The sequence below is a fragment of the Leucopleurus acutus genome (genome assembly GCF_964270905.1).
Source record: "Leucopleurus acutus genome assembly, chromosome: 15".
Taxonomy (NCBI): Eukaryota; Metazoa; Chordata; class Mammalia; order Artiodactyla; family Delphinidae; genus Leucopleurus; species Leucopleurus acutus.
Window position 1 is genome coordinate 63534766 of NC_139157.1, and position 288358 is coordinate 63823123.

The 288358-nt window shown below is 35.9% G+C and overlaps 1 protein-coding gene across 6 annotated transcripts; it reads left to right on the forward strand.

The window, feature by feature from the left end:
- Positions 1-52363: 52363 nt before the first annotated feature.
- On the forward strand, positions 52364-216247 carry EPHA7 (EPH receptor A7; the record flags this gene model as incomplete). Of its 6 annotated transcripts, none has more annotated exons than XM_082855902.1 (17): positions 52364-52569; positions 56966-57030; positions 60661-61330; positions 110929-111084; positions 111906-112241; positions 185925-186049; positions 188865-189048; positions 193872-193980; positions 194629-194684; positions 199069-199194; positions 200020-200205; positions 200786-200847; positions 202324-202533; positions 203288-203437; positions 212006-212199; positions 213658-213813; positions 215955-216247. In XM_082855902.1, exons 1-17 carry the CDS (start codon positions 52473-52475, stop codon positions 216067-216069), a joined length of 2997 nt encoding a protein of 998 aa, XP_082712028.1. In that variant the 5' UTR covers positions 52364-52472. The 6 variants fall into 6 exon arrangements, with proteins under 6 accessions (XP_082712028.1, XP_082712029.1, XP_082712030.1 ...); XM_082855903.1 differs by having other exon boundaries at positions 199081-199194; XM_082855904.1 differs by having other exon boundaries at positions 188865-189033.
- Positions 216248-288358: the final 72111 nt, after the last annotated feature.

Genomic DNA, 288358 nt, shown 5'->3' on the forward strand with positions numbered 1-288358 from the left:
ACGGTCAATTAATCTTTGACATAGGAGGCAAAAATATACAATGGGGAAAAGACAGCCTCTTCAGCAAGTGGTGCTGGGAAAGTTGGACAACCACATGTAAATCAATGAAGTTAGAACATCCCCTCACACCAACACAAAAATAAACTTAAAATGGCTTAAAGACTTAAATATAAGGCATGACACCATAAAACTCCTAGAAGAGAACATAGGCAAAACACCATCTGACATAAACTATACCAATGTTTTCTTAGGTCAGTCCACCAAGGCAATAGAAATAAAAGCAAAAATAAACAAATGGAACCTAATGAAACTTATAAGCTTTTGCACAACAAAGGAAACCATAAAAAAATGAAAAGACAACCTATGGACTGGGAGAAAATATTTGCAAATGATGTGACTGACAAGTGCTTAATTTCCAAAATACACATACAGCTCATACAACTCAATAACAAAAGAACAAACAACCCTATCAAAAAATGGGTGGAAGATCTAAAGAGACATTTCTCCAAAGAAGACATACAGATGGCCAATAGGCACATGAAAAGATGCTCATTATCGCTAATTATTAGAGAAATGCAAATCAAAACTACAATGAGGTACCACCTCACACGGGTCAGAATGGCCATCATTAAAAAGTCTACAAATAATAAATGCTGGAGAGAGTGTGGAGAAAAGGGAACCCCCCTACACAGTTGGTGGGAATGTAAATTGGTACAGCCCCTATGGAAAACAGTATGGAGGTTCCTCAAAAAAACTAAAAACAGAGTTTCCATATGATCCAGCAATCCCACTCCTGGGCATGTAACGAGACAAAACTATAGTTTGAAAAGACACATGCACCCCTATGTTCATAACAGCATTATTTACGATAGCCAAGGCATAGAATCAACCTAAATATCCATCAACAGATGAACAGATAAACAAGATGTGGTGTGTGTGTGTGTGTGTGTGTGTGTGTGTGTGTATACACACACACACACACATATATATACACACACGATGGACTACTACTCAGCCACAGAAAAGAATGAAATAATGCCATTTGCACCAACATGGATGGACCTAGAGATTATCACACTAAATGAAGTCAGAAAGAGAAAGACATTTGCCATATGATATCACTTAAATGTGGAATTTAACACATGACACAAATGAACTTACCTAGGAAGCAGAAACAGACTCACAGACATAGAGAACAGATTTGTGGTTACCTACCAAGGGAGGGGGTGTGTGAGGGAGGGATGGATTGGGAGTTTGGGACTAGCAGATGCAAACTACTATATATAGGATGGATAAACAACAAGGTCCTACTCTATAGCACAGGGAACTATATTCAATATCCTGTAATAAACCACAATGGAAAAGAATATGAAAAAGAATATATACATATGTATAATTGAATCACTTTGCTTTACAGCAGAAATTAACACAACATTGTAAATCAACTATACTTCAATAAAATACATTTTTAAAAGCTTAAAAAATGGTTATATTCTTATAGAAGAATAAATTTGACTATTCTGAATATTAACTCTCTAATCATTAATTGAACAAACTTGGTCTCTTCCATTAGGATGCATAATCCATATTCTTGAATAATATACCTAAATGGCTACTCAGCATCTCTACTTGCATGACCAATATGCATCTCAAAATCAGTAAGTTCAAAACAGAAATCTTCACTCAACCTCGGCCTCAAACTTACCCTACCCCCAAGCCACTTCTCCTTTAAATTTCCTCATTCATGGTCAATGGTTCCTAGATGAGCACACCTAGGCAATATAAAGTATAAAAGGCAAAATTAATTCCTCTCTTTGGTCACCTCTCACATCCAACCCACCAGAAAGCCCTCGTGCCTGTACTTCTCACGTATATGCCAAATCTGACCATTTTCACTGAACACTAACCACCTTGTTCAGTACCGTCTTCTCTCAACAGGAATATTGCAACAGCCTCCTAACTCATTTCCCAGTTTCCATCACGGGTCTACATGTGGCCCATTTTCTACATGCTAGTCGGGCAAACTTTCAAAAATGTAAATCAAACCATGCTACTCCTCTGATTAAATCTCTCCAATGTCTTCCCATTGCAATTAGAATACAATTGAAATTTATTGTCTTAGCCCACAACACACAGCTGGATTTGGCCTCTCCCTGCTTGTCTAACCATTCACCACACTCCAACCAAACGGACCTTCCTTGCCAAGCTCATTCTCTCATCAGGGACTTTACATATTCTGCTTAAAATGTCTTTGTTCTAGTTCTTCAAAAACCTGGCCCTTTCTAACAATTAAGGTCCCAGCTCAAAGGTTACCTCCTGAAAGAGATCGTCCGTGGCTATCTCATATAAAGCAGCTCTCCCTCCCGTTTCTATCCTAGCCACCCCTGATCCCAAATTCCAGTTTTCTTATTACAGCACTTATTACCATACAAGAGTGTCTTGTTTAGTTATTTGCGTATGCATTTACATCTGCTCTCTTTTTTGGAAGGTGATACCCACAAGAGAAATTACCTTTTGTGACTTTGTACATCACCTGGTGTCAACTACCAGACATTTCGTGAACACTCAATGAATGTCATTAAACACTTCAAAAAAGCAGATGGCAGCAATAAAACAACAAAAATATGTGACAACTGTGGGAGAATGTGCAAATAGTCACAAATATATTTAAGTGTTCTGACTGAAATAGAGAAAATAAAGTGAGATAATTACTTTAAAATTCTAAAACTGTGGAAGAAATGTTAGTATTTTGAAGTATTGATTTAATATCCCTATTTTCCTTTCTAAAATCCTCTTTTCTGCACATTGAAAAATAGTACAGAATCTAATTAGTAATAATGAAGATATAATATTAGGCAATGATAATGTAATTATTATGATTTGGTTTACGAAAGAAGAAATATAAGCAAAATAACATCCCCTAATAAAATTTTAACTCACATAAACATTTAAAGATCCAAACAGCCATGCAGTAGGCTGATTCATATGAACAGTATGGAGTAATTCCAGCATTAATAAACTAATAATAGTCATTACATTAATGAAGGTCATACAATTTCCTTTTTCAAGTCAACATAATTTTGAACCTTTATAACTCAAGGAAAAATTATATGAGGGCTTGAAAACTATTCAAGCAAGTCATGAATAGCAAGGGTACACACTTTACTCCTGGAAACTTTATCAGTGTAAAATGAACATGATTATGATCTGATTTATGCAGACTTGCATTTGTGATGACTCCAATGTTGCCTATTAATTCTTAGAATTATATTAAATGTACTCAAGGAAGATTGGTTAATATCTCTTGAGATTTCCATGAGAAATAAATGTCTTTTTCAGTTGGCTAGTCAGGTGGGAAAATATGAAGACAAAGTCTATACTAATTTACACCGTATACTGTGTTGTTTCCAAAGGCTCAAGAATATGCATTTTTCCGGAGTGTAATAATCCCTTCCACTTTATAGTTTGCAAATCACACCAGATACATTATTACATTTGAGCCTCATAAAAATAAGTATAACAGTGTATTATTTCATTTTCGTATCAATAAATGAGAGAAAACATTTACATAACTTTTCCAAATGGCATGGCTAGAACACGGACAAACCAACAAGAGCCCAGGGTTGAAATTTTCATCCTACCATCCTCCCTTGTTAATTTCTTGACAGGTAGGGCATAAAATAATTAAAGAAAAGTGATTTCAGCTACTGCTACCCAAGGAAGTGTCATGACATCCACATTTCCCTGCAACAGGAGAACCAGTTCTGACTCCAAGCAGGAAGTAACTCTTCAAAACAAGGGGCTTAGGGCTTCCCTGGTGGCGCAGTGGTTAAGAGTCCGCCTGCCGATGCAGGGGACACGGGTTCGTGCCCCGATCCGGGAGGATCCCACATGCCGCGGAGCGGCTGGGCCCGTGAGCCATGGCTGCTGAGCCTGCGCATCCGGAGCCTGTGCTCCGCAACGAGAGAGGCCACAACAGTGAGAGGCCCGAGTACCGCAAAAAAAAACAAACAAACAAGGGGCTTAAAGACCCCTCTTGCATCACCAAAGTAAAGAAGAAAACAGTAATTCTACGAAGAGAAAGCAGCTGCCAGCAGACACAAAGGTCTTAGAATAGAAGGGCAGAGAACAGCTGGAAACTACTCCTAGACAGCAGTTTCCAAAACATATTAAAGTGAAGCACCACTTTCTGTAGAAATCAACTGATAAAAATCCAGTACTTAAAGATTATACTTTGAGGAAGAAAAACAGAAAAAGACTGACACTATTACATTAAGGAGGCTGAAGCCAGGTCAGGCAGATTTGGGCAAGAGAAACTTGAGAAAGATCAGAACCCAGATGGGACACTTTCCTTTGGCTTATGGGCTCAGTTACTCTAGACAAAGTTGCTACTGTCATTAAGTTTCAGTATGAAGAGACTTCTCTGGATATGTTTATATGAAGATACCTAGACAATGCAGTTCCTATTAGTGTTAAAATTCTGGAGCCCAGATTAGATTCGTCAGTGAACCAACTTTATACCTTTTTTAATGAGGTTATTTCTGTCTTAGGCTGTGTTCATCCACAAATGGTCACTGCTTCTCTCTAGGACAAGATTATATATGACTGTATCCCTCAGGCTCCCCAAACTTCTTCCTCCCTTATTCCTCCTGGGCCTAAGTATGGTAATAGTTTGTTTGCTAATATACCCAAGATTACTGCAACAGTCTTTGTGATTACCATACACCCACACCTTTATAATTAGTATCTCTGTAAATAAATTATTCTAGAATTAACCTATTTCAGGTGTGCCATCTGTTTCCTGTTAGTACTCCAGAAGATACAGATTCACATAGTACAAGACTCTGTTACCTGGTTCTCATCACAACCATGACAGATAATGAATTCTAGTATTTCCTACTGACACCAGTGCAACTCGGGGTTATAAAGTAATTTACCTAATGTCACACAGATAGTAAGGTAGCACCAAAATCTTGAAATAGAATAATCTGAGCCAAAACCTCTGGTATTTCCACTGTACTGCATTGACTCTTGAGTTTATTATATATCTTTCCACATATGTATACCTGATTTCTAACAGAATTTGCTATAAGGTGACAGGATGTTTGAGTGAAAAAGATAGTACAGATAACGTATTTTAAAAGCTTTATAAACAAATGAGGTAAGAAAACGGAGGAAAATGACGTAATTTGCTCAAATTCACAAAGGTACTGACTGCCAACCAAATTTCCCACACATTCTTTAAATAAACAGATATGTGCTATTCAATGACATACTGATACAGACAGGTGACATGACTTGCCAAAGGTGATATACTCAAAGGTTGAGACATGTTTCTTACTCTCAAACATCTCTTATAAGAGTTGTAGGGGGCTTCCCTGGTGGTGCAGTGGTTAAGAATCTACCTGCCAATGCAGAGGACGCGGGTTCGAGCCCTGGTCTGGGAAGATCCCACATGCCGCGGAGCGGCTAAGCCCATGCGCCACAACTACTGAGCCTGCACTCTAGAGCCCGTGAGCCACAACTACTGAAGCCCGAGTGCCTGGAGCCCATGATCCACAACAAGAGAGGCCGCTGCAATGAGAAGCCCGCGCGCCACAACAAAGAGTGGCCCTGCTGCCACAACTAGAGAAAAGCCCCACACAGCAATGAAGACACAACACAGCCAAAAATAATAAATTAAATAAATTAATTAATTAAAAAAAAAAGAGTTGTAGGGCAGAGTAGGTGCTCATACCTATAATAGAGAGGAAATCAATATTTTTTAAACTGAAATTGTCCCTCAATTGCTTTATCTAACCATCTTACAGTTTTGATTAGAAATAACAAATCAATTTCTGAAGGAAATGGTAATCTGGGGAACATATTTGACATTTTGAAATGCTATTATTATTATTATTATTATTATTATCCTCATATAGTATTTAGAGAATCACTATCTTGTCAAGTGAGGAATAATTCTGATATTTTAGGCAATTTTGAGTAAACCTTATTACTAGCTTTAAAATATAAAATAAGTTAGCTAAAGCATAGCTAACTCATACTAAATATAAAACACTAATAAAATCAGGGGTAAAAAAAGAATTTCTAGTAAAAATGTTATAATTTTCATGCCTTTGCAAGTTCTAACCAATACAACTTATCAAAAATAGAAGTTAAATAATAGAAGTGAAAATATGGGGAAAGAAACAAAATTATCATTTTTATGGATAATACGATTGTATAGCTAGGAATTTCAAAAGAATGAAGAGAAACTACTAAATTAACACGAAAATTCAATACGGTGGCTAGAAACAAACAAAATGACATAGTTTTCTTGTATATCAGTATTAATTAATTAGAAGTATAATTTAAAAACGTATACTAGTAGTCACATATAAGGTACTCAGTAAGAAAATGAACAAAAAATATATGAGATCTACATGAAATCAACTACAAAATTCCTGAAAGCCATAAATACATTAAAAGTCATGCACTATTTCTGGATCAAAATACAAATTATATAGATATCTAATTGTTTCCAAACTTCAGTAAACTTATAATGCAATTTTAATAAAAACTCTAAAGAGATCTTATCCTAATTAAAAAAAATAATTATAATGTTCATGAACAGACAAGCTGAAATCAAACAATTTGGGGGAGGAAATTTACACAAAGGAATTAGCTTACATAAAGGGAATATATGATATGGAAAACAATGAGGAAAGAATAGATTAATCAACCAATTATCTGGAACAAACGGTCAGCTAATTTAAAAATATCGGCTAAGATTCTATCTTTATAATACATGCAAAAATATAATTAAAAATTTAAATATAAAATATCAAGCCATAAAAAACAGAAAACATTAAAACTTTCTACTTTTAAAGTCATTGGAAGTAATCATGAAGCATACAGTTAATATACTGGCAAAATAAAAATATAAAACTGAATGTTGAAAGTATTGTAAACATTAAAAGATAAACTGAAAAAATATTTGCAATAGAGAAAGGGTTAGTGAGTTTAATACATAGAGTTTAATCAAGCAATTAAGGAAAAATTTGAGACAATACATAAATGAAAAAAGGATATGAGAGAATTCATGAAAAAGAAATTTTATGTAATAAATATATTTTTAAAAGGCTGAATGTCAAAAGTAATGAAAGATATTTTACTTAAAATAAAAATCAACTTTTCGGGCTTCCCTGGTGGTGCAGTGGTTGAGAGTCCGCCTGCTGATGCAGGGGACACGGGTTCGTGCCCCAGTCCGGGAGGATCCCACATCCAGCAGAGTGGCTAGGCCCATGAGCCTTGGCCACTGAGCCTGCGCCTCCGGAGCCTGTGCTCCACAACAGGAGAGGCCACAACAGTGAGAGGCCAGCGTACCGCAAAAAAAGAAAAAAAAAATCAATTTTTCAACAAATAGATTTGCAAAGATTTTTTTAAAAGTTAGTTTTACAAAGTTAAGTTATGTACATAGTACCATGTTTGAAAGTATAGTGATATAGCCAGTAATTTCATCTTTGGTAATCCATAACAAGGATATACCCTGAAACACAAATATTTATGCACTAAATTCTTCTACACTGCATTAGAGTAAAAACAGCATTAATTTGCATATGGGATATGATATTAACTATGTTCTACCAGATAGGAAAATAGTAGGAAGTTTTGTAAATTGTGTTTCATGTTGATTCTTTTTTCCCTATTTTATTGAGATATAATTGTCATACAGCACCGTACAAGTTTAAGGTGTAAAGCATAATGATTTGACTTACATACATCATGCAATGATTACCACAATAAGTTTACTGAACATCAACCATCTTATATAGATATAAATTTAGAGAAAAAAATTTCTTTGTGATGAGAACTCCTAGGATTTCCTCTCTTAACAACTGTCGTATATAACATACAGCAGTGTCAATTATATTAATCATTTTGTACACCTCTAGTACTTATTTATTTTTTAACCAAAAATTTGTACCTTTTTTTAATGCAATTATAAATTTCTCTAATAGTTTGTTGTTAATGTACAAAAATGCAACAGATTTCTGCATGTTAATTTTGTATCCTGCCAATTTACTGAATTAATCTATTAGTTCTAATAGTTTTTTGGTGGTGTCTTTAGGATTTTCTATATATAGTATCATGTCATCTGCAAGCAGTGACAGTTTTACTTCTTCTTTTCCAATTTGGATTCCTTTTCTTTCTTTTTCTTGTCTGTTTGCTGTGGCTAGGACTTCCATACTATGTTGAATACAAGTTGTAGGAATGGTCATTATTATCTTATTCTTGGTCTTAGAGGAAATGTTTTAAGCTTTTAACTGTTGAGTATGATGTTGGCTATAGGTTTGTCACATATGGCCTTCATTATTTTGATGTATATTCCCTCTATACTCACTTTATGGACAATATTTTATCACAAATGATGGGTGAATTTTGCTCAAAGATTTTTCTGCATCTATTGAGATGATCATTGGATTTTTATTCTTCAATCTGTTAGCATGGTGCATCACACTGACTGATCTGCAGACACTGAACCATCCTTGCATACGTGGAATAAATCTCACTTGATCCTGGTATATGATTCTTTTAATGTATTGTTTAATTCAATTTGCTAATATTTTGTTGAGGATTTTTGTATCTGTGGTCAATAGTGATACTCTCCTGTAATTTTCTTTTCTGTGGTAACAAGAGATGAAGTGGAGTGACAGAGACACTCCAGGCTAGGACTCTGATATATGAATAAAAATATCTATAATAATTTGTATTTCCCTAATGTCTAATGATGCTGAGCATCATTTTGTGCACTTATTTGCCATCAGTATACCTTCTTTAGTGAAGTGTCTTTTCAAAACTTTTCCACGTTCCTATTGAATTATCTGCATTTTTATTACTGAAGTTTGAGTGTTTTAGATACACTCTGAATTATAGGCATATAGTGAAGTACCATTCCACATCTATTAAAAGCTATAATTAAAAAAAACTGACTGGGCTTCCCTGGTGGCGCAGTGGTTGAGAGTCCGCCTGCTCATGCAGGGGACACGGGTTCGTGCCCCGGTCCGGGAAGATCCCACATGCTGCGGAGCGGCTGGGCTCGTGAGCCATGGCCGCTGAGCCTGCGCGTCTGGAGCCTGTGCTCTGCAACGGGAGAGGCCACAACAGTGAGAGGCCCGCGTACCGCAAAAAAAAAAAAAAAAAAACAAACCTGACTGTACCAAGTATCGAGAAGATGTGAAGGAATAGGAACTCTCATACACTTTTTTTTTTTTTTTTTTTTTTTTACTTTCAGCTGCGTTGGGTCTTCATTGCTGTGTGCGGGCTTTCTCTAGTTGCGGTGAGCGGGGGATACTCTTCATTGCGGTGCGTGGGCTTCTCATTGCGGTGGCTTCTTTTGTTGTGGAGCACGGGTTCCAGGCACGCAGGCTTCAGTAGTTGTGGCTCACAGGCTTCAGTAGCTGTGGCTCGTGGGTTCTAGAGTGCAGGCTCAGTAGTTGTGGTGCACGGGCTCAGTTGCTCCGTGGCATGTGGGATCTTCCCAGAGCAGGGTTCAAACCTGTGTCCCCTGCACTGGCAGGCGGACACCTAACCACTGTGCCACCAGCAAAGTCCTCTCAAACACTTCTGCTGGTAAGATGGTATAACCACTTTGAAAAGCAGCTTGGCAGTTTCTTAAAGTATCTACTATATAATCCATCCATACTACTCCAAGTATCTACCCAAAAGAAACAAAAGTATATGTCCATACAAACACCTGAATATGACTGTTCATAGAACCTTTATTTGTAATATCCCCAAACTAGAAACAACCTAAATGTCCATCAACAGACCAATAGATAAACAAATTGTGGTAATTCCATACAATAAAATACTATTCAGCAAAAGATAGGAATGATACTATTTACTGATACATGCAACAATATGGATGAATCTCAAAATAATATGCTGAGGTGAAAGAAACCAGACAAAAACTATGTATATTCTATGAATCCATTTCTATAAAACTCTAGAAGATTCAAGATAATCTATAGAGAAAGCAGATGAGCGGCATGTGAAAACTGGGAGGGAGTGAGAGGAGTGTGAAAAGGGTGCAAAACTGGAATTACAAAAGGTTATGAGATTAGTTTAGGGAATGAAACTTACCAAAATGTACATTTTGTGTATGTAAAATTTAGTGTATGTCATTGTTACCACAATAAAAGCTGTTAAAAATTTACAGTGACCACGTGTTACTTTTAGTATTTAAATTATTTTTATTATTGTGAGTGCATTATTCAATATTCAGATTCTGATCATGTAGTAGTAACCTAGTGGGTGAAGAGTTTCCCTCAAGGGAAAGGTTTATGGAGGGAAGTCCTGTGTGGGCCAGTTAGGCAGGGAATGTTATACAGATATCTCTCTATGGTATAGGAGGGAAGACAGAGAAGCAGGAGGGAGGACAGGCCAGAGGATAAAGAAAGATGAACATGGCCTAGTGGGAGGAAATGGGTTTGAAAAGGTCCAGGAGGGCATGAGGCCAAGGTCAGCAGGTGAAGAGCCAAGAAATTTAGGTGACCAGGCTGGTCACCTAACAGGTACAGTCTAGAGCGTCTACTTAGATTTGGGGGACGAGCTTAGCATATTTCATTAGACTAGAGTAAGACAAGTGACATATCTATTCTAAGCTGGGTAATGAATTCACTGGTTAAACAAAGAAGAGATCTCACAGTGATGCTCTTTCAAAAGAAGAGAAGTCTCCATATTTGACTAGGAAGAACACTTCACATTATGTAAAAAGGACTGTTGATGAAGTTGGATTGTGGCCGGAAAGGAAGATATGTGAACACTTTCATTTCCTACTGTGTATATAAAATAATTGCTCTTTGAAAAAGTAAAATCTCAATTTAGTGATAATGCTTAGGGATTAAGATGTCCTTGTTAATTGACTTTTTTATTTATACAATCGTTGATGACAATCATAGAATTTCACAGCTGGAAAGGACCTTGGAGATCCTTTAGTCCAACCTCACTTTATAGATTAGGTAACAGAGGACCAAGAGGTTAAGTAAATGGCCCGAGGTGGCAGTCAATTAGTGACAACTGGGATTATAAGAGAAATTTAACTAGAACATGCTTTTGTTTCAATCCGTGTGATTGAAACGTTTTCTTCAAGAATGTGTTCATCTATTTAAATGTTTTAATATGGAAATACAGGAATTCTGAACCTACAAAGAGGTGTGCTTCCAATTTCTACTTTTATCAATTGGTTTAACTAATATTATTAAATTCCTACTATGTTCTGGGCACTGATTAAGTTCTGAGACTAAAGAAATAAAATATAAATAAAAAGAGCTCATAGTCTAAGGTGCTGACACAAAGTAAATGTGATTAATGCTATGACAGATGTAAGCATAGGGGCTCTCAAACCACACCAGAGGGATGTCTGCTGGGATGGAAAAGAGTTGTGACAAGTATTGCATTAATACAAACAACATATTAATTAGACACACAAAAAACATAAGAAAAACAAGGAAATAATTATCACAAAATTTAGGATTGCAATTACCTCCAGGATGGAGTAAAGGGAGGCCATTACCAGAAGCCGATTCAATTATATTGGTCGTGATTTATTTCTTAAACTGGATGGGCACATGTATGCTCATTCTAAGTGATTTTTCTAAGTAATAGTATATAGTTGTTTGTACACAGGCTGCATTATATTCAGAAAAAATCTTTTAAGCAACTGAGAGCTAGAGAGAATGAGAATAAGTGAAAACTACAGTCCCTCTAATGGTGAAAGGAAGAAAGGAGTTTCTATAGGAGTTCAAGGGGTATGAGGGGGGAAGAAATAAAGTATTTCAGCTTTTCTGCTGGCCAACAAGAAACAGATTGAAAATTACAGAGGACTATATCAATACATATAATTATGAAAATTGGAGAATGTAAGTTTTGCTTGAGAAAAGTGGCAAGCACTTTCTTCTGTCAGACGAAAGAAAAAGGAAAAATAGTTAACCGTGAGAAACATTAGGAGCAAATAAAGGCATTTCCTGAAGCTCCTCTTGAAGGCTCATCGTTTTCTTAGCAAAAGTAAGGATTTTATTCCTTATTTGCCCAGAGAGTAAGGGCAAGAGGTGGTAAGGGAGGGATAGGGGAGTGGAAGGGGTAGAGACGGGGAAGAATTGTTCTTAGAAGCTGGAGGGAAATGAAAAAGTATGAAATGGTCTCTAATGAATACAGACATTACCACTCAAGTCTATCTGAGGAGTAAGAGTAAACCTGCAGTTGATTATATTGGCAGTCTTGTGACTTTTTTTTTTTTTTTTTTTTTTGCAATGATAAGCTGGCTGCAGAAGTAGAGAGCTCAGGTGGCTTAGAATAACATAAAGTGTTCTGTGGACTTGATTGAGGCAGCAAGGAAACATAGGGTGTTGGGACATGTCATACATTGGACTGGGTTATGAGATGTAGAGCTCCAAGCAGGCAAACGAAAGAGTGGAAAGGATGAAGCCATGTGGACCTTCATCTAACCCCACCAGGGCAGAACAGGTATGGAGGTTATGCTTAAGATTTAATAGTTAAGGTTTATTGTGAGTCTAACTACAAAGTGTAGTTGAAAGGGGAAAGGGGTGTAGGAGGTTGTGAGCCATGTACAAAGAATGTGAAGAACTCAATTTGGATTCAGACAAAAGTCAAAAGGGGGTTTGCAAGACCAGGTGTTAGGTCCCAGCAGGAAGGCAGAGCACAGCTATATAATCTGGTTGATGGCCCAGGAAATTTAGGAAGGAAAAAAGTCACTATTCAGAACCAGGTCTGTAGATGGAAAATAAAGGCCCATTTAGTAGGTGGGTGTTTAGAAGCAACACTTTTGTACTTCTAGAAGGGAGTAGAAGAGGAGACAGGTTAAAAGGAACTAAGTTACTAATTAGCCATGTTCTGGGAACTGGACCCCTAGAGATAAGGGTAAGTGTGACTCTGAAGTCTATATATCAGAGTCTTTGGCTGGAAGAAATGACCAAGGCTAAATGTCTGTTAGATTGGTGCCTTCAGCTGTACAGTCGTTCTTTCATAAGTCAGTTGGTCTTGGAACTGGGGGAAAAGAAAGGTGTACTGAATGTATAGAAGAGGACGCAGTTCCATTAGTGGAGCTTGGAACAGTAGAGTCAAGAGAACTAAGGTGGAAGGATTAATTAGGAGTTTGGCGTTAAAATATACACACTACTGTATATAAAATAGATAATCAACAAAGATCTACTGTATAGCACAGGGAACTATACTCAATAACTTGTAATAACCTATAATGGAAAAGAATCTAAAAAAGAATAGATTTGGGGGCTTCCCTGGTGGTGCAGTGGTTAAGAATCTGCCTGCCAGTGCAGGGGACACAGGTTCGAGCCCTGATCCGGGAAGATCTCACATGCCGCGGAGCAACTAAGCCCGTGTGCCACAACTACTGAGCCTGCGCTCTAGAGCCCGTGACCCACAACTGCTGAGCCCTCCGTCCTGCAAATCCTGAAGCCCACATGCCTAGAACCCATGCTCCACAACAAGAGAAGCTACCAAAATGAGAAGCCCGTGCACCGCAATGAAGAGTAGCCCCCGCTCGCTGCAACTAGAGAAAGCCCACACTCAGCAACGAAGACCCAACACAGCCAAAAATAAATAAATTTATAAAAAAATGAATAGATTTGTATATATGTATAATTGAATCACTTTGCTGTATACCTGAAACTAACACAACATTGTAAATCAACTATATTTCAATAAACTTTTTTAAAAAAGAGAACTGAGGTGGATACTGTCAAAGACAGCATGGTAAAAAAGGATTAACATCAGGTCTAGGAGAATGGCTGAATCTGGGCCCAGATGCTGATGAGATTTCTCTAGGTGTGATTAATACACTATGTTGGTGGACTTCAGGTTTCGTATTAGTTCATATCTGTACCCAGACCGTACCAAATGATTTAGAGTCACCTGTGTTTCTTCTTATAGATGGACTTCAAGATCACATTCATCAGACTGTCAGAGCACGGGTTAGTGTTTTCAAAGACTCGCGTTATCCTTAGGAAGCTTGAAGTGTTGCCCAAAACACATGAGCACCAGTGCTGTCAAAACTTCTGCAGTATATGGAAGTGCCACATACACCTATACAACACCCCTGACTTCACAAAAAATTTAATCAATTTCACCCATAAGCCATGCTTAACAGAAAAATGACAAGCCAGAGCTGCCACCCTTGAGATTGTGGAATGTGGTTAATCATTTGGGAAGGTTAAAAAGAGAAGAGTGGGCAGAGGGCAGTAATACTTGTGAAGACAATTCAACATGAAAAACAAAAGGAACAATGCTAAAGAAACGTAGGAACAAATAGAAAGGTGAAAGGTGTATTTTCACTTTAAAATTTTTTCCTTGTTAAAGGAAAGTTACTTTACTTTAAAGTTACTTTAAATATAAAGGATTGAATCTTAAGGAGCTATGTATGGAAACTTCACTGTGTGACTCTTCACTTGGGAACTCTTCATTATAGAAGATTCAAGTCTATTTGGGTATCAACTGGAGAATGAGTATTCAATAAAATACCCAGAGGATCGCAAAATTATTTCACTAAAGGCAGTCTCAAAACAGGAAACGAGTATAGTGTTTTAGCCAAGTTCCAGTATATATTTGTATTTTAATGCTTTGGAATAAAAACTAGAATAATTTTCTCAGGAATTAAAACATAGAACTCTAAGAAAAACAAACAGACTCACAGACATAGAGAATAAACTTATGATACCAAAGGAGAAAGTGTGAGGAGGAAACTATATGTACTGCATGTATAGCACAGGGAACTATAGTCAAGATATTGTAACAACCTATAATGGGAAAAAATCTGAAAAAGTATACATATATATATATATATATATATATGAATCACTTTGCAGTAGAAACACTGTAAAGCAACTATACTTCAATTTAAAAAAACCCAAAAAACAAAATATAGTACTTTAAGAATCTATGATGAGAATGCTAAGAAGAAAAATCTCTATTTTATTTTCCTAAAAAATAAGGAATACTTTATAATTATATCACTATGAGTAATATTTTTAATCTTTACTTTTTAAAAACATACATAAAAATATTTGAAAATTATCCAAACTTTTAATATCTCCCTTACTGTTGATTTTAATTGTTACCCACAGAAAGTTTAAAATTAGGTTTTCTGTGCTTAAAGCACAAAACTTTCATGAAAGCTTTTCTCAACCTTATTTACCCTGAAAAATATGTATCTTAATTTGATTTATGCTCTTGAATAAGTAATCCACTTAATAGGGAATTTTTCTTAAAATGTAAATGCTATTCAACTTCAATACACAAACTTTTAAACTATTGCCCTGCAATGAAGATATTTTGCAAAAACATTCCATGCTTATTTTTCAGTTCATTTTTAAATTAATCTTGCACACACACACACACACACACACTTGCTTAAGGGTGAACAAAACTTATGGTTGTACAATGTAGGGAAAAAACAAAAGGGAAAAAGTCATCCTTATTCACTTTGAATTTTATCTATAGAATAAGCAATCATAGAAGTAGAAGAGAATTATATCTGTCATGTTCCCAACAAGAAACAGATGTCACACTCAAATTAGGATAATTCAACAGACTACCTGGATATGGGGCTATTTACAGAGATGGGAGTGTAGGGGAACCACAAAGTAGATACAGCAGTGCGGGCTTAGTAGTAACTGTGGAGCTGAGGCCCCTGACCCAAGGGAGAAGGGAGGGAGCGGTTATTGGACCATTGAAGAGAGAGCCAAGAGAACACATACCTGCTTCATCCTCTACCTTCCCCAGTGACCAGACCCAACCCGAAGCCTCTGGGCACAAGAACTCCATGGCTGTAGGGCAAGTTGTTCCCTTTCCTCAGACAGAGAACAGGGTAGAGAAGGGAAGAGAACAGAAAATCCAAAGGAATGAACCAACAATGTCAAAGCCAAAAATATATAACCATAGCAAAAAACTCTTCTCCTAAACTAATAGATAAGATACGTAAATTATAATAATTATTGAATAGTATTAGTAATTACAACCAAGCAGCACATGGTTGAATTGCTTATAATTTCCATTACCATTAATGACTGAGTTCACAATCTGGCCTGACACAAATCCCATCGCTAAATCATAGTCAGAGGAGACACGGAGACGCATGCACACACACACATACACACACACACACACACAATGTTATATATTCAACAGCTAGGTTCATCATTCATTCTTTCAGTCATTAACATGTACTCTGCTAGGCACTAGGGATTAAAAAAGGAGATCTCTGCTCTCCAGAAATTCTCAGTGCAGTGAAAAAGACAAATTTAGCAAGTAATTAGGAGACAATAGAAGTGAAAAGTGGTAAAGACCTCAGAACAGGGAAGCCTTCATAAAATGCTAACTTTTGACCTGAGACTTGAAGGAATAATTACTCTAGACAGGGGATAAAGCTTGTACAAAAGCATGGAGTGAGAGGGTTTGGTATGGTTGGGAAACCAGAAAAAAAATTCAGAGTGATAGGGAACAGTGTGAGTGGGGATGCAAGATGCGTATGAGATACGAAAGATGAGTTAGGACCAAATTATTAAGGCCCTGTTTGCTCTGAAAATAGCATAAATTTCATCCTAAGATAATACTTTTCAAACTTTTCACCATAAAAATAACACAGAGAGAAGACAGTGAACTTATACACCCATAGGTCTGTTGGCAACATCTGCAGCAGTTTGTACTTCAAGCAAAAACATTTTTAAAGTCTTAAACCTTACTGTGAGAACTAATGAGAATTTTGCATTCTACTCGTTTGTTTGTAATAACACGAAAGGGATATTTTGACACACTTAAAAATGAGTAAAGTGGATACTATGGTAAGCCCAGCCATGGTTAGTTTGGGGCTTCTAAAACTCCCAGGAGTAACCTCAGAAAACACCCTCTCCAGGAAGTTTGAAAAGCAGATTTGAAAAGTCTCATGAGGCAATAGAGAGGCAATGGAGATTTTATATACATATATATATATGTATATAAAATATATAAAAATACAGACAGTGATACTACAGAAAAGAGAATGGATTCAAGAAATGCGGGCTCTAGCGTCTGGCAACACTAGGAGACGAAGAATGAGACAAGGATGATTTCAAGTTTTCTATTTTGGGTAGCTGGTCTCAATGGTAATGATATCTTTGAAAATCACAAACAAAGAGAGGAAAGTTTGTCAGTGAATGTGGCGATTATAGCTTGGGAACAAGTGAGTTTCAAGAGGATGCCATACAGATAAGTAGAGCTTTCCAGAGGAAAGATACAAAATAAGGTCTAGAGTTCTAAAAATGGAGGTTGAGATTAAACGTCAAATATTAGCCACCCTGAAACCAAATCTGGTCTATACAAGTGTTGTGTTTGACGTGTATAGTGTGAAAATATGTTTTTGAACTAACATTCAAACATTTGGAGACTAATTTCAACTATTCTCAAAATACTTCAAATTCAGGGAACCCTGGACCAAATTACCACATGACAAATCTCCCACTTACGAAGTAAAGGCTGCCCCTTTTGAAGAGGTCTGCACTCTCCTCTAATCAAGGAGGCATATACACTTACCTCCATCTGCCTCACTCATGTATAGTGTTACCTGTGAGACCCTGATGATGTTTATACTTGCAGTGTCTGGTCTAAGTGAAAGCTAAGCTTTTATAGTTAATGAAATCACTTGCATGAGAGAAGAGGAGGGAAAGAGAAAGGAGAAAGGAAAAGAGAAGAGAGACAACGAAAGGAAAGGGGAGAGGAGAGAAGGAGAATGTTTTCCCTGAGAAAGAGTTGAACACTTGCAAAAAGAAGTGCCAGAAAAGGATTGTAAGGATGGTCAAGCCAATAAGAAAACTGAGACTGTGCTGTCGTGAGAGCCAAGTGAGTAGAGATCTCCAATAAAGAAATGAGAAGTCCCATGCGGTCGAAAGATGCAATTCAAATGAATTTGGAATTGTGGAGGTCCTTGTTGTTTCAACGTGAGTCAGACTGCAGTACATTTAGGGGAGTGGAAAGTGAGAAGGGAGATACAAGTAGCCCAAAACATCCTTTTAGTAAATGATTTTTTGTGTGTTCTTTGAAGTTTAATCCACATGACAAAGTGCATTCTAAAATGATTTCTGAGTTATTTTTTATATTTAACGGTTTGCAAAACAGATGAGAAATTAGTGTCCTAAATTATAAAATCTTTCCTAAACTTTAATTTAAATAAATTTTATTTTCAGGATACACATATCACCAGAAAAAAAGGGATTATTGGTAAAGAGAACAATGACTTATACCGTATCTAGAACATTGCTTGAATATGAGGATAGATGAGACTTGAAGTAACCCAGCTTCATGGCAAGGTTGTGGTGATTTTTTTTTTACTTGACCATGATACTGACTCTTCTCTATTTTAGAGGAATGAAAAAATATTAATAAAATCATGTATAATAGCCAAGATTTATGCAGATTATCCTCTCACTCAAATACTAACAAGTACATTTGTGGAACAGAAATAAATCCATTTACATCCAATGACCTGTCCTGCAGGTTATGGCAGAAAACCAAAGACACATTCAAAAGGAGTCTGTGATTGAAGAGGATTTATGGAAGGGACTGTCTTACAAAGGCTTTCACACAGTTAAAGGACAGCAATAAAGAATGGTATCAGATCCAAGGGCTCTTGACAGTGGAAAGAAGGCCAGCCCCAGGCCTGAGTAAGTAAGAAGAGGGAATATTTACAAGAACCCAGGTAAACATGTAACTGTAGGAAAAAAAGGACAGGAGCTTCCAGAGAGCAACGGCTACAGCCAACCTGAATGATGCCTGACAGGAAGGGAGCTGGGAGAATAAATATCTCAAACCCATTGTCCTCCAGATCTCCAATTTCCGGCCATTGTCTCCCATTTTCTAAACCCAGTCAGAACATAAGGGAGACCAGTTGACGTGACCATTAACACCAGCCTTCCCACTAGCAGAGAGAAGAGGAGAGAAGGGGCAAAAAGATATCTCTAGCATATCCTCCAGAAAGTAAATAGTTTTCCCTCAGGGAGTTGCCTAGACCCTACATTACAGCATTTTCTTCAACCAATGGCGAGTTGGTCCCCTTCTGCAATAATAGTGATGTTTCATTTTCTCACTGTTTGGAAAATTGCCATATAAGGCAGCGTAATGGTTAGCGTAGTGGTTTTTTGTTGTCCGCTTGTTTATTTATCGCATCCAACCCCCTTTCTTATTTCCAGAGAATTTGTCATTGTTGACTGTCTCTGTGGGGAGGGGGGGGGAAAGGTGCTCCTGCCTTTGACTAGGAAAGCTTGAGGGACAGCCCCTTCCCCTTCCTGCCCTCTGCCCACAAAGGCAAGTCCCTGGACCTAAGAGCACTGAATGAGGTGTGTTCTCCCAAGACCCTAAATTCAGAGGAGGTAAGCAACATTAACTAGAGTTAGGATTTCTTCTAGGCAGAGGAAGCTGTGCTCATTTCCTTAGCAACAGCAGTAGCAGCCTGGCCAGGTTATTCCTGTTAAGAACACTTGTAGTACTTTCTGTACTTTTACTACTGGGAAGCACTTAGTTCAATCCATTCTGCTAACCTAGGCTTCCAGCTTCTGTGCAATTACCTAAGTTCCAAAGACCCTCCCAATAAACGCTCTTGTTGGCTTCTGTTATGTGTACTCAGAAACATCTTAACATGTATGATTACTGTTTGCAGCACTGAGTGGCCAGTTGGACGACACCAGGTTTTCCCCAGGAGCAGGTTTCCTTCACACCTCTGATGTGGACCTATCTGCATTTGTCCTAACCTCCTTACCCAGCCACTCAGTCCCCATCTCAGTACCTGACCTAGTCATTCCTTTGTCCTGACCCTGTCCTCAACTGGGGCCTTTCTCTCCCTTTATTTTAAAATTAGTACCATTTTTTAATCTTAATCCTCATCTTCAGAAATATTTTAATTCCAAGTCTTTTGAATCCGATATTTGAATTCATTTAGATGTGTATAACTGATAGAAGCTTGACAGGACAAGCAATAGATTTTCAGGTGTCAGAGGTCAGCTGTTAGTTGAGATATCTGAGGAACAGGTAGACTATCCCGGCAGTCTTAAAAAAATCTCAGCAGTTAGATGACTGACTACCCTGCTTAAAAATCTAAATGCAAGAGAAAAAGGGAAAATAACATTTTATATTTGTCTACTAAGTCAACCGCACCGAGCTACCCACTTTTGGACATTTTCTTTCATTCTCACAATAAGAGAGTTTAGGAAACTTCCCCAAATAACTGCTATTTAGTGACAGAGCTGGGATTTGAACCTGTAACTCCTCCCTCAGCCCCTGCCACACCACCACTCTGCCTAAAAATGACAGCCACCCCTTCAAAGATTCTGACACTCCGAGTGTGAGAAAATAGTGGCAGCAGTCAGTTCAGTGACGAAGGTACAAGAGACTACATGGCATCGTACATTTCAAGATGAATTTCTGACAGCACAGGAAGCACTTTAGAAGAAGTCATGAATTTGACTGGGTTAAGCTTAGAACATCTACTAGAAAACCATTTCTTAAATTACTATTTTCTATGGTATTGATGGAAAGGAAACTGTATAATTTGCTCATGTGTCAGAGGTAGTCTGCTTGTTTACTGTTAATGATAATCAAAATATCTGACATGTAATAGTGTTCGGGTAACACTTAAATCAACCTGATTATACTGGAAACCTAATAAATAATAACTACAGAGGTTTTTTTTGTTTAATATGCCTCTGGCTGCTGAAGTACTGCCAATCTGTAAAATATTTGAATTCCAAACCACAAATGGATGTGTATTCGATTGTATAATCAAAAGAGAGGAAATAAAAAACACAGCTTTGATGGAGTAGCCTTTTAACATGAAATTAAGGGAAAAAACCTGAAAATCATAAAAGTACACTTCAATTTTGAATGTTAATTTTAGGGAATTAATAATATTTTGTGGCCAAGATGAGTTTCTTTAGCATAATTGAATTCTTTTTGGTAATCGGGTTTCATAGGTGTGACCAGAAGCAGCTGCAAAAGCAAACCAGGTTTTCTCAGAAAGAATATTAATGGCATTCTGAAATTCCTCATTCCCAAGACGAGAGTAAAACTTTAAGCTAAATACTTGAAAGAATACACATTTTACATGTTTCTTTTATTAGTGATGAGAGTTGCTTATTAATCAATGTTTAACAATGTAATTACAGCTGTTTTAGTCTCACCAGATAACACAGATTAATAAATGACCTGCAACTAGTGAAGTGTGCAGACAGGGTAATGAATTCTTTCCAACAGCACACTAATATATTAGTAATAAACAAAGACCATGATGAATTAGGAGTATTGTAGAGTTTCTGAATATTGAAATCAAATTTCCAGATGAAAGCATTTAATCACTCAGTTTTCCTTCATTTATTTCTCTTCATGTCTGATAATGGGCTGGGATTTGCTTTTCTGGACTGCATTAAATAGTGCATCTAAAGCTCATCTCTTATACTATTTTTGCAAGTTTACACTGATCCAACTCTTATTATTTTATATTAGTTTTACCTAACACTGAAAGTAGTGTAACTCTGATATCAACTAATCGAATTATTACGTTTAGAAAGCTCCTTGTTCCAGCTCAACAAGGCACTACTGGATGAGCCCTGTTTTTCCAAAACTGGCTTTAACTACGCAGAATTCTATTTGAAAAATTTAGTTAACTCAAAGGAGAAAGACACAAACATATGTGTTTTATGATAAATATCACCAAAATATGATGGGGAAGGAAAGTTATCAGTCATACACACACCCAAAAGTAACACTGTACAATGTTTAAGAGTCATCTCAAAATATTTCTTTGTTTTAACTCTAGCCTTTCTTTGTTTTAACTTCTAGCCCTTGACGTTCTGTAGCAGAGAGTTGTTCGAATATGAACTTTACCTGATGGCATACATTATACTACGTGTTCCTTCAATTACATCCAATTACTACCAAATGCACCTTCCATATCATTTCTGGGGGGAAGACATTCTAAATCTGAGTTACTAAATTAGAAATGCAGTACTGTATTAAAAATAATTAGCAGCATAAGATGCCAAGCATTTTCTTAAACTATTTAAGACAAGAAATTATTATGCCTAAAATATGTATAGATATATATTTTTTTTTCTGCTGAACTGTATTTTAAGATGTAGATTCTGAAAGAAAGGTATAAATCCCATTAAGACACAGGACAAAGAGTGAGCTACAAGTGGGAAAAGTCAAAGGATAAGAATTTGAAGCAAAGTAAATTTGTGCACTTTCTGCCCATAATGGAAATGAGTTTAGTAAGAAAATTATTCTCTCCTGCTGATAAAGGCTAAATCATAGGATTTTTCAAAAACCCTGAGGGTTGACACTGCTTCCTGTATCCACATATTGTTGGAGATACCCTCTCTTTTTCTATCTTGACTCTAGCCTGGTGGAACAGAAAGCTTTTTCCTTCATGTAAAGGAAGCAAGTAAGCAGAGGGAGAACTACCTATACATGAGCAGGAGGTAACAGTGCTTTTTCACCATGAAAACCTCTGAAGGAGGGTGTTAAAAGCTTCAACTTTAAGGCTGGAAAGTGTAGTGGACAATGGCTGGAGAAACTGGAACCATCCTACATTGCTAGAGGGGATATGAAATGGTTCAGGTACTGTTGAAAAGAGTTTGACAATTCCTCAAAAAAATTAAATATAATGTACACAACTGAGCAAATCCACTAAGTATATACCGAAGAGAAATGAAAACTGGTACTCAAATGAATACATATTCACGAATATTCATAGCAGCACTGTTCACAATAGCTGAACAGTGAAAACAACCCATCAAAGGATGAATGGATAGACAGATTATTACAATGGAATGTTATTCAGTAGGAAAAATAAATGAAATACTGATACATGGTACAACTTGGATGAACCCTGAAAACATGCCGAGTGAAAGAAGTTAATAACAAAACACTACACATTGTATGACTGCATTTATGTGAAATATATGGGACAAGTAAAATCCATGGAGACAGAGCTGATTGATGTTTGTCAGCAGTAGGATGGGGAGTAACTGATTGATGGGTTTCCTTCTGAGTGAGAAAAATGTTTTAGAACTAGATAAAGTTCATAGTTGCACACATTGTGAATGTACTAAATACCACTGAATTGACATTTAAAATCATCAATTTTATGTTATGGGAATTTCACGTCCATAAAATTAAAAACAAACAAAGAAATAGATAAAATAATAAACGATGGCTAAATAGTGTTTATTCCAGAAAGAATGACCAAATCAGGATATCCACTTAAGTAAAAAATTCATATGATTATACGAAGACCAATAAAGTTTAATAGCCAATGCTAATAAAAAAACCTCTAAATAGAAATAGAAGGAAATGATATAATGTTGATAAACATTAATAACAGATATGTAACAAAAACTTACCATTATAGTGAATGGTGAAATGTTAAAATCGTAACACAAAAGTCAAGAACAAGACAAGAATGCCTATGCCAACTACTGTGATTATGAAAATTATTTTGGACAATTCAGTTAATGCAACTGGACTTTAAAAATGGGAATTTTTTAAAATATTGGAGGAATAAAAACATATTTATTTACAAAACAAATGATACATGCCCCGAAAATCCAAGAGATACCAAACTTCTAGAATTAAAAATAGAATTCAGTAAGTTGGGTGGTATCTGCAAAACATACAAAGTTCCATAATAATTCCCAATAACAAGTTAGATAATAGGGTTGCAAAATAAATGTCCCTGTTACAACTTTAAAAAAACTACAAAATACAATGCATATTTTTTTAAGTACAGCACCTACATAAAGGAACTGGAACACGGGGCATTCTCACCACTCTAGCCACCGACACCATTTAGATAAGTTTGTGGTACCAGGTTCCTAGAACGCTGGGGCAGAATGGCACGGATCAACCCACTGTCCATTCCACAGAAACATTCAGGGATTGGGCTTCTCAAACCTACCACAGACACATGAGGGTTCCAGCATGGCAAAGATCTGTAACTGGTCCCAAGTGAGAAACCAGGGAGACTGGAGAGGATGAGGCTTTCACTGAGATGTTTGAGATGGAATCAGAACCTGGCAGAGGAAGCTGGGCCATGTAGCAAATTGTTCTCCATGTCAATTAGGCTGGTAAGTAATCCACAATAATAAGGAATATGTGTATATATATATATATATATATATATATATATATATAATTTGTTAAAAGACTACTGACTTAAGTCTTTTCGCTATAAGACAACTTTTGTAAAATTTGACAAGGCACCGTGGTGAGTTATATTTATAATTTCAAATTGTTACAATTATTCTGGGAGATACATATATTTAATCCTGTTAGACAGATGAGGAAACTGATACTAAACAGCTGGAAGACACCTGCTCTAAATCACAAAATGGAAAAGAATGGGGACTGGGATTTGACCATAGTTGTGCGTGCATATATCATTATGTATCATTCAACAACACAGCCCAGAGTAAGACTGTAGTAATGTCTTTGATGGTGCTTCTTGAACAGTATTTATGTCCAAGATATATGCCTGGCACTAAGAGCTGGACTTACTACAAAGATCACATTCAATTAGTGAAAAGGCACCATCAGCTCTTCTCCTTTCATACAATTTTTCTAACAGTGCAGTCTTAGAACTTAGGCCTGAGTTATTGAACCTATACTTATGGAAAACTTTTGAGAAAAATGGATGAAAGCAAATGGTGAGATGTAACAGAAAATTATCAACTTCTATATGATGGAAACACAGGGAATAGAGCAAGTGCTGAGAAAATTTAATAAGCACGATTTAAGATTATGTGATGATACAACACATCTGAAAAAGGGACAAAAAGAAAGAGTTATATGGAAGCATCCTTTGAATTGAAAGAACCATCAAACAAACATAGTACTAAGAAATTTACACCAAAAAACCATAAACCAGGAAAGACCCTCTGCTGGGGAACATCACCTTAAAACATACTTGCTTCCCCAGATTGTCCAGATAGTACACATGGCAGATCATGAGTTGATTTAATAATTCCTTTTATCACAGGTGAAAGTCTCTTTGTCTTTAATAGACAATGATATATTGACAGCATTTTGAAACTTGCCCAGCTGAGTTCAGACAAGGCTATTACAAATAACTCAGAAGCTGTAGGATCTGCAACGTGTGGAGAGAAGCTGTTTATGGGTGGCTTTTTGGGTATAAAGAAGAGGATAACCTGTTACAGTCATGTGGAGTGTGTTTCTCTGGTCAACTGCAGATAGACTGGGGATGGGGATGGCTTCTGTCAAGGCATAAATCTCTGATAAGCTAAAAGAATCTTGCTCCATCAAGCTGTGACAGGAAACGCTACTGGGAACCTCAGCCTCACATTTGCCCTTCTGAGATATTTTCCTTGCAAGAAACTTCAGCCTTGTCATGGCAGATGCAAAGGGAGTTTGTTAGTGGGATTTGACCATCTTACAACTCAAGAAGGGCTTAATTAGGACCTAGGACTTGAGCTTAATGCAATTTAGAGTAACAATGTGTTTTTACTTCTGTACCTACTTTTTTTTTTAGTGGGCTGTCTTTTAGCTTCTTTTGTTTTTTGATTTATTCTACTACATGTTGAGAAGAGTGATCAATGAATACATGCATAACACAGTCTATTATGAGAGTAATTGAGCATTAAAGAGTAAAGCCAGATTTACATCACAAAGATATGCAGTCTCCTGAAACAGGTCCCAAATTTGGGCCTTGAACATGTTGCTGTGATTGCTTCATATTAAAAAAAAAACATTGCCCAGTCCTTTTCAGAGGGAATTCAGGCATGTACTGCAACAACCCTGCTATCTGTTTTTCAGAAACACTCAGCATTTCAAACAAAAAAAAATTTAAATGAAACTCCTATTATAAGACATCTAGGGAGACCTTCAAGATGACAGAGGAGTAAGACGTGGAGATCACCTTCCTCCCCACAAATACATCAGAAATTCATCTACATGTGGAACAACTCCTACAGAACACTGGCAGAAGACCTCAGCCTTCCCAAAAGGCAAGAAACTGCCCACGTACCTGGGTAGGGCAAAAGAAAAAAGAAAAAACAGAGACAAAAGAATAGGGATGGGACCTGCACCTCGGTGAGGGAGCTGTGAAGGAGGAAAGGTTTCCACACACTAGGAAGGCCTTTCGCGGGCAGAGATGTTGGTGGGGGGGGGGACAGGCACGGGGGAAGCTTCGGAGCCATGGAGGACAGCGCAGCAACAGGGGTGCAGAGGGCAAAGCAGAGAGATTTCCGCACAGAGGATCGGTGCCGACCAGCACTCACCAACCTGAGAGGCTTATCTGCTCACCTGCTGGGGCGGGTGGGGGCTGGGAGCTGAGGCTCAGGCTTCGGAGGTCAGATCCCAGGTAGAGGACTGGGGTTGAGAGCGTGAACACAGCCTGAAGGGGGCTAGTGCGCCACAGCTAGCCGGGAGGGAGTCCGGGAAAATGTCTGGACCTGCCTAAGAGGCAAAAGACCATTGTTTCGGTGTGCACAAGGAAAGGGGATTCAGAGCACTGCCTAAATGAGCTACAGAGATGGGCACAAGCCGTGGCAACCAGCGCGGACTCCAGAAATAGGCATGAGACGCTAAGGCTGCCACTGAAGCCACCAAGAAACCTGTGTGCGAGCACAGGTCACCCTCCACACCTCCCCTCCCGGGAGCCTGTGCAGCCCGCCACTGCCAGGGTCCCATGACCCAGGGACAGCTTCCCCTAGAGAACACATGGCGCACTTCAGACTGTTGCAACGTCACGCTGGTCTCTGCCGCCACAGGCTCGCCCCGCACTCCATATCCCTCCAACCCCCCCACCTGAGTGAGCAAGAGCCCCCTAATCAGCTGCTCCTTTAACCCCGTTCTGTCTGAGCAAAGAATACATGACTTCAGAAGACCTACAAACAGAAATGGTGCCAAATTCAAAGCTGAACCCCAGGAGCTGTGTGAACAAGAAAGAAAAAGGGAAATCTCTCCCAGCAGCCTCAGGGAGAGCAGATTAAATCTCCACAATCAACCTGATGTACCCTGCATCTCTGGAATACCTGAATAGACAACGAATCATCCCAAAATTGAGGTGGTGGACTTTGGGAGCAACTGTAGACTTGGGGTTTGCTTTCTGCATCTAATTTGTTTCTGGTTATATGTTTATTTTAGTTTAATATTTAGAGTTTATTATCACTGGTAGATTTGTTTATTGATTTCGTTGCTCTCTTCCTTTTATGTATATATATATATATTTTTTTCCTTTTTCTGTGTTTGGGAGTGTGTATGTGTATGCTTCTTTGTGTGATTTTGACTGTATAGCTTCACTTTTACCATTTGTCCTAGGGTCCAGCTTGTCCTTTTTTTCTTTTGTATACTTTTAAGCACTTGTTATCATTGCTGGATTTGTTTTTTGGTTTGCTTGCTATCTTCTTTCCTCTTTTTTCTTTTACTTTATTTTTTACTTTTTAATTTTTTTTAATAATTTTTAAAAAATTTTATTTTGATTATTTTATTTATTTTTTTCTATCTTTTTTTCTCCCTTTTCTTCAGAGCTGTGTGGCTGACATGGTCTTGCTGATGTACCCAGATGTAAGCCCTGTGCATGTGACGTGGCAAAGCAGAGTTCAGGACATTGGTCCACCAGAGACCTCACAGCTCCATGTAATATAAAAAGGCAAAAGTTCTCACAGAAATCTCCATCTCAACGTTAAGACCCAGCTCCACTCAGCGACCAGCAAGCTACAGTGCTGGACACCCTATGCAAAACAACTAGCGAGACAGGAGCACAACTCCAACCATTAGCAGAGAGGTCACAAACACCCCAAAACACACCACCGGACATAGTCCTGCCCACCAGAAAGACAAGATCCAGCCTCATCCACCAGAACACAGGCACCAGTCCCTTCCACCAGGGAGCCTACACAACCCACTGAACCAACCTTAGCCACTGGGGACAGACACCAAAAACAACAGGAACTACGCACCTGAACCCTGCAAAAAGAAGACCCCAAACACAGTAAGTTAAGCAAAATGAGTAAACAGAGAAACATATAGCAGATGAAGGAATAAGGTAAAAACCCACCAGACCAAACAAATGAAGAGGAAATAGGCAGTCTACCTGAAAAAGAATTCAGAGTAATTTTCGTAAAGATGACCCAAAATCTTGCAAATAGAATGAATACAAAAAACGATTAACAAGGACCTAGAAGAACTAAAGAGGAAACAAACAATGATGAACAAAACACTTAATGAAATTAAAAATTCTCTAGAAGGAATCAAAAGCAGAATAACTGAGGCAGAAGAATAGAGAAGTGACCTGGAAGATAAAATAGTGGAAATCACTACCGCAGAGCAGAATAAAGAAAAAAGAATGAAAAGAATTCACGACAGTCTCAGAGACCTCTGGGACAACATTAAACACACCAACATTCGAATTACAGGGGTCCCAGAAGAAGAGAGAAAGGGACTGAGAAAATATTTGAAGAGATTATAGCTGAAAACTTCCCTAATAGGGGAAAGGAAAGAGTCAATCAAGTGCAGGAAGAACAGAGAGTCCCATACAGGGTAAATCCAAGGAGAAACACACCAAGACACATATTAATCAAACTATCAAAAATTAAATACAAAGAAAAAATATTAAAAGCAGCAAGGGAAAAACAACAAATAACATACAAGGGAATCCCTGTAAGGTAAACAGCTGGTCTTTCAGCAGAAACTCAGCAAGCCAGAAGGGAGTGGCAGGACATACTTAAAGTGATGAAAGGGAAAAACCTACAACCAAGAGTACTCTACCCAGCAAGGATCTCATTCAGATTTGACACAGAAACTAAAACCTTTACAGGCAAGCAAAAGCTAAGAGAATTCAGCACCACCAAAGCAGCTCTACAACAAATGCTAAAGGATCTTCTCTAGGCAGGAAACACATGAGAAGGAAAAGACCTACAATAACAAACCCAAAACAATTAAGAAAATGGTAATAGGAATACACATATCAATACCTACCTTAAATGTAAATGGATTAAATGCTCCAACCAAAAGACACAGACTGGCTGAATGGATACAAAAACAAAACCCATATATATGCTATCTACAAGAGACCCACTTCAGACCTAGGGACACATACAAACTGAAAGTGAGGGGATGGAAAAAGATATTCCATGCAAATGGAAATCAAAAGAAAGCTGGAGAAGCAATTCTCATATCAGACAAAAGAGACTTGAAAATAAAGACTATTACAAGAGACAAAGAAGGACACTACATAATGATCAGGGTTCAATCCAAGAAGATATAACAATTGAAAATATTTATGCACCCAACACAGGAGCACCTCAATACATAAGGCAAATGCTAACAGCCATAAAAGGGGAAATCGACAGTAACACAATCATAGTATGGGACTTTAACACCCCCACGTTCACCAATGGACAGATCATCCAAAATGAAAATAAATAAAGAACACATGCTTTAAATAATACATTAAACAAGATGGACTTAATTGATATTTATAGGACATTCCATCCAAAAACAACAGAATACACTTTCTTCTCAAGTGCAAATGGAACATTCTCCAGGATAGATCATATCTTGGGTCATAAATCAAGCCTTGGTAAACTTAAGAAAACTGAAATCATATCAAGTACCTTTTCCAACCACAATGCTATGAGACTAGATAAAAATTACAGGAAAAAAATTGTAAAAAATACAAACAAATGGAGGCTAAACAATATGCTACTAAATAACCAAGAGATCACTGAACAAATCAAGGAGGAAATTAAAAAATACCTAGAAACAAATGACAATGAAAAAATGATGACCCAAAACCTATGAAATTCAGCAAAAGCAATTCTAAGAGGAAAGTTTATAGCAATACAATCCTACCTCAAGCAACAAGAAACATCTCATATAAACAACCTAACCTTACACCTAAAGCAATTAGAAAAAGTAGGACAAAAAAGCACCAAAGTTAGCAGAAGGAGAGAAATCATAACAATCAGATCAGAAATAAGTGAAAAAGAAATGAAGGAAACAATAGCCAAAAAAAAAAATCAATAAAACTAAAAGCTGGTTCTTTGAGAAGATAAACAAAATTGAAAACCATTAGCCAGACTCATGAAGTAAAAAAGGGAGAAGGCTCACATCAGTTGAATTAGAAATGAAAAAGGAGAAGTAACAACTGACACTGCAGAAATACAAAGGATCATGAGAGATTACAACAAGCAACTATACGCCAATAAAATGGACAACCTGGAAAAAAATGGACAAATTCGTAGAAAAGCACAACCTTCTGAGACTGAAGCAAGAAGAAACAGAAAACTATAAACAGACCAATCACAAGCACTGAAATTGAAACTGTGATTAAAAACCTTCCAACAATCAAAAGCCCAGGACAAGATGGCTTCACAGGAGAATTCTATCAAACATTTAGAGAAGAGCTAACACCTATCCTTCTCAAACTCTTACAAAATATAGCAGAGGGAGGAACACTCCCAAACTCATTCTATGAGGCCAACCATCACCCTGATACAAAAACCAGACAAAAAGTCACAAAGAAAGAAAACCACAGGCCAGTATCACTGATGAACATAGATGGAAAAATCTTCAACAAAATACTAGCAAACAGAAACCAACAGCACAATAAAAGGATCATACACTATGATCAAGTGGGGTTTATCCCAGGAATGCAAGGATTCAATATACACAATATACACAAATCAATATACACAATCAATATACACAATATACACAAATCAATATACACAGTATACACAAATCAATCAATGTGATAAACCACATTTACAAATTGAAGGAAAAAAAGCATATGATCATCTCAAAAGGTGCAGAAAAAGCTTTCAACAAAATTCAACAGCCATTTATGATAAAAACCCTCCAGAAAGTAGGCATAGAGGGAATTTACCTCAACATGATAAAGGCCATACAAGACAAACTCACAGCCAACATTCTTCTCAATGGTGAAAAACTGAAACCATTTCCTCTAAGATCAGGAACAAGACACAGTTGCTCACTCTCACCACTATTATTCAACATAGTTTTGGAAGTTTTAGCCACAGCAGTCAGAGAAGAAAAAGAAGTAAAAGGAATCCAAATCGTAAAAGAAGTAAAACTGTCACTGTTTGCAGATGACATGATACTATACATAGAGAATCCTAAAGATGCTACCAGAAAACTACTAGAGATAATCAATGAATTTGGTAAAGTTGCAGGATACAAAATTAATGCACAGAAATGTCTTGCATTGCTATACACTAATGATGAAAAGTCTGAACCTATCCCAAAATGGGCAGAAGACCTAAATAGACATTTCTCCAAAGAAGATATACAGATTGCCAACAAACACATGAAAGGATGCTCAACATCACTAATCATTAGAGAAATGCAAATCAAAACTACAATGAAGTATCACCTCACACCAGTCAGAATGGCCATGATCAAAAAATCTACAAACAGTAAATGCTGGAAAGGGTATGGAGAAAAGGGAACCCTGTTGCACTGTTGGTGGGAATGTAAATTGATACAGCCCACTGTGGAGAACAGTATGGAGTTTCCTTTAAAAACTAAAAATAGAACTACCATGTGACCCAGCAATCCCACTATTGGGCATATACCATGAGAAAACCATAATTCAAAAAGAGTCATGTACCACAACGTTCATTGCCGCACTATTTATAATAGTCAGGACATGGAAGCAACTTAAGTGCCCATCGACAGATGAATGGATAAAGAAGATGTGGCACATATATACAATGGAATATTACTCAGCCATAAAAAGAAACGAAACTAAGTTATTTGCAGTGAGGTGGATGGACTTAAAGTCTGTCATACAGAGTGAAGTAAGTCAGAAAGAGAAAAAACAAATATTATCATATGCTAACACATATATATATAATTTAAAAAACAAAAAATGGTTCTGAAGAACCTAGGGGCTGGACAGGAATAAAGATGCAGATGTAGGGGATGGACTTGAGGATTTGGGGAAGGGGAAGCTGGAACGAAGTGAGAGAGTGGCATGGACATATATACACTACCAAATGTAAAGTAAGTAGCTAGTGGGAAGCAGCCACATAGCACAGGGAGATCAGCTCCGTGCTTTGTGACCACCTAGAGGGGTGGGATAGGGAGGGTGGGAGGGAGATGCAAGAGGGGGTAGATATGGGGATATATGTCTATGTATCGATGATTGACTTTGTTATAAAGCAGAAACTAACTCACCATTGTAAAGCAATTATACTCTAATAAAGGTTTTAAAAAAAAAGACATCTATTGTGTGTGCATGCACAAACTTTTTCATATGCCATAAACAATGTTTGAGAGTACATATGAACATTTTTATGTACATGATGAGGATACAGTCAACTCCCCAGTAATCTTTTCTATGGATGTACAGGGGGAATGACAGTTGACCCTTGAACAACACAGGGATTAGGGGTGCTGACGTTTCTTATGGTCAAAAATCCGAGCATAACTTTACAGTCATCCCTCTTTATTTGTGGTTCTGCATCCCTGGATTCAACCAACTGCAGATCATGTAGTACTGTAGTACCTATTTATGGAAAAAAAATCTGCCTATAAGTGGCAGAACTGCCCATGCAGTTCAAACTTCTGTCCAAGAGTAAACTGTAGTTTATATATGTCAGTCCCAATCTCCCAGTTCATCCCACCCACCCACTTCCCCGCTCAGTAACCATAAGTTTATTCTCTACAGCTGTGTCTCTATTTCTATACACACTACTATGTATAAAATAGATAACTAATGAGAACCTACTGAATAGCACAGGGAACTCTACTCAGTGTTCTTGGTGACCTAAATGGGAAGGAAATCCAAAAAACAGTGGATAAATGTATACGCATGACTGATTCACTTTGCTGTACAGCAAGAAGCTAACACAACATTGTAAAGCAACTATACTCCAATAAAAATTAATGTTAAAAAAAAGAGTGAACTGTAGTTGAAAATATACGTTTGTTGAATTAATTAATATTAATTAAAAATTAATTAATTAAATTAATTAATTAAAATAATTAATTAATTTATTATTTTTATTTAATAAAATTTATTTTGTTTAATAAAATAAAATTAATTATTAATAAAATAAAATAAAATAAATTATTTTTATTTAATAAAATTTATTTTATTTAATAAAATTTTATTTAATAAAATTAATTTATAATAAATAAAATAAATAAATTATTTAATAAAATTAATTAATTAAATAAATTAATTAAAATTAAAAATAATTAATATTAATTAATATTATCCTGGTTATTATCTCCATCTACTCCTACAGAGCCCCCATCTACTCCAAACTCCCTGCAACCCCCTCTTCCCAGCTACATCCTAGAACCTCCAGAGAATGTGCCACTCTCAGAAATAAGTTCCATCCAACAAACAAGAGGGATAAAGTAAAGACAGAGGCAGAAAGAAAGCCTTAGGAGTGATTGATTCCCTGGTTCCAGTTAGTCCTAAAACCATCCCCACTCTTCAATTCCTTATATGAGCCATATGTTTTTAGCTATTTAAGTTATGCTGCTGTCACTCCCAACCCTACAGATGCTACAGTATTGCAAAACTTATCCTGGAGTCAACTTCTCATCTTCTGCTTCTACTCTTCCTTCAGATGCTAGGCTAAGAGACAGGAGAAATTTCTGCCCTCATATTTCTACCGGGATAAAGTACCTGTGTGTAAAGCTCAGAGCACTTCTCTGTCTTATGCCAAATCTCATTCTGCTTCACCTCTTGTCAGCATTTGGCACAGCTGACCACTTCTTGAAACACATTGCCCTACTGTATTCTAGGACATCACACTCTCCTTTATGCCTTCTTTCTCACTGGTTCTTCTACTCCTTGACAACCCCTATATATTGGGAACCCTGTATGTCCTCTCCTATACCTATATTCTCTCCCGATGGGATTTCATCAAGTTCTAAGGCTTTAATTACTATATGACAAACGTGTGTGTTTATACCTGATCTTTCCCTTGATCTCCAGATTTGTATCTCCATTTGACTACTCAGCATTTCAACTTGGATGTATTGTAAGTATCTCGATATTAACAAGTATAAAACAAACACTGGATACTTAACACCTCCCAAATCTATTTTCCCCTAGTTTTACCCATCTCGTACAACTTCTCCTATCAAAACAGTTATATTTGATTCCTCCTCTCTGAGCTCACTCCATACATCTACTACATTTATAAGTCCTGTTAGCTCTACTCCAAACTGTAGGTGGAATTCGAGCTCTTCTCTTTATCTCCCCTGCTGTCACCCTCACCCTCATCACTATCATCTCTCACTGAGGGCTCTCCAAGAATCCTCTAGTTTGCGTCCTTCCCTTTGATTTCCCCACATGTGACTTTTTCCACATATTAGCCAATGTGATCATTTAAAAATGTGAATCACATTACCTCCCTGTTTAGAACCCACCAATGTGATCCCATGGAATGAAAATAAAAGGCAAACTTCTCATCTGAGTCTAGAAGAACCCACATGATCTGGCCTCTGCTGGCCAACCCCAAAATGGTACCAAACTATCCTGCCCAACATGAGCCACACTGACCTTCTATGTCTGATTCAAAAAGGATGTATCTCAATGACAACAAGGCCTTTGCATCACTGTTCCTTCAACATGGAACACTTTTGCCCCAGATTTTAGCTCAACTGTCTCCTTCTATCTCATTAATTCAGTATTCAAATTAAATAACACTTTCTGAAAAAGAACTTTGCTTACGGCTTGATTTAAATTTGTCTTCTCTCCTAATAAACTTGATCATAATACCAGCATTTACTAGTCTCCAAACACGTATTACTCTCTGAGCCTGTATTATTTTTAGTTGTTTACATTATTTGTCTCCCTCATGCAGAGTGTAAGTTCCGTGAAGGTAAGTATAATTTGCGATTGCTACATCCCCAGGTTCTACAACCAAGTCTTGCTAAAAAGGCGAAAGAACAGGAGAAATATAAGAAGAATGAAAGGAAGATGAGGAGGAAGAAAGAGACAAGGGACAGAGGTGAGGTGGAGAAGAAAGTCAAGAAATGTACTGATAAATCTGAACCTCCACTCAGAATACTCAAATTAGCCAAACTCCAAATGTGTTAGTAAGTCTGGTACCTGAAACTCTTGAAACGAACTTCCTAATGATTTGTAGAATGCACCAGAAGAGAGGTAGATGCAAGGGTATTAATCTGCCAAAGTTTGCAGTGGTTTTTAAACTTGACTGGGAAGGTGTCAGCAATTTTTAAACTTTGCTGCAGAAGTGTTTTGAACAAATGGTGCTGGAGCAAGTGGAGCATAGCCCCCCCCCCCCAAAATAAACCTTTACCTAAACCTCATACCTTATAAGAAAGCATTACTCAGAAGAATCACAGACTTAAATATAAAACTGTTAAACTTTTAGTTAAAAACATATGGAAGTGGGAAGCAGCCACACAGCACAGGGAGATCAGCTCGGTGCTTTGTGACCACCTAGGGGGGTGGGATAGGGAGGGTGGGAGGGAGATGCAAGAGGGAGGGGATATGGGGATATATGTATAGCTGACTCACTTTGTTATGAAGCAGAAACTAACACACCATTGTAAAGCGATTATACTCCAATAAAGATATTAAAAAAAAAAGAAAAGAAAGAAAATATATCAATGTAAAGGGGTCAAATGTGAATATCTTAGGGAAAATAACTAGGTATAGACCCTTCGTGAGATCTTTTATTCTCTAATAAGAGCAGAGCATAATCACATAGTTAAAACAACGGTAGGAAAAAATATATATATATGGAAAAGTTTTAAGTCTCCAGAACAAGCAAAGAGATTTTAGACTTGATAACAACAGCACAATTCATAAAAGAAGAAAAATGAAAATTTGAACCTCACCAAAATTAAAAACTTTTTCCTTGTGGAATACCTTGTGAAAAGGATGAAAAAATAAGCTACAGATTGAGAGATAATATTTGTAAACCACATATCTATAAAAGGTCTTGCATCTAGAATATATAACACTCAAACTTCAACAGTACAAAAACAAAACAGTATAATTGGAAAATAGACAAAAGATACGAAGAGTCATTTCACCAGAGGAGATTTCACCAGTTGGCAAATAAGCCTATGGTAACATATTCAATATTATTAGATATTAGTGAAACGTAAATTAAAACCACAATGAGATATCACTACATACCTAAATTAGTGGCTAATTTAAACAAATTGTGATAACATCAAATGCTGGCAAGGATGCAGAAAAATTAGATCACTCATGCATTACTGTTCAGAATGTAAAACGGTACAGCCGCTCTGAAAAAGAGTATAGCAGTTTCAGTTTCCCACAAAACTAAACTTGTGCTTACCATATGATCCAATAGTTGTACTCTTGGGCATTTATCGCAAAGAAATGGAAACTTATTGTCATATAAAAACCTGTCCATGAATGTTCAAAGCTTTATTTGTAATGGTCAAAATCTGGAAATAATCCAAATGTCCTTCAATGGATGAATGGGTAAATAAACTGTGGTATATTCATATAATAAAATGTTACATCAGCAAAAAGCGTGAACTATTGATATACTCAAAAAACTTGGACGAACTCCATGGATATTATGTTGAGTGAAAACAGCCAATCTCAAAAGCTCACATACTGTATGATTCCATTTGTGTAACATTCCTGAAATAACTAGATGATACAGATGGAGAAGTTATCAGTGGTTGCCAAGGGTTAGGAATGCTGGGGAGAGGGGTTGAGTGTAACGACAAAAGAGGAGCATGTAATATCTTAGTGATAATGTAACAATTCTGTATCTGGATTATGGTGGTAGCTACATGACTCTACACACAGGATAAAATTGCATAGAACCACACACACACAGACACACACACACAGACACGAGTGAGTATAAAACTGGTGACATCTCAATATGCTGTGGATCGTACCATTGTCAATTTTATGGTTTTAATATTGTACAATAGTTTTGCAAAGATGTTAACATTGAAGGAAACTGGGTGAATGGTATGGAGTCCCTCTGTACACTCTGTATACTCTGATTCTGTGAATCAATAACTCTTTAAAAATGAAAAGTTAGGGCTTCCCTGGTGGCGCAGTGGTTGAGAGTCCGCCTGCCGATGCAGGGGACACGGGTTCGTGCCCCGGTCCGGGAAGATCCCACATGCCGCGGAGCGGCTGGGCCCGTGAGCCATGGCCGTTGAGCCTGTGCTCCACAACGGGAGAGGCCACAACAGTGAGAGGCCCGCATACCTCACACAAAAAAAAAAAAAAAAAAAAAATAAGAAAAGTTAAAAAATCAACTGAGAATCTTTTTAAAAACTCAAGCCCAGATTTCATCTCGAACCAGTTAAGTCAGAATCTCTAATTAAGCCAGGTAGTAGTATGTTAAAAGCCTCCCAGGTAATCCCAACGAACAGCCGACATTAAAAACCAGTGTGCCAAAGTGTGGTTTTCATGGTGTGATCCCAAAATGAGAAGCAAAAAAAATCATCTGGAAATCTGTTAGTCATGCACGTTATCAGGCCCCACCCTAGACCTGCCAGCTCAGAAACTGAGCAAGCTGTGTTTTAACAAAACTTCTAGTTAATTTTGATGTATACTATCCAATACGGTAGCCACTAGTCACATGCGCTACTGAGCAAGTTGAAATGTGACTAATGCTACATGTTGAATAATAATATTTTTGACGTATTAGCTTAAATAAAATGTATTATTAAAATCAATTTCACTATTTATTTAAAAAAATTTCCAGCTCTATTGAGGTAAAATTGACATATAACATTGTGCAAGTTTAAGGTGTACATGGTGATTTGACACACACATATATATTGCAAAATGATTACCACAATCAGGTTAGTTAACACATCCATCATCTCATAAAACTATAATTTGTGTGTGTGTGGTGAGACCATTTAAAATATACTCTCTTAACAACTTTCAAGTATATGATGAAGTATTGTTAACTATGGTCACCATCCTGTGCCTTAGATCCCCAGAACATATTGATCTTATAACTGGAGATTTCTACTCTTTGACCAACATCTTCCCTCACCTATTTCTTTTTAATATTTTTAGGGCGGCTACTATAAATTTTAAGTTACATATGGCTTACTTTATATGTCTATTGAACAGCGGTGCTCTACAGCAATTATTCTCAACTCTAAGTATTCAGTAGAATCACTCAAAGAGCTCAAAAAAAAAAAAAAAAACCTAGTACCCCATCCCAGATTGATCTATATAAATCAAGTTGCTAATAATGAAAACCTGGGGTCGACCATTTTAGAAAGCTTCTTGGATGATTTTAATGTGTTGCCAGGTATGAGAATCCCTGATCTAAAGCTGGGTTCTGAATTTTTGCCGCTTGGATTCCTTCAACAATTGGATTTGGGAAACTTCGCCCAGAAAATACACATTCACAGACAATTTACATATATTTTCGAGATACTTCTAGGCATCATATAAAGTCCCCGCTTAAGGACTTTCACATGGTTTACTTTTTTTTTTAAGATGTTGGGGGTAGGAGTTTATTTATTTATTTTTGGCTGTGTCGCGTCTTCGTTTCTGTGCGAGGGCTTTCTCTAGTTGTGGCAAGCGGGGGCCACTCTTCATCGCGGTGCGCGGGCCTCTCACTATCGCGGCCTCTCTTGTTGCAGAGCACAGGCTCCAGACACGCAGGCTCAGTAGTTGTGGCTCACGGGCCCAGCTGCTCCGCGGCATGTGGGATCCTCCCAGACCAGCTCGAACCCGTGTCCCCTGCATTAGCAGGCAGATTCTCAACCACCGCACCACAAGGGAAGCCCCCACACATGGTTTACTTTTAAGAAATGGGTTTTAGAGAGTAACATTTTTTCACGTCCTTAGATCTAGACATTTGTTAGCTCATTTTGCTTCTAAGTAGAGAAACTGGAGTGAGGGTGAGCTATCCATCTTAATCTCAGAGATGATTTTTTTTTTTAATTAACTAAGCATGTGTAATGAGAACGTATCCTGCTTAATTCTGGTTTATTTCCCCAATAATTATCTGCTATATTTTATTATGTATAGCTGTCTTTAAAAATGAATAAACATCCTCCGACATATTGTTCCCTCTTTTGAATTTTATATATTAGCTACTCTAATGCTTTTCAAAGATTTGAATTGTTATCATTAATGGCACTGCCAAAAATCTCACCTCCAGAAACTCTAGACTATAAGAAATATCCTTGTAGAACATTTTTCTAGAAATAACTTTACAGAGCTGATTATAAAACACATGGTCAAGCTAACTGAAAACTATTCATTCACGTATTCAACTATCAAGTACCTAGTATGTATGTAAGCACTGTTCCAGGCACCATCGAAAGAAAATATCCCCACCTTCAGGGGTCTTACATTCGAGTTTGGAATTCCAAAGATAATAAATAAGGTAAGTAAAGACATGATATATTGAGTGATGATAAGATCTGTAGAAAAAGAAAAGTGGGCATAGAGAAGTCCAAGGAAAACCTTTGTGAGAAGAGACATGAGTAAACCTAAAGCAGGTGAAGGAATCATAGATATAAATGTCTAGAGGAATCACATTTCAGGCAGAGAGAATTTGAATGCCTTGATGCAGAAACTTGCCTGGCCTGTTAGAAGAGCAAGAAATCAGTGTGATGGAAAAAAGTAAGAAAGGGGAAAAGAGGCAAGAGAGTGGCAGTCACAGGGGTCAGAGTCTGCTGAGATTGCTTGGGTCATTACTGAGCTTGACTCTCATCACAAAGTGCGATGGGAGCCACTAGAGAGTTTCCAGTGGAGGAGTGATGTGTTCTGATACACGTTGTAAAAGGATCACTCTAGCGGAGGGTTGAGAATGAACTGAGGGTATGAGCAATTCAAGTAGAGAGCCCAGGTTAACAGAATCATCCAAATGTTAGGGGGCAGGTGATATATTTTAAACTTAAATGCTGTATTTTATACCTGAAGTTCTAAGTTCCCATAATGACTTTATTTATAATCACTCTCAGCCTGTGTATGTCCCAGGGGGGATAAAGCAGGAAAGGGAAGAAAAGGAAGCAGGAGGAATGCATGGCTCCAGGTCCTTTTCTCTCTCTCAGAAAAAAATGGACATGCCTTTAAAAGCTTCTTTATTTTGCCATAATTAATAACATCACTTGTGGCACTGCATGCTACTTCCTGTCCAGTGAAACAGGAAGAATTAAGGCAGATGAAACATCTGTGGGCTTGCCTTAAGTAAGCAATCTATTTTCCAAAGATCAGGGTAAACTTCAAATGGGCAATAACTAGATATTGTCTCAAAGTACAGAGAAAGGTTTTTGAAGTCCTATCAACAAAAATGAGATCTTTGTGAAGCCATGTGATGGCATAGAATTTTAAATAGCACATTTCCCCGCTACTCAGAAATAAATATGTAAATATTTATTCAGATTTCTGACTAACATGGTTTCTTTGACAATAGAATTTCACAAAAACTTAGTAGAATCTTCCACACATATAGTCATCCACCAGATTACGATCAAAGCTCTACTGTACTACAATGCACAAAAGTAGGTCTTTCCAAGAAATGATGCTAGGCCTATTGTATACTCCATGGGAAAAAAAAGCATCTTGACCTCTACCTGCCACCAAAAACAAAAACCAATTTTAGATGGATTACAGATCCCAATATGAAAGGGAAAATAATACAGACTGTAGAGGAACACATAAGGAAATATCTCTGTGGCCTTGAATTCGGCAAGGAACTCTTGAACAGAATACTAATATTACTAATCTCAGAAGAAAATCATGATAAAATGCACCATACTAAAATCAAGAACTTCTTTTTATCAAAAGATTTCATTAACAGAGTAAAAAGGCAAGCCACAAAGTGTGACAAGACATGTATACCCGACAAAGGATGCATATCTAGATATATGAACTCCTATAATCTATAACAAAAAGACAACTCAGACAAAAAGGACAAGAATATTTAACAGACGCTTAACAAATGATGAGATTCAAATGGCCAGTAAACATACAAAGATGTATTCAAGTTCATTAGTCATCAGATAAATACTAAAACCACAATATGATATCACAGAACGGCAAAAATAAAAAAATAGGAAAAATATTAAGTATATGGAGCAACTGAACCCTCATACCTCCGTGCTCTGAGAGATGTATGAGGAAACATAAACTGGGCACTTTAAACTGAAGAAACTTAATTTGGAAATTAGATGCCCACAAAAATTGGTGAAAGTCCTTGTATTAGTTTCGTACAATTGCATAACAAATCAGCCCCAAAGTCAGCGGCTTAACATAACAACCAACATTTATTATCCTAGTTTCTCTGGGTCGGGAATCTCATGTAACCCAGGTGGACCCTTTGGGCCAGCATCTTCCACAGGCAGCAATCAAGGTGCTCATCTGCATTACAATCATCTCAAGGCTCTACTCAGAGGCTTTGCTTCCTAACTCACACCTGAGGCTGTCGTTAGGCCTCATTAAGATCTGCTTTCAAGATCGTTCAAATGAAATTTCTTCAGTTTAAAATGTCCAGGGATTTTCTGTTTTTCCAGTAAAATATAACATATATGTACCCTGCTATGCCCTTTACATATTATCTCTGCTCTCTGAAATCTCCATCCCTCCATCACCTTCATGTGGCCAGCTATTCCTTACAACTCAAGACCAATCTGAAACACCGGTTACCGCTAGGATGTTCTCCCCATTCTGACTTACTGCTCTGAATACATCTATCAAAGCACCTATCTCATTTAAAAAGCTCCATCTGTTAATTACGTTAATTATGTGTATTTCTGTCACATACTAAAATTTTTTTTGTGATATTTTACAATATATAGAAATATTGAATCATGTTGTACATCTGAAACTAACATAATTTTTATGTTAACTCTACCTCAAAATCATAAACTATGATATGCTAGGAAAAATACAATATCAAAACTAGTTGTAGCTTCTGAAAACAGTTAAAACTTCGCACCATATTTCAATTCTCTCCTCCGCCGTCCCAATTTTTTGTTTGTATCATGCCTACATTCTCAGAACATAAAGCCATCATGAGATAGGCTGGGACCTGGGACCCTTTACCTGAGTGCTTGCACCTGGACAAAGGTCTCCTTGAGCAACAGAATACAAAGGGACTAAAAATAACTGCACCCGTGGGAAGGCCGGTCAATTACAAACAATAAGATACAAAAAGGCCACAAACCAACTGCCACTTCTGAGGTACTAGGAGCAAAGGAGGGCACTGTGCATGACCCCTACAGACAGCACCACCAAGGGGGTGGGCAGACCACCTAAGGCACCCCTCCAGCCCGACCCACTGACCCACTCACACCCTCAAGCCATTTAAGGAAACAGCCTGCTCTCCTTCAAGAGCGAGCAAGGGCACCTGTTACTTGTTTTCACTCCCTCGTGCTACACCAGTCCCAATAAAGCCTTGCCTGAAATCCTCATCAGACTCCGAATGATTCAAGAGTCCAAGAACCCGAATTCGTATCAATTACCTACTATACTCTCTTCTGTTTAACCCTCATTTAATCTTCACACTAATCCTTACTGTAATGTCTCTTTAGTTATTTTGATTTCTGAAGCGGGTTCTTTAGTAGTCCTCAAGGAGGGCTCCTGGAACACTCTCCTGAAAACACTGTAATAAAGACAGGATCAGTACTACCGATTTTTCCTTTTGCCTAGGCTCCAGTATGGCTCAGCATCAGACTGTTAATGAGTCTACCTTTAAAAGTTTGATATTTTTCTCATCAAGGATTTTTGGCATTAAATTTGCTTTTTGAAAAATTATTACATTAAAATCTCATTTATCTTGATTTCTGAGTTGTTTGGTGCCCCTTAAATTCTGTGCCAGAGACCTGTGCCTGTTTTCCTTTTTTTTTTTTTTTTTGCTTCTCCTGGTTCTAGCCCTCAGTTGGAGCTTCTCTGGCTTTTGTCTTTACTGTTCCCATCCTACTTAATTTTGACTCCACTCCTTAGAGGTGATGTCCATTGTGGGGTCTAGTCCCAAGGGAGCCCTGGCAGCCCAGTGTGAGAATTCAAAGACTTTCATGCCTTACTTTAGACTTCTACCTCACTCGCTGGTGGAGTCAGCCAAGTTCCTCCGCGTCTCAACTGCAGGTGCTCGCCCGGCTCCTCCACCGCTCCGGCTTCTCCACGTCTCCGGCTCCTCCGTGACCCCAGCTCACAGCTCTCCGTCTGGTCCTCATTTGGCACCTCCACCCGCGCATGCGTGGGGCTCTGCCGCTAAGGGGGCGGGACAGGGGCGGGGTAAGGGCGGGGGTCGGAGTCGGGGCAAGGGCGGGGGCGGGGCAAGGGCGGGCTCACTCTGCTGCTGTACTGAGTGTGCTCAGGGCCCTCGGGCATCCAGTTACACTGTTGCTTCCTTCTACTTTCCCCATACTTCTGACATTGGGCAGCTCTCATGGCTGTTGTCCACCCTTTGTATCTTGGGGTAACACGGGGATACCTTGTCATCTACTCTTGTTCTAAATATTGTCCGTGCGTTTTGGTTTTAATATCTTAATTGCTCTGTATTATGTGGGAATTGTGGAAGACCCAAATTCTACGACCACTGCCATCTTCCCAGAATTCTTAAACTTAATTTATTTTTAAAAGGATACTTTAAAAGAAAACAATGGAGAACCAAAATTATTTTTTATGTACAGAAAGCGTTAAAAAAAAAAAACTACATTAAAAAAACCCCAAGACGATTTTTAGCTCAAGGCCTAGTTATGTTCTCATTGTTAACAAGGGAGACTACAACTGCTGGGCATGTGACAGCTCCTGGTCCAGGCAGGATGTTGAGTAGACAGTCCAAACACCCTTGTGCTACAAACACCCAGGCATGAGATGGCCTGGCCAAGCTCAGAAGAGAGGACGGGAAAGGCCTGGGGAGTGAAGAGGGAAGGGAAACCCAGGTGCAGGCTGTGATCCAAGGTTTCAGCTGCCAGGGTCAGGGTCCTGCTATTGGCCCATGGAGCCAGGTGAGTGAATGAGTTTCACTGCCTTTTGATGGGAGAGAAGGCAGGGATCAGGGATGGAGACACACGCACACGCACGCACACACACACACACATAGCCAGGTCTGCTGGTGGATTGTACCCCTAATAGAAGGGAAAACATTCTACTCATTGAGGAGGCTTTGTTGGCTGGGCTCTGGTTGAGGAAGAAAGAGACTCCCCTGAGGGGAAAAATTACTAGGTATCTGCTAGGGACTGAATATTTATGTCTCCACAAATTCATATCTTGCAATCATAACATCTAAGGTGATGATATTAGGAGATGGGGCCTTTGGGAGGTGATTAGGTCACGAAGGCAGAACCCTTATGAATGAGATGAGTGCCCCTTGTAAAAGAAGCCTGAGAGAGCCCCCCTGCCCCTTCTGACATGTGAGAACACAGAGAAAAGGTGGCCATCTATGAACCAGAAAGTGGGCCTTCACCAGACAACGAATCTGCATGCTCCTTGATCTCAGACATCCCAGCGTCTAAAACTGTGAGAAATAAAGTTCTGTTGTTTATATGCCACTCGGTCTACGGTACTTGTTAATAGCAGCCCAAATGGAATAAGACAGCCTGGGATTCAGGCAGCCAGTGTCTGATTATAAGTGCTATGGATATAAGTAAAATAGAGGAAGGGGTGGAGGTGGGGAATGGGAGACATTTTGTTTTAACTAGGGTGATAAGTGAAGTTTTGAGTCAGGACGAACATTAAGGAAATGATGTCTAAGGAGAACACTATTTGTCCATCTCTATAGGGCCTGAAAATGCATTTGAGAAATTCAATAGTTACACTGTTGTGTAACTGATTAAAAACCAAAACAACACTTAAAAAAATGTGACCAAAAAAGCATATATATACATCAAAACCCCAAAGCCAGCAAGTATCCACTATCATCAAAACATGCCCTGATCTCAACATGAACAAGAGTCAGCAGATACTACAAACAGGTGGATTAGAACCTCAAGACCTTCATGAAAGAGAATAATTTGATAAAACTAAAAAAGAAATTCCTGTAAATTGGTTAAAGACCTAAAAGATCATATTGTAACCCTAAGTGAATAAGATACTATGAAAAAATAACAGGAAACTTAGAAAAACAAAACAAGATAAAAACAATTTCTAAAACCAAAAAAAGAGTTATGGAAATTAGAATTCTATTGAATGGATTAGATAGCAGATTAACCAAAATTGAGGAGAGAATTAGTGAACCAGAATGTTGCAGAGAGGTAAAGAGATGGAAAATAAAAAGAGGGCAACTACAATGAGACATTAAAGGGGTAAATATAGAGCAAATTTTTAAAACATATTTATTGTATTTTGAGATATCTGAATACATAGAACTCTAACATTGACCCTAAGCTTATCACTGCTTTTTTTTTTTTTCCTTTTCATTCAGTATCCTTCACCATGCTGTTGTGTAGCCTTAGGAACAAGTATAACTGATTGAATCACAGCCGTTATTCTCTAAAATGTACATAACTACCATTTAAAATGTGATGATCTACTGGACAGTTTCCCTAAAGTATCTGAGGACATGCATGTTATTATAGTATACCTTTATTCAAACTTGGAAGGTAGTTGTTCCCTCAAAAGTTTAACTCAAAGGTATATGTAAATATATGATAAATTGTTAAAATAAAGACAGAGATGTGACTGTATAGAAACATTAAATCCAAGTTGAGATCTGAAAGAACTCTAATGAGGAGTCTCGTCCTTCTTTATTGGAATGCAGGATAAATTTCCTTTCCCTGTACTTGTGAGTAGGTAAAGTAGGTTTTGCCTTTTAGGGTTATCATCTATCCTTAAATGACGCAAATTTCTGTCATGTTTTTCACTTCTTTAGTTTCACACACTTTACCACCAGAGCTTGCTGGATAAAAGACTGCCGAGAGAGTGACTATCAGATATTAAAATACTTAATTAAACTGAGATAGACCTCAGTCATTTCATCAATCTAAAATCAACTAGAGAATATGCCAGGTTAACTTTGTAGCTTTAGCTAAATCAATGCATCTGTAAAACCAAACAATGACAATAATAACCTCACAGAATCTGAGATGGAGTATAAATTTTCATGAATTTTTTTTAATCTGATCTAAGAGTAGAGAGGGGAAAAGAAAACACCCTTGGACAAGCCAGATGATAAAATCCATATTGTACATTGAATCATCTTGCAATTTATGGCCAAAAGTGTGACTATGAAGATAACATTGTTGAAGTGGCCGAAATCAACACTGAGTAAAACTGGCTAGTTACCTATTTCTCTAAACATATGATTTCTCTGTTTCTAAAAGGAAACATGAGTTACAAAGGAATCCTGATGGTGTTAGGTCTTCTGAATATTGGGTTATGCCTTTATTCCTCTGAATATGCCCCCAGTGCCTTTCTAAATATTTAATAATACTCGAAAATACTATTTTTAATCAAGGTTTCTATCAGTATTCTTTCTCTGAAATATTATGCTATTTAGATTGTGAACCTGTAATCTATTTGATCCACATCATCGAGGAGAAGCATAGTCACTTATCTCTTTCAATTTGACTAGTTTAACTTAAGGGGAAATCTAGCACCTCCTTCTTGAGGTTTTCTTTTCTTCATAATTGTCTAAGAATTCCTAGTGGTACAATCAGTCCAAAGGGATCAGATTTCTTCCCAATGATTCATATGTTTAGTCCACTAGTGACTTCATTTTCCTTACTGTCATACTGTATAACATTTGAAACCTACCTTTACACAGAATTGCTACAGTGAAACCTTGTTCTGTAGTGTCACTCAACATTTGAGCTATAACGGTATAGCTCTTTTAGTTCACACTTAGATAATTAGTACAAACACCATACCTGCGTTGCTGGGTTCAGAGGGCTTCTGAGCCTCAGGCGTATGTGTTCACCCAGCAAATTTTAAGCCCAGAATTTTCATTCCCTCACAATAAGTACTTCTCTGAGGTACTTAGGCTTATTTACTTCTCAGAGCCCTTCTAATATTTTAGAGCTTCTAATATTGTTGAAATTCAAATGGGATTGCATTAGGGACTTAAGATACCTTTCCTCCCAAGAAGGTCCTTGTCTCATATAAATGTGCCAACTTTCCCCACAGAACACACACTGCGGGCCAAGTTAAGGGGTAGTATAAGTCACCGCCTTTGGCAGTGTGCAGAATTCCACCCTTAGTCAGTGGAGAAAGTACCCACAGCTTTATATTTTACAGCTAGGACACACTATTCATGAATTCTTTTCCCCATAACATAGAAACACTATTTCTAAATTACTTTGATGCATAAAATTACTATTGTTGAGACTTTTCTTAGACCTCCTTGAGAATAGCCAGGCAAATTTTGACAGAATTTCATTTTTGGTATTAACCATGGCAGAAGACCAGGGGGAGAAGAGGCCTATAAAATGTTCCTCAAGCTAGAGAGTCCTAGGAACATCACAGGATCCTTAAAAACTCAGAACTGTCAAGTTCAAGGGAATACTCAATCCCAGCCTGGCCCTGTTTCCAGGGTAAAAGACTTTGGGAGTAAAGTGGGTAGAAAGGAAGGAAGAGAATATCTGAGGTCTATCTGGAGACGGAGAGTTGCTCAGATGTTTGGTTTAAAAGAATTGAAGAGAGCTTTTCTGCAATATAATTCACCTTCTAAGGTGCCTTCAGAGCCTCTTCAGTTAAATATGGCCTGAATAGATTGAAATAGGTTATAGAACATCTCACAGATTTTTACAAAGGCCTTTAAGTAAGCTGGCATAGGTACAGAGTATAAGAAACTTAAAAGTGTCAAAGGAACAAATAGGTACCAATTATTATATATAAAGTTATATACAAATATATATATACATATAATTATATATGTAGATAATTTCATAATTACCTCATTTTTATTCAGTGTGGACTTCGTTGGCTCGGACACCCAGAGGTCCTGATGCCCCCTGGTGGTCACTGAATTATCACAGCTCTCCTTGACACCTGAAAATCCACTGGGTTTGAAGAGCTAAAAAATTGCAAGATGGGAAACCGTGAAAGCATGTAGAAGTAATTTGCATGATTTAAACTAGTTCTTCCTATCAGTGCTGGTGATTTATAGAAAAATGAAGTATAAGTAGTGGAAAAGAAGAGCCTCCCCGGGCAAAATCAAATTTGAAAAAAAAAAAAATTCTTAAGCACAATTGGACATGTGTTAAGTGATTTTGAGTATAATGTGTCACATTTCTCTGCTATGTTTAGTAGTTCTCTTAATAATAGTCAAATAATAAAAGTTATTTGATTTAACATCTTTGAATATTTTAAGCGATCAGAAAATTTCAGAGTGACACCTTAGCAATATTCAATTGGACACATAATCTTGATATAAATTGTATTTTTATTTGTTAAGCTCTTTTGAATTAACTCAGTAATTGCAGTTAAAGGATTATAATTTTAATTTTCTAAGCCTCACCAATTTATCTGACCATACGACAGTGAATGAACTCTCACAGAGGCACAAAATATAGTCTTGACTTATGATTTGATTTCTGAACTCTGACTTCCTATACTGCTAGATAAATCTGAAATTTCGAAGAATAAGTAAAGTTATTACTATGTTTTTTATGAGCTTAGTTTATGTACATTTTACATTGGACTGCAAGTACATATTTTATATACACTACATAAATCACGCTAATGTAAATATGTAAGTGATTTTCCTGCACAGCGGAAAGACTATTTACATTTTGACTGAAATCACAAATAGAAAACCTAATTTTCTGTAATATCTATTAACTGAGACATAATGTTTCTTTTCTGTTTATAATCAGTTTCTTCTGTATGGTACCTTTTCTAATTCAGTTTAAATTACCCCCTTTTCTGTGATGAACTTGAATTTTCACATTTACCACCTGTGAATGTATTTAGATAGTAAGTTCAAAAGTAGTAGGTTCAGAGACAGCCCTTTGAGTTTGTTGTCGTTGTTAACTACTTAGTTTGGCAGCCTTGGATTTGTAACATATTGAAGTCTCAGGTTCTTCCTTTACCCTCTAAAGGCCTGTTTAACACACACACACAAAGGCTTTTATTTGAAAATGTATGGAGGTAATTCCCTGAAGTCATTAGAATTTACTCCTAAGTGACTATTTCTCTCTTAAAATCAGAAAATATCTCCCAGAGATAAACAGTGAGGTAAATATTAGTGTTGAAGCAAGTTAAATGAAGATAACAGCTATACCCTCATTTGGAATGTGTGTCTTGAATTTGTACATTTATTTTCATATATGTACAGTTATGTGTGATTATTAGTAATTAGATAGATAAAAATAACATGGTTCATAAATATTGGGCATGTCTTCTTTGCATCTGAAAATAGGCATTTTTCATCTTTCTGCTATACAATTATGACAGATGTTTCAAAAGAGGGTCTATAAATGGTAATATTAAAGTTTTGGTCTCTTTTTTCCATTTATTTAAAACTACCTAAATATAAGTTGGGTATTATATCAACTGCATTTCACAATGAATACATAAAACTGAAAAAACAGTTTTTAAAATTTCTGCTTTGGCTTACACATGTTGGTTATATATACACCATTTGGTATTGTTCAGGAAAATGATTTCTAATTCATTTCATATACACACATACATTTACTTTTCTAAAATTTGCCTTAGAGATAATATGCACAAATCATAGATAAGAAGCTAAAATAAACCATTTTAAAAGTGATATAAAGAAATTACCTATTAAAAGTTATTTTAAAATATGAAAGTTTTGTGAACTGATTATTTTTCATTTCAGTGGCTTCATGTACAAAGAGGTTTACATGCTTTGCTGTTAGTCAAATACAGTCTAATGCCAATTTATATATTATATTTATATATTATACTATATAATACAGTATAATAAACATTCTTTTCTTGACTAGGTCATTCACTTTTTATTTAAATTCCATGACTTCTTCATCACTATACCTAGATCCAAAAGAAAGAAGAAAAGGTTGGTAAACCTAAAAATGAGTATCACTGTGCAACTCTGCAGGAAAAACTGTCAGCAGTCTGGCACATGTGCATTTAATGTGAAGCCTCTTGTCTCTAAAAATAAAAGTGAAGCTGAACATGCCCCTATGTCTGATAGAGAGAGGGGACACAGTAAGGGGACTCCTTATGCCACCTACACTCATCAGAGTGAAGGATGTTACTTCTTTAGTCTCCTCGTTTCATGGAAAGGTATTTGTATTCACATCACTGAGTATTAGTCATTCAATAGATGAAAGGAATGTTTTAAACTTTAAAGGCTACCTTGGTGTCATTCTAAGAAGTGGGGATGAGACCCTGGGGAAAGTGTTGAAATCCTGGAGAATTATTTTAACTATTAGAAGTGGTTTAATATCTGTGAGTATGTGAGATTAACAGTTTTATTGCCTATGAGTGGGGATCTATATTTTTAATTCTAATGTTTCACCTTACAATTTTTACTCCTTAAAGCATCTGTTTGTGTCAATACTGCTTGATCTCTGTAACAAGTGCACTCTACATCTTTTTGTCTATTTTCAAGGTTAATCTATTAAGCAGTTTACATTTTCTATGAATCCTCTAAAGGGCACTTAAGATGCTTTTAGATATAATTTCTAAAATATTTAATAGGGGTAATGGCTAGGAACAAGTAACATTTAAGAAATAAACTACAGACCCAAAGAGAGGTTAGAGGGGAAGGAAATCTCATTTCTCTCTTCTTCGTAATTGCATTAGGCAAGTAAAAACTACAAGAGACAATTTTCCATAAGATAAAAATTTTAAAATTTGGGGATCTGTCATCTCTTTGCTATAAATACCAGAAACAACTCAATTTACTTTTCCAAATAGAAAAGATAGGAAAAGTTTGGAGTCTTAGGCAAAGTCAAACTTTTTGCCTCTCATAAATAGAGGCAAATCGTGAATGACAGATTTTTTTTTTTTAACGGAAGAAATATAGGACAGGAAGAAAATAAAGCTCGTCTTTGACATGTGATCAAGTTACTCTGCTTGACCTTTGAATTTGATGATTTGGCAATTAAGGTTTTTAAGTTCTTCCTCTTATTGTACTACCCACATCTTGAATTGCAAAGTGTCAGAAACTGCCTAACGTTAAAGGGATTCCTCTAGGCAGTCGTCCTCAATATTTAGTTAGACGAAATCAACTGTCGATATTGGTAACACTTTTTATTCTTAATTTGCCTTTGAAAGATAATTATTGAATACTTATTGAAAAGTACTCAATATTTGCGAAAGAGGTCTTGATTTTAATTTAATTTTAATTAACTTAATGCATGGTAGCATTCTTTAAAATTAAATATAATTTATGCAGCGAAATGGAAAACGATCAAAGTGTGGCAATTCCAGGAAAATCTCAGAAAATGATAAACATGTAGGAAAAACCATACGGAACCTTCAGAAGTTTCTCTTAATGTGCTACTTCGTCCAACCAACTATCGTTAAATGATAGGGCGGGAGTGAGAGGGCACATAAAACAAAAGACTTCCTTTCTCCACTCCCTTTTCCTCTGGTTCTTTTGCCAAAGCTTGTTTCAAACTCTTGGAAACATTGTTTGAACATAATACATTTGGTTACTTTTATTCTTCCAGGGATTGTGTTGGGTGGTGCCTAGAGCTAACTGCCTTTGGAGTTACAGAAAAAGAGAAGTAGTAACCCTTCAAGAAAGAAAAAGAACAAAGTTACCCAACCCGCGGAGGTTGTGACAACAACAAAAAAGTAAAAGGCACTTTACTTAAAGGCACAGCTCATTTCACTGTCCCGGCTCCGTGCTTGGTAGCTGAGAGATGGCTTGCATCCCCTCTGGTTTCTAAAGATCGCGAGGAGCACCGCTATAAACACGACTGTAAATTGGGAGCGTTATTTTAGGATTGATTCTGCTCCACGAAAGCTGCGGTTGCTAAAAGCAAAGCTCCCACAGCAGCACGCACCTCGCTTGCCCTCCACGTCCGCCTTCTCGGAGCATCCAGCGCCAGCCCCGAGCTCAAAACCTGGAGGGAATCCTGGACCCGCAACCTGACTCCGCTGGCCGCCGATTGGCCCACGCCCCGAACCCCGCCCCCAAGGCCGGGGCGGCCGTTTCGCCGGGACCCGCCCCCAAGCCCTGGGAATCGCCGCCTGGGAGGCCGGCTGCGCCTGCCACTCAGCTCGAGTGGCAGAGGCTCTCGGCTCGGAGCCCCGCCCCCCTCCCCCCTAATTGATATTATTGGAGTGTGGAGCAAGCGGCCGGTCTGCAGTCGGAGACTTGCAGGCAGCAAACACTGTGCGGACCAAAGGAGGGAAAAATTTTTTTTAAAAGCTAAACGTGGAGCAGCCGGCCGTAGATCGAGAAAGGGAATCGATGCGTGGAGCGCAATAATTTTGTTTTTTAAAAAAGCCCCACATACTCCGGAGCAAACAGCATTTAAAAAGCTGCGACTCAACTGAAACCTAAGATAAAACCTGCTCATGCACCATGGTTTTTCAAACTCGGCACCCTTCTTGGATTATTTTATGCTACATCTGGCTGCTCCGCTTTGCACACACCGTGGAAGCGCAGGCTGCAAAGGAAGGTAAGGTGATGGGAAAGCAAAGTTTGTTCTGACATTTATTTAGCTGTCTACCTGCAAGAGCCGGCTGGTCCGCGGGGTTGCCGGCCGCGCCTCCGGAGCCGGGCGAACCTCCCCCGCCGGCTCCCCGCCCCCTCAACGTTCGGGCCGCTCCTGGCGGGCGGGTGGCAAGCGGGCTGCTCCGAGAAGCTTGCAGCCCCGCTCCCGGGGCCGTTCGCCCGACGGGAGCGGGATTTCTGGCGCAGACTGTACAGAGGGCGTGAGCAGCAACGGAGGGCAGGGGGCGGGGGTGTGGGAACGGCCGGCAAGCTCATTCTCCGGGACCCCGGGCGGGTCAGATCTCTTCCTCTAGCCCTCTCCTCTTCCTCCTCTCGCCGTTCGTCTCCCTGGGGGTAAGCTGCGGCCGGAGTTGGTCGGAGACTGGGGAGTGCAGCCTCTAGTATCCTGACCACCCCGCCGGCGAGCGGCTGGAGTCCGGAGCCTTTCTAGAGGCGCCGTGACTTGGGTGAGCTCCGAACGCTCGGGTTACTAATGAAGTGCTCACTGCGTCCGAGGAGCCGGCGCGGGCCTGCGGCTGGCGCTCGGCCGCCTGCACGGAACAATAACGCCGCGGAGGTGAAGCAGCGGGCGGCGCGCGCTCCGCGCCCCGCGGTCGGGAGACATCTCCATTCAGCGCGCGCCGCGCGGATCCCGGCGGCCGCAGGGACAGCGGCAGCCCAGAGGGCTCGGCCGGACCGGGGAGGCAGGGGACGGGCTGGGTCAATGCAACTGATTACGATGCCTCCCGGGCGACCAGAGGCCCCCAAACCTCTGCCCCACAGTCCGGCAGTTAAGGAGTGCTAGTGGTCTAACCTTGAAAAAGACCTGGACCCCGAGGGCTAGCTCTGGTTGACTAGAGCCAGGATTCGTTTGGGCAGTCAGATACGCCTGTATATGGCTATTCCCCCCACCCCCTTCTCCTTTGAACCATTAACAGAAAGTAAAATACCTTTCGGTGCCTGTAGTTGGAGCTGGGGAAAAATAAATCCTGTCAATGGAAAGGTCTTGCTTCTGAGCAGTGTCACCATCTACCCGCCCTCCTCCGTATCTTGCAGGCTGTAAGTCTAAGGTTGATTTCCTGATATTTAAAAGCAGACTACTAATAATTACTTGTTCCTAAAGTGTGGAGGTTGGAGAAATCTATCAGATTTAGGTCATGGTGGTCGGGAGTGGATACGTACCGGTACTCGTTCCATCTATCCCTGAAAACTTAGTTATTTAGTGCTGCTTTTTAAAATTCTCTTCGTGGACTCTTCTTCGGTCACTCAAAACACCCTCTCCCACAGCCAAACGCCATAGTCTGCTCCTTGATCCAGCCTGACCTTCTGACCCCAGTTTCCGCATCTGCAACCTGTGTTGATGTTGAACCCATTCAGAGAAAACCTTAACTTCCAGCTGTTGGTTTCGCGTTTGCAGATGAACCCACATCTGCTAGAAACACACAGCCATACACACCAAAGTCCACACTTCTACTCGCGTGACATTAGCGATTAGGGACATTGAATCCTGGAAACTTGTATTGATGCCCCTGGAAGAGCGGGACCCGAGGAAAAGTTTGCACCGCCGGGGCGAAACCCCGCGCGCGAGCTCGCACAGACCCGGGCTGGAGTTTGAGCTATAAATAACTGCATCACTAGGGGGAGAGGTTCCTGCAGTCAGAATGGCTTGCTCGCCCGCCTTCCTCTTCTGGGTGCGAAATACGTGGAGAGGATTCTGATTCTAGGAGGCCGAATTCTTTACATGCAGAAGTGAGCTGTTTAAAAGGTGGGCGGGGGTGAGGAATGCGCTCCGCTTCTCGGTGGCAACGCACCCGGCGCGCCACGGTGGCCCAGGGCTGCCGTTCTGGGAACGAGCAAGCCCCGAGACGGCGCCGCGGCACCCAGGGGCAAGCGCCGGGAAGCGCCTGGAACAGGTGCCTGGCTCTCCGGAGCGGATGTGGGGGGAGTTACGGGAAGAAGGGGCACCCCCCTTTCTCCCCTTTTCCCGCACACGTTCTATCGGGGAGGTCAGTTTGGCTACTGGGAGCGCGCGTGTAAGTCAGTCTGACGTTTGGAGGCGAAGTGCAGCCGCCGTTTTTCCTTTCGTTAATACCGTCGCCGCGCTCCCTCTGAGGAGACGCTTCCCGATAGCCCCTCTCCTCCTCCCGGTTCCTTCTGGAGCTAGGGCGCCACCGGCTCCCTGGAGTGCCCAAGTCTGGCGGAGGCGTAATGGATGTTTCGGCCTGCGGGCGCGCCAGTCTGGCATCCCCCTCCCCGCCCCGCCCCGCCCCACCGGCGGCCCCGCCCCGGCTCCAGCCGCTGCCCGCCCGGCTCCGGGCTGGCTCCGCCGGGGGCGACCCGCATCTTGCTCTTCACCCTCGCCCCCACCCCCTGCATCCCCCACCCCGGCCCGCGAGGCAGAGCGCAGAGTCCCCGAACCCCGGCCCGCGTGCCCTGGGTCCTGGTTGGCCGTCGGGCTACGCCTCTGCGGGCGCGAAGGGCGGCTGGCGCTCGGTGCTCTGAGCGGGAAGGCAAAAGCGCGCACTTGCAGGCTGGCACAGAGAGCGGACGGCGGAAGCGAGACACGGTGAATCGTTCGAGCTGGTTAAACGCTCAGGGGCCGGTTTCCCTTTTGTTTTATTTGTTCATTTGTTCTCTCTTAACTTGTTTGCCATCATCACCGCCCCGCCGGGGTCCCTGGTTCCCACCCCAGGCTGTGCTGAGGGGTAACGGAAAAGGAGTAAACAATCATCACAGTGTTTTAATTCACCCTCAAAAACGACCCAAGAAAGTTTCCTGGGTTTAAAATTCACTTGTCTCTTGTCACTGCGGAAGACCGAAAAAAAAATAATAATAATAAGTAATCTCAAAAGGAAAATACCTGGAATCCATGTTGTTTGTCCACGTTGAGGACAAAAACAAAATAAACTTTAAAAGTTACTCAATGTAAGTTCAGTAATCTAAACATTTATGGCTGTTCCTAGTTCGAAGTACAACTTGATATTTTAAAAGTGTGGCTTTGAAATTATCATTATTATTTGAAAGGGAGTCAAGTGTTTGTAACCAAGGTTTTGTGCTGTCATGGTCTCCCTGAGAGTCTTAAGTATAAAACATTTTGGGAAAAATGTGTTTCTATATCCATTTTCAGTTATAGGGAATAAACTTGACTAGCTTGAAGGAGTTGAACACATAATCAACTGTTTCTTTTCTTAGCGTAACAAATTTTCGTTACCTTTAAAAACACATTTTTTTCCCTCTGTTGGTCACTGAAAAGTTTATTTAAGCATGTATTTAATTTAAGTTCAAATTTTAACATTTTGCTGAGGATGATGGTAAGCGTATTTACATACTTGAAAATGTATTCACCATTATTTCTGGACAAATTGATACGTTTGCTAAAATGCTATAGAATCATAGAAATATTTTTAAAGAATACAAACTCATGTAACTCTGCAACCGGTTTGAGCAAAGAGTGAATGCTTTAGGAGGGGAATCGTCCTAAAAAGCAATAAAATATATTAAATTGGAAGTATGGTATATATTAATGTATGATATTTGCATGCATTATCTTATATTAATACCATCAGGAGCATTAATTACATTTATATAAATATTAAGTTAAGTGTATTATGCTTTATGGTAGCATAAAAGCAGAATACAACTGTTTTTTAAAAGTCAAGTCAAAGTTTAAATATTCCATTTTGAGAATTACGTACTGCTTTGAAATATTAAGAAATTAGAAAAATAGAAATATTGAAAACAAATGTTTGACTAACCCAATAATATATCTTGTAAATGATAGGAAATTTATTTTCCTCATGATAACATTGCTTAATATAGTTTTTAATTGTATTCATTTTGGCTTAAGAGAAGACACTGTGTGTGGAAAGTTTAAAAAAAAAAAAAAAGCTCCAATTCTCAAAAGGCACTAGGAAGTACTTTTGGAAGAATAGTACAAATTAATGACTGGCTGAGGAGTAATAGGGAAGTATGCTTTATTATGTTAATGTTATTATATTTGACAAAGTTTAGAGCAGTCAGTGGTTTACAAAATTCTTTACAATATATTATTACTATAGAATCAGTATACTTCACATATCAATTTTTTACCCTTGCTTTCATGCTACTTTTGAGTTTTTTAGTTAATTTTAATATTTTAATTAAAAACTATAATGCTAGTGTTTTAATATCTTTTTTCCCCTAAGAAAGTGGAATATATTTGTAAGAGGTAGGTATACATTTTGTCATTCATTAATGTAAATAACTCTTTATTTTAAATCATAAAATGGTAATTATTTTAAAAATTAGATCGACTTTAATAACTTTTACAAACATGTTTTCATTTCTCATCTGACATTTAGAAATGCAACTTTCTTTTTCAGTACTACTGCTGGATTCTAAAGCACAACAAACAGAGCTGGAATGGATTTCCTCTCCACCCAATGGGGTAAGGGCTTCTCCTCATAAAATATCAACCTTTATTTTTTTTAAGTAAGAAATAAAACCTTTTCCTCCTCCCCCAGTGGAATTATTCACATTCTTCATATTTAAACTGTTTTGATCTCCAATATCTTGTTCAATGTTTTGTTGTGCTTATAATGAGGCATTGAGTTCTTTGAGTAGACAAGGTATATTTAGAACATTGGAAAATGGATAAAAAATAAGTTCTTATTGTGAGTGGGGCCATACCTCAGGTTCCAGGCTATAACTGTTAACTAATTACAGAGAACATGCTTTTCACGAACTCACTTAAACCTCTTTAGTTGCTTTAGACTTCCTTAGTATCATCACCAAGTAGGTTGTATGTAGTTCTTTAAAACAGTAGTTCTTTAAAACTGTTTTCCTCTTTTGAAAAACGTTTTAGCATCATTCAAAATATACTTGAAAAGATAACTAAAAATGTAATATGCTCAATATTTTAACATAAAATTTGCTCTAAAATATGATTTGGATTTTCTGAAATTTATATGTTGTGCTATCTGTTGTTATTAATCAGAAGTGATGGCACAGTACGCACATATCAGAGTAAAAATCTGTTATCATAAATGAGTGAAAGCTGTCCAATAAACTTCTATGAAAATATAAGTAGATTCTAAAAAAATTCTGACCGTTATGTTTCATATATCTGATATATTACTTCTTAAGATATATTACTAATATATATAAGATATATTACTTACTTAAGTTTAGTTCAGTGTCTATGTCTTCAGGTCTTATTTTAATTGTGAGACAGGACACATACTTCATCCTTGACTAAGGAAAGGGGCTCCAAGAAAGGTAAATGTACCCCATTGTTACTTAAGTTAATCTTTGGTACAATAAAAAGTCTGGAGTCAAAGAGCATGAAGTATAAGTGAGGATATAAAAAGTGTAAGAAACTTTGCAAAGACAAGAATGAAAGTCTGAAAGGGATTTTTGAGTATAAGAACATCATTAAATCAATATGTCATAAGCTAGAAGTTAAAGAATGCAAAATGTGAACAATGCAAATCTGTTTAAAGTATTTAGGTTTTTTATTAAATTAATATTTGAGAAACGCTTAAGATCATATTGCAGCTATCTGTATTGGTCAGACAAAGCTATGAAAAATGACAAATATTTACAGATTAAATATAAAAAGTATGCTAAGTTTGAAGTATGAATGTCATACTTTTCTTGAAAGTGGAGTAGTTTCCATGAGTAAAATAATATACACTATAGGAAGACATTCGCAATAAAAAATGAAGCACCTTTCTTGCCAATGACAGATGTGGCCCATTTTGCACCATCCATCAATTAAAACAAATAGAGATACAGCATGGTTTTTAATCTGTAAGGGGAAGTAAACTGATATATTATTGTAATATTTCATCCATGTAATCCATAAAATGATAAATTATGACTGTCTATGTTATCTTGGACTGAAATGGACATTTTATCAGTCCAAAGTATCTTGAGTTAACCGTTAACCCTACATATCTTTAGGAATCAACAGATAATAGAAATGACGACTGACAATATATTCCATATATGAAATGGATTGGCTTACATGTGGTTAAATATCTAACTGGAAATAAAATGTTATTAAGATATAAGTGTCTAGAAATAACTTTATAAGCATACTATAAAAGCATGCTAGCCGAATTAAGACTTCTTTCCCAATGGTGTTGTTTGTAGAAATCACCGCGGTCTCTTAGAAAGTGAGATAATAAAAGTTACATAAAATGCATTTATTTCGTTTCACTCTTTGTTATTTATGCAACAGTTATCTTGAAATTTTCCCCGCAGGAGTAAATTTTTAATTAAACATTAAAATTAACTGAGTTTCATTGGTAGTAAAGTTGATTTTTCATACATTGAACAAAATAATATAATTGTTCTTGGAACTAGAAAAAAGAATTCTTGAGATATATTCCTTTCTCATAATTAGCCTTCGTTTCTTGTAACTAGGGAATTGTTCAAAAGAGCTCATTTATCCTTGGAGCTTTTCATTTTTTGGTAGATGCTACTACTAGTTTTACTTATTTTAATAATTTCAACCTAATTAAGAGACTAAAATCTGCTTGTCCAAATGGATGAATTTGGTTATATTTGGCTAAGGGCCATTCAAGCAAATTATGAGCAGCTAACTGAAACAGGAAACTATGTACTCCATCAACTAGTCACAAACTCCAGTTGTGTTGAGTAAAAGCTGAACATGACAATTGGTTGTTTGCTGCATTTGAGGACCTTTGATGATATGTATAATAAAATTGTAGCAAATATATAATATGTCATCATAAGAAATTTCTGAATTACAGTATACTACTAATTTGTCTGTCTTGTTAGTTTTCTAAGAACTGCTTTTAAAGTTAGAAATTAGTATTTCACAGAGCATTTAAGTAAATTGATTTTTCTGATCGAGTTTTACAAATAAAACTCATTACCACATGCTTATTAGTTTTTCTTGAAACGATAGTTTTCTGCTTTTCTTGAAACGATAGTTTAAATATTTCATGCTATGTGACTTTGGATTAGAATACTAATATAATTTTATATTTGGCATTTCCTGTTTGGGAAATGAATATAAGTAGGTGACAATTTCACCATTAAGGTATCATAAATACAAACTTGGAAATTTTGTAATAATGGTAAGAAAGGACATAAACAACTGTTCTCTTAGGCTTTTAGGTGAAATGAATTTATTAACTAATGAGCAATATAGATAGATTATATAAGACTTAATCTTTAAATTGTTGCAAATTTGGCTAAGCTTATTGTTTTCCTTTTTTGTGAAAATATATGAGTTTGCTGTAGTGTACATTATATCAGCATATGAATGGACATTTTTAACCATCTGATATTTTTCCTGTCAGAAAGCTTATTACTGAAATATGATCCAGCATGCTGATTTGCCATGTACATTTGATTGTCTGTTGAAAGCAACTTATTTATAAAGATGTATCACACTTTTATAACTACTTATTTATAGTTATATGGCATTATGGATAGTATTGTATATAACACTGCAATAAATAAATAGCTCTGTAAAATGTTCCTCCCTTGTATCTCATTTTGCAAAGATCGTAAAAGATTTCTCATTATGAATATCAACATGTTGTGGAATGCTTTTACATTTCAGAGTACTCTTGGCATTTTCTTCCCTGTGTTTTTAGGTACTCTCTAAGTTTAACATCAACACTTAAAATGTCAATGGAGTTATCAAGAATTCTGCCATGTATCTGTATGTATATGCATTAAATGGTAATTTAAGTAATTTTGTTTTGTGCTTTAGTCTATAAAAATCCCAAGCTCAGTGGAGACATTGGCATAAGCAAACATTTAAAAAGCAACACTAACACACTTGCAAACAGATACTAAGCAAAATGAAAGATTTATTGTATGCATAAACAATACAAGCAACAAAAATGATGTTCTGACACCGGGATGAAGCTGAGCTGAGACTCTGTTCTAAAGGTTACAGTGTTCCTCAGGGTAGGAATTCACCTAGCTCTTTGAAAGATATGCATCTGTGCTACACTAAAGATTCCTCATGCACTTGCAAAAGCCAAATGTTATTTTTTGCTGAATGACTGATGACCTTTTCTAAATTTTACAGTGGGAAGAAATTAGTGGTTTGGATGAGAACTATACTCCGATCCGAACATACCAGGTGTGCCAGGTCATGGAGCCCAACCAAAACAACTGGCTGCGGACTAACTGGATTTCGAAAGGCAATGCACAAAGGATTTTTGTAGAATTGAAATTCACCCTGAGGGATTGTAACAGTCTTCCTGGAGTCCTGGGAACTTGCAAGGAAACCTTTAATTTGTACTATTATGAAACAGACTACGACACTGGCAGGAATATAAGAGAAAACCTCTATGTAAAAATAGACACCATTGCTGCAGATGAAAGTTTTACCCAAGGTGACCTTGGTGAAAGAAAGATGAAGCTTAACACTGAGGTGAGAGAGATTGGACCTTTGTCCAAAAAGGGATTCTATCTTGCCTTTCAGGATGTAGGGGCTTGCATAGCTTTGGTTTCGGTCAAAGTGTACTACAAGAAGTGCTGGTCCATTATTGAGAACTTAGCTGTCTTTCCAGATACAGTGACTGGTTCAGAATTTTCCTCTTTAGTCGAGGTCCGAGGGACATGTGTCAGCAGTGCAGAGGAAGAGGCGGAAAACTCCCCCAGGATGCACTGCAGTGCAGAAGGAGAATGGTTAGTGCCCATTGGAAAATGTATCTGCAAAGCAGGCTACCAGCAAAAAGGGGACACTTGTGAACGTAAGTAAAGTGTGCTATTAAAATTTCACTTTGCACTTTCTTCTATATCAGAGATTTTAAGTAATAATGACTATTAAGTAATAATGACTATTTGAACAAGTGAGTCTGCTGTGTGTGTACCAGCAGCCCAATTGAGTAGATCTTAAGTAAAGTCACTATTGAACTTATCAATGATTCCCCATAGTGATATCTGCACTAAGGATTCAGTAAATATTGCAATAAATATCGGCGATAATAATATTTGTTACTAAAATTTAATTGGCCCTATGCTTGACATAGAAGACAACAGTTGCACATTGGGCTACGAGCTTTAAGAGAGGAGATTGGGCAGAGTGAGGTGAGATTAATCAGGATTTAATGATGTGTGATTCCTCCTGTCTTGAAACCCATATCGTCTGGCCTTGTGGATAACAGGAAAAGGATGTTAAGGGGTCTGCTAACAAGAGTTCTACTAATAGGCAAGACACATGCAAATAGATTTACAAACTTATAGAATTATTTTTTATAAGTACTAAAATTTTGATTAAAAAATCAACAAATTTCCCTTGCTAACTTTCTGAGGTTGCTTCTGCCAAAGCCATATTTCTTTCCTGGACTAAATAATTAAAGGAGTATTTCTCTGATAAGTCATAATATAGGTAGACCACATTTTTGTGGAAGTGGGCCAAAGTAAGTTTTAGTTATCGGAATACATCAGCTGGACGTTTTCTGTTTGTTTTGAAACAATAATAACATATGAATTAGTGAACCTTTTCCTTTGTATAGTAAAACTGAATTTTCTCTTACATAGCTTTATGTGGTCATAATAATTGGCCAGTATTTTTCTATTTAAAAGTATGTCACAGGGACCTTCAAAATTAATAGATATTTTTCTGTTTGTGGATATCCTGAAAATATAATAAGGTTATATTACTTATAATATAATATAATAAGGTTATATTACTTATGTCTCTTATAACTTAGAAAACATAATACGTTCCCCAAAATAACTTTCATGTATTCTTTGTACCCCTAAGCCAGCTGCATAATTTTAATATTTGTACATCCTAGTTAATTTAGAGGGAATTGTAGCTAACAATGATAACTAAATGTTTTTGCTAATTTACTATGTGCAGATACTCTTCTGAGTGCTTTACACATACGAGTTCATTTAATAGATAGATAACATTATCATCTCTATTTTACAGAAAAAAAAATGGGGCTGTCAAGGGTAAGTTGCTGATCGCAGCTACTTCAGTCAGTAGTATTTGTCCTAGCTTAGATTCAAGCTCAGGTTGTTCTGATTCCAGAGCCGGGACTTTCGCAACAGTATTGCCCTGGTTTCCGTCAGAAAGCAAGGAGAATCCTGGCAAATATTATTGTTTCATTGCTGAACTTAAATGCCTTGGTCCTAGTAGTTTGTTATGTAAATCACATTACTTCCCCATAAAATTCTCATTCTAGTAGAACATTTCAAGAAATAATTTAACAAATATTTAGATCTGTGTTGTCTAATAAGGTAGCCGGTGGCCACATGTGGCTCTGAGCTTCTAAAAAGTGGCGATTCTAAATTGATATGTGCTGCACGTATGAATTACATACTGAATTTCAAAGGCTTAGTACAAAAAAAAGTGACAAACATCATTAGTAATTTTCTATGTTACTTAGATATTGAAAGAATCATACATTAGATATATTTGGTTAAATAAAATATTAAAATTATTTCAACTGTTTCTTTTTACTCTTTTTTGATGTGGCTACTAGAAATTTAAGAATTACATATGTGGCTCACGTGATATTTCTACTGCACACATTATTTAGGTAGAGTAACTGAGCAAGTATATTTTTTCTGTCCTGGTTGAAGAGTTAAATACTTCATGTGGATGGTTGCTAGCATATAAATGCCTATGACCCAGCACTCAATTATCATTCCTGCCATAGCTGACATTGTAAAGTGAACTCTGAGCTAAACAAATAGAGATGCTATAGGTTCTGGTCCCATTGACCAGTTTAGCAGCCTCCTTTGACACTCCCTGAAGGAATCAGACCTGTCTACCCACTGTCCTCTTCTCCTTTCCTTCACTAGTAGTATTTCTTAACAAGTAGAACATCCTGCAGGTTCCACATGTGTGGAAATCAAAAACTGATGCAGATTTATCACTACTAATAGGCAGAATGCTATTGCACTTGGTAAGTATAGAAATATTCTTAATGAACTAATTAATTCAATGAAAAGGAGTGTTTTTATTGACTGGAAATGTTTTTATTGACAAGTACTTGAAAATGACAGTGGACTCAACAATAACTATTATAAGAACATTTTAACAACACACTATCACACTTCAGCTGTGAAAGCAGCCGGTTTCAGTAGTATGGAGATTTTGATTGTGAAAGTGGAATTTTAGATGTTTGCACAATTAAAAACGGGACACATAAAATTGCATATAAAAGGCCTTATCCACAAGGCCTTTAGACAATTACATTTGTCTAAAAAGAAACTAGGAAATAATATTAAAAGTCCTGTTCTTTTAAGGTTTAAAAAAGTTTAAAGCAAGTTATAGTCTCTTTTCTTTCATTTTGTGGATTTAACTCAATTGATTTCTACATTTACTTGTTAAGAAAAACAAACAGGAACTGAGTTCTACACTTCCTAAGTATAGAATTTAGTAAGAAAAGCAGTCTTTAACTGCAGTAAAGAGATATATTTACCATGACGACTCCAATTTCTTCCAAATGAACAAAATCATCTTATTAAATGTGGTACTATTAAGATTATTCACATTCATTTATTTTGGTTTCGAGAATTGGAACCACATTTGAGTACCAAAATTATTGTCGCCTGCAAACTGCACCAAGGTACTTAAAAATGAAGTAAAATTAGTTCACTGTCATCTACTTTAATCTGCATTGGAATAGGTAGAATTAGGTATTAACAGTGAGAGTTCATTAAAAATATGTGATTAAAGGACTCAAGATGCCTCCTTATGGTTCAGCCGAAAAAGGCTGTGTGCGCTAATTCAGGTAAATTGTCTATCGTGTAACGTTCTTAATTTTTAACCTTAGTGATGTTGACAAAGGAATTAAATACCTTATGCTTAACTGTGGCACTATGTTCATTTGCAAAAACACTTCCCTCCTGGGCATAATTCCAACGCATTGCTGTGAGAGTACTTGCCTCTGGAATGAGTTCAGGCCTGCCTTTATAAGTATTTCTCCTGTTTCCTTTCAGTGATCCTGTTAAGAGTTTGAAAATAAACTCCAGTCCCATACAGAGGAAAACTAAAGTGTCTGGGAGAGGATGTTAGTGAGCCCCTAGCCAAATGATGGTGGTTAGCCACTTAATGGCAAGTTTATCTGGGCACTTTCTAGAATGGCAGCCCATTGTGATGTGTTAAAGTATAGTTTGAAATATGAACAACTGTGAAAACTGAACACAGTTTTGATCAGTTGATGGAAAAGCTTTTACTTCTTTGTGATTTTGGAAAAAATAACTCAATTTTGAAAACCACATGTTTGTCAAATCTAATATATAGAGAACTTCTGTCTAATTTTTTAATATAGTGATTTTAAGAAAACATCTCTTGGGCTTCCCTGATGGCACAATGGTTGAGAGTCCGCCTGCCGATGCAGGGGACACGGGTTCGTGCCCCGGTCCGGGAAGACCCCACATGCCGCGGAGCAACTAAGCCCGTGAGCCATGGCCGCTGGGCCTGCGCATCCGGAGCCTGTGCTCCGCAACGGGAGAGGCCGCAACAGTGAGAGGCCCGCGTACCGCAAAAAAAAAAAAAAAGAAAACATCTCTTTACAGTCATTTAAAAATATAATTCCAGATAGCATGCTTCGATTGTCAAACAGTCCTTTTGAAAATATTTAGCATATCAGTTACATCACAACTTCTATGCACAGTAACCAATATATTTAGATAAAAAGTGTAGTCATTTTAAAAAAATGAGAGCAGATTTTAGTTTACATATATAAATATTTTTAGACTAATAAATCGTATTCTGAAATATAATTTGAAATTTTGGGAACTTTTGTAGAATTTTATTCCATTTTAAAAGTAGAAGAGCATTTCTCAAAATGTGGAACTCGGTATTATAACTTGGATTTGTATAAGTGGTTTGTAGTTTACACTGAAAAATTATGTTCATTTTTTCTCATTTAATCCTTACCACACCGCTATGAGGTAGAAAGTATTATTTTTTCTTTCTTTCAATTTAGGAAGGAACTGAAGCTCAGGGATATTAATAAGTAACAAAATTGGATGAGAATCCAGAATCCTGTTTATCAGTTCAAGTCTTTTTCCCCACTGCACCACACTGCTCCCTAAAATTTGTCCTGAACTTCAACCAGTGGATTTTAGTTACTGAAGAACTGATGAAACTTTATTCTAAGTAGTGTGACCATAAGTCTAGTTTGCTGGGGATAATTGTTTTACTTATTACACTGTGTCTTTTTGCGTTCAAAAGTGTTCTGATTTGGATGATAGAATATATGGTCAACCTAATTGTAAAAAGTCCAAGGATGTAATGCAGTTTACATGCACATACATCAGAACATAGAGATGTGAGCTGCTTACATTATTTATATTGCTTAATTTTAATTTTCTGGGTTAAAGATTTAGTAATTTTTTTGATGATTTCATGTATAGGGGGACTCAAATAATCATAGATTTCTAGTTTTTATTATAAGGAATTTCCCTAATAGTTTCTTCTTAATATTTTCTATTATCAAGTTAGCAGATATATCATTAATAGTATAAAACTTAGACATATAACATGTTATATGTTACTTCAATAATTAAAACATTCAACTTAATAGCATTAATAATATTGAAATCTGTGTGTTGATTAGATTTTTGAAAACCATGTGTTTTTTTCACAGAAAAGAAGCATGTAATTTGTACCATTACTTTTCATGATAACAAATGAGTTTTTGTGATATATAGTATTTATAATCAAATATATACAGAAATGTAAGGTACACTATAGGGTTAATAGCTCAGATGCTGGAGTCACAGAGTTTTTAAATTCTGGCTCAACAACATACCAGGTGCATAAACTAGGACAATCTCTCTAAGCCTTAGTTTCCTTAAGTATAAAATGGGGCTAATAAAAATAGTACCTCCCTCATATAGAGTTCTTGTCAGAAGTGAATGAAATAATGCATGTAGAAACCCTAAGAATAGTATCTGAGACATAGCAAATAATCAATGAATGCTTGCTATTATCTTAGTATTAATAATGCAACAAGGAGTTGGCTAAGTACAGAAATTTCATGGCAGTGAGTGAATGAACATAGATCTCAAAGGCCACAGATAGTTAAATATCCTTTAAGTCAGTAATTTCATCCCTGGTAATTTACCAGGGAAGATATTTCAGTGAAAGAGAAGAACTTTCTATATAACCTTTTTTCCCCTCCAGCAATGTATATAATTTGAAATATTGAAAATAACCTAAATATCCAAAGTTAAGTGCGTCATCTTGATTGAACTTAGTCCTTAAAGTATCAACAATGTGATATAGGAATTTTAAAACATCTTATTAATAATTTTGAATGAAAAATAAAGAATAAAATGTATACACTGATATTTAGAATTAAGCAAAGTATGCATAGGGAAAAGAATAGATGGGAACATAAATATCGTCACAATGAATGTGTCAGAATGGTGAAATAGTGGGTGATCTTCTTTCTCTGTGTTTTTAAACTTTCTTGAGCATTAACCTTTTTTAGCAATATAATTATAAGTTTTATGTAACCTGGTAGCTCATACAAAGACAACTTGAACCATATCTCCAAAATATGGGTTTTTAAATTAAGTTAGCATCTGTATAAAATACAGGGCTCAGGCAATAGAACAGTAGTAAATGGCAGGTATAGTTTAAATGATTTAAAAGTGGGGAGAGTCAAGGCATTCAACAAAAACAGGTCATAGATTTTGTTTGTTTTTAAATTATTAATACATGGCAAGAGCTGTTTTAAGTGTTTCACATGTGTTAATTCATTTATTCTTACAGAGAGGTAAGCACTGTTATTACCCAGTTTAAAGGAGAAAAACATACTTAAAAGTATGTAAAACATAAAAGTGTTACATTTTATATATTAAATCATATTTACATAAATGATATGTATACACATTTTTATGTAAGAAAACTAAAGCACAGAAAGGGATGGCTTAAGTACCCACAATCACCAAGAGCATAGAGTGGCCGACTGCTGTTTAATCAAGGCAGTCTGGCTCCAGAATCCCTGCCCGTAACCAATACAGTGGACCACATCTTTATAGATGAGCATATTATCTATCACAAGGAATTTTTAAAAAATAAAGTTTCTTTCAGGATGTCTTCATGGTGATACAAATCTGAGCACTTTCTTTCATTTATAATAATTTCAAAATACTTATATCTCTGTCTTTCCCAACATTCTAAATATTTCATCTGCTTTGCCATTTTCTTTTCTATTCCGGTTCTTCTTTCATGGGGCGGTCAGAATGCACTTTGTAAAACACAACATAGACCCTGTTACTGTATTATTCAGAAAGCTTCAGGTTCCTGATGATCAATAAAAATTCTCTGTTTCTTAGGGTGGCATTTAAATACCTCCTACTTGACCCTAGTATTCTTTTCTAACTTTGAGTTACGTAATTTATCATCCTTGAGAGCCCTGTTCCCTCTGCTTGGTACTGACTGGTCTCTTGTTCTACCTGAAGCACATCCATAGATGTTTTTATGATGCCCTATCACTTAACCTTTGGTCCCAAATAAACAGAAAAACAAATAAACCATCATGACAAATAAATCATCATAAACCATCACAATTACCTATTGTATTTTAATCTCTCACATCCCCAATTTCTTCAGTGACCTCTCTTCCAAATTCTGATGGTAGATACTGGCTGTACCGTTCTCCTAGTTTTTCCCTTGCCTTACCTTCTTCTACCAGCAATGCCACCTACCCTATCTCAGGCTGTTGAAATTTTGCCTTTCCTTACATTTCAAATTAAATGGCACTTATACCTTGTTAAAAGATCTCTGTGGGTTCTTAAAAATACTTTGCCCTTTCTCTCTGGGGATCTTCATATGCGATCTGATTTTTATCAATGTTTGTAATTTCCTTTTACAGCTTCTAAAGCTTCTTAACAACCAAAACTTACTTATAGTATTCTACCTACCTACCATGGTACCTAGCACAGTTCCTTGCACCACCCAAGTCTTCCAAATAAATGTTTATCAAATTTCTTAAAGACTTTGAGAAATTTGGTTATACACTACCCACTCCCAAGGCAAAAATTTTCTTATTTCAAATTCATATCACTAGTTAATTCCTTGTTGTGTAAGTCCAGTCTCTGTGATTAGTCTTAAACTTTGTAAGAGAACCCTATATTGTATTTCATTTTGCTCATAGCATATAGCAAGTTGATATGCTAAGAATTAGCAAACATGAACAGGAGTCTGCTCCAGATATGAGGAATTTATTTCTATGAGAATAATGTAAATATTTATATTTATTCATTATCATATTCCCATTTTCTATTTGTCCATTGTCTTTATGTGTCTTTCCTTTTAACTACTCCATCTGCCTCTTTTAATGAACAGAAAGCTATTTCCCCCTTTACTAATGTAATATTTATGTCTTGAGAAAGAGAGTTGCAAGAGCCTGATACATTTTCTAAAATAAGGTATTAAAGCTTATTTATCTTATATGGGAAAGTAGCCTTTGTTTTAAGAGTATATTGGTCTTCTTCCAAATTATATATTGTAAATATTATCTTGGTTTGCAAAAAAAAAAAAACGAAAAATAAGAGAAAGAAACAAAACTGAGAAATCAGTCCCTAAACTAACATTACACTCTACTCTATAAATTGGAAATTATGTAAATTCAGTATCACATTCAAATATATTTCTGCTATTTCAGTTATAACTACATTACATTGCAATTTTTATACTCTTCTTTAAATTATTCACTTCAGAAGCTTATAATACTTGTTTTTTTAAGACTTTGTGAATAGGTAATGTGCATAGATCTGGAACAAATGCCATCGCTGTGTGCTGCAGTCTCAAATACCTTTTTCCAGGAACAGCTACTGTTAATCAGTTTCTTCTGTCCTTTGCGAGATATTTGCTCATAATTCCTTAAAAAATATGGAGGGCTTCCCTGGTGGCGCAGTGATTGAGAGTCCGCCTGCCGATGCAGGGGACATGGGTTCGTGCCCCGGTCCGGGAAGATCCCACATGCCCTGGAGCGGCGGGGCCCGTGAGCCATGGCCGCTGAGCCTGTGCATCCGGAGCCTGTGCTCCGCAGCGGGAGAGGCCACAACAGTGAGAGGCCCGCATACCGCAAAAAAAAAAAAAAAAAAAAAATGGAGAAGGATAATTGTGATAATAAGAATCATAGCAAAATTTCCTTCTAGAACATTGTAGACTTCATTTAAAAATATACTGCTTTTTACTCATCTTCAATCAACATTGTATGTACCCATAGTACATTGAACATGATAACTATTCAAAAAATAAAGGACAGAAAGAAGGAAGACCTGATGAAAGTTAGGAAAAATGAGGAAAGAAGGAAGGCAATATGAAATTAATATGTGCGATTTAACTTCCTATGATTTAGAAACTCAGCATGACTTCAGAACATTTCTAATTATCCTAACTTTGGCAAGTATATGGTCACCCTTTTATATTTCTAGTGGAAGTTTAAATTGGCATCAGTTTCTAGAAGATAATGTTAAAATACAAATCAGTGATACCTTAAAATGTTGCAATTCATTTGATTTTTGTTTTTATTGAGCTTCAAGCCATTTTCTCTAAGGTAATTATCACTAACCTACAAAAGCTTTTATTTATGATAATAGTATGTATAATGTAGTTATTTTGTGCAAATAATGTTATTATTTTAATGGGAGAAATTTAACCCAGCTGTGTACTTGATATTTTTCTCTATAGGCATAAAAATCTGATGTAAGAATCAGAGAGGAAAATTTCTGACAATCCTTTCATTCTAATTTTCCTCACATTTAAGTTAATTCAGGTTATCTCATCCTATGCACATTAGCACAAAAATTTACTTTTATGGAAGCATGTCTTCATTAGGTTATCCACACAGTATTAATTTGTGTTAATTCCTATAGTATTAATACATGGGAAGTAGAAGGGCACATACACACATAAAACAAAAACAACTCAACATTGAGTTTAGGTCAAATTAATGAGCTAAAGACATTCTTTTTTGTTTTCTACCTATAATATCAACTTCATTAAAAAGTTATAATCTGTGTATACACATCAAATATTAATCCCTAATAATAGTATTTCACAGGAACCCAGAATAATACATACATCAGTTGAAATAAATGTACATTATTTTTCTCGAATTTTGTGGTCTTATAAAGAAGTATGGAAGGTTTATTATTTAGTGTATTTTGTTTAGTCTGGGGTCAATGAATGACATAGAAAAGAGGGCAAAATACATTCTGGGGCATAGTAGTTTGAAAAAATTTTAACAGTTTAGGTATTGTGGATTTTGAATTTTTTAGTTTGGTTCTTTCATTTAAATTATTTACTGTTGATAATTATGTTATCTCTTGCTTCCAATACATTAGAAAATTAGGAGGCTTTGAAAGGACACATACTGTGGTTTATTTTTTGTTTCATGTGTCACCCAGTTAGCATCTAGTTTAGCCCCTCACCTACGGTGGTATCAGCCTCAGACCTGCACTGAAGCTATTAACACTGAATACAGAAACCTAGATCCGGGGAAGGGAAGGGAGCACTGTGATGCTTTTATTAATAAAATATAATATTGATCACATATAATTATTAGCTAGTTATCTTGTATTTGTCATTTAGTAAAGTTGATTAACAATTTGTTATGTTAATATTACCTATTGTACTTTTTAAGAAGATCATTCTTTCTAAAAGAGAGAGATCAAGGGTGGGAGCAGAAAGATGTAGAATATATCTAAGGAATCACTAGATATAATAAAAGTTTATTCTGAGAAAAATAAATTGATTATTAGTAAGTTCACTATACTAATCTATGTTTTCCAATGATACATATGTTCTATGTTTATTTTAATAGTAGTTTATTATTTTAGCTAAACCAGCTCCCATATAGGCAATGACACTTAATGGCATTAACTTACCTATGACATTAATTAATGACATTAAGTTAAACTAGTAGATAGGATAAATAAGTAAACTTGATGATTTCAAAAAGTGTTTCTTTATATCTTCTATTTTTAAAAGTTGAAATAATTATACCACATAGTGTTCCTATGTTAGTTGACATTTTCCAGTTAAAGTAGTTTTATCCTTGGAAAGAGATGTGAGATATGTATCTTATCCACTCAAATGTATAAATTCATTATAACATAAATGTTCTGTGGACATTCTTATACTCCTTGAGGGTATAATCTCTTCCTAGACAATTAGAATCATAACTTCTTGAAGGTTGAGTGTACCTTAAATTTTGTTGAAGATAAATTAGAAGGTCTTGGGGGGCTTGTACTAAATGGGACAACGAAGGACCTCATTTATAGTTCTAACAGTTTATTTATGACAGATTCCAAAGTAAAATCAGAACTTAACTGTTTCCTGTTTTCTTTCCACTTCAACATCACACACACACAATACATATACATATACACACATGTATGTATATACACATATGCACACATACAGATATAAGTACACACACAGACACACTGCCCACCTCTACTCCCACCAAAAAGAAAACATGCAAGTGAACACAATGGAACAAAAAATTAAGTTTATTGTTCTCCTTGATCCATTTTTAGATTGCTAAATTGCTGTGCACTAATCTCTTAATATATAAGTGCAGAATAGTTAAGGTTTTTTTTCCTCTGTGGAAATCTCAGGTGACAATTATAAAGAGGCTGAATACTCATACAGGATATTCTTGGATTATTGCATATTTTAAAAAGAAAAAACAAGACAAAATAAAGCTCAGTAATGTCTTTAAATTTTGCTTCACAAAGCAAACAATTTATAAACAGATTTTTGCTTCCTTATTTTCAAGTAGATTGTTTATATTTCCTCTACTATAAGGGAAGATAAATTTCACTTTTTTTTTTACTTACTTTAAATTCTTGTAGTATTTTACCAAATCCTAAGAAGGTAAATTTTTGCAATTAGCGTGTTTTGGATATTGTGACTGTTGTAGGTAAATGTGTTTTAAAATGAGAACAGCGAACACCTCTTACATTATCAGAAACCTAGGATTTGGGAGGGAGCAGAAACTCTGCTGTTTACCTTTGCAGTTTCAGTCTAGATCTCCCTCTGAGAAACCTACAGACTTCAGCTTTTCAGTCTTTTCAAGGACAGAGGGACAGTCAGACTTCAGTAAAATCTGTTTCTCAAACTGACCACTTAAATTAACACATGCTAAGCTTACACATTCAGCTGTGATCTGAAACTGGGAGGACGTGTGGCTCAGTACTTTAGTTTGCAAGAAAAACCTGATCGGAACTTTTAAAAAAATTGCTCTTTGGGCCATGCTTCTTGCTGTGTCTAATGTTTATTCTGCACAAACATTATGTACTTGAGCACTGTGTTTTTCAAGGTTGAACATAATGGTTTGATCATTTTACCCCTTTGTAAATCTTTCCAATATGACGACATTGCTACTCACTTCAAATTCAGACAGCCGTCTCATTGATTTTCAAGATTATTCACCAGGCCATCACTGTACGTGTAGTCATCCTTCTTTCTAATATACTTCATTCATCCTTCAACATGGTAAAGTGGATGTTCTTTCCCATCCCAGCTCCCTCTGGTTTCTCCTTTTTCTTCCCCCCTGCATCATTTCCTATAGTGGTATAGACTTGGCAATAGCTTTTAATTTACCTTTCAGAAAATTCTACAGTATTCCCAAGTTTAAAACTCTTTAGAACATACTTTCCCATCTATTAAGTGGACTAAAATAGTGAAAGTACATTTTCCTTCCCTACTCTGTTTTTATTGATGAAATATAATATAGCTGGCAACATTTTGCCCTTTTGCCTTTCTGACATGACAGTAATTCTATATAACTCAGTATTATGCATATTAATAGGCAGTTAATAAAAAACTTGAACCTTATTAATAACACTTTACTTGTTTTCATTGCCAAGTTTTGGTCTAATGATGGTATATCTTTCTGTTTTGAACTATTATCCATCCTTTCACGTTGCCGGTAGAATTCTTCTTTTTTTAATATATTTATTTATTTTATTTTATTTTTTGGCTGTGTGAGGTCTTAGTTACAGCACACGGGATCTTCGTTGTGGCATGCAGGATCTTTCACTGTGGTGTGTGGGCTTCTCTCTAGTTGCGGCGCGTGAGCTCTGTAGTTGCGGCGTGAGGGCTTAGTTGCCCTGTGGCATGTGAGATCTTCCCAGACCAGGGATCAAAGCCGTGTCCCCTGCATTGGAAGGTGGCTTCTTAACCACTGGACCACCAGGGAAGTCCCGCTGGTAGAATTCTTAATTCGGTGTAACAGGAAATCTAGTTTTTACCTCTTCTGTCATTGATGATGTTAATTATTTGCAAAAAATATAAAATTAAGCTTGTACTATTGACCAGAGAAGGAGTTTCATAATGGAAAGGTAAAGTGGTAAATTAAAAATTAAAACCACAAATCATAATATATGGCAAAACGTTCACAATTTGTATCCTAACTTGTTGAGTTAAGAACATAAACCACACTTTGATCAATGTTGAAGGTTATAGCCCCTCTTGTAATATTTAGACTGTGAGTATCTAATTCTAGAATTACCACTGACAGTACCAAAAAGGAACTCAGTCAAGATGTGTATATGAATGCCTAATCACTTACAAGTTCTCAATCCTTATTTTTTTCAAAAAGCTGTAACAGTTTCTGTTATGATATGTTTAAATCTGAGAGAGAGAGATGGAGACTTAACAACAGAATGTGTAGTAATAATTTAAATAGTTTTTCCTGCCAGGAAGGCAGATTAAGGGTGAATAACAAAAGAGGAGCAAGGTTAGGATACTGACACAACTTCTTCTGATCTTTGGTTTTTTAAGGATTTTCTGTCCTATAATACTCTATTGTGGAGACAACAAACTACGTGTTAGGTCTGTAAAAGACAGCATAAATATTCAGGAGCCTGTGAATACAGCTCATTTAAGCTCATATGATACAAGCTGAGACAGGGTTGATTTGTCGAAAAGCAAAACAGTAATGTATACCAGAGATCACATTTAGCACATCTTTTATTGCAGCCACTTTTTTTTTTAACCAATTCCTAATATATGAGATGCAAAAACCAAGTCTGCTTTTGCATATAGGCTAATCTACACTGAAAACAGTATACATTTTATTCACTTAAATCGAAAGGGCATGGTTATTTATTATTCATTAATGTCAACAGATAACTGACTATCACTTGCTGTCAGAGTGGAGTCTGATAGAATGCTGACATTGATTGATGGACATGGTCCTGAGAATCTGCATAGACAGACTGTTTAAGTCAGTTCAACATAAAACCCAGCCTGGGCATGAGGAATCCTGTTAGTATTTTTATTTATTTTTAAAAAAGACATTGCCTAGTATCCAGAGCTCATTTGATTTTTAAAATTAATTTTAGATCTTTAGCACCATCATTATAAAATAAGAGTAATAACTGATTTGATTTTAAAAATAATTCAGGTTCCTGGTGCTTCTGGCTCACATCTTGGAGGAATAATTTTGATTTTGTTCAGTCTGTCTTATAGAAAGAGAAATCAATAAATAAAAATTGATAGTTGCTTTGCATATGCATACCTGAAATTACTGGAATTTGGGGGAGGAGATACTATTTACTTAAGACAATAAAAGTTTAGAGTCATCGATGTACCATGTATATGATATTAAAAATAAAAGGGAATTGTGTTCTTGAATTTCCCCTTGAATACCTGTCAGCTTATACATTTTAAAAGCGATTCCTCACCCTAATAGGTATACTTCCTATAGTGATAGTTGTTAATAATATATTTAGAACAAAATGTTTGGCTGCAGAGATTTTAATTGATGGTTATTTTTAAGTATATTTTCTCAACTTGAGTGAAAGCACTAACACTAAAAAATAATATGCAGAATTAATAGTTTTTATTTCAAAGTATGGGAAAATGATCATATTATATTTTGTCTGCAATTTCACAGAAGGGTTAACTTGAGTTTGAATTGGTCCATCCTTATCTTCATTGTTGTGAAATTTTCTTTTATTCTAAGTTTTCTCTTTTAGTACTGAGATTGGTATATTTTATATATACATATATTTATTAGCTAACTGTACAATTCCAGATATGCAAATATGTTAAATTATATTTTGCATGGAATAATGTTGACAGTTATGTATAATAATATTTTAGAGCCTCTGAGCTATAAATCCATACATACTCAAAACAGTTATTTTTCATAAAATGTGTTGCATGTAAATCCGCTTGTAAGAACTTTTCATCATTTATCATATATGTTTTGAACATTTGAATTTGAGGTAAGGTAATTTCTTTCAAATTATTCAAATATCAATAACAAATCTCCAACATGTTAAAATAGCTCACAGGCAGGATCTCAAAGAAACATGTAATTTATTACATCGTATAGCATCTTCGTTAGGTATCAAATATTTTAATGTGTTTTTTAGTCAGGGAAGGACATATTTCACAGTGTCATCCACTGGTAGAAGGCAAAATAGATTTCTGAAAATTATGTAGAATATTTTCAGGTACATTTGTTCTAAAATATGGTTGTCAATAACTGCTTATATAAAATGACTGGGAAGCCCTTTTTTCCTACCCACTGAATAGTTCTGTGTAACATATATTGCATACTAGTTAGTCATCAAAATGACAGAAGATTTTGATTTTCCATTTAGAAGTATACTATGAGATTATCTAAGGGTTAATTTCTTCAGACAAACGCCATATCACTTACATTAAAATGGCTTTGGGAAACAGAGATAAATAGTTCAGCACTTTCTGTGCTGACATGAAGTTTGCCTGTCTGACTGCATCCTTTCCAATAGACAGCAGAGATGCAATTACAAAAAAAAGACATCTGTGCCAAGGTTTAGCTAGCCAAAAAGGGCAAGCTCTTGTGCTTAAAAGGTAGAGAATCTAATCAATGAGAATGTCTGGACCTGTTATCACCAATAAAACTGAAGGCTACTGGGAAGCTCAGAGAGGGTCTTTTGTTGTAGAGCTAGAAAGAGACCCAAACTATGACACTTTAGGGGAGCAAGGTCAGCAAGGAAGATCATCCATCTTCTTCAGTGGCAGCTTTCTGTCAGATTCTAACCCTGTTCAGTGCAGGAACTAAGCCTCTACTGTTGACATCAACCAATTCTCAGCCAAGTGTAAATGAAGCTAATATTCACTGACCCTATGCATAGCAAATGAAGCCCTGTGTGTCACTTAAGAAATAATGTTATCTGACACTTCAAAAAGTGAATGATGGACAGAGTGTGTGTGTGTGTGTGTGCTTGTTGGTCAAGTAAACAAATGTATATCCCATAACCACTCCGTATTTTTAGTTGATTTTCACAGTAGCCACAGATTTGCCATTTTGACACTGATTTACCTTTGTATTATTTTCACTTACATGTCATGAAATTTTACGTGCAGATATTCACTGTGCTGCAGAACAAACTCTTATTTGGCTTACTTTAGTTTCTGATACAGTACCTAGTCACAGAAAGAGAAGACTCAGTTTTCACTAATAAAAGATAAAATTTCAAAGAGAATTCTGAGTTACTCGTTCACATTCAAAACATGATGAAGTAGAATATATGTCTTCATGATTGTAAAAAATGGACTGGTCTCATTATAGTACAGCAAGACAAAATGGGTATACTTTGTTTATCATTTCTAAAGCATTGTCTAAAACCTCTTTTCTTTCGAGTTAGCAATATTTGTTACAACCTAATAGTCTTTCTTAGTCTATAACTCAAGACGTTCTTATATTATGCTTACTGAGGATTATATTTAAATTGCATTTTGTGCACTTCTCATTCTGAAAGATTTTTCATGGTACTTAAAAAAAATTCTCACAAAAGTGAGGGCTAAAATGTACCAGTGCTCATAAATATCCATTACATCAACAATATTATGTAGGCAGTGTGCTTTGTAAATAAAACAATACCACTAAAAAACTGAAAAAATAGCTGTGTTAAATATAAAACAGTTTTAAAGAATGTGCGGAATTCAAAGATTTAAGGGAAAGATGAGTTAAAGCATGGTGTTGAATTTTCAGAGTTCCATGGAAGGTGATTTATCTGACATGGATTTCATGAGAATCACCAGGACAGATCTGCATCTAATTGACTTCAATCATGTTCGAACTGAAAATAAACAGTTGTAAAATATCTGGGATCTGTGTATTGATTTTTGTTCACCTCGTCAGTCTTGTTTATTTGTACTTATTAAAGGAGTGGACATGTTTTTTGTTCTACCAAGCTTAAAAAGATAGCATCTGATCAGTAAGGTATTTTTTTCTTCTTTTTTGACAAGTAACTAAAATCAGATGACATCATACACAAAGTTTCCTCCTGGCGGTGTTCCTGAATCTAATCACGCAAAGACACTAAACATGTGTTTAGTCAATTCTTATTTCTTTTTCCCCATATTTATCTGAATCTAAGCACCCTTGTAAGTAAAATGAAAGACCAAAGAGAAAATACCCGTGTTGAGAGTAACTTCACTGAGTTAGGACAACTCTTTCTCTGCAATCAGTTGTTTATTTTCTGCAGGATTCAACAATGATGTACATATAAAACACAAGTGTTAGAGTTGTAGCTTGTTTATGAATGATATGTGATAGCTGCACATATAGATGGTAAATTTGGTCAGTGACAATTATTTTCAAAGCAGTGCTCTGACAAAGAGTAGCTTCATAAGTTTTGTTGTTAGCTGTGTTGGGGGGTTGGGGGTGGGTTAGGGGTTAAAGTTAGGGTTAGGGAGTGGGCTAAACTGAGCTGATTTTCATATATTTTGAATTGCATGTGTTTGTACAAAGGGTCTTTAAGATAAATCCAGGGGCTGTAAATACATACACACTTACTCCAGAAATGACAGGAGCCTCCTATTCTGGATATGTTTGTCGGAAGCAATCTATAAAAATTTGTGAAAAGCTCTCTGGAGTACAAATATAATTTTGCTTAAACTTTCTACATTAGTTTGTTATAGATTTTCTTGATTTCTTCAGAAATGTCCTTCAAAGAATTTTCATAATAGAAGAAAGCAAGGGCGAACTTGTTAAGAGCCAGTACATTTTGCTTCACGGAATCGCTGTTTAATGGATTTAGCCAGGTGTTCGAATCTACGTTGAAAAGGCCAATTGTACTTTATGATCTGTAGAAGTCAGATTGGATTAGTAACACTGAAGTTTAGAAACCAAAGTGTCATTTCGTGCTGCAAAGTAAGTCTCAGCCCCTTTGCCCTGAGAGTTTACAAAGTTCAATTCAGTTCCATCCTGCTAGCCCAGTAGAGGGTTTTTTATACGCGTATCAGTGTATTATGGTATCATAAAGACTTCTGGTAACTTTCCAGAATGCTTCCTTGTTGAAGCATTTGAACTCGCAGTGTCATCTCACAGAACTGCATGGCTGCTTCTAAGAGGCATTGTTTGAATTGGAAACTGAGACAAAGAAGGTACTAAACATCTTTCCTGTACTAACTTAACAGTCATTGATGGAGCTGCATCACTCAGCATTATACTAGGTAGCATATTAACATACAATACTGATTTGTATTTCAGATTTTTGGGATCCAAACAATGCCTGAAATAATTGGGATCCCTGGTTTCCTGTCAGAAAGCTGTAATAGTTGAGCGCTGTGGTTTGAGAAAAGATGCCATAGAGGGTTATTAAAGATGCCTAAAAAAAATCACACTACTTCAGTATGATGTATAATTTGCTAGAGCAGGTCTTAAAATGAGTTTCAAAGATCTTTACATTCACTCAAACTGTAGAATCAAGGCAACCTTTTCCAGAGTTGATTATATTTATTGCCATATATGATTATTAAATGAAATGAGATATTTTATCCAACTAGTATTAATTTCATGATTTTCTCTAAAGTAAGGGTTGCTGTAATTTATTTAAATAAGTATGTTTGCTTAAATGTTAAACAATAATTCCCAATAAAATTTTTGTTTCTATTTATTTTCAAGGAAAAATTGAAATATATTTCAAGTAAATTAGTTCCTACTTTTACATTTTATGCTTTAGGACCTCACCTGGGAAATATATATATATATATATATAAATAAATAGGCATTATGTCTATTGTTTTAAAATAATAAATGGTGCTTTACTATGTAAAGGACAGGCTTGGCATGCTTATGTTTTTCAATAAGAAAGAAATTACTCTGGATTCAAAATCCCCCCTCCCCCAAAGTCAGTCTTTTCCATGATATTAATTTTATATGATGTGTTAATATATATTAAATGTTTCTTGTTTTATCTTCAAGGAACAATTTATGGAGAAATCAGGTAAATGGATAGTATTCAATTTTAAATGCTGTTTGTTTATTCTTCCTGTTTAAAAAGTGAAGGAAAAAAATGGGACGGGTTATTTGTAGTATAATCAGTTGGAGACTCATCACGTGAATAGTGACATCTCTGAGAGCTATGGAAGTTGTTTTTTCCTTTGTGTCAAACTGGAGGGAAAAATAAACAGGGAGTTCCAATACCGGGTCTCATATTTCCCATCTTTTCTTATTGAGGCAGCCGGGCAAAAGCACACACAGCAGCGGAAGAGGTAACTATCCCTTTGAGGGCATGGTTGATTTTTCTTCTGATTCTTATTGTGCTATAGGGGTCAAGGATTTCTGGAGAAGCTTGACCTATGTTTGCTGTCAGGAAAAGTGGGTGATTTTCACTCTCTATACCTGCAGGTCTCTGAAGTTATGTGTAGATTGGACTTTGCACTGCTTTGTCAGCATAGCTGTGGCTTTTTTTTTTTTTTTTTTTTTGACAGTTGTAAGAGAATCCTGAGATGGAAGGAATTGAGTGTAAAAATTGCTTTCTTCTGTAGAGTGGGAGACTCCTATATAATTTATAGAAATTTAGATTGTAACATGTGCATTTTTAAAAAATTTTAGATTGTGCCATTTTATATTTAAGAAAATTGTGTCTAATGCTGACTGATAATGCTCCAAAGTATAAACATTATAATGAGTGAAATCCAACTACAATTCAGTTCTTAGATTTTTTTGTCTTAGATTTTCTGTCTCCTAAACCATGAAGGGTTTAATCTTTAATTCTGTTTTTAAGTAGCTGGAAGTTTAATGAGGAAGTAATAGGTTAGAAAAGTAGATTATTTTATTCCATTGTCCTTATCTTTTAGCTAGTTAACTAAATAACTAGCCATTGTCTTCATTTCTTCCACCCATCCTTCTTCCTTTCCTTCTGTTATTTATTTATAATCATAAATATAATATGGGTAGTTTATAATGACATAAATATATTCATAAATATATAGATAGGTTTCCCAGGTCAACAGGGTTTGCAGTAAATCCCTTCTCATCTACATCTTTTCCTTTGTGACTGAGAAATTATTCCTTGAGTTTTTCCCTATTCATGCTAATTCCCTTAGGCCCTCCTCTGACTTGTTCAACCAAGACATAAACGTTGACATGAGGCAGTCAAGGTGCTATATTTTCTTCTTGGTAACACTATATAATTATTTTGCACCACTTGAATATTCTGAAATGTTTTCTAGTTGTTTTTTTTTTCTCTATTATCAGTTGTCTGTTTTTGTTTATCTCTTGGACAGTGGTATGTTTGTAGCTTAGCAAGTGAAGATGATGCTGAAGTTTCCATTCACATTTTTACACCTATAATGACCTTTCTTGCTCTCAAGGTAGAGGTGCATGTTTTGGCATCTGTTTGAACCTCTGGAGGGCTAGTATGTAGCATAAAATTCCAGACGGATTGCTTTCATTAGAATATACTCATAGTAAGGCTACAAGTACTAGTAGACTAGATTTAAATATGTGTTGACAACTTAAATTATTGCTAAAATTTAATTTTATTGAGGAGAATGAAACTGACAGGAATATAAGGAGGATTAGAGATTCTTCAGTGCTGCCTGGAGAGTAGAAGATCAAACAAAAGAAAAATATTGGCATTAACAGGAATTCAGTACTAAAAGGACGGCTGAGGAAAGATGTTTGGAATATAAAACCAATTCAGTTTAGTTCAACAAGTATTTCTTTTGTTTTCATTTTTTATTTATTTTTCTTCATTTTTAATTTTTTTTACATCTTTATTGGAGTATAATTGCTTTACAATGTTTTGTTAGTTTCTGCTTTATAACAGAGTGAATCAGCTGTATGTATATATATATATCTATATATCTATATATCTATATCTATATCTATATCCCCATATCCCCTCCTTCTTGCTTCTCCCTCCCACCCTCCCTATCCCACCCCTCTAGGTGGTCACAAAGCACCGAGCTGATCTCCCTGTGCTATGCAGCTGCTTCCCATTAGCTATCTATTTTACATTTGGTAGTGTATATATGTCCATGCCACTCTCTCACTTCGTCCCAGTTTACCCTTCCTCTTCCCCGTGTCCTCAAGTCCATTCTCTACATGTGCGTCTTTATTCCTGTCCTGCCCCTAGGTGCTTCAGAACCATTTATTTTTTAGATTCCATATATATATGTGTGTTAGCATATGGTATTTGTTTTTCTCTTTCTGCCTTACTTCACTCTGTATGACAGGTTCTAGGTCCATCCACCTCACTACAAATAACTCAATTTCTTGAGTGCTTTCTGTTTATAGATAACTGATAAATTTGTTAGGCAGAGATAAACTTACATGAGTTTATAGATTGCCAAAAACACTCAAAATTAATAATGTTAACAATCCAGCAGTGAATATTTATCTCTTTAATTTCTACCTCATAATATTTTTCTTTTGAAAATGCCTAACCAATGGTAAAAGAAAGAATAGTATGATGTACACCCTAATGGTTTTCAATCTCTCCAATTTTTAAAATACTGCCACATTTATATTTGTTTTCCCCTCCCCACCCCTATCTGAGTGTGTGTGTGTGTGTGTGTGTGTGTGAGTTCTTTTGGGGTCTGAACCATTTGAAAATAAGTTGCTGTCATCATTATACTTAACTTCTAAGTATAAGAAGTTAACATACTTTAACATATTTCTCCAAAACAAAGACATTCTGCTACATAATGCTACATTTCAAACCCCCCAAATTTAACATTTATTTAAAAGTTTATCTGGTAAATAGTACATGTGCCAATTTCCCAGTTGCCTCAAACTGTTCTTTATACCTTAATTTTTTTAAATCCGTGATTCAATTAAGGGTCCCATATATGTTTGGTTGTCATATTTCTTTTTTTTTCTCTTTAATCTGGAACTTTCCCTCAACACTTTTTTGTTTTTCATTTTACTGACAGTTTTTTTTAAGACTCCAGACCCGTTACCTTTAGAATAATGCCACATTCTGTACTTGCCTGGCTATCTCCTCATTGTTAGATTCAAGTTAAATTTTTTGATAAGGATACAATATAGTTGTTTTGGTTTATTTTCCATTGCATCACATCATGTCACATTGTCCCCTTATTTGTGATGCTGTTTGATGACTTGGTTCAGGTTATGTAGACCATATCCTTCTATTGTAGTAGCCTGTTTTCCTTTCATAATTAATCAGCCATCTATGCAGTAATACTTGGAGACACTATAATTTTCTAATTCCTTGACAATCTTTCACCCAGTGTTTTATCATCCATTGATAATGGCAAGTGGAACCATTTATTACATTGGTAGTTGCAAAATGTCAGTTTTCTAATTTTCTTATTTCTTTTACATTTGGTCGTTTGTTTTATTCCATAAGAAAGAGTTGTTCCTTCTCTGGCCCCAATTTTATTTTTTGAATAGTGCTATGGACTCATAGAATCTAATAAAATAATACTTGTTTAAAGTGAGTTTTTACTTAAAGAAGAATGATTTCTATTTAATGAAGAAAGAAATTGAATATTAATAGTATTCACTTTAATGTCAGTTCATAATTTTTCAGACTGATATTCTAACCCACATCTTCCAGCCTTTGTTCTATTATTTTTTTACATGTTTTCCCTCTGAAGAGGAGTTTAATGCATGTTTATTGTTGTGCATCCTTTGTAACTGAGTGAATAAGTATTTCATTTTCAGAGACTTTTTGAGACATCTTTCAGAATGGCAGCATAACCCTATTAAAGTAATTAAATAATGGCTTCAAAATATCTCTTCTAGACTAAAGATACATAGAGGTGCCAGTCCAGAAACCAACACCAGCTAGCTGTATGAATGGGCAGGCTAGTTAATCTCTTAAGACCTTGGTCTCCTACATTCAGAGCGGGAAATACTAACACTATGTTATTTCAAGAGATTGTGTGTGGACCAAATGATCTAATATACATAAAACGCTTACACAAGGAAAGTGGACAATAAATGTGCATAAAAATGAGGTGACGCTTGTAAACATTTAGCACACTAACACATGGTAAGCAATCCATACATGTTTAGCCACAACTGTTGTTATTCTAAGAATTTCTGTCTGTGTTTCTATTTTGGTAAATGGGCCTGGGAATGATCCAGAAGTCTTATTGATTCTACCGCCATAAAATCTCTCTGATCTAGCCAATCGATTTTTCCCTATCTTAATGCCACTATCTTAGTTTAAGTCCTTTCCATAGCTACCTTAGAGAATATCAGTAGCCTCTTAATTTATTCGTTTGCATTTGGTCTTACTCCCCGTCAGTATTTTTCTACTTATCCTCCGGAGTCATTTTTTTTAAATACAAATTCAGTCATGCCACAACTTCCTTCAAAAGGTATAATTGCCTCACGTAGTTTCCAAGTTATTCTTTAACATCCTATTCAAAATCCTTTTAACTTGCCTCTGCATATCTTTTTGCCCATTGCTCATCTATACTGAATAATTTGAGGTATCCTAAATATTGAATTTCTCCTTCTGATTTTCATATATTGTAATTTTCTGCCTAGACTGCCATCTCTTTTTGGAAGTCTTTTCTAATCTTATCATTCTCCACTCTCCTCCCTGCCCCCTTCCTCACAAATCCATAGCCACACTGGTCAGGCAGGCTTTCAATGTGCATCACCTTTATTGTATGCTCCCCATTAGATTATAGGTTACTACAGAATAATGGCATTTCCTTATATTCGTCACAACTAGCACCCTACCTGAAGGCTTAAACATATAAAGGAAGTTATTTAGTTAATTTCTGTATTGCAGGACACAAAGATTACATATCATATCCAATATTCAGTTGTGCCAACAAGTAATTTTGGTGATAAGAATTATGTTGATAATAGGGATTCTCCTCCAAAGCAAGAAAAAGACCTTTGACTCTTGAAAAGGAAATACCAACCTAAATGTCCAAGAATAGGAGACCCAGGCTATTATGAAATATCCCCAAGTTGAGATATCATATAGAGTCTCAAATCATGTCATTGAATTATAATGTTTATATGGGAAAGTGTTCACAGTATTAGGTTAAGTAAAAGAGCAGTGAGCAGAGTAGTGTGACATCATTGTTAGGAGAAACTGGAAAAATATACGCGAAGTTGCTAACATGGATCGTCTGCGGCCAGTGGAGATATAGGTTATATTTGGTTTTCTTTGGATTATTCTATGTTCTTTACGTTTCCTGCACTGATCATGTGTTACTATGTATGTATATATGTATGTGTGTGTGTATATGAATATATGTGTACATATACTTATATATGTATGCATGTATCAATCTATCTATGTAATCTGTCCATCTGTAATTTTACAAAGAAAAAAGGAGCAAGGAAGTAAAGCATGACAAAATTAACCCATCCTTGCCTTGTTTTTCACTGTCATTAACATGTGCGGTGCAAATACATTCTTTGATTGTTGTTTAAAAATATGGGACATCATTCTAGTTAATAAATATGGGATCCCTTATTTTCAGAAATATTTTAGTATTAAAAAATACAATCTAGACCAATTTAGTAAATGCACCACCATTAAATGTAGAAGGAAAACAGACTTTTGGGGGTTTAAAAAGTTATGAAGTGTTTAAGTTTTATGATTCCTTTCTGATTACTGGATGACACAGTAAATTATTTAAGCACACTGTATATATAAAATACATAAAACTATCTCTGCCTCCCTATCTCTCTCTCTCACATGTATATATCTGTGTATATATATACACATACACACACACACACATATATATATATATATACACAGTACACACGTATATTTTACTCTTATAGATTACTAGTTCTTGAGCTGTAGCTGTTACTAATAAGCTATTATACATTTACAGTCAATTGCATTGTTTTGTGGCATTAACTATCACTTATAGAATAAGGTGCAAATGGGTAACATGAGTTCTAGTAGGTTTTATGTATTAATTCCCCAAAAGTAAATGTGTCTTTTTGTGTAAGGAAGAAATTGATATATAACTGCATATTAATTCCAAAAAGGAAACCAAATTAATTATAAACTTAACTACTGAAAGGAAGTAAATACACTGTAGCAATCATTTTCAATAGTAAGTTGAATCTTGCCATATTCTGCATATTACACATACATTTGTATTTGTACTGCAACTAATTTTTTTGCCTCTCACTGTTGTGGCCTCTCTCATCGCGGAGCACAGGCTCCGGACGTGCAGGCTCAGTGGCCATGGCTTACGGGCCCAGCCGCTCCACGGCATGTGGGATCTTCCCGGCAGGGCACGAAACCGTGTCCCCTGCATCGGCAGGCCAACTCTCAACCACTGTGCACCAGGAAAGCCCGCAACTAATTTTTGGTTGTCTGATATCATATCCAAAATTTCTGGGTTTCTTAGTTCAAACGAAAAATACAGTTTTTAATTTTCATGCCATTCAGTAGGTCTATTTTAAGGACGCCTCACTAATTTTCATATTAGACTACAGAAAATATTTTAGGGAGATAAATTATCTGGGAATCATATGATAGAGTATAATTTATAAGAGTTTTTTTTAAAGATATATAAACTTGTGGCCTCTAGCTCCGCATAGTCCTATATATTTTTTGGTAGATCAGCCTTCTCCACTCAGATGTTTAGGAGATAGATATCATGTCAGGATCCCAATCTTAGAAGCTTCTGCAGCACCAGGAAACTTGATTTGTAGAGTAGGTGGAAAAGGCTGCCCACAGCTTGTGTTTTCCCATCACAGCAGCTGTTGCCCAGCCTAAGACTTACATCAGGAAAATTTTCGTCCCTGCTGACAGTTTCCTCCCAAATTATCTCCCCATCCATTAGTTGAAAAAGCAAGCCAGAAAAACAAACAAACAAAAATCTATACTGAGTATCTATTCTGTGTACCATAGGTAAACTTTCTATTTTCATCAAAGTATGAAGGTTTAAATAACTAGTTACAATATAAGTCAGAAAATGGTAAATTATATATAAATTCTAATTAAGTGAGAAAATAAATTTCAACTTTATTAAAATAAAAGCTTTCAGGAGATGGTATGTACATTGAGATTTTTTTTTCATCATGAATATGCACAGAAACTTTATTTATTTATTTACATCTTTATTGGAGTATAATTGCTTTACAATGGTGTGTTAGTTTCTGCTTTATAACAAAGTGAATCAGTTATACATATACATATGTTCCCATATCTCTTCCCTCTTGCGTCTCCCTCCCTCCCACCCTCCCTATCCCACCCCTCCAGGTGGTCACAAAGCACCGAGCTGATCTCCCGGTGCCATGCGGCTGCTTCCCACTAGCTATCTATTTTACGTTTGGATTGAGTTTTAATAGACAGATGTGAAATCATATAAAGGCACTTCCAGGAGCCGTGAACATGATGAACAAAGGTGGGGCATGTATGAAATTGCAGGTCATATTTGTTGATCAGATAGCTGGGGTGTGTGTGTAAAGGATTATAGTGATAAAGCTAGGAAAATAGAAGATAAGTTGGATTGAGTCTTGGTGAGGGCTTTCTATGTTGTACTAAGGAATTTGTACTATGTTTGTAGTTATGGAGAAATCATCACAAATTTTTAAGTAGGGTATATAATCAAAGTTGTGCTGTGGTGATAACTTGAAGGGAAGTTGAAGACTGGATTAGAGATGAGAGAAACCAAAAGCAACAGCTTTTGGAGTGACTAGAAAAAAATCTCTGAACGAAGACCCTGTTACTGAGAATGCGAAGGAAGGGGTGTGTTAGGGACACATTAGGAAATAAAACTAATGCTCAGAAAAGGAACAAGATGTTAAGGGTGACACATGACATTAGAGTTTTGAGCTTATCTTTTACTACTGTCTTGTTTAAGCCCACTTCACTTCAGTCAAACTAACTTCGTTTGTCAATAGTTTCTAAATGCAGTCCTCAATTTTTGGTTTCAGTGTTTTCTATTGTGCTTGTTTCACTTTCCTGATACTCCTTTCCTCCACATCCACGTAAAATATGTATATATTGTGTATCCTTCAAAACTCAAGTGTTAACTCCTCCAGGTAGCCCTCTCTGATTTTCATGGTCAAAATGAATCTCTTCTCTCCTGAAGTCCCAGAATATTTTATTTGTATATTCTTTATGAAAAATATATTATTGCCTAAGATGCTACATTTCCCTGGTAAAGAGCAAGAGCTTTGGAGTCAAATTCTTACTCTACTACTTACTAGTTGTGAACTTGCACATGTTACTTAATCTCACATAATCTGTTTCCTCATCTTAAATTATGGATTCATGGTAGAATCCATGGAATCTGAATGATAGCTGATATTATTATTAATACTAAATCGTGTAATGCATATGTATTACTGAGTAACATCCCAGGAACAAAATAAGTGCTTAGTAAATTTAGTTTAGCTAAAGATAGTATGTGAATTGATGGGAATTACCTAAAAGCTTTAAGGCAGTAGGGAATGAGGCTCTCCCATCAAATGATGGGCCACGCTCTTAAAATTGGATAAAGACTTTGGGTACAATGGACAAAGCAGGAAAGAATAGTTTTCCAATACCCAGTTTTGCTAAAGTCTCATCCTTGGTCAGGTCAGAAAACCAGGTAGTCTGGGCTTCTGCCTTAAAATGCATGTGGCTGTGGATGGTGGCTGCATGCGGTGTTAGAAGCCTCTTGCAAATGACTTGGATAAGCTAGGACCTTGTCAGAGATATTTGTGAAAATAGTGGTAGTAGTACCAAAAGCTGGGAAGACAAGCTAGATTGAATCCAAGTGGGAGAGCTTTTCAGGAAGAACCATATGGGGGTAAGTAACGTCTCATTCCATCATCTAGACAGTTGTGAGGGCAGAAACCAAATTCAGGTGAGCCAAGGAATGAATGGTCAAGTGAGAAAATGGCTGTTGTGCAGAAAAGAAAACCAAGACAAAGTAAGCTTGTTAGCAGAATGGATAAAAGTTTATCTGTTTAGTTACTTGGATGGTCCACGTTAAAAGGGTTCTTATTCTCTGCTGGAGAGTTAATGATATGAGACAAAAAGCTTTGAGAGGTTGGCATTAAAGACTTTTTCTATCCAAAGTTTCCTAAACTTATTTGATTGATCGAATGTGCAAAGCTGACTTTAAGATAAATCCTTATTGTGTAATTCTTAGTAATGTTTGGAACAATGTTTCCAAATGCAGTGGGAAATGATTGTCTAGGGTCCTTGAAGGAGAAGGGCATAGAAAGCAGGATTAATGTAGGAAAGGAAGAAGATTCAAGGCTGAGATCAAAGTGGGAAATATCAGAGTTAGTGACTGGGAAATGAAAAATTCTGATTGATGATGATGGCTTAAGTATGGCTGTGCTTGTTGACAGATGGAGAGATGCTATCAGTTTATCTCTCCAAAAGATGGAGCAGAAGAATTGGGATGAGAGGGTCACAGGGTATAAGGAAAAAGGACAGGGATGGGGAGAGGGGAGGGGGAAGGGGTACAGAGTACCCTGTCTCAGAATTCCAGAATGTAATTATCTTTTCTCCTGACTTATTAGCTCATTAGTTCCAACAACCTTTGATATAAAGTTTCTAAGTTTTTTAATTTGTGATTAATTCAATTTAATTTGTAATTAATTTGCTAATATTTATTAATTAACCAGTTGTTAGAATTACTAAATACATGTGTTAATAATCACAGTACCCAAAGAAGCAGCTTTATTTGCCCTACAAAATAAATCAGACTGAAATGTCCTACTTTTTAAGGACATATTTTGAAACGAAAAGGATTTTCTAAAATAAAAATCTTTAGTTTGTTTCAGAGAAGGTAGTAAAACACAATATGATCTTTTAAAGGCATATTATATTAGGTCTTACCTGTGTTCCCCACCATTTATGTTCAGTTCTCGACTTGTGAAAATAAGATATGTATCATTTAACTATCTAATAACTTAAAATAGTAACTTGTTTTATTGCTTATTTTACTTTTAAGAGTTATCACCTTAGAATTTTCTCAATTTGTAGTTATGTTGTCAAGGACAGTTATGCATGAAGCACTGAAAGTAGATGAATTTGTAAGTAATAAATATGATCCTTTGAAATGAATATACCTGTGACTAGAACAGTAAAAATTTTCAGAAAAATCGGCTATGTGTTTTTGCTAAAGAGGATTTCATTATATTTAAGAGGATGCTCTGAAAGTGTTCAGGAGGCAATGCTTTAATGTTAACCAAAACACATGAAAAGCAAATGGAAACAAGGCAGTCACCTTCCGCAGAGCTTTTAATAGTTACAGTGAAAAATTAAGGACCACCTGCCACGTTGAATTTTATAAGTATGAATGATGTAGCAGTACTTGCCAATACATTCAGGAATAAGTGAAAAAAGAGGGATTTTATATAGTAACACAAACCTTCAAATGGAGTTAATAAAAGACAAGGCTTTTCTTTACTGGGTGGAAAGTTATCTGCTATATAGAAAGGCCTACTGAATGAAACATTTGTCCTCAAATTCCTTTTAATCTGCTGTGAGGTTCTGCCTGTTACCTCACTTGGAATAATGTGCCAATTTTGTAAGGATAAAGAGAATTTTATCCTTTTTTCATTCCTTTAGCTTCTTGATGTAACATTTCCTTGAATTTCACAGTACCTACCTGTTTTTAGCAGCTCTAATTTCAGACTATCACTTTCCCGGACTAAAGTGTAAAAACTGATATTCTAATCTCCTTGACGGAGAATATTCAAGAAATGCAATCCCAGTGAGAATGCTGCTTACTAATGGATATTTCTTTCTCCAGCCATCTTTAAAAATTCAGTTTCTGTTTCAACTCTTTAATACCTCCTGTTCTTTGCAGAGATGGATTAAAATGTCTAGTATCTGTGGAGGAATGCTTTTGTGGTAGCATATTGCTTTTGTATTATATATTGTAAGTGGTTATTGTTCATAGCTCACACCTTAATAGTTCGAGTTAAAGTATTTTTCTTTGCTCCTACCAAAATATTTGCTTTGTCCTGTGACAGTTTGGAACTGAAGTGCAAGAATTATGAGAAGGTATAATAGGGTTTGATTAGTTTGGCAACCAAGCTTCGCCTTTCAAACTTAATTGGCTACTGTTCTTATAGATTGAAAAGACTTAAGTGGAAATGATAATAGATTTTAAAACTGTTATTGAAGATTGAAATCTGTTTGGCAACTGTGGCAAGATATTCAGGTTCTTAGCACTAAACAAGGGTGCTGTAGTTAGTGTGCAGGAAGGTTAAACATGAACAGCAACAAAAACTTCTTACAGTTTTAAACTCAGTTTTGAGCAGGTTGTTATTGTGAAATATATTGATTCTAACTCACTTCTAAAAATATTGGTAAATATAAAATAAAATTAAAAAAAATAAAACATAGAATTTCTTTAAAAATATATAAAATAAAAAATATTGGTAGAGGAGCTGACGGTTATAATTTCCAGAATCTCCAGGTTTCAGAACCTTGAAGTAAGTCTAGGTTATTTAGTTATTTTAGTTGAATACAAAAGTGAATTTTACTGAGCGTCTCATCATTGTAATTTCAGGAACTCTTAGAAAGGCCATTTCCCTTTGTTGTCATCTCATTCTAGTGATTAAGGTGACACTCATTCTGTTGTTATTAATAGCTCCCTTTTCACTCTTGAAAAGGTCCTGGATTGGATGATAAATAATATAGTCACCTTCCATATAAAGTGTTTGACTTCCTCCTTTTCACACATTTTATATGTTTCTAAAATAATCACTTTTTAAAATGTATTCTTTTATCTTTTAGATTTTTTAAAATATAAGGCTATTATTGCCTACCATATCCAAAGTAAAATTTATATATGTGTAACTGGTAGTTATATCCACTAAGAAAAGTAATTATAATGCCCTAACATTAAGTTATTAAACTATGACTCAAGTCTTCATATTTCATGATAGAAATTGACTAATTATAGTTTTTGGAGTTAAATTTAGGGCTGAAAATGTAGAGCATCTTATAGGATTACTTGTCAAATGCAACTAAATGGAAAGAAAAATCATGTTTTGGAGAAAGAGGCAATTCAACGTTTTTTGCTTCTCCGGAGTTAATGTGCGTTTAGAGTGAACTTGAATGAAGGAAAATTTGATTTTTATAATTCATTAAATATTTATGTTCTAATCATGCCAGCCAACCCATGTGAAACATAATTTTAGCCTGGACAATGGTAATAGTTATCGTCTTCCCATATTACTTATATTAATATAGATGTCTATTTATGATTTTATTCATCCAATTGTATTCAATATAATAAGAGTTTATGCTCTTATTTTCATTTCTGTTTGTAATGGTTAGTGAATATACATATACACTAATGAAATGATTAGAAAATTATACTTGACAGTAATCATATGCCAGAATGAGTAGTATACACCAAGCAGCACACGACTTTGGCAGAGGTCTAGATCCAGGAAAAACACTCTACTAGAAACAGAACTGGATTCAGAAACTGATGGCTGTGTTCTAAGCCCACTTTTACTCTTTAGTAACATTATAAATTTGCATGTTACTTAATGTCTCTGAGCCTTCACTTTCATCTCCTGTCCAATGAGGGAGATTTGCTTACCTACTTATTTCATACGATGTCGTGAGGACCCTTTTACCTCTTATAAATCAAATTGCATTTTAATTACCAACATTTTAATATTGAATCTGCTGGCATGTGCTAGACAGTTGGAAAGTGTAAGTGTAGAGAATGGGGACTATCTAGTAAAAATCTCTTGATTCTACCTCCCAAAGGTCTACTGAATGCCCAGCTCTCTATAAACAAACTCGTGCATCCTCTTACAGGCCACCATTACCTTTCACCTGTTTTACTGCAGCAGCCTTCTCTCTGTTCTGTTTTTATGCCTCCTGCTAATCCACTGTAGTTAGAGTGATCTTTCTAAGTGCGAGCCTTGACAGAGCACTCTCTTCTTAAAATTCTTCAATGGCTTTCTCTTTCTCTTAGAATAAAATAATAATTCTTAACTTTTACCCCTGCTTCTTTTTTTCCAGCTTCATCTCTTGCTTCTCTTCCGCTTGTATTCTACGTTTCAGCCCATTGACCTGTCATTGCCTCAAATGCGCCATCATCTTTTCCCTCTCTGCTCTTTCTTTCCTTGTGAATAATCTCTTTCCACGCTCCTTTGAATATTTCTTCCTGAGTCTGCAGGTTTCAGTTATACCAGAAGAACTGTCACTTATCTGTGTTCCTACAGTGATCCCCTTTCTGAACACATCATGAGTTGGGAGAATTGCTTCTTTAATTATTGGTCTTCTGCTGGACTGAGAGCTCTGTGAGGGCAGGGATTTGTCTGTCTTTCTTCCCACAATGTCTACTGTTCTTCGCATAAACAGTACATAAGAAGTATTGAAAATATTTGTTGAATGAATGAATAAGTGAATGGCTACACAGCAAGATAGTGCAGTAAACAAGATGTACCGTGATAAACATTTGACACAGTGTTGCTGTGATCAGAGTGTCGAAAGAATAGCAGACAGGAGTTAACTTGATAAGAGAAGTAGCAGAAAGTAGAAACTCCAAGTTTCCTGCTACTGAAGGAATGACAAGTTCAGGGTTTGTTTTGTTTTATTTTTTTTCCCTTTTGAATTTTAGGTTTGGGTAGGCTTTATAAGTGGAGACACTTATATGTAGCTGGAAATTTGAAATAGGGGGCACTGATATGATCGAAGAGATAAATAGTGGTAATAACAATAGTTCTGTCAACTGCAATCTATACAGCCCTTTTTTTAGTTTTTTAAAAACTTTTTTTAACAGAAGTTTCAAATGAGGTTAATTTCTAAGCAAATCATCTAGAGCTGTAGCTGGAGAACTTTGAAGAAAAATTAAGTTTGTGAAAGATAAAACTAACGTTTGTAACAAAATTATGTTCTGTTTTTGTATAAATATGAAAAAAAAATCTAGCCATGATCCTTTCTTTATTTTGCCTAGTTAGGACAGAGCTTCGTTAACACGGAGATGCCTAGGACTCAGAGTGAAACTGACAGATACCTGTTTGTAGTAAAGCAAGGTTTCTCAACAGCAACACTATTGATGTTTTGTGCCAGATAATCCTCTGTTTTGGAGAGCCCTGTAGGAGATTTAGCAACATCTCTGATGCCTGCCTACTAGATGCCAGTAACATCACCACCCCCTTATAGTTATAATAAAAAAATATCTGCAGACGTTGTGAAATGTTCCCCGGGGGCAAATTCCCCCCACTTGAGAAGTATTGCACTGGAGAATTAAAAATTACATCCCTATGCCATAGATAGGAAAACTTGGTAATATACTGGAGCCTTGTAATTCCCAAGTAAATTATTTCCAGACATTTATTTGGTGATTATTAGCAAAATGCAAAGGACTGATGTCACTACTCTCAGGTATTGCTAGGAATGTAGAAGTGGTGAGGACTCTGGGCTACTTTTCTCAGAAAGCAAAGACGTCTAAGGAATAAAGGATGGGAACATAAGAAAGGGAAGGATAATTAATTTGTGTTTTGAGCATCTGCCTCAAAGATGGAAGGAGAGAATGTATGAGTCTGCCTGAATCTTTCATTTTATCTTATAATGGAAGGACACGATTTTCCAGAAAATCAGCCACATATGTTCCTACAGGTGAGAAAAACATCTTAGGCCTTCTGTTCTCATACATCATGATAGGTTGTGTTTTCTCAAAGATCTCATGTCAGTTGTTTGGCTGCAGACTACCAGTGTTGTGTTATTATGTGAAAATGAAACCACAGTTTGTTACTTGATTACTGCTCCTGCCTGCTTTCTGGAGTGTGTCCTCTCTCTCTTTGCCTTGTTATCATCAGACTTGTTGTTAATTATGAGGAGACCCCACCTCCTTCTCCCCAACTTGCCCTATATCCATAGATCACAAATCTCTTATAATGAAGGTTCTATTGGGCATATGGGCTAAGAGAATGAACAACAGAAGTTCTAAAACACTGTGTTTTTTTTTCGTTTTGTAGTCATGAAGGAAGAGAATGGTAGCTTTCATTTTTCTCAGTTTTAGAAAAACATTGGCAGATGTGGGTGGAAAGCAGACTGATATCAAGTTGTATATTGATAACTTACATCACTGTTAACGGTAGCAAAGAAACCCCTTGAACTGACCTGAAAAATAAGTTGTATGATTATAGCAATCTGTTTTTTCATTACGTTCCCCTTTCCTTCTCTTTCTCTTTTTTTACAATGAATGTTGCTTCTATGTAGCTGCCTATGAGATAGCAGAACCTTTCAAATCTCAGTTTTTATCAGTCTGTCTTATGTTGTTTTCTTTTGGTATTACATGGCAAGTTACACAGATTGAACTGTGTGTTTGGTATATTTCCTTTCATTGTAGAGTATAGTATAGAGTTGTATCTCCACCTAAATAACATACTAAACAAAGTAAGTTTATCTAGACCAAAACAGACAGAAGGGGAAATAGGTTAATTTTCAAATGAAGAATTTTTTAGAATAATGTCATTTTAAAGAATCTAATATACCTGATTTCTTTAGTTGTTGAAACTATTAAAAGAATTGCTAAGTTGAAACTTTCACACATTAAGCTACTGGATTTATATAGTGATGCAGTTAAACAGATAGTTTGCAAAAATGTTGGAGAATATTCCAAAAGTTTTTATATGTTTTAGTGGAAGCAAAATTATCTTAATTAAAAAAAGACAGTTGTCTTTACTATGTTAACATAATGATGATAATTATATTAACTGACATGTATAGAGTACTGAGTATGTACTAGATATTGTTATAAGTTCTTTAATTTAGCCCATACAGCATTCATATTAGGAAAAATCTATTACTATTCCTAGGCAGTTTTCTATTCAGTGGTCTAGTGGTAGGTCTAGCGTTTGAACCTCGGGTTTGAACTCAAGGTGTTTGTCTCCATAGCCTGCATTTTTAAAGACTGCCTTCTACTGTTCTATAAACTTTTCCTTATCCATCAATACACATTCACATATACAAATATTTTCTATTTTGGCAAAGAAAATTACAATCTACATAAATATACATAAAACAGCAACATCCTGGGTGGTATTAGAGACTTGCTTAGTGAGGCATGACGCTCAGAAGGAAAATTTCAAAGGACCAAACTGCTGTGAAATGTAAAGGAAATAAAGTTAACACTGTTACATTTATTTGGAAGAATATGATAACTATCTTGTAAGATTGTGGTGATGGTATAATAATACCCAGCATGAGATAGGTAGGTAGATAGATAGATAGATAGATAAAAGATAGAGATTGAATCTACAGTGCTTAATTTTAGGAAGGGTAAGAGAGAGGAGGGGCTCAGTTGTCTAAACCAGAGGTCAAATATGGCTTCACTAACGAGGTGTGGGTTGAAATTTCAGCAAATATATTTGTAATGAATCTCCTTTAGGAGTTCAGCACCACAGAGCTTACTCCGTAGTATAAATATCTCTAAATATGAGCGTGAATCTAAGAAAAAAATAGTGCTCTATTTTAATACCTTTTGTGAGACTCCATGTTATTTTAGTGCTTTCTGTTGGTTGGGAATTCAGTAGTCTACTATTTATTATTTCTTCTGATATTTGATAAAATCTTCTTTATTTATTGTTATGCTGTTTCTCTCTGAAAGTTAATAATAGGAGTACTTATGAAACACTGAGGTGTGCTGTAAAAGGATTTATTCCTTCATATGTTAGTCTAATATGTAAAATGAGATTTGTAGTAACTTTTTTTATCTTTTGTAAAACCACACACAACAGTATATTAATCCATAGTAAATGATGTGCTTATGTTAAGCTCGTGATTCTTCAGAAGGGACTGCACCAGAAGAAAAGGGAGAATAACAGATATAGCATAACCCTTTATCATTCTAGAGAAATGACTTTGGAGACGTTGGCGAATACTGAGAGCTAAAAATACCTCTAATTTTGATACTGTCATTCAGGCTCACTAATTAAATTATCTCCGTAACACTGTGGGATAATGCTATGTGGTGGTAAACAGCTGACAAATCAGTGTTATATCAGATTCCAGAGAATCAAGAATCAAGTATCCTTGATTAATTGTTGGCATGATTGAAAAACTATTCCATAGTATTTCCACAAATTATATTGAATAAAAGAAATATGATTTTAAAGTACTTTACTGCATACAAGGTTTCCTGTCCTACTAAAGTATTGATTGAAGAAATTTAACTGTAGGATTCAGCATTTCCAAAAAGTTAGGGCTTCTGTTTTCTACTTGATACAAATCTGTTTTCCACTTCACCAAATTCTTAAAAATCTAATATGGAGCATCTGGATTTTAAGAAAAGCTAAGGATTATTGCTTTTAGAATTTTCTGTTAAATTTGTTATTTTTGATATTTAAGCAACAAAGTAGAATTTTTGGATTATATTAATAAAATTAAATATGATATATAGAGAAAATATGTCTGCTATTTCATTTTGAATATAAATTATTATAAGTACTTATTGACTATGTCAAAATACATAGATATTGTTCATTTTATTATTATGTATCACAACTAAATATTTGAATGGAAACAAATATATAAACCCTAATCTAGACAGCTATTTTGACAATTCTTTTAAGAAACAGCACACTCTAAATTATAAGTCTGTATACTAAAATTTAGAAAAGAGTAGTATATTTTGAGAATTCTCTATTCCCTTTGGAAATATAACTTTATTTCAGAGTAATCAAAGAATTAATTTAATAAAAATTAATAAATTTGTGATACAGATATTAAGACAATGCCAACATATGAACTTACTCAACTATCATAATTACATGTAAAAAAATAGAATGTATAAATAACCATATTAAATAGCACTCAAGTTGTTAGAACTACAAGCATAGTACTTTGCAGTTAGGTATTCAACACTTTTCATGAACAACAGAAAACTATTTAGAAGTTTGGACAAACTGCATTCCATTTGGGGATATAACTTAAATGGAAAATTTGTAAAGCAGAGATACAATAAAGATAACAGGTAAAGAGCAATGTACCTTCTCTTAATAAAAAAACTGTTTCCTCCAAATTCTAATTTTGCAAGATATTTTATAGCACTCAATACTGTCTATTTGTATGGTAAGAGAAGAATTTCATTTTGGGAAAATCCTAGAACTTTATTGGCACTGTGGCCAGACGTTATCCTTTAACATCTGCAGCTTGAAAAGCTTAACCTTTTAGCCCCTTACTTAAAGGACTACTAATTTAAACTATAAAATAACCATCTTCAAAAATTGCAAAAGGAATAGTCCTATTCTTACAAGGTTTGGACTTCCTCTTATAATTTTTGGCATTTGGCAAGGATCACCCTTGGTCTAATCATGCCATAGGTTTTATGTTCATTATGGTGACATGAAATAGAAGCACATGAAAATTTTCAACCATCAGATACCTCGTTTTTCCATTGGCATACATCTACTCACAAAGATTTTTATGTCATAAATTCTTATACAGTACTTGATTATCCCTAAATTACATAGGACTGAGTCAATAACACCTTAGCTTTTAGATATTCTGTTTATTTAAACATACATACAACTACTATTCTTATCGGTCTTTTGTTGAACATTTACCCAAAAGGTAATTCAACTTAAATATTGAAAAAAAAGTCTATTCTAAAAATATTGTCTGATCTATTCCACCTGGTTTCCATCTGTGACAGTGTGTCTTCACAATGTCATGTGCTTTTCTTTTGTATGTTCTTTACCATTTGTCTTGGATGTAATCTTTGAACTGATGTTTTTTCTTCCTTATTTTCTGTCTTCTGATTAGCATAAATTGAAACTTCCAAACCTTTTTGTAGGTTTTGAGATGATTTGATTCTAATTAATTAGGAAGATTTAATGGATTATAAGCTCTCTGTATAAAATATTATATTATAATGGCATTAGTATAGCAATAGAATCAAGCGTTATATTCTTTTTTATTCTTTTCTTTGTAAGAACTTTCAACAGATTTTTCATTTACATTATTATCCTTTTCTGTGAGAAAGCAGTATTTCACTTCTGAATTTCTCAGTTATTTCAGATTGACATATGTGGGCGTATATGTGTTGAGTTTGATACTTTGTAGTGTTGACATTACATTTCCTGAGATCACCATTAATGTTAAGGTACTTTATGTTTTTATCCAGTTTTTCTGTTAAATTTAAGTTTTGACTTGAAAACAGAGATATTATATGTGCATATAAACAGGCTTTAACCCTTAGTTTTGTCATGCCCCTCCTCCCATAGGTCATAGGCAAAACAAATTAATTTGAGACATATGAAACTGAATGGAATAATACAAATGTACAGAAGGGTGTGTGGATATATGTGTGTGTTTGTGATCATAATAAAAGGAAACAAAAGATGTAATAGCCCATTGTATTTAAAGTAGTTCTTTTGTTTACTCTACAGTAATTGTTTTTAAAATTTAAAAGAGAGCCAGTTAGAAATAAATTGAAATCATTTTTCATAATGTAAGAAATATCAGTAATATTTCTGTGTTTTCCAATAGAAATGTTAATTACAAGAATTTATTTAAAAGGTGGCCTGTCTAGTTCCAAATTACTAACAGAAATGAAAGCATTTCTGTACTCTCTAGAATATGGCAATTCTAGATTACCTAAAACTAGAATATTCTTGGTTTTGAGTTTGGATAGATCATGTATTTAAAGAAAAATGGTCTTGTTTAGGAATATGAGGAGGACTATTATTATTTAGATTTTTGTCTTGGAAAAGAGCCCTACACTGAAAGTTTTGTTATGATTTATAATTCACTACTTAGTAGTTTCTCTTTCTTGGACCTTCCTTCTCCCATGTTCAAAGAAAATGTTCTCAATTATACTCATAAAATATTTTACATCTCATTCATACACTTATTCATATTACTATGTTAAGGATTCTCATAGAATCATTTTAGAAATCATCTAGAGCGTTAATCTAAACATGGCTGTGCAGTTATTTCCCTGTACAGCAAAACAGGGAACTCCTTAGGAGTCTGAGCTCCTGAACTGTCTCTCCTTTAACTGTCAGTACTGTACCACATTCTACTAAGAACGTACCACGTCATTTCCATTGATCTGATTACTATGAAAAATTTACTAAGTGGTGTCAGTGAATTAACCTTTGGTAAGTGGGATGGCTATTACCAGGTGCATACTGCTGTAGGATGAATAAATGTTCTTTCATTCAATAAATGTAGGTTAACCTCCTGCTGTATGCTAGACATTGTGCTGTGGTTTTGGGATCCATGGATAATATCATAATCCCTGTCCTTCAGGTGCTCACAGTGGGCTGGAGGAGACACACATGAAGAAATAATTATGGCAGTGTTAATGCCACAATCGTGACCAGTTTGTACTGCCTTCTACGTAGGAGTTAAGCTTCTGATTGATTGATTCACAAAGGATGAGTCAGTTATTCTTAAAAAAAAGGAACTAAACTAGTTAAGATGTCTTTTTACATGTGTAACACAGCTTTTTCTAAAGCTAAAGACTTTATTAAGAAACATATTAAATAATATTCTGTTAGTACCAAGATTGTCTTTTTGCAAAATACTGTGGCTGCAAAGTAGATAGGATATGATAGAACTATGTCAGATTATTGGCTTGGTGTGGAGATAAAAATTAACAACTAACTGGTTTTCTATTATTAAGAAGTGGAAAGTATGAGTATCCAGTTAGAGAATTCTTACTATTTTGTTTCTCTCTAACCATTCTGTTTATCTAACAATTCTGTTTATCTCACATATATGTATATGTATGTATCTATTCACTTTGTGTGTGTGTGTATGTCTGTTTTGAAAAAATGATTGAGCTCAACAACATCATTTGTTGTAAGGACTTATTCTGCCTGTTACTTTCTTTTATTTCTGAGAATTAAGGATTGAGTGAATCTCCTCATTGTCCTGATGCATCTTTTTAAGATGTCCTCCTTCCGGGTAAACTGATTTCTTTATGATCTTCAGAAAATTTTCCTCTAACATAACAGAAATGATTATTTATTTCCCCACATGTTCAAACTGCCTTCAACTGCTTTAGGGTAATTTGCTTCACAAGACTTAGTATTGATCCATATTTTATAACTGACTAAATAAGAAAAAAAGAGTCTCCACAAAATAGCTAGAAAGATTTTGTTTTAATCATTTTTGAAATGATTGCAGAAAACTGGTGGTGAAAAGCCCATATCTTAGACCGCTTAAAATGAAAGGTCTGCCCTTTATTTTAAGAAATTAAGATGAAATTAATTCTTTTCTTTTGGGCTGTGGATCTTGCAGACTTTTTCTACATATATGTAGCTTTAAATAGATTGTAGGAGAAAACCAATTATTGATGAGCCACAAAGTAATCTGATTTTAATTCTTTGAATTTAACTAAAAATGTTCACTTTATTAAATATAACAAAATCTCCAACATTTTTATTTATATACATATTTCTTGTCCAGCTGAAGCCTTTTGAACTTGAAATAACCTGCCCTTACAGAGTATTCTGATATTGCCAGATCCACTATTAGCCTCATTGAAAAACAAGCCAATAACTGCCACAAATAGCTCTCCAGTTTAAATATAATTGGTCAATAATATGTACCTACACACATTTCCTGCATGTCTACCTACACTGAGTAGTTTTTTCACTTCACATTGATGAAATGCTACAGCTTTGGCAGGAAAGGTGACTTCTGAGTCTATGTTCAACACTGAAATAGGAGATAATTAAGTGCATTGTAAAAGATACAAATTAAGGTACAATATTTATAATTTATGTAAGTAATTTCTTATGAAAAATCATAAATTTAATTAGCTTAAGCACATAATTATCCATACGGTTTGATGCTAGGTCGAAAGGTAATATAGTATTGAGAGATCATCATATTTGTCTTTCAGCAGTTATAGCTTTGGTCTATTGCCTGGCACAATGCAAAGAGTTGGCAAACAATAATTACTTAGTCAGAGAATGAATGCATAATACGGCCATATTTGCCTAATAATTAATTTGTGTTTCTTATTTGCATACACCTCTGGTAATGGGGAAGTAGCTTAGTGTTTATCAGGGGTAGAAACCAGAGTGGGATCAAAACTTTGCATGGAAATTGACATTGTGAAATAATCATAATAGTTTACTATTTATTGAGTGCTTATTCTCCACCAGATATTGTGCTAAGTTCTTCACATGAATCATACACTTTAATTCACAATAATCTTTGGAAGTAGTCTTATTAGGTTTTTCTATTTTAGGTATGGAAAAACTAGGCTCAGAGAACTTAAGCAATTTTACAAAGGTCACACAGCTGGTACATGCTGGAGGGAAGTCAGATTCATAATTTATATAAAGGACAAGTTGTATTGTCTTTTTGAGATTGTTGGAGTGAGACCTTAGATGATGAAATTAACAATGTCTGTAATTCAGAATATAAACTTTATCTTTTAAGAACTGTTGTTTTTAATATGATTATGTTAAAACAAGAGTCTTAATCTTTCAAAACAGGAATTCTCACTAGTATATTTTATATTATGTTTTGAATATAGAGCTTATATTATCTGACCTTTCTTGCTGTTTTCAAAACTGTGAGGATAATTTAGCATAAGAAGAATGAATAATAAAAACAAATTACAGAAAGTATATTATTATAATAACTATAAGGGAAATATTTGAAAATATACTTCACAGTGGCCTAAATGCTAGAGTAAATCGTATCCCCCGTCTGAAATCTTCCTAACACCAGTTACTGTTTAAGAACTTACTGCATCCTCTTGTTCATAATGACATGCCCTCAAGGAAATCTTTTAGTAGAATAAAATAATACTCTGTCATAAATGTCACATTTTTTTAGTTACCACAAATAAATAATATAATATTCGAGTTTGGTTAGCTGGCTTCCCCTAATTTAAATGTTTTTCACCCATGGGAACCCCATAATTATGTTATTTTGCTATAGACATGAATTAAGGTTAAGGTTACTTTAGTTCATTTCCAGTGGGGTTACTAAATTCTGAGACTTCATAGTTAATTTATGTTTTTTATCTGTAGGTTGATCTCGAAGTAGACCTTTGAGGACAATATTGAATGAGATCCAGAAGGGTCTGATTTCATTTTGAATCTTTCCTTTTATGGGAGTTGACTATTAAGTAATTTACATAATTAAAAATTCCATTTCTGGATCCTTACCTGCATGAACCAAAATGGATATTCACATCTCTGAGAACACACACAGGGTTTGGCAACAATGGCACAGGGAGAGATCGAGGTGAATGGCTGAGCAGAGGAATCCTTGACACAGTGCCTGCCACTGCCAGTCAGGGATGCACGCAGAGACAGGATGGCCCTTCCAGAACCTGTCTTTCACACTCTTGCTGAGGCACCACTGAAAGACTAAGTGGGTGTGAGTTAGCATGTACCGTTTTGGGGTGGTGATGGTGATAGAAATATACGTGTTTTTACAGATATCATTTCAACGAAAACAATCGTGCTAGAGTTTAACAGCTAGATAACCAGTTACTGTGTTGTTAAAACAACCATTTGAAAATTGAAATAAAAAAGAAAACTAGTGTCTCTAGCTCTTAGTAATTAATAACAAGGAAACAAGGACATCGAAGCCGAGAATGTGAAAAGGCTTTGTCTAAATTGCATGCCAGTAAGTGGTGGCGTGGATTTGAACAGAGTTCTTTGAGTTAAAATCCAGTTCTCTTTTGAGAATAAGAGGAAAAAAGATTTTGAATATTCTAACTTGACATTTTTCTCCTCTTTTAATCATTTTGGTAATGAGGTCAGGCTTATGGTGAGGTTCTGGTACAGTAGAGAGTGTTTAAATGCCAGACTTCAGCAAAATTCCTAGCGTATTTCAAACTGATAATTTAACAAAGAAGAAAAAACTGTTGCCACAGTGCTTTGTTTTATTTCCTTTTACAGTCTAAATCCTGAAAATAAAACTTCTGAATCCTTGTTATTTTACATCTGTTTCTTTTCCACTGTATAGTATCATAAAACATGAAGTACTCAATTAAATAACACAAATAAATAACATATATTTATAATGCCCCAAATTAGTTTTTCTTTTTAGTTTTAAAAATCCCAAAATTATTTTCAACACTTGAGCACCTGTTATCAAACTTTATATTTCTGCATCATTTCTTTTCTAAACTCTTACAAGTTAGTTATGGGATAACATGGATGGTGCTTCACAAACTGTAATATACTCGTTACATCATGTTGTTTTTATCCTCCCTGCCCGCTGTTCATTCTCAATGTGAACAATCATAACATGTCAATGACAGGAGGTCTGGCTTTCAGGCCGACTTTTTTAATTATTCCCACTGAGGAACTGTCAATAGGATTAAAATACAGATTCTGGATCTGTCCATTCCAGATGAGGTCAGCACTCTGAGCAATGGGAATACTATTTCTGCAATCTGTGTTTTCCCCTTTGCATGCAGAAGCATAGACATTAATATGACACAAATATTTGAAAGCTCCTATGGAAACAGGCTAGCTTTGCCTAAATTAAGTCAGTTGTCCATCTGCAATAAATAAAATAACAGCATTCATTAGAATCCGTAGCTATGTATGTGTGTAGATTCTACAATAATATTAAAGCCTAGAAAGTTTCAATTACAGAACAATCCACTTATAGTTCATAATTAATAAACTCTTTGCAGCTGTGTAACTGTGGCCGGAAACATCTGCAAAGCCTCATATTTTACACACAGACACATACACATAATTCCTTCAGAAAAAGTTTAATTGTGCTTAAAATCACAGGTCTGGAAACAGAGTAAGACCTGAGGAAGCTGAGTCTAGTTGTATTCAGTTAGCTCCTTGGAGGAGGAGTTGGGGGGGGGGAAAGGAAACCTGCCCTTGTCTGGCACAGGTGATGTAGGTAAAAAATAAGAATGTTGTTAAGGTCTATTCATATACTGACTGAAAACTAACTTTGTATATTATCTCCCCTACATATAACTTGGTATTGATAAGCATCTATTTAAGTTATAAAATTACCCAGTAAAATGCTAGTCCTTGGATAAAAGATAAATTGTTATTTATAAAACTCTAAAATTAGAAATGGGTAAAAAGAATATATTGATTATATATTTTCCTCTGTTTTGGAATTTATAGTTAATTTTTTACACCTAAATGTAGCTTTATAAAAATAGATGAATATAGAGCATATGTGTTAGAAAGGCAAACTAACATATTTTCGACAGATAAAATTTGGTATTTTTTCTTAATGTTGGCTAGCTTAAATGTTCAGTTTGAAGTTGCATCATCAATGGATTTTATTATACATGACAACTTTACTGAGGTAAAATTCACATACTATACAATTCACCCATGACAGTTAACAATCTAGTGTTTTGTTAGTATAGTTATAGAGTTGTACAACCATCACTACCAATCAATTTTTGAACATTTTCATCACCCCAGAAAAAAACCCTGCACCCATTAACAGTCACTTGCTATTCCTCTCACTGCCCCAGCTCTTAGCAAGCACTAATCTACTTTCTGTCTCTATAGATTTGCCTATCCCGGATATTTCATATAAACAGAAGTATATAGTATGTGATCTTTTGTGACTGGATTCTTTCACATGGCACAATGTTTTCAGAATGTATCAGAATTTAACTTCTTTTGATTGCTGAATAGTATTCCATCGTGTGTATTCATTTATTAGTTGATGGACATTTTGGTTGTTTCTACACTTTGGGCTATTATGAATAATTCTGTTATAAACATTTAGTTATGTTCAAGTTTTTGTGTCAGTAAATGTTTTCATTTCTCCTGGGTACATACAGAGGAGTGGAATTGTTGGGTAACATGATAACTATGTTTAAACTTTTGAGGACTTGCCAGTTTTTTTCAAAGTGGCTGCACCATTTTACATTCCCAACAGCAGTGTATGAGAGTTCTAATTCCTCCATATTCTTATCAGACTTCTTTTATCTGTCTTTTTTAATAGTCTTCCTACTGGGTATAAGTGGTTTATCATTGTAGGTTTGAGTTTCATTTCCCTGATGACTAATGATCTTGAGCAACGTTTTGTGTGTTTATTGGCCATTTGTATATGTTCCATATAGAAATATCTATTCAGATTCTTTTCCTGTTTTTTGATTGGCTTATTAAGAAATTTTAATTTGTTGATTATTTTAAAATTCTAACTTATTATAATTCTCAATAATATCTAATCTTATCTCCCTCATCAATTTTATGGTGGACATATCTTTTATCATGCGTTCTTTACAGACTTTGACAGTCCAAGAAAAGACCTAGAACCTCCAGGATGATGATTCTAAACACCTGGAAAGCTTTTAAAATATAGATATATCCGAACCTTAATAATGACTCAGTTATCTTTAATAGGGCCAAGACAGTAGTCTCTTTTCAAAGCATCCTTCATGTGCAGTCATGGGGGACAGCCCACTAAGATATGGAGTTTCAGTGCCTTAATGTTCAGGATGGGTCAGTTATGTCTGAAAGTAAAGATGGAGTTTAAGATTTCTAAAAAAATGTGCCCATTATGGTTGAGGGAATCTTTCTTGGCTGTAGAGAAATTCTAGAAGTATGTGGATTTTCTGGGATAACCAGTTTGTGGGAGAAGGTCCTTAGAAGTATAATCAGATAGGATATCCCCCAAGCTTACCCTTGTAGGTCATAAACCTAAAGCACCAGGGTAAGTGTGAGTATCTACACCCTTGATCAGAAAAAAAAGAGGTATTCCACTTCATCCAACTGCTTAGCCTAAAGAGTGGAAATATGTCTGCGGATTTTACAGTGGCCTTTAGGATTGTTCATTGAGAACACAGAGTTGTTACACCAGTACCCTGATTGTTCCACAGACTTCCTCATGCAAGTATATACTCAAAGGCTTGGCACCCCATTGCTTAAACACTTGAAATCCATTGAAGACAGCTATGGAATATGCTAATGTTAGGAGAGTTTGAGAATCAGGATACAAGGCTTTTGTATCAACTCTCTTATGTATTTCAATATCTTTGTGTTCAGAATTTTGTTGCTCTTAAGTAATTTACTTATAAATGGGAAACCCTGTTGCACTTTGTGTGTGTGTGTGTGTATGTGTGTTTTAAGAATTTAAATCCCACATATTATTTGAACCAATTTTGTTACATAAGACAATCTTCTTACTTAAAAATAGTTGAAATCAAATATAATATTACAGTTACTTCATTGCAGTAAACAATATAGCAGATCTTGGAATATAGTATATTTTGTAATATAATTTAGTAGGTATATCACAGTAGATAATCTTGTTACTGTCCAGTAAAAAGAAGTTTCATGTGCTTCCTAGATTTTCTTTTTCTCTGGTGCTTTTCCATTTAAACAACTGGCTAAGTGAAAACTTGCTCCGTGTATGAAGTCTGACAAGATTATGGCTCTTAGCTCTAGGATAATGAACTTACGTTATTTTATTCATTAAGGCCCTGAGGGCTAGAAAAAAAGAGTCCAAAGAATCAGTCCCAGGCCTTTGTGGTAACACTGAAAAATACTGTTACTAAACTCATTGGTGAAATATTATTTTTACAAAGGTAATTATTGAAAACAAATTTTATACATATTCCCAGTCTTCATCAGTCCAGTGAAATATTACCTTAAAACAATGTTCAGTTAAAAAAACAAAGTCATCGAAAGGCAGGAGATTAAAATGGTATGTTTCTTATTGTAACTAATTTTACCATAAGTGCATACAGTATATTAATTAAAGTTTGCTTTAAGTTCAAATGCTGTTGAACAAATTGAGAAATAAAGCAAAGGAAGAAAAAAGTTTTAAAACTGCTATTATTACACGATTCCTAGAAAGTTATTCTTATATACTTCATCATTATGTATAAAGGGAATTTATCTTTGATTGAGGTTTCAGAAGGCATTTACCATGAAAAAATTTTTTACTAGTACCTTTTTGGAAAACCAGCTGCATTTATAGAGAGAAGAAATTGCCCTTATTTCCATGTAGGCTTTCGGGAGCAGCTGGAGGGCTCATCGAAGTCTTCCTTAAGTGGTTAAATCTCAGGTATATCACTTCACCCCAGTTTCTCTCACTGAGTATTTTACTCAAGCTATTTCATCTAGATATCTCATCTAAAATTTTAATTTTATGAGCATCTGTTATTTCCTTCCTAAACATTTTACTACGCAATTGCTCACTGCTGTCCTGAGAGATACAGGTTATGTCTTCTCGTGTTCTTGGCTTTACTCTTCACACCATAGCTCCCAAGATTTTGCCCTTATTTTTAGTAAATCTAAATTAATAGCTTCCTTAGATGTTAAATGAAAACTCTCTTGTTACCACTTATTATTTTCAATATTAACTGAACTGAAACAGAATAGTACTTCAAAGAAAAAATGTTAAGACTTTTATGACCACATTTTTTCGAGATTGCTTCTCTCATCATTTAATGATGGCCATACATGTACTCCATCATTTTGCAGGCATCTACAATGCCAAAATTCATGGTGAAATTGAGGAGATCTATTTCATATCTCTTCTGTAAGGTGTACTAGGATATCATTTCACCGTTTTCTAAGTTAAAGTAACAGCTTTAAATTAGTCAAAGGGTATAATAAAAGGCAAGAGGGGCCCATTGAAAATTCATTTTGGGGGTTGCGAAAGCTTTGAGACCCATTGAACAGATGCCAGACTTTGGCTCATTCAGCAGTCAAGGCTGGTGCAATAGCATATGGTTGAGTCTCAGCCGTCCTGTGTTCTAAATCCAGTTTTAGCCTAGACAAACAAAATTATTTGAAGAACTCAGGTTAATTTTGCTTCAAATCTGCTTTCCCATCTGCTAAAATGGTAACAGAATTTAATGAAATTTGAAAGTTGAATGATAAGCGTTTTAAATTTCTCTACATTAGGTACTGTTATACATTCTACAAATCATGTAAGTGGAGCAAGAAATGGACCTACTTATTTGTGGGAAAAGTGGAAGTAAGCCTTTGCTTAGAAGCCCTTATTTGCAACAGGAGGGTGAGAATTGCGAGAGATTCCACTAGGTAGTTTGCTGCCTACAGTTTGGAAGCCTTACCTAGTGGATGTTAAATCGTGTTGCCATTCCTCCCCCATTTCCTTGCTCTCCAACTCCTCTCCCTGTAAAAAGTGAGTAAATACCCATAATATCAGCAAAGACTCTCAGCATACACCTCTTCTCTCTGTCTCTCTCTCTCTCTCTTTTTCTTTGTTAATTCTCTGGGCCTTAATGTTATCAAGCTGCAGGTTGTGAGTAAAGCATTGCCTTCTCTGTGTTACGGATGTTCTATCTGATTACTGAATTACAAGTGATACATGGGGCAAGATATAGTGCATATTTAAAGAAAGGAATTTCCAGCCTGAGAAATCCATGCTAAATCCTTTATCCTACTAGTTAACCATTCTTTTATGTGGCAAGATTGTATCTTTAGAAACATTTTAAAGTGTTATTTTGTTTCATATTATTTCAAAATCGAGGTCGTTTTTCTCTCTGTGTCTTAGATTTGTAGTAATTGCTACAAGAACATGTGAAGATGCTTTAAGCTTTGTTGCCTAATATGTTTGTGAGTGCTTCCCTCTTGTATGAATTGAGGAGGCCAACTAAAGGCAGACTGGCTTCTGAGGGCAGCAGTGGATCATAATTTACAAAGAGATGGTAGTAGTTCTGTTCACAATTCTATAACTTATCTATCACAATATGACCTATCTTTAAGTTTCTAACTTATCTAAAATACCTGTCTTGTTCATATAAAACACCCTTATATTCTTGAAGCTTAAAAGATAATTTGGAGTTCTCAGTTGTACCAGATTATGTGTTAAATATTCAGCATGTGAACAAAAGCACAGAATGACTTGACTCTTTTCTGGAGAATATACTATCTTAATAAGATAGGATTGTTTTTCCCACCCAAGAGTGAAAATGTGCTTACACTCCTGAATAATGCTCAAGTTGAGAACATTAAACAAACTTGAATCTAATACATTAAAAGTTATAATTGAATTTATGTTAAATATTCACTTATTTTTCTTTGTAGATATGACTTATTAATTTCTATTAAATTTGAAGGTCACTAAAACTTAAATAGATATTCATTTAATAAAGATGGAGGGTAAATTGAATCTATTTAATATATTCAATGTATAGTACCATCAATTAATTTAAAAATTGTTGAGATAATGAAAATTGAACTTGCTAAATTTTAGTTGAAGATAAATATGTAAAATGTCTGGGGATAGTAAATAGTTCCAGGTTACTTGATTTAATAACAAGTAGTCTCTAAGTGAGTTAGGGCAACTTCAGTGGAAGGTGATAGAGATGTCTATTCATTGCTGAGAGCAGTTGCTGTGTTAGTGTGACTATCTTAACCTCTCCCAGCAGAGGAGAAACAGTTATCACCTGTTTGTAGTTGATGGCTTTCTCCTTATTTCTGGCAGAATAGGTTTCTTCTATTCATAGGATTTCATTATTTTTAGTAACAAGGAAGTTCGCTTCGTGGAAAGCAGCCTGCCTTGGAGCTTAAATTGGTTGAAATATCTTGAAGTTTTCTGAAAATTGCAGGGTGTGAGGGGGAATACATTTCTATCATTTTCAGATGACAGTTTTTACATCACTATTATTTCTAGTCAGGTAATAAAATTAGTTTAATATTTTTCACTATGAACCAAATTCACACATAAAAACTTAATTTATAGCTATACTAGATTAAGAAAACATAACTTTGAAGTGTGTTAATGCAAATCAACAAGCAAGTTAATTATTACTGAAATCAAAGTTCCCCTGAATTAACTCTCCTGAGATTTTATCTAAATAAATTATGCTTGTGTTTAGTTTTGGGCGCTAGACTTTGGACTGATGCCAACTACAGGTGCAAGTTTGCTGTATCATTTGGTTTTTATTATTTTGTTTTAAAATACAGTATTATACAATTGGGTTATTGATATACACTAAACAGAATTTTACCATAAAGGGCATGTTTTTCCCTTCTTTTTTCATATAATTAGAGACTTATGGTTTATAATTAGTTCCCAGGAAACATGACAACAGATATAAAAAGAATATGTTAGAAATTTCTTATTGGAATCTAGGTTTCTACTGAGTCTGGTGATAGCAAATTTGGAAACCAAAGTTCACATTTTATTCTTTGCTAAATATGACTAAAATTTAAAGAAGGTCTGTTTGTTCTCATGTTTCTATTTTCACTTTGTTCTGCATTCCCAGCCTGTGGCCGTGGGTTCTACAAATCCTCCTCTCAAGATCTTCAATGCTCTCGTTGTCCAACCCACAGTTTTTCTGACAAAGAAGGCTCCTCAAGGTGTGACTGTGATGATGGGTATTACAGGGCTCCATCTGACCCACCGTATGTGGCATGCACAAGTAAGTTCATGATTGTAAAATAAGGACTTTCAAATCCCTTCCATTTGTTTGTAGTATTGTGACATCATTGAGATAGGCCTGAAATTTATGAGTACATTCCACAAGCCCATGAGGCTAAACAATAATATAAAAGAGATACATCTTACATCATCATCAGTGTAATTTTCATGTCTGCCAGATCAAAATGCATTTTAATCATATTTTACACATGTATTCAATAGGAGTAATAAATAAAATGTAAAAGTTATTTGAGTCTTGCATGGCTGTGAAATGTTATTAAAAAGTAATGGTTTCTGAATTATAATTTTCCATCACTAAATAGGGCAAATCTTATATCTTGGTGCTTCAGTTAATGAATGTTTGAGAGACTCAAATCCAAAACCAATTCCAGACATTACTATAAATCATTCTTGAGCAGATTAAGAATGAATGGATGTATTCTCTGTTATACGGTTAAAGGCAAAGTATTTTTAAACAACCGCACAACTGTTTTTTTAAGTGCATTAACTGTTCTTTTTTAATAGCTTGGAAGAAAAATAGCTAAAGACCGTGGCAAAATGACAAAGACAGTTGTTATCCTGTTTTCATTTTGACATATTAAATAGAAAATAAATAAGGCCTCTTGCCAAGTGAATTCAAGAAGGCTTTTATTCAGTTTCTCTAGGAAAGGTAATGAAATGTTTATGTGCAAGAGAGCATTTCAAGTAGTTTTCTGTATGGTGATTGAGCCACTAGCTTAATGCCCCACGTGGATCCTTTAGTTCATTTTTGTTTGTTTTTTTGTCTATTTTTGTTTATTTGCTTATTTTTGGTTTCCAAAGGGCCTCCATCTGCCCCACAGAACCTCATTTTCAATATCAACCAAACCACAGTGAGCTTGGAATGGAGTCCACCTGCAGACAATGGGGGAAGAAACGATGTGACCTACAGAATACTGTGTAAGCGGTGCAGCTGGGAGCAGGGCGAATGCGTTCCCTGTGGGAGTAGCATTGGCTACATGCCCCAGCAGACTGGATTAGAGGATAACTACGTCACTGTCATGGACCTGCTGGCCCACGCTAATTATACTTTTGAAGTTGAAGCTGTAAATGGAGTTTCTGACTTAAGTCGATCCCAGAGGCTCTTTGCGGCTGTCAGTGTCACCACAGGTCAAGCAGGTATGTTTTTGTGTTTGTCTTGACTGAGTGAAAAATGTGACTACATAAGTGAGGTCTCTCGCTTGAATATCTCGTTAACTTGGCTCTACAGAACTTGATTATTCCAGCTTGTTGATTATTCACACCTTTAGCTTTTCTTTGCTATTTCTTCTGTTGCCTGTTAAACCATTACTAGACTCATTAACATCTCCTCCAGAGATCTGGCAGGAGAAAGAAAAGGGGATAAATTGTAAACCAATTAAGACTGCTCTAAGAGGACCAACTCTATTAAGATCTAGGGGAGGAGAGGGAAAATATTGGACAAAATAAGATGTAGGATATTTCTTGCATTTTTTATTTACCTTTTTGTGTGCTACGTGCTTATGATTAAAATCTACAGGATAATTAGGAATGAAGGAGTTGGCTTCAGTGTCTCACATGGCGTTAACCAGTTTTTTACCACATAAAATGTTATATTTGTAATAGATGGCAAGTCTGCCTTAAAATTTGCATGAGGGAATTTTACATTCCTCACTAGATTTTTGATCATATGGATGTCTATAGTATTGGAATAAGTACTTGAGAGATCTCATGAGGCTTTCAAAATAAATGAATTAAGAAATATAATAATCATGATGATTATGAACTGGTAGCTTAGCCTAAAAGCAGTTTTCGCTTATTTTCTTATTGGCATTTAAGATGCCCTGCTGGGTCATTCTTTGCTGTGGTAAGTAGGTTTTGGAAAATATAAATTGGGAAGGAAGCTTCAAAAATTGGAGACTTTCTAAACCTTTAGAGAAATATTATTATTGGGGGAAGTTCCAGAAATGGAGGGCTTTTTCAAGCTTTTGAAAGTTCTTGCTGCTGAAGGGTGATGCTCTGTAGTCAGAGTAGCCAAGTGCTATGTCATCGTCATTAATAAAATTGGACCTGCACTGGAGTACTGAGTTGTGTAAGCATCGTAATAAGCTTATAACAAGGTCTTCTTGATCTTTGGCTAGCTGTCAACAGTCAATATTATCCCAAATTCCTGGACATAGACTAATCTATTCTTCATATCTATGCCAATTTTAATAAAATGTTACCTATTTAAATTATATCTGCACAATGAAGCCTATGCATATAGTCTCATGCTTACCATTTTGAACAGATTAGTGGGTTCCTATTCCAAAGGTTTTATTTTGATGTTTATTTAAAAGGCTATTGCAAATCCGATTTCTTACGTAAAAGCTGAAGTCTGGAGGTAAAACCACATAGAAACTTTTAGATCTTCAAAAACTGGACAAAAGGAAGCAACTCATGACTGATATTTGGATTGATTCATTTTATTTAGCCTTACACCATTTGCTATTCTTTTATAATGCTGTTGTTAGTAGGTGTTTTTACTTGTTTCGCTTTATATTGAAATTTGTCATCGTAACGTTACAGTGAGTGGGTTTGAAACATTTTAGGTTCATGATTATGACACTAGAGCTATCTTTGGAGCCATTAATAAAAACTCTTAGGTCTGCTGAGCTAGAATAACTGCTTTATTCTTGCTGATAAGAAGTAAAAGAAGGGATATTTTTATTTATTTTTTAATACAACCTAAAGATACTGAACTGATACCGCAAATAGAGTTTGCCAGGTAGGCCACTTTGGGGATCTGTTTCCATCATCTTTAAATGTCCATTGTTTAATTGTTCAGGTTAATACTACACAACCTAAATAGGTCATAGATATTCCATAAGTTCCTGAATCAACTATCTTATAGTAGTTACGTAAAATGGCTTTGTCCCCTTGATTCTCTTCCGGTTAAGAGCAAACCAGGTTTGTTTGGTTTTGGCGGGGGGTGATTTAAATGTACAAAAATTAGATTGCTATGATTACACAACTATGTAAATATACCAAAAATTATTGAATTGTGTGCTTAAAATGAGTAAATTTTATGGTGTGAAAATGATACCTCAGTAAAGCTATTAACATTTTTAAAAGAATAAATACAATAAAGTTAAAAAGCAAACTAGGTTTGTACTTTTATATTAAAATATTAATTCACAATTGCCTGGTCCCAACTACATCTCAAATACTAAAAACCCATGAATTTACACTCAGCTTTTTCTGCTTTCAAAAAGAAAAGCATTAATAAGGCAGCAAACTGTGGTAATTTTTAAAGTTTTAATTTATTTTTTAACAGAGGAAATTTAGGATATGTTAGTGACTGTTGTTCAGTTAAATTTGTACCCATTCCCCCCACCCCATCGTCAATATTTTTGCTTTTTCTAAGGGGGGAATGATTTGAAACTTTGTCCATGTTTATGACTATCCGTGGAAACCTGCCATGATCCTTAAAATTCTCATTCTGTGTTAATCAAACAGCATCACCTCCCACCTAGTTTATGCTGCAGTCACTTCAATAATGAATTTAAGGATCTCTGGTCAGTTATCAGTTATCGCTCATCAGCAATCCACTGATGCCTAGTACAAAAAGAATCTGCAGGTGTCTGGGCAAGAAGAGAGAGTAAGGATGGAAAATCATCAGGCAGTGTTTGAAAGGTAGTGTGTACTTTGTAGTTCCTTTTCTATTAAGTTTGGAGTCTGGAGCTCAGGACCCCCCCATACCAGTGTTTGTGGAAATGGAAGTACATTGAAGACCCCCTTGTCCTTTCCTCAGGGTAGCAGTAGGGTTATTGGTGTTTAAGGACCTGTACCCCAACCCCTGTTGCCACTTATGAGGTATGTGCTGTTGGGTGGACCGCAAAAGTTCTACATGAGTAAGATGGAGATAAGATGGTATCTATCTTCCTGCATTATCCTGTTAAATGAGATATTGGAGAAAACTTAAAAACTTTTTATTGTCATAAAAATGTTACTGCAGTGAGTAGCGTAATGAATGCTGATTAATCCTCTTTTTATGTAACTATGAACCTGTCAAGGCAAAACACACTAAAATCTTTACCTATTGCCATGTGTCCAGGGTGGGGTGTATAATCGAGGCAATTATGTGTTATAACATTGCAGGAGGGAGAAATTAATTTTTTTTATCTAGTCACAAGTTATCTTAAGACTGAGGTTCTTATTTAAACCAATAATTAGCTTTAAGATGAGATGTTTATAGAGAAGCCTAATACGTGATATTCATATTTATATAGTTTTCGTATTTACTTATCGGGAACATATTACCTACACAAGCTGGCTGGAATGTATTCTTTTTGTCTTTGTTTTGTTAGGAATGATATTGACCTATTAAGGGTGAAGTCACACAGATCAAACTTAGGTACATTGGAGATATTAAATATATATATATATATATATATATATATATATATATATATATATATATATATATATATATACACACATACATATGATGGAAAGCACATGCATTTGATTTATGGCATTATGATCCTCATTCTTCCTTACAGTGGAAGGCTCCGGGTAATTACACAAGTGTTCTGAAGACGTAACTATTTAAATTCTACTTTTCAAAACATTAACCCAGCCAACTGTACTGAGTAATATATGTTAAGCACTGTGCAGGATGCTGAAGATAGGAAGGCAAAGAATGGTCCTATCCTTATGAGGAGCTGTTACTATAGCAGATATATATTAATTTATACAACTAATGATAGGACACTTGAATATAATGTGATGCATGCTATAGAACAAAATTAGGAACAAAATACAGAACCCCAAAGAAGGAATGATTCATTCCATCTGTGGAAAAAAGCGGAGTCCTCACAGAAAAGATGCCAATCAATCTAGAACTTTAGAATGGATATGGTTTTGCCAGAAGGAGGACAAGTAAGTCATACTCTAGGCCCTCAGGCGGACCTGTCCCATGAAAACATAATCATTGCCACTGCATTCCTTCCACAGATCAAGTGCATTAACACACCAAAATGGGCTGCAGAAAAGTTAGTAAAAACGGGTCACCCTAAAATTACTGTCTCTGTCTGTAATACCTTCATTCACTGGGGGATCATTTAGACAACTAGATAATTTTTAACTTTTTTAGAAAACATAACATAAAATTATAATATGTGATCTTTCCCACAAACAGACTTAAAAGACTTAGTCATTATTCTTCAGGTCAGTAATCATGTTATGTTTTTGTCTTTACCGTCTAACACAGTTCTTTCTCTGTTCCTAATGTCGTGTAATTAATTCCAGTAAGGAAACTAGTCACACACAAGAAAAGTTAAATGATTTTACGGGAGTGAAAACACTCAGACGTGAATGGAAAAGGCATAGGATTTGATATTTGATGACATGATAGCTTCGTGTTAGACAAATTATTTCACCTCTTTAACTTGAATTTTCTCCTGAAATAGGATCATGTTACTTGACTCCTCATATTGTGGAAAAAAAAAACTGAGCTTTTAGCTTAATACCTGTTATACTTGTTAGAATAAAAACAAAGTGTTTTTGTTTTTGTAAGTGTGTTATTGTACTACAACAATGATAATAATAGAAGTAATGATAAGGGTTACAAGTGATTGAACACAATACAGTTTTGGTACTTTTTAAATGTACCAGGTACACGGAAAGTGTGTCAAGTTGAGTCACTTAATGTCTGTGGACTCATGTAGTCCTCCTAAATAACAGAGAGGTCTGGGACAGAAGACCTCTAAGAGCCCATCTTATGTCCATAATTAAATGGACAATCATAATACAGTACAAACTATACATTGCACAATGCAGGGCTGACTGCAAATTATTGATAGCTGAGTAATATGTGTACAGATACTATCATTTTTGAGGGGATCCATGACTTACAATGCTGTAGAAAGCACTGGGAAGGAATTAAGGATGTGATTTTCCAAATTGGGCTCCCTAGAAAGCAGACACTTTGATGCAGATTCCTTGCAGGAGTTGTGTTAGGGCATGTACTTGGCATCAGCACCATCTGAAGAGAAAGGAAAGGAGCAGGACTGAGCAGAAGGGAAATTGAGCAATAATGCAGTCTCATTGGGATTCTCTGCCAGCTCCATGACAAGCTCTCCACCCATAAGGGACCTTCAGATTGTCCCAAGTTGAAGAGATAGTGGCAGGCTTTTTTACCTCTTTGTCGTACAGACACTGGCTGCAGACTCCTCTAGCAGGCTCCTCTAGGAAGGTGTCATTTTTCAGACAAGGAAATTCTAAAGGGCAGCAGGGAACTGAGGTTTGCTTTTGCGCAGCTATCTCAGCAGCTAGCAAATATGTTCTTCATTCCTTCACCAAGGGTAATGGGGACCGTCCATCATAACATCCATTACATAGAGTTAAATCATGCCAAAGGATACAAGGGGCAAAGTTCAGAGTGTGTTTAGAGAAAAAGTGGTAGCAACTGGATAAATAAAGATTTGTGGGAAGAACTAATGGGAAAGTTTACTTTTAGGAAAGAAGAACTTTCTAATGGAGGGAGGAGATAGTGGGAACTGGATGTTTTTGAACAGAAAAGTTACATAACTGACCCTGGTTTACATCTTAAACTTTTGTGTATCTTCCACAGAACATTTGATGTATTCCATATAGCAGTTTGTTTTAAAAAAAATTCTCCTGCTTAGCCTTGATTCCTCTGGAAAACAGATATGTAGAAAACATCTTCTGAAAATATGAGAAAGCATCAGCAAAGTTGCCATTTTGAGGCAAAATTTCTTAATGTCTCTACAAAGCTATCATATAGAATCTCTCTCAAAAAGAACTATTTTCTTTTTCTCATCATCAATTTTGTTGTATATGGGTGAATGGTTTATACAGCACTTATATACATATTATATCATTAAAATTTGAAGTAAATTTATAAAGTTGGTAAAACAAGTATTAATACCATTTACAGGTAAAAAGTTGAAGCTTAAACTTACCAGTGTCACATGGTAAATTATAAAGTGGCGACCCAAATTATTGTAAGCAAGTATACCCCTTACCTCAGAATTATTATGCTCTATAATCTTCTCATGGACTGCTATCTTAAAGAATTTAGCTCTACAGTCCTTTACATGGGAATTTGCAGATTGATTTAATGGTCTGGTCATAAATTACTCTTCAATGAAAAGGGGACCTCCTAAGAAGTTTTGTTTCCCGAGGATATTAATAACACATATAATCTCTGAGAGGGAGCATTGGTAACTATAGTATTTGCCTCCTGGCTATGATTTTATTACCCTTCTTTAAGAAACTTCAGAAACATCCCTTCATATCTTAATGGACTAATTTCCCTTATGTTTTCAAATCATATTTGAAATCATATTTCAAATCTTATTTCTCTGTCAAAATTAAGATTGGCTTTCAGTATTCCCTTTACTTAGATTTATGATGTTTACATAATGTTCCAAATGAAATATAATCATAGAGTTATATGATATAACATTATACATAAGCAAAATTCTACAAAAAAAGAGACAATACCAAAAGTCATTTCCTGTATTTGTCTGCAATATCTTCACTCACATTTATTAATGTGATTCAACTGTGATGATTTTTCTCATAAGTTAACTCAGATCATCTCTTTTCAATGATTTTAAATAGTAGGCCATCAAATTATGTGTCCTTTAAGAAAAACCAATTAATTCCATTTAAGTTTATATATTTTGAGATTTCTTAATTTTTTAAGGGAACATAATGTTAAGAAAATAATATTTTCTTGTTTGAGAGCATTTACTGAGTAATATTAAAAGCAGCTATTGCCATAAGGTGAAACAAGATATAAATGCAAAAAAACCCAACAATGACAAAAAATGTGTGGAAATAGTGTCAATGTTATTAAAACATGCATACATACATACACACACTTACGCAGTCTGCAGCAGAAAAATCAACTGAATGTGATTCCTTTAACAGTAAACCATTCAAAAATGCATTTCTGTTTCTAGTTATTTTATAAATCTGATGTATCTGAATGGCATAGCAGAATTCAGTCATGCTAATTTATACCAGAGGGCATGACATTTTAGAAATTTTATGCTTTGCTTTGCAAGTAGGAGCTTTAGACTATGTTACTGAAATTTAATTCTTTATAAAATATTTTTGTGACACCACTAATTTAAAAATATACATGTAGATCCATTTACAGTTTTTCTTCAGTGATCAGTAAATAAAATATATATATAAAATATTTTTTGGGATACTATTTTAATAAAATTTTCATTATAGGAAATGCAACCGTGTGATATAAGTACTGATAACAAGTATTAGTGACTACTTGTTGACTATTTAGTATGTGCTGATCACTTTACATGTAAAGACCCATATGCCTACACAGTATCTTCACATCCCAAATTCAAAATGAAAATTTGGGAGAAAATTATGTCTTTTTGTAATCTGATCTTACAGTAAGTAACTCATGCATTTCCTTATAATATTTTTCACATATTATGTGTGAAATGTTTGTCTTCTCTGTTAGAATTCACAGTGTAAAGAAACAGTGGCATCTTTGGTCTTATTCTCTAGCCTCTGTAACATATTAGGCCCAGGGTACATGCTTAGTAAACTTGTTGAATTAAATTCATAAATTCATCGCTTATTGTCATGTAAAGAGACTTTCTAAGATTATCAAGATTAATACATAAAGGATTAGTTAAATTCAAATGCATTATAATTTTATTTAAATTATGCAATGAATATATAAGATAATGATTTGAAGTATAAAAATTTTGTGATTTGTTCTTAAAGCTATAGATATACTTAAAATCTTAAACTGAGTTTTTATCCATAACTTGGTATTTAAGTAGAGATTTAGAAAAAAAGCTTAATCTTATTATGAAATATTAAGATACAAGTCACATTCAATTTTGAAAACTTTTATAATTCTTCATATTTTGAAAACCTGCAGAAGGTCAAATTAATTTTTTTCTTTTTGGACTACTATTTTAAGCACATGACACCAGCTTTTTATAGCTTATTTTAATAGCTTTTTCCTTTGTGTAGTTTTGTAACTGCTTAAGACTATAGCACATCACTGTTCTATGATTTTTCTTGATTAAAATATATGTAAGGAAATGCCTGTAAGCACCTGTGTTCTCACCCCACACCTTCATCTTCATCCCTCCTTCTTGTTCTCCAATCTCAGTATCTTTGTAAGTTGTCATATCCACCCTTTTCTGATTTTATAAATATTTGTAGTGAACTATCTATGCTTATGTTGTCAGGGTGACAAGTTGATCTGCATACTATTGAATGGAAAGACTCTGTTAACGTTTGAAAGAAATCTAGTATGTTTTAAGAGTTTCTTGTGTTTTCATTTCAATATATCTTAATCTTTTCTCAAACTCTTTGATCTCAAAATTGCTGTTTTGTGGGTAATGATATTTAAGTGGGAAGAAAGAGTTGATTTGTGCAATAACTCAGTTATAATACTGCTGTGGACTGAACTGTCTTTCCCCAAATTTTTATGTTGAAGCTTTAACCTCAGTGTGACTATATTTGAAGATAGGGACTAAAATGAGGTAGTTAAGGTTAAATGAGGTCATAAGTTTGGGGCCCTGATCCTACAGGATTAGTGTCCTTACAGTAAAAGACACCAGAGAACTGGCTCTCTCTCCATGCACATGCAGTGAGGAGAGGTCAGTGAGTACATAGCCAGAAGGTGGCTATCTACAAGCCACAAAGAGAGGCCTCATTAGAACCTGAACCCTACTGGACCTTGATCTGGGACTTTCAGCTTCCAGAACTGTGAGAAAACTAATTTGTTTTTTTTTAAATACCAAACCTATGGTATCTTATTATAGAAGCCTGAGTAGAATAATACAAATACTCATCCCTGAGATAGTTTAGTTCCATCCTATTATTTTGAAGGAAAGTATTTATTTTCCATATGCATGAAGACAGCTAAGGCATGAACACGTTTTTGTGAATAGGTCAAGGAGTGGGAGTTGTAGGCATTTTATGCATTTCTGTGATTTTGCTCCATCAAAAAGTACTAAATTTATTTAGTGCAATGCATTAGTAAGTTCCAGAAAGACCAATAGTAATATTTTGCTTTTGACATTAAAAACATTCTGTTTTTTGGGCTTCCCTGGTGGCGCAGTGATTGGGAGTCCGCCTGCCGATGCAGGGGACGCGGGTTCGTGCCCCGGTGCGGGAGGATTCCACGTGCCGCGGAGCGGCTGGGCCCGTGAGCCATGGCCGCTGGGCCTGCGCGTCCGGAGCCTGTGCTCCGCAACGGGAGAGGCCGCGGCAGTGGGAGGCCCGCGTACCGCAAAAATATAAAAAAATAAAAAAAAAAAAAACATTCTATTTTTTAAACCAGAGCCAATTTGTTATCTCATAAATTGTAGAAGGTGCTACACTGATGGTAGCAGAACATTCAATACAAAATAAGTTATGAGTTTTGTCCCTGAATATTTCAAGCTTGAGCAAGTTTGTCGTATTCTTGGCAATTTTAAACTAGCAATTTCTACATGATTAAGAAGTCACTGCAGTTTCAGGATTTTCTAGTGAAAAAAATTTTATAACTCTATGTTTTGGATATTTAAATTTGTAACTTGTTAAATTTAAGCTTCCTCTAAAGAGACTCTTCAAAAAATATGACTACCCATTAGGATCATTATCCTGGAATAGTCCATAATGATGGAATTATGTAAAGTAATTCTTATTATATATGCCTTGTCCTTAATAGGAGATCCTTCATTTTGCTACTGTCAGTTTGTAGAGATTATAGATAATTGAAAATATAGCCACTAGAATATTATTTATAAAGAAATAGCTACTTTACTTTTAAAGTCAAGAAGTTTGTTCAAGTGAGATATAGAAAATCTGTTTTAACTGAAATGTGACTAACCAGACCACTTGCTCTTTACTTTTAGGGAGCAAAAGATACAAAAAACAAGTTAACAGTATGGACTGATGTAAAATACGCAAAATTTTTTCAGGTTACAGTCCTGGGTCAATATATATTGAATCCATTCTCTTTTTCTGGAGGTATTACATAATCATAAATAATAAAACAGCAAAATATATGTAGTATAGTAAGATTACTCTGCTAAGAATACAAACTAACACGTTTGTGAAAGATTTTCAATATGAATTGAATCAAGAAGTGATTTTTGGTTGATCCTTAGTTGACCAAAACTGGTTACCTGCTTTACTTGGTGGTGTTCCACAATACAAGAAGGTTTTGATCTGTGAGTTGTTTGCTTAGTTCTTATAGAGAAAACTGTCATAACCATTGTCCCAAAGGAATAGCATTATGAAGACAGGCACAGTTTCAGAAAAACTTCATTTAAGAGCAAGAAATCAATAAGCTGCATTTCAGAGAATGAAAAGTCAGTGGATGGTAATTTCATACATTATTCATGTATAGACGAGTATATATAATGTGAATTGGTAGTGGTGATGATGATGATGATATTGATGATAAACATTCAGTGAAACTGATATAATGTTGTATGTCAATTATACCTCAATTAAAAAAAAAACGGATTTGAAGTACATAAATAGGTTCCACCCAGTCCCATCTCCTACACTGTGCTACACCCAACTATACACATCATTTTAAGCCATGGATGAGCTGACGGGCATAGCTTTGAGACAGGTAGGAGATAGTTTTTAAATTGACAAGCATTTAGCTCTGTTTTCAGTACCAGTGTTAAGAGAGAGTAAATGTTGATTATTTTATTCCTTGCTTCGCTGGTGATGAATTGAAGCAAATTTGATTCAGACAAGCAACCTGGTGGAATGATGCAGAACCATCCACAAAAACATCTGTACTAATCAGCCAATGCAGTAAATTAGAGCTACGAGGAAAAGACATTGATCCAAGAGAATCATTAACAGTTTTAACCAACCGGTCTAAGTTATAGGGTAAAGGAGAGAACACTATCAAGATCTTGCTTTTCACCTCTGTCAATTACTACTGCAAAAACCTGATTGCTACTTGTTTCAGTTCAAACTGTTTTATGACTCTGGTTCCCTTTATGCTATTGTAAGCAGGAAACAAGGATTAAGAAGTAAAAACCCCGGAAAAATTATCCAAATTTCCTGCACTCCATTTACAAAGGAGTCAGTCACAAAGGGAGAGATAATTGCTGCAACTTAACAAAATAATCAGGGAGAAGGCAGAATGGATGATATATGTTCTGTGACAAAGCACGGGGCAGAGATGTGCATGCAGTCCTGTGGTCGCTTGCCTTATTTTAAGACACAAGGACTAGAGAATATCCGTGAAAAACAATTAGCGTAACTTTAACGCACACAGTTCTTAATTATCCACAGCATGTTGACATCAGATAATTATTGTCCCAAATTTTAATAATATTTGATCATAACCTCAGCATATAGAAAAATGAAGAACACTGAGCATAGCATTCATGATGGCAGTCATGTATTATAGGATAACAAATGCGAGGATACTGGTTAAGCCATATGCCTATTGTATAGTTTATTCAAACGTTGCTAATACTCTTAAACACAACACCCTTAGCTCCGGTTACATTAGGCTGTTACATGTGATCTGATGTATCTACAGACATGTATATGGACAATGATAACTATATGTATGTTTTAACTTCATACATTTTATGAGCATATATACATTCCTAAATGAATGGATTTTAGGATGTTGGTGAGACTTAAAAGTTATAGGTTTGGGAATCATAATCATAGATGGCGAGTTAATAAATAGCCTTTTGGGGGAAAGAGGAGGTGGAGCTAGAATTTAAAAGTTTGAGAGAGAACTGGCAGAATATCCAAAGCACATGACAAAAATCAAAAAGGAGTACCCAGACCATTTGGATAGGAGGGCTGTCACAGTAACCAAAGAAGGAAAATTTCCTGAGTCAGTTGAACATAGAATCAAATGTCACAGGAGGTCAATAGAATAGAGACAGAAGAAAGTCCATTGGATTTAACAGTTTCAAACCATGAGACAATTTTGATAGACAACTTGGGGTAGAGAATGTCATGATCATATTTGTCATGGTTCAAAACAAAGCCTCACAATATGACATATGGGGCATAAGTGCTCGGTGTTGGCTGAATTGAAATGTAATTACTTTTTATGCTGATTTCATACAACATTTATCAGACTGGTAAAGACTCTAAGATAGGGGTTTCCCTGGTGGCGCAGTGGTTGAGAGTCCGCCTGCCGATGCAGGGGACACGGGTTCGTGCCCCGGTCCGGGAAGATCCCACATACCGTGGAGCGGCTGGGCCTGTGAGCCATGGCCGCTGAGCCTGTGTGTCCGGAGCCTGTGCTCCGCAGAGGGAGAGGCTACAACAGTGAGAGGCCCATGTACCGCAAAAAAAAAAAAAAAAATGACTCTAAGATAGATGATGAGTCTGAATTTTGTTTGAAAAAATGACTGCCTTTGTTCTTTTCTAATACATTATTGTAACCTTGTTTTCTCCTTGTTTTGACATCTCATCCTGTTTTCACACATCCCTGACATCACTAAGAACCCAGATTTGGCCTCACATAAATTTCATTGTTGAGAACTCGATAATCTCAGAAATAGAGGTCATAAGAGAAAAGATGTTAATTCTGTTAAGATAAACTATGCATTTATCATTCTTAATATAAAATGTTGCTTAATTATTATACTAATATATATTTTCTTCATATAAAATAAAGTATATATAGGTATAGATATAGTTACATTTTATGTTATGCTTTTTGTTTTCTTAGTTCTTTTTCTCCGTAGTTTCTTTGCTTTCCTCAGACATTTTAAATTATGCTCCATATCATGTGTTCATCTATAAAAATGTAGAACTACCTAAAAGTTTGGAAACTTTATTCTTGCTATTTTTCTGTATGATAATACTAAGCCTTCACCTTTTATTTTGAGTCACATTTCCTTTATCTTTAAAAATTGCATAAACAACAAACAGAAAGCCGTGATGCTATTTCACCAAACCTTGGGAATTATTATGATTTGTAAGTCACTTCTCATGCACCTGCTGCATTAAATACTGGTGTTATGTTTGAAAAGATACTAACTGACCTCCTTTAGACTGCTGTCTGACTACTTTGATGTTTCATTATTTTCTTCAATCCAGGGATGAAATGGATGAATGGATCTTAATTATAGTGTCCTGGTGACTCTTTTTTCAGACCATTTTTCTGGACAAGCATCAGCTAATCTGACAAATCATGAACAGTTTACTTTATAGTTTGGCTGGGATTAAGTTACTAACTGGAACCTGCAGGGAACATAAAGAACAGTGTCTCCTGATAAAATGCATTGGATGTTTACCATGCCTGTCTTCAATTTTAATCAGTAACCTTTAGGAATGGAGAGCTATAAACAGATAATTCTCTGACAGATGTATTTTTATATGTTCACCTATAGCACTTCAAACAAAAACAGGCCCTGTGTATCAAATTTACATATCTAAAATCTTATTGTGTCTTTGCCTATGAAAGCTACATAATTATTTGTGGGTTTTTAATAGTAAATCAATATTTACATTATTATTTAAAGATTTTCATACACCAAAAATCTTTCAACTTTTATGCTGTTTTTTATTTTTTCTGAGACAGTGATTGGTTGTTTTTGTGAATTTCATATGCAGTCTACTAGATGACATGGTTTTCTTGTTCAGCATTAAGTTTGTTTTTGTAGACAAGAAAACTATTATCCGTTTTCTTTATACAGGTCAGTAAAAGCAAGATGTGTTCATTAATTAAACAAATGAGTAACATGTAAAACCATATTTTCCAATAACTATCATTTAACTGGACATTTTGCTTCATCTGTCTTCTGTTAGGTGTGTAATAAACATACCTGAAAGAACTCAACATAGAAATTAGATGTAATATCCCTCTAGGTAACTGAAATTACCCTGATGTTGTTATAAAACAGTTTTTAAATTGTTCTTAGATTGTAAATAAATGTATTGACAGTAAAGAATTAACAACACATCCAGGAAGACTTTATATAATGATGATGTAAAATACGTCTTATGCCATTCAGTTTATCTAATTTATAACTCTGTTTGATTACCCCAGCAAGTCTTTCATCTATAGAATTGCACCCTGAGGGCTAGTCAGTTTATTAATTCATCACTTGTTCTTTTATGGTTGCATCCCTATTACAGTATGAACATAGGATGATATTCTCTTCTGAAAGCTGCCAGCCAACTGGTTCCAGTCTAGCTGACCTTTTGTTTGTAGCTATGATCCTAATAGTTTTTCTGTTGGCTTCTGTTTCTAATAGGTTGCATTACAATCTACCTTTTTGTCTTATGGTATCATGATGAGGATAGGCCAGCAAGAGTGAATTCCACACCTGCATTACAGAGTTTTATAAAGAGGAAAGACCTGCTTCAAGTTAACCTGTAGTCTTTTTTGAAATGCCTTTTGATTTATCTGTCACCTGATCCATCAGCAATGAATAATTTTCATGGAAGGTGCACTTTAATTACATTCCCATTTGACTTGCATTATCAAGCCCTATCTAGGTAATTAATCTCACCAAGTATCCAATTTCGGCCTTTATTGCTGGCAGGCAGGCCTCTTGAATTATGTGTGCTTGAATGGGTCTTGGGTCATTTTAACCAGGCAGACCCTGAAAGAGATCTGGGGCCTTCCAAATCCTGGAACCGTGACTCAGAAAGTTTTTTTTTTTTTCTTAGATATTGTGATTAAATTATATTTGACATCAAAAGTACACTTCCATCTTTAATGAGGCCTATAGATTACTGTAATCATGAAAGCCTTCACTTTTAGGTACAGCCAATCTGTACGTAATTTTGTATGTGGGGAGCTGTGCTCAGTTGTTAACTGTAGCTAACATCTGTATCAACCTGCTGATATAAATTTGCCACAGTTCACCACCTACACTTAAGCGTGTTCCTTTAGTTCAGGATTTAAGATTTATATGAATTTAGGTGAATATTTGAGAGTTAAAAGATAGTTAGATCAAAATTAGAATCACAATTATCCTGCTTTATATCTAGTCATATACTTTTCAAAAGTTTTCTTTGTTCTGAATTAACAAATAACTCACCTTTTATGTTTTCCCTATCTTTTGATGATTTTCATTAAGGAATTACTGATACCAATTAATGCCAAAGTTCAATGATCTTACCAAGTTAGCTTACACCCATACGTACCATAATTCTGAAATATATAACTTGCCTTTCTGTTATAGTGTTGTTTTAAATCTAGTGCAGAAATTTCAGTGTGCTTTGTGATTTTCTAATTTGGAAATTATGCTTATAAGGAATATAGTTTTTACTTCTCTACTGTGAAGACATTTCAAAAAACACTGGGAGCTTCTTGAAAATCAAATTAAAATATAGTGTAAATAGATCAGTTGCCTGTGAAAGTGCTCTTAATATCTGTCAATTTTTTAAGCCTTAGATTGCCTGATTAGTAGAAGAGAAGGCTGTCCAATCTTTTGTAGACTAAATAGGCTATAATGTTTACACAGTAAGATATTTTGGAAAATATGGACTGGTGATACTGAAAAAAAAGGATGAGTACTTCTCCACCTTCTACTATCACCCTTGCATGGTTAATCGTGTACATCTCCGCCGCTTACTCTGACGCCTCTCACAAATTCATGCCGTGTATCTCCACAAGGCCATAGGTTATGATTGAATTTATTAGTATTCCGCCATCAAACCAAATGCTACACAGAAAAAAGTCTAACTAGTTTTTTAAAAATCTCTTAATATGTAACTTTAATTTTTGACCCTTTGTTTTTTAGACAAATAGTTCAACACATTTTAATGGGATACATATTATGGATTCCAAAAGCATTTAACACAAGTTTGTAAGAATCACATAGTATTTTTTTATCCAAGTATTAGTTTCCCTTGTCATTTAGAAATGAGTCTTCTATTCTTTTCACAGTGGTTTAATTGCAAGAATATATAGAAATGTTTTACCATTCCTAATATTTCTAGAATGGCGATGCAATAATTCAATTTAATCTATTTTGACTAGATATGTTCATAATTATTGCTTACAAGCTACAAGATAGCTTAACTCAGAATTTAATTTGGCCAGGGATATTTGCTACTGAATGGTTCACTATTGTGAATTCCTCAGTAAAGTGTGTGTGCACACACATCTGTATATATACACACATGCACATCCAGATATATACATACCATGTTGTATGAATATGTATGAATTCATATTAGACATTTTGAAAGGAATTATTTCCTTTATGAATACACTATTAACATATATGCCCCTGATCATTAGATATATAGTATCTCTTAGTTATACTTCCTCTTAAATGTTAATAGCCAAACAAGGAGCTTATGACTTTTCAACATCTGTCCCTACATTTAGCTTCTTTTTGACATTTCTGATTCATGACGGTTTGTATTTTTCAGTAATTGTTATTGTTCCCTGTAACATCATTTTGAATTGGAATATAACAAGTATAATTAATGTTCACAGATAAAGGAATTGAGACTTAAATGAGAAAGACTGCTTATATAGCATCATATAGTAGATCAGTAGAATCTAGTTTAGAATTTAGGAATGGTTTGTTAACTAGAAACATTCTATCAGAGTTATTTTGCTTTTCTTCCATATATTCTTTGATGTTGATCTTTTTCAGTGTATTGACTTGCCAAAAATATTTATTGCTTAGGCTGTTTACAGAGCCCATAAATATATCAAAATAAAATCAGTTTCTACATAATAGTGCATGGAGAGATAGATAGACTTAAAAGACACATTAGATAAGTTTGACTTAGAATGCTGGATTTGGAATCAGTGTTTGAATCCATGCTATACAAGTTGTTTTTTGACCTTGGGCAATTAATGCAATCTCTATATCTTACTAGTTAAGTAGGTATGACAGAAAGCAATACATGAAAAAGTTTTATAAAATCAAAACACTTTGCAGTTGTCATTTGGTGGTATTGATATACTAGAATGGAAATTTGAACAGCTGTGCTATAAATTTGACTGTAGCAAAAGCACTGTCTTGGAAAAATTAGCAAAATAATACTGATTATAGCAAAAATTAATATTGACCTCATTCTCCCAATATGTAGTCTTCTCAATAACCAGGCCTATGAAAGTAAAGGCATTTCTAAAAACCTATTTCTGGGTAAAACCATCATAATTCAGAGAATTCCAGGAATTAATAACAGGTGTATTAGATATAATCGATTTCATAAAATGAACTTTGAATTCTTAAGACCCTATCCCACAATAAATTAAAAACCTATTTTTAGTGCCAGTTTTCATATTATTTTACTTTTAGAAAATGATGCTCAGTATCAATGTTAAAATTTAATATTTTTTAGGATTTAATTTAACATAAAGTTTAATTTTCTAGATATATGGAGATATTATAGCTATATACAATTTTCTTTACTACTCCATCAGAATATAGGGATCTTCCACTTTTAGGCTCAATCTATATTGTATTTTGAGGGTACGATAATATAAATCTAGAAGAAAATGATTCTATAGAAACAAATTGGAAGTATTCTAAAGATCAATAATCTTTAGTTCTGCTTTTAAAAGATATCCTAGTATCCATCTCATTAAATAATAAGAGAATTAAAATGACCTATTTTTGTTTTGATTATTATTTAATATCCAGATATAGCTGAAAGCTTTGAAGAAATCTTAAATACCTGGGAACATCTATATTTGTAAGTTAAGCCCATTTATGGCAAACTGGGAGTAGGAGAAATATGGTTTATTGAAATAACGGTTTAGAGAGAAAGTTGAATTTCAGTGGTTCAGATATGGTATAGGATCACAAGCAGAGTATTCCATTTTGTAACTCCGTACAAGCTTACTTAGTACCTGGAAACTGTTCTCTTGTTTGGTATATTTGATTGGTTCCTACCTTTCCAGTGGTTTTTTCTTCTGTTGGCTAAAACATGAGCCACCGAATACACATTCTTGCACACACACCCTGCTTAGATTACTTCAAATGATTGGGGGAAAAAATGCAGGAATTAGGAAGCCAAAAGATGTAAAAAAAGAAAGAGGGAGGAGAGCATGACTTTGCACATGCATTCTAGTTTTGGATGGAATAATATATGACAGCTGTTCCAGACTGACCTTTACCTCAGAAAGTCCTCATCTGCCTTTTACATTTCTACCCCCAGGGGCTGTTGATGGGGACTTTTGGCAACATGACAATATTCTTGGGCCTCCTGTCCTGGAGTTTTATACTGTTTGACATGTCATCTCTTTCTCTTTTCTTTTCTTTTCTTTTCTTTCCTTCCTCCCTCCCTCCTCCCCCCCTCACCTTTTCTCTCTCCTTTCTGCCTTTCCTACCTTCCTGTTTGATTTGGTGGCGAGCAGCAACTAGGTACAGAAAATAAACATGCTACAATATGAAACCACTATTCCAGTGTCACAAGAGTCGTATAAATGGTAAACAAAGCACAGGTTGTTCCCTGAGAATTCATTTCTTTGCCTCCAGTACGCTGCTGCTTTTCCATCCTGTGATATTTACTTCTCTTTCTTAGGTACATCTGACCTGAGAGCTGCAGGTATGAGATCAGTGGTGAGAATAACAACAGATTTGTCTCTGATACTGTCCTGTTTGATATGGAAAATTTTTGGAATATTTTCTTTTCCTGCTAGCTTTCTATGAGAGAAATTTCTCAATTATTGACTGAATGCATTTATACAAATCTGCATGAGTGGTTTTTAAAACTAGGTGTTTGAGACCTTTTGAAAACAGGATTTTCTTTCCTTTGGGTGCTTCAAAATTCTCTTCAATAAAAAGCAGCACTAAGTCTGGACTGATTTTATATTTGTAAAAGTAGCTTTTTCTAAGGGTAGACTTGGTCAGAGAACTACCCACAGAAAAGTAGGTCTCATTTCTAATCTGTATTCCAAAGAATAAAAATAGAGTCTTTTATTACAGTCTTATTCAACCAGTGTGTAAATACATTCACTTACTACAAGATCTTGTGATTCTGACCTTTTAGAAATGGTGTGTGGTCACTGGAAGCTTGCTTTTGATCACAGGTAGTCTTTGACATTATTGAGCAATCTTATCCTTGAGGATCTTTCTCTAGTGTTCTGGGTCAGTCTCCCATGGGAGAAAAGTGAGGTTTTTGTAGAGTTGAAAACAAAGCAGAAGTACACTCTTCTATTGTTTAAGGTACTTTTCTGTGAAGATTCTCACTGTAGTTAATGTGCCTTCAGCCAAATACAGCAAAACCACACCATCAGTCACTTTTAATTACTCCTTTAAACTTCACTCATGCCTTTTTCTTAACCACTTCTAGCCCCCATCCCTAAGGATGCCGAACAAAAGGAACAAGTTAGCTGATATAAGCGTCTTTGTTTTTTTTTCTTCCTTTTCTATAGTGTTTAATAAAGGAGATCCAATTTATATCACTCTAAACACCATCCCAATTTACGGTAAAATTGTTAAATTGGAAGAAGGATGCCATGCAAACAAAGCAAGAGAGAGTACTCTTGGCTGCTTGAGGGGTAGCTGCTGTTGGAGCTGGTCATGGGGAAAACTGCTTCTCCTGTTCTTAGAAGGTGTAAAAGGCGTTGTACACCTGTACATTTGACTCCCCATTAGGCTTTCAAAGTGGTGGGCTCACTATATCAAAACAGTTTGTAATAAACAGCATGTGAGTAGAATCTGAAACTTTATGTATGTTTTGCACTTGCGCGGTTTACTGATGCTAAAGTCATTGAAGAGAGTACAAGGAATATTCCTCTGAGCCATCTTAAGACAAGAGCAATGTTGTAAATGAAGTTACACAATGGTTATACGTTATTTTTCTCTCTTGTGTTAAAAAGCCTTATAGTAGTTGAAAGGCTTGAAAGTTTTGGTACTCAGTACTCTACATAAACTTTTTAAGTTTTTTCCCTTTTATGATACTATTTTAAGTGTGCTTTTAAAAATGTATAAATTACAAGTAGACCTTATCCAATTTATATTGTGTAACAAGGATAATACCTGTGCCTCTTTTCTAGAGATAAAGCTGCATCATACATCTCTCATATCCTGTATGAATGTTTGGATCTCTATCCTACCAACTCTGTAGACTATCAAGAGATGAATAAGGGAGTTCTTTATTAAATAGCTAAATAACTTCTTTCCCTCTGTTTAAGTTTTCACCAAATACAAAGGAAAATGATATAATTTACAGTGATTCGTATTTCAGTAAGAAATTACTGTTATAAGAATTCAGAAACTATAACTAAGTTCCAGGTCTCCATTTTACTTCTTATAGATAACATGGGATTTAAAATTAAAAAACAAAAACTGTGGATGATTATCATAATGTCACTAAATTATGGGTTAACTTATGGGTCCAATAGGTTTTTTGCCTTTTGCCCCTTTCTTTATCTTCGTACTCTGTATCTTTTCTGGTGGTCTCCTTCACAAAGCACAGGTGCTTTTTTAATTACAATTATTTCACTGCTTTTTGTTTAAGTAATTCCTTATGTCCCTAATGACAGCCAGAGCTTTAACTAATCCTTTGGAATTATAATGTAAATACCAATGAAATTGTAAAATTTTAAATAGAATTCATGTCCCAGGTTTGGTCAGGCCAAAAAGCTTATATTACAATCCTAGACAGATAATATATCACACATGTAGATGATTACACTTTACATTGGATGAAAAGTCTCATTTCGTTCTAATACTAAAAACAGAAGTAGAGAGAATTTTTATATTACTTGAGTACCCCCTTATATTTTAAGAAACGGAAAAAGTAAGACTAAAAAGTAGTTAGTGATTCAGTCCTGCCTACTAACATTTTACTGACTCCCTAGTTTTGTGAGGAATATGTTATTATTAAGAATGCTGGGGAAAGTTAAGCAAATTGCCCCGGGTGATAAGTGTCTGGGTGAGCTGACCAGTGAGGTCAGACTGTGGCCCATCTGCTTATCTCCTAGGTTATATTACTTCTTCCTGTTCTTGATTTTTGTAGTTGTGTTGTCTTATTTCTGGAGAAAAAGTCCATCCTAATAAACATGTGATGCATACGCAAACTGGAATATTTCTAAATACAGTCTACACATCACAAATCTATACCACTTTTGGATTAAGTGTAAAAGTATAACATGCAATTATATTCATGGAATTCAGGGGATAAAACGGATTTGCATCACATTTTTAACCTTAATATTTTGGATTTGATTCAGAATACCCCAGTTATCATGTATGGAAAACCCACAAGAATGTAGATTTCTACCCAGTGTATCAGCCATGGTAACATTTAACGTACTTCTTTGGACATTTTTCCAACGTTATATGTTAAGTTTGCTCTCTAGTAATGGAAAGTATTTCAAATTGTACGTGTTGTATATGCAGGTTAGAGAATTATCTCTAGAAATACCAAATTAATGTAAGTAGAAATATAAAATTAGTTTCTATTATTTTGATAATTTTGAACCAGCATTTTTCATGTTTAAATTAAAACTTTACACAATTTGATTGCTTTAACTCTTTGCTAGACCACATTGTTCATCACATCAGTTTCTTTGAAAATTTGAAATTCAAAAACATCGTGAATAATATTTTCTACTTAACTGTATTGAAAATTTAAGGCATATTTCTAAAACATCTGTGGCTTTTGCCTTCAGGTGTATTAATAGGATGTGCACATAACCAATATTAATGTTTATATGAACTTGCTTACTTCTGCCATGAACAAGAATATTATAATGTAGCACAGAAATTTAACTTCATTAAAGTTATAATTGAGTTCCTGTGTAAACACTGCATATAATAAAAATATAAGCCACTTAGCAAAGAAAGAAATGGAATTTGCAATGTTTATAAAAGTTCATATCAGATTAAAGATTACAAATATACAAAGCTCACACTCTATAAATAACTGTTCGTTGTTTATAGTATGTTCTCTTCATAGTCAGAGCCAGTTAGCAGAAGTGAAACTTGCCAATGAAAGTAAAAAGAGTTAAAATATCTGTTGTTGTATATATTTTATGAACACCGTTATTCATTTATTAATCTTCCAAAAAGGCTTTTTATTCGTTTCTTTTAATTTTTTGCTTGATTCAGTTCCACTCCTCAGCGCCCCCCCCCAGGTCCATGGAGCTTCATTGTAAACATTCTGTGAATACAGTTCTGTGAGAATATTCTTAAACAGGTGCTCTTATTCAACATGTTTTCTGTGGTCACACACCTAAAAATGTAAGGTGCATAGTTAAGTGCAAAATACGTACTTCTTGAGAAAGTAGATTTACTTTCTTCCAGTTTTATTGAGATATAATTGACATACAGCACTGTATAAGTTTAAGGTGTACAGCAGCTTAATGATTTGACTTATAAACATCATGAAATGATTGCCACAGTCAGTTTAGTGAACATTCATCACCTCATATATATTCAAAAGAAAAAGAAAACAGTTTTTCCGTGTGAAGAGCTCTTAAGATTTCCTCTCTTTACAACTGTCATATATAACATACAGCTGTGTTAATTATATTTATCATGTTGTACATTACCTCCCTAGTACTTATTTACCTTGTAACCAGAAGTTTGTACCATTGGACAACCTTCATCACCATACAAAGATACCACATCATTATTAACTGTTTTCCCCACACTGTACATTTCATTCCTGTGACTCATTTATTTTGTAACTGGAAGTTTGTACCTCTTAATTTCCCTTGCTATTTCACTAATAAAATATATTTTTCTATTTTATTTATATATTAAAATAGATACTGCTAATTAATTAGATTTTAATACATTATTTCTATTGAATTGAACTATGTGAGTAAATGTGACTTAGAGTTGTCTGTGTTCCCCTTAAGGCAGAGTTGATATAATGGACTCCTTTTCATTCAGTAGTGGCTTGTGGATACTTTGGGACAGACAGAAATACATAGTGGTTTACACTAGCAGCTGAAAAGTGAAAAATACATACCACTGAAGAAATAATTGATAAACTAAACAATGTATAAAGAGTTGTTGATATTTGTCACATATACACAAATAACATTGAGAAATTTATTAGGTGAAAAAGCACTGTTGCCTCAATTGTTTGTATATTTCAAATGAAAAAATTATTTGTCCTCAGTTATATAAATTATTTCTTTAACTTTGTGATCGTTTCTTTGAAAAAGTTTATGTGCGTACATAAACAAATCTAGTGTGCATTCTAGAAGGAATCTCTTTCTTGAAGTAAGTTCTAAAAGAAAAAAAAGAGACCTATGTCTGTATTTGATTTGAGGGAGCTCCAGAGCATGCCCTTTATATATTTTTTTTTGGATAAAGATGTAACTCATATTTCAGGAAGGCATGTATTCAAGAGTTGCAGAATTTGGAAAGGGTTTATGGGTGGAGAAAACTGAGAAAGACATTTGGATTTAGCTAGAAGGATATCAATGGAAACCTTAGAAAACATGGTTTTATTATAGTGGTGTTACTATATGAGAAATGAAACTGGAGGAGAAACTCTTTTTAAGGCCATCTCTGTTTACTGCTTCTCCTAAAGTACAGTGATATTCCTTATTTATAGTATTCTGATTTATACATTCTTTGCCAAAAGTTATACCTAAAATCTTATAGTTTTACCACATTACCATGTTGCTAGTTTATATTTCAACATTGCAAACTTCTCTTCAAATAGCCATGGCTTATTGAAATGTTTGATCACTCTTAAATGTGAATATGATCAGACAAATCTTCTACTGTAAAGCCATTTAAGAAATCCTCAATATTGTAGTTAAGTGTGTGTGTTCTCCATAAAGAAAAGTCCTAAGATCAGTTCCAGGGTAAGTCAATAAATGCTTGACACCTAATGCCCAAGCTAACAAGGAAGAGAGGGAATAATATTTTGGCGGGGGGTGCTTTGAAGAAAATGCTGTTGATTGCCTTGGATAAACAGTTTATCCATGATTACCACTTTTGGCATTATTTGGAAAAATTTAATTACTGTGTTTACCATTGTATACAAGGACTATTCCAAGCTTCCCTTAGCCATCTCCTCCCCTTATCCCACTGATTGTGACATTTTTCTCCACTCCACCAAAAATGTAGTTTTTATTTTGACTGGTGTAAAATGATGGATCTGGTTATACTTTGGGTGAGAGTTTACATTGCTAATGATTTAATTCAACAATATCATTGTTCAGTATCTTCTACTCCAAGACTAGGTCTTTGTTTTTGATTTCACTTCAGCTGTTGAGCATAGTAGAAAAAAGATGGAGCCCTCAAGCAAGAGAGACATGGTTTTACTTTCTAGTTCTGCCACATTACTATTGTATGAAGTAAACAATATATAAAGCAAGATTATTTTATATATGACATTATCAAAAGTTCTTGAGAAAATGACAAAAAATATTTGAGAAAATCCAAGAAATCCTAAATTTATTTAACCTCAGTCATGCTTTCTAAGGTATGGAATGTATGCTTTGGGAAATGTCCCCTTATTTTCAATTCTACAGAGAACAACTATATTGGAAAAGTACTTGAAAAATCAAATATATCAGGATTCATAGTTCATGGTATAGCACTCACATTCTCTATCAGGTGTGGAGGAAAATTCTTGGAAGAGCTCTTGGACCAAATGCTGTTGCTGTGTTAGTGTGTCTAAAAATGGCAATTTAATTTCATATATGTGTTAATATTGCTTATGGTCTGGCTTGGACGTTAATTGATAAAACCTTTCAAACTTTTTGTCTGAAATAAAAACTGCTGATAATTGGCTATTAAAAATTTCAGTTATTTCTGCTTAGAAGGTAAATGGTAATTGTTTAGTGGCCAATGTCTCCTTTAGAATTTGAGGGACAAGCTCTGTAGTTGTTTATCTTAGGCATATATTACTTATATCATTACAATACAGATCTGGAGAAAGATGATATTTGTTCAGTCTGAAACTAAAATATGAAATTTCTAAAGGAGACAAAAGTTGAAAGTTAATGGTAATTTAAAAAACTAAATAACTTCATTAATCTCAGTTTCATGAGAAGTTCGTTATCTGCATGTATTTAAATGATGAGACTTTCACTGTTATGATGTCATCATTACAAGCTGATTTTGATCATGAAAGGTGGTTTCGAACATGGATTTTATAATGCAGTTTTGGTGTTCTTTGTCTACAAAATATTTCCTTTCTTCTTTTCCTTTCTTAATTTTGTGATCTTTAAGAACTTAGAACTTTGCCTATTTTGTTTACTTTATTGTTAACTCAGAGTATTATTTTGTTCATGGTGTGTATGTAGTTTGCTTAAGGAGACCACGCCATCTTTCCCCCCTATATCCCCCAGTGAATCTTTCTCCTATTATTTAAGTTTTGTGCTTTGAGGGGCACATTGATTACATAGAGCTTTCATGGGTGTTCTCTAATGAGAATGTATTATTACCCAGAGTGAATAGTGACCCTATAATCCTTTTCAGTTGCTATAACTCAGGAACCAATGTCCTAGGAGAAATCTTGGTATCCAAAAATAATAAAGTTGGGTAAGACCAGCTTACCTCTATTTTGAGTCAGGAAAAAAATCAATAAAGTGTGATGTATGGTGCACTTCTAGGAAGGTGAGGATTCCATCACACCAGACCTCTTCCCAGCTGGCTGATTGTTGCTTTCACTGGTGACATGCTTTCCCTTAAAACTTTCATTCATGGAATTCCCTGGCGGTCCAGTATTTAGGACTCTGCGCTTTCACTGCCAGGGCCCGGGTTCAATCCCTGGTCGAGGAACTAAGATCCCACAAGCCGTGCAGCATGGCCAAAAAAACCCTTATATTCATTCTTTTATTATGCAAAAATCTTTATTCAGTATATCATAAATTCTATACATATTTCTAGGTGCTGGGAGAAAGAACTAGACAAAAAAAAATCCGCTCTTAAGAAACTGCTAGTAGGAGTGAGATGCAGGGTGGAACAGACAAAAGTCGATTAAATGTGTGACGTATTTAAAGACTAGATGATGTTGTCCAAATAGTGTAGGAAAGGCATGAACAGAGTGTCAGAGGGGTTGCAGTTTTTAAAACGTTGTCAGAAAATGTTTCTTGAGAAGATGACATTTGAATAAAAGCCTGAGTAAGATATGAAAGCAAAACCAAGGGTAGGAAGAATGTTCCAGTCAGAGAGAACCCTCTGTGCGAGGTCCTGAGGAAGGAGCATGGTGGGCGTGTTGGGCTGGGAGGAGGGGGTAGCTGGTGTGGGGAGATGGAAGAGAGTAGAGTGGGTGCCAGAGATTCAATGGGATTGGAGGATATTGTGTTGGTCCTTGTAGGTCATTGTAACCACTGGCTTTAGATGGAGATGGAAAGTTCCAACAGAGGAGTGACATCAGTCTACTTCCATTTTAACAATATAATTTGGCTGCTGTGTTAAAAATGGATAAGAAGGGCTCAAGGGTGGAAGTGGGAAATTAGTTCCGGAGATTATTGCAATAATCTAGAAGGGAGATGAAGTTGGACTGTGTTCGACTACTGGCAATGGAATGGTAAGGAGTGGTGGTCAGAGTCTGGATACATTTTGAATATGGAGTCCACAAGATGAGTTGACTGTTGGAATGAGGGCTGTGAGAGAAAGAGCAATATCAAGGGTAATTCCGAGCATTTTAACCTGAGCAACTGAAAAGATGAAATTGCTAGTAACTCAGATGCAGGAGATTATGAGAGGGAAAGGTATGAAGGAGAAAATTAGGAACTCAGTTTTGGATATGCTAAGTTTAAGATGCCTATAGCTGGATATACAAATCTGGAATTCATGTGTGAGGTCTGTGATAGTGATATAAATCTGGAATTATCAGCAAAATATGGAATTTAAAGTAATGAAACTAAATGTGATCATACATGGAGTGAGTATAGCTAAAATCACAAAGAGGTTCAGATCGAAGTGCCAGGGCAATGGGAGATGAGGAACATTCAGAAAAAAATGACAGAGCATGAATGGCCAGTGAGATAGGAGGAAAATTCAGAGTTTAATGCTCTGAAAACAAAGAAAGTGTTTCAAGGAGAAGGCAGTGATCTGTGTCAAATGTTAAAAGCCCTGCAAGGTGAGCAGTGAGAACTGAACTTTGGATGCAGTCAACTCAGCATGAGTCTGCTGGCCATCGGAACATCTCATATGCCTTTGATTGCACTAATCTATCGTCTGAGGATGTCTGACATTAAGCTCTGCTCTACACTTGTCACCTCCAACTGGGAGTATTGTGTCCAGTTATGATGCAACTCACAATCCTGCCACATGAATACCAGTCAAAAGAATGGGTTTGGCTCACTTGGAGAAAACAGAGGACATAATAATCTTCAAAAAACTATGAAGCTTTATATCTAAGAAAACGTTTTTCTTATATTTGGTTATAATTTGTCTCTTTGTGGTTTCAGCCCATTCATTCATTTATTCATTAAATATTAAGTGCCTATGATATGTCAAACACTCTGCTGGCCACTGGAGACCAAGTAGTGTGCAAGGAAGGCAAGATCCCTATGTTCGTGGAGTAGATTGTCTGAAGAATTTTAGTCCAAAACTGTGATATGCCTTGTTGAGATTCCAGCTCTGTGGGTATTCTGCATTAGCAGGAAACTCACTCACTGAAAGTGAAAAGGGAAGAGAAAGTATAATCTCACCTTAAAAATTCAAGGAACAAATTATTTCTGTTTTAAAAATTGCTTTTTTTTTTTTTTGCTTGTTTCTGCTTATAATTTCCAGTGAATTACTGAAAATCATCACATATGGTGGATTTAGATCACATGCTAGTCAGCCTTTCTTCTAAGGAAGTTCTAGTTGTACTATTCATTAAACATTTAATACTCATATTAAATTCATTTAAAATCACTTCTTACACATGTTTAAATGACTCAGTGTTTTGTCAGTGTTGTATTCTGATTTGGCTTGCGTTTTTACTCGTTTGTCAAACAAATATTTAGTGAGAGCTTACTGTATGTCAGGTAGTTTGCTGAGGGCTGGGAATTCTGTGGTAAAATGGGCATAGTGTCCCATGGAACCTAGACTATTGGGGGAGATAGGTATCAATCTCTTTTCCTTTTTGCTTCTACTTTCCGCGTAACATTATTCTTGAGTGTTCTTATGAGATTTTCATTAATAAGCTCTAGCCTATTAATAGGATTATCTGCTGTGTGGCTGTTTGGTGAAGACATCAGGCAGTTTATAAGTCTAGAATTATTGTTCTTGAATAGTTGATGGAGCTCACTGATGGCAAAGACAGGGTGTTATGTCATTTTTTTCAGTAAGCGTAGGCATCAGCATTACATCTATCTTGAGTCAGCGAAGAAAACAGATAATTATTTAATCTCATGTGTTTGATGATAACCGTTTTTCTTGGCAAATGTTTGAATTAAGCAAGTTTTCTTCATTGGTATTTCTATGATTCAAAGTCCTTTTTTCAGCCAATTAAATATATTGAGAGTCTTCAAAGTGTATCTGAGTATATATAAAATATTAAAGGTACACCGGTATGTTCAAAACAATTTTTCTACTGCAAGCAGAATTGGTTCACTGTATACCTATTTTCAATATTAAAAAGGTGGTAGTTCGGGCTTCCCTAGTGGCGCAGTGGTTGAGAGTCCGCCTGCCGATGCAGGGGACACGGGTTCCTGCCCCGGTCCGGGAGGATCCCACATGCCGCGGAGCGGCTGGGCCCGTGAGCCATGGCCGCTGAGCATGCGCGTCCGGAGCCTGTGCTCCGCAGCGGGAGAGGCCACAACAGTGAGAGGCCCGCGTACCGCAAAAAACAAACAAACAAACAAACAAAATTTAAAAAAGGTGGTAGTTCATTTTGTTGGAATATTTTAAAAATTCCTTTTACTTATTTTATCTTTTATTTTTCTCCTGGGTGCCCTAGTACATGTATTTGGCAGGGATAGGAATAGGTGTGAAGGGTAGGAAGCAGTAGTAAATAGTAGGATGTTGTATCTTCACTTTTACCAATTTAACCCAAGCTTGAAATTATAGAAAATTTTAGACAATAGATCCTAACAGATGCTTGGATCTTGTGAGTCAGTTACACATCACTGGTTTGGCCCATGTTATCGTGCAGCTGAATGGGCCTGGCAGTTGCTTTGATGAAGGGGCATACTATCTCTTTTAGAAGAATACGGTGAAGAGTTTTTTTACTTAGAGTTTTGATGATTAAAAGGAGATCGAAGAAGTAAGATAATGTTGACATTTCTATTAAATAAAAACCAGGCAGGACTAATTCTTTCTAAATTCCATTGGTCCTCTGCTTTGAACTATATTTTATACAAGTATTTCCCAATGTTTATATATTGCTCTTGGCAATTCTAATTTTTTTTTCCTTTCCTTAAAAAACCTTTTGGTCTACACCATAGGTATTTATATGCATTGTGAGTTGGATCTTTTTTTCTTTCCTGCACTTTCTTTTCACTTGGGGAGGTGCAGAGATGGAGGCTAACCGGTGTTTTTCTCATAAAGATATTTAACTGAGGAAAATCTCCCTCTTTATGTGCTCCCTCCCTTTCCATCTCACTGTCCTCCCACCCATTCCCATATTTTTAGCCTACATAAACCCCAGTCCTAGAAAAGGTGTATTTATGGGAAAGTGCTTTTTTCAGGATCATTATTAATTAAGTAGAAAATAAGATAGTGAGTTTACATAAGTTTAAGGCGTACAGCATAATGATTTGACTTACTGATACTGAGAAATGATTACCACAATAAGTGTAGTTAACATGGTTTGGTTCTTTCTTTTCTTGGCCCTGTTTCTCAGAGTCTAAGAGTGGGTCTTCCTATTTGCCACAGCATACTTGCAGACATATTTCTAAAGCACGACCATCAATGTTATCTAGAAGTAATGTACACGGTTCGGAGAATATGTAGTTTTCTGTTTCCAGACTTTTCCTTTTATTCACTAATATGTTGTATGAATTTTCTGATCCCATTTTTGCCTCAGTGACAATCCTGTTATATTTTTGTACTTCATACCTTTCATTTGCTCTTGGGTCTCCCAAAATCTAATAATGGTTTATAGATATTTCTTCCCCAAACTGAAAAACCTTCTAGCCGCTGAGGTTTATGGAATATTCTTTAACACCACCTGAAGTTAATCTCATTTTCAGGTAGAAACTTTAAAAAGTTACTTGAGGGCTTCCCTGGTGGTGCAGTGGTTGAGAGTCCGCCTGCCGATGTAGGGTACACGGGTTCGTGCCCCGGTCCGGGAGGATCCCACATGCCGCGGAGCAGCTGGGCCCGTGAGCCATGGCCGCTGAGTCTGCGCGTCCGGACCCTGTACTCCGCAGCGCGAGAGGCCGCGGCAGTGAGAGGCCTGCGTACCGAAAAAAAAAAAAAAAAAGTTACTTGAGATTTAATTGACCACTCTACATAACTGAGGCCCAAGAAAAAACATTCTCATAAATATTATAAGGATTCAATCATAAGAATATTTCTTGTTAGTTAATAAATTCATATGCAGGTAAAGAAAGTTATCCCAGGACAAACTTAATGCAGATTTAGAAAAAATCATATTGGTACTATCCATTAACATTAATGTTGTGGCTTTTTTTCTAAGCCAACAGATCAAAAGATAGTAGCAATACTCCTGTGAAAAATCTCCAAAATATTTACTGTGCTCAAAAAGTCCATCTCCCCCTTCATTGATGGTTTAAGATAACTTTTGGCAACGAAGAGCAGACCACTGATAATACTTGGAGGTAGTTTTGTATTTGTGATTAAATGCATGTGAAATGTATAAGTGGAAGGACTCCTGGAGTTAAGATGTTAATATTTCAGTGATAGATAACTCTCTTTGAAAACATAGCTTTTTATACAGATTTGGTGTGAAAATGTTTAGTCGAGCAGATGGAGATCCAGCTGGTGGAGTATATGTTTGTCAGGGTATCTGGCATTTAGCTACATCCAAAAATGATATCAAACCGAAAGATGCCAACAAGCAGCACTGTATGAAAGCCAGTACGATCAGTTAGGGGTAGCATTCCCTCAGTTTTGATTTTCTAACCTTGTAGGAAGATATTGTAATCCAGATGGAATTTTCCACTTCAAAAATAAAACCTGAGAAAATAGAAATAAAATTGTCAAACAGCTGCCTTTCCAAAATCATGATTATAGTAGGCCAGGAAACACATGCTGCTTCGTGTGTTGGAAGTTGGTACCTAGTGAATAGTATGTATCTGTAAGCATACAAAATCATACATATTTCCCAGAACTTTATATTCTATACACTTAAAGTCATTATTTTGGTTTCATGAGCTAAACTGTAAGAAGTGGCAGAGGATAATGAGTAGAATAGTGCAAGAAAGATGGAAAGCATTTGGGGAAGAATGACAGGAGCCCCAAATATATTTGAAAACATTGTACCCTGTGGGATGCCAGTATGTAAGCCCACACTGAAGTGGATAAAAGGCCAGCCTAGTAAGGAAGAATAGTATGTTTACTCCTAAGTTTTATAACATGTATATTTGGTTGCTTAATATAGTCAACTTATTCATTTCTTTCCCAAAAAGATGAATTATTAGAAATAAATTATTTTGTCAAAAGGTACATGTACATCAAGAAGTCCTACAGTGCACATTTGAAATTGTTTGAATTGAGAGCAATGAACGAAAGTCATAATTGTAGTTAATAAAAAATTTTACGTTGTGTTTTTTGTTTGGTTCCCCTTAGGATACTGTATTAGTAAAATAGAAATTCAAACTTTAAGTTCACTGAAAATGACCAATTTGACTGATGTTTTATATGAGACCTCCATAGCATCAATTAATATATTTAGTCATAGAACCGTTAACACACACACAAGCGTGCACATACACAGAGTGGGGGATGGAATGTCCCCTGAATACTCGGAACCGCTTACCACAGTGAGTACAAGTATCTGCAGGTGACTTTTGGAAGGTTTACCGTAGAGATTTAAATGAATCACTGACTCCAAAGAGAATTTTTTATCCTAATTTGATTTAATGTACTCATGAATTTGGGATCCCTGTTTTATAAGTATAAAATCTGAATAAGATAGTCACTAATATGACTCCCTGATTCTGCCTCTGATATATCAAGAGCTAACTATACTACTTTAAAATATCTCCTTACCAAACACTTGGGCAGGGAAAAGCATGTTTCCTACCATGATTTAGTTAGTTCAGATTTAGAAATTGTTTAAGGAAGCATGTGTATCTGCAAAACTCTAGTGTATTTATCAGAAAGCACACCTCTGTGAAATAAAAAATTCTTTGGCCTCTCCAGGGAGCTTCATATTTTATAAAACAAGACCAAAAAAAAAAAAAAGAATTGCTATGAGTAGACAATAAAAGATATTTGCTTTTTATTTCCATGTAGTTCTTTATTGCAGTATATCTTCTTAAATTTTAAGAAGAATGGTAATGAATACTATATTTCCTCTCTTCAAATAGTCCTCTTAAACTTTACTTGTTTAAATCACTTCCCTATAGTATAAATTATATATATGTATATAATATATAACTTAGAGTATAAATTATGCATGTGTATATATATGTGTGTGTATATATATGTATGTATCTATTATATATATAAATAAAATGTGTGAGTGTGTGCATCTGTGTGGTGTAAAAACCTGATTGCTTAATTTACTTTATACTGAGTCCTGTGTTAGGTTCTGTGCATACATCATTTCAGTGAATCCTCATAGTATCCTATAAGGCAATGTTAATTTCTCCATTTTACAGATGACAAAATACAGGTGTAGAAAGTTTGATAACCTGAAGTTGTACAGAGGCAGGAATCAAACCCCAGTTCATGCTGTTTATCACTATGCCTTAATGCCCTGTCCTAATTTTCTAGTCCTTTTAAGATCCAAAATTAAGTCTTAAAGGGCATAGTTTAGATATTAACCTGAGTAACTGACCAATTCCTTTAAACAAATTCCTAAGCAATTAACCTATCAATGTTGAGGCAATTAATGTTGAGGTCCCCATGGAGCCACGTGGACCTTGGTGACCTGGAGAGGGGATGACTCCTTTCAGGTGGCAGTGCCTCCCACCTCTCACTGAAGATGGAGACATTCCCAGGGAGGCCAGGTCTGGCAATTCCAGAAGGCAAGCCAGAAACAGATTTTGTCAGTGAAATCTCAAGATTTTACAGTTCTTGTGGAATAATTCAATTTTAAAACAAACAATACCCACACTGGGTCAACAAAACAGAAAAATAGGAAGGAAAGAAGAAGTGCATTAATTTGTGAGCTCAGCAGGAGAGGCAGGTTGAATTCTAGGAGTAAACAGAGTCTGAGACAGAGATGTGCACACAGGAAGTTTCTTGGGGACTGCTCTTGAGATCAACACCTCTAGGGTGCAAAAGTAGCAGGACTGAGCAGAGAGACTCCCTGAGCTAAGATGCAACTGCAACAGTGGCCTCAGTCAATCCCACAGAGCACTTTGGCACTGGGCAGGTATTACAGAGTTATCCTGATTGGGGCAAGGAGCCAGGCCTTTATGCTGTCTGTCCTCCCTTTTACCATTAAGTAGTCATTGGATATGCACCCACTTGGGAGTATGAACTTGGGCCATGTGGCTCTTATCAGTCTAGAAAAGTTTTCAGAGGGCCACTCAGCCAGTATCAACACAGTTAGTACTAAAGGGAGGAGCTAGGGAGTCTGGGTGGTACACCACAGCAAGTATGGCAGCCTGTTATCCACAGTCTAGCCCCAGCCACTTTTACCGCCTAAGTCATCTAGTAACTGTTTTCTAACTATTCCCTAATAATCTAGCCATCTCACCAGAAACACCTACCTTCCACCTCTACACGTTCAAATTCTATCCATCCTTAAAGAACTTCTCAAACCTCCCTTTTTCTATGACTCTTTATAGATCATATCATATATATATATATATCTGTGCCACTGTGAGATAGATATATAGATGTATGTAATCAACAAATAGTATATTGATGTTGCCCATTCTTTGATTCTCAAAATTTTATGTTCCCAAACTTCATGTCAGGTACTTGTTACAAATGCAGACAGTGGTACCTAAGCTCAGGAAGTCCTGATTCTGTAAGTGACTGGGTTGGAGCCCAGTTATGGGCATGTTTATGTGTATGCAGGTGATCCTTAATTTAAATGCATATGCCAGATGTTTATATAGCAGTTTGAGATATACTGATTTAAAAGATACATAAAAATAGAAGTTCATATATCTTCTTCAGGGCGTGGGTTGTGTTTTTGTAAGCCTCCCTCATAGCACTTACGGTAAGTAAGTAAAAGTTACTGCTATTTTATTTATCTGTTATTAGATGAGAACAAAATACATAAAATATACAAATTCTTTTGTAAACATGAGACATATTATGAGTGAAATTATATTTTAACTAATCAAAATTATTCTGGAAAACTTCTGACTTGGTAAGCTCCCTATATTCCCATATTTCAGGATTTTAATGCTGCCTCAGAACTTGGCTAATTGTGTTGGGCCATCTTGTCTCTAAAGCATTAAATACTAGTAAAGCTGTGTAAGCTTTAAATATAATTTGCCAAATTATATTTTCTGACTAGTGCTTATGAAATTTCATTTATTATCAAAAATGCAACACATTTTTTATTGTAAAATGTATGCACTTCCCTCAGTTGTAATTGTACATCTGACCTGTGTCTAATAGCATCTTTTTAAAACCATGGAAGAGAAAAGTAAGCATTATACTTCTACAGAACCTGGTTTTTCTAGCTACATTCTTAAATATATTTACTAACTATGAAAGGGAATTGTTTTTCTCCCAAGTGAAGCAAAATTGCGCTACAAATCATTTTGTGCTAATGATTGTAGTCTTTTAAAATGGCGAAGAATATTCAGTCTCTAATCACTTTACCTATCATGGCAATATAATGTTAATTTTAAAGAATTCTCTTTTGAAATGAAAGAACTAGTATACCGAATCTTTATTCGAATTTTCCTTATGTATCAAAATGCTTTGCTAAGCTTTTGTTAAATCTGCAGAATATTCCAACATGCTGAATCTTCTTAGTATTAAAATACAACATTTATTAAAGTACTTCTGAGTAAAATAAAACCAGGCATGAGAGTATAATATCAGATAAAATTTCTACAGTTTCACAAGGAGGTTAATTAATCAATGAAATGGATCAGTGATTTCTCTTCCTTAAATGAGTAACCCATTAATACTAGCACACAAGGCATGCCATGGATTTTACCACTAGGTCACATCTTTAATTATCTAACATACTTATTGTAACATATTACCCAATTTAACACACAGTCCATTGTTCAAATATCTAGTAAATATGTACCAGTAAAGAGGGATCCTCAGTATGGAAAATTTATTTTTCAGCTTACCACATAAATTGAAAAAATTTATAAAATGAACGATTTCATTGCCTTATAGATATTATTTTCTATGTGAATTTAAAATGATCAGTTATTGGTTACTAAATAAAGATTATTATAATACTTGACTGTTAATATAGGCAGTCTCTCAGGAAATCCTGTTGACTTTATCCTCAACATATTTATATATTTACAAAATATCTATGTAGAATCTGACCACTTTTTTCACTTCCATGGCTATTTGGCTGTTTCAGGCCACCAGTAATTTCTTACCTGGATGACTGCAAAACTTCCTAACAGGTCTCTTGTTCTACCTTGGGCCCCTTATTGTCAGTTCTCAACGCAGCAACTAGAGTCTTCTTAAAGCATATACGATTTTATTCCTCTGCCCGGAAAGCTGTTATAACATCCTGTGTCACTCAGAGCACAAGTAAAAGTACACTAGGCTTTCTGTGCTTCCTACCTCACCACCTTAACCTTTCTGGTCTCATCCCCTACCATTACCCCCCTCACTCACTTACTCCAGCCATATCGGTCTCTTTGCTGTTCCTAAAACACACCAGAAATGCTTCCACCTTTGAGCCTTTGTTCTTGGTATTCTCACTATCTTAGTGTTGTCTTCACCTGGATATCAGTTTGGCTAACTCATCTCCCACACATCCTTGTTCAGAGCCTACCTTCTCAATGCGGTCTATCCTGACAACCTACTTAATGTGACAACTTTTAAATTCTCAGTACCCTGACCCTCTGACCCTGCTGTATTGTGTCTTTATGTCAGAGCACTTTTCACCTTCCACACTATATAATTTCTTTCTTTTTTTTTTTTTTTTTTGCGGTACGCGGGCCTCTCACTGTTGTGGCCTCTCCCGTTGCGGAGCACAGGCTCCGGATGCGCAGGCTCAGCGGCCGTGGCTCACGGGCCCAGCCGCTCCGGGGCATGTGGGATCTTCCCGGACCGGGGCACGAACCCGTGTCCCCTGCATCGGCAGGCGGACCCTCAACCACTGCGCCACCAGCAAAGCCCCAGACTATATAATTTTTTTAGTTGTTAAGTTTATTGTCTTTCTTCTGCAGAATATAAGCTGCAGTGGGGTAGAGACCTTTATTTTCTTTGATTTTATTTCCCTAACAGAAGAGTTGTGTGAACATAGTAAACCCTTAGTAAATATTTGTTAAATTGAGTTGAATTGTGACATTAGTAAGAAGGTGAACTATTAAACACATATTATGTGTTAAATGAGTTACGAGTTATTGTGTTAAGAATTGAAATCTAAATTTAAATGCCTGCAAAGATTAAGTAGAAACACCAGAAAAATTAGTTATATTGGTCAGAAAAGACCACCATTTTTTTCTGTCAGCCGCAAATAATATTTTCCTGATTCTAGAATTTCAGGAAACTTTAAAATTAAGAAAAAAAAATGAAAGACTGACAGACAAGGAAGACTTCAGGAAGCTTTAGCAACTAATCGCATTATGATGTCATCGCCATAAGATAATGACATAGACTATAAAGCAAAAAGACAAAAAAAAAAACTGTATAGCTTTATCTCCACTATTTCTTAAAAGCAATTGTGTTTAAAAACTGTATGAGCAAAACATAAAATTGCATGATTAATGGCATCTTTTAAATTAAATACATTTGTCTTTATTTAAAATGCACTGATTTTTAGTATTATCTGTCTTTTTCTCATTTCTAGTGAAAACTGCATAAGGGATAGCACTAGTCCACAAACCTGCACTTAGATACTGTGAACCAGTGAACTCATTGCCTTCAAAATGCCTGATTCCAAGTAGTTTCTTTCTATCGATACATGTATCTTTCTCTTTCTCACCAAGCAGATGGTAGCATAGTGGCAAGCTACAGAGACATGCAGGCCAATTTATTCTGCCATGCAGTGAAAACTAGAATTTGTGCTAGAATGTGTAGGCAAAATAAAAGCAAGAGAAAGAAACTAACATTTTTGAGAGCCATATTATATACCAAGCACTATGTTAGTGTTTTTGCATATATATATATATTATATATATATATATAATTTCATTTAAGAAATCCATGAATTAGCGAGAGAGAGATATTAACACATAGGAAAACAGTATGTCTTATAAGAACAACATTTTTCTTCTGAGAAGAGTAGTGCCATAATTGGATTAGCTCTTCATGCAGTGTAATATTTTGATCTGAAGGAAATGGTAGAGCATTCCAGATACAGAACATGATTATGAAGAAGGTATAGAGGTGAGAACAAGAGCTGTGGTTATTGGATGGCTGACTTGAAGGAGGATGAAGAGTTCCAACTCATATTGTAACCTCGTTAGATAAACTATTTCATCTCTTTCTGTAACTAATGACTCTCCAAGGGGTTCTTAAGCCAGCTGTGATGGCAGCAGGAGCCAGCTTCACATATTGAGGTGCTAGACAGGGTCAAGGATTTCTGCTTTTATAACAGCTGAAGGGATTGGGTGGGAGGTGATGTGAAGGAAGGACATAACTTAGCTCTGTTTTATTCTTGCAAAGTTGGTTCTGCCCAAGCAGTCAATATTTATACTTGTCATTCTGTATAACTCTGTGACAGAGTACAAATGCTGCTTAAAATTAAACCTTCATATGACAAGACTTTATTAAAGAAAGTTCATAGTTGGATTAATCACTTTGCTAGTGTTAAAACAGAATATCCTGAAAAATGTGTCAGGGAATCCACTATGGTCCATAATTCATACATAAAAAGTATCAAAACCAGCACAAAACTGGGTCTTATATAAACATGCCCCCCAGGTTAGCACCTTTCCTTTTTGAACACCTTTGTTTCTAGGCTGGTTCCTATTGCTGTTTATACCATACATTCCTAGGACATGCCTCCAAGTATCATGCATGGAGAAATGTCAATTCATTTTCACATTAGCTTATTTAAAATATAATTAAGAAAGTAAATCATCTTTAAAATCCCTATAATAAATTCCAAAGCCAGAAAGTTATGGGTTTTCTGTGAGACTGTTTTATAGCTACCCAGGCGAACATACAACTTACACAGTAGAGAATAAAGCCCTCAAGAGCTTCTGCCCTTAAGCTTGCTTTCATCCTAGCAGAAAGAAAAAGAAGGGAAGAGAGGAAATTCAAAGTGTCCAGCATGTTTGGCAAAGAGCAGCTAGGGAGGAATGACCCTAGTAAATGCAGGAGGTAGTGTTACTAAATGTGCAATATGAAATTACGACATTCCATCTTAAGAGTGTGGTTTAGTATTCTATCGTCAAGGCTAATTACTAGTTTCCTTCTGACTTCTAAACCTTTTCAATATTTGTTCTTATAGCTCCATCACTTACACATTTAGAAGCCATACATATAAGGAAATATATCTGAGACCTTGAAATGAGCACCATCTGTTTACATAATGTAGAAACTCAGTAATCAACAGGAAGTTCCTGAAAATATATAATTCTTCTATTTTAGAAGTGAAGTGAAAATCTATGCCTTAGGTTTACATAGTCATTTTTACCAACTGATATAGAAAGTAATTGTTTATCTCAATTAGTAGTTTATGTGTAAATTATAAATTGCATATCAAAAAAAAAGCAACTTGGGACCTGATAGGTAGTCATTTAAAAGAGTAGGTATTGCTTTAAAAGTGTAGATGTTTGCAATGAACTTGTATTACACACAACCTAAAAATTCTGTAAATGTAATACATAATCAAATACAAACTATAGCTTTCAAGGTCTCTAAAAATATCTCTAGCTCCACAGGGAAAAACCCTAAATATTTTCAGGCCGATTCTGTAAGAGTAAATCCTAATGTTATAAGCTACTTGACATGTTCAAGAAATGAAAAACTTACAAGGATTTAGTTTTCACATTATTTAGGAAGCTAGAAAGGGGACGTTACACTCTCTGACTTAAACACAGAAAATCTGCTACATATTCGTTATTAAATAGAAAAGATTTTTAGAAATCAACTCCTGCACCTGCCATACCAATTGCGGTTTGAGAGAGTAGACTCATCTAATTATCTGTTGCCTTCCCTCTATTATTATCATAACTACGACAGTTCAGAACCTTCCTGTGATAGGATAACTCAGTCATATGCTTCCTTTTACATCGTGTCTTCTCACTGTAGCCTCTCAACACGTTCAAAAAAGGTAGGAGCTAGAAAGACAAATATATAATATCGCTTATATGTGGAATCTAAAAACATGGTACAAATGAACTTATTTACAAAACAGGAATAGAATCACAGATGTAGAAAATAAACATGATTATTGGGGGCATGGGCGGGGAGGGATAAATTGGGAGATTGGGATTGACATGTATACACTACTATATATAAAATAGAACCTACTGTATAGCACAGGGGACTCTACTCAGTACTCTGTAATGGCCTACATGGGAAAAGAATCTAAAAAAGAGTTATATATGTATAACTAATTCACTTTGCTGTATACCTGAAACTAACACAACATTGTAAATCAATATACTCCAATAAAATTTTGTTTTTAAATAAATGCAATATGGGATCCTGGAACAGAAAAGGACATTAGTTGAAAAACAAATAAAATTTGAATGAAGCCTAAAAAAAGAAAAGTAGGAGCTTAGCCGTTTCTTCTTTGACTCAGAGGAAGTTTAGGTCCAATGAAATCAACTTTTTCATAAAGCATTACCGGTATATTTTACGGTACCCATTCCAGGAGGCCTAGTCTTCCAGTAGGGCTCTTATAAGAAAACATAAACTGCTTCTTAGGGAGGATAAAACTGAGTGAATTATCAGCACTTCGTTTATCATAAGTAAAATAACACATTGGGAGAAACCTAAATAGCTTCATAGGCCATGAAATTGGTAAGACAAAAGCATGGTGCACTGTAGTAAAAAGTTGAACAAGGGAAGATCAGCAGATACTCAAGGTGTTGCCTTTTAAAAGATTGGCACATGTATTCTTCTGAGTAATGTTCACTAACGTGGTTTTCAGGTTGTGGTTCTAATTAATGCTTGGTCATGGTTGTGGGTCATGTCCGTAAGGTGGACTTGCTACTCTGTTGGTTGAATGAAGATCTCTAAATGCTCAGTAGATGCATGTTATAACTGATGATTGTGAAGTAGGTTAGGAGATATGATGGAGCTGGGCGGGTCTGGGGAAGTGTCTCTGCCCTTAGCTGTCAGATGTCTTTATGCTACCTTGTTAAATCTTCCTCCAGGCCTAAAATTCTTCATCTTCGAAACTGAATCACCATAGCAGTTATTAGGATGGTTACCGTGCCAATTAAATAATAGATAATTAATATTAGACAACATAATAGGAGTAGTGGTAATTGGGTGTATTATATAGGATTTTTTCCCATGTAACACCTCTTAAAAATAAAGCAACTTACTCATTTAACTGAAACTTCTCAACTTTTTTTTTTTAAGATTTTTTTGATGTGGACTATTTTTAAAGTCTTTATTGAATTTGTTACAATATTGCTTCTGTTTTCTGTTTTGGTTTTTTGGCCACAAGGCATGTGGGATCTCAGCTCCCCCACCAGGGATCAAACCTGCACCCCCTGCATTGGAAGGTGAAATCTTAACCCCTGGACTGCCAGGGAAGTCCCCTCAACATTTATTTTTTCATGTAATTTATTTTTATATATAGTTTTTTAAAAGTTAGATATTTCCCTCAATGAAAAGAAATATTTCCTATGGGATATGCTTGTTTAGCCTCAAGGGGAAAAATGTGAACCCAGTAAGATTGTCTCAGTATGACTATTTCTCAGAACACTCTAAATAGCCTCTGTCGTGCATGTTGAGACAGCTGTTGTCAAATGAAACTAACATCTTATAGAAACCAGACAATGGAATAAACAGATGAAGACAGGGATGAAGTGGTTGATGGAACAGAAAAATAATGGAGAAAAAAGTATAGACTACAATACAGAAGCAAAAGAATTGAAAAGAGAAGAGAGATAAAAGGACTGGGAATATAACATAGAACACAGGACTAATAGAAAAGATGAAGAGAAAGGCCATCCCTAAACTCTTCATTTTCTGTAATGTATTTGCTACCCTCTGTGTCTGGCTGCCAGTTAGTGCTAGGTATGGAACTGTTGCCTCAAATTTCCCTCTCCCCCAGCCTGAAACCGTCTTCCTTAGTCTGGCCCTCTTCCTTATTACAAGGTGAGGAAATCTCTGCTTGAGTCTTTATACTTCCTGTACCATCTCTTTAAGGAATACTTAACTCTGATGATTAATACATATTTTTAAAAATTTTGTCTCTTTAAAACCAGAACTCATATGAGAAATACCTTGGGTTTAATTTTGCAATCTTAAAATTTTCATATTTGGTAATTATTTAAAAAAGAAAATATGTCTTATTCTGCTTAGGTATGTATATTAAATTTTGTTTGTACCTCTGATTATACCAAATAAGAATGGTTTGCTATATGAGGTTCTCTAATAATAACATTTATTGTCTCTGGCTATAAAAGCAACATGTGTTTGTTATAGAAAATAGGAAGTCCAGATATGTACAGTGATCACCAACAGTTAAAATTTTCCCAGATTTTCATTAGTAGTGTTTATTTGATTCTATATGCTACTTTTTCCTCAATACCACATAGGATCATTTTCTCCTGAAATGAAATATTTCTTGAAAACATTACTTTCAGTGGTTTTATAATATTAACATATGCAGGATATTTAGATTGTTTTCCAATCTTCACCACAATTGATAATCCCTTCCTATTTCTCTCAAGATATACCTTTTAGCATCTATTTAGGATACGTTTACAGAAATAAGATTGCCCAGTCAAAGATTTTGTGCTTATTGTTAAATTGCTTTTCACAGGGTTTATTTCAGCGTACACGGTATCTAACAATATAGGAGAGAACTTGCCTTGAGTTTTGAGTTTTGTTTTGAACTTTTATGAGACTACAGAGTGAAACATTATGTAAAAAAATTGATGTCATCTACCGGGGGGCTTTCCATTGCTGATTTTCATTCAATTTTCAATGTCTTCCACAATGAAACTGAAAAGTTACTTGGGGGTTGGAGAGTATAACTTTCTCCATTGAGGCCATAACCAAAATTTATATGAACTTGACTCATGTCATATGCCAAGTAATTTATTCCAAAACTCAGCACCATGAAAATGCAAATTAACTATAATAATTCATCTTTATTGAGAGTATTCAAAAACATAGCCCTTTTTAGTCTTTTTAAATGTACTTGTTAGATGCCTGATAAAGTAATAAAACTGTCAAGGACTCCGAGCCAAGTATAAAGTGACTAAAATAGTTAAAATTCACCTCTAAACTTGCTTTCCATAACCCTGACCTCACTTTCTTTGTTTACCTTTTAAAAAGTAAAAACTGAAGAATGTTATTTTCTGATGTAAGTGAGATTAACAGAACATCTATCTACATTGTTTATTTAGTTGTGCAACTACTCATGTTCATTAATATCAGAAGTTATAAAAAATATATATATATATCAGAAGTTATGTTAATGCAAATTTTAGTTGCTAGTCTCTACATGAACATTTATTTTGTTCTTTACTTACATGTAACTCAAGAATAAAACATCTTAGTATAAAATATTTTAATAGTATCATGATACTTGGGTAGGTATGTATTCATTTTCTCATATACTTATGTTTAATTAAACAAATTATATAAGACCATAATTTATGAAATTTGAAAAATGTATTTTATTTGAATAGCATATATAATAAAGACATCTCTGATGAACCTTATTGGGCACCAGGAATTTTTGGCATTGTTTCAATAAAAGTGATAATTTCTTTATAAGCCATTATTTTTTAAATAAATACTAGCTTTTCAATTGATGTAGTAATGTGGTGAATGCTGGAAAAAAGTTTTGACCAGAAAAATTTTATAACTTTGATGACTACAATGATTTCTTATTATCAGTATTTCATATTATAAAGTATTTAATACAGAATATTTTTAAAGTGGCCAACATTTCAAGAGGAATTTCATAAGTTAAGGTTATTCCATTTGTACCCTTCAAGGAAATATCTCTGAAATTAAAAGATAGTTGAATTATTTATAAAAATTGTCATATTAATTGGGTTTTTAAAATCCACATGTAAGTATTCAACTATGAATTTTTAACTCTTATCAGAATTAATAGTGCACTGATTGTACTACTTATAACAGCAAAAAAAAAAGAATAAGAGTATTTTTCCTCTTGTGTACTGAAATCTGTTACATGGTAGCCAGAGCAGGTGTTGAAGGGCCTGTGTGCTCAGCTCAGTGAGCCCCAGAGAAAAGATTCTAGTATCCTAAGCAAGAGGAATGGTCAGAGCCTGAGACAGAGTTCTCATGTAGCGTATCACTCATTAGTGATTAAACCTCAAAAGATTAAAAACGGGCAGCATACAAAGAATATGCTTCCTATTTGGACAGTGTCAGGTTTCTGTGACTCTGATACTGTTTGTCTGATACTGTTAGCTTATTCTGCTCAAACACATCTCTCCCACCCTACACTCTTCACCAGGGAACATTGCCAGTGGGAGAGCTCAGGATAATGTTCTCACTTTATTCTGAGAGTGCTAACATCTGAACAAAAATGCTCACATCCATATTCATCGTAAAGAAATATTGATATTTGAGAACCAGGTAGATATTGTTTACTACTTTCACTATTTTATAGTAACCATAGAAGGTATTTTTGTTATTAGTAAATCTTCCTGGTTTCATCTGGACTCAAAGCCTGAATGAGAGCTTTCCCCAGAAGGAGGAGGACAAGATGTGATCAAATAGTCGTCAGGGGATAAGTTATAAAGATTGGTCTGTATTAATATGTAGTATAAGTGCACACACATTTTACCATAATTGTCCTTATTTTTCCAGGGTCTGCTAACTGCTTGATCTGAATGCCATGAAATTCTATTTGTACTAATCAGCCTAATGGGAGTACAAATAAGCTTGACTCAAAAATTGTATACTTTACAGCATAAAATTTAAAAACAGTTTTTTAGCTTTCATGGAACAGATTCAGCTCTTTAAAGAAACTTTTTATTATAGGAAGAAAAAAATGGGTGAGGTTAAAAACTCTTCTTTCCGTAATATCTATTTGCTAAGGTAGTGTGGGAATAATTTAGTCCAGAAAAAGCTGAAAATGGTAGCAAAAAAAAACGGTTATTTAAAATTTGTTAGCAGAGTCAGAACAACTCAGTTCACTAGCTGAGTTCATTAAAAGTTTATTATCTTCGCTTTAATTCTGCTACATGGGATAGAGAGTGCCTTAACTAGAATTTTATGTTTATATTTGTCATCATGGTGAATTTTTTTCCTATACCACGTATTGTCACACTGGTTGGTTTTCTAACATAGAAAATACAGAGAAATATAACATTTGGTTGATACAATGATAGCATCATTAAGTATTTTCTTTGTAAGGAGATACAATTTAGGTAGGCTTGATAATTTATAGTCTGATTTCATTTTTCTAGCAGTTACATTAAAATCCTATGTTCAAATATAGTATTATTTGTAATTATACTTTTTTATATTAGATTATTCTGTTACAATTAAATTGAGGTATGAACAATTCTAAGTGTATCAATCTACTCTGATATTTTCTGTTAAAATAAATAATAATTGCTATTAAAAGAATTAGGTTATTTGTTTTATTTTTATAGAGAGACTTTTCACTCGTTTAAGAGGGAATTTATTTCTCTCACCTGATGAACCAAAACATCAGTGAGAACCTAGCATTCCCACTGTAGGTCATAGAATTCAGTTCAAATCTTATCCTAGCTGGAAATAAACTGAGGGCTGACATTCTCATGCTTTAGAGAATGTAGTTAGATTTTTAGAGGGTCTGTATTATTTACGTATTTCATGAATATATGAAATGATTTGAGCTGCACATGAATTTAGCTTAGAAGTCAAGGAAAGAAAAAGCAACTTATTTACACTGAGTTTTGTTAAACATTGGAATTAATTTCACATAAAAATGACTATATTCAGTTCAGTATAACATAGGTTACATGAAATACTATCTAGCTTTAGGTGTCTGTTTTGATCTAATGCCTCTGGTTTTATAATTTTTAAGTCCGTAGATCTGTGCCATGCACACATTACTGGGTTGGGTATATCATCAGGAATTACTATTTAATTAAATCCAGTTGAGTAGTTGAAAAATATATTCCTAAAACTTCTTGGTACTTTGTAGGAACCTAATACTTGGCAGACTCCCTGAGGGCATTTTTTATATTTTCATTCCCACAGAAGCAAACATTTACGGTTTCCTTATCCCATTAAATGAGATAAAATATAAAGTTTTCAATCTCTGGCATGTCAGCAAAACAAAGAGTCTTCCAACTGGGATTCCTGGAAGGATTTATGAGAGTAGAGAAGAATTGTAGGCTGCTTCCACAATTCTCCAGTCAAATCATATTTTTAAAAGTTCTTTTAAAGTAAGAGACATGTTTGGACTTGGTTGAGATAAGTATGATTCTAGCATAAATAGTGATGACCACACTAGTTTTTCTTTTGGATATCTGTTAATGAGCATAATGGTGACTATTTTAAATATCATTACCTCTGTGAGAACATTCAGGATATATGGGGTCAATACATTTTTTTAAATCTTTCAACGGGTTTGCAAAGATGGCACTAATGGAGGTGTTGACAATGGGGGGGAAAGGATTTACTTAGTTCCCAGTATTTATTCCCATAAGTAATAGAATAAATTAATGACTTTGATTTTCATCTGCTTGGCAGTTTATAGTCTGTATTTTTCACTGTAACCTAAATATGTCTAATAAGTCTAAATTAGCATTAAAATTTATGAAGAATTAGAAGGAAAGCCACTTTCAGAATCAGTAGTTATTGGTCACTTAATTGCTTAGTATTATGTATTGTGTTCTGTTTGTGACCAGAGAAGTATTTCTCTCTTACATGGGCATTTTAGGTTGGAATTGCCCATGTGGTTTTTGGTGGTTATAGAAAAATTGCAGGAGAAAATATTCCTTACAAAAATTGATTTGTAAACAACAGAGAGCGTATCAGGGCATTATTAGGAGATTTCAATCCACTAAATTCTGTAGAGCAGAACTGCTTCAACCTCTCATATGATTCCTTGGATATTTACTTGCATAATTTCTCTTTTCACTATCATCACCTTTTACTTTCCTTTTTCTCTGCTTAATCAAATCTTCTCCCATCTTTTAAGGTCCAGTTTATGCTTTTCTTTCACGAACTCTTTCAATTGTTCAATGATTCCATACATATGTATTTTATATCAGGAAGCAACAGAAATAGTATAGAAATAGAAACTATAGAAATAGTTGTGAAAAAAACACAAAAACTGAAGCCCTCTTTGGAGCTTCAATTTATGTTCTAAATAACTTTTTAAAATAAAATCGTAGGATTTATTTTCAAATTGTAGAGAAATGAGGGGGATAATCAACAAAATTAATAAGCTATATGGTGATTTAGAAGGTCATAAATAGGAATAGGGAGTAGGAATGTGTAGTAAGGCAGAGGCTGATTGAACAAGTTTAAATAACAGGGTAACATTAATAACATGGAGGAGGAAAGGGAGCAAACCATGTGCATATCTAAGGGAAGAATGTTCCAAACAGATGGAACACCATATGTGAAGCCATGAGGCTAGAGCATGCCGTGAGTTCTGGTCACAGCAAGACTATTACTAAAAAGCAAGGGAGAAAGTAGTGGGCAGTGAAGTTACGTAGCTGCTCTGAGGACTTGGGCTTTTTCACTGATGTAGTTGGAAAGCCATTGGAGAGTTTCAGCAGAGGAGTGACATAATCTGACTTAGGGTTTTAAAGAATCCTCTTCTAGGGGCTTCCCTGGTGGCGCAGTGGTTGAGAGTCCACCTACCGATGCAGCGGACGCGGGTTCATGCCCCGGTGCGGGAAGATCCCGTGTTCCGCGGAGCGGGTGGGCCCGTGAGTCATGGCCGCTGAGCCTGCGTGTCGAGAACCTGTGCTCCGCAGCGGGAGAGGCCACAACAGTGAGAGGCCCGCGGACTGCAAAAAAAAAAAAAAAAAAAGAATCCTTTTCTAAATCCACAGCATTTTTTAAGGCATGTATCTTATTTTTTGCACTTGCATCTTACTTTCTTAACATGATTATATTCCCCTTTAATCAAGGACATAAGGTATAATCAATCATTTTATACCCCCTGGAGCATTGGGGGTGAGGTATATGGTATAGTGGCATTAAGTAAATAATCGTTGATTTGGTTTGGAAGGCTGGAGTAGAATGGATAAAATAAGCATTACAACCAGCATTGGCAGCCCTGGAAATCTTTTCTACACAGATTTGTTAGTTTACCTTTAAATAAAGCAGCCCGATAGAAACTGTTTTTCTATCTTCAATCTAGAACCAACAAATCACAAACCCTTAGGTTGCCTCCATATTGCCTTTCAAAAGACGTAGTTTGAGCGAGTATCCAAAATTTAGGACTTAACGTGTTACAACCCCTCCATCCTAGAATGCCTGTTAGGTCTTTACACTTTTCTTTACTGGATCCTGTGATTTAATCAGAAATTTCTCCTGTGTTCTTTTCATTTGCAGGCAATGAAGGCTGTCTTAAACAGTAAATGCACAACCATCTTCCTCCTATTCATTTCTCAGACATTTATATCTTGCAGCATGTGAGAAGAATATTAAGTGGCTGTTAGGTGAAAGTAGAAAGGTTTCCACAAATAATGCCTGACAATTCAATCAAAGAAAATCAGGAGGAACAATTCATGGAGAAAGGTGACATAGAAGATAGGTGGGGTTCCTGGGGACATTCACAGAATAGAGTGGTCCTTTGCCTTGCTTTTTCATACTCCAAAAGTACAACTTCACCTCCCATTTTTACAGAATCAGAAATCACCTATCTACTGATAAAATTACAAAATTAAAAATCTCCAGTTCAAGCTTATTTAATTTCATTTTAAAATGCAGAGTGTATACTATGCTGATTCATATGATTATGTGTACGATTTTGTCTCCATTTATTTCCATTTTGTTTCTTAAAAAGGAATGAATGGTCAGGTTTTACTACTCAAGGAGGTGATCTGTATGCTAGATCTAAAATTGCAGCCATCAACAATATTTGCCATCTTTCTACCCTGCCTTATTTTTTCTTCTTAGCACCTCTCACTGTTATCATAGTATATATTTTACTTATTCATGTTATTTCCTATATATCTGCTTCCCACCCCCATTAGGATGTAAGCTCCTTGGAAATATACATATATACATATATAATCTATTTTATTCATTGCTTAATACACTTAAGAGAGTGCCTAAAACATATTAAACACTAAAATATTTGTTGATTGAGTGAATGAAATAATTATTATTACAAATTTATATATAATTTGGTATGTATTTTTATATATATGTCTGTATATACACACACCAAATGATTCCAGTTTTTTGTGTTTCAATTTTATATATGCCACTCTTTGACACAGAGAAGTTTACATTTTTATAAGTCTATCTTTTGCTTGATGGTTTATGTCAGTATTAATTATGCTTTGAAAAACCTTACCCATAACAAATTTACAAAAATACTTATTCAACTATTCTTCTTTTATTAAATGGCTTAGGTTTTATATTAAGATTTTAAATTATCAAGAATATATCTCATATGCAATGTGATGTTTTTAACTTTCTCCTTTCACTAATCTTTTCAGTTTCTTTGATATTATTTACTGTAAAATTCATCCTTCTCATCTCATCCCTCTCCTTTAAAATTAGTATTTTAAAACACTAATATTTTATACCAAGGCCATGTAGAGACTAGAGCCTGTTTCTGGACTTTTTAATCTTATTTAATTCTTCATTGTTTATTTTGTTAGCTAATATGACATTATTTTACTTAATACAGATTTAGATTTTTATATTTTGTAATTTGTGCCACCTAATTATAATTACCTTAATTTTATTCATTCTAAAGTATTTACTTGTCCAACCAAATATTAGTTTCTTTGTGTTGAGGTTTTTAAAAAGCCTCTTGGAATTTTCATTGAGTTGTCATTTTATTGAATTTTTGGATTAATTTGAATAAAATAGAGATCTGTCCAACATTGTGTCTTCCCATCTCAGAACATATTCTATTCCTTTGTTTAATTGCATTATGTATCTGTGTAGCTGAGTAAAGGATTATTATTTTCTTCATATAAGTCCTGTTGATTTCTTAGGTTTATTCCTAGGTGATTATTCTTAATGAATTTTTATGCCTGAAGGAAAATAAAATCACTGTTGACTTTCAGAGCTGTAAGATTAAATCTACCATAAGAAAGCCAACTTTTCAATTCATAAAATTTACAGATATGTGCTGCATTTTAAAGGTTATGAAATAGTACACTATGAATGATAGACCGTGCACCCTTTCTTAGTCAATTTACTCAACAGAGCATTTCTGGAAGGTGCTTCACACCATGCCCATTGGTCCACCTCTTTAAACTCTGTAGCAAAAGGTACCTAAAAGTGGGAGTTTTTTTGTTTGTCTTCTTTGTGGTTCTAATACATGGATCAGAGAAGTACTGTCTTGTGGCTGCCCAGTTAGTAACAATTTGACATACTGGAAAACCTGCTGACCATAATACAAGAAAAACTGAATTCTAATCTACTGATCTATTAAGTTACCATTTACCCTTGACAAGCCACTTCACTTCTTGGAGTCTCAGTGTCCTCAGCTATAAAATTCAAGATATTGAATTAGAAAAGATATTTTAATTTATTGACTCTGTTCCCACTGTGACCCTACTACTGTTCTGTTTGCTGGCTCTGTGTCAGTGAATAAGGCAAAGTCTGCGTCCCCTTGGAAATTAGATTCTAGTGCACCTAGAACCGTTCTCAGTCTAATGTTCTCTGTGTCTGTATTACAAATTGTGATGGAGTCTGGGGGAGAACTAAGCCTTAAGTTATAATCAAGAAAGATATAGCCACTGGAATTCAAGTACAGTTGGCCCTCTGTATCTGCAGATTCCACATCCACCAATTCAACTGGCAAAACTTGAATTTGCCACATGCAGGCAACTATTTACATGGCATTTACATTGTATTTACAACTATTTACATAGCATTTACATTGTATTAGGTTTTATAGGTAAAGATGATTAAAAGTATGCACACCCACCCACCCAAAGGGCCAAAGAATAGTTCCTGTGACATTCCGCCTCCCTCCATTTAGTCCCTCTTGGAAATCCTTCATCAAGCTTGGGGACTTCACCCCAACAAAATTGTAAGCATTGTTAGGTTTTCGTGTAAGACTCTTGCTGTAGTGTGAATGCGGTGATTGGTGAATCAGCTGTCTGTGGCTACTAGTTGCACTGAGATTGAAACAGCATTTTTACTTTCTGCACAACAAAGAAGTTTTGTAAATAAAATCTTAACATTTTGGGTCTGTATAAGAAGAAAAGTATACGATGTATGTAGGTTATATGTAAATACTACCCCATTTTATATAAATAGCATTGAAGATATTGGTATCATTGGGGATCCTGGAACCAGTCCCTCGTAGATACCAAGAAATGACTGTACAGTAAATTCTCTAGTGACTATCACTAAAACCAAGAAGCTCAGGAAATAGCATCAGGTAATATACTAGGCTTTATAACCTGCATATTTTTATATAAATTTAGTTCAACCAGCTCTTGCATGTGTCTGTGGCTAAGCTTCCTTACCTTTACCTTTCTAAACTTCAACATGCTTATTTGTACAAAGGCTACAATAATAGCCACCTCAATGGTTTATTTTGAGGAGTGAATGAAATAACATATGTGAACATTTTAGTATAAAGCCTTAGAAAACCTCTGCTTAATAAATCTTAATTTTCGTCCCTGTTCAACATACTCTGAAATTGGAACTTTTCTTCACCTGTGAATTATATTAGGTTGAGGTCAATGTAAAGATCACAGTAGGTCAAAAACAGAGGATGTATAAGTCACAGAAGCAGCTTTTCTGTTTAACAACATGCTGATCTACCAAATGCCTCCTGGAAAGAGAATTTCTGAAATGACACAGATCTAAAAGCTAAAGCTAATTTTGTTCCCACCCAAACTAAGGATAATTCCAACTCTAATAAATGAGGAATTAGATATAAAATATCATGATGGAAATAAGGGTCAGCCAGGGTATTTTTGGCAGAGACGTGCTGAAGTAGAAATTTTAGTGGCTTAAAAAGCATTTAGCTCAAACCTTTGTAGTATGTTTTGGTGCAGACTTGGAGATAGAGTATATAGGGGCCTCAATTACTGAGTTTCTGTTTTTAGTAAATAGCTGTCCTGTAGGTCACTAAGTGCTATTGCTGACAAGGTTATGTATGAGAAAGCTTTTATTTTAATAACCAGTGACAACTTTACACTTATAAAGAACCTTCCATTTCTCAAAATCCTTTGGTTCAGGATAGCTAAACAGAATTGCAGTCACCTCTAGAATGGTGGACCTAAACCGAGTATTAACACAAGAATAAATGGGACATCAAAGAAAAGGAGACTTTTGAGTAGAAACAGAGCACCAAAACTAATTCTTATAAAATGTGGCTTGGAGTCTTTATGGCCACGTTGAACAAAATGCTTTTCTCAAGATCCGTATGCAGTAACCTGCAAGTAATTAGGCTCACTTTCCTCAGAAAGAAAAAGTAAGTTAAACCTAGATCATGTGGACTCTATATTGTAGTCGTCAGCTCTTGGTGTTGTAGGTTTAGTGACCTTGGGAAAGTTACTTAAATTCTCTTATCTACTTCCTATTTGTAAAATGGTGAAAATGCCTTTATCCAAGGACTTTTGATGATTAAATTAGGTAACTATATAGCACACCTTTTTCAGTGAACAGCACACAGTAGTTGGAAAATTAATGAATAGTGGCCAATGAAAAAGCATAATTTTAAAAATGCAATTGGCAGTTGTAAACACAAAAATCTGTAAGGGGCCATGTGTTATGCAAGATTTTATAGAAAAAACTACAAAACATTTTCAAATGACATAAAAATGACCCCAAGGTAGAGAAAGGCTGACAATATTTATTGCTTGGAAGTCTTCATACCATAAATATATCAAGACTTCATAAATGAATTTTATATTCAATATGATTATAATCAAATTCCCCATATAATGTGGGAACTTTTTAATACATCAGAATGGAGTTTGTTTTCTTACCTATAATTGTCATTTGATTTAAAGTTAGCTTAATTTAGCATGTTGCCCCTGATGCATTGCCCATTTAAGAGGGTAAGGAAAATCTTATTACTACATGGAAAAAAATTTAGTATATTCTATTCAGAGTCCAAAGTTAAAACCCAGGGTATATTGTCATCTCCACATTCAAAATCATAGCGTATTAAGACTTTTTCCACAGCTAACATCCTTGAGGTTGACACCTTCTTGTGACTGAGTAGATAGCAGTAAGAAATTCAATTACAGCAAGTCGGCTCTGTCATTGCACCTGTCTGCTTGCGCAGGAAATGATTTGTAAATTGGGCTTTATCTTTCCCATCCCATAAATCTCCTGTCCATAATTGACACTTGTCACCATAGATGAATAGTGGGAGAAAGGAAACAGAAAGTAAATGAGTAGCCCACCTGGGAAAACAATGTCTTGTTGCCTTTGGGAGTCATTTACAAACAGCAGTACATACGGGCCAGAGTTTTTATCCACAAGCAGGTGGCAAACATTTTGCAACTGAAAAATACAATGCCTGAGCTGAATCACAATGCAGACAAGAACAAAGGAACGATAATTAATATATAACATTTTCCCTGAACATATAAACATGTCTTCCAAGGAAATAGAAGCTTTTCTTTACTATTTGTGATGCTCGCTTATTGCTGCTGCACATTTGTAAGCATCGGGTTGGTGTCGACCTGTCAAAATGCATTCATGAAGCAAGCATTTCATCTGTCTTGGGAGTTGATATTGTCACTTGTTACACAACTCAACATCAGTTCAAAGTTGTTTGATACCAGTGTCGACAGATTGGTTTAAAAAAGACAAGAATGATGATGTTTTCTTTCAAATGTCAAAGAAAGAATGAATTTCATAAAGATGATCTTGGGAGCAAGCACTAACCGTAAACATATGACAGATAAACCTTCATATCTAATTTTCCTAAATGACTTATTTAATTTTGTGTTTCTTTCTGAAGCTTATCTCATATTGTGAAACACTCATATATTAAAACAAATGAAAAAGCATTTCAGAAATTATTAATAATCTCTTGATACTAAAATAGCTGAGTATTCTAAAAAAAATTCTTAAGTTGTCACCAAAATTTTGATTAATAAAATATAACCACACGGGCTTCCCTGGTGGCGCAGTGGTTGAGAGTCCCCCTGCCGATGCAGGGGACACGGGTTCGTGCCCCGGCCCGGGAAGATCCCACATGCCGCGGATTGGCTGGGCCCGTGAGCCATGGGCGCTGAGCCTGCGCGTCCGGAGCCTGTGCTCCGCAATGGGAGAGGCCACAACAGTGAGAGGCCCACGTACCTCAAAAAAAAAAAAAAAAAAAAATATATATATATATATATATATAAAACCACAAGTGCAAATAAATTTAAATAACAAATCAAATATTTTACAAACTAAATTGTGAATTACAAAAATCATTATTTATAAATCATGTATGGCTTGCATAGTCTTTTCTACATATTACCTGATTTTTTAATAATTCTTTAGTGTATAAAATTTTTATCAATAATTTTAGAAATCTACAACTTATTATTAGGAAAACAGAAATTATCATTTCTTTTGAATATTTGCAAGATCCAGAATTATTTCTTTCACTTTATGTTTTAAAAATATATTCTAACTTAAAAGGATAAGAACGTCATCATTCTCTTTGCTCCCACAGATCAGCACGAATATAAAGAGTTATTTCCTCTAAAATAAGAGCAGAAGATTAGAAGTGGAGCAATGGCAGAAGCATAGACTTAACTTGAATACCTCTCCACTATCTGCTCCTATCATCTGTGGTTCAAAGGGTTGTTTGCCTATCTACCTAGCATTTAAAGAAGTTGTCAGCATTCTGTTATTTTTGTACTACAAAATGAAAGTTTGAGTGAGGAAGTTAAGTTGCTTCTCTGTAGGTTATTGTTAGTATAAAATAAATGATTTACTTATGCCGACTTTAGTATGCTGGGCTTGTAAACACAGTGGGGAATTTCTTGGATATTGATCTAAAGCGATAGGTGTTTATAGCGTAATACAGTGGTACTCCACAACTCTTTATCACGGTCAACTTTGTCACTTGGCAACTTAACCTAAGAACAAAGAAAAACCTTTTAACACAAGTTAAGAGTGCTGCCTTTTACCTGCCTTTTCTTAAATCATCAGTTTTCCAATAACAAGTATATGTGCTATTGTTTATCTAATGAGTGTATCAATCTGGCCATAGATATTTGAAATACTAAGGTAATATCAACAATATTAGGCAACATGGAAAACAGAGATGTGGATATTGTTGTAAATTTATTTTAAAGCATCTTTAAGTAGATGCATTGCTTGTCCAAATGTCAAAAAAACCTTTAAATTTGTTCCACAAACACGTATGAAGTACCTGCTTTGTGTGTGGTCCTGTGCAGTGTCTGGGGATGTAACCAGGAACACATACAGTCCCCACCCCAGTGGAGCTCATGTACTGTAAGGGAATAAGGCATATAAACAGGTAATTCCCCTAGTTGAAATATACACCAAGTACAGAGAAGCTGAGCCTTCAGTTGTCTTGAAGTTGTGGGCCGGAGCTTACCAGCAGACTAGGACATGGGTTTCCATATAGAAGAAATTAAGTAGCCGTAACTATGGAGTCATAAAATAGCACAAACTGTTAAACAAGAGAGAGATTTCCCTGTTAAACAAATTTGAAGGCATTTTGCAATCCTGGCAGATAGGTGTGAGAAGGAAATGACAGGTAAGTGATGCTGGAGAAGTAAACAGAGACCAACCAGGACAGGCCTTGTATGCTGTGCTCATTTTATGACAGCTATCATTTATTCTATACTTAGTTTGCTAAGTACTTCCTATCTTTTCTCATTTAATACTTTAGTTATCTCCTTAAAACTTGATATTATTACTTTGGAGAGATGAGAAAACTGAGGCACGATGAAATGAAATAATATGCCCAAAGTCACAGAGCTTAAGTACCCAGCACTATGATTCTTAATTGGGAGAGATTAAAAGCGCTTAGAAGCATCAGAATAATAAAATCAGAATGTTTTTCAATGGTTATAATAGGTGTTATCAAGAAGTGTTAAGGCCATCCATTCACATAATTTAAAATAATAACAAATCAGTGTATTAGCAAAGACAATTCCCTCTTATCAGAAAATATTACAGTTTATAATTAATATTCAGAATTTAACATATAATAATTTATTTAGTAAATATCATCCTTACATTAGAATTTGTTTGCATGGATGATGTCACAATTTGTAGAGCATTTACCAAGTCATATCCTTTATTAACACACAAAATTAAAAAAATGAAGATATAATAATCGAATAAGTTTGTGCATCTCTGCACCTGAGCTGTACATCTCTGTACCTGATGCCTGAATATGGTATATCCCCATGGATCTAAAATAAAATACTCAAGGTTTCAAATATATTGTATTTAGCATATTTACATTAAATTATAAAATGACAGTTTGCACTAGAAGAAAATAATGTCAGTGAACCGAATAGAAATGTTTTTTGTTATGCTGTTTTGTAAAGTTGATTAGGCATGCTTATTTCCTCTTTAATTTCTTTCTTTCATAATAATACTAACAGTTATTGAAAGATTGCTAATTGCTAAACGTGATGTATGTGATTCACATTTATTATCTTTTAAAATCTCTGCAGCACCCGTATCATTTCAATTTTGCAGATGAAAAATTATGTAGTTCAGAGCAGTTTAGCAACTTGAGCAAGATGACATAACTAATAAGTGGCAGAGCTGGGACCCAATATTTTCTGTGTGACTTCAAAGCTTGTGAAGTTCGGAGGTGGAGCATTTTTATCAATACATTTTCTTCCCATTTACTCGAATTACTCATATATACATATAAAACGGTGCCCAGTCGTATGTTGTGTTGAGGGTGGAGGTTAATTTCAAGCATGAGAAATCAAATTTAGACTGATTTGAAAATACTTTTCCTTCTAAATCTGGGGCATAATGAAGTTACATGCCATGCATGTGTGTATGTATGCACACGTGTGTATGTGTGTGTGTGTTGTGTGTGTGTGTCCCCTCAGTGGCCCAGTGTCCTTTTGCACTGTAGCTAAGGAATAATCCACAGTTCTTTTTAAATGGACCAATGGGCAGCTAACAAATGATTCTTGTTCATTGCACATATAACCTGGTACTCTGGCGCCAGAAAATTATTCCTTGTCTGGTAAAATATTAATGTATTCTGAAACTTTTATCAAATACTTTATTTGGGTATGTGGTTAGATGCTTAATGATAATTCTTTTTTGTCTTTGACTAAAAAAACAAACAAACAAAAAAAGCCCAAACCATAGAACACTAGAACTCTGTTAAACTCAAATGTTCTTATTTTAAAATACTGTAGAAGGAACCTTCCATTCAAAATAAATTCTTAATAAGCACAAACCACACAGAATCTGTCTCTCACTCTTCATTGATATGTAGCACAATATATGTTAGACAATTGCTTTTGTTTGTCATCCAAGACAATTTACAGCAGAAATAGGGATGTGTTCAGAAATATGATGGAGAAGTGAAGTGTGCCACTGGACAAATTTTATTACTGGACAAAAGAGAAAATGCACTCATCTTAAAGAGCATTTAAGCATTTATTGGTCAGTGACTTGCGCTTTTAAGTGAGCATCAGCAGGTTAATACTTACAACGTAGACAGTTAGAATACATTTCAATGTTACATTCTCTGCCTGCAGTTGTACTTTTTGTTTTCTTTTGTTTTATGATGGTGAAAAGTCAGATTTGTATTAACCAGGAAGTAGAATTACCTTAAATGGATTATTGACGCGACTTTCTGCCAGGCTCCTAGTCATAAGATACCAGGTCACTGGGCATACTGAAGAGTCTGGCTCTAGCATTGAGTGAGGAAAGATTGTTATGTGAACATGTAATGGAAGGTGCTCGGAACCCGGCATTGCTTCACTTCTCAGAAAACAGAAGTTGCTGTTGAGCCTTGGTGCTGGTTTGTAGGTAGTCTGTTGATTTAAGACAAAAGAGACCTACAACTGCATAACTAACCTAAAACTAAGAGAGAGAGAGAGTAGGGAGAGAGAAGAGAAGAAAGAAATTCTGTGTCAGAGGAAAATTTTAGATCAGAATTTTCTTTTCTTTTCTTTTCTTTTGTGGTACGCGGCCCTCTCACTCTTGTGGCCTCTCCCGTTGTGGAGACAGGCTCCGGATGCGCAGGCTCAGCGGCCATGGCTCACGGGCCCAGCCAATCCGCGGCATGTGGGATCCTCCCGGACTGGGGCACGAACCCGTGTCCCCTAGCATTGGCAGGCGGACTCTCAACCACTGCGCCACCAGGGAAGCCAGATCAGAATTTTCTTATCAGAATTTTGAAAGCAAAATGAACCATGATGACAATAGTCCCTTGAAGTTAGACCCACAGAGTTGAGGAAACGCCTAATGCTATTTCTCATGTACTGGCGATTGTTTGAATAGAAAGCTGAAGAGTTATCAATTTCATACCTTTATTAAATATAGAGTTTATTTTTAGAGAATATGCACCAATAAAATTTCTGAGACTGCCTTATATCAATGAGAAATATCTTTAATGTACAAGTCATTTATTTCACAATACTTTTCTGTAGTTACCACATTTAGAAATCAGTAGTGATAAAATTACCAAAATATGTTGGTCATAAAGTGCTTTTACTTACAGATATGAAAAGTTTGTATATGAGTATCATGATATATATGTGTATATGTATGCACATGTTCATATATAGGATACATATGTATTTATATTTAGGTACTGTAGATGAAGAACTATAGTATTTTCTTACATGAAAAATTACTTCAAATAAATATTAAGAGGATATATTTTATATATGTATATAAAGTGTGTATCAATTTTTATAAAAGTAATTTGTTCTTTTATAATTTTCAAATATTTTGCTTTTTTATCCCAAGCAGTTTTAAGGCCAAAAGACTAGGTATTAACTAACTAACTTAATGATGACCATTTAAATAAAAATTCAGGGAATTGAAACTAATATTTTGATGGGCTTTGTTTTATTAACAAGTATATTATATATAACCAGTGTTTTTATGTCTGGTGATTTTATATATCTCCAAAATCCTGTGCAGACACACAGAACAAGATGTAATGAGAGAACTTGGTTGCATTTGGAAATTATTTTAATAAAATAAAATAACACCTCAGAATACCATAAGCAAAATTATGCTTATTTGAAAGAATAGTTTGAATTCATTGGTATCAGAATTTATCTTACTGATATTGATATATTGAAAATTACCAAAAATTAATAACTGACTTTTAAGTTACTCTCATATAGGATGGTTTCACTAGTTTGTTTGTCTTTTTTTTTTTTTTATCATTTGGCATTTTGTGATGGTTCTCCCTTAGAGAATTGCAGTAGATATTGGAAGCAGTAGTCAAAAAAAACCCAGTCTGATCTTAAGGTATGTATTCAACTTCACAAAGTTCTGAAAGATACTTTCACACTTTAATTTGAGAGAATAATTATCCTGGAACAACAACAAAAAAATCTGCATCCTAGAGGAAATTTTTAGATAATTGAGAGTTGTACTTTATCCGTTAAACCAGAATTTAATATGTACCTAAAGGCTGGGAACTGTGATAAATAGGACATTTTGTTGTCAAAACCAAGCATATCCCTCCAACCTTATGGAGCATACAGTGGGGGAGACAGACATTCATCAAATGATTATACTAGGGCTTCCCTGGTGGTGCAGTGGTTAAGAGTCCGCCTGCCGATGCAGGGGACGCGGGTTTGTGCCCCGGTCTGGGAAGATCCCACGTGCCGCGGAGCGGCTGGGCCCCCGTGAGCCATGGCCGCTGAGCCTGCGCGTCCGGAGCCTGTGCTCCGCAACGGGAGAGGTCACAACGGTGAGAGGCCCGCGTACCGCAAAAAAAAAAAAATTATTATTATTATTATTATTATTATTATTATACTAACGCATGTCAATTTCCACCTCTAAACCGCTGTAAATGGAAATTTTCTAATTCCATGAGAACACAAATAGATTGGGTTGTATTTGGTCAGAGAAGTTGGAAAAGATACTCTAAGAGGAAAAGTCAGAATGATGTTTCACCTCAGTGTGAACAGGAGTTTGTCACAGCTGAGGAACAAAAGGAATATAGGTTGCACAGAATGGGGGGATATTTATACACGGTGAGACCGGAAAGATAGATGGAGGTCAAACAGTAAGTTATGTTAACGTTTCGGTCCTTATTCTAAAGTCATGGAAAGCCAATTTTTAACAGCTGTCATTAGATATAATTTGCATACTATAAAATTTACCCATTTCAAGTGTATAATTCAATGATTTTTGGTAAATTTAAAGAATTGCGTAATCATCACCACAATAAAATATTAAAATTTTAGTATTAAAATATTACCATTACCCTAGTAAGATCCCTCCTGCCCATTTTCAGTCACTCCCCATTCCTACCCCCAGACCTAGCCAGCTACTAATCTAATTTTCATCTCTATAGCAGCAGTTCCCAACCTTTTTGGCACCAGGGACCAGTTTCATGGAAGACAATTTTTCCACCGACAGTAGGGGACGGGGATGGTTCTGGCAGTAATGTGAGCAATGGGGAGCAGCAAATGAAGCTTCCATTCACTAGCCTGCTGCTCACCTCCTGCTGTGCGGCCCAGTTCCTAACAGGCCTCTGACCAGTACCGGTCCTTGGCCCGGAGGTTGGGGACCACTGCTCTGTCTTTCTAAACATTTTATATAAATAGAGTCGTACAATGTGGGTCTTATGCATCTGACGTCTTTCAGTTAGCACAATGTTTTTTGAGGTTCATTTATGTTGTACCATATAGCAAGTCCATTCATTTTTATGAATTGAATATATACTGAATATATACTGTTCCCTTGTATATATTCCATTTTATTTGTTTACCAGTTGTTGGATCTTTAGGTTGTTTCCACTTTTTGGCTATATGAATAACATTGCTATAAACTTCCATGTTAATGTCTTCGTGTGGACCTATGTTTTCATTTCTCCAGCGTAGACAACTAAGAGTGGAATTACAGGGTCATATGGTAACTTTATATCTGACTATTAAAAGAATTGTCGAACTGCTTATCGAAAGTGGCTGTTCTATTTTACATTTCCACCAACAGTGTATGAGAGTTCTAGATTTTCCCACATCCTTTCCAACACTTGTTATTATCTGTCTTGTTGACTGTAGCCATTCTAGTTGATATCAAGTATATAGTATCTTAATGTGTTTTTAATTTGCATTTCCTTAATGACTAATGAAAATAAGCATCTTTTTATACAACCTTCAGGAAATTTGACTTTTGAATGAGGAGAAGTGGCTTGCAAAAGGAAAGAAAAGAATTAGCCAGACAGATACAGGAAAACTAGAAGAATGTGTCATGTGAGCCAAGGATATAAAATGAGGAAAAGTTAACAATATTAATGCTGTTGAGAATACAAGAAAGATGAGGATTGAGAAAAGTACTTCACTGTGGTTAGATGAGGGCATCAGTGGCTTATCCAACCAATTGGATGGAATGAGGTGGACTGAAGCCAGACTAGAGAAGGTTGGAGCATGAATGGGTTTTGAAGAAAGGGAGAAAAAGAATCTAGACAAGTTTTTTGGCATATTTGGCTGTAAAGGGAAGAAGAGCGATTCCCTGGCAGATGAAAGGGGATATAGGCTTGAGAAATAATTTTATTTGCACGGGAGAAATCTGTAAAGTCTATTAGGCAGAATCCAATGGAGAGGAAGAGATTGGTTATGTAAAAGAGAAAGGGTAATTTGTATGTAATAAATGTATCCATTTACTTAGCATGTACTAAGTGGCTAAAATATGCAGGTGGTGTGTTCCTTGCTAGTACTGTCAATCAATTTGAGACTCTCTATTTCACCTAGGAATTCCTCGTGTCAAATGGCTAAATGAAATAATGTCATTAAAAGGTGTTGTTATAAAAAATTCTCTTTAGTTAACATGTTATTCATGCTGTCTAGTAAATGGCTTTTCTCCAGGAAAATCTGTTTAAATCACCTGATATGACCTTTTCAGACCTGACCATTGTACTGTTCAGGTTTTCTACAACTATCTGGTCCTATAAGAAAAAGCCTTACCTGGGCTTCCCTGGTGGCGCAGTGGTTGAGAGTCCGCCTGCCGAGGCAAGGGACACGGGTTCGTGCCCCGGTCCGGGAGGATCCCACATGCCGTGGAGTGGCTGGGCCCGTGAGCCATGGCTGCTGAGCCTGCGCGTCCAGAGCCTGTGCTCCACAACGGGAGAGGACACAGCAGTGAGAGGCCCGCGTGCCAAAAAAAAAAAAAAAAAAGCCTTACCTGAAATAGCTCCCCGATGTGACCAAACAAAGAAAAAAATTTTTCTCACTTCACTCTTAAACTTGCCAGATAAAGATTTAGTGATATCATAAATATCTCTCAAGTCCCAGTTTACATAACCTTACTTTTTATCCATGATCTGGTGCCTTCACTTAGGAATCAGAATCACTTTCCTTCATCCTTTCTGTTCTATATTCAGAAGAGAAATTAATTGAGGAGGTTGGAAGTGTAGGAATCAAGTTAAGTCAATGATCTCCCTTTCTCTTGCTATTGGGAAGATGAGGGTGGCAGACACTGCCGGTTTCCTCCCTAATATCAAGTTCTATCTTCTTATTTACTATCGTTTTTTAGGGCAGCAGTACACCCAGCTTAAATTTTAGAAATCCATGTCCCACCTAGGGAATAAGATGAATGAGACAAAAGCAAAAGACTGCTAGAGCTTGCTGGAATAGTTGGTTTCCTTATTTAGACCCGGAGCATTCCACACTGCCTTTTCATTGCAAGCCTGAAACATGGATATGACTCCTGTAGCAGCGGCAATCGCAACGCATTGCAACCATGAGGGAAAGGCCAGGAGAATCGTCTTTACACCCTTGAGCCACTGGACAAAATAGAGCAACTGCTCACCTGTGAGGTATATTCCTTTTTGCATGAGAAAAGTAAAAAACAATTAAACCCTTGTTTATTGGGGTTTACTTACTTGCAACAAAACAAACTCTAACTTAGAAGTGAGCAAACTTTTTCTGAAAAGGACAAGATAATAAAAATTTCCTGCTTTATAGGCCATATTTTCTCTGTTATAATTCCTCACCTCTGATATTTTAGCACAAATAGCACCCATAAGCCATATGTAAACAGATGGATGCAGCTGTGTTCTAGTGAAATTTTATTTACAAAAACAGGTAACTAGCCAGATGTGGCCCAAGGCCGTAGACCCCTGCTTTAACTGATAAAAGGTGAAACTAGGGACGTATTGTCCTTGTATTTATGTTCTAGTTAGTTATTGAGATGGTTATTTCCTGGTGGCTGGAGACTATTTAGGAATAAAGTCAAAACTCCCTATAAGGAAGATGAGGGCAGTGGCAGAAGCCTAGCAAATATTGATCAGTTTCTGTCTCTGGGTAAGAGACATCAGAATTTTGGCAGGATTCTGGAAGATTTTAATTCTTGTATTGAAGCACCTGTATTAAATAGTAATAGCAAAAACATTTTTTTCATCCTATTGGTTTTTCTGTTTTCCGTAGTTACTAGTATTGAAGCAGAATTGTTTTTAACTCATTTTCTGAACAAATGTACAATATTTTAACAACATTCTGGGTCAAAATGTGTTTGTTGGCTAACCTGGCAATCTAAATGCTTTTTTTGGATACTGATTCTATGGAAAATGAAGTCCAAGTTACAAACAACTAAACTACAAATTAACTTTTGAAACCAAACTTATTCATAAATTAGTAACTCTCCCTATATATAACTATTTAATTATAAGCCAGATTTTCCCAATGTATAAAAGTGACTCTTTGGGTATTAATTGGCTACTTTAGGAAACTGCATTAATTTTCTCTTGGTACTAAAATATTATTTAGTAAATTACTGCCACGTGGCACCATCAGCATTATACAGGTTTAGGAAATTTAAGGCAGTTTTCATTTATGCCTGACTTCCTAGGCAATAGCAACAACTTTCAAATACAAGCTGCAAAGCTAGTTGAAATGTATTTAGGAGACTCTATTAAACTACGTACTTAGTTTGTAGTAGGTTCTTGAAATAAAGTAATAAATCTTGACTGGTGTTGAGAACTTATTATTAAGCAATGTGAATCTCTTAAGTTTATGAACTTCAGAGATGAAATGTATTCAGAGTACCTGGAGCAATTGGGATGATAACATTTTTTAATTGCACATTTTAAGTGAGATAATTTTAGTGAGTTTTTTTTTTTTTTTTTGCGGTACGCAGGCCTCTCACTGTTGTGGCCTCTCCTGTTGTGGAGCACAGGCTCTGGACGCACAGGCTCAGCAGCCATGGCTCACAGGCCCAGCCGCTCCGCGGCATGTGGGATCTTCCCGGACCGGGGCACGAACCCGTGTCCCTTGCATCGGCAGGCGGACTCTCAACCACTGTGCCACCAGGGAAGCCCCATTTTAGTGAGCTTTGAGATACTTTAGGTTTCCTTCTTTTTCTGCTCCTCCACCTTCTCCTTCTTCTCCTCTTCCTCCTCGTTACATTCTTCTTCCTCCTTCTTTTCCTTCTTGAATAATCAAACTTATAATAGAACAGAGAATTAAAATCAAATTAGCTGCGAGGAGCACTAGAGTGATGATTTCTGCAAAAAATGTAAAAAAATAAGATAAAACCACTAATGAAGAACAATAGCTGGAAAACAATACTGTTAGATAATATTTAAGAAAATAGATTGATTTGGATACATACAAGTTTTAGGTAGGCCTAGAAAAAATACAGTCGAAAATAATTCATACCAGAGTAGAAGACACAAGCAGGAAAAGTAAAATAAAAAGAAACTGTAAAGTGGAAAAGGATGAGATTGATAGCAGCCAGAATATAATGAAATTGGCTGTTCTCTTCAACCGTTATCAAGAACTTGGGATAGAGTAAAAGAATGGTGTAACAGGGAACTGTCACACTTACTTTTGCTGTATTATGTTTTGTATTGTATCACTTTAAACACATTCATATCTCTTTGTAAACAGATATACCCTCAATTATATATCATGTAATAAAGTAGCTTTCAAAAAATTTTTAATGTGTTTATTAAAAGTAATTCATAGGGCTTCCCTGGTGGCGCAGTTGAGAGTCCGCCTGCTGATGCAGAGGGCACGGGTTCGTGCCCCAGTCCGGGAAGATCCCACATGCCGCGGAGCGGCTGGGCCCGTGAGCGATGGCCGCTGAGCCTGTGCTCCGCAACGGGAGAGGCCACAACAGTGAGAGGCCCGCGTACCGCAAAAAAAAAAAAAAAAAAAAAAAAAGTAATTCATAGATGCACATTGTATATCTGTACTTTGGTATATTTATACACAAACACACATGTGAAACCAACATTTTATGAAACCATATCACTATATGCAGTAAACTCAATTTTTATGGTTTCATTCATTTTTTTAAAAACTTTGGTTGTGACACATTATACTCATTTTATGATGATGAGAAATGGTGGTGTACTGGAAAAGGACTTGGGAGTTAAAAATGCAGTGTAGTCACATAGTAAGCACACAGCTGGCATTCAGTAATGTAAGTTTATTCTAATGGGAATTCTGAATATACATTATTAATGTCCTGCTTCAAGGCAAATCTCATGCCTCCTCTTTCTTTAATATTCTTTCTATTAACAATGTTCCTCTTAATAAACAACCTACATGTTATTTAAATAAACGCTATACTGCCTCTGAAAAGTAAATGGAATCTTTGGAATTCCAGAATGTTATACTATACAGAATAATATTTTAAACATTGTGTAGATATTTAGCAAGAGGAGCTAATGAGCTTACTTAGCCACATAGTTATATATGTAAATATTAGTATATGTTATTACATAATTTAAGAATCATTCATATGTGTTCATGATACATATAATAGTATATAAATTAAAATTATTTATCTAAATGAGGGACTACATTCATCTCATATTGTAAGGAAGTATAGTTACAGTATATTGAATTAAAAATTTAGACAGTCTGTGTTTAATATAAATTAATGGAAAGAATATTCATGTTGTAAAGAATGTAAATAGGTAACTATGAAAATTATAATTAAATATAGCCATAACACAAGGATTTGGACTAAATCAACATTTCAAAAATTTTCGACTGGTATTATAATATTTTTGTGATTGAAATACAACATGATTCTCTATTTATAATAAAACATGTTCCAAGGTCAAAGAAAATGTTCACAACTGAAAAGCTTATTCTGATGACATGTAAAGGAGGTTTTGGTCATTAACAAATGTGTATACACACACATGTATATCTTATTCTTAATAAAGGTTTATTTTCATTATTGAAAAGTTCTGATTGTGGGCTATAGCTATCCCATACTTCCTTATAAATCATTTCTATAAATAGTTCATCATTAAAGTGAGACTATAGTCACATAGTTGACCTTATAAATAGGTAGCCTTTAGCTCTAGATTCATGGAAAATTAGAGATGGAGTCAGATTACTTGATAGACCACATGTGAAAGTATGTGTTTTTTTTCTAAAGCAATCAAAATATTAATTTCCCCACCACCCAAAATAGAAGAGATTGCTTCATCTGTATTTTTCTCTCAACTTAATATGTAATATTTTTAAAAGAATGTGTGTTGTTGGACCTCTTCCCATTTTGGTAGTTATTTCATTTTTTTACAATAATACGTTCCTTCTAAATTACTTAACCTTAATGTCTTTCTGTTTAGCTGGTGTATATAAAATAGAGAGTATAAATTATGGAAATTGGTCATTTCTAAATGATAGAAATTGAATAAAACCTGTCAATATTTAAAAGCCTAACGTTTGCCAGCATTTATTATAGACAGCCCTGGAATTCCACATTGAAATGACAATTTATGTTCCTGCCAAAGCTTCAGAGGAATTGATCTCAGGCTAGCTGTACAGCAGCTTCATCTCAGGACCATTTGAAAAATAATGATGCCTGAATCTGATCTCAGGATCAGAGTATTCTGGAATGAGTCCCAGGCATCAGTAAGTCTAATACAGACAAACTAAGTATAGGATAATAATATACATATATATATATGTATTTCTTACCATGTCGCAGGAATGGTTTTAAGTATTTAAATACTGATTTCCAGAACAATTCTGTTTATGAAGTATGCACTCTGATTAAAGCTATTTTAAAGCTGAGAAAACTGATGCTCAAGAAGTTTGTTTCCTTGTTCAAGATTGCACAATTTGCAAATAAACGCTGGAACCTAGGTGCACACCCAGTAGACTAGCTCATGAGCCCATGCTCTTCAGTCCTTGGCTCTATTGCTTCTCCAAATGTCCTTCCTTCAAGGAGCATCAGAATAGCTGAGGAGATAAACAACTATGAAATAATTAAACATTACATTGTGTAGTACTGTCAGCAAGGGAAATAGGATTTGGGGGAAAAAATAATAAAATAATTCTGTATTAGCCGAAGCAGAGGAAGAATGATTCAGTGAGTTGTAACTTTTTTGTGGCGGCCACTAGAGAGAAAATAATGGATCCAATCTTGAACCTGGCTCTGTTATTATTTAAGATAATGGGAGAGGACTATAGTTATTTATAAGCATCTAGTCAAATATATCAGTAGTACACCCACAGAATGGAATACAACACAGCTGATTAAAGAGTGATACAGATATGTATATATTGAATGATACAAGTTATAAAATACAAGACAAATGAAAAAATCAGGGTTTTGAACTATTAGAGTAATATCATCCCTGTTTTTAAAATATACATACTTTCATATATATCTAGACTATTTTTGTGAGGATACCAAAGAAACTACTAAAAGTAGTTGCTTTAGGGAAGGGTAACTTTGTGACATGGGAACCAGGTTCAGAGGAAGTCTCCCTTTTCAGTATATTCTCTTTTGTACCGTTTGAATTTTGTTGCATATAATATACATTTGCCATTTTTAAAAAAGTAATTTTAAAAATCGCTGCTCAGATTGACCTCTTCTGGTATCTGCAGGTTCTAGGACTCCTACCTATTGAACGGATCCCTAAGGGTCTTTTCATCATTATGGCCCATCATGGATTCTCAACAAATGCTAAGTGTGTGACTTAGCTTTCCTGCTTCTAGTGCCTGCTCTCAGGAAGTGCCAGCACCTAGAATTATTGCAGCGTAGTTGACAAAAGATAGGGATTAGAATTTGAAAAACGTGACTGAATCCAAAATCTGCCCCTTTCTGAGTGGATGCCACTTAATTTCTGTAACCCTTAGCTTTTCCACCAATGAATAGAACAACACTACCTACGTGCACGGTTGCAGTAGGGAAGAAAGGAGGTGTGTATATATTTTTATATATATATATATATATATATATATATTTATTTATTTATTTATTTATTTATAGCAAACTGTAAGTTTCTATAGAAATGCCACCATGCCCTGCATCAAGTAAATGCCAAACAAACATTTGTTGAGTAGAACTGAGCTAGTAAAAAAGTATTAACTGTTGATTGAAAAGATAGGTGACATGTATGACTCAATATCAAGGGCTCCTTAAACCTGCTGGATTGTCATGTTCGATTATCATTTAGTTATTCCTCTGTGGGTAGGACTGGTGTGAATAGTACAGCTAGTTCTGGGCAGCTGCCTAATTTATACCTACTGTTTTTACAATATTCTATTCTATTTACATCGATAGTTACAATTACATTGTAATTCTATGAAAATGCAAATGCACCTGGAGTTACAAATTAACGGCCTCGTCAATTCACATTTTAGTCAGTACTTCAGCAGAGATGAGCAGAAGTCCAGATGTGTTTTTAGAACCAATTGCCACAGCGGCTTTCTCCACAACCTTCAGCTCTTTGCTCTTTAAAGCTCTTTACATAGACTTTCCAGGAAGTGCGAACTCCTATTGTAATTAATTAAACATCCAAACAATTGGTTACTAATCATCTGATGATGACAGAGGAAACTTTATTTTCAGAAAGATGTATTAGCAGATCATTTTTGCAAAGATGTTGTGACTTGCTTTAAAGAACAGCGCTATCCTTAGTTGATCAAGTAGAAGAGTAGTGACGTTTGTTGTTCTGTGAGGAGTGTTATTACCCTACTGAAACGATATTGACTTTACTCACAATATATACTTGACTTGGCACCCCAATCACGATGCTTTCTTTTTCCTGCTTTGTCAGTTCAATATCATTCATTTTTTGTTACAGAACTTTCAGATCTTATTTTTTAGCTCTTATTCAAGTTGTCTTTTCAGTAATTGTTCTTAAATATATTTAGAAATCCATTCTGTGATATGTCATGTATTATATTGTGTATTTTACCTTTTTGAATAAAACATCATCATTCTAATTGGTAGGTCATAGCTGGCAATGCAAAGAGCATAATTTAATTTTGAGAAAGATCAATTCATTTCCCACTGATTTTTTCAACTGCTTATTATAGAATGAGATTTATGTTTGTTTTAGCCACAAATCATCTTTCTCTCCAACCAAAAACAATTTGACGGGTACGTATTGCAAATGGATTGCTCATAATTCCTGCAGACTCAATTGCCCTTAATCCCTGTGCTTTAATTTTTAGATAAAATTTTATATTTATTGCTCATGATATTATTACTGACCCTTTTTTGTTCACAGCCAGTAAATTGAAGTTTAGTGAAATCACGTTAGAATTTTTTACTTATTCCTAAATACCCTAAAAATTGAATTGATATGTTACATGATACTCCACTGGATCATGTATACTTTTGGTCTACTCTTTTGTTATTGGAATAAATTTACATGTGTTTTTATACATTTGTCCTGTAGTGCAAAAATGAAACACCTATGGGGAAGAGTAAGAAAGCTAAAAGTTGTGTATTATAAAATCCTAAACTCCTAATAATACACACATTTGTTATTTCAAAGGATGACAAAAATGAACTCCATACTATAAAGCAGCAAAAGTGTTCAATAAAAGTCTATTATTCTATAATTGTCAGATTTGCATTTGATTGTGTTCTAAAGATTTCTTCATTTTCACTTTTTGTATTTACCTAATGGAAACCTAACAAGTGTCAATAGATGTAACAATTTGAAGTGTGGTAAAAGGTCATTTCATACTTCTTGACCTATCTTTCCTGATTGTATTATTTAGAAATACAAATATTATTTTTCCACTTACCATTCTTTGTTGAAATTTAGTGGGAGAATTTGTGTAGTGAAAATAATGACTAGTATAAATAAATTACTTTTAAAATCCAAAATCAAATTCATGAACTTCATTGAAGTATTACCACCAAAAAAAAAAAAAATTCTTCCAGATGTATGATGGAGAGTTCTTTTTTATAAGGCATTGTGTTTTGAGTCTTAATCAAGATCAAAATTCCTTGATTCCATGTTATTTCAACATAAATGTCAACATATCGCATTATTAAACTATCCTATCACTAACCTTTTTTCATAGACTTTGTTAAAATTCCAGTAAGTCTATTCTTTCTTTACTGTATGTATTAGTTTTCTATTGCTACCATAGTTACCACAAAAACTTCAAAACAACACTAATTTCTTATCTCCCAGTTCTGTGGGTCAGAGGTCTGGGCATGGCGGGGCTCAGCTGGAGCCTCAATTGCCAGCCTCTTGGGCTGAAGTCAAGTTGTCAGATGGGCTGGGCTCTTATCTGGAGCCTCTGGGGAAGATCCACTTCCAACCTCACTGATGTCAGAATTCCAGGCCTTTGTGCTGGTAGCATTGAGGTCTCCATTTCTCTGCCTCTGTCACCTAGGGCATGTCTTTGATCCTTAAAAGCTGCCCCCATACCTTATGTTCCCCAAGTGACTCCTCCAGCAGTGGCGGGTTGATTCCTTCTCATGCTTCAGATCTCTCTGGCTTCACCCTTCGCAAAATCTGTCTAGCCCTGGCTGGAGAAATCTCTCTGCTCATAAGGACTGATGTGATTAGATTGGGCCTGCTTGAAAAAGTCCAAGATAATATCTTTATTGTAAGGTCTATCACCTTAATTACATCTGCAGTGTCCCTTTGCCTTGTAATGTTGCATATTCATACATTCCAGAGATTAGAGTATGGAGTTTGGAGGGCCATTCGCTTACTATATTATGTTTTAAAATTGTCTTTTCCTCACTTTGTGCTAGGAAATGTTTCCATACATATAGGTAAGCTTAACATTTTGGAGGGCATAGGGTGAGGGGGATGGAGCCCTTATGAGTACATTTCATCTTGTAACTTAAATATAATTTTTGTACTTGGATTTTAATTAAAAATTGATTAAGATCAAAACTCATGCATGAGTGCTTGAAGCTCAAAATCTCGAAAATGTTGACTGGCTCAGGTCTGTACATAAACCCACCATTCTTACTGATTATTTTTTAGTTCAGAGCCTCATACTAAACGATCCTAGCCCAAAATTTACATTTTAGCCTGTTATTTGACTTTTGCTTTTCTGTTGCATCAACTTTGTTTTTATACTGTTGAGATTTACCACTTTAAACCACAGAAACCATTTCCCCAATAATTCTTGAAAATATTTAAGGGCAAAACGTTCCATCTGTTTCTTCAGTTGAAATTAATTTTTATATCGGAATATTTCTAGAAACTTAGGTGAGAAATTAATCTGTTAATCACTTTTTAGAAACCCTACTACAAATTCATGTTTAAAAACTTGCCTCTCTGAATTTGTTTTCTTACATTTTCCAGTGCAGGGAATTTACTATTGTCGGTTACTATTTATTAGCTTCACATTAATTCCAATTACAAAAGATTTTATTTAACTTTGATGATTATGAAAATTATAAATGTCATAATACCTTATGGGTTGTTAAGTATGTATATGATTTAATTAGTTGTATGCATATTCTTTTCAAAATGAATTCAGATTGTAGCTAATTGAATATTTTGGTGTAAGAGCATATTCTTAGTGAAATTGTTACAGTGGGATTAATTTAGCAGATCAAATATATTAACCATAGAAATCAATGTTTTTTAATATTTCTTTCAATTTTACTTTTATGTATAACTTTATTTGCAAATCATGACTGTTAGAATCTGATTAGCTTTAGAGATATTTTTGTTTATAAACTGTATATCTTATGAGTTGTATATTCTCTATGCCTGAGATATTGAAACTCAAGGGAAAATATTATCAATTTTTATGTACCAAAGTGTTGTATTTGAAGGACATAGGTAGGGAAAGATTTTTCCTATCATGCAATTTATCTATTCTCAAGGGCCATGTGCTAGTACTTCTGTTTCTGACTCTTTTAAACGCATGGCTTGATACAGTATTAGCAAGGGATACATTTTTAAAAATAAGAAATACACAGGAAATCAGGGGTATAGTCACTGACAGATATGGCTCTTTGTACAAAAGAGGGAAAATACATTGTAGAGTACTGCACTGCTAGTGCTGTGTCACGGGCTTCAAAATACTGTACATTTCAAATGTGTTTTTTGGCATCTTTCCCCCCATTTCCCAATTACCATCATTTTATTGGTAAAAGTTCTTTTTCCAGGATGAGATAATGAGTTTAATGTTAATGTGTAACTTGCAGAAATCATGTCTCATTTTACACTTAGATCTTGCTGCAACATATTAGAACTAAATGAGGTACATTTATACCCCAATTCTCTGCCATATTTTGGAGGATTCAGTGTCTCGTCTCTCTCATCTTGCTGTTTAGGGATAGGAACTAAGCAAAGTGTTTTATAGTTTGACTTACACTGAAAATCACATTAAGCTATGTGTGTTGTTTAAAGAAGACCTAGAGATTGGCACCTAATAGTGCTCCCACCTATTTCCATTTAACCTGTTTCCAAATGGCACACCTCATGCCGTAAACCCTGATCGGAGACCCAGCAGCCTTACTGAGTAATTTATTTATTGACTATTGCAGTATTCTCACCTGTGCTGCATTCTGTTTTTTACTAATTAAAATTAAAATACAGATTTTATGAATGGCGTTAAGTAAATTAGACTATTAGAGATTCCTGGCTAAGTAGAATCTCATCTCACCATTAGCTGGGGAATGTGTTTCCCAAGGCTATGGCTTGGGGATGCAGCTTCTTAAACCACACAGTTGGCTGAGATGCTAAAAATGTTATGGGTGGAGAGATAAATTACTTTAGAAACAAGTTCTTCTTCACTGCACATACCCAGGTTTTAAAAGTCATGGCAAAAATAAGATTCCTTATTAGAAATTGGCTTCATTGGAAACATATCAGAAACGCATTTAGTCTGTAAACACAGTCTGTTGAGTACTTCAGCTGCATGCCCCTAAAGGGAAAGTTGTTCCACTTAATCCGCCCTAGTTATGCTTTTGTTAGTAATCTGAGAGGAAATGGGAGTCCTGCATCTTCCAGGTCCTTCCCTCAAAATCGTCAAGCCAGACAGCAGTGACAAATGTTTTTTCTAGATATTGATATAAGAAAATATTAAGAAGTAGAAGAAACAAAATAAAGCCAAAGGGATAAACATCAGAAGCTTGCTTCAACAGCTTTAGACCCATATAACTGCTTTTCTGTCAGCAGGATTATTAACAATTTTGGACATCTGAAAATTAAATTAACAGCCTGAAAACATTTTACAGAATGAGATAGAGCATGATACATGAAACATAATGACCCCACTGAAATGCAGCCAAGCCAGTGCAGCTACTCATTTAGACAAAGAAGACAACTAGTTAATCGTCACTGAACAAATTAGACAGAGCAGATTAGTTTGCTACATTCCACAGTCTTAGCTACCAAAAAGAGTATATGCCACTAATTAGGATGAAAGAACTCTAGCATGTTATTATCTGTATATAGAGAGAAAGCAAAACTGTAGCTTGAATTGCTTCTATCAAAGCTTGAAGCCTAGGTTACGTAGGTATAAATTACATGTGGAAGAGTCTGTGTGTGTATGTGTGATCACGCACATATTTAAGTAACAGAAGCCTTAGCATTTTCTTGCACCCTAACCTAATGAAGTTTGAAACACCCACACGCACACACATGCACAGACACACACGTGAAACATAAAAACATTTTTTAAAGTTTGATTCCTTTAATTGAAAATGAAAGTAGCCATTTCATATACTTTATCTGGCACAGTATTAAGTTATTTGTTTCTTGTAAAAAGTGTATTGCTGTTGCATGTGAAATAAATATTTGGACTTAGAAATCATATTTTTTAGCCTTAATTAGCATTCCTTTGCTTAACTGTCATTCTCAGCCCCATCATTTCCATTTTTCACTAACTTGAACAATGCTATCTTCTGCTGTTTGCACTTTAATTTAAATTTCTATTAAGGTTTATGAACAGTAATAAGGTCCTGTTTGAATATTCATTAGCTTCTGAATTGTGAGCTATGAAAAGGTGCTTTCTTTTACCTTAATGAAACCGGCACAGCATGGGACTGATCAGTTGTGACATTTGATTTGAGGCATCCAGTGAATTTTCTCATTGTTTATTGACACATCTTGTCCAAACAGCTCCCTCGCAAGTGAGCGGAGTAATGAAGGAGAGAGTGCTGCAGCGGAGTGTGGAGCTTTCCTGGCAGGAACCGGAGCATCCCAATGGAGTCATCACCGAATATGAAATCAAGTATTACGAGAAAGTAAGTGCTAAGAACAGCTGAAATGTACAACCATGTACGACACTCGGTGTGTCTTGTGTCATCCTACTGCACTGTCGACTAAAGCTGGCCATTATAACAGCTATTTGGAGCTACTTCAAAATAGATAGTTAACTTTAGCCACTTTTAATAACCTTCTCCCTGAATCTCTGGTTCATTATTATAATGATAGTTTCTGTGTATTAAGTTTTTGTGTTACACAGATGCAAATATTCCACTAGTAGTATGTTTAGGTATTCAAGTTTTGATGTCCTAATGATTAGTTGTAGGATGTTTAGTACCACAGAAACCACAGAACCCAATGTGGTATTTTTTTTCCCTCTGTATTTTTGAAAATGTTTCTTTTAGGTTGTCTGTTTGAGCCCTTGATGATTTATTTTATGTATGTGGTTTCAGTGATAATGACGTGGCCTCAAATAATTTTGTAATTTGAAAAAAATAAGAATATTTTCTGTAATAAATGTGTAGTGTTCTCCAAACTTCAGAGTCAGGTGATAATATTTCACTCCTTTAAATTCCTCCTGAAATTTATTTCATATATCTTATACTAATTATGTCTACTACTTCTTTATACCCTTCTCTCCATGAAAAAAATAGCATGGCTAAAACTCAAGTACTGCCCCTTTAATCCCCTATGAGGGCTAAATTTTAGTAAATAATGACATATCTCAGTGTATGAGTGCATTTATTTCTGACCCGTCTAGAGAAAGATAGACAGACAGACAGACACAACCCTGTTCACAAATTATTTTCTAGGCTCTACCTCTCAGAAAGACCTGATTCAAGGTTTGAAACATGGAAACTATTATTATTACTAATAGTAATAATAATAATGTGTTACTATTATTGACTTAATTAGCTGAAGTACTCTAATATACATAACCATTTTAACCATTTAGACAGAATTTCAAAATGGAAACCTAAAGCTTTGGAAATATTTGGGGACTGAATTGACTTGATTGAATCACTTAAATGCATACAGTGCCTTGGCAATAGACACTTTTTTTTCACTTTGATGGAAAAACAGTTTAAGATTAGTTTCAACGTTCAGATTGAGTTTACAATATTTTTACTTATTATTTCCTTTATGAATGCGTAACTTCCACAGCCAAAGTTACATTGTAAATACCTCATTTTTGTACCAGAGAATACATTTCTTGTCTCATCAAATGTATTTCTAAGGAGATCCTTGTTTTTAGTGTTGGGTTTGTTATGTCTGTTTTCCAGTGAACTCTGACAGTTATAAGTCCCTTCTGAAATTTCATCAGATTTCAAAAGCAATGAAAAATACATTTTAAAACTATAAGTTAGGTGGTAAGTGAGAGTAAAGTTTCTTACAAGGCAACACAATATTTTGCAAATCCTTGCTCTGGAATAAATTTGTTCAAATAGTTACTTTCCTATTTTACATGACAGAAACAGTGTATCTACGTTCACTCAATTTTACAAATTACAAAATAATCTTAAAAATAATACTATTGCTTTATAATGTATGTAAGCCTGTGATCTAATGTATATGTCATTATGTCTTCTAATATCAGTTATGCCTAGTTCTTTTATTTGAGATAAATATACATTTATAATATCAACTCTCATTTTTATAAATGATTATAATGAAGACAATTACAAGTCAGCTTCACTAAATCCAGTTTAAGTATACATTTATTTACGCTTTTGCAAATATCATCGTGAAGGTAAATCAAACAACCAAACCAACATTTTCAGATTTCACTGAATAGTTTTATTTCTAGACACAGTTGATCACAGGTATTTATTATTGAACAAGTAAGAACCCATCTAGAATTGTATATTTTGATGAGTAGTTTTTATAACTTTTTTCATAAACAACACGTTAGAATCATATCAACTAAGCTTTAAATTTTTATTCATTTAACTATTGTTTTGATGGCGTGTTTTATATTCTTGATTTTTTAATTATTCCATTCTTAAGCTTATCATATGTAATATGATAAACACATTTTTAAACTCTACAAGCCTCAGTTTTCATATCTGAAAAATGGGGAAATTGAACTGAGATGTTTAAAATATTGCCAAATCATAAATTATATGACACTTTAAGTTTTATATTTAAGACATTAACTTTTATATTAATAGTTTTAACTTCAAATATTCCATCAAATGCTATTTTGTAAAAGTGGTTTTATTCTGCGAGAAATACATTTTTTTTTTAGCCACACCGTGTGGCATGCACAACCAGGGATCGAACCCATGCCCCCTGCAGTGGAAGCACAGAGTCTTAACCACTGGACCACCAGGGAAGTCCCCTGAAAAATGCAATTTTTAATGAAAACAATTGATATGTCACTATGCTGGTGGTATTAGCTAAGTTTCTTGATTTTATAGATTCCTTCATTTTTAGCCTGTGGCTTTTTGCTTGTTGAATAACATTCAGGAACAGTATTAAGAGAACCACATTATGAAGTGAAGACCTCTACTAAACTGTAGATTTTACAAGTGTACTTATGTTTTGGTCAAAAGAACATTTGATTATATTTATGGCTAAATAGTTCTTGCCACTGTGCCCTCTACCAACAAAGCAAAGGCTCAAAACATCATAAATGTTTTAAAAAAATTATTTCTCTTTGAAATTTATAGAACAAAGGCATGTGCTCACATTATTTTATATTATCTGAGAAACAACTCAGTGTTCCAATATTCCACAGGGTACAATGTAGCCTTTATAAAAACAATGCAGCAAATTGAAGTAAATTGCAAGAATTGGCTGTCAAATTGCCTGGTTGCAATCACAATTAAATATTCCCTGTATTGTTTCTAGGATCAAAGGGAACGGACCTACTCGACATTAAAAACCAAGTCCACTTCGGCCTCCATTAACAACCTGAAGCCAGGAACAGTGTATGTTTTCCAGATTCGGGCTTTTACTGCTGCTGGTTATGGAAATTACAGTCCCAGACTTGATGTTGCTACACTAGAGGAAGCTACAGGTAAAATGTTTGAAGGTAATTACCATCTTTGGTTTGGATTCTTACTCTCTATAACTCTGGCATATTTTTTTTCAGTACTGGGGGCGATGATTTAGTTCAAGATGATTTTTACTTTTAAAGGTGAATGTATATGCATATGTATATATATATTCTTTGTAAAGGTTATTCAGAATAATAATTTAAAATTTGCAGTTTTGTTTTGTGATGTTATACCCTTGTGACTTAAATTAGTTTCTTTAATACAGACTGGGTTTATTTTGAAAAGATAAAGTCAGAAACAGAAGCAGGACTTGTTCAAATGTGTATTGATACAGACTGTTTTGATACACCCCAAAATGATCTTACTCTAGTTATCAGTCAAAGCTGCCCCCAAAATGAAGCCAAATGAAGCCAGGAAAACCCCCAAATGAAGCCAGGATGTACACCAGGGTGGGCCAGAGAAAGGTGGTTTATAATAATCATGGTTAATTCAAGCTACTTACCTTTTAGCAATGATTTCAAAACTTGCCATTCAAGAAGATCTTAGACCTTGTCATTCTTTTTATTTTTGTCATCTTTTTTCATTTTTATGAAATATTTCCAACATACTAAATGCCATATTTAAAGTATATGTGAAATATTAAGAAGAATAATTAATTGAATATCTCTGTATCTACCACTCAGCTTAAAAATAGAACATTAGCAATATCTCGAATCCCCTTTATCACTTTGTGTTTTATAAGGCAGCATAGGAACATAACAAAAATACACGTGTCTATAGTGTATCACAAATAAGCAGATGTATCTTAGGATGCACGTCCCAGTCCATTGTCAGAGTGCAAGTTTAGAACAGCTTGAGTACCACTGCTGGTTGTTATTCAGCTAGGTTGAAGCCTCAGGGTGTGTTTCTGTGTTTTGGAAGTTTTTGATTTCTTTTGATATTACTCAGACTCAAGGTTCACCCAGCTGTTACCTCCTCCTCTCCTTACCAATCTAGTGTTCCTGTGGAATTCTACACAAATATTAGCTAAAAACTATTATATGATTTTCTTTTCTCAATTTTTAATAGAAAATTTTTTTAATAAATTAAATCAATACAATTTTGATCAAAGAGTTATTTTGACTTCGGGAGAATATTTTTCTAGCTCTTTTAAAAGGTAGAATAAATTGGTAAATTCTTTTGCATTAGCTAATGCTTATTAAGTCTGCTAACAGTAGTCTTTTTTCAAAATATTTTGTTATATTTTTAAATTAAGCAGTAACTCTCAGAGCCTCAAATAATAAAACATATGTTGAAATAAATTTGAAATATAAATTGTTTATATAGAATTATAGACACAAAAGTCATCAATTGAAAAAGATTTCACATAATATGAGGTGATAAACTTATTATCATTATTCTTTGTCATCTTTTTTAAATGGAGTGTGTAAGATTAAAACTGAGAATATCTAAGTTCAATGGCCCCAAAAAATTACAGTGTTTTACACTAATATTTCAACATTTAAACATTTGAGTGGTCTTCTGTTAAATGTGTTGCAGTAGTTTTTCATTTAGACTGATCTCTTGATATTTTACTTTGTAATTTCTAATATAATAAAACAATTCAAAATATGTTTTTTTCATAGTCTAATGAATAGTTCAAACTTAAAGAACCATCAATCAGCTATACTTACCCAAACATTCATTATCAGTTAAAAGTTTAGGTTTGAAAACTTTCCAAAATGAGTTTGTACATTTTCCTGACTTCGTAAATTAAGAATGTTGGGTCAAACTATTATTTATTAGTGCTGAGGTTCATAGATGTTATTTTCATTATTTAAAAATGAAGTAACTAACCCTCAGAGAAATTGAGATTAAGTAGTAGAACATGAATGAGCACATGAAATTCATGTTAAAAATGAATTTTGCATTAGAAAGGATTTGGTGATTTTTTTATCATCAGAATATTCTCTCCACTGGAAGGTAAAGTTGATGAAAGAACAATCCATATCTCTCTTTCTTACTTTAGTCTTGCCAGTGCCTAATATAGTGCTTGATGCATAGAAAGCAGTCAGTAAGTAAGCAAGAAATGAATACCTCACAGTCATCAAAAAAACAGATTATCAGGATCAGTTGGAGCTAGTAGACGTATTCCTGGTTTCACATTTCAGCTCTGCCATGTCCATTTGTGTGACTTTGGATGAGCTACTTCTCTGTACAAAAGTTGCTAGGATACCAGTACCCAACTCTCAGAGTAGTTTGAGGATTAAATAAGTTGATGTACACAAAGTGCCAAGTACAGTGCCTAGCACACAGACAGTCTTGAATGTCAGCTTTTCTTATATAGGACAGCCATTCTCAAGCCTTTAGGTCACAGGAACCCTTACAAGCTATTAAAAACCATTGAAGATCCCCAAATAGATTTTGACTATTTGGGTTATATTTCTTTATGTTCACCACTTTAGAAATTAAAACTGAGAAATTTTAAAAACACAAGTATACACAACACACATTTCATTAGCCATCAGAGTGATATTATCACGTGTCATGTAAGTTCTTGGGAAACTCAACTGTGCACTTGTAAGCATGTGAGAGTGAAAAAGGCAAATAACATTAAATGAAAATAGTGTTGACCTTGCAGATTCCCTGGAATGTTCCTGAGGAACCCTTAGGGTTTCCCAGACACCTTTTAAGAACTACTGATTTAGCACACGTTACTGTGCTAAGAATCTGGGATGTACAGAAACACATGACACATTTGATGCTCTCAGTTAGTGAAAGAGAGAAACTTGTACACAAGTTCTGACCATACAATTGAGCACTGGTAGAGTGCATGGCCCAGTGCTATCAGAGTGTCAGGAAACAGTGATCCTCTGTGCTAGGAAGGAGGGCAAGAAGGAAGATGCCACCAAAGAGAAGTTACCTGAGCACTGTTTGGAAAGAGAACTCAGATTATTCCATTGCACATACATCCAAAAATCCACTTCTGCGCAGAGCCAACGCTACTGTTTTCACAATTTTAAATCATGGTGTAGTGATTATGACACATATAAATTACTTTTAAAATGTATTATCCATGAATTAGATGAAAATATGAACCATAAATTTTGACTATGTTAAGATAAAAGTGTGACCCTGAATATATACAAAAACATGTAAGTAAATATTCACAAACTCTAATTCATCATTCACCTGAGTTCAGTTTTCTCATTGGAGATCTGTTTCTGAAGCTATGGGCAGAACAGAGCCTAAGACAAGCAAAAAATTAGACCCATGGGACAGATTGAATGAAAACAATTTCTACACATAACGTGTTTAATTTTTTTCTTTCTCATGAACAAAACTACTCCATTCTTTTTCCTCTCTTAATGTATATTAAAAGACAGATAAAAACAAAAACAACCAAACCAAGAAAAATACTTGAAGGCATCTTTTCTCTGTTTGATCATAATAAGCTGTAATTCAGAAATTAAAGCTGTAAAGTTGCTTTCTTTTTCTTCTTTTTCTTTTTCCCTTGTTTCATTCCCTCAGGGAGCAAATCAGCAGGTGCTGAATTACGGAGTGTGTATAATACCTCTTTTCAGAAACCAATACACCAGAGCTATTTTTACTGTTTTTCAACGTAAGAACTATCTATAGTTAGCGTAGGTATACAAAATTAAGAGATGAGTTGTCAAAGGAGGGAGACGTAGATAAAGTAGAGAAAGGCCAATCAGAAAAATTTATGCTTCCTGTTGGGGCAAGACACACTCTGCCTACATAAAATTTACTGCTCTGGAGACTGAGTCCCTTGCCACACCAAGAAGGAGTAGTATTTTCCATCCTACCTTAAAGATTACAGCTGTTGATTTTTTCAGAAATAAGCAAACTATATTAGTTTGACATTTTATAATTATCAATTTGCAACTGGATCAGCGATTGGAATATATATTTTCATTGTGTTGCATTCTTTTGATTATTTTATGAAGTCTATACTGGTATTGAAAATATAATGCTCTGGGGAAAATGTGACACTTGTGAATTGCCAGATAAGTAAAACTTCACTAATTTGGAAAAATCCAAGTGAGAAGGCCGTGTGACTCGATGAAGAATCAGAATCAGAGGCTGCTTTAAAGGACATGTAAACATATACTGTTCCCAAAGAGACTCTCGGGAAGGTTCAGCTGGGCTTGCCTTAATGAGCGTAGAAGAATCACTTAGCATTGTACAGGAAGCGACTACAATTAGATAATACAAAAATGTGTTTTACAGTGCTTGCAGAAAGTTGGCTCTTTCATAAATAGCCTAGCTCTTAAACTCTCAAATGTGTATATTGCCTACTTTGTCAAATTAATACCAGTAATTCTGTTCGTTTTCCTTAATTAAGGTGGATTATAAATTCATAATGATTTACTATGATTACATGATGATTTTTATTCTATATTGATGATATGAGAGATAAATCATTTAAGGTGCTTTGAAAAATGCTGAGAGTATGTATTTGGGTTCCTTTTTTACACACCAGGAAAACAGACACAGAGAGATCAAATACCTCACTGAGGGAAAAATAGGGATTTAATAGCAATTGTAGATGAAAGATCTTTATCTCTTGATTTATAACTAAGTTTCCAACAATTAAGCAGGGGATAGCCATTCAATAAGGCATTTTGTAGGGATCTTTTCTAGCTGAAGAATATAAAATAGATGAAAGTATTGTCCTTACCACTGATTTAAAATGCAAAAATAAATGGTTATTTAAATTTATGTTACAACAGAATGCATTTAAATTAAAGGTGAATGTAATAGCATAGCTGTCTTGTTTATAAGATTTTGTTTAACCTCAAGTGCTTGCAAGATATTGAGTGTTTTATTGAGCCTTTTTTTTTTTTTCTGTTTATAGCTACGGCAGTCTCCAGTGAACAGAACCCTGTTATTATAATTGCTGTGGTTGCAGTGGCCGGGACCATCATTTTGGTGTTCATGGTCTTTGGATTCATCATTGGAAGAAGGTAGAAGACAAAATTTGTTCTAATCTCTAACATAAAATGTGTTGATTTTTCAGAATTATGTCAGCCTATTACTTATTGTTTAGTTTAGAATGTTAAATAGTAAATGCAGACATTTGTTGTCTCATATGAAACATTGAAGGTCAATAAATTTCCATTCTCCCAATGTCAGAATGTAGTGTGAGCTTGATCATTGCCTTTAGTTTAAGAGGAATGAGTATTGTAATTTCTATTGGGTGCCTTTTATTAGCTATTTTCAGAGTTAGATTTTTGTAATAAATAGAGAAAACACCAGGGGAAAGATTTACTCTTTTAGTTAATGGTTTGTGGAAACCATTTAAAATCTGTTGTTGTTGTTGTTTTTTCAGGAAAAAATATAAGCATATATTCACTCATTGATAAATCTAATCTATGAAATATGTCCCTTCCACAATGTCTCACACAAAGACTTTATATTCTCTGATTTTTTTAAATCATGTGAATTGCTATATTATTATTGAGTTCAGAACTATGGACAGAAAGTTTATGTATTTTGTTTATAGCTCTAACTAGCATGTTGTTAAGTAATTAAGGTATATGATACTGAATTTTAAATATATAAAGTGAGATTATTGGCTGAGAATAATCATCAAATATCTGAATTTTTTCCAGGCACTGTGGTTATAGCAAAGCTGACCAAGAAGGGGATGAAGAGCTTTACTTTCATTGTAAGTGTTTGGCTTTTCTTTATTATTATTTACCCCAATTAACACAGAAACCTGGTTGTTAATATTGGCATGAATAAATTCCTAATGCATCAGGCTTGAAAATATATCATGAGCTCAAAATGTTACTTTAAAACATTTGAACAAGATATGCAGAATGAAGATCATATGATGTGAATTTTTAAAAAATATATTCAGACATGTAATCTCTCATAAGAAATTTTAATATAACTGCAAGGATATTCAGTAGCTTTTATGTCACAATTGTTCCTTTTGCAAACTTTGCCCAAGTGTTTCATATCATTCTAATAATGATTCATTAAATGTTGCATGTACCCATGTTGTAGCTCAGGAATTCGTTTCAAGTTAGAAGGATAGGCCCTTTTTTTTCTACCCAATGAGAGATGATATAATGAAAGACTAAGCTAAGGAGCCTCTTTCTCTCCATCTACTGTAAAATGTCCATCACAGATGATATTTCAAAGGACGTAAATAGTATAATAATAGGATTCAATCCTCTGATGTTTTCCTGTGGATCTGGGCTACCTGATTCTTAAAAGTTCATTTTAGAAATAATATCAGAAGAAAGCTCAGGGAACCAAAGAAAATAGATGCCCGACTGCATTAATCTTATCGTTGTTGCATGTGGATGGCAAGTGAAAAACTGAGAGCCATGCAAGTAAATGTTGACTTCTTGCAATCAAAGTAAAATCCTAACAGGGAAATGATTTTAGCTCTGATAATTGATGATGCTCTTATCCAAACCCATTATTCCTATTTTTAATCCTTGAAAATATTGAAAAATAATTTTATTTATTATTTTTCTTAGTAACCATAATCTTTATGAAAATTTCTCATGGGGAGATAAATTTCCTGTAAATGGCATAAGAATTACATCTATTTTTGTGTTATTTATCAAACTCTTATGTCAGTTTCTAAGAAGACATTGTCATATACCCCTTCTAAAGTCACAGGAATATGGAAGCATCAATCAGGGAAATGTGTGGTTGAAAAAACACAAATTGTGAACACCATTATTATCATTCCTAAGTTTCTTCAGTGTGTTATTAATTGTTGAACCAATAGTTCCCTTAACTTTAGTTTCCAAAAGAAAAGTGGCTTTACATATTACATATCCAAATTGATGATGAAACTGTAAAATTTCAACCACTGACGGCAGGAAGGGTATTGGGACACTAGAAATTATAGTGAAAGGTATGACCAAATGGCGCTTTATCATGAAGTTTAAGTTTCAAGGCCCCCCACTTTCACAGACTCCTTTCAAGGCCCTGGAAGAGCCCTAGCAAGTTAGTGTGTAGAATATTTTTACTTAAAGAAAGTATCCCAAATTGTAGAAGGTTCAAGCCCCACAAAACTTAAATCTGCCCCTAATTATGACTGAATACATGTGATTCTGCCCCCTCCCCCCGGGATGATTTGATATGCTCCCCGTGTCAGTGCGTCCTCTTGCTAATCTGGAGGCGATTTTGTGACAAGTCCCAGTAATGAGAGTACCATAGGCCGTTTACACCTAGAGGATATACAGAAAAAGTGGAAGTTACATTTTTTTTCTCTTTCATGACATGAGAGAATACTTTTAACACTTCCCCAGACAGAAAGGAGAGAATCAAAACTTGAATGCATTAATTTTTGTATCTAGTTTAAAATGTATATAGAAGAGTGACATAAGACTATTGTTGCTGGAATCCTTGACTCTATCTATATGTGAATAATTGGATGGCAAAATCATTTAATAATACCTTAATCAGTATGTCACTTTTCTTTTCTTTATTGAGGGTATCTGAGACATCCCCAAATGATCAAATGCTGCCTCTTAGTTTTTTTACTTTTAGCGTGAAGGTTAATGCTGAAGGTAAATTAAAACATGGCTTACCTAAAACATGATGTATAGCCTAATGCTTAATTGTCATCACTCAGTTTTGATATTTTGATGCCATTCCCTTTTTTTACATTTGACATCCAGTTTGTAATTAGAAAAAAATAAAGCTGCATGTGTTACCTGCTAACATAGAAAAGATAAACTTGAGGTATATATAAACAGTTTTCATCTCTAGAGCAAAATATCAGTGGTGGTTTTAAGATGTTTAACATTCATGAGAAATGTAAATGAGATATTAAAACACAGAAAAGCTCCTACTCTTAAATCAGGAAAAACAATAGACCAAAATATTCAGAAATTACATCAAAATTTCTCTTATTTTAAAGCATCCATTTTGAAAGGAATAATGAAAAAAAAAATAAAGTACACTTAAGATATCCTATCTTGGTAAATCCTTGATATTTTTGAATTACCCTTTTTACAAGGATATCTTTTCTTGTCATTTGTTGAGAACCAGGCATTTTATTTGATTTTATGACTATATTTACAATACGTAAAGTACAAAACTGTGGTCACCAGCTATTTACAAGTTGGTGTCCTTTTATTCCTTTAGTATACAAACAATTTCCTTAGGTGCTAAGACACCAGATTGAATTTTTACAGAAACATGAAAGCAACCATTTTACTAGCTTTTAGAGCACTGAATTTAATAGAATGTCCAGTCATTTGTATCAGGTGCCCTCCACTCTCCATGGCCCCAAGTGTTACATTTAAAGATGTAAACACGATGGAGGAGTTTAGTGAAGCAATTCCAATTTACATTTTGTTTCCTCCTACCATTTCTTCTAACAATGTCTTTGAATCCAAGCCGGGCAGTATTTCATGTTTTTATGCCAAAATTGCTCTGGCCTGTCAAAATGTTTTATGACAGCTTGAATAAAGAACCATCAGAGACCCATTTGAGATGCAGAAGGCTACCTCCAATCCAGCTCCCTTATCACAAAACCAAACCAAAAAGAAAGAAAGAAAAAAAACAATGAAAGAAAGGAAGAGAATAAAAAGGGAGAAGATGGCTCATTCTCCATCTGCCTACCAATCTAGGAGGTTAACCTATTGTTTTCTTCCCTTCTCTCTTTTTCTCTTCCCCCCCTTTCCCTGTACTCCTTTTTCTCTCTTTTCTCTTTCTATCCCCTCTCTCTTTTCTTCTTGTGTTTTTTTTTTCATGTTCAGCTTTAGTAACAAATGAGCATCTGTCAGTTTTATAGACTGCAACAGTAATTGTTTAAGACAATCAATTTTGGATAAACAATCAACTACAGCAGAATAATTCAAGATTTTTAAATCCCATTTTTCCTTTATACATTCTGCTTTTTTTTGTTTGTTATATGCTTATTTTAAAAATATAATTTCAATTTGATGTGATGACATAAGCACAGTTAGGCTGCAGTGTAATACATAAAGAAATATATTGTTCTCCAAATAGTAAGATTTAATGAAAAGATTGTTCAGTGGCTTTGTTAAAAACAATAAAGTTTTTTTGAGGATATAGTGTATCTTTTCATTGCATTAATATAACCAAATATATGCCTATCTATCTTATCTTTGTCTTTAACCAAATGATTAGATTTGGAATACATTATTGTAATTGATTTAAAGTTGACATAGCATTATCTGTTACCTGCATGCTTCTGGGTGCATTTTAAGAAGATTTTAACTTTTAAGATGATTCTATGTTGTTTGAATTTTGACTACCTTTTCTGAGGCATATTGGCTACCTCCTCATAGCAGTTAAGATCTTCCAGAGCCTTATAATTGAAAGTTCATATAAACCATTCCTCTTTCAAATTACTGTCATACATGGTTAGCAGATCCCAGGAATATTGTAAATTTTCTAACTTTACTCTGCACTTTGTACATCTGGCCTCTATTGCCCTTCAAGGTGAAGAAGAAACTGTGTCATAGTAGATTTCTCTCTGGTTCTGTGATAGCAGTCCCTCACATCTTGTATTAATTTATATGTCTATGTCAATGGTGGTTGGTCTTTAAAAAAATAAATCAAAAGAATAAGTAACATGTCTAACTGTTTTTAATATTGCTGTCAGTGTAGTAGGCTACCTGTAAATGAAATGTCTTCTTTTCCCAGTGTATTAATTTGATTGATTGACTGAATGATAGATTTACAGATGTGTTTCCAAGTCCATCACAAACCTCAGTATGGCTTGAACTATGCCATGATAGCAGTGAATTTAATTAAACCTCCAGTCTGATAAGTGTCATGTCAGAGAATTTCGGTGATGTCTTTTGTTGATTTACTGGAAAAGCAATTCAGTTAGTAAACTATGAACTGGATCCTATGTTACCTATAGAAGCTTGCAGATAATACCTATACGCCCGCAGACTGAAGTAGTCTGTTAAAACTGCTGTGAATCAGGTGATGTGGAAGCAAGTTCACTGTTCCAAGGAGCACTCTGCATAATGAAATTCCTGGGCTGACTGCACAATAAGTGCTTTGCTTCATCACAGTCATGCTTTCTTACATCATTACAGTTAAATTTCCAGGCACCAAAACCTACATTGACCCTGAAACCTATGAGGACCCAAATAGAGCTGTCCATCAATTCGCCAAGGAGCTAGATGCCTCCTGTATTAAAATTGAGCGTGTGATTGGAGCAGGTAAGGCTGTTGTAGCTTCCTTGTTCAGCTGTTCCATTTAGCCAAGATCGAAAGTCATACATCATAATGACAGGCAAATAATTATAACTCAAGTATAGAACCTTTGCATTTACCTGAACTGTTAGAAGCAATGAGCCTGTACTTGTTTATGAAATCTTAAGAAAAAAGTGAAAAAGAAGCACGTGGTGCAGAGAATCGTGTATCTTTTGTCTTCTGTTGGATTTTTAAGATGTCGTTCTATTATAAGCTATTTCATAATAGTTCTGGCCTGTCCAAGAAATGACTTCGTATTTAAAATAATTAGAATGTCCCGAATTTTGCCGGAATATACATCTCCTCTGACTTGATTTACCATCTTCCTGCTAAGCTTTAGGTATTAGCCATTGTGCTGTGTAATTCCATGCAGAAAATTAATATGTATGAATTATTTAAAAGGAGCATTATTTTCTATGGATACAATGTATCTTCAGAATAATTATACATTTTTGGATCAAGTCCATTCAATCTAGCAGACATAAGTAGATATGAATTCCAGATTTTTAAATCTTTGAGAAGTATTTGCTTCTCAAGCTGTGAAAACAACAGCAATGTTTAGAATTTGCTAATGTGCCCTTATACTCTAGTAAGCAGTGTACGTTATGCAGCGTATTTCAAACCTGAATGTTGTTTCTGAAAGTTTTTGTTAAGCCAGTTAAAAAAAATAATAGTTTGTGTAACAGATAGTTTAGGAAAGTTTAAAAGTGCTTTTAAAGAATTTAATGCATTTACTTTGAGAGAGGAAATATTTCTGAAATTAAAATACACCTGCCTGTTCTGTTACTTCAGGAGAATTTGGAGAAGTCTGCAGTGGTCGTTTGAAACTTCCAGGGAAAAGAGATGTTGCGGTAGCCATAAAAACCCTGAAAGTTGGTTACACAGAAAAACAAAGGAGAGACTTTTTATGTGAAGCCAGCATCATGGGGCAGTTTGACCACCCAAATGTGGTCCATTTGGAAGGGGTTGTTACAAGAGGTAGATACTGATTCTATATTTCATTTATCCAGCGAACTGTCAGAAATTAGTGTTATTTCATAGATACTAAAAAATAAAATTGTAAATACATTGCATATTCTTAATGAATTTTTTTTCTTAATATGTAACTGACTAAATTTTCTTTTGTGTTACCATCTCAGAAAAAAAATCAGGATAAATGAATGCAGGTTTAGAGCTAAAGAATATATCTGATAGATAGATGGAGTGACAGATATTTTCATTTAGCTTCAAAGCCACAAAAGTAATACAGTTTAGTCTTCACATTTTCTGTAAAGTGTCATTTTCTCTGAGTTTTGTTCACAAGGCAGGAGTCAGAAGAACACATTGACTTTTACTGTTTAATTTTGTGAATCGTGACCACATTCCAAACAGACAGTTAATGACTCTTTGCATTTAGCAGCACTAAAAGCGTTAGAAATACTCACCACTCACCCAGTCAGTCTTTCAAAAGAGCACCATGTGTTTTATCCGGAGTGAGAAAGAGGATAAATACGAAGTTTAGATTACAGTTTTGGAAGCAACACTGTTTTTTCTTATGTATATATTCTTGTAATTTTAGGGAAACCTGTCATGATTGTAATAGAATTCATGGAAAATGGAGCCCTAGATGCATTTCTCAGGGTAAGTAACAAAGTTATTCTCCCATTCTAAATATACATGCTACCAATGTAATTTTCTGAACTTTTCTTTGCAGTGTAAAATGTGAACAGTGTAAACTTTAACAGGTCACAAAATTGTCTTTGAAAAGCAGATTAAAAGAGTCTTAGACTGGATTGAACTAGAATATTTTTGAGCATTTAAGTGATACAATGTAGTTAAAAAATAGTTTCCATTGACATATTACCACAAGTATGGAGGATACCTGAAGCCCTGTAATTTGAATATCTGTTGTAGTGTAGCATTTTACTTTTTCAGTACAATTATAAATGAAATACAGACATAATACAGAGAAGACTGAGAAGTGAGATAGCCATTCAATGTTGGTAGGATGATCCCAGCTCTGCTCTGTGGAACCATTTCTGTTATATTGTTATGTGAACACCAAGCCTAAAATAAAGAATTATGAACTTTTTTAGAGTTACAAGTATGTTATTTTTATAAATAATAAATTCTAAATGTAAAAACATACGTATTTTTACATTCAGAGACTTTCCACCTAAGAACGTGAACACATGTTAACATTTTTTCAAACGGCAAAGAGAAAATAATGAGAACATACATGATCTAGAACGATAAGTTCAACCCATTTTAATAAGAATTCAGAGGATTTCGAGAGGTCTTTATTGCTGCATCTTGATGATATGCAAGATGCAAATGTCATCTTGCATATGACGTGCAAGATGATATGCATAACTGTCAACTCTCTGGAAGAAAGCGTCACCTAGCAAGCTCATCTGCTCAATCCACGGTCCTCCTGCACCATATCTGCAATTCAGTTGGAGAAATCTGTGGGTTAAAAATATATGGTGGCCAGTTGGTTGCAAAGAGTGCTCAATTCTACTTGCTAGTACATGTATTTTAGAGAATCTTGGTTATAAGTAATGTACCTACGGATAGCAATGAAAAGTATAAAGTGAAAACCAAGTCAGCCAGTATAATCCTTTTCTACCTCTTAGTTTCTCTTCATCTTTACTCAAAAGTTTTTTCACCTTTACATTTTTTACCATTTGGAGAAAGAAAGCTAATATATGTATCTTTATCCCTTTTATATTTTTAGATTATTTGTGTAATTTTTGGCAAGTGAGGAAAACAGTTAGCTGTCAGGGATCATTTTTTTTTATATTCCATTCCCTAACTTTGATTTAAAAATTAGCATATACTTTTGGATTTGCACAATCTGAAATTATTATTAGTTAATGTTAACAACACATCCATATAAATAACTAAATGATTATCAGAACTCTATTTTATATTACCTGACTATCAAGTTAAATCAGCACCTGTTATGTTTTTCACAAGTGTCTACACTACGTAGAAAATTAACTGGTGATTCCTAGTATACAATAGAAAATGACTAGGGTGCAGACATTTTTCATGGTGATTTTTTTTCCCTTTCAAAGTATAGCTAACTGGACTTTCATTTTTGTCTTCCTGTAGAAACACGATGGGCAATTTACAGTCATTCAGTTAGTAGGAATGCTGAGAGGAATTGCTGCTGGAATGAGATATTTGGCCGATATGGGATACGTTCACAGGGACCTTGCAGCTCGTAATATTCTTGTCAACAGCAATCTTGTTTGTAAAGTGTCAGATTTCGGCCTGTCCCGGGTTATAGAGGACGATCCAGAAGCTGTCTATACAACGACTGTAAGAAAAAGTCTATTACTGCACCTTTTCATATTCCTGCGATTTTCCTACCAAGAAAGCAGGGCCTAATAATACAAAGCTAAATGGGAGAAAAGAGGCAAATTGATCTCAGCTTTTTGTTGTTGCTATATTTTTCCTTTTGGAAGAATCTTTGCTGCTTTTACAATCTACATATAGGCTAAGATGAGAAGTAATGATAAAAATGAGAACAGCTCATTTTATATTGGGATGTTCATATAAATGATATACACATACAACATTTGGTTACTAGCAGTCATAATTGTAGCAGAAAAATATAATCCCATTTTAATAAAGGTTTTAATAAAAGATTAACTATGCTAATTCTTATAACTTTTGTAAGATTAGAAAAAGGGAAAATATGAGGATTTACTTATATACTATTAATATTATTCCAATATTTCATTCCACTTTAGTAGCTGTTTTGTCTAATTTGTCATCTTCCTTTCGACTAGACTCTTGCCCTACAACCACATAGGTCCATTATTGATTTGCCTTAAAAATGAAACTTTAACTGTGACATTTTAAAAAACAGATTAGTAACTTTAAATGCACTTAGAGAAATTCAAGATGAATAGACCTGATACTGCTGAATTGCCAACCAAATACACAAGTGTTTAACTGTAGCTTAATGGTTCTGCTATAAATGTTTTATACATTATTATACATACTTAAAAAGTATTATACATACTTAAAATGTCATACTTAAAAATACATACTTAAAATACTTATACAGGGTGGAAAAATTCCAGTGAGGTGGACAGCACCTGAAGCCATCCAATACCGGAAATTCACATCAGCCAGTGACGTATGGAGCTATGGAATAGTCATGTGGGAAGTTATGTCTTATGGAGAAAGACCTTACTGGGACATGTCAAATCAAGATGTAGGTATTACACTACTTAAACAAAAAGGATTTATTTAATACATTAATATTCATATTATGGGACGTGTAGGTAATGGCTCATATGAAGAAACTTTTATAGAATCATAAAAAGATGATTGCTGAGTTTTCACAATTATTACCACAAATTACCACAATAATTACCATAAATTAATGGTTCAATTAATTTCATTTTGTCTTCATTTTGAAGAATTGCTTTTTCTTTTTTTATTTAAATTCTCTGGACATAATAGAAGCCTGCAAAGGATATTTATCCTTATTAAAGGTAATCATGCTGAGCTTGCACACCTGTAGTGGGAGAGTCACATGAATAAAAGAGTTATTTGTAGAGGGGAGGGTGAGGAAGGTTGTGTTTGATTTTGTTGTTACAGCTTGTCTTTCTTTTTTTTAATTTCCTGATAAAATCTGTTTAAATTATCTGTTGTTGATTGATTTACTTAAATTTTAATTTCATGAGATAACCTAGATTTTATGATCAATATTGGTGTTTCATAGTGATATTTTAGAATGTAATCACAATGGGACTATCTTTGGAAATTTCTTCTAAAAATACAACTTATTAAATGTGTATCTTGTTACTAAGGCATAAGATACGTTGTTATTCTTTAAGAAGCTGATGATAGTTCTTGAGCGTATACATCTCACACAAAGAAACCATTTATAAAACAATATAGCATAAGTGCAAGTAAATATTTGCTTCTCTAAGTTGGATTTTATGAAATTAACATTTCTGTAAGCCAGAAGCTTTCAAGTACTGGCAGATTCATGTGGCTTAATTTATTGAAAATATGAGTGAAATTTAGATAAAAGTAGAGCAAATGTAAAGTCTAGGAAGGTACCCTGGATTTGAACTAGAAATATGGAGAAGACCTTGGTTCATAGTTGATTAGAGAATTTGCCAAGGGAGCCCTTTGGAAAGTCCAGAAATAAAGGCTTAGTGAAGTGTTTGGGGACCAATCAAATAGACTCCTATGCATCTCCTATAAGGATGCATACATTGTTAGTGATTTGAAATGAAGGTTAGGTTGAGGCAAATTGATGAAAGCTTTTTTTTGAAGGAATTTGGAAATGGTAAAAATGCATGCTGTTGAAGAATAGGGTAAAAAACTAAGTGCTGCTTGAAGAAATTCTATATTACCATTGAAAAGAAGGATGTGACAAGCAAACTGGTTTGGAGTAGTCAGTTCTCGAGGTACTATAAACATGGACAGCAATAGATGCTGACTAACATTAAAGTTGAGTTATTTTTCAAAAACAGATCATGATCATTGTTATATAAAATTAGTATCCTTTTTTATTTTAGAATTTTCCACATCAAGTTCCTATGGTTCTTAAAATTTATAAATAGCTATTTTTAGACAACTAAAATGAGACTGCTTGTTGGTAAGGTAATTTTCAATACATTTTTTAACAAATTTTTGAATTGGCTGAAAAATTCACAGCCTAAAGAGGGGGAGCTTTGAAATCAGTGAAATCTTTTGCTATTTCGAATTGAATAATGACATAAAATTTTTTTATTTGGGTTTTTTTTTTTGATTTTGGTTTTGGTTTTTCAAAGATAAAAGTCTGAATGATGAGTCCGTTTGGCAGAGGCAAAGTTGTTAATATTTGACAGGTCTCAGTGTCAAAGATTTCATGGACTGTCAAAATGTGGGCAAACAAATCCTTGGGGCAGAGAAAGAGAAATATTTACATTTCCCTAGACACTCGGTAGAGTTTCATTTCTTTTGACACCTTCCTTCTGTACTAGATTCAAACATAAAGGGAATGACAGGAATATAAGATGACCTAAATTCAAAGTTCCCTTAACTTCTAAAAATAAATAATAGAAATGGTTAAGAAGAAAAAAAAAATCTTCAATTTAGTTTTTAGTATTCCCTATTGTTTTTCTTGAAAATTAAATATCATAAATGTATATTTAGTCTATCAAGCATTAATAAATATTTTTACTGATCAAATAAAATTTTTATAGGCACAATGAAGTTTACTTCTGACCTAGAATATTTTAGCACCATCTTTCTTCTTTTTTTAATCACAAAGGTGGGAATTATTAAATTATTAAATTCAAACACAAGAAATTACCTATGCAGTTCAGTTTTTATAGTGAAATTGATATTAATATTCTTCTTAAAGCATAATATTCATTATTTTATACTTATGTTAAACTGGTATTTGAGCAATTATATGTTTAATCTTCAATATACAAATGGTGGAAAAAACTGGATAATTTAAAATAATGAATTCCATTCTAGCAAAAAAATTCTCTAGAGAAAAGCTTTTTTCTTGGAGTCTCTGGGTAGGAGACCATGGAGAGACTTAAGTGACCTGCCAACTCCCTGACGCATATGGAAATCCTCTGTATATGTGAATATATGTTATTTTTCTGGGAATGTTGCTTTCATCAGATATTCAGAGACACTAATGTTTTAAGAATCAGTCTAGATTGATCGAGAGAATCACCCTTGATTGAATCAACTCACTTTATATTGTTTAAATTTAGTTGCTAGAAATTTGTTAGGGATTTTAGAAAGCCCTCAAATTTCAATACTCGGATTACAAGAGACTTTTCTTAAGTCACCATGAGAACAAGATCTAAGTTGATAGTTAATATTTGTCAGGAACTCCACAGAATTCTAGGCTGAAAGCTAAATAAAGTGAGGTTTCTGTGATCACTCTGAAGAAATAAAAAAGAGGTACACTAGTCCCTTAGTATCCATGGGACATTGGTTCCAGGACTTTGGCAGATACCAAAACCTGAGGATGCTCAAGTCCCTTATACAAAATGACATTGTATTTGCACTAAACTTGTGCCCATCCTCCTGTATACTTTAAATTATCTCTAGACTACTTATGATACCTCATACAATATAAATACTATGTAAATAGATATGAATACAATGTAAATGCAGTGCAAATAATTACTGGTATGTGGCAAATTCAAGTTTTGCTTTTTGGAATTTTCTGGTTTTCCTTTTTCGGTTGAAATGTTTTCATCCATGGCTGCTGAATCTGAAGATGTAGAATCCTCCCAGGATATGGAGGGCTGACTGTATTGTAAAATCAATGAGGTAGATAGTGCCAGGAGGCTTTAGTTGCACTCTAAAGCAGGGAATAAGCAAGAAAATCTTGGGAAAAGATAATATGCATATGTATGAAGTTGCCCACACCCAAATAGGTTTATCACAGGATTACTCCTCACTGTTTTTCATGTGCCCATGAATTTCCTGAGTTTTAACTGCAATGGAATCAGTTAGAATCTAGGTATTTGCAGTTAAAACCAAAAGGGTAGGCTTTCCCAATAAATTTCCAACTTTCATTCTTCTGTAAAATCTGTAGGTGTTTAGCCCTTTCCATTAATGACCTTTCAAAGACAGAACTTATATGTATAAATGCAGTCAAATATAATACATAATACACAAATCGGAAATACTTATATTTGGCATTCACAGCAGCTGTCTTTTAATTGAATTTATGTCTTAATTAGTCCGAATATAATTTTCATAGTCAAATTATGAAATTTTAAAATTCTTCATTATATGGATTACTTTTTTTCCTGTTTATAGTACTCAACAAAGTCATTTCTTCTTACCTTAAGGTAGGCCAATAAATCATCCAATTTATTGGTAGGTAGTCACAAGGATGGTAAAAAATTAAGCACCCATAAAGAAAGGAGACATAAAGATAATTCTTTAAAGTGGTCCATGAAAAGACATTTAAGAGCTTTGAAAATAGAATATGCTTGTAACTAAGTTTATCCTCAGCTAAACTGTGAGCCGTCAACTTTTCCTTTTACAAGTCACCACTGATTTATTACTCTTTTTATATTAAGATATAAAAAATTGTGGATTTTTTGGTAAAACTTTGCTGTAATCCTGCAGGTGGGGTTCAAAATATTTAATTGCCTAAAATGTGGGTCATGTTATTGTGAGGTTAATGAGATGAAAATGGGCATAAGTGGAGAACAGAAGCCAATCATGTTATCTCCCATTTTGAGGTATTATAGGCCCATTATCATGGGGTCTGTCTGTGCTCCTTTTTCTCTTAACTACTGTCATACTGTAGTAATACTGAAATACATCTCAGCAGGCAAATGTGTGTTTTCCAAGTATTTCTCTGCAGTCTAAGAAGTGTCCCCTGTTGGATCCCAGTGTTCTTTTAAAACGTCATTTACCCTAGTCACTTCCTATCCCTCTGGGAATGATCTAGAATTAGAAATTGCTATGAATATTTTCCTTTTTTTCTTTGACTTTTATTATAATGCTAAGGCTAGACCTCAACAGGCAAATCCAAGGGGTTTCTAGTAATTTCACAAAAATGTTTTAAATGAATTCCATGGATAATTACGTAATGCTTTTAGAAGTGTAGGATCAGTCATCTTACTGTGTGTTTTGTTGTTTCTGAGAACGTGTAACTATTTGCACAGCACACTTTTTGTTTTCCCAGTTGGAAATATAATGCAGCTCTCAACAGCATGGGCTCTGGTCAGACAGCTTCCATCAAATTCTGTCTCTTTTACTGACAGCTGTGTGATGTTTTCCCGGTGCTTAACTTCTCAGCACCTCCGATTCTTTGTCTCTAGAATCAATATAAAAATACCTGCCTAGGGGGCTTCCCTGGTGGCGCAGTGGTTGAGAGTCCGCCTGCCGATGCGGGGAACACGGGTTCGTGCCCCGGTCCGGGAACATCCCACATGCCGCGGAGCGGCTGGGCCCGTGAGCCATGGCCGCTGGGCCTGCGCGTCCGGAGCCTGTGCTCCGCAACGGGAGAGGCCGCAACAGTGAGAGGCCCGCGTACCGTAAAAAAAAAAATACCTGCCTAATAAGGTTTTTGTAAAGATTAAATGAGATAATTAAAACAATGCTAATCGTATAGTAAGTATTCAATAAATATTTACTATGATTATTGTATCCTTAAAAGATAACTTGTTTCTCTGGCAGGCTAACCAGATAAAACCTGCGGAACCTCAAGTCTCAGTTCCTGGCTGAATCATCCCTTGAAGGCGGGTTTATCCTCAACAGGCTTGCCTTGAATTATGCCAAACTATGCCCTATAGAGACCAAGGTTCCCAGCACGTATCTCTGGTGCCCCTGTAGGTAGGAGCGTGATTGTTAATGGCAGCTTTGGAGTCCCAAAGTCCATTCCCAGTCCAGAGCATCTCTTATTTTAATTATACTTTGCTGCTGCTCCTTAAAAAATTTGTAAACCTCTGCGTTTTTTGTTTTTTGGGTTTTTTGCGGTACGCGGGCCTCTCACTGTTGTGGCCTCTCTCGTTGCGGAGCACAGGCTCCGGACGCGCAGGCTCCGGACGCGCAGGCTCAGCGGCCATGGCTCACGGGCCCAGCCGCTCCGCAGCATGTGGGATCTTCCCGGACCGGGGCACGAACCCGTGTCCCCTGCATCAGCAGGCGGACTCTCAACCACTGCGCCACCAGGGAAGCCCAACCACTGTGTTTTTGAGAGCTAGAAGTTTCATTTTGTGTTGATAAATGTTTTCTGTTCTAATACTAGGAATCGTCAAATTTCTGTAGTGCAATAGGATAACTACAGAAGTTTACTAACTCTTTCATTCCTGTAAGAGTTATTTCATGTTACTTTATTCATTGGCACAAAGATTTAAGAATATATTGTGCTCAAAGCCAAAGAATTCTAATTGGAGAGCTGTTGAAGGGTATTTTGCCAAGAGGAACATGATAAGGTTTAGATGTACGTTTCAAAGATTATTTAGAGAGAAATAAAAAAGGAAAGATTTCTCTACCTGCATTGTTCCTTTCAGAACTTCTGAGAAAAAGCTACAAGTGGGGAAATAGGAGGTGGTAGAAAATAGTAAGCATTGCCCCAATCTTATGAGCATGGGGGTGGAGTCCCATCAATTCAGAAAAGTACTGCGTATGTTCAGATACAAGCAACCTCAAGATAGAGGAAAGCCACTCTTTTCCCCGTAAAAAAAAAATGTTTACTATTTGGTCATTTTGAATATATAAAGTTTTACCAGTTATTAATTTACTTATTCACAACTTGAGCCACTGTTTAAATAACTTAATACAGCTTTCCAAAGCACATTATTTTTAGTTTTATCTAACTTGTTTAACATAGAGCACTTTTGAATCCTAAAATAGCGCTGTCCCTGGAGTGTTATACAAAGCCACATGAAATTCTTTGCATTTAAAAGGTTTTCTTTTAATTTAATTCCTCCTGTAGTTATATGTTGATGATCTTTACAGAGGTCCCATTTGTGTATGTTTTCTTGTGTGCTTTTTAAAGGGATTTATAGAGGAATGTTTACAATGATATCCAACATTTGTAGTTACAGAGTCATAAACAGGAAAATTTTAAAACTTTCATACGACTTTCACTAGCATTCAATACCAACACTGATTAAAGTCACTTAACGCTAAAGTGTTTTCTCCCTAGCTGTTATTCAAATAGTACTGAAGGAAAGATCCCATAGTGTGAGACTTGGTAAAGACATAACTACATAACTATGGGATAATGGCTCCATTACTGCAAAAATAAATATATATTTATGTGTTGTACTTTAATCTATTATGTTCATGGTATTTTCTACCACACTTCCCCCCACCCCATACCAATTTAATAAAACAAATATAAAGGTAACATTTAAAAAATTGTTGTATTCAAAATTAGTAATAAACTTTAGGGTAAATAAGCTTTAAAACAAAAGTACATAAGCAAAAATAAATAATTTTCACCAATCCACTAACCTAATTTTCAGAGTAAAGCCATTTCCAATTACAGCACTGTGTATGTGTGTGTATATATATATACACACAGAGATAGAGAGATATCCATATACGAAAAAATATTTCTACCATTTGAGTATATTGTATTTAGGAAGTAGTATCATCAGAAAGTGGTGACTAATTGTGCATGTAAGAGAGTCTAGATTGTTCTCATTTCAGCTCTCTGGATGGGATGACTGGAAGTGTCATTAAATGAAAGAGTAAGAGCTTTGGGGAAAGGTAAAAAAATTCAATTTTAAATAAAGTATGAAGTTCCTATGGAAAATCCAGGGGAAGATATCTAGTAAACGAATGGACTTACAGCCTAGTGATCAGGGGAGATTTGGGGCTGAAGATTTTATACTTATGAAATTTTTCAAAAATTATTCTATTTAAGTTTATCTCTTTACCTTTTAAACTTTATCAATTTGCATATATAAATTTTCCTTAAAGAAAAGTGGACACGGTTTTTCTTATACAGAGGATTTTGTCTAAAAATTGTTGATGCTAGCTACTTTATTTATTCCATCCTACAACCTTTCACATTTTAATGTGCTATTCTTGAACGTCAGCAAGCATCTTAAGGATATATTTCCCTACAAATATTAAGTTCATCGACGTTTCTTAAAGCCAGCTTTTGTACGCCTACTTTAGTCCTGTTTTCTTCAAAAACTCAAGGTTACCTCTTTTTCTTTCCAGAGAGCCATTTTTTCCTACATTTCTATTACTATTATGTTAGTATCAAAGGATCTGTTAATCCCTCTTGAATAATATTTTGATGTTTTACAAGTCCTTCTTATTTGTGTTTTTTTTTTTGCTTTCCTGTTATTTTCCCTGTGCTGCTCAGATTTGTAACAATGTCTGATTTTAAAATCTTTTTTTGCTTTCCATATAAATAAAAAACCCAAGTCTAAATAAGTAATTTTTGGACTTTCTGATTGCCGTGTACAAATGTTTATGGAGGCCTAGTGTGCATTAACATTCAAAGATTGATACAAATAGCCTCTTAGGCTGTTAATAGATATAAATGGGTGGTGATGTGCTGATAAAAATTTAACAGCCAGCACTCTGAGTGGGAAACTGATTTGTAACCTTTCCCAATTTCCTGGTATAACACTTTCCTCCCTCCATCCCCCAAGGCTGGTTTCAGTCTGCCTGTGTGAGGTCACGGGATTTGGAGTTGGGAAGTGATCCAATCACCTTTATGAACAGTACAAATTGGTTCTAACACAATACTGTATCTTGTAACACCATACACTTCATCAGTATATAAGCTTCATATTGTTTAAAATAATAGTGTGCTTGGTAACATTTTCTGTCATAGTACATTCACATATTTGGATATCTTGCTGAAAAGTATCATTTGAACTCTTCAAAAAGTGAAACTTTGTGGTAGGGGCTAATTCTGGGTAAGTCAGACCTTCTTTTTACAACTTGAGGAATGCATACATAAATGTATGGGAAGATATGTACATGCACAGCTATATACAATAAAATGGTTCTGTTAACATCTTCCCTTTTGAAAACCTCTGGGATGACATTAAAAAAGTTTCCATCTGTTGCGCCCTGGGTGAGCTTAATTGCTGCTCCCTATCGCTGAATTAACTAGGAAATGTCATCATACCCTGCGCTTCACGTACCCCTTAACAGCATGCTTAATATCCATGGATGTTTTGGAAAAAATAAGTAAGTCTTTTGCATAGCAGTGTACTTTACTCTTATCTGGATAAATCACTTTGCCTCCTGGGCAATCCATTTGATTATAATTGAATCTCAGTCAGTAATATTTTAATGTCCTTTTGGCTATTAGGTTATCAAAGCAATAGAAGAAGGTTATCGCTTACCAGCACCCATGGACTGCCCAGCTGGGCTGCACCAGCTGATGCTGGATTGTTGGCAGAAGGAACGTGCGGAAAGGCCAAAGTTTGAACAGATAGTTGGAATTCTAGACAAAATGATTCGAAACCCAAATAGTCTGAAGACACCCCTGGGAACGTGTAGTAGGTAAGAAATAGCTAAAGAAATGAAATCTGGGAGAAATTCAAACTTCATATGAACCATTTATCTCCTCAGCCCCACCCCAATGGCAAATCGACATTTGTGTTGTTATTAAAGTCCATATTAAATTTCTTATCTTTCTAGAAGTTTTTTTTTCTTTTCAGATGGCTTGCCTTAGTTAAATCAGTGTTTAAAGAGATCTATTCATTGTTATTGCCTTAAATAAAATTTATGATCAATATCACTGGCTGTCATTTTAGAAAAATTTCTCAAGTGGATTTGTGTGATTAGGTGGCATTTCACATTTTCATATCATCAATATTACATGGATTTTTATTGCTGTTGCCCTAGTTTTTTATTATATCCATATTATCTATTGGATTGTTTTGCTTTGAGTTTCATAGTAAAATGATTCCATGAAGTTAAAGATTATTAAGGTAATTCAATATATGATTTAAGAGGTATACCCATTAAAAAGAACCTAACCGAACCGCCCCATGCATGCTTCATGGTAATGGTAATGTAGATTAGTAGTTATTCGGCTTCGTCTGCCAGGTAGACCTGTTGCTCTGTCGTCTGTACTGTAGTCAGGCCCTTACGGAGGTGTATGAACTCACAAGGTGCACAAGGGGTGCCATTAGTACAGTGGGTGCATTATGTTCTCAAAAGCACCCTCTGAACAAGTTAGTCCACAGCCAGATGTGCTTTCTGTACTCCCAGTTACTTTCAGAGAAGCAAATGAACAAATATTTACTGATTACAAATATTGTTGGCCATACTCTGAAAAGTACATGGAAGATGCAATCTGCTGGTCATCGTATCTAAATAAAATAGAAATTTTGTAGTTAGTAGGGTTTTGGGGTGTTTTTTTTTTGTTTTTTGTTTGTTTGTTTGTTTTTGCGGTACTCAGGCCTCTCACTGTTGTGGCCTCTCCCGTTGCGGAGCACAGGCTTTGGACGCGCAGGCTCAGAGGCCATGGCTCACGGGCCCAGCCGCTCCGCGGCATGTGGGATCTTCCCGGACCGGGGCACAAACCCGTGTCCCCTGCATCGGCAGGCGGACTCTCAACCACTGCGCCACCAGGGAAGCCCTAGGTGTTTTTTTTAAACTTGTTTTATTGAGGTATGGGTGATTTACAATGTGTTAATTTCTGCTGTACAACAAAGTGATTCAGTTATCCGTATATATGCATTCTTTTTCATATTCTTTTCCATTATGGTTTATCACAGGATATTGAATATAGTTCTCTGTGCTCTACAGTAGGACCTTGTTGTTTATGCATTTGGAATTTGGAATTATTGGGCAAACTTTACACATTGGATTTTTATTAGCATATCTGTTTATTATTACAATATCAATTAAATATGTAATTTTATTTTTTATATCCTTATTTTTGTGGGGCTAAGGCATGCTTTCTTTCGTAATTCATGAAAAAGTTTGCTTTTCTGTATTATTCTCACCCAGGCCAATAAGCCCTCTTTTGGATCAAAACACTCCTGACTTCACTGCCTTTTGTTCAGTTGGAGAATGGCTACAAGCTATTAAGATGGAAAGATATAAAGATAACTTCACAGCAGCCGGCTACAACTCCCTTGAATCAGTCGCCAGGATGACTATCGAGTAAGCTTAAACCTGCAAAATTATATTGAAGAATGTATCAGGTGCAATCCAAACGTTAGACTTTAGGTCATCTTCCATATATTAAAGAGGTATGAGCCCTAAAATCAGGGAGAAAATTGTCTCTTTAATAAGTGCCTACGATGTCCCAGGCATTTTGCTAAACAGACTTCTGAACATACAATATCTTTTTTAACCTTCATGGCAACAATTTTATTAAGTCAGTAGTTTTATATATGACAAGGCTAAGGCTCAGAGAATTTAAATATTTGCTCTAAACTGACTCAATTGTAAGTGGTAGCTAATTTGTCTCCATAGCCAAGTTCAAAACACCACCCAGTGAGACTTCCTCTTTCATTAACCGCTGTATTATCTATCTTTTAAAATTTTTATTTTATACTGGAATAGAATTGATTAACAATGTTGTGTTAGTTTCAGGTGTACAGCAAAGTAATTCAGTTATACATGTATAACTATTCTTTTTCAAATTCTTTTCACATTTAGGTTATTACAGAGTATTGAGCAGAGTTCCCTGTGCTATACAGTAGGTCCTTGTTGGTTATCTATTTTAAATATAGCAGTATATTCATATCAATCCCAAACTCCTGCTGTATTATTTAGATTCCTAGTCACTGGGGAAACTTTCTCCATTGCAAAAGAGGATTTCTTTCACCATGTTTGTATCAGACATTAAAAATCTCGAAATTTTAATACCAAAATGCATTATGAAATCCAGTATGAGCACTTTCTGAAGAGGTCAAAGGACGCCTAATTCAATTAAACGTAATAAGAATTTAACTTAAGATTTGGAAGGTTTGTGATTGATTGATTTTGTTTTTTAATTGAAGAATGACCTGATAAAACAGTTTTTGAAATTGCTCTGAACTGGAGGTAAAAAGAAGTAAATATTTCTTTCCGGCTCTATAACTGATGATGTGGTCTTAGGAAATACATTTAGTATCTCGACCTCAGCTTCCTTGGCTGCAGCATAACTCTTACAGGCAATGCAGTTCCTCTCAGTCAGTGTGTTTGAAAATGGGAAACAATTATCAAGGTTCTATTAGTGGGATGCTATTTATGTACTGTTGGGAGAAGTGTTTCACATTTTTCAGATGAGAAGAAAGCCAGCAATCACGTACTTTTTCCTGGCATGTCAGGAAATGGCATATACATGAATTTCGGCATGTGCATGCTCTCTCGTTTGGTTTTCTGCTAGACACCACGTGGGTAGAGCTGATGTAATTACACCTGTCTCTGCAAAGTAATCTACTCCCCTGAAAAACTGTGCTTCGCAAGGTCTCATTAGACCACGGCTATGAAATATCGCAGTACTCTACTGTGGCTATACTTTAGCTACTTGTAAATACCTAAGCTCAGTCTTTTTGGCTAATAGATACAGCTGGCATATGGCAAATTTAGGCTATTAAACATAGGTATTGCACACTTTAAGGAATTTTTTTTCCAAAATGTGGTCAAATGATTGTACTAAACTGAAGTATACAACCAATAATATGCTCAGGATTACCACACGTTGATTAAACTCAGTATAATACTTTGTATGATCCTTGATGATTCTTGATCTACTAGAGCCACGCAGTGTTTCCATTCATACTATATCCTATTTAAACAATGAAATATTTTTAACTTTCCTTAGATTCAAGAATACTACATTTCAAGTAACGTTTCCTAGCTGTACCTTAAGTTAATAATAATTTTAAGGCTTTGATAATTTCTTAAATAAAATGTCAAATCAAAGAATTCCCTGGCGGTCCAGTGGTTAGGACTCAGTGCCTTCACTGCCTAGGGCCCGGGTTTGATCCCTGGTCTCGGGGAGCAACCGCACAAGTCGCGCATAGCGGCTAAAAACTAAAGTCACATCACCCTGTTAGAAAAAAAAGGTCAAATAGTTTAAAAATAACTGATCATGACAAATTGAGATCCTGAGTAGCAGGGTTTTACAAAGGATAATGTTGATGCAGGTTGCCAATCTGACCCACTGTGGGAATAGGATCTTAATGTCCAAGAACACCAAGATAAGATCTGTGTGCCTAAGAGAAACAGATTAATTAAAGAGTTGATGACAGTTTAGTACCAAATAAAATTGTTGTAAGGTAACTAATAAAAACTGCATTTGTCTTTTTCAGGGATGTGATGAGTTTAGGGATCACACTGGTGGGCCATCAAAAGAAAATCATGAGCAGCATTCAGACTATGAGAGCACAAATGCTCCATTTACATGGAACCGGCATTCAAGTGTGATAAGCGTTTCTCCCTTATGAGGGAGACTATGGACCACGAGAGAACAGTACTGGCCTTCAGTATATGCGTAGAATGCTGCTAGCAGACAGTTGATATCCTGGGTCCTTCCAACAGTGAAGAGAAGATTTAAGAAGCACCTATAGACTTGAACTCCTAAGTGCCACCAGAATATATAAAAAGGGAATTTAGGATCCACCACTGGTGGCCAGGAAAACAGCAGTGACAATAAACAAAGTACTACCTGAAAAAACATCCAAACACCTTGAGCTCTCTAACCTCCTTTTTATCTGATAGACTTTTTAAAATGTACATAAAGAATTTAAGAAAGAATATATTTGTCAAATAAAATCATGATCTTATTGTTAAAATCAATGAAATATTTTCCTTAAATACGTGATTTCAGACTATTCCTTTTTAAAATCATTTGTGTTTATTCTTCATAAGGACTTTGTTTTAGAAAGTTGTTTATAGCTTTGGACCTTTGTAGTGTTAATCTGTGACACATTACTACACTGGGTACCTTTGAAAGAATCTCCAATTAAAAAAAAAGCCTAGCATGATTGAAGATATATCTCTGTCAGAACATTGGTATCCCTTTTGTGCTATTTAATTTTGTTTAATCAGTGCTGTTTTGATATTGTTTGCTAATTGGCAGGTAGTCAAGAAAATGCACGTTGCCAAGCGCTCTGATATTTTTTAAAAAGAAAGTTTTTTTGTAAAGATCTGACAACACACTATCTTTTCAATGAAAAAAGCAATAATGATCCATAAATACTATAAGGCACTTTTAACAGATTGTTTATAGAGTGATTTTACTAGACAGAACTTAATAAAAACTCAAATTGTAGGTTTATGATTATAAAAAGAAAGATGAGTCACTTCATCTAAAGAATGTTGGTGGAGGCAAGTCTCTGAAAGCAAGACTATCCAGTGTTATCTAAAATTTAATCTGAGCACATCACGATTTTTTCAATATCGAGACATTAGGAATTTAGGAGAAATAGTTGACATATATTTTATATCCTATTCTGTTTAATGCAGTCCAAACATGAAAGGAAAGAATTAAGTTTTATATTAGAACTCTGAAGCATGATAAAAGGGGCAGTTCACAATTTTCACCTTTCAAAAACAAATTTGCTGCACAGAATATCACCACTGCAGTTTTAAAAAAAAAAGTCTTTTTATATGTGAACGCTGATGTGAGAAGCTTTTTAAATGAAAGAACGCTTTTTACCATGTAAGGAAGAGGTGAAGGGTCTGGCTTTTTCTTTAAGCTTTATTAAACAAGATTATTTGATTACTGTGTTAGAATTTCATAAGCAATAATTAAATGTGTCTTTATAGCTATTTCAGGAATGTATACATATTGTGAGTAATGCTTTCAAAAGTAACGAAAATCATGAACTACCCCAGAATTGAACTGTTGTATTTCCAAAGAGAATTGGGCTGTTTATAATGATTTTAATAGAGAAAGATCCCAGGGATCGGTCCTAATTGGTCTTGTTTGATAATGTGGGCACCCACAAACAAACGATCAAATAACAGAAACAAAACCTGTAAATGTTCCTTTGTAAAACTTGTAAATTTTATTTATACTGTCTTGTTTTGTACACACATTTCTCTGTAGTGGGCTCTGAATACATTGAAAATGCACTATATTTTTCTATTTCACTTGCAGAGCATCACAAAAGAACAGGTATTTTCAGTGCTACATAATGTGTTTTCCCACATTTAGGACCAAAGATGGCTATAGAAAAACTCAAAAGGATTGCGTCCCAACCCCTCCCCCCCCCTTTTGTTTCTTTTAAATCACTGTACAGTGTTGTTTGATATTTTAATTTATTTTTTGATTGACTAGAAAAATCATTTTAATTTCACTAAAATGTTTTTTGTCCCTAAGGCGAAATAATCTGTAAAATAATTTTAGTTAGCATAATATAGTCACCTAGACACTTCCATTTGTAATCTTTGTAATAGACTGTAAATATATTTTTGGAACTATAACACAATGTGCTTGAGGGTTATTTTTCAGTGTCTGCAGTGTATACAAGTGTTTATACTAAGTACAGCACTTTACAATTCTAATCAGTAGCATTGGCCTTTGTGAGAATGAGTGAAAGAGTTTGAGTGAGTGTTCTTAATTCCGTTTGGATTCTAGACTCACTAAGAATGAAATTCTTTTCTTGTTCATAGCTTAAGGTGCTTATTTTTTCTATTAAAACTAAATTAACAAAAAGCCATTCTAGAAATAGAAGACATAGTAGGGTACATGCAAACGGTGTCTTTCCTGCTTTTTTCTAGCACTAGATTTATAGTTGAGTAGTCTTTCTTGAGTAGAAGGGCAGAATAAAAGTTTTTTTGAGTTTTTTTTCAAAAATAACTTTTTCCTTCAGCAATATACCTCATCTGCCTTAAATTTTTTACAGCTCTTTACAGGGAAAGGGAGAAGGGATGGGAAAGACACAGCACAATAGGAAGGGTATGACGCATCACTCTCTCGTCGGTAGGTTTCTTTTCCCAATCAACATCATGATTTTGAAATACATGTATGTGAAACAGATATTCAGAGAAAAGTAATTACCCTTGTAATGCTGATTGTAATACTGTCTTCCAGAAAGAGATGAAACGGTATAACGATAAGAATGTACAACTTGCACCTTGAAATCCTTTTTTGTTTTGTTTTGTTTTGTTTTTTTGATAAATTAGTGCTCAGGGGAGGAAGGATAGAGAAAGCAAATGTCAGAAAGAGAATTCAAACGTAATAAAAATGCAAAAGGAATCGGCCTCCTTGCTTAAACAGAGCCACCTTTTTTAGAATGCTGTCTTCACACATGACTTGTGTTTTGCATTCAGGACTGAAATAAAAGTAACTTTTGTTACATCTGAATCTAACATTTTCTCGGCAGTTGATCTGGGCCTTGTTTACTAGGACTGGTGGTTTATGCTTGTCAGAGCACTCTGAGTTGAATCATATTGTATACTTATGTAATCTACATTAGCTAGTACTATTTAGGATGCTATTTTAATTGCTCCTCTTATCCGTGTTTTTAAGACAATTAAAATGGTGTAAGTCACCTCTCTTTTTTATTTAGGTAATGCTGATATTCTCCCTTTTGTTTCCTGAGTAGCCTGGAACTGTGCTACTCACTGATGTGCATGTTCAAATAAATTACTGATGTGTATTTTTTTGCTATATGTGGAGAAATCATGGGGAACTCGGGGCGAGATGTGCTTTTTGTTGGTTGAATTTGTCCCTCCTTGCCTAAGAATTACTACAGGGGTCATCCTTTTATAAGGACAAAATGCTTTTGAACAGTGTCTTCAATGTATCAAGCACAAATAACTCTTTCTTCAACACGAAGCATAAGTCTCTTTTTACCAGCTTACAATAATAAACGAGTCTATTAGACAATGTAAAGAAAATCCTGTCTCCAATCATTGGCGGATTCCTTTATGTCCCTTACTCATTCTTTATTTTCTTACACAATATCATGAAAGGAGATGTTTAGAGTAAAGGTTTTATTTAAATATTTCAGGGAGCCAATCAGAATATGAAGAAAATTATTATCCTTTTCATCCCCTCCTTCTGCACACAGACTTAATTCCACTCTAATTATTACAGAATAACAAGTTAAGACTATGTCTTCAAAGAGCTGAACTGTCAAATATTTTAATTAAAACCTCTTTTGTTCTTTTTTGAATCTACAACTACATGGTACTAACAAGAATATTTGCATGGGAAAGGTAATACTTTGTCATGAAACCCTGACAAGTATTTCTTACATTTAGTATAATACAGCAACTTGGAGAGTCTCTGTGTTTAAGATGCTGCAGGATGCAAACAGAGTCCAGAGAAAATGGGAAAAGTGATAAATCTGGTTATCTGATTGTTTATCAATGACACTGACTTAGATCAGACCAACTTGCACCTGAAATAAACTAAACACTCCCTTTTCTCCAGCATCACCATTGTAAGCTCTACAAACTCTGAACAAATATCCAAACATGTTTCAAAAAATGAGACTAGGCAGATACCAGGTGACATGCTATCACTAGTTATCACACTCCTGATGCTGAGGCTCGGGGTAGGCTGAACTGAAGTTGAAAGATAATCTTGAAGTCTTGGCTGTCCCTGACTCTTCCACAAGCGATGCCCTTCCGAAGTTCACACAGTGATTATTACATAGCCCGAAACACTGACGCACAGTCAAATGGTCTCTTAAAGTACTGGATTTATAAGTGGTACAAAAATGCACGATTCTACCAGCACTCGTTTTCCTCCAAAAGTATAAAGCTGTTATGAAGGATATACAAGTTCTATCGCTAAGTAAAAATTAGATTTTAATACTTTCAGTGATCATCAGTAACAAGTTTTTGCTGAAGTATTTTTATCTTCTACTGTTACCCTTTGTTTTATGTTGTTAGCTACAGTAAAAACTATCAATTTTGAGAGAAGCTTCTGAGAGGATCAAAGAGGTGATCAAATTCCTAAATTCAATTCAAAAGATTGTAACTACTGATATTAACAAATGATAAAAGATAGTGCATGGTGACTGGCAAACCTGCAGTCTGCTCTGAAGGGAAAAGCATGCTCTTGGCTTTGTGGCAGTGGCCCTTCAATAGCCCCTACCCAGCTGCTCTACTGTTCTGTCTAATGCATCTCAGCGTAGCTTGAAGAATACGAACAAGAGAATAAAATATTTCAATAGGATGCTTCTGTGAACCTCATTAGAGTTAAGTGCTGTAGGGGGGTATTTTTTTCAAGTTCAGTGATTGAATGTAATTAAATCTATTATTAAACAATAAAAGACCTCTTCTGATTGACCTTGAGGTTAAAATAAATGTAATTAATTGATTTAATTTAATTGGACCTCTCTCCCAAAGTTTGGTAAGTAGCAATAAGTAGATCTAGTCTAGTGTTCCATGGGTCTGTGACAGCACTAGAAATCCCTTAGGTATGTAACAGTAGCAGGGATTCTCAAATTGCTGGCGTTTGATGATTTGGGCACAGTAACAAGTGAGGTGTTGTCTATTCTAAACCTCCATGAATAACAAGCAAAGCTCCATAAGAAATAACCTGCAACATGTATTTCATTATTTCAGATATCCCAGGTTTCCACTACTGAAGGTTGTCTTTGTTTCCCTTTTGAAATTCATAGACTTTAATTAAGTATATTTGTAGTTTTATATATAACTTAAGAACGCACAGGGGCTTCCCTGGTGGCGCAGTGGTTGAGAGTCCGCCTGCCGATGCAGGGGACACAGGTTCATGCCCCGGTCCAGGAGGATCCCACATGCCGCGGAGCGGCTAGGCCCGTGAGCCATGGTCGCTGAGCCTGCGCGTCCGGAGCCTGTGCTCCGCAATGGAAGAGGCCACAGCAGTGAGAGGCCCGCGTACCGCAAAAAAAAAAAAGAAAGAAAGAATGCACAGTATATTTTTAATGAATGATTAATCATAGATCTTAAAGATGCTAGAGGAAGAAACAACAGGCACATTTGTTTTGGGTAATGTTGGTTCTAGTTTAGCAGAAGACAAACACATACTGTTCAAGTCTCACCATTTCATTATGGAACCAAAATTAAATAAAATGAATGACTGGACAGCTAACTCGAGAAAAACAAATAGAGAAAATTAAGCTACATATGCAGAACTGTGTTCATATAAATCACATTTCTAAAATATTTCACAATTCACAGAAAGGAGGCAAACAACTCACACATACTTTTTTAAAGTGACATGAATTTGCAGACACTTATTAAACAGATCGTTAGACCTATAGTAAAATACGAGAGAAAGTTCTAAATTTAACCTGGTGTCCCTCTGCCAGTTAGCTAGAGGTAAGCACTGTTAAGATTGAAAACCAGACAGAATATGTGGCTAAAATGTTCTCTTTATAATGAAAGAGACCCACAGCTTTCTTCAGCTCTGACATTTGCACGAGTGTTTTAGGGATCTACTGGGCAGGGGGTCTGCTGGTCATATGTTATTGTAATTCCATGTTTCCACTTAGATCGTCACCCCTTGCACGCTGAGCTCCAAGTGTATTCACCGGAACCCGACTTAACAGAAACCACACGAATCTGACTTTACAAACATACGTGCTTAGCTTGACCTGAGAAATAGACAGGAGTTAATGCATGGGCTCCTGCTGCTATTTCGATGGCTCTGCTTCTCATAAAGGAATACCTGTTAGCTTAGTTGTGGTGCAGGGCCAGCAGACACGGAGCAATTAAACCTCTTCTGATCTACCTGAAAAACAAAACCAGCAAACACCAAAGAATGCCATCCTTCAGATTTGCAAAGGAGCAAGTAATACTGTTTATTAAAGTGTATACAAAAGCGTATATAAAAGGAGCAAGTAATATTATATATTAAAGTGTATATAAAAGGCAGGGATGAATTGCAGGAAATCTGGAGAGTCCGCTAGGAGAAGCTGAGTGTAATGGAAGAGGCCATAAAGAGCTACTGGCAATTCTGACCAGAAAAAAAAGGATGTGGTGGGAATAGAGTTTACAGAACCAAGGTCTGGCCCTGATGCTTGAAGAATGAATTAATTACTCTCCATTTCTGGATCAGAGCAATAGAATCACCTTCTGTGCTTCCACAGCATTGCTCTCTGTTCTCACATTCTCTCTTCTACACGAGGGAAATCCCCGTCTTCAATACACAACTCACAGTTGTTTCCCCCAAGCCTTCACTGACACTCAGGAGGTAGACTTCTCTCTTCTGTGCTTTGCTTCTGCTGCTGGTGCTGTGATTCCCCTATTGTGTTCTGTCAGATTATGTGTGTGTGTGTGTCTCTCCCACTAGATCAAGGGCTCTTGGAGGGCAGAAGCCAAATGGAAATCTTTGCTTTATGTCCTTTGGGATTTAGCTGTTTCTGGCATTCGGTAGACACTCTATAAATATTTTAGAATGCTTGAAGTGCAAAATAATTCAAATTGGTTTTTTTTCTTCTTAAAGGATAGTGTAGATCAGGTGCTCTGAAGGATAAATGGGGTACAGTGAAGGTGGTAGTAAAACGGGTGTTGAGGGAGAAACTAATTGCAGAGAAAGGATGGATGCTTCTGTGATAGGCTGGGGCAGCTGGAAAGCCCGGGAGACTGAGCCAATGAACACAGTGTTGGGGGCCCCGGGGTAAAAGGGAGGTGGGGAGGAGATAATTCGTAAACAAGACCAAATAGCAGCATCTTCCTGATATTGAAAAAAATAGGAGGTATCACTGGTTGTAAATAACAGAGCAAGATTAAAGAAGAACTTGAAATCAAATAGAAGAAATTGGACTTGATGAGAGAGACAACGAAGAGCTATTTACCAATATCTTGTCTGACAAGGCAAAGACATGGGGAGAATGTTTTGGGTTTTTTTGCGGTACACAGGCCTCTCACTGTTGTGGCCTCTCCCGTTGCGGAGCACAGGCTCCGGACGCGCTAGGCTCAGCGGCCATGGCTCATGGGCCCAGCTGCTCCGCGGCATGTGGGATCCTCCCGGACCGGGGCACGAACCCGTGTCCCCTGCATCGGCAGGCGGACCCTCAACCACCACGCCACCAGGGAAGCCCGAGAATGTTTTTTAAGGAACAGTAATCTGCAGAAAGATGTGAGCTGTGATTGTGAATATTTTAAAATTAAACCTAGGCAAGGGAAAAGAATATTTTTCTTCTTCTGGAATGAAAAAGTCTCTCACTCCAGCTCTCAATCTCAGGATTCTATCAGTAATTCTATAGTTAAGTAAGAATAGAATAAAGTAGAATTTTGTGGGCTTACTTGTGAGTCTAGTTACCATTTACATCTTGAAGAGGCAGCAGAATGTGGTGGGTGATGGCAGAGGGTTTGAATACAGACCATGTGGGACTAATTCCTGTCACCACATGGGTAATACAGAGGAGACAACTTAATTTCCCTGTATCCTTTCTCCTATCTTACCTGTAAAATGGGACTAAATAGTACCCGCTTCAAGAGTTGTTAAATTTGTTAATTGATACTTGGAAAGTACTCAAAACAGTAGTAAGTGCCCAGTACAAGTTAGTTCTTATTATTTCCCTGGGAAATATTTTTGTCTACATTTCTTTCTAACTATCTATTTAACACACACTTATAAACACACCTTTGTGAATTCTGAAATAACTCACTTACAAATACATTTTAGAATATTAATTATACATTTTCCTCCTAAATTTCAACCTTATCTTTTTCTCAGTTTTTAAAAAATCACTACTGATCATATCTCTCAAAAACGACGGTTCACTATGTCCAACTGATTTTAGCTTTTCGTTATCACTGGAATCTAGCCCATTTTTCACAGCCACTGACCTAAACTACGTTTTCATCATCTCTCACCTAGACTAATGTTACATCCTCCAGTGTGTTTGTCTTTCTCTAATCCTTTTTAATTATGACCTTCAGAGTCATTTCTCTAACACGTATCTGATCTGGGTTTCCCCCAGTTTAAAGGACTTTAATGGCCTCTCACTAATCAGAGAACTGCACTCAACATAGCAACAACAGTTGGGATCCTGCCTTTCTGATATTCACCATTATCCCCACCTGCTGGACTAAACCACTTGTGATTTTGGAATACAAGGTTCTTTCATGCTCCTTGTCGTTATGAGTTTTCTGAGAGAAGCAAGTGAGTCTATTTTATTCCTCCTAGTATCTATGGAGCCCAGCACAGGTTTAAAGGCTAGTGGTAGCTTCTATGCCTATACCATGAAGCAAGAATATGGAATTATCTTTAAAACAAATACTGAATAAAAATTTAAATTTGAGGAAAAATACACAATCCCCCTCAATTCATAACTGGTATCACAATGTCATTTTTTCACTTTCTAAGCATCTTCTTTACTGACTTGGACACACCTCTAGGAACTATACAACAAAACAGATCATTTGTTAATAAGCATAGCATTCTGAGTTATAATAGAAAATTATATCTATGTGCTTATGTGCAAATTTACATTTTTTCTCATCTAAATATATGTTTTAAATTTTATCTTTCATTGCTACTTATTGGAGAAGTGGTGGAGAGAATTCTGCATGACTTTATTCTGCCATCCAATCAAGGAATCAGAAAATCTCTAATTTTCCATTACCCAGTAATGTTATATAATATTTTATATCATTTCTTTATCAGTCAATTACTTCACCTCACAGATAGGAAGCAGAATTTTTGTGCAACTCACATTTCTATTCCAAAGCATGGCACAGTTCCTAGCACCCTGCAGATTCCTAATTGGTGTGTGTTGAGCGATTGAGAGTCATGTGACCCCCAAGCTCTTCACTGCCTCAAAGACTCTGATACAGCAGCAGTAGGTCCTAACCTAATGCATGAAGACCATTCTCCAAAACTGAGCCTCTTAACCACTCTTCTTCTATTGAAGTGTCTCTTTTCAATGTCACAGAAGTTTCCCAGATGTTGCACTATGCCATGCTTCACATGGTCCTCATCTTCATTGACCTGAGAGATATGCATAAACCCATCTAAAGCCTCCAGACCACAGCATCACAAAGATCTACACATCTTTTTTTTTTTTTTTTTGTAGTACGTGGGCCTCTCACTGTTGTGGCCTCTCCCGCTGCAGAGCACAGGCTCCGGACGCGTAGGCTCAGTGGCCATGGCTCACGGGCCCAGCTGCTTCGCGGCATGTGGGATCCTCCCAGACCGGGGCACGAACCCGTGTCCCCTGCATCGGCAGGCGGACTCTCAACCACTGCGCCACCAGGGAAGCCCAAGATCTACACATCTTGTCCAAACATATACTCCAAATGACATCAGCAACTTATGATCATATTTTAAGTTGATCTTAATTTCTGATTGGATAAAATCATCATATTTATATTCAATTAGCTGCTCACAAACTCTTTTGAATGAAAAACAAACATAGAATTATAACTTCATCCTTCCAAAATACCATTCTGACCAGTTAAAATATCACCACTGCCATGACATATATTCTTCTCCCCATATTTTTCCAAATAATCAAGCTAACAACTTTACGTATTTTCCTAACCTTATAGCTACTCCTCTCCTTTAGTAAGAGGTCTATATGGCCTTAGCACAGGGGATGTCACATTTAGTATTTAGCCTGTTATCTTGACTTTAACATTCTTAAAATGCATACCTTCATGCTTTATCATGTGGGTATGCCGGGTTAAATAAGCAAAACACCTGCTTCTGTAATTCTCACTCTACCTCTATTCTCTGCTCCCAAAGCAGCAGCAGACCCTGCTCCCTGCCTGTGTAACATGTTTGGGAAGAGGGCTGAAGAGGTTTCCCATCTACTGCTGCAACAGAGCAGCACTCTGTGGTCCTTGTCCCCCGCCACCACGTCTTCCACCTGCCTCGTGTCTGTGGAAAAACTTTAGCCAAAGAATAAGTTTCATCAGAGAAGTGAGAAAATGCAGAAACAAAGGAAAACAGTCAAAGGAGACCAAATAATAATAGTTTAGTATTAAGCATAGTCCAGGACGTTTAGTTCCTTCTCAAGGGCTATAGATAATATTGTGAGCCATATCCTGTGAACTGTCTTATAGATACTGAAACCCCAGCATGTGGAAGAAGTTAACTACATGATGACCCAACTGTAGCCATGACAAAAGCTGCCACAACTCCGAGAACTGGCCTCAAGGAAATGGGACAAAACCAGCCCTGGAACTGAAGATTAACTGTACTCAATACAATCAAGATGACGCTGGTCATACCACCACATGACCAATTTCAAGAGGACGGTCAGAGCTGACTGTGCTCTTTCTGCATGGAGCCCCTCCCTTCACCCAGCTCTTGCCCACTGGTTGTCAGCTGGGTTGGGGTCTGGGGGAGTGAGACTTTGGACAGAAGTCCACCCTCCCCTCCTCCCTGCCTAGTTGCCAGCACTGAAATAAAGCAAACTTTTCTTTCCACCAACCTGGCCTCTTTATTGGCTTTCGAGCAGTGAGCAGCCCGACCCCGCTTTCGGTTGCACTGCCATCACACATTCAATGTGTTAATGATAAGAGCCAACATCTGCTGTTAGAGATATGCATTTTGCCATCTTTCAGGAGTAAATATATCATCATGGCTTTTACTTTCTTTCCTTTTATAAATAAAGATTTCATTTTCCATTATAGTAGTACAAATGTCCTCTATGCATGAGCTGTGGCCATGGAGTTATTGCAAGGAATTTTTCTTTCCATATATTCACCTAGCACTGCATTTGGGCTGTCTTGCACATGGTAGGTTCATAATCTATCATTTTGACTGAACAACTGTGTCACCACAGCTGAAGCTAAATAAATACATTTCACATATAACTAAAATACAATCTTTCGCTTACAAGGCAGACTCTCAATTTTGAGTGCTAAGTTTTAACAACCATCATGGGTATCTCCATATACATTTACTATCATAGAAAAATCTTTACACTTAGAGAGAATACAAATAACTAAGGTAGAGGAAAAAGTTAGAAGCTCTCAGTATTAGAAGTTCCCAGCTATAGAAGTATTAGTCCTGGTTCCACCATTTACTAATTCCTTGACATTGGGAGAACAATTTAACTCTATAAAACTCAGTTTTCTGGTCTATCATATTGGAGATGTCTGCCTTGCTTTTTTTAAACAGTAACTTTATGAAGAACACATGAAATTAAACAGACAAATGAACTTTCAAAAATATAGAGCAAATTGATGACTATTTTCCTTTGAAATGGAATTTCAGATGTTATCTTCTTGCCAATTGCTTTTCCATAGTTTCAGTTGAACCTGGTAAAATTCAAATATATTGTAGGGAAGGATTTGATGCTTTCTTATTTTCAGTGATTATGGTATATGTGCTTCTGATCTGGGTTGGTATTTCCCAACCTCCTTGTGGCCTTTCAAGCTTCATGGCTTGGATGGCCCCTAGTCCAAGAATTTCCCTGCTTTCCTTTCTTTCACTTTGGTGGTCTCCGGTCAAGCACAGTCTCAAATTCAAGGTTTTTCTTTGTAGATGCTAAAGCTTCCTACAATCTTGCAGCATGTAACCTGCAAGGTCTCTTAATCCCATAAACTCTAAATCACATCTCGTATTCTTCAAACTACATACGATTTATCTGCTCTTACAGCCCCACCTGGAAAGAGCCCCACCTGGAGTTTCGTGGCCGTTGTGAATTCTCTGTGTTGGCCCCTAGGTTACAAGTGGTGGGTGTTGCTCAGCACATGAGCAAGCTGCCTGAATGAAAGACCTGAAACTTCTGCATGAATAAATGCCGTTTGCTCTCTCTGTAGTGCTCCAGGGTATAGTAAATTTTGATTTCTTTATTTTAATCTTGTTTGTACGCATATCTAATTATGCTTGTTGGTTTAGCGCTGTGTTGAGAGTGTTGTGTAATATTACTATCCATCTTGAAATGCCAGCCAGAGGACTAGAATTGAAACAACATGACTAAGGTTGGGTCAGCATTGCTGTTCGGGTCTGTACAATTTTAGAGATTTATACGTTGGATGTAAATATTCACATCGGACTCAAGAAGGACAGACATTTTCTCACCAGGTTTCAGATGATTTGAAAATCAGATAAGAAGATGTCTGGCATTTCTGAAGATTTTTTTTTTTTTATTCTTAGGATTTTTTAAATTTTAGTGAAGTATAATTGATTTACAATGTTGGGTTAATTTCGGCTGTGCAAAAATTCTTTGGATTTTTAAATGACTCACCCCCTTTAAAATAAAATAGATTGCATTAGTATTTTTTGATTTTAATATATTTCAGACAGGTAGAAATATGTATGCAGATGTAGAAATAGCAATGCTTTAAAGCTAACCACTTCAAAACTATTATGACTGAATAAATTAATACATAAATGTTATTGAGACTAAAGAAATACATTTCAAAGAGTTACTGAAATAAACTCTGACTTGCTTGGTAGTTTCTCCACCTTTGACTATAAAATGATAGCTATTATCATGGGTAAATGCATATAATTTTTGATAATATATGGCACACTGTATCTTGATTTGCATTTTACTGTTTCCCAAAACTCCCGCAATTCTGGTTCTCCAAACTCACTCTTTTTGTTATCAAGTTTGCAGCATCTTTTCTCAATTTAATTTTCAAAATCTGATGGCAAAAGGTGAGCGTAGTCCCTGTTTCCATTTCAGAAGTAGATGTGTAAAATCGTAAATTTACACAATTTACAATTGTGTAAAATTGTTACCTTCGTGGGATTCCGAGGTATGACAATTAAGACTCTTCTGTCCTCAGGAAAACTACAAGTGTGAGCAAGGTAGGCATCTACAAATACTTGAACTTGGCTGGAGGAAAAGGTGAGTAATGTTTGTTTCTTCCTTCAAATCCCAGTTCTACCAATTCCAGGTGGCGTGACCTTGGGCAAGTTACATAAATGCATTTTGCCTCATTTTCTCCTTTGTTAAATGGGAATGATAAATACTACCTGTTTTATAAGGTTGCTCTTAGAATTAAATAAATAAATATATGTAAAGATCTTAGAAGAGCCCCTGGCTATTATTATTTCAATCGTTAAGCTCTGTGACGAAGAACCCCTCAGTGTAAGTTAAGTGGCGGTAACCCATTAGAGGATGGTATGCCTCATTTTAAACATCCAAAAAGATTTGCTGAAAGCAACTTAAACATCAAGCATTTTGCTAGACCTCTGATCCCTATGATTATTCAAGAGTAAATGATAAAAAATGTAGAGAACTCAGAAAATAGCTTTAGAGAAGTTTTGAAAGAAAGATCTATACCTGAACATGCAGATTCAGAGCAAAGCAAGGAATCCAGAAAGAATGGAAGAAAACCTGCTTAGGCTCTGCCTTAGGGCACAAATGTGAACTGTGGATTTCTTAAATCTCTTTCTAATCAGCTGCAGATGAGACAATTGCACAGCTATGGAAGAGAGACAGGCTTTGCTTATAGTACTGATTGGGCCCCTCACTAATTATGACATTGAGGAAAACACTCAACTTTTTTAACCTGTTTCAGCACTAGTCAAATGAGGCTAAAATAATTGCTTCATATCTGTGAGTCTCTTTCTGTTTTGTTATATTTATTCATTTTTTGTATTTTTTAGATTCCACTCATAAGTGATATCATGCAGTATTTGTCTTTCTCTGACTTATTTCACTTAGCATAATACTCTGTAGGTCTAATGGTTACCAGTGGGGAGAATGGAGGGAGGAGGGGCAAGATAGGGGTATGGGATTAAGAGACAAAAACTACTATGTATAAAATAAGTAAGCAACAGGATATATTGTACAGCACAGGAAAACATAGCCATTACTTTGTAACACCTTAAGTGGAGTATAATCTATAAAAATATTGAATCACTATGTTGTACACCTGAAACTAATATAATATTGTAAATCACCTATACTTCAAGAAAAAATAAAATAAAATAGAATACTTGCTTCAAAGTGCTGTTTTGAGAAAAGAGAGAGAGAGAGAGAAAACACAGGACGCTATCTGCTCATATAAGACAATGTTTACTTCCCTCCCCTTGACCACGCCAAGGGCGCACCAGGACGCACTGAGATAGTGTGCCTTTCCCTTGGTCTTCCAGGATCTGTCCCCAAGGACAGAAATGCTAGCAGCCCAGGCAAGTGTAGTAGTGACTTATCTCCACAGTGTATATAGAAACCCTGGCTACTCTCTTTTTCCCAAGAATATTGAGGGATCAAATTTTTTCAATCTGTCTCCACCCAAATTAGCCTTCCTAGTAAGGAGCAGACAAGGTGTGACACAGGCAAAATCTCTTATCATTATTACCATGTCTAACTTTCGCTATGGTTAACAGAAATCTTTACGGAGAGAAGTGGAAACAAAACATCCAGTCTCCACCAATAGCCCCCAAACCCAAGGTATAATCAGGCTACCAAAATTTTAAAGATGTAGCAAAAATATTTGAATTAGCCAGAATTAACACTTAGTATATTTTAAAACTCAGCTGACACCACAAACCACAAATGTATGGAATCTATGTAGAAAAAGAGAAGAAAAGTCAAGGTGAAAGAGATTAAAGAGCTAATTGGTTGTTGAAGCAGAGGTATACACACACACACACACACACACACACACACACACACACACAAACACACCCACAAGAAATACCCTCATTGAATGGAGCATTTATGAGTACATATGATAGCCCGATGCTTATAATCATAAGCCAATCTGCTATCACAGGTAGGGTAGATAAGATAGTTTAACTCTCAAAACTTGATGGTACTTAATAGTGAAGAAATGCAAGCCAAAGAAAGAGAAATACCTAATTAGTATTTTTATAACTTAATTTCCTCTTTTGCCCAAATTCCCTTTCCTTCCACTACCACAACCTACTGAAAGTTAATTTTTTTAAGAAAGTATACCAGCAGCCTACCTTTCTAAAACTGCATAGGTTTACAAAACCCATTTCTTTCCTATTTTCTAAATAGCTGTAGGCAGAATCATAAAAATTACAGAAAAACACAGTCTTCTTCTACTTTATCTTGATATGCATTTTATACTGTGTCACCAGTGGGAGAAATAATATCTCACCTTCATGCACAGTTCAGCATATAAAAGGCAATCTATTTGAATAACTATGCAAAGAGCCTCAGCTAAGCAACAAAATGCAAATCAAGAAAGTTATCTTACACCCCATCCTTTTACGAATGTTTTAAAATGGGAACATGTAGACTTCTAGTTTGATCGCAGGCCATCATTAAAGTTACAGTCCTAGCCAGGCTCATGTTGTGCTGGGCAAAATGCACATTTGAAATATTGGGAAAAAGCTTAAAAGTTGTCTTTCAACTTCCAATAGGTGACCTTCTCAGCTGTACTAAGTAATATGATACAAAGTGTTGTCATGACTTCTATATTGTAGAATTCCAAAGGTGAGTTCCTATTTATTTGGAAGCATTTCCACCTATTTATCAAACTTTCATTACTGCGTGTTATCTAACACCTTTCTTTCATTTGTAGGGTAGGGGTTGAGTTTGGCTTGAAACGTTTTTATAAAGCTGTTAGTGTCTTAAATAATTCTCAGGGAATATCCATTTCCATGCTAATTTAGCTGTAGGGATCTTAAAGATGAAAACTAAAGAAAAGCCAGTCTTGTGTTTTTAATAAACAAAAATAGTCACACAAAACAAAGAAATTACATAGTATTAGATAACCTAAGATTATCTTGAGAGAAGTACAAAATTTTCATGGCACTCTCAAGAAGCATTTACAAATTGCTTATCAGTCTTTAGAAATAAATAGAAACCTGATTGGTCCAAACTCCTCTGATAAGTAGCACTTTCTCCCACCATCATCAGATTAGGAATCATTTGTCAAAAGCCTTGAGGCACCGTGGAATGTAAAACACGAAACAATTTTACTTCAAAAGAAATCTAAGTAGAATAGCTTTTGGGGTATATTTGGAAACAGAGTTCCCATTGCTTAATAAGCTGTAAGTTAGAAATATTTTATATGACTATCAATGTAAGGCCTACTTTTCCCAGGCACAGTCTGAACACACTCATTCTAATTCTCTTTTTATTTGTTATTATTTATTTTTTTTTTTAGGCTGCGCCCTGTGGCATATGGGATCTTAGTTCCCTGACCAGGGATCAAACCCATGCCCCCTGCATTGGGAGCACAGAGTCTTAACCACTGGACCGCCAGGGAAGTCTCTATTTCTCTTTTTAGTCCCATAACCGCTGACATCCCAACCCCTCTGTAGCAGCACTGCTTGTCTTACTCACAAAGTTTGAAATCTTGCCAGATATACTGGTATCTTTTTTTTTTTAATTTCCCACTTTACTTAAGTATTACTTCATAGAAAAGCCAAAATTCATGGACCTGAGCCAACCCCAAATCGTTTTGCCTAAGTATTTGCTTTAGTGTAAAACTCTTTAGTTAGCAAAATGATGTTCTACTAAGAAAAGAGAGCAGAGTCTACGGCAGAGGTCTCCAAGCTCACACTTAAATCACTGATTGGTTTAAACTTGGACACACAGAGGAATGCATTGGGAGTCTTTTAGAAATACTGATGCTTTGCTCCCACCTGCAGCATTTTGATATATTTAGTCTGGGGTGCAATCTGTAGATAGTCTGGGGTGCAATCTGTACATCAGGACTTTTCTTAAATCCAGGTGATTTAATTGTGCAGCAACTTTGGGGAACCACTAACTTGGCCCATGGATTTACAGGCTTTGGGATCGACCCAAATAACACTCTTATAGCTCTTTCCTCACTTAAGGAAATTTTATAAAAGAGGATTCCTTGCAAGTCTGCTTTCCACCCCCAGCCCTCATAACCTCAGGAAAAATGAAACAGTTGCCTCTGTCTCATGATTTTTCATAAAGCTTCAGACATGTCTACAATAGGGAGATGTACAGGGAAGGATATTCATCTTAATTATGTTAATCCTCCTTAGCCAAGAAATGGGAAGTTGAGATCATCCCTCTGGATCAACAGAGATATGTTTATCATTGCCTTAAAATTGTTTGGGGGTAATTTGAATACATCCTTCGGGTTTGTAAAAGATTCATGAAATAGCACTATATTTCCCTGTGGGTCACTCTATACCATCTAGAATACCAAAGGCTATGACTTTGTTATTTATTTTTCCAAATGCTATTATTTCAGAGTTCTCAGTGTTTCAGTATGAGTGCACCAATTTAACTCTATAATAATCATCATGGTTTTCTGCCTCCTCCTGGAAAATGTTTTTGGCTGTATCTCTTCAGCAAGACTTTGAAATAAATGGTAATTTTCAAACACGTGATCATAGTGCTTTGTAACATCTTCACAAGAAAAACTTAGAAAATGCTTATGAAGTTTGATTGATTTTTATTGGACACCTGTGATGTAAATAAATATGTTCGGGGCCATTTTGCATGGGCTAAAATGAGGCAAGAGATATTTCCAGAGATTTCATATATCTTTTGATGAGAGAATAAAAAAGAATATAAGTCTGATACCTAAACTTTGATGCGTGTTTACTGCTGTCAGTGCATTATAGCCATTGATATGAATGACATTGTTAGAATCAATATGTGGTATCTTTTTATTCATCATGATAATTCTGTGAAGTGGATATTATTATCATCCTCCATCCACAAATGGGAAAGCCAAGTTCAAGGGCAGTTGAGCAATATATCCAATGTTTTACAGCCTTGATGGCTATGTTTGACTCTGAAACGCCAGATGCTTCCCTACATACCACATTAACTAAAATTAGTTGCTTTTTTTTTCTTTCCTGGTTTTAAATGTTCTCCTGCCTGAACAGTGGAGAAATACAGGTATATATCTCTAGACTCTTGTCATAAAAGCTTTCCAGAACCATAGAAAATGACTATCTTACATTCGCTGTTATATGGTTAAAAAAATGGTAAGTTAAGAAATTATCTTATTCAAAATGACCTTTATTTCAGGTTTGTTTAGTGATGGGTATATTTTTTTTCAATAACTTCCAATTATAAATAAAGGTAAGTAGCTTGCAGTTCTCAAATTAGAAGTATAGCTTTAAAATACTGAAAGAAAACGTCAATAAAATTCAATAAGAGGCATAAAAATATTTTGAAAAGTGAATAATCAATAAAAATGACTCTATCTTCTCAGTATATGTTGCAAAAACCTTCGAGACAGTCTTTCAGGTGCTGGGAGGCATGATGCTTTATTACATTTGGGGAAAAAAAAGCATAAGTGGCATAAAATATGAGAAAAATTACAAGCAACTTAAAAGTTTAGAGAGTAGAAAAGACGATAACAATTTTATAATCATGAATTACAAACAGCAAATGTTAATTTTATTGTTGCCCTAATGCTGTAACAGAATGCTGGGTCTGTAAGATCCTCATAATGATTCCAGGCTGAAACCCTAAAGAAAAACACGATCCTGAGACTGTGGTTCTGCCTCTCTGCTTCCGCCCTGAAGGCTTGTCATGCCCCTTTTTTTAAAAAAAATATGTTTATTTTATTTATTTTTATTTTTGGCTGTGTTGGGTCTTCGTTGCTGCACGCAGGCTTTCTCTAGTTGTGGCGAGCGGGGTCTACTCTTCGTTTCTGTGTGAGGGCTTCTCATTGTGGTGGCTTCTCTTGTTGCAGAGCACAGGCTCTAGAGCACAGGCTCAGTAGTTGTGGCATATGGGCTCAGTAGTTGTGGCTCATGGGCTCTAGAGTGCAGGCTCAGTAGTTGTGGCGCACGGGCTTAGTTGCTCCGCGGCATGTGGGATCTTCCTGGGCCAGGGATCGAACCCGTGTCCCCTGTTTTGGCAGGTGGATTCTTAACCACTGCGCCCCCAGGGAAGCCCCTTGTCACACCTCTTTACGTTTTCACTGCTTTTCTTTAAAGAAAATGATTGCTTAATTCATAATTTAGGTTCAGATTTTAAGTAAATGCTTAGAGATGAAAGGGATAGAAAGCACTAGCAAAAGAAACTTGGTTTCTAATCCCACCTTGTGACCAGTAATGACTCTGGTAACTCTCTGAGCCTTAGTTTCCTCATTGGCCAAGTCAAGACCTTGAATGAGATCATTGGGTCTCAAACTCTAGTGGGTATCACAATCACCAGGCGGGCTTGTCAATCACACACTGCTAGACTCCACCCTGTGTTTCTGATTCTCTGAGTTTGAGGTCAGGTGGGGACATTTACATGTCTCCCAAGTTCCCAAAGGAGCCTGATGCTGCTGGTCTAGGACCCACACTGTGGGAACTACTGAATTGGATGACCTCTAAGGTCCCTATTATGTCTAACATTTTGATTTTTCTATGTGAAGATTTCAAAATATTTTCCCCAAATTTCCTGCAACAATATTGTAATACTGACCTCTTCACATTTCTATACACAAATAATAGAATAAACATATCCTTACACTGGACACTTATAGCTAGGCTTCAGCATTTTCTAAGATTTTTTTAAGGAGAATGAAACCTACACTGTACCTAACCTATTGTCTTTTGTCTATCGTTCTTATTATTGACATTTTAACAGATACGAAGACAGAGAAGTTAACTTTCTCAAAAGATCTTTAGTGAGGAAAACCTCAAGTTTAACTCAAGTTCTTTTCTCCTGGGTCACTAAATTATGCTTTAGTTCAATCTTGCCTTAGAGATGTGCCTGATATTATATCTTCTACTGAGGAAGGATATTGAAATTATTTTGGTATCTCTCTATGCTCTAGATATGAATAGATTAAGATCTGAATCAACACAACAATCGCAAGGTGCAATGTTTCTGGGTAATAGTGTGAACACAATGATACCAACAATTAGAATAATTATTATCACAGCCCAGCATAGTAGTTTGAATGTGTACCTGATATGTCAGCTTTGATATGAGTTCTGGGTATACACATCAGTTCCATAATGCTTTTTTTTTTTCTTTCAGAAAGACAAGTTCAACAAGAGCTCTTTAGCAGTCATGAGGCTGGGACAAGGTTATATAGTTGCCTGATATTTCAGCCACTCTCCTGTCACCCGGCCCTTGCTGCAATACTTAGCAAATAATTGTCAGCAAGGAGCCAGAGGGGCAATCCAAGGGCAGACCTATATACCAGGAGTGTTATTCTCTCACCACAGCTACAGAGCTCAGGATGCTCTGGTCACAGCAGATCCAAATTAGTTTTTCCACATAGGTCAGTATGAAAAGATTGCAATGATTTTGCCCCTTTTATAATCAATCCACACAAATTATTGATGTCTAAATTTAGACCATGTCTTTTCTACATGGGGAACACAGGTGTAATTTAAGACACCTTCTCATCAGGGCAAGAGTCTTTCTTATCTCCTAGTTTCCTGAAGCAGCTGTGAGACTTAGCTTGTCCGGCCCTACATCCTGGGCTGGCCTCACATTCTGAGTTGGCCCTGCCGTCAGGGCTGAGTGGTGAGGGGTGACACCCTCCCAGGAAGTCAGAAAGTAAGAAAGCCTTGTTCTCTCAACCAGTCTTCATGTTGCCCTTGTACTTGATTTGACATTGCTGAGTACTCCTGAGTACTGGCTTGGACCTTTATTCTTACAGTTTGGTGTCCATGGTTTTCCATCTGGCCTTTGCCATAATTATCTGCTTCTGGGCAATTTGGTAGAATTCCTTATTATAAATAATGTTCTAATGAATAATGAAAACTGAAAAGTAAGAAGTGTCTGATTGCTGGCAATTTCAGACACACTAGAATAGAGTTTTAGGAGGGGGGACATGTAGGTCTCTAAATGTCTCTCAGTAACCAATAAATAGGTTCTGACCTCAGAATGGTGGCACAAATTGCAAAGAGCCAAGGGTAATGACAGTTCCACTCATGTTGCTCAGTGTCAGGATGTACTCCTATTAGATTATCATCACATGAGTAAAAACACACTAATTGTCTGGCATGGAGCAAACGTTTAATAAGTGAGGCCAAGTACCGTGCTCTCCAATTAGGTATATAAACTTATTTGTGATGAAAGTCCTCTATAATCAGGCTAAATATCACCTCAGGGCACAGCCCATGCTTCAGCCAATCGTACTGCCTGCAAACAGCCCCTAGACTAGAATGCTCCCTTTCCCTTCGTGGTTCTCATATGCATCCTGCACACTCTGGTCCTGCAAAAATGCTTCCTACTTCTTAACTGGACAGCTCTCTTCCTCCCGTCATACCCCCACGACATTTTGTTCTTCTCTTACAGGCATTTAAATAGGGTTTTTTGGAGCTGACTAGTTCAAATCTCAACTCTACCACAAACTAGCTACGTGACTTTGAGAAATTCATTTAGCGCTTCTGAGTCGAAGTTTTCTTATCTAAAAAATGGGATAGTAATACCTGGCTCACAAAGTGGTTGAGAGGAATTAAGGTTTATAAAGGCAGATAGCACAATAAATAGGTGTCTTTTATTATTAAGAAAAACACAGTAAGGCTTGATTATAAAGGTTATCATAGAGAATGTTAATACTAAATAGAGTACAGAATTGGTTGAGTGAATCTCCTAATTTAAAACCCTTTGCAGATTCTCCTTCATGTCTGGACTGGACTAGTTAGACAATTATCATTGTAGTCAGTATATCAAAGGTTAAATCTAGTCACATGTGCATGTGTATGTGTACATACATATGTTTTTATGATTTTTATTGTACTAGGGAAAAATTCATATCTGAAAAATTCTCCCACCTACATTTTCATGAATATTCTAACAGTTACTTTAAGAGGGGTAGACATTCAGTCTACAACTTCAAATAAGGTTTACAATTCCAAGCACTTTGGGGAGGTAACACTGAGCTAACAAGCACATACGTACCTGTGGTCCATCGTTAGAGCCTTTCCCTGAGCAGCTTTTCACAGAGAGATGGCTGAGGGAGAAAGCATGATGACAGAGTACATGTAGGCTTGGGACAAAGGAGGCAATGGCCCAACATTAACACACTTCAAATTTTGTCCTTAAATTCTCCAGTTTCCCTTGTGAGGAGAATATCCTGCCATGTTGAGTATTTGCCAATTGCTTCATCCTCCTGGCACTCAGTTTCCAAGAGGAAAGCCCTATTTTCTTAAACGTTTCCATTTTTTTTTATTATTTGAACTTTAGGTACACAGGTTTGGCTTAATGGCCCTTGACTTTTGATGCACTAGTTTCATCAGTCTAAGCATGGTCCACATTTATATATTTAGTTAGTTAAATAGCCTAATACTGTAATAAGAACCCATGAACCCCAAATCTCAGAAGTCTAATTATGAATCTGTTTTAATGTTGGTCGTTATCACTTATATTGATTTTGCCAAAGGTTAAACAAATATAGGTATTACACCATGACCACCTGATAAAATAGGTGACAGTGGACAAAATGGCTTATGTTTTCCTACTGCCCACAGCCCTCCTTTGGGGAACTGACCCCTGTCTGCTTCCTGTGATTCTGTGGTCTGCCAATCTGAAGACCCCACCTTGGTTCTCAGTGACCTCAAACCATGCACTGATATTTTCCCTTGTTGTCACTTATCCACCTTTTGACTTTGGCTGCACTCCGACCACCTACTGAAACATGTATCCAGGAGCTGGATGATGGTGGCTTGGAGCAGGCTGCAGTGGTGGAGCTGGTAAGTAGAATTAGATTATGGATATATTTTGAAGGTAGAGACAACACAGTTTACACTGACTGGAGGAAGGAAGTGAGCTAAAGAGGCAGAAAGGTAAAGGGTGATTTGAAGCACTAAGCAATTAAAAAAGAGGAATGCCCTATTAACAGATGGAGATAATAATACTGGAAGAGGAGCCTGTTTGGGGTAGGTGGAAATCGGTTGGTTTTTGGAGATGTTAACTTTGGGGGCTATTAGATATCCAAATGGAGGTGGCAAGTAGTTGATCAATGGGTCTGTGGTTTAGAGCACACAGAGGCTGGGATATAAGTTCAGAGGTGTCAGCATGTAGATGGCAGGCTGAGCCATGAAGCTGGATGAGGTCATCAGGAATGAATGGAGTTAGAGAAGTGGACCAAGGACAAATGTGGGGCACTCCTGAGTCCAGAGAGAGAAAGAGGAGCCACTGAAGGAGATCAGAGTAGGAAGAAGAGGGTGTTGTCCTAGGGGACAGGGGAAGAAGGGGCTTCATGCAGGAAGGAGCGAACAACTGTCCAATGTCACTGATGAGTCAAATAACATGAGAACTGGGAATCGACCAAGGGTGACCTTGACAGTAGCTGTTTGACAAAATCAACATAAGTAATAATGACCAACATTGTACATAGTTAGATTGTACATTGTTTCCTACTTAGATCTTTGAGAGTTGGGGTTCATGGGTGATGGGGTGAAATATTTACTGGCGTAGATTCAAGGGAGAATGAGAGAAGAGAAATTGATGATAGCAAGTATTGATGTTAGGTTTCCCCCTTGAAATGTACATCTTAATCTTTTGCAAAGATTTACTTGCTGTGAGACATTTTACTAAATGTAAAACTTACATAGCAATTAATTTAATAAATTCCTTCTTAACATCTAATAAAACATCTGTGCCTTTTTGTCCACTGTGATGACTGAGATGTATGGCATGCAATAAAATTATTAATAATGTTATCCTTTCAAGTGAGAATCTAATCCTTGATTCACACCATTAAATAACTTTCTAATCTTTGAGCCAGAATGTCAACCAATACCTTGGACTGAGTCCTAAGGATATTGGTGGGTAAAGAAGAACACTTCTTATCTGGTTTATTTTTCTTTAGTATTAGTGCTAGCTTGACTCATTTCAACATCTGTAGTAAATTGCTGTTTACCAAGGAATTTGAAAATAATTTAGCCGGAGCATTTCTAACCAGATGTATATATATATTTCTTATTAAATTCTGGTTTGAATCCATCAGCTCTGGAGCTGTATTGTTTTATAGATTTCGTGACTGTTTTGTCACAGAGAGTAGAACAAAATCCAATCTTTTTCTTTGTTTCTGGGTATCCGTTTCTCTTGGCAATGCTAGTATTTCACTAGCATCTAAAAGATGCCTGATGTTGGGTCATGGCCGGGGCTGAGGCATTGTGATAACACACATTCATGAGCCTGAACCCAGTGTATCACCAGACAACCAGAAAAGGTCAGCTTTTCTGAGCAATATGTCCCTAGCAATCTACTTTGTTTCAACGTCCATACAAACAGATAGATTTCAATAACATACACAAAACAAACCTACAACTTGGGGATGAATATTTACTTTTTTCCCTAAACTGTTCTGGTTGAGCATTAATTTTTTCCACTTAAAATGATTAGTAAGGATAGACAAATTTATAATTACATAGGTTGTAAGAATTTTAACACAGCTATTTTAAATATGTGTATCTGGTGATGTCAAACTATATGATAACTCCATTATTTATTTCTAGGGATTTCTAGATGCAGGCATAGATAATTTAAATAGAAGTAACATTCATATGGTATATAATTTTTAAAATATCAGATTTTAGGTATTTATAACTTATAAGTATAGTTATAAAAATAGGAAATCAATGACTATTAAAAATTAAGGACACATTTATGTAGAATTGTACAGAAATCTGTATAATCTTCTATATTAGTTTGCTATATTATATTATATTTGCTATATTATATTAGTTTGCTAGGGTTGCCATAACAAATGCCACAGACTAAGTGGCTTAAACAACAGAAATTTATTTCCTCACACTCCTGGAGGCCAGAAGTCTGAGATCAAGGTGTTGGCAGGGTTGGTTTCTTCTGTAGTCTTTCTCCTCAGCTTGTAGATAATCATCTTCTCCCTATGTCTTCACACAGTCTTCCCTCTATGTTTTAGTTTTCTCTTCTTTAAGAACACCAGTCATATTATTTTAACTTAATTACCTCTTTAAAAACCATATTGCTGAATACAGTCATATTCTGAGGTACTGGAGGTTAATAATTCAATATATCAATAGGGTAGGGGGGAGATTCAATTTAGCACTTAACGTTTTCTATCATATTAAACAATTTAAAATTTATTTCTAGAGCAGTGGTCACCAACAGGGGTTCTCAACACATACCCCCTGCGTATATGTGTACACACACACACACACACACACACATACACGTTTTTTATATATATATATATATATATATATTTTTTTTTTTTTTTTTTTTTGCGGTACGCGGGCCTCTCACTGTTGTGACCTCTCCCATTGCGGAGCACAGGCTCCGGACGCGCAGGCTCAGCGGCCATGGCTCACGGGCCCAGCCGCTCCACGGCATGTGGGATCTTCCCGGACCGGGGCACGAACCCGTGTCCCCTGCATCGGCAGGCGGACTCCCAACCACTGCGCCACCAGGGAAGCCCAGCGTTATATATTTATATACATATTATGTATTTTATACATATTATATAATATATTTATTTATAAATTGAGACATCCAAACATAACAAATATGGACAGTTTTAAAAATTATCTGACGTTGCAATTTATTAAATGTTTTCTCTTTTTCATAGCTTCATACTATCATTATCTAATTTCTCAAAGAGTAATATGCATTTAGGAGGAGGTCTATCATGTCAATAATGAATATAATTTTATATTTCAAATAACCTTGTTTCTTTAATTCTAGGGGAGAGAAACAAATTGTCATTGTTTTCCCATCATAATGTGGCTGGAGACGATCCCAGCTCTAGGGGAAATTCACTGCTCTAGTAACTGGCAATTCAGACAAAATCTCTGGCTTCATGAATCCTGCCTTCTAGCGGAATACAGACAAAACAATAAACAAATCCATATACAGTCGACCCTTGAACAGTGTGAGGGTTAGGGGCGCTGACCCTCAGCAGAGTCGAAAATCCGAGTATAACTTAGAGTCAGTGGGCCCCATGCATTCGCGATTTCTCAGTATCCGCGGTTCTGCATCTGCGGATTTAACCAACCCCAGGGTGTGTGGTACTGTAGTATTTACTATTGAAATAAATCAGTGTATAAGTAGACCCACGCAGTTCAAACCTGTGTTGTTCAAGGATCAATTGTAATTTTTTAAGCAATACGTATAACGAAGAAAGACTCAGCGAGATCAAGCGAAAGAGCTGTTTGCCTTGGGATGTGCTTGGAGGGTCTCTATAAGATGACGTTAGACCAGAGTATAAAAAGTGAAGGACAAAGCCTGGGGAAGGTTCGAGCAGTGCTCCAGGATGGCAGTTGGTTTGCTTGTTGTCTGTCTCCCTCAGGAAAATGTAAGCATCACAAATGCAGGACATCTTGGCTGTCGGGCTCAATGCAGATACCTCAGTACCTTAGCAGTGCCTGGTACAGAGTAAAAGTTCAATACATAGTTGATTAAATAACTCCACTTTATTTATCTTTTGAAAAATAGTTTAGTTTGATAGTAAGTTAGGGAAGAATTGTAAAAATGCAGTGGACAAATGTGTTTCAATAATAAACCTGCCAAGATTCTATGTGAGCAATGATGTGAAAACAAGTCCAATATAAGCCACGAGAAATATGCAGAAAATGGTATGTGGAATGTTGATGATTAAAGGTACAAGGAAACAAAAAGTAGGCAACTAAATAAGCAAAAAAAAAAAAAAAAAAGTGGGGGGAACAGATACCCTATTCATTCAGTTTCTATGGAAACCTAATTTCCACGTCCCAGGTTTCAGTTTTTAATCATTTTCCAGAGATACCCTCATGTCATTTGAGTTCTCCAGGAAGCAGAAGCCGAGCTGGAGTTAGGGGTTCACAAGCTTTATTGGGAGGTAAGTCCTGTGAAAGGTAAAGAAGAATGAAGGAAGACAGCGAAGAAAGCCTTCAGACCTCAGTGCCTCAGTGCCAGGCTGACTTCTAGGACAGGGAAGGCAGAGGTGGGGGGACAGAGGTGGGGAGAAGCAGGATTGTGCAGGAGTGCCTCTGGCTGAGTTGCACATCTGGAGGTGTCTCCACCACCGCACAGGGTGCTCCAGAGCAAGGACCACCCTCGGAGGGGTCCTATATTGGGCAGAAATGGCCAGGCCCTCTCCTCCGGCTGTGCTCGGTCATTGCTGGGGGCCCCAGGGGAGAGCAGAGGCAGACAGCTCGTTGCAGCCCCGCTGCAAGCTCTTCCTTGAGGGGAGATCAGAGGCGTGCCCCATGCCTGCCACTCTGACAGAAGTAGCAGCAGCCACACTGGCACATTGGGTGGCCTTCCAGGGGACTCACATTAGCGGTCTCATCCCCATCATTTTTGTTGTTCTCTTGCGCTGGCCTTATTAATTTTATTAAAAGTTAGACTTCTTTGTCAGACATCTTTTTTTTTTTTTTTGTCAGACATCTTTTTAAGCTCTCTATTTTGTGAGTGTTATTTTGTTAAATTCAAAAATTCATGCAGTTGTTCACAGGTAAGCTGCAAATACTACAAGCGGCTAAAAGCAAGAGGACTAGTGGCTAGTGATGGTGTCACATCCCACCTCACCCTTTTCTCAAATTCCTCATAGAATCTCCATTACGTGTGCTCCTCCTATTACTGAAACAAACTTGGGTCCACTTGCCCACGTGCAGTAAAACCAATCTACTGACACCAGGTTGTGGTGAAAGAAAGTGCAGCACTTACTGCTGGGCGCCAAGCAAGGAGTCCAGGGAACTAGTGCTTAAAAGGCCCAAATTCCCCAAAGGATTTCAGGGAAAGGTTTTTAAAGACAGGGTGAAGGGGAGGGTTGTGGGGTGTGTGATCAGCTTGTGACATTCTTCTGATTGGTTGGTGGTGAGGTAATCAGCAGTCAACATCACCAAACTTCTGGTTCCAACTGGTCTGGGGTCTACAAGCTTGTGGGCAGCATACCGTTGATTTCTTCCACTTGGTAAGGTTTTGGTATCTGCAAAACAGCTCAAAGGATATGTCTCAGAATATTATCTATAGCCCTTGAGGACGAATTAAAAGTCCATGACTTTGTTTAATGGCTAAACTATTATTATTTTGTCTTGCTTGACTGTTTTCCTTTCTTTCTGCATTTTCTTGCTTCTCTAATTAAATATACTCTGTGGAAATCAGAGAAGGCCTAGGAGGCTAAAGTTTTTCTATAGAAAAGAGGCAGGAGGAGGACGTGGGATGTGGGGTCGTTTCAGGAAGGCCCCATAGGGTCCTGCTAGGTTACACTTTCAAATTAGTGAGGGGGCCAGTTCAAGACTGTATGGATATTAGCAGAGCCTACTTTCTTTTGTTTTTTCTTTTCTTTCTTTTTTTTATACATCTTTATTGGAGGATAATTGCTTCACAATGCTGTGTTAGTTTGTTGTACAACAAAATGAATCAGCCGTATACATACATGTATCCCCATGTCCCCTCCCTCTTCAGCCTCCCTCCCACCCTCCCTATCCCACCCCTCTAGGCGGTCACAAAGCACCAAGCTGATCTCCCTGTGCTACGCGGCTGCTTCCCGCTAGCTATCTATTTTACGTTTGGTAGTGTATATATGTCCACGCCACTCTCTCACTTTGCCCCAGCTTCCCCCTCCCCCCACCCCATGTCCTCAAGATCATTCTCTATGTCTGCGTCTTTATTCCTGCCCTGCCACTAAGTACATCAGTACCATTATTTTTTTAGATTCCATATATATGTGTTAGCATACAGTATTTGTTTTTCTCTTTCTGACTTACTTCACTCTGTATGATAGACTCTAGGTACTTCCACCTCACTACAAATAATTCAATTTTGTTTGTTTTTATGGCTGAGTACTATTCCACTGTATATATGGGCCACATCTTTATTCCCCCTCCCAGGCACCCCTCAGGGGCACTGGTCCTGTCTGGCCTCCACTTCTCCTCCCCTCTCAATGCCCCCATATCCTACCAGTTCGCTTGGGAGTTCCTCCTATCTCCTTGGGCGTTGAGGTCCCCCACCAGCATCCAGCAGGCACCCTAGTTGTGGGGAGACGCGAACTCCATGTCTTCCCATGCCACCATCTTCTTGTAGAGATCCTGCTTCCTTTGTCTTTGTCTTATTCATTAAGATGTACACACATGCAACTGGAAATTTTATTTCCTCTCGGTGCCCGTTTGGAGAGTGGGAACTATCTATGACATGTAATGAGGAGATGCAGGAGATACAGAAGAGAGTGAACAGGTCTTCCAAAGACAGGATTCTGTGAGGGGTTTTGTTTCCTGCACCCACCGACTGCTGATATCAAGGGGAATCCACACAGTTCAGAAGCTACCCTTACCACTGGCTCAGGTAACTCTTTATATGGCAACTTAACTACCAGTTTTTCAGGGCTTAGTGTATGTCGGAAGCTTCTTATGTATTATTTTTTTGGCCTGAAGTATAGTAATAACATTTCTTCCATTTTGTAGATGGTAAAATTGAGATCGAAAAAGTGATTAAATGTCTCCTGCAAATTCATGCAGCTAGCACGTGACAGAGGTGAGACACAAATCAAGGGTGGATTCCAAATTTCAAATTCTACCCACTAATTATTTCTCAGATGAGAAATTACATGGCTTACTAAACTATTATGTTAAAAAAATGGAAAGAAGAGTATTACTTTTTGTGCATAGACAGCATATGAGGAAATAGGCATGTATTTTTCTTTGCTTGGAGTTTTTTTCTACCTCATTACTTCAGTTCTTGCTTGCTATGGGCAGCTCCCCTCTCTAGGTCCTATTTATATTTCAAAACCTCTCAATTGCTGTGATACTGAGAACAGGTTTCTCATTAGTATTCAGGTGACAACGAGAGGAAGCTACCAAACAATGCACATGACGGAGGCAAAGCTCTCATTATAAACTGAGCTTATGAGAAATGGCAGTCAGTGCTGGTTGCTTGTAGTTTTTTCAATCTTTCTTTCCTTTTTTTAAACAAGGGCATCGTTTGGAAGCAGACTCTGCCTACATGGCAACATGCCGTGAGCAATGGTAGTATCTGGGTGGGTTGAAACCAGAGTAGAGAGCTTAAAAGAGATTCAGGGAGCGTGCCAGGTCCACAGAGCCAGCCTCTGAATCAGGTGGGGGTACAGTTGACCTTGCATGGAGGGCAACAAGTTCTGGTCTCTTTGTTCTTGGCAAAATTACTCAGCATGCCAGGTTCATGTCAAAAATTCGTGGAGAAAGTTCTGCTTTGACACCCTAATAAGAGCAGCCATCTCTAACCAGCTCAGCATTCACTGAGGGGGCAGGACACAGAGCAGCAGTAGCTCTCCGCTGGGTGGCGGGGATCCTCGTGTGTTGAGGTGTGTGATTTCCCGACGCTGTGCAGTGAGCACTCTCCCGGAGCAGGGATCTTGTGTTGGCTTCCACCGGCTCCTTGGTGTGCTCCTATAGTGGGCGAGGATTCCTTTGCCATCCATTTAGAAACTATTGAGTGGCCATCTCAAGATGAGACAAAGGCAGGTGGAATGGCCCCCTGAATTGGGGGCAACTGTCACAGCCCCAGAAGAACTCTCTTTGCCCACCCTCGAGCATCTGTGTAACCCTGCATGTCTGGTGATAGGCACACAACTCAGTACTTCTGTCCTAGAATGTAAGTTCTGTGAAGGGAATAACTGGGTCAGTCTAGGTATGTCTATATCCCCAACACCCTGGCACTGAGTTCATCATAGGCAGGTGATAGATACTTCTTTTTATGAATAGATGGACTGAGGGAAGAGCTTTCTATCTGTGTTGGCTGATGAACTGGCATTACCCACATGACAGACTACTTCCAGACCTGCCCAGGAACTCCTGCAGATCCATCTGAGGTTCTCCACCGCTAGCTTGGCTTCCACCACCCTCCTGGCTTGTTTCCTGTCCACATATTACTGGTTCTCTGTCACTATTTAAGTCTCCTCTGGCTCTGCCTGACCCTCCAGGCTCTGTCTTCCTGCTTCCTCTAAACTGTCAGTCCTGCACGTTTCTCAACAATCTGATCTCTGCTTCCATGATCTTCGCTTTCTAGGGCCTCCCAGGCCTTTCCATGACATCTTGTGACTTTAAAGCTGAGTGACCAAACCCATCTTTCCCTTGAACAACGACCTTCCTGTCACTTCTCCTTCCCTAACCTTCATTCGTGTCCTTTAGGTGGAATGATGTCATGGACACCGGGGATTTTCTTTGAAAGCAGTGACGCTTGCTAAAGTGCCATGCTTCTCCAGGAACAGAGACTAACAGGTAAGCACAAGTAAAGAACCCTTGCCCAAGGTAGAAATAAAATGCAGCGTGACTCTCCATTCTCTGTACTTTGAAGATATGCTCTTGTTCAGCTGACATCTGAACAGCTATTTTGAGTGCATCACTAGGCCAAGTTCTGGGAGGAATACAAAGAAGCAGGTTCCTCGTCGTTCAGTGGCTTGCAGGAAGAGCTGTGTAGTTGGGCATACACGACTAATGCTGGGAAAAATAACAGGATGTGGCGTGCATGTGAGCACTACCAGTGTAGCAGGAGTTTTAGGAGCAAGAGGATTGCTAAGAATCCCAAAGACCACAAATAAATGCTTTACCACGGGCTGGTCTGGTTTCACTCCTAAAGAACTGCAATCATCCTGGGAGAGTTTTCATAAGCTGGAAACCTCCAGTGGGACAAATCCTAAAACCTTTTATCTATCGTATTTCAAAAGGAGATAATGGAAAGCGTTTCTTTTAAAATGTGTGCATCGCTGCATAGCACAGGGAGATCAGCTTGGTGCTTTGTGACCACCTGGAGGGGTGGGATAGGGAGGGTGGGAGGGAGGGAGACGCAAGAGGGAAGAGATATGGGATATATGTATATGTATAGCTAGTTCACTTTGTTGTAGAGCAGAGGCTAACACACCATTGTAAAGCAATTATACTCCAATAAAGATGCTAAAAAAACCACAAAGTGTTATCCATCAGTAACTAAAATTCAAAATTTTTATTAAAACTGGTAAACAGGTCTGTTAAAATGTTAAAAATACAATTTGTAAATTTTGTAACTATTGTATAATGAGTTGGTTTGCTGGCAGATGAATCATTTGGTGATTTTGCTTGCTTCCGTGGAAAGGAAGATAAAGAGAAATACAAGACCTGAGCCATATTTAGAAGATACATTGGATAGGAATCTGTGATTGACTAAAATGTGAAGGTTAAGGGATAAGAGACGTTATAGATTACACCTAAGTTCCTGTTTTAGACAACTGAATGAACTGGCAATGCCATTCATTTCATTAAAGCAGGAGGAGGTGTGTGCATGCAATAGGACAGGACCTCAGGGTTTAGGCAGAGGACTGTCAGGGAAAATGATAAGTTTATGGAATCTGAGAAGTCTGAGATGTTTTGTAGGCATTTGCATAAATGGGGCTAAACTTCATGTAGAAGATCTGGGTTGAAGACATTGATTTTGGGGTGCTATGCTTGACATTATTTATTAACCACCCACCAACCATACCCTCCCATCTTCCTTGCTAACAGAACTCCAATTTTATTCAGGCAGTGATGTACCCAGTTCAAAAAAGAATGAATAAAAATTGGTTAAGTCAAAAAAATAGACAAAATAAAATTTTTTAAGTAACTAAAAAATAAAATGTGTGCATTCAAATATTTGCCTTTCCAACAACTTATCCCGAAAATATTTTCCCCATGTGTTTTCCATACGTATCTCACTTTAAAATAAAAACTGAGGAAAGTGACCTTCAAATATATTATTGTTATTTTTAGGAATATTGAATATGCAAATATTTGCCCAACCCAGACCACAAGTCATGTGAATTATTCACAATTTTTCTTCTTCTTCTTTTTTTTTTTTGCATCCCGAGAGAGTGTTGTCTTCCACACTCTAAGTAGCAAAGATTTGGCTCCTTAGTCAATGATGTTATGCAAAGGGAATGGAGGAACATGGGGTGATCTCCAGGGTCTATTATAATTTGAAAGGTGGACATCTCTGCCACAACTCTGAAGTAACAATTCCTTTCTTCTGACAAAACAAAAACCTTTTTGTATAGGCTACCTACTGTTGTGTGAGAAACTATCCCAAACCTCAGTGACTTAAAACAATGTATTCTTATCTCTCACTCAGAGTCTCTCATGTCGCAGGCAGATGGGGACTGAAGCTACAGCCATCTGAAGTCCCAACTGGGCTGCATATCCAAGATGGCTCCCTCACATCTCCCAGGACTGGCGGTTTAGGCTGGCTGTTGGCAGAGGGCTCCTCCAGGGTCTTGACGGGAACACATACACGTGGATTTTGGATGTGGCTTTGGGGCTCCCAATAGCATGGCTCCTAGGTTCTGGGAGGGATTATAGCCATTACATATATGATTGTTATATATATATGATATATATTATATGTATTATATTATATAGTATATTGTAACCACCATTGTCCTTTGCTCCCAACTTTGTACATCAGGAACTTAGGAAGAGCTTTGGCGGGAGGTTTGTCTCTGATCCATGTGATGCCATGTGGGGCTGATTCCAAAAGGCTCAAGTAGCAGAAAAGCTTCTTCTGTTCTAGCCTCAGGAGCCCCAGAATGTCATTTCCACTATCCTCTATTAGTCAATTAAGCCACTTGGATTAGGCTATCACATTCAAAGAGTGGGGCATTAGACTCCACCTCTTGATATGAGAAGCAGCCTGCATTTAGGGAGAGAGACTACCTACCAGTCTGCCCCTGGCCATTACACTTCACGCTTCTGCCACATGCAAAATACACCCCTGCCCATCTCAAGGCCCATATGTTCTCATTCTAGCATGACAGTAGCTCAGAGTCCAGGGGCTCCCCATCTAAATCAGGTCCAGGTGTGGTAGAGGTTTCTCAACTGTAGTTACTCTCAATTTGAGACCTGTGAACCGAGGAGCAAGTTATCTGCCTTCCTCACACCCAACATACAATGCCGATGTAAGAGTAGGATAAAGTAATGAATGGTCCAGCGCCCGAAGTGGGGGAGTGTGAGATGACATGTGTGTAGCATCATTGTCCTAAAGCATTTCTGAGATCTAGCCAGGCACATGTTGGCTCTTCCCTGACACAGGCTCTGATTCCGCTCCCTGGGAGACATTCTCTGTGTATCTAGACTCTGCTCTCTGGGCTTTTGCTCTACGTTTGCAGTTGTGTTGTTTTCTCAGCCTGCTTCCAGCCCTGGAAGACTGGGGACCCAGAGGTCTTTTTTTATACTGAACTGTCCTTTTCAATCCAAGCTAACAAGTAAAATTCTCTTACAAACTATGAGTTGCCTATAAACTACATCAGCGTTTACTCTGTTAGACAAAAGCCAGATCTGTCCATCTCTTAGATGCAGGTTCCTTTATCTCGAGAGTCAGGGTGCCGTTGGACAACACACTTAGGATCCATAAAAATCCTTTCAGCTAGCTGAGTATCTAAAAGCCTTATCCTCAAGATTCTTAGAAGCCTCATTGTTTATTTCCTAGAGAATCGTTGAGGAGACTCTTAAATCTTCCTGAATTCTCAACAAAGGCTTACTGTTGTACCTTTTTTTCAAGGCCTACGCATTTTATTTTTGATTTTATTTTTGTTTTTTTAATTGAAGTATAGTTGATCTACAATGTTGTGTTAGTTTCAGGTGTACAGCAAACTGATTCAGTCATACATATACTTGTATCTATTCTTTTTCAAATTCTTCTCCCACTTAGGTTATTACAGAATATTGAGCAGAGTTCCCAGTGCTATACAGTAGGTCTTGTTGGTATTTTAAATATAGTAGGAGTACATGTCAATCCCAAACTCCCAATCTGTCTCTTCCCTCAACGCTTTCCCCCGGTAACTAGGTTTGTTCTCTTAAGTCTGTGACTCTGTTTCTGTTTTGTAAATACGTTCATTTGTATCATTTTTTTTAAGATTTCTCATGTAAGTGATACCATGATATTCATCTTTCTCTGTCTGACTTACCTCACTTAGTATAATAATCTCTAGGTCCATCCATGTTGCTGCAAATGACATCATTTCATTCTTTTTAATGGCTGAGTAATATTCCATCATATATATGTACCACAACTTCTTTATCCATTCATCTGTTGATGGACATTTAGGTTGCTTCTATGTCTTGGCTATTGTAAATAGTGCTGCAATGGACACTGGGGTGCGTGAATCCTTGGGAACCATGTTTTTCTCTGGATGTGTGCCTAGGAGTGGGATTGCTGGATCATATGGTAGCTCTGTTTTTAGTTTTTTAAGGAACCTCCCTACTGTTCTCCATAGCGGCTGTACCAATTTACATTCCCATCAACAGTGTAGGAGGGTTCCCTTCTTTCCACACCCTCACCAAACAGCGTTTACTGTTTGTAGATTTTTTGGTGATGGCCATTCTGACTGGTGTGAGGTGATACCTCATTGTAGTTTTGATTTGCATTTCTCTAATAATTAGCGATATTGAACATCTTTTCATGTGCCTCTTGGCCATCTGTATGTCTTCTTTGGAGAAATGTCTATTTAAGTCTTCTGCCCATTTTTTGATTGAGTTTTTGGTTTTTGGATATTGAGCCTCATGAGCTGTTTATAAATTTTGGAGACTAATCCCTTTTTGGTCTAATCATCTGCAAGTATTTTCTCCCATTCTGTGGGTTGTCTGACTTGGGCTTTTTCTAGCATGGTGCTCTTTGGTAGTGCCACTTGTTACATGGCACATGGCTTCCAAGAGAAAGGAAACAGAAGCTCCCAGGCCAGATAAGGTCAAAGCCTGGAACTGGCACGTCATTATTTCTACAATTATTTCTATCTGTCAAAGAAGTCACAGGACCCACCATGTTCTATGAAGTGGAGAAATAGACTCTACTCTTTGATGGGCAGCGTCAAGGTGGCATTGCATGAGAGCATGCGGGTTGGGAAATAGAGCTGTGAGCATACCTGAAAGTACAGTCTGCCACTTTCTTTGGTGTTCCTGCCAAAACTTCACTCCACAGCACTTCATGGCCATATTCTTCCACTGTCTACCCCTCTCGATGCCATACAGAAAAATTGATGTTATCTTACCCCTATTTGCATGAAAGCTAGCCTTTAATGTCAAATTGACACTTTATTGTACTTAAAATCGTATTTTTAAGAATAAAATTTAGACGTTAAAAGTAGGTTCTGTGCTCCATCAAATCCTTGCTCATCTGTAATTCTTCCCAAATGTGATGAAACTTCAAGAAAGCACAAGGATTTTCAGGTTAAATGAGGTGAGATCAGGTTCTTCCTTGACCTTAGATGTATGCAGTGTTATTGTGAGATGTAAAACAGTATTTACAGACTTTTGTATGAAAGAGAAATGCACAAATTCTTTGATAAAATTTGGTCATCTACATTTATTTCTGAAGAAATTTTAACAGCAGAAGATTGCCAAGGAATCTGTGAAATGCACAGTATTCAGCATATATCTACATATTTTATTGTAACTTCACATCATGGTTTTTAATTTTTCTCAACTTGTGATCTTAAGAATAATTTCTTTAAACAATGATACAAACTTGCCATAGAAACAAAATACAATTTTAGGTTTGAAGAGGATGTTACTATGAAGTGGACACAAATAAACTAACTTCCCTCTGTTTAAACTATAATATTTTGATAACATCTCACAGCAACCAAAGAATGAAAGAAAATGTGTTTAAGCTTTTGTCTTTTGTCCATTGATCAGGATTCATTTACACTTGCACCAATGTCTAAATAGTATATACGGTTTTCCTTATTTTATATTTGCTATTCCCATAACTCAATATTCTTCTGGGCCACTTTCTTCTGAGAACTGCATTTTTGATGTTATCTAAAGAGAATCAGAATGTGTAAGGTATGTTGATTGGAATTTGCTTCTTTATCATAGCCCCCATTTGTAAGAATAATTTATATACAAAAATGCTAGAATAATGTGCACCATCTAGACCAGGCTGTTATAATTAGAAGACCAGGCTATTATAATTTTAGGGAGTAAAACTTCATAGAGGATTTAGTGGATTGCAGGACCCACTAACAGTATGGGAGTGAGGGATCAGATAGCTCTGTGTGTAGCAAAAGTGAAGACCATCTGGGATTTGGAAAACATAATGCCAGACATTCTACCCTTTATCTTACTGAGTTAGGAGTATTTTTTAAGATCTTTTCTCCTCCTTCTCTTCTTCTTCCTCCTTCTTCTTTTAAAATTTAAAAAATTTTGTTTAAAAGCAGTTGAATTAGTGCATAATTTGCATACAATAAATTGTACCTATAGAAATAATAAACATTGCATTACTCCAAACTTTTCCCCATGTACCTTCGTAATCCCTCCAAAACCCCACCTATCCTCCCATCCCAGGCAACTACTGATCTGATGTTGCTATGATTAATTTGCATTTTCTAGAATTTCATTAAAATGGAAACACATAAAGGTAGCCAAGATGTTACAGTAGGAAGACCCTGAGCTCACCTCATCCCAGGGCACACCAAAATTGTAACTACTTACAGAGCAACTATCAATGAGAACAATGTGAAGACTAGCAGAAAAGATCTTCTATGACTAAAGATATAAAGAAGGAACCACAATGGGATGGGTATGAGGGGGGGAGACATGGTATAGTCAAAATCCACACTGTTAGGTAGATGGCCCCCAAAGAGGAGGATAATTACAATCGTGGATGTTCTCCACAAGGAGTGAAGGGTCTGAGCCCCACATTGGGCTCCCCAGCCCAGGAGTCCTGCACCAGGAAGGTGAAAGCCTAGAACGCTTGGTTCTGAAGGCCAGTGGTGCTTACTTTGGGGGATACAGAGAGCTGTGGGAAATAGAGGCTCCACTCCTAAAGGGCTCACACAAAATCTCACACCTTCCAGGACCCAGGGCAGAAGCAGTAATCTAAGCAAAGCCTGGGTCAGACACACTTGCTGATCTTGGAATGTTTCCCTGAGAAGCGGGAGGCAATTAGGGCTCACCCTGAGGACATAGACACTGGTAGCAGCCATTTCAGGGAGTTCATCCTACCATGGGGACACTGGTGCTAGCAAGTTCCACTTTGGAATCCTCCCTCTAGGTTATTAATGCCTGGACCCTGCCCTGTTCGCCAGCCAGTCTACACCAGTCCTGGGACATCCCAGGTCAAGTGGCCACCTGGGCAGGCACACAGGCCCATCTACCAGCAGGTTGGAGGTCACAGAATCCCCTGACCCCCAGCCACCCTGAGACGCAGCCCCACCCACCAGAGGGTCCAGGACCTGGCCCCAGCACCCAGTGTGCAAATACTAGCCTCAAGACCTCTGGAGTCTTGCAGCCGGTCATCAGACTCGGCCGTCAAGTGTACAAATATTTACATTATAGGCTCCCAGAAAGAGAAGAGAGAAAGGGTCAGAGAACAAATTTAAACACATAACAGCTGAAAACTTCCCTAACTTGGGAAAGGAAACAGACATCCAGGTCCGGGCAGCACAGAGAGTTCAGGAAAGGATCAATCGAAAGAGTGCCACCCCAAAACACACTGTCATTAAAATGGCAAAAATTAAAAATAAAGAGCGAATATTAAAAGCAGCAAAGGAAAAGCAACAAGCTACACACAAGGAAACTCCCATAAGATTGTCAGGCGACTTTTCAGCAGAAACTTTGCAGGCCAGAAGTGAGCGGCGTGATTATTTTAAAGTGATGAACGGGAAAAACCTACAACCAAGAATACTCTACCTGGCAAGGCTCTCATTCAGATTTGAAGGAGAGATCAAAAGTTTTACAGACAAGCAAAAGCTCAAAGAGTTCAGCACCGCTAAACCAGCTTTACAAGAAATGTTAAAGGGACTTCTCTAAGTGGAAAAGAAAACTCTACAACTAGAAATATGAAAATTGCAAAAGGAAACATCTCCTAGGTAAAGACAAATATACAGTAAAGGTAGTAGATCAACCGCTTATAAAGCTAGTAGGAAGATTAAAAGACAAAACCAAGTTTGTATGAGCATCGGGTACTGTGCTCTCTAATCTTTTTGTGTGTTTCTTTCTCTGGTATTGGGGAGTTTCCTTACTCAGGTGTATTAATACTGTGTTGAGTAATCAAGAATGCCCCTGTTTAGATCTCCAGAATTCTCTTCTGTGCAGCACTCTCTTATCCACCAACTCTGTCTGGCTCCATGGTCTCCAGACTCTCAGCTTGGTCTCTTCAACTCAGGGAGTCTGCCAGGGTCTGCCTGCATTCCCCTCCCTGAACGGCAACCTGGAACTTTCTAAAGCAGAAAACTGGGGTGATTGTAGGGTTCACCTCACTTATTTCCATCTCTCAGAGATCACTGTTCCTTTGTAGCCTGATGTCCAGTGTCTCGAGATCCATTGTTTCATATATTTTCCATTTTGGGGGTTTGCTTCAGTAGAAATATAAATCTGTTCCCTGCTGTTCTATTTCAGCTGGAGTGGAAATCTTTGCTTTTTCTTTTATAAGTTAGACAACAACCCCCACCTCTATCCAGCCCAGGCAGATTGTCATGTATTGTTTTAGATTAAGAAAACAAATTTATATAAACCTTAATATTATCCCATGTTTAAAGGAGTTTGGAAACATTCTGAGCATTTTGCAGAGAGATGTAGGAGGTACCAGACAAGAATTCCATTCATGACCGACTTATCTCCTTGAAGTCTCCCTTCGGCTGGACCCCAACCCCCCCCCAGCACTGGTTCTGCCCTGGAACCATCGGCAGACCCAGCCTGAGCAGGATCTTCTCTTTCTCTCCTCACCTAGCTGTTTGATGTATCTGTCTTTCTAATGTAAAATCAATGAAGACTTTCCAGTCTTCTTTCAAAATTCTCTCTACCACCTCATTGATATAGATTAAAAAGACCTGCCTCCAGAAGAGGTAAAAACAGAAATCTCCTGATAAAGTGCTGTGTGTCTATGTCTGTATGTTCATGAGTTTGTGAGAGAAATGTTATTAATATATCTTCTCTAATTTTTTTTAATATATCACATAACTTAAGCTTGGAAGAGTAATAGGCTTAATTAATCACTCTTGTAATTAAACAAATAAAAGGTCTGTCTGGTCCTACTTTCCTGACTGCTAAGATTCTCCCAGATTTAAACTTTTTTTTCCCCCCATTGGATGTCTTCCAATCCTTCTGTGTGGTTCTGAAGGCATTTTTCAAGGACTGGAAATCTGGAGTGACAGGAAGTATTTCTGTGGGGCATGACAGGAAGGCAGGAGTCCTGAAAGACCACTGCATATTTTCCCCTAGGATCACCCTACCTGGGAGAGGTGCACCTGTGTTCATGGCCGCAAGAGCTCTCTAGTTTAAAGGTAAGGCAAGAGTCAGCAGGGGAAGTGTAACTTTGCACTTTCCTGACAGTCTGTGAAATAAATGGCCCTGGCCTGTTCTCTGACACTGAACTCAGCAGGGAGAAAAACCTACTTGGAATAAACAGTCACATGCAGCTATGGAGTCGAGAAACCTTTCCTGGGAGGAACACCTAAGAAGGCAAACAGGGTTGTCATCCTGAAAGCTCTCACATGATTTCATTTTTGTCTTAATGTCTGTGTCACGTCTTTTCTACAAAAGAGAATCTTCAAACGTGAAAGAGTAAAACAGACAGTGTTAAGAGTAAATTTAAATTCAGAACGGGAAAGAAAACTATTATGCATGATAGTAAGACAGCACTTAAATATTTTAAATTCATGTCTTTAGGCAGAAACAAATTAAATTCCAGTTTAGTTGTAACAATTCATTCATTGATTCAGGAAACAGTTATTGAGTGCCTACCAAGTACCAGCCCTGTTCTGTGCATATGTTCATGCAGCTGGGAGAAAAAGAGATAAAGATCCTGCCCTCTGAGTGCTTTTATTTGTAACTGTGATTGCAAAAACCTTACCTCCACTCTTTGAAATGTCATAGGGAACAAGAAACTGCCAGTTGAGAGGAGATGTCAAATTCCTTCTTAATTTTCAAAGAAACGGCAGAAGCAGAATTCAGAAACTGTGCCACTGATAACCTTAGGTAAAATCAGAAAATAAATTTGAGTCCCTAAGACAAGAAAAAGGAACTACCACGTGCCCAGTTATACAAAGTCATGTGAAAGAGCCTTGCTTCACTTTGTCATTGAGTTTTTAGACAGGTAAGTCAGGAGAATTCTATGTGCAAAGTATACCTTGATTTCCATAAGACATTTCTTAGCTGTTTCATATCACTTTGCAGATTGGTTAGAAGGGTATGGACTGGCTGAGTAAACACTCTCTAAGAATCTAGATTTAATGGATTGATATAAAGTTGGAAGGAGATTTAAAATTTCAGCTGATATAAATATACTTACTTTCCTGTAATACAACAGGGACTCTTGACATTAAAAACATAAAAAGAATATTAGAATATTTAATTGTGAACCATGGGCACAGGTATGAAGTGAAATAAAAACATCTACTTCAAAAGTTTATATGAAGATTAAGAATTCATGGTCTTGCCACATAATAGGAACTCCATAAATATCACTCTGATCCCTCACTCCCTGGCTCAAAATGTAGTGTTTACTTTTCATTCTGTTCCTGAAGATATGCTTAGATATCACCATTTCTAAAACAAAATATATGCATACTATGATTCGAACTTTGGTAATATCTGGTGTTCTGTTACCTTAAAAATGACCTAAAACCACTCTCCATATATTATACTATATAATATTATTACATTTTGAATGTTGGATATAAACTTATTTTGAAACACAAATAACTTAATAACTTTTAATAATTAATATTTAGGCTTTTTGATGAGTTAAAATACATAAACTACTCACTCTTTTAAGTACCTACATTTTCTCATAAAATGAAAATAGAAAGCATACTTGACCATGTTCTCATCAAAATCTGTGTCCTTGGTTTCTTTTCCTGTTAATGTTAACAGCAGAATGATGGCCCATAACGATAAATGTACAAGAATGCTTTTTACAGCACTATTTGAAATTGGAAAAATAAAATAAAATTGTTCTTTTAGGGGAGTGGTTATATAAGTTATAATACGTCTATACCATGGCGTTAATTATATGCAATGATAAACAATAAGGAGGTGGACCTATAAATATTGACTTGGAGAGATCTCAAGACAACTAAGAAAATAAATAAAGCCTTAGTACAGTATACTTCCAACAATGTAAGCAAAAGGACAATGGATGTGTGTGAGTGTGTGTGTGAGTGTGAGTGCACAGGAATAAGGGTTAGAAGATGGTACTTAATCTTTGTAAAATTTTATTTTACTTTTTAAAATTTTTACTGAAGTATAGTTGATTTACAATGTTGTGTTAGCTTCTGGTGTACAGCAAAGTGATTCCATTATATATATATTCTTTTCCATTATGGTTTATTACAGGATATTGAATATAGTTCCCTGTGCTATACAGAAGTACCCTGTTGTTTATTTTATATGCAGTAGTTTGTATCTGCTAATCACAAACTCTTAATTTATCCATCTCCCCACTTTCCCCTTTGGTAACCATAAATTTATCTTCTATGTCTGTGAGTCTGTTTCTGTTTTGTAAATTAGTTCATTCAGTACTTAATCTTTTGATAGCAGCGATGTCTGATGAGGGAATAGGGAATCAGTACAAATGAAATGAATGGGACATTTATATTTTATTCTTGTTATTCCTGTATTGATCAAGACTTTTAAACAAAAATGCATGAATATGTTTCTAGTATAAAAATAATAAATAATGAAAAATAACACTGATATTATTTATGGGGATTTAAAGTAAAAGATTGACAAACACTCAGTCATTGGTCAAGAGAAGGATTTTTCTTTAAGCCAGGTCTCAAAGAGCACAATAATAACCAGAAGAAAAATTAAGGACTCAAATCCAATTTGCAATTTGTTTGTTTAAAGAGAATAATGAAATAATATTCTGATGATCAAAATTTTCTTTAAAAGTCTAATTTGCCTGTACAGAAAAGCAATTTTACCATTTGCAATTAGTCTTCTTTACACACTAAGAGCAAATATAATTACCATACTTTCTTTTTTTGCAACTATTCACATGAAAAGATCTAAACCTACAATATAAAAGAGGGAGATTCATTAGCTTGATTTTATTCTATATTATCATTTTAATCAATTTGTCTAGATTGACCCCCAAAACAGTAAGAGCTCATCTCCTACTTTTGATATTTTATTTTGATATTTACAAGATTCACAAGATGGATTCAGATGCTCTAACATTGATTGTGATCAAGATGCTCTCCTCCTCCACCTCCAGTCCCTCTTCTGCTTTTTCCCTTTGTCCTCCTCCTTCTCTTCCTCCCCCTCCACTTCCTCCTGCTTCTCTTTCTTCCCCTTCCTCCTTTTCAAATAGCACTTCTTTCGTTCATTTAGTTACCAAATCGGAACGTGTAGAATGGATTTGCCTGTTACCTGTATTAAATGAATCAGCATCAATGAAAACATTTCTAACATTCTTTCAAAGAAATCTTTGGAGAGACCATCCTCAAGCCCAGTGTCCCCAGCAATACCTCAACCACATATTCCAACATTTACTTTTTCCATTTTTGACCCATACAATTTCAGAGATGTAAAATAAGATGTAAAATAAGAGGTCTGGTGCCAATCAGTCATTGTGCTTGTATTTAGGTATGTTCCAGAGAACTAAAACTAATTGGTCTTTTTTTAGGGCAATGCCTTTGATGTTGTTTGTGTCAAAAACGTCATCCCCTCCTGCTAGAGACCTGTATGCTTCTGAACAGGTCGTAACTTTTCTGTCTATCTTGGTAAGTTATATCTGCTTTTAAAGAGGCTGTCAGTTTGGTCATAGGTCACTTAAAGCACTTATTTTGTAAATTGTGGGTATTTGATTCTCTCAGAGGTGTCAGAGCACTTTGTTCTTATTCCTTTCTAAATTTTGCCATGAAGAAAAAGAGCTGTCATAAATCACCTTCTTTGACTTTCACTGGGCAAGAACTGTGTCCTTCAACTTCAAGAAACAGTTACTGCTACATAGATTTCTTTGTCCTGCCTATTATAAAGAAATAGACAAATATTTGTAAAATCATATGTAAACATCTGTGTGATAAGCGCATAGTACAGTAATTGTGTAGCCATCCATGCCAGCCCACATGGAGAAGGCCACCCCGCCCCATTCAATACAGGTGGGAACAAGGCTTCTCCATTTTCAACATGACATCCGTGAAGACTCCACCAAGGTTCTTAATCTGTTTGCAACACTTTTCCCATAAATCCAAAAGTAGAGTGGAGGGAGAGAGATTCTAGATTTGAACTTGACATGTATTCATCTTTAGTTGAGTTCCACGGTAAACACGTGCATGTCTAAAAATTGTTCTTACGTTAGTTCAGCCAAAAACCCATACCTTGGCTCAGCATAGATCTTTATGCCTTGAATTTGTCTGAATTCCAGCCCCTTGACACAAATGCAGTGAAAGAGAAGTGCTAAGCATGATGGAGGCTAAATTTTCAGCCATCTCATTTGAAATCAGAATTTAGTGAAGTTAGAGAAGAGAAACTGATGCTTTATGCACTCAGCAAATATTTATTGAGTGTCTCCTCTGTTGCAAGCCCTTTTCAAAGCTTTTGAGAACCCAGATAGAACTTTTTTGCAGGGTTCCTGAGAACTGGCTGCCATAGCAAAGGAATGCCAGTATCCTAGGCAGCGGGTGTGCTCCTTCGTGTACCATTTATGTGTTGGCCAAAGGCCAGGATAAGATTAGGCTGAACATTAGCCCATAACCAAGAATCATCAACCTCACAAAGAAGATCAATATCATGAAAAAGACATTAACAATTCCATGGAATGCCCCATGAAGCAGAGTTAATATGCTAAGCACCTCATTAAACAGACCTAATTGACCAAATATTGAATAAAAAGGAGAAATAACCTTAGGTAAAACGCAAAAATATTATGTAGAATTACATGCCAATAAAATTGAAAATATGGGTGAATTTGGGAGAAATAATAAAATGTTCAGGTTGGTGCAAGGAAAAATAATAAACATGAATAGATTGGTAACCGATAAAGAAATTTGAATGTAATAAAAAGGCATCCTCCTCAAATAGTTCTAGGCCTAGAGAGTATTACAGGTAAATATTGTCAAAATATCAATGAGCAGGGACTTCCCTGGTGGTCCAGTGGTTAAGACTCCACGCTTCCAATGCAGGGGACCCGGGTTGGATCCCTGGTCAGGGAACTAGATCTCGCATGCTGCAACTAAGACCTAGTGCAGCCAAAAAAATAAATATTTAAAAAATGTCAATGAGCAGATTCTATCTCAACATGCTCCTGTAAATTAAATCCATATATTAAGTTGCACAAAGTGTCCAATTCATTTAATTATGTAGGTATAACCTTGATGCTAAACTATCTGTGAAAACAAAATTATAGACAAATTTCAAAATATAGATACAAAAGTTCTAAATTAACATTAGCTGATCTACATTATAATTGAGTATATTTTTTCTTGGAAATGCAAGGGTAATTAAATAGCTGAGTATTTCCCAATATTTTTCACCACATTAATGGGGAAAAAATCACATACTTTTTCATACATGCAGAAAAGTCATTTGAAACATTTCTGCACTTGTTTATGCTTATAGAAATTAGGCTTATAGAAAGCAGGAATAGACAAGAAATTCTTTAACTTAATAAATGTTGTCTCCACAAAACCCAAAGCAAATGACAAGGAATTTTAGAAATATTATCTAAGGTTTGGAAGAAGGCATGGATTCTTCGTATTGCCACTATTGTACAATGTATTATGGAAGGTCTGGCAAAGGTAGTATGAAAACCAGTATGGAATAGAAAAGATTGTATTGTCATTATTTCCAGAAAATTTGGTAGTTTACCGAGAAACCAAAGGGGATAAACAGAAAAGCTATTAAAACCAATAAAATACGTCAGCAAGATTGTTGGATTCAGAAAAGTAGCCCAAAGTCAGCAGTATCCCCCTACACCAGCAATAATCAAAGATAATATAATAGAAAAGGTACAATAAACATGTGGCAATTAATCAAACAAAATTCTATTAAAACACACCATATAAGGCCTGAATAAATGGAGAATTACATTATGTTCATAAACTGGCCAATTTAACATCATGAAGAAGTGAATTTTTTTGGAAGTAGGGAAGTTTTTTAAAACAAGTCCCAAGAGTACAAGCAATGAAAAATCTACATTTATTCTACAATACCAAACAAAATGCCCCACTTAAAGAAAAAAATCTAAAGATAAGTGACAGCTAGAAAATATCTGTAACATAGATGACACAAAGAGTCAATATCAATAAAATATAAAAATTCTAATAAATAAATAAAAGAAAGCAATCCATTAGAAATCTGGTCATGTGATACAAAGAGGCAACTGCAGAAGTCATTATAATGCCAATAAACATGAAACTATAGTAAACCTCACTAATAATTAGAGATACTAATTTTAAAAACACCTATGATTTTTTCACCTATCAGATCACTAAAAATTGTAAATTCTGACATTATTAATGTGTTGGCAAAGCTATAGGGCACTAATTCTCAAACATTGCTATCACCTGTGGATTGTAATCACCTGTGGATCTTTGAAACATTCTAATGCCTGGCTCCCACCCCAGTATTCTGATTTAATTTGAATAGACTTTCAAAATCGTGCCTATGATTTTAGAAAAATATCATGTGGGATGTGCTATAAAATTTCAAATATTCAAAGGGATGTTAAAAGATTGGATTGCCTAATGTGAGTCTAATAGGAAGAACAATTATTCATAAATGGTGTTTGCAGAAACACATTAGGAAAAACTTTTAGCAATAGTGTCCAAAGAATGAAGGATCTGCCTCATGAAACAGAAAGCTGTATGTCAGTAGAAGTATTAAAGCACATGTTGGACAATAACTTGGTAGGGTTTGTAGAGAAAAATTCAGGTTATTAGATTGGTAGATGGAATAGGTGACCTTAAAATGACCTATAAAATGTGATAGTAGAAAAGCTGGTAAGAGTCCAACCTGAATCTTCCTTTTTACCTTTTTTTTTTTTTTTCTTTTTACCTCCAAGAATTCCTGACTCAAGGCTTTCTCCTGGGGGAAAAAAAAAAAAAGCATAACCCAGAACGTGGCTGTGATTTCAATTCTTGTTCCTCCATGGTTTTATTGGTCTCTCCAAGTATGGAGTTAGATGGAGAATAGGAATATCACACCGTTCAGGGTACATTTAACAAAATACTTCCCATCTTGGAAGTGAGTGAAGATTTTCCTCCACTTTGTAGATTATGCTTTAGAGCTTCTGCTTTAGAACTCAGGCATTTAGTGATTCCTCTGCTGTTCAGATGCTTTGGAACACTGAGGCACGTCCTCATAGAAGACATGAGGTTTGGTAATATGAAGCTAAAAAAGCCCCGCATTTCTGATGCTTCAATTGTTTACTAAGAACAAAGGTGACTAAATCCTCTGATGCTATATGCTGAAACTTTTACTTAGGGTCTGGCAAGAACAGAGGTTTCAAGGTAAATAAGCATATACCACCATTCAAACAACCCCTTGTATTATATATATAATATATTGTATGTATATATATATATTTCAATGATTATATAAGTAATGATTTTCTTACTAAGGACATGGAAAATTCCTTATAATATTTAGTGAAAAAAAAGACTACATTTGGTCCACATATGTGCATGTATATTAACATATGTATAATACTCTGTATACATACCTTTCCTTCTGATAATTTACTCCAGGTGGTTATAAATATAATTACAGGCAGCAGAAAGAAAATAAGATATCTGTGACTACCAAAAGAAAAGTACTCAGGCTTCTGAAATAGGTTATGAATCGGTACACAGTGAAGTTGAGTTGATTTGTGACTTTTGACTATCATCTTGACTTCTTCATCTATTTGATCATTTTTAATACCTAGTTTTACTAAATTTCCCAGTGTCCTTGTTTTTAAAGAAATTAACCTCAAGTTCTTGGCTAGGTGAAGAAGTGAAGCAGGTAGAAGAAGAGAAGGACTAATTGGAGAGTTAGCATTCAGTGTGAATTATGGCGTGGTGGGCATTTGCAAAAAACTTCCCACCAATAGTTTATTGGAGCCTCACAACTCCTCTGTCAAGTGTTACTATTATCTTCCTTTTACATGAGGAAAATGAAGCTTAGAGAGATTAAATAATTTGCCCAAGATCACATGGGGTGTGACAGAACTGTGGCTTGAATCCAAAAGATCTGACTTTGCCGTGAATCTGTTAGTCTGTAGGAACTTGTTAAACACTGGTAGGAGAGAACGTCCAAAAAACTCCATATTACATATAAAAAGAGATGGAACCAGGTATTTTTCAAATCAATTCAGTTTTATGTGAAAATATTTTATAAAGGAACTTTTATTGAATTTTATAAAATACTCAGCAGTGACATAAACCTGAACTCAAATGCTGAAAGAGATCACAGATTTTTAATACCTTAATTCAGAATTTGTAATTAATTATACCTAAGCTAGATAAAATTTACCTGTGCACATTTTTAAGAAAAGAGCACTGTATGTAAAATAACCATAAGTGATATTTTAAACAAAGTTAAAGAATAAATTCTTCCTGTGTGTTTTAACATATTCATTTGCCACTAAACGGCACTGCTAAATTTAACGCATCTTATTAAATTTAAGCCTGATATGATCTTCTTTTAGAAATATATAACAACTAGTTCAAATTAGGCTACGTACTTTAAAGTAAAAAAATATATAATTCATTCAAAAATATTTAATAGTTCAGACATTTTTCAAAATCAAACGATAGTTCCATTCAGTAATTTCAGATTAATGAGGTTTTATTGTCTATTTGAATGACTGCCTATTACTTTTGAAGAGATACTGGAGTTGTTAGGATGTTTCAATTGTAGGATACAGTAAATGTTCATTTTCCTTTTAATAAGCATTTGCTTTTATTAGTTAAAGATAATGTTACAGTATTTCTTCATTTTCCGTTTTATATTCAAATTGGTTTTAAGTCCAAACACCTGAGACCAAAGTTACCTAGTATTCTTGAACTCCAAATTATACAGAAGTTTCTAAATTTAGAAGGTGTTGTTCTCCCTCCCATTTGGGGGATTCTGTTTTATAGATAAGTAATAACTTGTCACAGCACTTGAACAAAATTACTGATGCCATACCCAGTGATGTTCTTATTATGTTATACCCCCGACACCAAAAGTAAGGGCTAAAGCGCAGCATAGGTGCCTGTTCTCAGCCTGATCAAACAAGCTTAATTATGACCTCCAGATAAAGGTACTGCCATTAAGCCATTGAATTATCACAGATAAGGCTGAGTCTCTGTTACTGTCTGATGATAAATCACAGCTCACAACGGTGAAGGAGTCAGAGCTCACACAGCTAATCGTTCGAGGGCTTGGATGGACCGGTTCTCCTACTGTTTTGCATCTATTTATATTGTACTCAGATCCCCCAAATGGCCTCTGCTTATCTGCAGCTTTAGATAATTTATGTTTTTTGGTGTGTCACCTCACTGCTGAAGCTGTTATCAGGAATGAGGAGGTTTAGGAAATCGGATCCAGTAAAATACTAATCCTCCTGCCAATTGCTACACAAAAACAAGTTTTCTTTGCTGATTTGCTTTTGTTTATTTGATACTGCAAATGTGGATTTTATGATTACAGTTTAGGACAATTGTTTAGCTCCAAAACAAGCGTTTAATTTGTCTAGCTTCCTCTTTTCACAAGAGTGGTTGGGCAATTTACACTGATTCAAATGGCCAGATGGTTTCCTCTCTGTTTGTCACTGACTAAAGAGATGTGTAAATATTTTTATTTTCATAGAGGGCTGGTCTTGAGAAGAGAATTTTTTGAAGCCCCTCTCGATGGTGGGCTTCCGGTCTAAGATGCACTCACCCTAATTTAGATTCTTCCATGTAAAGTGTCTTCTATGTGAAACTATTTCATATAGAAATATGATGCCTGTCTTGGAATTGCAGTAAGATGAAATTTTTTCATCCCTTACTGCTGTCCAAGTTCTATGAAATCTTATCTCTGAGAATTTTATGAGGTTGTTTGACTAGTAGTTAAATGTATTACTTTCAGTGATATGAAACATTCCTAAATGAGTAACTACCAAGCCCATAAAATTATCATGTGCTTATTAGCATAGTATAATGAAAATGTGAAATGCAAGGTTAGGCCTGTACTTTCAAACAGGCGAATTAAATTCATACCTAACATAGCTATGTTTTTCTATTTACTCTTTTCTAAACAAGCTCTCTAAGGTTTTAAGATTTGGGAAGGACGAGGTCACCCAGTTGTCCTGATTGATCACCAATTATTCAAGTCTTCTTGCGTTGACTATTGATACCAGTTATTGAGATAGCAATCTTTGGGGTGATAAGGGAAGCTACAAAATTAATTCAACCTTGAGATTCCATTACACTTAATGTCACCTAATAGAACATTTGATATTTTTAATCCTAGTTAAAGGCTTTCTCCCTAAGCTATTGCCGACGGCAGAAATGATGGAAAAGAAAAATATCTGACTTTATAACTTCTGTAATTCTTTTTCCTCTGGGTAGATTTCAGTATAGAGCATGTATGTAGGTGGCTTCTCAAATGGCTCCTTGTTTCTTCTATAGAAATGTGAGGTGGGTATCTGTATTTTAAGTTAAAAATGAAATGTTCACATTCTCTCATATATGAAAGTTACTTCTCTTAAAGGACTTGTTTCTGCAAGGTATTCTAAATGTTAATTTAGAAACTTTCTTACCTTTTTCTTCTAAATTATCAGAATTAAAAAAAAAAAATCTGGGCTAGTAGATCCATGCCATTCCAGAAACTTAGTAGTTTTGACTTTAATAAAGCAAATTTTAGGTGAGATTTAATTTATTAGCATATACCTTGAAGATAAAGTCACCAGCCAAACAATACACTTCATTGCTTGTTTTATATTTATCAGCTGTCACATTCCTTTTGAAATAGTCATTTTTGGGGTTTTATTTTGTTTATTTCTCTCCTATTTAACCATGTTTTTGGATAGCAAGTTCAAATTCCTCAGGTACCAACATACTCCACTATGAACTTTCATACACATTTTACTGGAATCTATGGTCCTGTGACTCATTGCTCGTTATGGAAACACATAACAATAGTTAAAAAGAGCTGCCACACCGTTTGCTTCTCTATACTTGAAATTAAGTTCAAGGACAAGAGCAAAAACCCTCTCCATTTCGTGGCACAAGTAATGATGCTGTGAGTGGAAAGTTGGTATTACTTTGATTTTAGAAATAACAATATCTTTTGCCTTATTTGGCTGTGATGCAAAAAATAGAAATTAGGTAGCATGAAGGAATGTATGTGTGTGTTTATTCATCTCACTCCATTCAATTCTTCTCTAACATTACAACACGAAGTTAGCAAGCTCACGTGTCACAGGGTCCTGAAAGATAGGATTTCTCCCTGACTATAAAAACACAACACAAACAAAATACAAAACACGTGAAAACAGAATAATTTGCTTTCTAGCTGGTGATAATGATTATTTTTACAAAAAATGGAGAACAAATGTGATATCATAAAATAAGCATGAAGGAGCTATAAAGTCCCGTTTTGCACAACGTAGGAGACCGTTCTGAGTTTTTCACTGGTCTGTTTGTTTTTAAAGGATCGCTTGCCTATATCACCTCTACTCCCAATCACCACCTTTTCTCTCCTCTGTCTCTTTTCTCTAAGAAAAGCTCAGCTTTTTTTGGCATAAACTTTCTTAACTCTGCTACAGGAGGAGCTCATCTTTTAAGATACACATTTTCTTCTTATCTCAAACATTTCTTTTCTCTCTCTCTGATACCTTTTCCCTGCCTTTCTATTCCCAGCCATTTAGCTTTTCAAATAGCCCTGCTTGGCTCACATGTCACACGTGGACCTCACAGTAGTGATGCCTCAAGTGGTTTTACTATGAAAGTTGTCCTCTATGTGATAGTGAAGCCTTAAGCAAATGAAAGAAAAATTCTGACCTTAATATGAAAAGAGTTAAGCATTCAAGTTTTTAAAATTATGTTTCTGAAAAGATGTACTATCCTTATGACCCAACCTAGCACACATCATTTAAATATCCCTAGGCAAATCTCTGTAAGCTGAGAGTGACAGAGAGAAAGAGAGAGACAGGGAGAGAGAGGAGAAGGGCTGGGAGGAAAAGAGAGGTGAGATTGATGTGAAGAGGAAAGCATGGAATTTGAATATTCTATTTCACATGACCTAGATAGTAAGTCAGACAGGGATGTACCCTTAAATAATACATACAACTACCAACATTGCAACTTTTCTCTACCTCAGGCTTGGCTCCCTTGGGATCAAGGAAAAGATTATTAAAGGCTCTTTATTGATCTCTCACAATTTCAAATTTTTAGCATATTTATTGTCTGAACTACCTGATTTAGTGTTGGTTATAAGCTGTCTCGTAGCAGTCCTTAGTTGTTCCATATATGTGAATTTTTTTCTTCCCCCAAAGCTTCTGCTATCCTTGAGAGTAGGAATGCATCTTCTTATTCTTCTATACCTTCCTAGCACTTAGAATAGCGCTTGGCCCATAGACATGGGCTATCAATATATATATGGGGGTGGATCGAGATGGAGAGATCAGAGCTGAAGATCAGTGGACAGCTGCTCAAAGGTGATGTTCTCAGGGTGTTCTGAGGTCTTGGGCTCAAGAATGATGCATGTCTTTGCAAGAGGAGTTTAAAGGAGATGGCAATAAAAAGCATACATTTTGACGTTTCTGATAGACCAAGTGACTAGACAGCAGAGAGTTGGAAAGCCACTGGAGGATTGTTTAGGATACATAATTCCCTTTGCAGCCTGCACAATTTAAACTCACAGCCGCAGGTACCTGAGATAATACAAAGAATTCTACTTGGACACTTCCTTAGTATTTCCCCCTAGATATTTTTGGCCATTCAAAATAGAGCTGTTCTGTGTTATGCAAAAATACAAAACTATGAGAGTAGAGACCTTGAAAACTATATTTAAACCAAGAGTAATGGGAGCACAAATTTTGGCACTGGCCACAGGGGGTGAGGATTTTTGTCATACATGTTTGTTCCCGGGTCTATAGAGTTGCAAAGATCATAAAGTCAAACAAAACCAAATGACCACATGTTGTGGTTTGAGTTAAGCAAACAAGTAAGGAAAACATGGAAATCACCAGATATCTGTGTCTGCTTGCAGTTTGTTCTCTGTTTTATGTACGTGCATTCATGTGAGGTGTTGACTCTGTTTTATGAAAGACTGCTGAGAAAAAAATATTGGCTTTAGGATTTTATGAGATTATTTTTTCAGAGGAAAGAAGTCCAAACCTTTTATAAATCCTACCAGCCTCTCTAAATCTGTGAAAAATATTAGAATACTCTAGAGCAAAGGTGAAAGTACTTGCGTTTCTTTTTTTCCCCTGTTTTTCAACAGGGAAATCTCAAAGGCAAAGACATTTCTGTGCCTCTCACGTTAGTGTTTGGTACATTGGTATGGAGACAGGGCTGTTTCTCTGGAGACTGTGTTTCCCTTTTCCAATCTCTCCCACGTTTATTTCCGGGAGATATCAATTTAAAGAACAACCTTGAGTGGAGGAAAGGACAAAAAAAAAAAAAAAGACACCAAAGCTCAAAAGGCAAGCAGAGAGAAATGGGGACAGGAAGAGGCAGCCAGCTTGATGGAAGGCTGGAGTTGGAAGAGACTTTAGCAATCTGATACCATGGCTCTACAATGAAAGAATCTGAGGTCCAGAGTCTGTAAGTAACTTAAACATGCTCACACACACAGTCATTTAGTGGCCAATATGAAACTGGATCTCCTTTTCCCAGCTAGTACTTCTAAGCTTTTCCCCCTCAATCAGATTATCTTTCTGGTTGTAACTGATGTTACACAGTTTAGAGCATCTTCTAGGTTTTTAAACTGTTTGTTCTCAGAAACTGGAGCTTTGCCTCTTCTTGTCACTGCTGAGAACAAATTTCCAGCCCAATGGTCAAGCTCCATAACTGACTCTAACCTGAAGAAAGTTTGGACCACAGGCTAAATAAGGAATATTTGTAACTGATGGGGCGACTACGGATGGGTTTGGAAAGTAAACTTATGTTTGCTCATCCCATGTGAAATAGGAAACAGACTGTGATGTGTTGTGTAAACAGTTCAGGACCTGTGAGCAGGTGTTTAGATCTGTTTTGAGGCAGCTGAGAGAAGGCAGTGTCGGGAGGGGAGGGTGGTGTTTGCAGCTAAGGCCTGACTGACATCAAGGCACAGGGAGTTGAATGAGCCAGTTCCTCATGCTTTTGTATTCCGAAAAATGGCAGTGAACAGGAAAGATGAAAGTTTTTGAGATAAACAGTGAGGAGAACGTGTAAAACATTGCACTGACAAGGTTGTGTGATAGCTTGAAAAGAGACATAGAGTCAAATCTTTGCACAGCGTGGCTAGTCAGTTTCTGAAGAGGTGGGATGCTATAATGGGTGTTCATCCCCTTGTGAACTGAGTGAGGGATAGCTGACCGAGTCACTAATATTTTAAACATTTACTATCTTGGGTGCGTGGTCTCAAAAGCAATAGAAAGCCCAAAGCTCATAATCACTCATCTTTGTGCCATTAATGCGTGATATGCTGCATGCGTCTTTTTGATCTTTAAAGTAAGTGAAGAGGAATGTTCTGCCTTTCCTAGCCTCGTGAGCACTCCGGAGCGAGCCCCTGGGTCCTGCTGCACCTGATGTTAGCTGTGTGCCTGCAAGTGCCGCTGGGATGTAACCAGATCAAACTACCCACAGGAGAAAGAAACGCCAGTGCTCTTAACGTGCTGCTTTACTTTCGTGGCTGTGTTATTGTTGTTCATGGTTATTTGTTTTACTATTTTTTATAGTTTTTATTTCAAACATTGTGAAATGTACATAACAAATCATGAACGCTTTTTCTAATCCTGCCCCAAACATCACTGTTTGATATATACACATTTAGCCTTTTAACTATTATATAGTTAGCAAAAAGTGAGACATAAACTTTTGTTTGTAACATGTTTTCCCTTGCAATATTATGGCTATCTTTCTAGATCCATACATACCAATTTGCTTTACTGTGTTTTATTCTTTTCTCTTTTTATTGGTTGAAATACTACTGAGAACCAAAAGAAAAAAGTTACTCATAATTCCACCACTCTTTAAAAAAAAAAAAGTTAAAAAAAAAACAGGTAAACATCACGTGAAAGTCTGCTCTCCACTCATCTGATCACCCACACTTATGCTGTGATAGTAAATACTATTACAGTTGGGAGAATATTCTTCCAGATTTTGATCATACTGATATTGAAATATCTATATACACATCTGCATATATTGTATTTTTAAATAAAAATAAAACAGTGCTAAAATAGTGGTTTTACTTTGGTTTTAAGTTTGCAAAAGAATTCGGTTAACTGTCAACACGAAGGAAACCTAAACATACCCCAAACAAAAGAACAGCATGTAAAAAAGGAAGTTCCCTTTTAGCGCCTGCCTAAAAAAATTTTCAGACTGATGGAAATTAAACATAGAAGCTACATGGGACCAACAGGAAAGTATTTCCTCAGTCACTCATTCATTTATTCATCTGTGTTACTATCTATTTGATGAGCCACACGTTAGCTCTCATTCTAAAATGAGATCTGATAGGTGTCTCACATCAGTATTAATAAATATGTAAAATGAGTTCCTGTGTTTTCCGTTCCTTGCAAAAAACACAAATGTAAAATAATGGGGACATAGGTTATGTCTCCTCTCAAAAGCACATTTCCTCTCTCTCTCTTAAAAGAACCCCTAATCATTGTTTCATCATGGGTCACTGAAAATGACACTGGGGGCTGGGGAGGAGGAAAAGATATTCAGTGAGCATCTGTAATGGATTTTGACTCCATTTTTGATTGGCTGCTGCTAGCTTTCAAAATCCTGTCTTTTTCTTTCTTTCACTTCTGGGAAAATCAATAAGAAGGCTCTAGAGCTGCCTGTCTTGTACCAGAGGGAATCTCAAACTAGCAAACTACCTGCCTGTGCCTGGGACCCCTCAACCAAGACCCACCCACCAAGTCAATTGCCTCTCTTTGCTCCCTAAGTCCTTTTCAAACTTGCTTGGGAGCATCAGTCCTCCCTGGAAGCCCTCATTACGTGACCAATAAACTTTGGCAGACCCCTCTCGGTGAATGCATGGTGTCATCTGTTTCAATAACTGAACAAAATTTGGGGTGAGAGGTTGAGCCGCTCACGCCATGGGGCAACAACAAAGGTAACATTTAATACATGCAGGCCTCCATGGGGTTTTATATAAACTATCAAATGTAACCTTTATCACAAACCAATGCAGTAGACGAAAGAGCAGACAATGTGATCAAATAAGTTGAAGAGATTCCATTTAAATTTAGATCTGATCCAGCGTCCATATTCTTTTTTACAACATGTGTTAGAGAGGTTGTTTTTAGCTGCAAGGGTTGGAAGATCCATACCAATGTTCAGATAATAAAGAGATAGTTCACAAAAGAAGAAGGGAACCAAAATTGGTAAATTCAGGAAGTAGTTGCAGGAGGCATAATGATATCTAACGAATAAGATGGGACATTTCTCATCCTGTATCTATTTTTATCAATGAGGAAGACTTTTCCAGAAGCCATTCAACAAATTTTGGTTCCCAGGACCGGAGTCACATTTGCAAGCCTCAACCAGACACTGGGAAACCTTGACTAGCCCATACAGGTCATGGTCACCCTGGGAGGAGAAGGGGTTCTCTACACCGAGCATATGCCAGGGTGGCCATCTGAGAAAAATTGGGGCTTTGGCACCGAGAAGGAAAAAGAAATGCCCGTTAAGCAAGCAACCAACTGTACCCACTGTTCTGTTTTATTCTGCCATGTATGTGTCATGCTCATGTGAAATCTGATACTCTAGTTTATTATATATTTAATATATTTTTGGTTTCTTTTACATGGTAATTTTTACTAGCTCATATGTCCCTAAGTTAAACAATAATAACAGCAAGGAAGCAGCCTAAAGATCCCCCCTTTCCTCATGCTCTCAGTTGTGAGCCGTTTATCATTTTGAGCCTGGTAACTCCTGAGGTTTGTAGGCGACCAGGGCTGAATGGACCCCTGGCTCTGTGTGGGTCCGTCTCCTGTGCGCTACTGCATAGACTGAAGAATGGCAGCAAAGTCCAGAGGATGGGCAGGTGAGTGGGGGGCCCTAAGAAGACCTTGGTGTGTGGGAATGTGTGGACTCTGTCACCAAAGGAAGTGACGTGATTACTCCTTTTAAGTGACCCTGGTCACCTTGACCCCTAAAGGCCAGAAGTAGAGTTTTGGTTGATTCTTTCCTGATCCAGCCCCTGTGAGAATGCAGGGAAAACAGAAAACAGAGGGACCACTTTGTGCATTTCAGGAAGAGGCTGATAGCCTGACATTAAAGGTATGACAAGATAAAAATAAAAAAGATAACCCTTTGGCCTTTTGTCCTTTGAGAATCCCTGTCTTAAATAAGTTCCGGCCACCAGAACTGAGCTCCGGTGAGCTGCTTGAGGAAATAACTACCCATTTAAAGGGCCAGAGCAGCCAGAGAGAAGAGTGTCAGGTTGGAATTCAGAATACACGCCCAGTGACATATGAGCAAATGAGCAACTGAATTTCTTTTAAAAAGGAAAGGAAGGAAGGAAGGGAGGGAGGGAGGGAAGGAGGGAGGGAGAGAAGAAGGTAGGGGAAAATGCATTGAAAGACATACAGATGCAACACACACACACACACACAGAAACTAAATTCCTGATTTTGGAACTAATAAACCAAGTGTATTAAAGAAGAGAATAGCTACTATTGAGACTGGATGATTTAAGTACAAGAAATATCTCAAAACATGGAAAAGAAAGATAAAGAAAAAAAAAATACGGGAGAATTGCTTTAAGAACAAGACCAGCCAGAAATGATTTAGAGGAGGAAAAAGGAGTGGATGGGAGTGAGGTAATTATGAAACAACTTCTAGAAATAAATTTTCCTGAACTGAGAATAAATTCTAGTCTAGAAATTAAAAGGGCTGAGAAAGTTACAGGCTGATTTAATAAGACATACAAAACCAAGTAAATCCTTGCAAAACGTGTGAACTCCAGGGATAAAGGGGAAAAAAAATGTATGTTTTCAACTTAAGAGAACAAGTTACCAAAAAGGAAAAATAACCACATTGGCATAGGCCTTATTATTTGACATTGGAAGATAATAAGCAGTAGGGTTTCTATTTCAAGAGAAATAAAAACCCAGCGTGCCAAGAATCCTATACTCACTCAGCCATTTTCTTGTAATGACTGAAATATCCATTATTTACTGATATTTGGTTCAGGCCACTGGGAAAGATTGCAGTTTAAAGTTAGGCATGGCAACTGGCTCTTTTGGCCAGTGAAATGTGACAACTGGTAACACACGTCACCGTGGAGGAAGCATTTATCGCTAGTGTGTGTGAATTTCTATCTCTTTCTTCTCTGCCGTGGCAATTGTGGAAACGTGTTTAAATGTCACCATCGTAAGACAATGGAGCCTGGGGGCAAGGTCAGTGGTAAGACACCTGGGCAAACCCATCTTTTTTTTTTTTTTTTTTTTTGCGGTACGCAGGCCTCTCACTGCTGTGGCCCCTCCCGTTGCGAAGCACAGGCTCGGGACGCGCAGGCTCAGCTGCCATGGCTCACGGGCCCAGCCGCTCCGTGGCACGTGGGATTTTCCCGGACCGGGGCACGAACCCGTATCCCCTGAATCAGCAGGCGGACGCTCAACCACTGTGCCACCAGGGAAGTCCTGAGGTCAGCTATCTTTATTGTCCATTTCAGTGCTACTCAAATTGTGGTCTATGAACTGTTGTGCCTAATTGCTGGTAACATATTTACAAAAATTGAGAGTAAGTGTTTAGAAACTTTCATGTTTGGCATTGCTCATGACATACAAACACAAGATCAGTGGACTCGTTTCACTGAACAAGGAATAAATTAGTTTCTGTTATGTTTAACCTCTGTGAGAGTCCCAGGTTAGCTCAGTCCAAGACAGACTGGGGAAAAAAATAAAATAAAAACTGATTCTTTACCATGAATAATTTGAGAAGCACTGGTGCTCATCCCATAAGGTGTATGGTAATCTGAGGTCGAGACAGTTTACTTTTTATTTTTTGTTATTAGCATTTGTTTAAGTGATTTTCTCAACTAAACTGCAGCTGACTATCAATGAGTAAGTAGGTATACAAAATGCTGCCTATTTTCCTTGTAAATAATTGGTGTGTACTTGAATGTAGTTATCAGTGAATTTATGAAGTTACACATGGATGGTTTTAATGACTAATAATAATAATAAATATAACAAAATAGCTAGCAATTATACAGCACTTACGACATGCCAGGTTAAACACTTAAAATCATTCTGTTCTTTAACTATCACAATAACCTTAGAAGTTAAGTACTATATGATCCTCTAATTATTTAGGAAGCCAAAGCACAGAACAGTTAAGTAAATTACCCAAGGTTACCATATCTAAGAGGTGGTATTCCAGGGATTTGAATTTTAGCTCAATAATATGTAGGCTCTGTACCTCCTAACAGTGTTTCTATATTTTAGCAGACATTGTTAAAGAGATCCTTAGTCCAGTACGTCTGGGAAGGCTCAAGAATTTGCATTTCTAGCAAGCTCTGCGGAGATGCTTGAAGATCACACACTGGGAAGAATTCCATCGTTCAGTCAGAGAGCATTACAGGATATTCTGCTAGAAAGAAACTGAGCAGCCAGGGATGCCTTTCTCTTCTTACCAGGTACGCTATCCATTGTCAAGGGCAATGAGACCATCACACAATACCTCGAATAAAAAGCACAAAACAATATATTGCAGGAGAGCTTTGCTGGTCAGGCACAGTCTCTCTGAGCAGAGCAGAAGACTGATCTCATATGACTTTTGGAGAAGCATGGAGTACAGGCATTGACAAACATTCACAAATGCAAGTGGGCTGACGTCATCTTAGATGCTTAGTTAGTGGTTACTTGTAACCATGGCTACAGAATAATCAGTCTTTTCCCAAATCTGTGGCAACTTTTTTATTTTCACCGCCAAACCTATATTTGTGTGTCAAAAATATACTGTCACCAAATTCAACCATGATCTTCTTCATGCCACTGTATCCGGGTTTTGCAAATGTAGTTGACAACCAAGTCTAGGGGAGCACAGCTAATTGTATGACAAAGTATTTATCCGTCTGTTTTTAGAGAGTTCCTCATGGATTCTTAGGAGATGCTCAGTGCATGCTTTTTGAAATCGTAAATGTGATAGAATTTCTGAAGCAAAGTAGGATTCCTGAGAATCAAATAGCAGGAATGAAAGAAACACCCATGGCCATATTTAGTAGATGTGAGAAGAGGAAGGCTCTTCCGGAAGCTTTTACTTATATATTTCATAATTCCATATCTGGAATGCATCATTTTAAACATTTTTATTCTTCTGTGCATTACCAACATAATCACCAATGTACTTAACAGAAGATGCTGTGTCTGTATGTATATAAACATATGTATATTTATACGTAAGTGTGTATATGTGTATATATTTTATATATATATAAAATGATGGAGAACAATTTATCTTTCTTAGCCTATGTTATTTTTATTCTTCTTGAAGTTAGACACTGAGACTTATGAATGAACTAGCTCATTACTGAATACTTAAATACTAACTGATATATCAACAATGCCATAGAAATTCTGTGTACCATGTAGTTAAGGTTAATAAATGGCATCACTGATTTGTTCTAGCTTTTCTTATGGGTTTAACTGTGTACTGGGATTTACTTTTAGAAATGTAAGACCAATGTTTAAAGGTGACAAATATGTTAACTCATAATTTCTATAACTACATGTTTTGCTGTAGAGCTAATCATTTTCTCTATGAAGTGTAATTTTGCAATTATTTTCTTATTTAGTGCTCTGCGGCTGATTAAATGTTTTTATGTGTTTTCTCCAGGGATTACCCTGGAAATAGATATCCAGAGAAAAAGATTACTCTAACTAAAATACTGACTTATTCATGGCTACTTACGTAATACTGCCATTTCACCCATTCTGAACAGGCAAAGAGCAAAAATTTAATGTAATATGTAGACCATCAAGCAATTATTGGCTGCAAGGCTACTCTGTTTGTTTAAATTATGCTGCTTCACCAAAGAATTAACAAAGATAATGTATCAAAGTCTTCTGTAGAAATAATATGCTGTATTTGTTTATAGACGCTAGGGGTTAAGCCCAACAGCTCCACTAAAGCAAAGATTTTTGTCTGTATTGAGAGGAGCCTTGAAGAGTGTCTGGCATATAGTAAGTACTCATGTCTTGATTGAGTTAATAAAAGCACTTAGAAGTAGTCACCAATGCGAATCTAAGCCACAGAACCCATGAACACAAAGGCAGGCCCATTATGGAGAAATCAGCATGGGGTTGTTTAGTCATGATTTATAAATAACTGGGTGGTCTTGTTATAATGCAGATTCTGACTTAGTAGGTCTGGGGCCAGGCCTGAGATTCTGCATTTCTAACAAGTTCTTAGGTGACGCCAGTGTTCCTGAACTTGGGCTGTAATTTAAATTGTGAAGGTTTAGCCACTTTTGCTTGAAACTGGTCCTCACCCTATTCTTCCAAAGCAGCTCTCATTATTAAAAATGGCAAATAAATTCTATGCTGGGGATATCAAAGAAAATCAAGTACAATACCGTGTGACCGTTTATAGTTCTCTTTGCAAATTTGCTTGGTTGAACTGGTAGTCTTGAAGATTATAAAGTCATGGAGAATGTGTACGCTTTCTTCCAACAAAGGAGTCTAAGTCCTAACTGGGAAACAGATTGGAGCAGCTGTCAGTTGAGTTAATTGATGGTTCCTACTGGAAACTGCAAATTTCCTCCATGAGCTCTGTGGAAAAATCACTCTTTTAATAAATATAGTTGGTTTACATTTTTGGTTCTCACTTTTTCTTCCCACAAATTAAAAAGTTTGTGTTTCATGTGCCTTATTTCCTTTATCCCTTTGAATAAGACTTGCCTCTTTAGGAAGTTTGTTTTGTTTTGTTTTGTTTTTGCGGTACGCGGGCCTCTCACTGCTGTGGCCTCTCCTGTTGCGGAGCACAGGCTCTGGACGGGCAGGCTCAGCGGCCATGGCTCATGGGCCCAGCCGCTCTGCGGCATGTGGGATCCTCCCAGACCGGGGCACGAACCCATGTCCCCTGCATCGGCAGGCGGACCCCCAACCACTGTGCCACCAGGGAAGCCCGTAGGAAGTTTTTAGAGAGTATAGACAGTTGGCAGAGCTGACCAAATTTCTTTTGTATGCGTGTAGAGAAAGTAAATGTTTTGTGTTGGCAGAACTGCAACCTATTCCAAACTTACGGAACAGACAAGAGCTATAAAATATGGTCATCTGGAATGAAGTAATCATTCTCAGGATGTAATATGCAGAAGAGGAATCTCTGAGCAGGCTCTGTGAAACGTTTGATCACCCTAAAAACAGGATTTGAAAACAACACCATAACATCCTGCTGCTTTTCAAGTCTGGGTGGCTTGATGATGCAGAGTTTATTGAACAATACACCAGATAATCCTCAAGCTGCCTCTTCTTCAAGGTCAAGTCCACACTAGCAATTACAGTAATGTTTGTTGAAGTCACTTGAATGGCAGGTATAAAGGCTGCCATTTAACCAAACTGGTTGATCGGGTGACTTTGTTTTTGAGTTTCGCTCCTCACTTTTGCTTTAAAAGAATCACTTGTGTGGAAAGGAAAACAAGTTATCGGCCTAGCCCAATTAACCGTAAAGCTAACAGTTACCTGCAGATAAACCCATCAAGCATTCTCACAGAATTAAACAAAATCCATTCACATTTAATTGAACACAGTCTCTAGATTCTTACCATATTGACAGCCCAAGATTTAGAAATAAAAATAGTCACTGGTGTTCTTCTTGTGATTATATCAACTAAAATAGAAACCAATGAGGACTTAATCTCAATATATGTGATTATATTTTTAAATTTGGGAACTGGCAGGGTTTTCTTTTGTTTGGGCCTCTAAGTCCTGACATCTTTATTTCTTCCTCCTGTTAACTCTTGGATGCTTGTATCTATTAGATGATCTGGGAACAAAACTCACACTGACTAGCACCTGGCATAAACAGAAAAAATAATTTTTGGAAACTTCTACTTTTTCTGCATAAAACAAGTATGTGAGGAAGAATGATATTTTAATGGTGATCTTAAGTGAGGAAAACGAATCTTTGAAATAAACTTGAAATTTATTGTGAGTTACAGTGTTTATTTTAATATAATTTATTATAGAATTTATAAAATAAGCCTTGATTATCAATATTATCACAGATCATCATTTGATTGAATGGGTTTTATAAGATAGTTATAAATATCTATCCATTACTAAAGTAAACATTTGTTCTGAGTGTCAGCTGCTCATTACATGCTTTGTTAACATGAAAGATGTAAAATCCTTCTTGGGATAACCATAAGATATTGTTGCTTGTGAAAGCAAGTTGTAAATTAGTATTCATACTATCATCCCAATTTTGAAGAAACAAAAATAAAAGTATTTTTATATAGTCTTTGTCTTTATATGTATGTAATAGACATAGGTATATTAGTCAAGATAGGAAAGATTTTTCTGTGGTAATATGCAATCTTTAAATCTCAGTGATTTAAAGCAACAAGAATTTGTGAGAAATTGTGAGTTTATTATGGTTGTGGCCAAATCTACAGGGTAGCTGTCCTCCCCAGTGACTTGGTGATCCTGACTATTTAATCTTCTCTGCTATCGGAACGATAGGCTTGATTGGTTGATCTAAGCAGGAGAAAAACAAGTACTAGAGAATTGAAAGGGCTTTCAATTCTTCCAATTCACTGTCTTTGCTTGAAAGGGACACATTATTTCTACTCGAATTTTATAGACATAATTAGTCAAAAAGACTTGTCTAAGTACAAGGAGGCTGAGAAAGGTAGGAGAGTCCATGAGACGCTCGGTACCCCATATTTCCACAATGGGAGAGGGTTAAAAGGAGACAAGCCTAATTGTTGAGAATAGATAAGTTTAGGGAGTGGAAGAGAAGTAGCAAAGGATGGTTACTTTTTATTTTTTCAAATCTAAATACCTTGTTTTTTCAACAATACTATGTGTTGTTTGATTAAAATAAATTTTAATTCATGAATTCTTACAGTCACTACTGAGGGAGCAGGGGAATCCTCTGGCTTAATTTTTGTAGAAAGGCTGTGACTAGTTCAGCACCTGGTATGACATTTAGACCTCTCTTCACTCATCATTCTCCTTTTAGTTTTCTTTCCTACTTAACATTTTTGTAATGTTGTCAATTCTCTTTCTATAACTAAAATGTTCTGAACTTTGTTATCGTAGGTCAACGATTTTCAATATCCAATTTGCTCCTAAGTCCTTAATATAATCAGAAGGTGGACCGACTCATCTAGTGAGGCCTCCATGGATTCCAGCGCAGTTCCATCAGATAAAGAGTGACCTGTAACCATGGGGGTATGTGTCCAATGATAAAAACTTCAGATACATTTTAGATTTAGTGTGATTTAAAAACTCAGAATCTAAAATTGTATAAGTTGGGTAAAGTCCTGGGAAGCCTTTTACCCCAGGCTTTCAGTGCTCACAGTAGGAAAGAGAAAGCTATTTGGTGAATTTGCTTAGAAAACGGGCTTCAGGGAAATCCCAGTTTGTCTTTGCTTAGCTAATTTAGGAGTGTGTGACCTTATCTGGGCTTTTATGTTTCCCTAGCTCATTTTGAAGGTATATAATTTGTTATTCTTTTAAACATTTTCTTTAGATGTGAATAGTGTCATATGAATGTAATTCTTAACAAGTGCTACATAACCACAGCTATATTAGGTATAATATAATTATTAAACAATTGCTACTCCCAAGCTTTAAAAAATATGTATAAAGTCAGGCAAGATAGGACAGCTGAAGGTAAAAAATCATGGGGGAAATTTGAGAACTCAGTATTCTTCAAAGGATTATTTGCATGAACAAAAGGAATATTAAGCTGAGGTAACCATAGGAGGAAGTGTAGGATTCATTCAAAAGCAAACTGAGAGCTAAGAGTGCAAGCAAAATGCACGCTGAAGTCTGCATTTAAAATAATAGTGTGACTGAAAGTCTGATGAATCCCTGACCACTGGATAATATTATCAGGAACACATTTTCATGTAATGTAAGAACAGTATTCACAGACTTCATTGTAGCTACTATAAGAAAAAAGGGCTGTGTAGTTCACAGAATCTTCAGAAGACTGAAAGAATCAAGTTTAGACACTCGAAGTTACATAGAAAAAACACAAGTAGAGAAAATGCCCAATAACCCAGGGTAGTGCTCCTCAAGGTGTGGCCTGTGGACCAGCCTCTGATCCACATAACTGTTACTAGTCTGGGGTGAGGAAAAGTGCTTGCACCAGATTGCAAATGGACCATGTCACTAGGCATACTATTTAGTTTAGTTGATAATTTTTTTTATAGTAAGATTTCCTCAATAGAGAAGTAACATGTCAATTTACATTTGGGTGTAAGCTCTTGTTGTCTGAGATGGGAACATTAAGCAACACTGTTTTATGGGGGCACCACTGCCTTTACCATTAGCTGCGTGACACCTATGCTCCTGCAAAGTGGAGACCAAAGCACTCCACCGCGGCAACCCCAAGAAGAACCAAATGACTCCATCACCGTACCCGCCAGAAGATTCAATCCTCTTTTGAGCTATAGAAGCTCCCCAGGCTTCCTTCTGCTACCAGGTCTGATGGCAAATAAATAGTAGTAAAAAATAAAGTGTACTGGTTTAATCAAATATTTTGAGAAATGAAAAATGATCATCTAGAACATTGTTTCATAACCTTTTTCAGGTCGTAAATCATTTTGAGACTACGATAAGAGCCATGGATGCTATTCCCAGCAAATTGTACATTCATGCAATTGTACATGGACTTGTAGATTTACAGACCCTGCAAAGGCTATCTTCAGACTGTAGGTTAAAAAATCCTGATCCAGAGTAAAGCAGAAATTACTAATTTTACCAATAATTTGAGTTTAATATATAACAATATTTTTCACAAAATGATACTTCAATTTGGAGCTGAAAATTGCAATTTGATTTATAACTCTTACTGGCAATATAATCTAGGCATATAAACTCTTTGGATCTCAATTATCTCACTTGTAAATTGGAGATGATAATAATTATAAGATTACTGCATTTCCTTTAGGTATGTGTCTAGCATAACACCTGTCACAAAAATATTTAATGAATTGTTCATTTACTCATTCGTTCATTTACTTATTCATTTTTGATATATTAATAAGATTGCTTAGAATCTCTTGATTATTTTCTGGTTTTACAATTACGTTTAACAAATATTTATTAAATGCTCCCTTTGTACCAGGAGCTGTGCTAAGTGTGTGCATAGTTGATTAAGCAGAAATCTCTGCTCCAGAGTAATTTATGGTACAGTGGCATGTGAAGAGAAAATTTCAATATATTGTAGTAAGTGATATAAGAAATGGGCATAAGGTTGTATGGGAGCCCATAATAGGAGCAGTGTAACAGATATTGAGGATTTATTGAACAATCTATGATGGAGATGAGAGCAAGTTGTGCCAATAATATTAATTAAATAAACTTTCTGACTGCTTTCTGTATGTTGATTATTTTGCTAAATATTCTATGTACTATATAATTTGATCCTCATAAAAATTCCATGAAAACTTCTATTTCCTCTTTTTAAATACCCACTTAACAGATGTGGCTACTAGGCTAAAACAGAATGAACAAAATTTCAAGAGGTATATAATATAAATCAATGGCAGAGTTGGAATTAGCTTTGACTTCAAACCTAGGTTCTTTAACAATTAGTTGAAGAAAGTTGGGAATAGTGTTTCAGTTGGGGCAGTAACTCCAAAAATTGCATGGAGACATGGAATGACTTTCTGTGTAAGGGAAATTACACAGAATAACAATGATAACAGTTGTTATAAACACAAATTGTAAAGCATAATAAAGAGATAACCCAGCCTAATATATAGATTGCTTGATTGTAAAAAAAAAAAGAGAGAGAAAGAAAGAAAAAGAGCAAGCGGTTATAATTAAATTACAAGAATCTAATTTGTGAATTCTAGATCTAATGGGTCAGAAGCTAGCTTAGGTGTGGGAAGATGATGCATCCAGGTGTTGGGGAAATTAGGATAGCCAGGAGGTAACTGTATATATATGAGTTCTTAGTCCAGAGATACGGGCAAAAGTGGAAATAAACTTTGCTGACATTGGTTTAAAGATAGCAATAAAAATCATTAGTGTGTATAAAAACACTCAGTAATACAGAAGGAACTTAGCATTGAACTGTGTTTATTTTGACCAAAACACACCTGTATTTCAAAACATACACATGTAGTTTCTTATCCGTTCTTTATGAACTAACTAAAAATTATTTTATACTGTCTGTTTGCAAAAAATGTGGTAAAAGTAGAAGCTATGGCTAAGGAAATCTTTGGCTGAAAATTAGTAAAATCAACATGTTTATGCAATGAGACTGTGCTCAACAGGGAGTACTCTCTATAGATGAGTTTACTGAAGCTCTATTATAGTAAGTACCAATTAAAACAAACAAAACAAAAACAAAGCTAACAACAACAACAAAAACTCCCTGTGCTTTTTACTGGGAATTTAAACTAAGCTAGGGAGAGATGATTGACAGCTTTTTTTTGGGGGGGGGGATCAGTTGTGACCAAATTTCTTCAGATGATACAGTTGATATTTTATTTATAAATCCCTTATGATGTTTTGTAAGTTTTACCTTATTTTTAGGAATATCTGAAGGTCCTACCTGGAGGCTGAAGGAAATTTGAACTGTTTCCTAAAAAAAGACTCCCTTAGTAAAATATTTATTTACAACACAGTTTGATTAACAAGACTGTGTTCCCATTTTTATAGTTTAATTAGAGGACAAAGAAGATCATGTGAATTGAAGTTTTTATTTTCCCATTGCATTTATTTCCATACCATCTCAATACAATAGCTGTCAACATCATTGAAACAGAGACATAGATGACTTGTAAAGAAGACATTTTCTGTAATTACATGGTTAGCTTCATTCAGACTTACCGATCATTTCAAATACATGTGTAGGTCCATTGATCAAAAACTCACTGCACTGTTTAATGAACAGATGTACAGTTATTAATTTTGGATGGGATCCATATGTAACTTCAATAGAGATCAAAGGAGGCAATGAGAACACAGCATAGCATCCTGTGTTAAGACTTCAGCAGTACCAGGGCATGAAGTCCTAAAGCAAAATTTTCATCTGGATACAAGTAGTTCAAATATATGTGTGCTGACTAGAACATATATGTACTGACTAGAACATTACTCCTAAATGTATAATTTGCATGTTTGCTAACGTATGATTTCTCTCCTCTTAATTTTTTTTACCTTTTCACTTTCAAGTTCTCCTATGGTTTTCATCATTTGGACACAGGGAATGGGGGAAAAAAGATGCTTATTCTCTTAGTGCGTAAGAGAATAAAGTCCAAAACCAGGTTACAATGATATTAAGCCAAGGCCAAGTAGAACTATTCATGAGGTTATTAAAAAGAATAAATAAAAAAATGAAGACCTCAACAGCAGGAATAAGCCACTCTTATAAGAGACTAATATTTCAGATAGGAGGTTGGCTACGGAGGTAGTATGGTAAGTACAATGTTATCTGCTCAGAAAACTCCAAATTCGAACTTACAGAAAACATGTTGCATGTTCATTTATAATAGAAATAAAATCTGCAGTGTGGTTATGGGCAATGTTAAATATTCTAACTTGGAAACAATTTTAATAATGATACTCACTATTTTCTTGCCTTAATATAGCTAAAAGCTGCTTGTGTGTTTGAATTATGAGTAAATCAACTACAGAGTAGAACTTATTTTCAACTTTGATTTTTGGCCCTTCAACAACCTGATACAGTACATGAAACTGTGGTGGCACAAATGATTGGCAATAATTAGAAGATAATTTGACTTTTTAACAATTTATTTGATGCTTTAGATACGAAGCTAATTCCTCTTGTAACCGTTTCTTTCTTTTATGTGGTTTTAATCTTTCTGCTAACAAAGTCCCCACTGAGATTCATGATTAGTGGAATATAATCCTAAAAGAAGAGGTCAGGGAGATTAATTTGTGTGGACACATCTCACTGGTGATCTCAGTGGCAAAAATTCCAAGCTGAGAGATAAGTTGTTTATCCCCCAAATATACATGTTCTGTTTCAGCTTTTTGGCTACTTAGTAGGAAAAGGGCCTGTGCATAAAGAGAAGTGTGAGTGAGTAGACAGACACACCTATGACTTGATAAAAGTTAATGAAGGTTGGACATTGAATGGGAAACCCAATCATTTAATAGCTATTACACTCTACCTTAGACTCAGAAAATCTTGATTACCTGCTAAGAAACTAAGGTGTGAAAATATCTAAAATCTCAAAAATAGATGAACAGTATCTGTAATAAGCTTTATTACAAAGCTTTATTTAATCTTTATTGTTTATATTTAATATAGACAGTATACATGTAAAGACAAATAATCAACAATATATGTTAATAATGATAATCCTGCTTGTGTAAGGTGCCTACTGGTGTTTAGAGCTAGCTGGCATTATACCATTACACCTACTCTCTTTCTCCACGCCCTCCACCCTCAAAGTAAAAGGAAGTAATAACTAAAAGGTTTTCACATGTGTTTCTTTTGTAGAAATGTAGAGACAAGTTTACTGAGTCTGGTTAATGAAGGTTAAGGTTACAGATCAGGAGGATGTTAGCTAGGAAATTAGTACAATTTTATATGTTACATTCTATCCTTTCCCTTAGTAATTAATTGACTTTGTTTTGTCTCTCTACCACGTTGATACATAGTCATTATGATATCTTATCCAGTAGAAATCTTTTGCCCTCTATAATTGCACAAAAGCACTCTTGTGAAATTCACTGCTGTATAAATAGAACATAGTTGTTTGGGACTTTAACTTAGGCATTTATTTATTTATTTTCCAGTTTTATCGAGATATACTGACATATGGCACTGTACAAAATTAAGGATTAAAGCATAGTGATTTGACTTACATCATGGACTGATTATCACACTAAGTTTAGTGAACAACTGTCATATAGATACAAAATTGAAGAAGAAACAAATTTTTCCTTCTAATGAGAACGCAGAATTTCCTCTCTTAACAACTTTCATATATAACCTACAGCAGTGTTCATTATATTTTTCATTGTTTTTTAAACAATGGAGTATAATTGCTTTACAGTGTTGTGTCGGTTGCTGCTGTATAACAAAGTGAATCAGCTATACATATACATATATCCCCATATCCCCTTCCTCTTGCATCTCCTTCCCACACTCCCTATCCCACCCCTCTAGGTGGACACAAAGCACCGAGCTGATCTCCCTGTGTGATGCAGCTGCTTCCCACTAGCTATCTATTTTACATTTGGTAGTGTGTATATGTCCATGCCACTCTCTCACTTCATCCCAGCTTACCCTTCCCCCTCCCCGTGTCCTTAAGACATCCCTAGTAATTATTTATCATATAACTGGAAGTTTGCACCTTTTGAGTGGACGTTTTAACAATTTCCTCTTCTTCCCACCACCCTCCTCTTGTAATCACAAATCAGATCTCTTTTTCTATGAGTTTGTTTATTTGTTTCTGAAGTATAATTGACCTATAATGCTCTTTTAGTTCCTATTACACAACATAGTGATTCAATATTTCTATACATTTCAAAATGATCACTGTGATAAGTTTAGTCAGGATATGTCACTAAACAAAAATATTGCATAGTTATTGACTATATTCCCCACACTGTGTATTTCATTCCCTTGACTCTTACAAAGGTAAACAAAAGTTTACCTCCTTAGTGTTCACAACAGTAGAGAGCCGCCCAGAGCAAAGGCTGGGAGCAGGTCCCACGCTGTGCTGGGTGCCACCAGGCCCGGGACCCGGCCGCACACAGCGCAGGACGCTGGCTTCGCTGTGAGACCTCAGGGAAGGGGATCATCAACAATTTACAGAGGGTCCAGCCGCTGGGTCAGATTGAGACAAACCCCGTGTGGCGGGGTTCAGGTCAGCAGGCTGGAGAGGGTTCTGCTCTTTGATCATTATCGTTTGGGGCCCATGGGAGGACCTTGAGGGCCGCCTGAGTCCCAAAGCTGGGAAACTCCTCAGAGATGCTCATATCGGGAGCCTTCTCACTGCTGCTGGTGTTCCACGGAGAGTCATACATCACAAAGCCCTTGGACGTCACCTTGGACTTCTCATGGCTGGGGGAGTTAATCACCTTCACCTATTTATTTCCTATCCCAACCCTCTTCCCCTTTGGCAACCACCTGTTTGTTCTCCGTATCTATAACCCATTTTGTGTTATGTTTGTTCATTTGTTTTGTTTTTTAGATTCCCACATAAAGAAATCAGGCAGTATTTGTCTTTCTCTGTCTGACTTATTTCACTTAGCATAATGCCCTCTAGGTCCATCCATGTTGATGCAAATGACAAGATTTCATTCTTTTGTATGACTAAGTAATATTCCATTGTGTATGTATACCACATCTTCTTTATCCATTCAACTACCGTTGGGCACTTAGGTTGTTTCCATATCTTGGCTATTGTAAATAATGCTGCAGTGAACACAGGGGTGCATATATATTTTCTAACTTGGGTAATTATATATGCAGAACAATAGATTTCCAATAATCTGGGAGATATTTGATCCACTAAATATATATGGAAGAGCATTTCTTCAGCATCCAGATTCATCAAATTTTACTTTATGATATTGAGACTTTTCAGGCAAGCTTAGTTCCTTATCCTTTATAACTTCTTTTTTTAAAAAGTATAATATTTGCAAATGTTTCAACTCCCTTTTGATCTACAAATTCTGTTTCTTATCTTTCTCCATGTTTAGCATCTCCTGGTCATGAAGTTATGAAGTTAAAGAAGTCTGAGCCCTGAACTGTCTACAAGTAGAAATGATCACAAAGGCAAGAGCAGCAACATTCTCACTTTGAGCCTGCA